Source organism: Peromyscus californicus, unplaced genomic scaffold (assembly GCF_007827085.1).
Source record: "Peromyscus californicus insignis strain IS unplaced genomic scaffold, ASM782708v3 Scaffold_8__1_contigs__length_139910024, whole genome shotgun sequence".
NCBI classification, from domain to species: domain Eukaryota; kingdom Metazoa; phylum Chordata; class Mammalia; order Rodentia; family Cricetidae; genus Peromyscus; species Peromyscus californicus.
Window position 1 is genome coordinate 23,612,313 of NW_026294606.1, and position 288,358 is coordinate 23,900,670.

The 288,358-nt window shown below is 44.9% G+C and overlaps 3 protein-coding genes, 1 long non-coding RNA gene and 1 pseudogene across 6 annotated transcripts; 2 read left to right on the top strand and 3 right to left on the bottom strand.

Moving 5' to 3' along the window:
* Positions 1 to 5,498: 5,498 nt before the first annotated feature.
* Positions 5,499 to 14,541, top strand: CUNH6orf52 (chromosome unknown C6orf52 homolog; the record flags this gene model as incomplete). The annotated part of the gene is made up of 3 exons (XM_052728452.1): positions 5,499 to 5,759; positions 10,587 to 10,632; positions 14,387 to 14,541. Coding segments are annotated over 3 exons (462 nt in total), but the record flags the coding sequence as incomplete, so codon positions are not given.
* A 19,930-nt stretch (positions 14,542 to 34,471) lies between these two features.
* On the top strand, positions 34,472 to 44,791 carry LOC128104474 (uncharacterized). 2 transcript variants are annotated; one of them, XR_008216016.1, is made up of 3 exons: positions 34,472 to 34,866; positions 38,022 to 38,126; positions 41,833 to 44,791. It is a non-coding gene; the product is annotated as an uncharacterized LOC128104474 (long non-coding RNA). The 2 variants fall into 2 exon arrangements; XR_008216017.1 differs by lacking the exon at positions 41,833 to 44,791 and adding an exon at positions 38,622 to 38,817.
* Positions 44,792 to 45,877: 1,086 nt separating this feature from the next.
* On the bottom strand, positions 45,878 to 148,439 carry LOC128103573 (N-acetyllactosaminide beta-1,6-N-acetylglucosaminyl-transferase-like). Of its 2 annotated transcripts, none has more exons than XM_052728076.1 (3): positions 147,056 to 148,439; positions 52,466 to 52,558; positions 45,878 to 48,721 (listed from the first exon to the last, which is right to left on the bottom strand). In XM_052728076.1, exons 1-3 carry the CDS (start codon positions 147,972 to 147,974, stop codon positions 48,531 to 48,533), a joined length of 1,203 nt encoding a protein of 400 aa, XP_052584036.1. In that variant the 5' UTR covers positions 147,975 to 148,439; the 3' UTR covers positions 45,878 to 48,530. The 2 variants fall into 2 exon arrangements, with proteins under 2 accessions (XP_052584036.1, XP_052584035.1); XM_052728075.1 differs by lacking the exon at positions 147,056 to 148,439 and adding an exon at positions 89,410 to 92,572.
* Positions 113,754 to 115,280, bottom strand: LOC128103574 (N-acetyllactosaminide beta-1,6-N-acetylglucosaminyl-transferase). Its single transcript, XM_052728077.1, has one exon. It carries the CDS (start codon positions 114,678 to 114,680, stop codon positions 113,754 to 113,756), a length of 927 nt encoding a protein of 308 aa, XP_052584037.1. The 5' UTR covers positions 114,681 to 115,280.
* Positions 148,440 to 156,615: 8,176 nt separating the features above from the next.
* LOC128103810 (N-acetyllactosaminide beta-1,6-N-acetylglucosaminyl-transferase-like) lies at positions 156,616 to 162,117 on the bottom strand (annotated as a pseudogene).
* Between the last annotated feature and the right edge of the window lie 126,241 nt (positions 162,118 to 288,358).

A 288,358-nucleotide genomic window follows, 5' to 3' on the forward strand; every position in this document is an offset into this window, starting at 1 on the left:
TTGTAGAGATTAGATACCAAGGAAATAAAACTGCTAATCAATTGCAAATTAATGAATGGACAGTTTTCAAGAAAGAAACAAGTGCCAATAACTATTTTTGAAAGTGCTCAACATCAGGGAAATGCCAATTAAAATTACTTTGAGATACCACCTCACCTCAGTCAGAATATCTATCATCAAGAAACTGGACAGCAAATGTTGGAGAGGATGAGGAGAGGGGAAGCCTTACTCATTGCTGATGGAGGGGCAAATTAATACAGTGATTTTGGAAATCAGTTTGGAGGTTCTTCAAAAAATTAAAATAGAACTTCCATGTAACCCCACTATTTCACTCCTGGGGATATAGCCAGGATCTCCAATCCTACCACAGAGACATTGGCACCCACATGTTTATTGCTGCTGTATTCACTATAGCAAAGAAACCAAGCTGTCTATATCAACAGATGGATCAAGAAAGAAAACCTGGTGCATACATAGAATGGAATACTATTCAGTTCTAAAAAAGATAAATTAAAATTTGAGGGAAAATGGATTTAGAATATTAAGCAAAGTCACACAATCTTAGGAAAAAAAACTGTGTTCTTCCTCATGTGGATCATAGCACATAAGAATGTATGTATCATATAAACAAATGTACATGAAGATATAGTATAGCCTGTAGAAAGGAAAACAAGAAAGGATGAATAGCAGGTGATGAGGAAAGACTAAATGCAGATAATGGAGAATGGACATTTGAGTCATAAAAGAGGATATGAAACTAATTGTTTTTCTAGTTGGGATTTTTTGGTTTTGTTGTTGTTTTGGTTTTGGCTTCTTGAGACAGGGTTTCTTTGGTAGCATTGGCTGTCCTGCAACTGGCTTGATAGACCAATCTGGCCTCTAACTCACAGAGATCCACCTACATTTGCCTCCTGAGTGCTGGGATTAGAGGTGTGGGTTTATTCTAGTTTTAACTCTCTCATGAATTTTTTTTTCACTTTTTGTGGCGTGTAAGTGCATAAAAATGTGTTTAAAACTGTAAAATCCAATATGAAGTTCCATTGAGGTATATAGACTTTGGACCTGGTAAATTTGACTGCTTGTTTTTTATTTGCAAGTTCTTTATATCAAAGTTTTAATAAAAATCAGCAATTATTGAGATCAGTGAAGTGAAGCAGTTTATGTGAACAAAGCAAACCATGATTTGTCGCCCAGTATGAAGGAGGCAGAGGTGGAAGGAACACGGTTCCAGGCCAGCCCAGGCTCCAGGAGATCTGGTCTTAGCCATCACTCCCTTCCACAAAACAGAAACACCTGGTATCTCAGCATTTGGGAGGTGGAAACAGGAGAGTCAGGAGTTCAAAACCGGCTTTGATAGGAGAGTCTGTCTCAGTACCTCCAACACACACACACACACACACACACACACACACACACACACACACACACACCACCAGCACCACCACCACCATCACCACCACCACAAAACAACAACAACAACAACAAAATTAAAACAAAAATATTAAACACCATGATTTGCAAATTGAGCTGCTTCCAAAAACAGAGCAGGTTCTGGGAACTCCAGAATACTGTAATCAAATGGTCTTTACAGAAAAATGGAAGAGTGGTGTAATTAGCTACAGCTTAGTCCTTTAAATAACAATAGTGTCATTTAATTGGCTACAAGGCATCTAGTAAGCAACTGAGGCTGGATTACTGTGAGTGAAATCTACACTGCTTTGACCTGCTGGGCTTAGTGTGGGCACCGAGTCCAAATGCATAGCTCTTACAGCTCCTACAAATGTCATCCTGTCCTGGAATCTGGTAGTACCAGACCATCAATCACACTTTGCTTGCTTACATTTGATAGGTTTTAGAGGAGAGCTTTGTGACTTGACAAAGTCTTCTGCTCCAACCAGGAATCATAGCATATGGTTGGCTCTAGAATGTAAATCATTAAGTGTAGGTATTATAGTGATTTTACAAAAGAAAACAAAACTACCTTAGAAAGTAGTCAAGCTAATCACAGAGCTCAGAAGACTTTGTATGTCAGCCAAAAGTTAAGTAATAGGTGGATGAGGGCACATTGATAAATGTCAAGGGTATTTCATTCCTTAAAAATATGTGAAAATCTGTAGATCTAAATTTTTGGAGAACATTTATAATAAATAAAATTTAATTAACCTTTTTAATTAAGGGGATTACTGTTTCAATGAAGTAAAATCGGATTTTACACTTTTAGATCTATTTTTCTGTACTTACATGTCATCAAAAAATGAAAACTCCGTGATAGAGTTAAAACTAGAAAAACGGTGAAGCCCAGAGTAAAATATCCTAACTTGGTATTAGGTTAAAAATGCTGAAACACACCCAGGAAAGTGATGTTTCCAAGGCCACACAGCTAAGTGGCAGCCCATTACTGCTCCTGTGACCTCCAACTTTCTGGTTCACAAAGAACAAAGCTGCAGCCTTTCCTTTCACTCCCAGCCAGATCAGCAGCGTCTTAACTAGCTCAGGTTGCAGGACTTATTGTGAAGCTATATACCTGTCCAACTAGATTCAAACGGGACATACTTCTAAGACTTCCTGTTCTCTCAAAACAGGCTGTAAAAGGCCACTTAATCTCGGTATGAAACTGAAGTTGCCAAGGACCAAAACAACTGTTGAGCAATCAATAACACACTAACAGGATTTTTATTGTGCTTTAAAGTTATTGATTGCAAAGCTTTTTACACTTGAGCCATGGAGCCATGTCTTCATTCATTCATCCATCAGGTAAATATCTATTAAGGACCTGGCTTTGTTTGATTTGCCAAAAAAAAACCAAAAAAACAAAACAAAAAAAAACTATAGTACAGTTCTTGGCTGTATTCCTTTTTGAACAGCAGCTATTCTTTTTTGAATAGCAGTGGTTACTTAAGTAAGATAAAGTGGAGGAAAATTAGCCCCGTTCAGAAAAATCCCAAGGGTGTAATATTCCCACTCATTCACCATCCTTCTTCCACGTGGAAAGTGGCGACGCTGTTAGATTCTAGGACTTTGGGGTTGTGGATAGCTGTATTTGCAGAGGTGTTTAGTACCTTTGCATTTCTGTTCTAAAGCAAGCCAAGATTTCGGTCAACTTCCCTGGGCACTAACAGGCACGGACAGCTTGCTTTGTGTGCTCAATCCAGCTGAACTAGGCTTGTTTTGCATTTGGGAAAATCACAAAGCATTACTTTTGAACCCACCCTTGTCATTTTCACCTACAAGTGTTATTCCCAGAGTCCCCCCAAGACCACCAAGAGACTGAATCTGATGCAAAGTCAAAGAGTCTTTACTACAAGTTAACTTGGGACTCTGTCCGTCTGATGCAGCAGCAGAGCAGGAGAGACCCTGAGTAGCAATGGGGCAGGGTTTTTGAAGCAAGGGGGGCTTGGAGTCTACAGACCACATAGGAACAGATTCAAGATTGGTTTATGCTAGTGGCAATCATGTTAGTGACTTTTAATTGGCTAGGGTTAATTGGGGGTTACAGTTATCATTTTGGGGCAGGCCCGGACAAGTCCCAGGCTCTGTCCTGGAGCTGCCATGGAGGCTGGCTTGCCTAGCACGTCCACATTGACCCATGCACATAGCTCTAAGTTGGTGAGGGGTCCCAGACAATAAACAATTGACTGAACTTTGAGCAGTCAGAGTACGTGCAGAATGGGAGCTACTGCAAGGACTATGTCTTTTGTTCACGGCCCTCCCAGAAACTGCTTGCTCAAGTCTCAGGAAACTGAAATTGAGGCCTGATCTCTGAGAGAAGACTGAGCAGCCTGTTAGCCTGAGACTAAGACTGAGGCACCAGTAGCTTACACAGACATCTGTTTAGTCAAGTGACCCTGGGAGCAGGCCAGTTCAGCGCTGGTAGAAGGCGTCCACAGTCAACAGACACCCAGACCCAGCCTTCATAAGGTTAGAGCAAAGGTTATTCTCTGATACTTACCAGAGTGGGGTAATGTGACCTTTATTCAGGGCCATGCCAGTGGCATAGAGACCACTGCATCTGTAGAGATTGGGTGCAATAATCAATACTGCCTTGGCAAATGAGACTGGGTGCAATAATTAATACTGCCTTGGCAGATGAGACTGGGTGCGATAATTAATACTGCCTTGGCAAATGAGAAATTGTGAGGACATCCTTAGAAAATCACTAAGAGGGGACTGAAGAGATGGCTCAGTGGTTGAGAGCACTTGCTGTTCTTGTGGAGGACCCAGGTTTGCTGTCTTAGCCCCAACATGATAGATAGTTCACAACCACTTGTAACTCCAGTTCCAGGGTCCATTGTGCTCTTCTTGACTCCACTGGCTCCTGTATGCACATGGAGCATAAAAACATACAGGCTCACTCATATACACTAAAATAAATAGTTTTAATCACTAAGAAAACATTAGAGGGTTCCTATGCACATTAAAGCTTGCATAGTGCTTGCTGTATCATGCTTTTCATTCTAAAAGAAAAAATATGGATACAGCTGTAACCCCAGCACTCAGGCCACTGAGGCAGAAGCTCTTGAGTTTGAGACCAGCCTCCTATACAAAGATCCTGTCTTAAAAATTTAAAATCTAGCCAGGCATGGTGTTGCACACCTTTAGTCCCAGCACTCAGGAGTCAGAGACAGGCAGATCTCTGTGAGTTTGAGGCCAGCCTGGTCTACAGAGTGAGATCCAGGACAGCCAGGGCTGTTACACAGAGAGACCCTGTCTTCTTTGCTTGGACCTGCATTAGTGTAAAGTGTATGTGATACTCAGCTCGCTCTTGATAATTCTGCAGCTGGTTGAAATAATGGTTTCTTTACTTAGGTATCTAAAGAGAAAGCCATGAGGTGTTGACTCCATGAGTTATTCTTAGCATATCGCTGAGGGGAGAGCCGGTCAGATTGTGGTATTTGTTTAGATTGTCAATATTGAAAGTGACAACCCTATCTACTAAGGGGTTGTGAGGAGCAGGCAATGTAGACGTCTGGCTTCTTCAAGGTTCAAAACACAAATACACAGAGAATTCTGCAGGCTTTGCCAGTCCCAGCAATTCTAGGAGGTACTGGCAGCTGGAAGCCAGAGATGTTTGCACACATTTCCCCAGGTGTTTGCAGATGCGCCCCTGCCTCCTCCCACGCCTTTGCCTCTGTCAGGAAACAACTGCCTAGCAGGAATTGCCACTAAATGTAATTGCCCTGTTTCATGGCTGCTTATAAGAGGTGTTTGTAAGGGTTGATCCAGCTGATGTAATTTCAGACCCAGAAATAAAAGTGGTCAAGTTGTTTTCTTCAGTGTCTGGAGAAATGGCCAGATGGGAGGATATTGTAGGCTTTGGCATGGCTCAATAAAATAACTATTACTTCATCTGGCAAAGGTGAGTGAGGTTTTATTTATTTTATACTTCGAATGAAAGCCCCAGTGTTATTTAATGCAAGTTCTTTGCCAAGCGCCAGCCTGTTCCTTGGAACATAGGCAATTTCATTTTTAATGGTTGAAGCAGAACCATCCTGACTTGAAACTTCTGGAAGAGTGAATGTGTGGTGCTGCCACTGTGGGTGATGACTGTCACTCCATGTCCTCTTCCATCTGTCCTTAGGGACCAGCTGGGGTCCCATGACAGCCTAGGTTGCCACTGTGGCAACAGTAGTGAACAGCCGCACAGCTTTTACCATTGTTCCTGCCACAGCGATGACTCCACAGTGAATGGAAATGGGCCCAGCCCTCTGCCTGTGTATGAGAAGCCTGAACCCCTAGCTGGACCTTGGGCTGTTCCAGAGGTAACCCTTGTTGAAATAACTCTTAGTCATCTATGTGCCTGATAATGTAACCATCATTTCCTTACCTTTTCCCTCTCCACTCCTATTTTCTCTCTTTCTTTTCTTTTTTTCTTTTTAGACAAAATGATTTAAATTCTTTCTGACTCCTCTAGAAAGTGAAATAATAGACTGATTAAATCTTGACCTAAAATTGCTTGCTACTAAATTTTAGATGACCATGGAAGTAGATTTCGCTGCCCCTTAAACTGGGACTGGAAAGAACTTTGATTAGCTGAAGGAGACATGAAGACCATTTAGAAAGATGTTTTAACACCGATCAGTGATGTGTTTCTAAGTCCCCTGAAGATGTACCTGCACCTCTCTTCTCATTCCCTCTCAGCTTGGAGGAAAGTATCCTTGGAATGATTTGTCGTCTACATCTTTCTTCCAAACGCCTGCTAGCAGAGTTGGTTGAGCTTTCTTTCTGCTGAGGATGGGGATGGGGTTTCATTTAAAAAAACAACAACAACCAAAAAAAAAAAAAAAAAAAAAAACAACTCGCTTGTACTTCCAGCTTCTTTAAAGAGAACCTTCTTTAAAACTTGCCCCTCGAGGACCTGGGGGTTGTAGCTCAGTGGTAGAGCTGATACCAAGCATCACAAAGCCCAGTGCCTAAGCCAAACTAATCAAACAAGCAAAACCAATATCCCTAAAACCTTGGGATACAGAGGCAGTAGATTCTCTGAGTTTAAGGCCAGCTAGGGCTCCTGAGGGAGATTCTGTCTCAAACAGCTCAGTTAACCCTGTTTAGAGAAGTTATGAGTTTTATTCCATCTTCTCCTAATATTCAAAGTATTTTTGGTATCTGAACAGCTTTTACTTTTCTTCAGGTGTTTGCCTGGATTTTTTTGTGGTATTTGTTTGTTTGTTTTGTTTTGAGACAGGGTTTCTCTGTGTAGCCTTGACAGTCCTGAAACTAGCTCTGTAGTTAGGCTGGCCTCGAACTCCTGTCTCTGCCTCCTGAATGCTGGGATTAAAGGCATGCATCACCACCGCCCAGCTGTTTGTTTTTGTTTTTTTGTTTGTTTGTTTGTTTTGTTCTTGAGAGTACATTTCCGGGAGTGGAGGGGCTGAATTAAAATGTTAAGCAACATTTAAAATGTAGTTAGGGATGACGCTGTTTTAGTAAAGTGGTGGTTGAAGGTTCTCTCCCAAGATCCATGCCTTCACTAGCCCTGGGTAGTTGGCTAGGTTTCCAGTACCAGGCGTGGTTTCCCTCTTGTTGAGTGGGTCTTAAGTCCAGTAAGAGAGCTGTTGGTACCACCAAGGTGTGCGTACCACTACTGCCCCCTTAGAGTCATTGTGCCAAGCTGGTCATTGTTGTGGTTCATACCCACCCAAACTGGGTAGGACGTTGGTTGCTTCCCTCCTTTGGAAGCTTGTGTGTGTGTTATCTGCTGGTACCCTGAAAGCATGTGCTGAGAGAGAACACATTCAGGGCAGTTCTAGCTCAGGGGCCTCTGGGCCCTGTGTCTGAAGTATATCTTCAGCAATAGGATGTGTGTGTGTGTGTGTGTGTGTGTGTGTGTGTGTGTGTGTGTGTGTGTGTATGTGTGTGTGTGTATGTGTGTGTGTGTATGTGTGTGTGTATGTGTGTGCATATGATCATATGATATGTAACATGCATGTAATTGTAACAACAATTAATGAAAAGGGCCTTGATTTGAAAGAGAGCAAGGAAGAGTATATGGTAGGATTTGGAGGGAGAAAAGGGAAGGGGGAAATGATATAATTATATCATAATCTCAAAAATATAAAATAATAATAATGTTAAGCAACAGAATGCTCACCAAAACCCTTGAGTTTACACTTCATTACTGTCTGTGGGGGGAGTGCTGGCTTCTTTGGGTTCTTGTCTGTGTGAGAAACCAATCAAATAGGCAAGGACAGCATGGATCTATTAATTGTCCAGGGTATACAACTGCTGAAATGTTCACTGGGAACCAGAAGTGATGGTGCACACTTGTAATCCCAGCACTTTGGGAGGCTAAGGCCAGAGGAACAGGAGTTGGGGCCAGCATGGGCTACACAGGGGACTATTGTCTCAAATAAGTGAGTAAATAAATAAATAAATAAATAAATAAATAAATGTTCGTTGTGCCGTGTCCCATGCTGTCCTGTCAATTTTCTCTTTTTTGGGTGGTGTCCTCTGCTTAACCACATAAGTGATCAGGCAGAGGAAAGTAAGCTTTGCCATTGAAAGGCGATGGCTGTCACTTGAATTGTGTCCTGACGTGCACAGTGATGAAGGCCTCTTCTTAACACCAATGTTGAACTTAATACCTTGGCCTCTGGTTTCTAAAACTTTTTTAAAAAATAATATTTTGTTTATGTATATTTCATTTTGATAATTCAATTTTCTGACAAATGTTTTCACCTTCAACTGTTAAAGTCTTTCAGGTGTGCCTTTTATATAAGATAACTTGTTTTCTCTCCCCCACCCCGGAGGGGGGCATCCTTTTAACAGATGCTCTGTATGTTTTTTAAAAAGTTCGCCCTCTGGGGCTTGAGAAATGGCTCTTGGGTTCTTGTCTGTGTGAGAAACCAATCAAACAGGCAAGGACAGCATGGATCTATTAATTGTCCAGGGTATACAACTGCCTTAGGTTAGGAGCACAGGCTGCTCTTCCAGAGGTCTTGGGTCCAATCCCGGCAACCACATGGTAGCTCACAAACATCTATAGTGGGATCTGATGCCCTCTTCTGGAATAAAGATGTACATGCATATAGAGCACTCATATACATAAAATAAATAAATCTTTAAAAGAAAGTTGTTGTCTGAGGTTTGAATTCACATTTTGTTCTTTTACCCTCTGTTTGGGGATCGCCTGTATATCTTTAAGGAGACAAATGTAGGTATTCATGTTAATCAACCTCAGAAAATACTTTTTCTCTCTACTCATGAGAGCACTAAAATAATTAACAGATTCTTTCTCCACCTTATTAACCCTTCCCTCTGTTCTAACAGTTAATTTTTATTGTTATTTATTATTATTATTATTGTTATTATTATTATTATTATTAGATTAAAGATGTGAGCTATCACACTCAGCTATTTCTGTTTTTTTAGGCTTATTTTTTATTTTATGTGTCTGAGTATTTTTCCTGCATGTATGTCTGTTCGTCATGTGTGTGCCAGGTACCCATGGAGGTCAGAGGAGGGTGCAAGATCCTCCGGGCCTGGAGTTACAGAAGGTGTTGTGAGCTGCCGTGTGGATGCTGGGGGTCGAAACCTTTCCTTTAAGGACTACTGGCGACTCCTGGTCAGGGACGATCCAGGTGCGCCAGGACCGCCTTGTGACCAAGGTCATACAAAGGCTGTAAAGCTCCTGCAGAAAAACAGCTCTCTAGATGACAGAAGACAATCACTGTTTTCCACAATGATTTCTTCCAGGTCTAAGTACTTATAGGAACCAGCTACTTCATTCTCATGGTTACCCTAGATACAGTGAAAAACAGCTATTTCATTCTCGTGGTTGCCCTAGATACAAGGATTCTGTTAGATTTCTGCTACGGTGTCTAAAGCTGGGATGGCCCCCGACCCTGAATAAAGCACAGGGCAGGCAAGCAAGAACACAAGCCCAGATGCCCAGCACCACATAAAAAGCCAGGCATGGTGACGCACATCTGGGATTCCAGCGTCTCTGGAGACAGAGACAGGAGGCTCCCTGGGGCTTGCTGGCTTGTCCTTCCAGCCAAACCAAGGAGTTCCAGATTCAGTAAGAGACTTCATCTCTCAAAATAAGGCGGGGAGAGGGGATGGAGAGACATCTGAGGAGTTTAGAGTACTTGCGCTCGCAGAAGGCGTGGGTGCAGTTCTCAGCACCCACATAGTGGCCCACAACCATCTCTAACTCCAGTTCCGGGGGATCTTCTCCTCTCCATGGACAACAGGCGTGCACATGGTACACAGACATACATGCAGGTAAAACATTCATACACACAAAATAAATCTAAACACGTTTTAAAAAAATGAAGTTCAGTGATCAAAGAAGACACCCAATGTCAGCTTCTAGCCTCCACATACATGCATGTGCACATGCGCGCGCGCACACACACACACACGCACACACACACACACACACACGAAAGTGTTGAGCAGGTGTGTGTAAAGGGGACATTTACATGTGTGCCACCCCAGAGCCAACACAGTCTGGATTAATCAACCAAAATTTATGCTTGAGGTGCTTCTGGAAGTTACTCTCTTCATTTGGTAAAAATGTGGTTCATTGCTTCACTGCTCTGCATCCTCTGTGACTCTGTAGGTACCTAACGGGCTGGTTTTGTGCTTAGCCCTAGGTTGTTGGGTGGGGGTGGAGGGGAGTTTTGGGTCTGCACAAGGAGATTGTGTTCCTGGAGATATTGCAAATTGACTTCTGGGAGAGAGAGGCCCGTGTAAAGGTGGAGAACAGGCCACCTGATACAGAAATAGGAAGTCTGTCCGGCATGGTGGTAAACACTAGGAAGGATGAAGCAAGAGGATTAAGAGTTAGAGGCTAGCCTGGGTTACGCAATGAAATCCTGTGTTAAGCAAGACAACACAAAGAGCCTAATGCCGGGAGCCTCTGCTGTGTAGTTCCTGGGCCCTGGGATTCTAACAGTTCCCAGAAGCCGTTGTCAGCCTCATGGCCTGCCTAACATTTTTTCTGCAGTCCAGCTCACCTACCTCATGATTTGGGGAGGTTTAGTGGTTTCATGTTTTTTGGAGCTAGATTTTCTATCCCAAGAAGGCATGTATGATGTTAAATCTTTGCATCTTTTCTCTTAAGATACTCATTTTCTTTGTAGGAAACCTCAACCCCATCTGGAAACCAAGGTGAAGAACTTCTAGGAGGTAATATGAACCCTGAGCTGCAGTGGTTGAGAAAAAAGAAAAAGAACAATTCCTAGGTACCTCAGTCTCTCAAGTTGCTGGAAACTGAGAAATCTGATGGGAAAATTCCACTGTAGATTTGCTTAAAAATTCTCCTTGGAGAATTGTCATGTCTGGGGAGACTGTTTCTATGGGGTCTAATAGGTTTTCTGTGCACTCCCCTACCCCCATCCCCACCCAAAAATGAGTTTCTCTGCTGATGCACTAAGCCAGATCAAGTAGAACTGAAAAGGTGTAACAACAGGTTTATTGAGCAAAGCGACTCCTGGGCAGGTTCTCTGGTCCTAGAGATCGAGGCCAGAGAAGTTGAGTGCCCAGGCCAGGGCAGGAAAGTTTTATAGATTGTAGGCCAGGGGTGATGACCTGTCCATCACAAGCTGGGTTTGTGCCAAGTATGGTCAAAAGCTGAGTGCTTAGGAGGGGACAGGGGCCACTGGGGCAGCATCAAGGGAAGAAGTTGAATAGTCACCAAGAATGTGGGACTGGGCTTTTTGGTGCCTTTCCTTTGTTTGGAGACTCTCTGAGCAGGCAGGATTTGGAGGGAGAGAGAGAGAGAGAGAGAGAGAGAGAGAGAGAGAGAGAGAGAGAGAGAGAGACAGAGAGAGAGAGACAGAGAGAGAGAGACAGAGAGACAGAGAGACAGAGAGACAGAGAGAGACAGAGAGACAGAGAGAGAGAGAGCACGCTTTATTTCCAGTGAAGACTGGTTCCTCTCTGTCCTTTTGTGTTCTCTAGCTTTTATCATCTATAAGGGGTCAACACACCCCTTAATCTTGGGCTTCTAGGACTTAGGGCAAATACATTGCACCTATTACATGAATGTCAGTGCAAATGGATTAAGGATTAATTATGCTTCAGTTTTGTCTGTGAGGGCTGAGATGGAACACAGGACCTTTCCCACACCCACATTTTATTTTTTAAAGAGAAAAAGCAGGAGGTAGTTTCTGTGGCTATGGCTTCCTGGTTTCCCTCTAGGCCATTGACTGATTACTGGGGACCCAAGAGGTGGCTCTGGAGTGACAGGCTGGAGGTATTTTCTCAAGTTTTCATTTGTTCTGAAAAGAACAGACTTGGGCCCACAGAAAGTTTTTGAATGGGTCATATTTGAGGAAGGGGAGGAAATACTTTGTCACAGAAAAGAGAAAGGGAGAGATGGAGAAAAGAAGGGCACCATTGCTTATTGGTGTTCACAGGAGAGATGGAGAAAAGAAGGGCACCATTGCTTATTGGTGTTCACAGGAGAGATGGAGAAAAGAAGGGCACCATTGCTTATTGGTGTTCACAGGAGAGATGGAGAAAAGAAGGGCACCATTGCTTATTGGTGTTCACAGGAGAGATGGAGAAAAGAAGGGCACCATTGCTTATTGGTGTTCACAGGAGAGATGGAGAAAAGAAGGGCACCATTGCTTATTGGTGTTCACAGGAGAGATAGGCACCAAGTCCTACTGAGCCCTGGCTGGGCAGACCCATCCTTTGTTATCCTAAAGAAGGGAGCAGGTGATTGTGCTTTTGTGCTCAGGAGGCCATCATGGAGTTTGCATGCTTCTTGTTTTCCCTTAAGAGACATGAAATATTTGTATCAGTCAGTTGTTCTAGATGTCAGTCTTTAGATTTACGTAGGAACAAATGGTGCTTATTTCAGCTCTCAGGGGATTTATTTTGGGTTAAAATGTGAGCCTGCTCTTCTTGCCTTCGTGAGCTATGCAACACACAATGAGGACATGGCAGTAAGCTAGGTGTGGTGTGTATCATCAATCCCAACACTTGTGAGGCAGAAAAGTGATGTGTCTGAGGCCAGCCTGGCCTACACAAAAACACTGTCTCCAAAAATAAAAACAACACCCCCAAAGATCTACTTTCCCAATACAGACTGTCAGGGTTCCAATCCTGCCTACTAGCTCTACTACCCCAGACAGATTAATGTCTAGTTGGTTTCCTTTCTGTAAAGTGGATTGTCCTCTCTAGCTCAGAGGCTATGTGAATGTGACATCCAAAGAGCTCCTGTGTGTCCTTACAGCACCTGGCATACAATCACCACAAGAATGGACAGCCGGGTCATAGACCCGGAGAAGCACAGCTGACTAGAACTCAGCACGAAACACCAGCTGCCCAAGAAGATGAGTTTAAATTTCTAGTAGGGAAACTAAGGAGAAAACTGAAGAGACTGGGAACTTGGGCATGCACTGTTTTCCACATGACATTCCCAGTGTGCACCGATACAGCTGTCTACCTTGGCTCCTGTGAATCTCCCTGCCTTTGCATTTAATAGGCTTACTCATCACACTCCCGACCACAGGTTACAGGAGAGAGAGGGCGTGCTCACACCTATGGGTGTTGTGTCAACCCAATACCTCTCCTCCAACCACAACATGTAAACAACACAACCCCCCCCCCCCCCCCCCAACTGTGCTTAACTGCTCAGGAAAGACACCTGGAACTGAATTTAAGAAAAAAAAAATTCAGAAAGTTCAGGAGAAAAGGTAGAAAGATAGAGTCTTAGACAGGATCATTTTCTGTTGTCCTGGTTGACCTGGAACTTACTCACTCTGTAGACCAGAAACTACAAACTACAGAGATTTCCCTCTGCCTCTCCCTCCTGAGTGCTGGGATTAAAGGCATTTGCTACCTGACCCAGACTGGAATTTCCCAGCCCTGGCCACATAGCTCTAGTGGCTGGAAGTCCCAAGCTCAGGTTTCTCAAAAGAAATATGGCTCAAAAGACTAAGGTTCAGACAACACACCACCAATGGCTGATGCAGGTGATTTCAAAGTAATTAATGCAAAAGGGGACTGTATGAGTCTGCTAGAACTACTGTAACAAAGTGCCTCAGACAGGGCGGTTGACGCAACAGAAGCTCCTCCCCCAGTTTCCCAGGCCCTGGCCACTCAGCTCCAGGGGCTGGAAGACCCAGGCCCAGGAGGTTCTGGCAGGAGTTCTCTCCCTGGCATGTAGATGTACTCCTCTGAATGCCCTCACAAGATCTCTTCTTGGTGTTGATACTAAATCTGAAGAAGTAAGCTCTGCTGCCTTCTCACTTAAGATCACTAATCCTCTCAGACCGGGATCCTACCCTATGATCCCTCCAACATCGATCATCCGCCCCCCAAGGCCCCAGCTCCAAAGACTCTCAAAATGAGTGCTGAGACTTAGTATATGAAACTTGGGGAGGGGCACAACGTTCAGTCCCTGACATCCTTGCCACGGAATATGAACCCATGGGAGGCAAATGATGGTGCTAGATGCATTTAGACTTGCAAAAATTACAAAGAGCTTCTTCTGTTACATTCAATGCAAGGAGGAAGAAAATGTGTTAGTTTAAAAAAAAAGTGAACTTGGTGTTTTGGGGAACCTCGGGAAGCCTGACACCTTGGATGGAAAGCACAGATATAGTTATATATGGTCATGGTGTAACCTCTTATCATGGGTTCCAGGCTTTCGAAGTGGAGGCCAGGTTCTCTGCTTTGGAATTACTTGATACATGAATCTTGTTCATTTACATAGGTCTGTTTAGTAAGCAGAGATGCTGTTTACAAAGCATCCTCCTGAGTTCTCAGGCCAGAAGCTCCAGTCTCATCCTTGGCTTTCCCTTTTTCCTAAAAGGAATTCTTCCAAACACCTTTGGATTTCTGTTTCCTTCCATCTCCTCCAACTGTCTAGGTTCCTGCAGAGCCCTGTGTGAAACTGTCTTTCTCCTGTCTGTAATGGCTTCTGCAGACCCAAACCTTCATTTGAATATTGAAGAATCAAACAAGAAGTTCATGTCAGAAAGTGAAGAACTGTACAACTCCCTCATGAGCTGTCACTGGCAGCCTCTGGACACCGTCCTGTCTAATGTCCCTGGTGAGCCTCACCCCCACTCCCCAATATGAAACAAGTATTCACTATGTCCTCCAACTGGCCTATTAATTGTGTCTTGCTTTGGCTTTGGAGAAAAAAATTCCAGGAATATATTAGATTCTGAATATATTATTAACTTTTTTTTTTCCTGACTGGGATTGAGCCCAAAGTCTTGCATGTGTTAGGAAGGCACTGTACCACTGAGCTATGCCCTCAGCCCTCAGAAACTGTATGGAAATATAAACTTCTGGGACTTCAGTAAGAATAACATGATGATATGATATAAATAAAGATTACCAGCACAGTTATTCCAGGAAGTGTGTTATCAAGTCAGTTCCAGAAGAATTCACATGACTGACGAGGCAGAAGTTAAAAGATGACATTGGAAGACAGATTTTATAGAGATGGGTTTGCGCTCAAGGGTGGTGGCCTTTGCTACTGTGTTTTGCTGACTTCCTGTAACAGTAAACTCTCATGGGGAGAAATCAGATGCACATGGGATATAAAATCTCCCTTGGCATCTTGTCTGGCAAATGTCAATTAGAGCTAGATGCTCAATCTTCACTAGCCCTCAGGCTCTGTTTAAGGAAGTTGGTTTAACCATAGAAGACAACAAAGAGTCATTCAGTTGAACAAGAAGATTCCTAAGCATGAACAATGTTCACCACATCCATACAGCCTGATGGTTTTGCTAAGATCAAGGAATTGGGACTTTATACAAGCCAGTTGTGAAGCTTCAGTGTGCATCATAACTGTGTTTATGCAGTGGGAGTGGGGTAGTTGGAGAGATGGTTCAGTAGTTAAGAGTGCTAGTTGCTCTTCCAGAGACCCTGGGTTCAATTCCCAGCACCCACATGACAGCTCACAACTACCTGTAATTCAGTTCCAGGGAATCTGATGCCCTCCTCTGCCTCCTACAGGAACCAGGCATATATGTATGGTGCATAGATGTACATGCAGGAAAAAACAGATAGTCATAAAATAACAAACTATAAAAACCCAACTAGGTTTTATTGTGCTCTGGTTTATTGCTTTGCCTCAAATAGACACTTCAGGGAGACCCCTGGATTGAGGTCATAGACTTGAAAGCTAAAAGCATATGTTTAGGAGGATTGATCAGACCACAAGCAAAGGGATCGGACATGACCTTTGCAAAGGTACTTAGCTCATGCTGAAAGACCTGCTGCACAGGCCTTCGAAAGACCCTCAGAAAGCCTGGTGGGCTGTAGCTGCTGCAAACTAAGGCAGGGAGCAGGACTTCCCCACCCCACCCTGTCACCACTTGCCATCTGAGCCCAGACTTTCCTTCCCATAAGGATTATCTTGAGCATTTCTCCTGACCTCTGCCATAAGATACCCATAGCACTCTTGTACCGTAATGTGACTAAAGAGTCCCCAGACATAGCCATATGCCCTCCAGGGGAGAAATCGTGCCCTCACCTAAGATTATAGTGATGATCACCAGGCTCCAGGAAGGTGTGTTGAGACTGAATCAGAAAGTTTGCTCTAGGATTTGATAGTGAAATGAAAAAAACACAGATACAAATCAGCAGGGCAAGGATTTAAATTTAGTCAAGTAATCCTTTGTTAGAGAAATGACCACAAATCCATACTGTTTGCATATTTGTTTTAAAGGGACAACCAATTGGATCTCATTAACATCAATCTTGTATAGAAATAAAGGCGGGGGGAGGGGACTAAATGCTTACCCAGCATGCATGAAGCAGGCTTGATCCTCAGCATCCTGTAAATTGGGTATGATGGTGCATACTTACATCCCAGCCCTGGAGATGAGGGGAAAATGAGGCAAGCAGACTCTTTTGGTTGCTGCTGTTTGGGTTGAATTGGGTTTTTGAGACATGGTCTCCCTATACAGTCCAAGCTGGGCTCAAGGTCATGATCTTTTTGCCCTGGGCTCCCAAGAGCTTAGAAAATGGAACTTTAAAAAATGTGGCTAAATGAAGTTAGAACAAGGAGATACTTTTTGTTTTTTCTCAGGCCAGCCTGGAGCTAGAAACCATCCTCACCCCTCTGGGATTGTGGGTGTGAAGCCCGACACCTGGGTCCAGAGAAGTACTTTTTCCTTTGTAGGCTGCCCTGTCTTTCTCGCAGGGATCCAGCTTTGCTCTTGAAGAACAAGCGTTTAAGGAGACAACAGAGCCACACTGTGTTCTAGTAAAACATCACTTACATAAGCAGGTCAGATTTAGTTCCCAAGATAAAAAGCCTGGAGTGGGTAGAGAGGCTCCCTGGAAAGGCAGTGGCCGGCCGAACGGTAGCAACAGACTATGAGAAGGAACAGTTTCAGCTAAACATACTTGGCTGCAAAGGAAAAGAAAAGTCAAGGAGCCCATGGTTCTAGGGGAAAAAAATGAACCCCAGCTCAGGTGCTTTGTGGTGTTGAGATTGTGAATACCTCTGGTATGGAGAGAGGGGAGGACTCTGAGACCTGACTGGCCACATTATGAACCACTGATAGGTTTACCAAGTCCTTGGGCCTGCGGGGAGTCCTTCTGTGGCAAATTAACATGTACCTACCTAATTGATGGTGACAAACTCTTACGTTGGAAGCAGGGTTGGTCATAGATTACCAGCTGTGGAGGCCATTACTCTGCCTGTAATTATCTCATCCGTGAGATCAAGGGCAGGCAGTGCTTTTGTGTGAGTGGAGAGGGAAAGCAGAGGCTATCTTATTCATCGTCATTGATGACCAAGGCCTGGACAACTGCTCTTTTCTAGTGCGGACATGTTTTGCTATATTAAGAAAGAGGAAATCATTGAGACAATAGGATGGAAATCCCGGGTATCTGATGAGGTAAATTTAGGAAGGTCTGGACTAGTAGTAGTCAATAGGTCCTTGTTTACTCCCTTTGGGGAGCTGGAGTTACTTTTTTGTGTGACTGTGACCAAAATGCCTGAGAAAAGAGCTTTAGGACAGAGGGCTCATCTGGTCTCACAGTTTCAGAGGGTTCAGACCACACTTGGTCAGCTCCATGTGCTTGAGCAGAACATCATGGTGATCAAAGCAAGTGACAGAGAAGTTCATCACCTCAGGCCAGACAGGAAGCAGAGAATGAGGAAGGAAATAAGGACCCAGGATGACCTTCAGAGCCATGTCCCCAGTGACATACTTCCTCCAGTGCTACCTCTTAAAGTTTCCAGAACCATGTCAAGCAGCACTACTGTCTGGGTACCAAGCCTCAACCACACAAATCTGTGGAGGACAGTTCATTTGGATCATAACATGGTGATGGAAGGGGGAGACTCCTGAGAGCCACCCCATCACTCTGGTGTGACTGCTGCATCATCAGGGTGGCTGGATGCCTTGAGACTGCATTAGTTACTTTTCTCATAGATATGACAAAAATGACTGACAGACAAAGAGGGAAGGGTTTATTTGAGTTTTTGCTTCTAGAGAATATAATCCATCATGGTGTCAGTCACATCATGTCCACAGTGAAGGAGGAAGAGGAGAAGGAAGAGGAGGAAGAGGAAGGGGGAGGAGGGAGAGGAGAAGAGAAGGAGGAGGGGTGCTGGTGCTCAATCGGATTTCTCCCCTTTCTTCAGTACAGGATTCTAGCCCATAGGATGGTGTTATCCACGTGTAGTGTGGGTCTCCCATCTTCAATTAGACCTTTTTGGAAATACTCTCACAGCCTTACCATGGTGATTCTAAATCCAATCAATTCGACAATGAAAATGACCCATTGCAGAAATCTAATGTTACGTCTCCGTTTCCCCTCAATGGGCTGTCATTCGGGTTTCAGCAGAAGACTCCCTAAGCTGATCATGTCTACTGCCCAGCCTCAGCCAGCAGTAGGTACCATTTTTGTATGTTAAGACTGCAGGAACCCACTCCCAAAAGGCTGTCCTCTGATCTCTACACAAACACTGTAGTGGGACACACACACACACACACACACACACACACACACAAATAAGTGAATGCATGAAAAAAGTTATCTTGTCTTTTGGGGTTTTTTTTTGTTCCAGGTTGACCCTAAATTCTTAGTATTTCTGCCTCAACCTCCTTAGTGCTGGGATTACAGGATTTCATGTCACTAAAGTTTTTGTGGCAGTAAAAATACATAAGGTAAAATTTATTGTGTTAACCATTTTAAGATACATTTTAATAGTTTTAATACATGTGTTATTGTGTAATTATCACCACCATCCATATCCAGAGTTCTTCCTCTTGCCATGGTAAAACTCCGTATCCATTGGACAGTAGCTCCTCTCTCTCTCTCTCTCTCTCTCTCTCTCTCTCTCTCTCTCTCTCTATTTCTCTCTCTCATCACCTGACATCCAGAATTCTCTTCCTGTAATAATGAACTTGCTTACTTTGGACTTTTCAAGCAAATAGCATCATACAAGCTGCTGTTTTTGTGTTTGATGCGTTTTCAGTTGGTATAATATTTTCAAAGTTCATTCGTGTTGCAGCATATGGGAATTTACTTTCTCAGACTGAATAGTATTCCAGTGACTATACTTGCCACATTGTACTTATTTATCCATGGGTGAGTATTTGGGTTGTTTCTAACCATTGGTAATTATGAATGATGCTGCTATAAATGCTTAGACATGGTGCCTAAGATGGGCTTCTTAAAGTCTGAGATGTGTGGGCGAGCAATACACCCATATTCCAGTGTGGACTACCCTTGATGTCTGGTAGAAACCAGTGTGTGGAGTGAGAAGACATGAACTGTCTTCAGGGACCAGGCAGATGTGTGTTAGGCCATGACTTTCCAAACTGTGGTTTATAGAACACCTGAGTTCTATAAAGAGATGAACAGCTCAAAACAGAGGCTGCTGAATTGTTCAAATTCATCCCAGAAAGGCTGTGTTTTTCCTCTCCATGTTTTCAGATGAAAGGCTCTGACAATGTGCCATTTCTAAGCATTTCCCAAATGGACCAGACCATAGAATAAGCCCCTTTACCCGACACACCTAGCTGACATTGGCAAGAGTATGCTAAAGTCATGCACTAAAGGTATGTATGTTCTGCACATGGGATGGCTGTTGACTGCTAACACTCAACATTAAGTTGAATGTAGAAATCAGGCCAGAGTAGAAACCCCTCTAACAATGTGGCAGGACCACAGTGTGGTTGGTTTTGTTTGTTTGTTTGTTTGTTTTTTTGACTCTTTCCTCTATGGGGCCTGCCACCCAGCTGCCAAATAAACACATGGAAACTTATTCTTTCTTATGATTGCCTGGCCTTAGCTTGGCTTGTTTCTAGCCAGCTTTTCTTAAATTATCCATCTACCTTTTGCCTCTGGGCTTTTACCTTTCTCTATTTCTGTCTGTCTTTTCTTTCCTTCCTATTCTGTCTGGCTATATTGCTGGGTGGCGGGCCCCTTGTGTCCTCCTCTCCTTTTCTCATTCTCCTTTCACTCTCCCTCCTACATTCTTCTCCTTCTGTTCATTCTCTCTGCCTGCCAGCCCCACCTATTTCCCTCTCCTGCTTTGCTGTCATCCGTTCAGCTCTTTATTAAACTATCGGGTGTTTTAGACAGGCACAGTAACACAGCTTCACAGAGTTAAACAAATGCAACATAAAAGAATGCAACACATCTTTGCATCATTAAATAAGTGTTCCACAGAATAAACAAACGTAACACATCTTGAACTAATATTCCACAACACCACAGAGTCCAAGCAGCATTGTAGTTTCTAATAATTTACTCCATCATGTTTTAAAACAGCACAACTCCAAAACTGTATTCAAAGAAAATACTAATTCTCCATCACTGATGGTGAGAAGCCCTATTCAGAGAGGAAAGCGGCCTAGAGACATGTGCAGACATTTGAATTTCATGGGTTGGAAACCATAAAAGAAGACAACCATTAATATATAGTGGCCAACTGTTTTTCCCTCTAATTAAGACTTGCACTCTCTGTTCATTTCATTTTACATTTAAATATGACATTTTTTAAAAAAAGGTTTTTCAAAACAGGGTTTCTCTGTGTAGCCCTGGCTGTTCTGGAACTCACTCTATAGATCAGGCTGGCCTCGAACTCAGAGATCTGCCTGTCTCTGCCTCCCAAGTTATGGGATTAAAGGCCTGTGCCAATACTGCCTGGCTAAATGTGACATCTTAATATTAAAAAAAAAATGGGACATAGGCTTGCCAAGGGTGTACCCTAGTGGTAGATTGGGGACTTAGTATGTCATCAAGGCCCTGCGCCCAATCCCCAGTACCATGTAAATAACATTTAAAAGAGAATCTATGGAGTTGGTATATGCCTCAGCAGGTAAATGTACTTGCCACCAAGCCTGTCAACCTGAGTTGATCCTTCGACCCTATAGGGCAGAGGGAGAGAATCAACTCCCCAGAGTTACAAATCTCCAGAACCGAGGCCAAAAGGAAGAAAGACTTCATTTCCTAACAGCATAAGACCTTTACACTTCAGAAATACCATTTTATGGAAACCTTGCTTCATTCTATCAAGGGTTTCATATTGCAGTTTGAATGTTAAATGTCCCCCACCAGCTCATGTGTTTCAACATTCGGTCCACAGTTCAGTTGGTGGCACTCTTTTGGAAGGTTCTAGAACCTTTAGGAAGTCAATCCTGGCTAGAAGAATGGGTCACTGGGGGTGGGTTTGAGGCCCCATGTCCTCCCTGCTTTCTGCTTCCTGACTAAAGAGCCGGTGTGGCCAGCTGCTAATGACTCTGCTGCCATGCCTTCCTCACCACGACAGACTGTATCTCCTCAATAAGACAAAATAAACCCCTGCTCCTTTAAATGGCCTCCAGTTCACTCAGAGCAACAAGAAAAGTCACTACCACAGCCTGTAAGAGTGGCACCTTATGGTCCTCCTCCGAAGCTGGGGAAAGTGCTGATGGCAAAGACTGAGTTCTTGGCTGCTGGCATGAGGGAATGAGAAAGTGAAGATTTCCCCACACACTGTTCTCTGAAAGTCGCAGAAACAAGACAAGAGCAACGTGTTCATGTGAGTCACAAATGGGGCTTTTAGACCATTCTGGGCACTAGATGGAACAGTTGGAGTGTTCGCCTGTATGTTCTATTCACTGTGAAGACACGGCCTTGCTCCATAGCACAGGCTAGCCTCTGAATTGGGATCCGTCTGCCTCTACCCACAAGTACTGTTATCTGTGCACTTTAAATAATTTTGAAGTCGTGTGTACTGCCTAACGCTGAGCAAATGCTCTGTAAATAGTCACCACCCTGTCTGGCTCTGGGAACAAAGACCAGAAGTCTGCACGTGTTCAGTACAGACAAAATGTTTTTTTCTTGACTGTTTCCTGTCCATAGCTGGCTGACTCTATGGTGTGGAAGCTGCCTGTCTAAAACATTGTCAGGCTGGCATTTATTCTATTTCCTTTTTTGCGTCCTAGAGATGTACTGATTGTACTGATGGAAAAACACTCAGCCACTGAGATGGATCCCCAGCCCTTTAAAAAAAATTTAAAAGAATTTTGAGACAGGATCTTATTACACTGACCAATCTGGTCTTGAACTCACTATGCTAGCCCAAATAGGCCTTGAATTTGTAATCCTCCTATCTCAGCCTCCAAAATAGCTGAGATTACAAGACTATGCCACTAGGCCCAGCTCATTCCATATTTATAGGAGGGTTTCAAACAAACTACTTGTCTAAATTTCTAGAGAGAGATTAATAATTAAATTAAAACTCCTGCATTTCCTCTTGTTAGTGGGGATTACTAAAGGTGAGGACACATCAGGATCACCCCCACAGTGAGAGGAACCTAAGTGTCTTCCTCACTTCTCTACCCTGTGGGGGTTCAGATTCAGTAGGTCTCAGATGAAGGCCCAGAATTTGCATTTACGAGTTCCAGAATCATGTTGAACACCATGGGGACTGCCAAGGAGCAAGAAATGCCCCCCACTGATAGTCATGCAGTACACAGCTGAGTGTTTGTAGAGGATGATGGGTGGATTGAGATAGAGGGACCCACTTCTCCCTGGGCACTGGGCAGGTGTTAGCATTACTACGATGGAATCACTGTTAAAAATCTGTTTAAATCCCTACCAGCATCACAGTAACTTGGATTTTTGTAAATACCCCTTCTGATTCTCATTTTTATATATTCGTGGTGGGGTAGGGTGGGGTGGAGGGCTATGATTTCCTAATGGGTGGTTGTGTCTTGCTTCCCTGATTGCCTTCAGGAAAAGAACTTTCCATTAAACATCCAGCTTGACTACTCTTAGTGCCAATACCAGCTGTTTTGAACACTCCATGGACACTTAGAAACGCTCTGCAGCTAACACCATTGCTTGCTCTGGCTCCTGAAGGAAGAGCAGTCGTGGGAAACGCAGTCCTAGCTATTTTAAACAGCACCAGAAGTTTTGCTGTGGCAACCAAGCCTTAGGGAACTCTGAATAACATTGTAACCATGTCTACTCAGTCCAGAGCAGGAGTGCTTTCCATACCGCTGCAACTGGTACTAAAAGGAGAATGTAGTGAATGGTGCAAATACAAACCCACATTTGCATGGGAGGTTTATTGTGACTGGTAGAACACTCCCCTTCCCCTTTCTAGTTATATAAGAACTTCTGTTCACTTGGTGAGTTGGAGAGGCCCAGACATTTGACTGCTGCAGAGAAGGCAGCTGAACAGTCTGAGGAAATGACCAGGTGAGATCAAAGGGAACAGTGGAGGCAGAGAGAGGATGAACAGCAGAAACTGAGAAAGCATAGACAACTGTAAAGAGCCAGGTGTGGTGGCAAATGCCTTTAATCCCGGCACTAGGGGTCTCTGCAGAGAAAGGTGGATCTCTATCAGTTAGAGCCGCCTGGTCTATAGTGAGTTCCAGGCCAGCCAAGGCTACACAGCGAGACCCTTTCTCAAACAAACAAACAAACAAACAAACAAACAAACAAATAAACAGAAGAGAAACTGCACGCCCTGGTCTCTCAAAGAGTTCTAAAAATCTGTCAGATCTTCAGGGCCAAGGCTCTTGGGTACTTCTGGCCTGAAAGCTACACTGGGCACTGTCAAGGGTTGAGCAGTCGAAACTTCATAGATCCACACAAGTGCTATGGCACCGGGAGAGCAGAATCCTCTTACCTGCGACCTATGTGAGAACTGCAACCCTGGAGGGCTCCACCTGCTGCTGTGCCCACCTACCTGCTGCCAATTACTCACTGCTTTCAAATGCCCAGGGCTACAAAAATTGCCACCTACCACCACTTGAACTTTTTCTCCTTGCTTTCCCACAGTTTCCATCTGGGTAGAGCAAAGTGACCCCAGCCAGCTGGTTGATAACAGTCCCAACAAGAATCCCCCATCTCTACAATCACAGAGACATTAACGAGTTCTACTTTATTATCTCTTTCTTCCCAAGGTATCTCTGGAGTTCTAGATATGTTAGAGAGTGTCCAATTGTCTCTACCTAGCTTTGAGACAACCTTTTGGTCAGTCTCTGGCTTTGAGAAAAGGAAGAGTATTCAATGGACTTTGTAGAAAAAGAAGTATGTTAAGGAATGTAATGATTCTGTCTCTGTCCCACTAGCCAGCTCCCAAATAATGACATGGAGACTTATTATTAATTATGAAAGCTCGGCCTGTAGCTTAGGCTTGTTCCTAACTGGCTCTTATAACTTAAATTAATTCACTTCTATTAATCTATTTTTTGCCCTGTGGCTTTTTACCTGTTTTTCATTCTATATGTCTGACTCCCTCCATGTCTTCTTTGTGTTCTCTCCTTTCTTCTTCCCAGAGCTCCCTCTGCCCTGAAGTCCTGCCTATACCTCCTGCCCAGCTATTGGCCATTCAGCTTTTTATTACACCAATCATAGCAATATACCTTCACACAGTGTACAGATATCCCACAACAAAGGAAGGAGTAATTTGTATCCCAGTACTCTAACTAGGGATCTAACTGGGTGGTAGAGCTTGAGCTTAGCATGTACAAGGCCATCTGCTCTACTTTAGACATTAGCATCAGAAAAGAAAATTCTGGTGTATTTTCATGTTTACTAGTGTTGAAGACTCAAAGGAAGACCATGCCAGAGCTCTTCTGTATTTAGTCACAGTATGCCAAAGCTTTCTCCATACAGTCAGGCTCAGAATTGGCAGACTTCTGTAAATGGATGTTTCCTGTCATGACCACCTGTTTCCTGTCCTGGCAGCTGCTTCCAAATTACCACACAGAGATGTAATATTAATTACAAATGCTTGGCCGATAGCTCAGGCTTGTTACTACTAGCTCTTACACTTAGACTAACCCATAATTCTTATCTATGCTTAGCCATGTGGCTTGGTACCTTCTCTCAGTACGACATTCTCATCTTGCTTCTCTCCGTTTTGCCAGCAGCTCCTCTGACTCTGCCCTTCCTCATCCCATCATTCTCAGTTTGACTTTCCCACCTAACTGTATCCCATTTAGCTATTGGCCAGTCAGCTTGTTTATTAAACCAATCACAGCAACATATATTCGCACAGTGCAGAGGAATATTCCGCAGCAGACTTCCTCCAGTCTGAGTGCAAATGTTGACAGTGTGTGCAAGTACCAGTGTTTACCACGGATTGATCAGTGTGTGCAAAAACTAGCAAGTGCAGCTCCCTCCTTCAAGAGTACAGTGGTATTTGCTCTGGCCATGACCTTGGGCTATAGGGCCCGAAGGAGGTGGTGCTTCTTGCCATTGTACATGACCTCTTAAAAAGAAAGGGAGAAGGGCCACAGGCCCCTTCTCCCTGCTGCCTACTTCCTGGTCTGATCAAACTGCCAGGTGGATTGGCTCCCAGTCAGATCAGAGGACAACTTCTGCTGTCTACTCCGTTCTGTAATCATGAGTGTATTTCCTCGGTTTATATCTTAATAAATCCCTATTGCCCGTTAAATAGACTCACGTGGATTGCTCTTAGCACAAGTGGTTTACAGCCTGAGACTGCTGGCTCTCAGACTCTACACAGTCTAGTTGACACCTCCTCCTGTGCTGTGCATAGTAAACACACTGAGGTTCTGGGCTGTCCAGTAGGAGATGCACTCCATCTGAACAAGCATAGCCACCTGATCCCAGTTTCACTGTACTCTGTGTCTGTTTTTTCTTTATTCCTTTGATGCCTCCAGGATTTTCAGGACCAAGCTATGCAGAGATCCTCTGGTTAGGAATACAGTCAAGCTAGCATGTGACCTTCGCTCTGTGAGGCCAGGCCTGATGCTGTGCTGTTGAACTGTGAAAGGATGATGCATTTGTGTTTTGAGGAGTTTGTTAAAAAAAATATAGACCCTGACATAAAAGGATATTTTCAGTATATTTTTCCTTTGTCATTTGAGCTTTGGGGGCAGAGGTGGGGGGATATGGCATTATGGACAGAAGGTACAGATAACCACTTCTGAACCCCTGCATTCTGATAAGTAAGACATACTGATTTCAAGAGGACCCAAAGAACTGGAGGACCTGTGTTGTCAGGTGTGATGCTGTAGATGTTACCAACAAAGCTGCATCTGGATGCTCAAGGCCATGTGCAGAGATGCCTCTGCTGGGAGCCTCTGAGACCCAGACAGAGACAAACTATATGATGCCAAGAAGCTCAAAAGAAGAGCCATGCAGACTAAGAAACAGACATGTGCTTAGAGAAACTGAGCTCTGGTCCCTCCACCATAGCTTGTGGAGTTCTTTTCCACAAGGAAAGACCTCAGGGTCAATATGAATGACAGGAGCTTTCAAAGAAGTTGAGAAAATCATTTTCAGGAACTGAGGACTATTGTAGAAATTATTTTAAGGTGTGTTACTTTTGTTTATGTTGCATTTGTTTAACTCTGTGAAGCTGTGTTACTATGCCTGTCTAAAACACTTGATAGTCTAATAAAGAGTTGAATGGGCAATAGCTAGGCAGGAGAAAGGATAGGTGGGGCTGGCAGGAAGAATATATAGAGGGAGAAATCTGGAAGGAGAAAGAAGTAGCCAGAGAAGGAGGAGGACTCTAGGAGCCAGCCACCCAGCTACACAGCCAGCCATGGGAGAGTAAGATTTACATAAGAGAACAGGAAAAGCCCAGAGGCAAAAGGTAGATGGGATAATTTAAGTTAAGGAAAGATGACAAGAAACAAGCCAAGCTAAGGCCAAGCGTTTATAATTAAGATTAATCCTCCATGTGTGATTTATTTGGGAGCTGGGTTGTGGGCCCCCCAAAAGGACAAAAACAGAGGACAAATAGAATCTTATTGTTGGAAGTGCACAATGATGGTCAAGAATATTAATTCTTTTTTTTTTTTTTTTTTTTTTTTTTTTTGGTTTTTCGAGACAGGGTTTCTCTGTGTAGCTTTGCGCCTGTCCTGGAACTCACTTGGTAGCCCAGGCTGGCCTCGAACTCACAGAGATCCGCCTGCCTCTGCCTCCCGAATGCTGGGATTAAAGGCGTGCGCCACCACCGCCCGGCAGAATATTAATTCTTTAAAAGTCCATACATTTATACTTCCTAATGAAATTCCATGCTTTCAAAGATAAGGAAAAAGCTACAGAAGATCCTAAAGAGAGAGAATAGAAAGCTTTCCTTGGAAAAAAGAAAAATCTCTTTGGTGCCAAATTCTTCATTAGGGACACTTGGTACTAACAGTGACCAAAGCAAAGTTGCAATGGGACTTACTTTAAATTCATATTTATCTATAATTTAAGAATGGAAATGAAAACCACAAGCAGTTTGAACCACCTTCCGAACACTTATTAAATGATTACTGAAAGATGTACTTCAACCATATAAAATATTAATCCAAGGAAAAGATAAATGGAATATAAGAAAAATTACAGCAAATAAATAATGGAAACTCCTACATAAGCCTAAGTAATACTAATGGCCTTGCTTTTGAATCTTCCGGTAATAATGAAGAAAATGTCCCTAAAAGCTCAGATACAGGCTGGGTAAATATGGTGAAACTTCTCTTCTTGCTTTGAATAAGAGGGGCCGGAGAGATGGCTCAGCAATTAAGAGCACTGGCTGCTCTTCCAGAGGACCCAGATTCAATTCCCAGCACCCACACGGCACTCACAACTGTCTGTAATTCCTGTTACAGGGAATCTGACACCATGGCAAAACACCAATGCACATAAAATACGAATAAATAATTTTTTTAAAAAAGAATAACATGTTTGTGGTAGAATTTTGGTGAGTGGTTGTAACCAACTTGTGTGAATTGCCTCATGAACCCTCTCATTCCTTTGCTTCTTTGGAACAAAATAAAATTCATGGGCATTCTGACAGGCATTTCAGACAGCCTGATCTTGCTGATGTCACAGGGGAGGGGTGTGGGTTTTTGATACTTCTGGGGATGTCCCTTCACCCTAGAGAAGTCTTTCTGGAGTTTGTAGAAATGGACACCTTCTTGCTGTCTCTCCCCTGGCACCACTGTGCACTCCGTGGCTCTGCAAACTGTACACATTCTGCTTTGAAGTTTTAACTTCTTTTTGTTTTGTCAAAGTTACAGTTTCTAGTTCCCATTCTCCCATGGCTTTGGAGATTCATGAAAGACGGTGGTCAACTATTAGTACTTATTTGCAATGTGAAAAAGATCCCCAACTAGCCAAGACCACTTGGAGCTTCATAAGTCCATGGTATTGCATTTAGAAAGATGGTCTCCTGCAAAACAATCCCTTAGGAGCTGACTGGAAATTTACAGCAGAAAGGAAAGAACTCTGAGCTATCAAGAAATGTCAGAAAACTGGACTGCCCAAATGCACTTAAGAAAATGTTACATCAACAGCCCCATATATGTCAGAGTGGGACATCTGAAAATACAAAACAGTAAGAGTACCATAGACAACATGTGCAAATATTGTGATGGTACCCGGGGAGGGTTTTGTAAGAGCGATGGGCTGGGAAACCCCAATATTCTGATAGCTTTCAGGACATGTTCCAGTAGCTATCACTAGCCCCTGGGATCTATTTTGGTTCTTCCATCACTGATCTGCCGTACCGCTGTGGCTCCTTGAAAGATGGGCCTTTCTCTCTCAGTGTGTGGCAGAACACAGGTATACAGCAAATAGCAGCCAGTTCTCTCTCTCTCTCCCTCAATTAGTGTGGGACAGAAGACAGATATACAGCAAGTAGCAGTAGCCAGCAGCCTCTCTCATACATTCAGAGGACATTGGCAAATCTGGACCAAGTCCAAACCCTCATTGTGGTTTTTCAGGCCATCACCATCTCCTTCAACCATTTCATGAGATTCACGGATCCTCTTAACCTCAACCAGGATTTCAGCAGATTCCAGCTTCCCATGGATGTTACACGCAAGTGGACGTAAGGGGAGCTTCAGGCCAAACTTGCAGCTCAACCCTTTTTTATAAACAAAACAGTTCTCCAAAATATGGTTCTGATTGTCAGAGTGATAGCAAGAGATTCAATATGTTAATATTTGCACATGGGGTTGCTTAAACGAAGCCTCCTGATACCAAGACGCTGTCAATGGAATACAGTCATCTCAAGGACCACAAACTGAAGCTACTGTAGAAACAAAGGTTTTCTTCTTGAACTGTTTCTTGGTAGATTTTTTCATAATGTTAGATGGTTCCCAATATTGTGTCATTCTCCTTCCCCTTACTCTTTTCTTAATTAATTTTTTTTTCCAGACTGTGTGATACTAAGGAAACCTGTAATGCCTTTCCATTCCTGTATGGAACAGGATGTCCACATACTGTCTAATGAATAAACTTCCATGTTTTCTAAGATTAAAAAATATATACACAAAGACCATATGTATGTGTGTATGCATGTACGTATGTGTGTATGTGTGTGTGTATATAATGTATATATACAGACCCATATAGCACCAATACGGCTGAAGATAGAGCAGAGGGAGTCAGAGACAGAGGTGAAGAGGGAGAGAGGGGGCTGCAGATCCCGTCACGGTTGCAGGCTTTAGTCTGAGTTCATGACTTTTAGATAAAAAAAAGACAAAGGTTCTTGAAATATCAGATTTGTGGTTTTCTAGCGTCACATTAGTTACAAAATGGATAACAGGACAAAAGGAGGTCTTAGGAGCTCCTTTGGAAAATGGTTGCAGGAGGCCAAATGATGGACGCAGAGGGGTGTGGAAAGAGTGGTGTCAGGAACGCAACAGGATGCAGGCTCAGTGTGCCCTGGTTTGTGGGGTGAGGGAGGAGTCTGGGTTACCTTGGGATATGTTGACTTTAAGATCCCAATGAGACATCCAAGAGGAGATGTTGTTTGTTTGTTGGTTGGTTGAGAAGGTCTCACTGTGTAGCCCTATAGGCCAGGCTGGCCTTGAACTCATAAAGATCCACTTGCCTCTGCTAAGCCTAAAGGCATGCTCACCATGTCCAGTTCTTCCAAGGATAGACACACACGTTGGAAAGGGAATTAAAGTTTGGCAAATTTAAATTTGGGGTTTACTGTATGGAGGAGATGGCTCAGTGGGAAATGGCCCATGCTGTCAAGCCTAACCACCTAAGTCCCATCCCCGGAGCCCACAAGACGACCTGAGTTTAATTCCTGGAGCCTATGTGCTGGAAGAAAAGTGACTCTCACAACCTGTCCTCTGACCACCAAACCATGGCATGCATGTGCCCACACACGCTCACGCAGGAAATAATTTAAAGAAAAATTTTAATGTAGGGAATTGCTGTGTATGGGTTGCAGCTGTGAGGAAGTCACGTATACCAGGCAGAAACTCTGGCCTAGGGCCTGGCAGTGTTCTCTATACAGCCTGCAAGCTAGCTACAACCTGTATCAGCCTGTTTCCCACCGTTGAATGGAATACCTTTGGCCAGATCTCTTATGAGAACAATCATTTGGGTTGGGCATGTAGTTCAGTGGAAGAGAGCTAGCCTGTCATGCTTGAGGCCCTGGTTTGATCATGAAAGAAAGAGAAATGAACAAGCAAGGAAAAATAGGAGTTTATGAGGGCCATTCTCATTCAAACCACAACACAATCCTCTTCATGTGTTTTGATGGTTGAGAAAACACTCCAAAATGGTGTGTGTGTGTGTGTGTGTGTGTGTGTGTGTGTGTGTGTGTGTGTGTGTGTGTGTGTTGGACAGGGTCTCATGTAACCCAGGCTGGCCGTCAACTTGCTATGTAGCTAAGGGTTACCTTGAACTTCTGATCCTCCTGCCTCCACCTCTGCTAATCCAGCCTCAGCTACTGAGTGCTGGGATCACAGTGTGCACCTCTAGCCTATATTTTGCTAGTGATTATTTTTTAATTAGCATGTAAAGGAGTAACTTTCATTATGGCATTTTCTTCAGTTTTTTAAACTATTTATTTATTGGGTATGGGGAAGTTAGGTATACATGCCATAGTGTACATGTGGAGGTCAGAGGACAACTGATGGGTGTCACTTCCCTCCTACTATGTGAGGTCCAGGGATCGAATTCAGGGACATCATGCTTGGTAGTAAGAGTCCCTACTCTCTGAGACATCTTGCTGGACCCAATATGTCATTTTCATGCTTTGGTTTTGTTGATTCTCCTTGTACCCCGTGTGCTGGTCAGTTCTTGTCAGCTTGACATAAGCTAAAGTCACCTGAGAGGAGGGAATCTCAATTGAGGGACTGCCTCCATCCAATTGGCCTGTGGGCATGTCTGGGGGGGGGGTATTTTTTTGATTGGTGATTAATAAGAGAGAGCCTGGATCACCATGAGTGGTACCACTCCTGGGCAAATAATCCTGGGTTGTGTAAGAAAGCAAGCTTGGCAAGCCATGAAAAGAAACCACAATCAGTGTTCCCCTGCGCCTCTGCTCTAGTTCCTACCTCCAGGTTCCTGCCTTGAGCTCCTGCCCCAGCGCTTCTAGATGATGGACTGTATGTACCCTGTAGGCTGAAAGAAACCCTTTCCTCCCCCAGAGTCCCTTTTGGCTATGATGCTCACCATAGCAACTGAAATTAAATTAGGACACCCCTCTTCTCCACAATGTCCTTACCCCTGCCTTGTGCCCTTCTCCCCAAGCCATCTCATTTCAGCTGCCGTGTTCCAGCTGCTCTTTTGTGCCCCATCCCCTGACTCAAAACCTCTTTTTTCCCCATCTGTGGTTCCCTTTCTGGTTATATGATGTCTATCCAGGCTCACACTCACACATATATATTTATATACATAAATTAGAAGCTAGGATCCACATAGGAGAGATACCGTATGGTATTTATCTTTCTGTATCACTTATTATAACAGTGTGCTGATATTTTATCTGTGCACCCCAATAAAGCTTATCTGAGGATAGGATCAGAGGAAAAAGCCAGCCACTATATTAACATAGAAGTCAGGCAATGATAGCACACGCCTTTAATCCTATCACTTGGGAGGCAGAGATAAGTCTGGATCTCTGTGAGTTCAAGGCCACATTGGGAACAGAGCCAGGCATGGTGGTACATACCTTTAATCCCATCACTAACCATAAAGGTCAGGAGGTCTGTACAGACAGACAGGAAGTGACAGAGCTGGGCAGGAAGAAGAAGTGATGTAGCTGGGTGGAAAGAGAAAATGAGATGGCAGAACAGAAAGGCATATAGGCGTGGGTATACAGGAAGTAGGTCTCTTTGGTGGAGGATCTCCAAGTGGTAAGAACATGGCTGGCTTCTTTCTGCTTTTCTGATCTCTCAGCCTTTTACCCCAATATCTGGCTCCAGGTTTTTATTAATAAGACTGTTTAGCAATTCATCTATGTAAGAGTATCCAGAGCCATTCATTTTTCTGCAAATTTCCTTTTATGACTAAATTAATTCCATTTTGCATTTATATCACATTTTCACTAGCCATTCATCCGTTGATGAAAATCTAGTCTGGTCCCATTTCCTTGCTATTGTGAGTAAAGTAGAAAGAAGTATAGTATGTAGTAGGGCAGAGACTCCTTTAGGTACCTGAACAAGTGGTGTTTTAGAACACACCCACCTCTTGCTTCATATGGCCCTGCCTCCCAGTTGCCCTTCTGCTGGCTTTTGGGTCATTTACGGTTCATCTTTGGTCTCGCCCTGCCCCACTCAATCCAAACCAACCTTAGATGAGTGAATGAACTGGATCTAGAGCACAGATAGAAATACAGCCATGTGCCACTTATCATCCAGGGATGTGCTGTAAAATGTGTCACCAAGTAGTTTCATCTTTGTGCAAACACCACAGAGTGACTTGGGTAACCTAGATGGCATAGATCAATCACTACCCTTGGTCTTGACACCATTAAAATAAACTAGACATGAGATTTGCTGCCCTCATAATGTGGCCTGTTCCTTTTTTTTTTTTGATAGAAGGTTTATGCTTTAAAGTAACAACACAAAAGATAAAGACGGCATCGTAAATGCACAAACAAGTAGCAGATTATTGTGTGTCCATCTTCATATGTGCTGTAGTTCTTTACAGGATAGGTAGGAGGTGTGTTTGTGCCTCATTGTCACAAGAGGGATGCTTTGGGCTGATGTAACAGACTTGGCAAAAATGAAAATATTCTAAAGAGAGACAGTGTCTCCCAATCTATCAGACTACTAAAACATTGGACTCTAAAGAAATGAGAACGTCCCCCTTCCGAATCTCGCTCTGGGAGAAGAAGAAGGTCCCAGCTAGAGGGGAACTTGTGTCCCGGAAAGAGATTTCACAGAGTTCTAACAGCTTCACAGTCCACTGACAGGGTGAGCCTGAAGCCCAGACAGTGATGGGCCACACCTTTTGGGGACTGCTAGATGTGCATAGCCTTGGTCCTTGATTTAGACCTTAATCTCACTCAGGACCCCAAAGATGAACTTGGGAGAGGTCACCCGCTCACTTTGTTCTTGACAATGTGGCCACATTGAATAAATCTCCTTTTCCAATTTCCACTATTATTAGACTCTTTTAATTGGCTTTTCAAGGATGGGTGGCTGAACCTGGGTTGAGGCACAGGCTATGACCCCCAAATCAGAGATGCTAGGATGGCTGCTAATGTCATTAAGCAGTAAGAACTTTTCAACTTCATGATAACCTCCTAGAGTCACTGTGTTCAGCCCACTGTTGTATTGTTTTGAGACAAAGTCCCACTCTGTAGCCCAGGCTGGCCTTAAACCTTTAGCAATCCTCTTACCTCAGCCTCTTGAGTGCTGGAATTGTGATGTGAGTTATGCGCAACTCCGGGCAGTCCCTTGTTAATCATAATATCATTACACCAGATGTGGCAGCATGTCAACATGGGAAGTTATCTCTGTGATAGGACAGCAAGCCCTTTGGGTAGTGATATAGCAGAAATGGTACAGTTTGTGTCATATGGTACAGTTTTTTAACTGGGAAGCTTATGGGATAAACTATACGTAGAATTACAGGTGAGAAACTAAAGATATTCCCATCTGCTTGTTTTGTTACTCTGATTTATTGAGGGAGACCATCTTCAGAGCGAGGTCGATGGAGGAGGCTGGAAGTCTGGGAGTGGAGAAAATCTGAAGCAGTCATGGCATGTGGTGGAAATGTTCAAACAATGACGCGTCCTTGTTAGAGCCCCGGTGGTAGCGAGACCAAGTGAGGCAGCAGGCAGTGACGATGCCCAGCCAGATTCATAAGTACTTAGGGCAGGAATAGAGATGCTGGACGCCTGAATCCACTCTGAGACTTCCCATGTCCAGATTGATGTAACCAGTAGGTAAAAGGGAGAAAACTGGAGAAGGTTGGCCAAAGAGGTTTATGTGAGAGATCATCAGAAGGAAATGGAACCGTTTTCCTTAAAAAATGCAGTGGGAGGCAGTTTTAAGAAGTGAGTGTCTCAGCCTGGAGGTGGTGGCACACACACCTTTAATCCTAGCACTTGGGGGCAGGGGAGAGGCAGGTGGATCTCTATGAGATTGAGGCCAGTACTGAGCGAGTTCTAGGATAGCCAGGGCTATTACACAGAGAAACTCTGTCTCGAAAAAACAAAACAAAACAAACAAATGAAGAAGAAGGAGGAGGAGGAGGAGGAAGAGGAGGAGGAGGAGGAGGAGGAGGAGGAGGAGGAGGAGGAAGAAGCATCTGTCTTGCCCTCTGTTTTCATGATGGCCAAACAGAAAATCAAAGGGTCTTCTTCTCTCACCTCTTCAATTCCTGCCTGAGATGAGATGTAGGTTCTGTCTTTGCTGGCTGCCAGGCTGGGTTGTTAGCAGCTTGGAGATGGTGCCAACAGGAATCTCTGGAAACAGCTCTCTTCCCGGAGTTCTCGTGCTTGGAGCTCTGAAGTTTCGTGCTCCTTTGTCTTGTCAGCATGCTAAGATTTACTGATCTGTGTAAAAATACTATTTAGAGAACTACTTCCTTGGAGGTCCCTTTTCTTACATAGGATGGACACCATGTCATGACGATACACTTGCTGCTGTTTCGTTTTTTCCTCTTGGTTAACCTATCTTTTATCAACAGGGACCTATGCCTACCATGAACTCTCAAGGGTTGAAAAATGAAGCTGTACTTCTCCTTTTCACACACAAGGTGAGAAAAATGAAACCAGGGAAAGACGAAGAAAGAAAGAGAAATAAGGGGGTAAAAATGTATAAATTGGGATAGCAGACACGGTTAGGCAAGCTGCAGGGTGTGGTGATATTTTATTTGTGCTTTAATAAATAAAGCTTGCCTGGAGATCAGAGGATAAAGGACAGCCATTATAAGTAAACAAAGAAGTCAGGCAGTGGTAGCACACGCCCTTCATCCTATCACTTAGCAGGCAGGATCTCTACTAAAGAACAGAGCCAAGCCGTGGTGACACACGCCTTTAATCCCAGTACCAACCCTAGGGTCTGTAGGTCTGTACAGACAGACAGAAAGTGACAGAGCTGGGTAGGAAGAGGAAGTGATGTAGCTGAACAGAGAGAGCAAATCAGATGGCAGAACAGCAAGGCATATGGACGTGGGTAGACAGGAAGTAACTCGCTTTTGGAAGCTGCAGAGTTGGTGAGGTAAGGTTGGCTGGGGGCTTTCCCTATTTCCATGATCTCTCTAAGGCTTTCACTCCTATATTTGGCTCCATGTTTTTTATTTAATAAGATCATTTAGAATTCATCTACAGCAGGGAGATGATGAAACAGCTGAATCGACATGATGTCTTGGGGTGATGGGTAGATTGGAGGAGGATGTGATTATAAATATTTCCTGTATCATAACATCCCTATTCCAGAAACATCAAACTGTCTTCCAGCTAGAGAATTTTATTATGGAATCATGCAATGGGGCCAGAAGAAATGGCTGCATGTCAAATAGTCTGGTCTGAGTGTTCTATTTTCAACTTGTTGGTTGTGTGACAATGTCTGCCCTACAAAGGGAAAATCATAATAGGACTTGTATTGTGGGTCCCTTGTGACAAACTGGGACAATCCACCGAAAGCTCTTAGTGCAGTGTTTCTCAACCTTCCTAATGCTGCAACCCTTTAATACACAATTTTTCATCTTGTCGTGACCCTCAGTCATAAAATTATTTCGTGGCTACTTCATAACTGTAATTTTGCTACTGTTAAGAATCACAATTTAGGGCCAGGCAATGGTGGCACAAGCCTTTAATCCCAGCACTCAGGAGGCACAGGCAGGCAGATGTCTGTGAGTTCCAGGCCAGCCTGGGCTAAACAGAGAATCCCTGTCTCAAAAACAAACGAACCAACCAAAACCAAAACCAACCTACCAAGCAAACAAAAGCACCATAATGTAAATATCTGCTTTGTAGGATATCTGATATGCAAGTCCTGTGAAAAGGTCCTTTGACCTCCAAAAGGGGTCGTAATCCACAGGTTGAGAACCCCTGTCTCAATGCTACACCGGGCACATACACAAATGTGGGTCCAAACAGGTCTCTTTAATTGAAAAAAGTGTGATGTCTAATCTTGGTTGTCAGCTTGACTACATTAGGGAGCAACTAAAACCCAAGCAGCCGGGCACACCTCTAAAGGATTTCCTTGACGGGATCATCTGATGTGAGAAGACTCACACCGACCCTGGGCAACCTCTTCTGGTGACAGCCCACATAAAAGGACATGGAAACCAGAAGTTTGGCTTCTTGCCTGCTTGCCCTCACTGTTGCTGGCAATTTCACCTACCCTGCTGCTCAGACATCCCTTCGCTGGCATTAGAACCTACTTCAGGATGCCAACATGCACTGAAGACCGGCTGAGACATCCAGCTTCTTGGACTGAACAACTACTGGGTTCTTGGCCTTTCTGTCAGGAGACAGCCATTGTTGGACTAGCAGGACCACAGCCTATAAGCCACTCCAATAAATCATATATATATATATATATATATATATATATATATATATATATATCCCATAGTCTGTTCCTCTAGAGAATCCTAATATACAGTGATATTTGGGGCACCATAAGTAACTCTTTTGTACATATACAGCTGATCCCCAGTATCCCTAATTTACCTCTGGTCATCAACACAAATTCTATGGCAGTCACATGGGCCTTGTTGTTAATGGCTACTGCAAACATGCCCCTCACCCTCAAAGACCCCTAAGCATCATTACTCTAATAGCAGATTACAAATTTTTCTTTCTTTCTTTTTAAAAAAGATTATTTGTTTTTATTTATGAGTGTTTTGCCTCTATGTATGTATATGCACCATGTTCATGCCTGGTGTCCAAAAAGGCCATAAGAGGCCGTCATATCTCCTGGAACTTGAGTTATAGACAGTTGTGATCTGCCATGTATGAACCCAGGTGCTTTGTGAGAGCAGCAAGTGATTTTTTTTTGCATTTGATTGAATTTTTTTATTAAGGAAATTCCTTATTCATTTTACATACCAATCATAGATCCCCCTCTTCCCTCCTCTTGCCCCTTCATCCTCCCCCAACAACCCACCCCCCCATTCCCTCCTATAAGAAGGTAAGGCCTCCCATGGGGAGTCAGCAGAGTCTGGTACATTCAGTAGAGGCAGGACCAAGCCCCCCCCCTCTGCCTCAAGGCTGTGTGAGGAGTCCTACCATAGGTAGTGGGCTCCAAAGAGCCTGCAGCCAATGATCTTAACAGATGAGCTATCATCTCTCCAGCCCCTGGAAATTTATCTTATAGCTACATAAAATTACCAGCACAAAACTAAATTCTGTCTTAAACATTTAAGTACTATAAAGGCATGATGGGAAAGATAATACTTTTTATTAACTTTATTCAAATATTTATTATTACCTGTGAGGAGGTATCTTCATTCAACAATAAACATCATTTCTTTTGCTTTCTTTCTTTGTTCTCTCTCTCTCTCTCTCTCTCTCTCTCTCTCTTTTGAAACAGGGTTTCCCTGTGTACCAGCCCTGGTTGTCTTCCACTTGTCAACAATGCTGGCCTCAAACTCACAGAAGTCTGCCTGTCGCTGACTCTCCAGGGCTGGGATTAAAGGTGTGCACCACCACTGCCCTATTGTGTTGTGAAATTAAGGAACTGAATAAGACTTTGTGTCTTCTAGAAGGTAGTCAATCTGGATATGGAGAGAACCACACATTAACTGTAACGTGAGAAACCCAATCTCAGAGGAATAACAAGAGTGAATGGGAAGGGAGAGGAAAGGTTGGTTATTCTGCCTGGGAAAATCAAATAAATGAACCTGTCCTTCAGTAGTTCTGTTTATGTTAAGCTTGTTCAAATGCCTTCTCTGCTTTAAAGAGTGGATAAGAAGAATCAAGGACAAAGGAGGATTCTGGAATGTGGGAGCCAACCCAGAAGAAGTATGTAGGCTGTTTCAGAAGATTCTGCCTGGAGGGAAGACAGGTGAACGCAGAAAGAGCAGCGTGGGAGGGGGTGGGTAGATTCTCCCAGGGGTACATTCACGGGTGTTTGCAGGAAGTGCATGTTTGAAATCACTCAGTGATTACAGCCTACCCTAAATCAGGACAGCTAGCAAGGACATACTGGGATCAGAATGTATGTAGAGTACTCAGCTCGAACCCGAGAGTCCCTTGCCCTCCCTGAACATCAAACCTTAATACAACCATGGCTTGCCATCCAATTCTTGGTCTGCAGGAAGTGACAGAGTAACAGGTTAACATAAAATAAAATAAGAATGCAGTCAGTCACTTCTTGAGTGTGGGACAGTCTACAACGAAAGCACTAAAGAAAATGAATTTCAAAGAGATTAAATTCAAAGAGAAAAACTTTTTCAGGTTCTTATTTCCTTGAGTCAACTCTACACATTTTTAAATGACTTATTTGTTTTGATTTTATGTGCATTGATTGGTGTTTTGCCTGTATGCATGTCTATGTGAGGTGTGGGATCCCCTGGAACTGGAGTTACAGGCAGCTGTGAGCTACTGTGTGACTGCTGGGAATCGAACTGGGACCTTCTGGAAGATCAGCCAATGCTCTTAATTGCTGAGCCATCTCTCCAGCCCCGACTCTCTATATTTTTAATATTTAGAGAACTTTAAACTGAGAATTTGATTAATTAAAGGAGTTGATGTTATCCAGGTGACGGTGGCATTATGTTGGGTGAGAAAGATCCTAGTTTTTTTCTTCCTGTAAGATTCACAATGAGGTACAATTACATAAAGTCCTAGGCATGCTTTGGAGTATTCGGGTTGTGTTTTTAGGTGGAAGGGGATTAGTATAGTATCATGCAGACAGTTGTGAAGTTGATTGATAGGGTTGTGAGAGTTCACTGAATTCTATTTAAAAGGATGCTGAGAAGCTCGGAATTAAAACAGTAAAAGTAGGCTACATCTGAGCAAATACGTAACATTGTCAGGAGGAGAGAAGACATGGCAGGTGGTGGAAGTGCAGACCTGAGCAGCTGCTCCAGGGGAGCAGAGTTCCCTGGTGAAGACATGGCAGGTGGTGGAAGTGCAGACCTGAGCAGCTGCTCCAGGGGAGCAGAGTTCCCTGGTGTACGTGTTACCTGGTGTTGCTAGAGTGGACAGCGGAAGCTGTCTAGTGCCCACCAGGTAACAAGACTTTGTTGATATCAATTTTCTAGTGTGACTACATAATGAACTGTTTCAGATGCCCCTATGTATTTCCTAAAGCAGAGTCTTGCCCTGAGGACAGCAACTTAAGAAAGGGTTTGATTTAGCTCACAGTTCAAGAGTCCTCGTATAGTAATTGCCTCTGAACTGAAATATCTCATCCCTGAGGGAAGCTCACTGAGACCCAGGAAATCACTGTAAGCAAGTTATGGTGGCCACCAGTAAGGACAACTGAGGAGAGACCTTCCTTCGTGTCGACTGCCTGCAAGATGCAGAGAGCACCTTACAAGCTCAGCTTTTATGAGTCACCACCCACCATCAGGTGATACAGCTGCTTTTGGGCCACCCCCGCTCCCATGAGTCACCTGTCACTCATACTCGTGGAAGAACTCATTGGTTCACCAAGTTGGAGCTCAGTGGTGTTATTACTTTGGCCTGTGGTCAGTTTCCTATCTGGTGTCACTAGATGTTTGTTCATGTCTCCCAGGAACAGTGTCACACAACAAGGGTATATAGTCAACCATAACAGGAAAGTCGTAGCAACAGGAGCCTGAGACAGCTGGTCACCCTGCATCTGCATTCAAAAAGTAGAGACCACTGAATGCTTATGTCCAGCTCACTTCTCTTTTCTATGTAGCATAGGAACCTGCACACAGAGCAGGTGGTGGGGTCTTCCTAACTCAATGTAATCAAGATAATCCCCCAGGATATGCCCAAAGACCCATCTCCCAGGTAATTGTGGATCTCATCAAGTTGACATTTAAGATGAATCATCATGACTACCCAACATATTGCCTGAAGTATTGACTGTTGGAGAATGTCTCTTTACTGTTCTCCTGGAATGTGGAACACACACTGTCTACTACATACTCTGAAGCCATAGCGCATGGGTCAGGGAATCACAACCTTCAGTGGGAATGGCTCCATTGTTGTATTTATTAATTCACCTTCACTGTTTTCACCCTGGCTCTTAGCTGATCAGTAGAATTCATCCGGGAGGTGTGTTTTAATCCCAAAGATGGAAGGAGAAAGACCACCAACCCAAATCATCATGACCAAATTCATGAAAGGAAGCAATTAACTCAAGCAAGCGTTTTTATTTGTGTTCATGGACTGCCTCCCCCTAAGGCGAGGTTTGAGAGGTTAGCATTGAATGTGAAGAAGACAAGGCTTTCATAGCTCAGGTGTAGGGGGTTTCCAAATGGCGCGGGGGGGGGGGGGGTTGGCAGGCAAAATAGGTGGGGTTATAGGATCAGGACAAACAAGTCAGTCCTAACAAACAAAGACATGATGGTAAGGTGGGCGTAACAAGGTAGTCATAACAACAGTTAGTCATAACAGGGTAGTCATAGGTGGTCATAAAATCTTTTGAACCAAAGGTAGGGTTGCAAGTGGTTATAAACAACGTTTTGAAACAAAGACATGATTGCCATTCCTGGAACAGGCAGTACAGGACCATTTGTAGTTAAGGTTACAGATAGGGCATAGCCCAATCCTTGAGAAACAGAGGTTTGATCATAAACAGAATGAAACTAGTTTGTCTATATATAAGATGGCTTTTGAGCCTAGGATGGAGGCAGGCTGGTTCTTCAGTGTGGTCATCAGATGCACAATAGATCCCTGGCTTCCAAAGATGAAGTACTGCTTGGTTATTCCAAGTTGTTAATCCTACTTAACCAAAACTACTGGTAAAAATGATTGATCCAATTCTTCAAGAAAGTACACTCCCAGTGGAGGGTGTGTGTGTACAAATCAAACACTGGAACTCAGATAGGGTACCTCTTAGCCCTTCCAGGCCCAATCACAAAGGTTAATTGACAACTATGGCAGCCCAAAGGAAACAAAACTATTGGGGGTCATACACTTCAGAAAAGATGATTTCAGTCACTCCATGAGGGAAAGAAATTTAGCTGGTTGAGGCCAGGCTGAAGGCAAGGGGAACGTGGATGCTGGAAGAGACCCAGAAACATTCTACAGCCTTCTGATGGATTGTAAAGATAAGGATTTAGTAGCTTTCTGTGCTTCCTGTTTGTGTGTATTTCTGTGCACATGGTAACCATTTCTAATCTCTCTCCTGCTCACTATTAATTTATCAGCTATGGGAGATTAACTTTAGATTTGTACTGTAAGGAAACAGAACATTCCATTGGGTTGTGATCATGTAGTAGGATTATAGCTTGAGTTTCTGGGGAGAAAGGAACTACCATGTATTCACCCCAGATCGGGCATGGATGACACACCAAAGAACCCATCCTACACTTAGAGCTTCGTGAGCCAATTGGTGTATTCTTATTAACAGGAGCATGACCGGGGTGGGGGAACACCTCAGGGCAGTTGGAACACTGAAAAACTGTAAAGGCTAAAACAGGCTGCATCCCTGGAGCTGCCTGTTCAACTTGCAGGCAGCCTCCCAGAAGAGTGTCTTTCCCCACAGCAACTGCTCACTGCCCATATGACTGTGGAGAGGGACCCGAGTCTTGTAACTTTCTGCACCTGAGCATGCTGATTTTCTATAGTTTTCCAGGTCCTGTGAGCATCCCTCCTCCCTCCAAGGATGTTGCAGCATGGAGGAAATAGCTGCACAGCAAGGGATCATCTGCTGACTCTAGGACAACCCATCTTCCAGTTGGGGGGAATGTCTTTGTTGTGGGATATTTGTACACTGGGTGAAGATGCATGGCTGTGATTGGTGTAATAAAAAGCTGAATGGCCAATAGCTGGGCAGGAGGTAGAGGCGGGACTTCTGGGCAGAGAAAGGAAAGCTGAGAGGAGGAGTCTAGGTGCAGGATTTCGCCAGCAGATCGTTTGGGGAGCAAGTTGGATGTGCCATACTAAGAAGAGGTAACCCAGCTATGTGACAAAGTGTAGATTAAAAACTGTGGGTGGATTACATTATAAGAGTTAGTTGGGAAAAGGCCTAAGCTAAGGCCAAGCTTTCATAATTAATAATAAGTCTCCAGGTCATTATTTGCTGGCTGGCGGTACAAAGATAGTCCAACCGAAAAGCTTGCTACATGTCTTCACTGAGGGGACATCGTGGATGGAAACAGCACTGTGATGTTCTGGGGGAGCTGACAAGCAATGGAAACAAGAGCATGGGGATGGACAGTGCTGGGCCCAGTTTCTTCCCTTTCAGCTCCCGTGTGTTTCCTTCCAATACAGAGCTGGGCCCTTGAAACACTTCTCCTTTGCCAGCTCACACGTTATTTCATCAGCAAGGGCAGAAAGAGGGCTCTCACAAGAGGAAGTAGTCTCCTTCCTGGTCATGGTCCTTGAAGGCATTGGCTTTGAGTCTAGTACTTAGAGCAGAAGTTCTTCTCAGTTAAACTCAGCTGGTGGAAGGGCAAATTCCTCATGAGTTTCAGTAATGCCCTGCAGGTGGCTTCTGAGTGTCACTTGGGCACTCTAGAGAGCCTGAAAGACACCCAGTGCTGTTCACCTCTGGCGAATTGTGTGGGCATCCCAGAAAGTAGCTTCTGAGAGAATGTTGGCAGCATCCTAGTTGTTATCTTCACAGAAGGGTCTATGTCATCCTGCTGAAGGGCTTTTGTAGCCAGAAGTTTTCCTGTGCCCCCCCCCCCAGTCCACAGCTGCTCAGACCCAAGTAAACACACAGAGGCTTATATTAATTAAAACTGCTCAGCCATTAGCTCAGACTTACTACTGACTAGCTCTTACATTTAAACTCAGCCCATTTCTGTTAATCTATATGTTGCCGCATTTTCCGTGGCTTTACCTGTGTGCCATTACATGCGCTCCCTGAATGGCAGGCAGGCATCTCCTGACTCAGCCTTCTTCTTCCCAGAATTCTCCTTGTGCCTTCTTCTTCCCAGAATTCTCCTTATCTGCTTATCCCACCTATACTTCCTGCCTGTCTACTGGCCAATCAGTGTTTTATTAAACCAGTGTACAAAATCATTATCCCACAGCAGGCTTCCTATCATATTACCTGGGGAGCCTTGCAGATGCCTGCCCTGCACACTTGGCGGTGCCTCAGCAGGCAACTGAATCTTGCTAGCACCCCAGTGGGTGGCTTTACATTTGCAGCCTCATCATGTGGCACCTTAGCACACTTCTTAACCATCCAATGAGCCTCGGCTACACCCTCTTACTGAGTTCTGAGCCCCAGACTAGACCAGGGTCTTACTCCGTAGCCTAAACAGGCCTCAAATTCACAGCCTTCTTACTGCCTGTGTTCTGGGATTTGAGCATGCCCCCTATGCCTGGCTGATGTGTACAATTCATTGATTCTGCATGTATAGCCAAAGTGCTCAGTAAATAGCCCTTAGACTGGAGAGCCGTTGCAGCCCATATTTAAGTTTCCCAACAGCTTCAGGTCAAGAGATATAAATAGGAAAACTCCCCCTCCCCGTCCCCTCCACAGATGTGTTGTTGTAAAACTCCCACCTTTTCCTCATGGGAGATTTCCCTGCAGCAGCCCAAGCAGACTCCATAAGCTCTCTTACCCTGCCAGGCTTACCCAGCTCTCCTTGCTCATTTGGATGAGATGTTTAGCCGTGCCTTAGACGGAGATGTAACCAAAGTCTAGCAACCGGCCTTCTTTCTGTGTGTTTCCCTCCTCCTGGCTGGGGATTGTGGGTGGGAGGGACACTCAAGCATTCCCACCAGGAGGTAGTTCACACCTAAGAGGCTGCTCTTCCGCCCTCTTTGGGCTTGATGCATGTTAGAGAAGGATTGTGCAGATTAGGAAATCACAGTCTGTAGCCTGTGAGAGAGGGACAGCTTTATTACCACATAGCCCATGCTCATACCTCATCATCTACAGGTCTAACAGCAGAAGTGAATAATTGCAATCGAAACCATGTGACTCACAAAGTCCGAAACATTTGCTCTCTAGCTCATCACAGAACCAGTTTGCTCAGCCCCAGGTGAGACAAAGAACCATGACTGATTTGTTGGTTGATTGCTGGAACCAAGAGCAGGAACTCAACTTCAAGTCAATAGCTTCTTATACATTTTAATTATGAGTATATTTTATACATGCATTTATATGTATGCACATGTGTACATATGCATGTATTATTCATGCTTGGGTTCTTATTTTAGTTATTGGGTCACAATATATTACTGTCATAATTTTGATGCAGTAGGAGAGTTCAAGGTAACTCCTGAACCTGTGACACACGTTGTCACCCTTTTAGGACTCTTGTACCACACGTCACAACAGCATGCTCTGGGCTCATCTCAGGGCTTCCCTGCCTAAGCTCTGGAACCAGTTATGTTCCAGGGAGACTGTGACAGACTAGAATTTTCCCAGGGCTAGAAAAATAAATGATGAAAGCAAACCCTAACATCCAGGTAGTCTTTGTGGTCACCTGCAGATGGCAAAATTGCGGTGCAAAGTATCCCATCAGGCAGGCCTTCCTGACAACCTCGTCTAATGAAGCCCTCATCCCCCACCCCACCCCACCTGTGCTCCTGTGCCACCACATTGTTCTGGTGGCTTTGGAGTGCTCTGTTAAAACTTCATGGTATATTTCAGAATTTTGGTTTCTCTCTCCATCTAGAATAGAAAGGACCTGCCTTCTTCTTTTTTTTTTTTTAAATGGTGACTAAGAGAGATCACACTTGACTTGTTTCAAGTATCATATTTGACATGTGACTCATATCAAAGGTAGATCACTTAGTATCATTCACATCCTGTTGCTAGACAACCTGATGCGAACTGCCCCTGATAAATCGCCAACTTACTTGTGATAAGTTCTGTGATTTTGCCTGTTGGTCTCCAATAATGAGCTCAGTTTCCTAGCAGGCAGGAAGCAGCTGTCTTTGCAGATAGCCAGAATCAGATGCACAACTTGACGTGTAGAGGTGGGAACTCCTTGGAGGAAGTAGATTGCAGGGAGCGTATCTTTGTGACCTCTATCTTGTTCTGGCTCCCACCTGCATCCCTTTTCTGTTTTCCAGATGCTCTGCTACACCTTTTTCCCCTAGGCTAGACTGACACTTCCAAATACTGTGACCCTAAACAAATCCTTCTGCCTTTAAACTGCTTTCCTTGAGCATTTGATCATAGTGACTGACAGAAAGCCTGACCAGCACAGCAGACTATTTTAAAATGACTTATGCCTGGTAAAACGCTTGCTCACTAAACGTGACTACCTGAGTTTGGATACCCAGCATCCATGTATAAGCCAGAGAAGGCGGGGGCATGCCTAGAACTCCAATGCAAGGGAGGAGTGGAGACAGGTGGATCCCGGGGGCTCATCAGCCAGCCAGTCCAGCCCAAATGGCAAGCTCAAAGTTCTATGAAAGACAGCTTCCGTGCATACATACATACATACATACATACATACATACAACACTCACAAATGCATAAATAAAACCAATTTTCTATTTCATTCTGCTGTTCTCAATCACTCTCCCCTCACCCCACAAAGGGAAAGGTCCATTATTGTTTTTAGTGGACAGATGATTTTAGACAGCTACACATACATAGAAGTGTTTCATGTGTCCTTTTTAAAGCTGGGGTAACTGAACCATTGAGCATGTTCCTTAGTGCATATTAACCAGGTATGAAATAAACACACATACTATTCCTGAAGGTGGAAAACAATATATTAATTTATTTCCAAGAAAACAAAAACAGAAAACGTCAACACCAAAACAGATACCGTAGATGAGGGTACCTCCACAGCTAGCTCACTGGCTCAAATGCTACTCTCTTCCAATATTAAAGTATCTACGACAAAGAGGTGACCAGCAATAGGCATGTAAACTTCTATTCCAGAAAATTTTCTCATTTTCCATGAGAGATCCAGTGTAAAACATTTCTTTTCAGGTGCTACCATCCAAATAACATAAAAAAGAGACCCGTCTTAGACTTCACCAAGTGCATCCCTGCCTTTTGACCTTTTATTACTCGACACAATCCCATTTTGTTTTTCAGTGGAAGGAAAAAGAAAGTTTTACATGAAAATGATTCCCTTTAAAGATGATTAAATGCAGCAGGCACAATTACAGCACAAGAATGACATTGTGGTAAGTGACATCATTTAAAGTAAGCATTTTTTCATTAGAACAAATAAATATTTAGGAACACATTTTTTAAGATTGCATCTATTCATTTGTGTGTTAGGGAGTGACTATGTGCAACAACATGTGTGTTGTGGTCAGAGAGTAACTTGTGGGAGTGAACTCTCTCCCTCCATTGTGTGGGTCCCAGGAATTGAACTTGGGTTGTTAGGCTTGGCAGCAAGCACCTGCACTTGCTGAGTCCTGACCTCACATTTTTCTGAATGACAGAACTTTTTCTCCAAATTAACATTGAGTCCATTCTTAAACTCTGCCTTCTCTGGAGATATTAAGTATGGCTTTATTTGACCTTCTCTCAACAACCCTAAGGAAATGAGCTGCGAGGATCAGCCTAAATTCTAAGAATTTGCTTCCTAATGATCATTAGCTATTCTAAGGCTTGTTACATCATCTGCAAGATACAGATACTCACGTCACCCTCGAGAGAGGTGTGAGTTTTGAATAAATGAGACAAGAAGGAGCTGGTGGGGGACAAGAGACTTTAGCTTACGTTTCCTCCTGCCCCCATGTCTCTGGATTAATCTGACTGTAATTACTGATCCCTACGGCCTGATGGAATATGCAGCCAGAACAGGGCACCTGTGCAGTGTAGCCATTTTGTAAGACTCTAGAGCAGGGTTTCCAAAGCCGATACCACTACCCAGTTTTATAGCGGAGGAAATACCTTGTGTCAACATGTGACCCTCTTGTGCCAACATGTGTCTGGAGGATCACAGATGTTCAAGAGGCATTTAGTGAATGCAGGCTCAGTCAATGAATAGTGAGTGAGTGGAAAAGGACATAGACGTCCATCTACAATCGAAAGCTCTTAAGCATCCAGGAACACCTGTCAGCACCAATCATTGCAAGCTACCTGGACGCCTTCCTGGCGTGGTTAAAGCTGTGTACAACAGAACCAGGTCCCTATCTCTCATATAGAAACGGAACTCCAGAAGTGAATTGTTCACAGGTTCCAGACCCACACAATAGCACCTTTCCTGTGGGAAAGAAAACAATTCCCTCATTCCTGTGAGGATGTTTCAGTGTTCTCTGTGAATATTCTGGAACAGAACATGGAAATGCTCGGCATCCCTGAGGTCCTCTTCCTGCAGCCACAGAGTGGCTCCTGTCTTAAGGGCATGTTCTGTCACTTCATGGCTTTGTACTGTAAGCACAACTTCAGACACAAGTAAACTGAAAATGCCAGTGTTCACAGGCCTGTTTGTGCTGCTGGAGACGAAGTCCAAGTCCACACATGTCAATCAAATGCTCAGACACTGTACTCTATAGTTCCTCAGCTCCTCGAGATCAGTTCCTTGTGTTTGTTTGTCTTTTGTTTTTCAAGACCGGATTCTCTGTGTAGCCCTGGCTGTCCTGGAACTGGCTCGATATAGACGAGGCTGGACTCATAGACCCGCCTGCCTTTGCCTCCCAAGTGCTGGGATTAAAGGCCTGCCCCACCACCTCCAATCAGTCCTTGATTAAATGAAAGTGGTGAGTTACTAGAAAGCTCTCTCTATGCCTATGTTTGGCTGAATGCATAGTTGCTACCAAGATGGTATAAAAGCTTCCTCCTCAAATAAACCAAGGGTTGATATTCTTAGACAGTATTCCCACCATTCTCCTTTCTGGCAGGATACACTAATATGAGTATCTGGCACAGAGAACCGCTGCATTTAAATTTATCATCGACCACAGTAAGCCGACTAAGAGGCAGATGAGCATCAAGTGACTGCCAGACATCAGAGCCAGGTGTGGTTGTACACACTTGTAATAGCAGCACTTGCAGGGGGTGGGGGCGATGGGGGGTGGGGGGGAGGTGGGAGAACCGAGTTCAAGGCCATCCTGGGCTACCTGGCAAGATCCAGGGTATGCAGAGATATATAGCAAGAGCTTGTCTTTAAAAAAGAAGAAAAAAGAAGAGGCGGAGGAGGAAGGGAAGACATTCAAATGAAATGGCCAGGCTAGATAAAAACACCAGGACAGCAGACCCAGCCATCTGGTCAGTGAATGTATCACAGTGTCCAGTGGATATTTTAAGCATAGCCATGAAGCCAAGTCCTGATATTTTCCTGAAACCCGTTTTTGAAGCCTCCAGCATAGCCAAGGCAAGAGTCTCTTGGAGAGGAAGGCTCTTCTTTACGCCTTTGATTTCCCACCAGGCCAGAGCTGCTGCGGATCAAAAATACCAGCTGGGTTGTATGGCAGTTTCACTCTGATTGAGGGTTCTCTCTCGAAGCCGCAGCTCCAGGCACTCCACAGTAAGAGGGTACGTGTTGAGCTCAAATTTGTTAGCAAATAGGCTTTGTGAATTTACTAGCCATTTTAAGTCTCCATTTCCATAGATGCAAATGCCGTGTACATAGTGACCTGTTGGGGAGACAGGGCAGAAAAACAGTTAGACATGCCTGTCTTTAGAAGTCACCAGGGGTGAACTAGAGATAGCAGAAACCTAATCAAGTATGATGAAATGCTAATGAAACATGACTGGGCTGCCCTAGCCCACCAGGAGCTTAAACCGCTTAGGACAAACGGCACAAATATGCACTTGAATAAGACGGCATCGAACACAATGAAAACAGCATCCTAGAGCAGTTCATGCATGAGCACATGAGAGTTACAGGTAAGGTCTAGAAGCACGGGGACGAAAGAGGTCCTTTTGGTTTGTGTTGTCTCTTCTCTGAGCTCTGATGAAAGTGTCACCTCCACCTTTGAGTGCCAGCTAGAGTAAGCCTTGCTAAGGAAGCATGTCAGCAGTGGACTCTGAGACAGAGTTTCTCTGTGTAGCCCAGGCTGGCCTTCAGTTAGCAACCCTATTGCCTTGTCTCCTGAGTACTGGGGTTGCATATGGCACTCTTGTGCCAGGATGGCACTGAAGTTCTCAATCTCACCCCTTCACGACTGCTCCTCTCCAAACTGTCCCCAGCATGCTCTGCAGCCACCACTGTGGCCCACGCTGCTTCCGTCTTCCCGTCTGGACTGCTCTGAAGGGCGGCTCCTCCGGTGACTCCTTTGCCCTGTTACACACACACACACACACACACACACACACACACACATACACACACACAGCGTGGCAGCCAGAGAGATTCAGTGAACACGCAGGTGGACTGATCTCTGCTCTGAACTCTCAGCACTGGCATTTGAGACTCCTGACCCTGGTCACTCTTTGCTCTTCTTCAACCACTTCCAACACACCAACCATTTCCCCTGTCAGTTCCAAGCACAGCAGGCCCACTCTCACTGACTCTCCCAGGGGCTACCCCCACACCCCTGTAACCCTGATCTCTCCTAGATAATGGACAGCCCAGTGCTGGACACCACCTCAAGGTCATGTTCTCAGTAAGGCCCTCCCTACCACATTTCCCTCATTCATTTGTGTTCGCTATTTGTTACCAATTGATGTGTGTTACGTGCACATGTGTAAACACAAAGGAATGCACGCATAGATGTGTGTATCATATAGGTAATGTGCATATAAATATCATACAGTATAATTATACATAAACCTTCCAAATTTATGATTTCATCTATACATTCATTTTTATGTTTCATAAATATGTCTTAAACTGTGTAAGACTATAAATGACATACATAAATATTTTATGATATAGGTGACATCTGTTTGCAGTGTTATATACATATATGAAGGGAAGGGAAATACTATTTCTTGTCCTTTCTAGGCAATGCCTTGCTTCTCATGGGCTGGACTACATGCTCCAGAAAAGCAGAGATTTTAGATCATTTGCTCCCTTCTGCATCTTCTGCCTCTGGAACAATGACTGGTAAATATTTCAGCATTACATGAGTAACTGTTGAGTGATGGGCTGGAGAAGGCTAAGATGGAGGTGAGCAGCTGGGTTCATCTGTGAAGTATAAGGTGACTGGGAGTGGTTTTGGAAAAACTGAAGGCAGTGTCTCTGGAAACACCAGAAAGGGGAAACTTCTGTTTGAATAAAGGATTCTGCTGGGGATGAGTTGGAAACAAGAATGGTGGATAGCTGGAACGGTCCCCAGAGCTCCGTGACCATGTCAGGAGGGTCATTAAATGTCAGAGCCAGGGTCCCAGCCCCAATAAGCCAGGTCCAACCACCTATCTTTAGTAAGCCAAACAAATGATGAGAAGCAGAAAAAGGAAATTTATTAAATGTGGCCACATTGAGAAGAAGGACAAGGAGACCCAGTGACTGGCCCTACATACATCTGTGGGGTTTAAGGGAGGACCAGAGGCATGAAGCAGTCCCAGTCATGGTGTGGTCCCACCCAGCACTGACCCATCTCTGTCTCTCCAGCCAGGTGGTCGCACATGCTATCAGGCCTGTGTGACATGTCTACCAGGGAGACAAGCTCTCCCACTGACTGGCACCAGGCTTCGGCCTTTTCCTTCTCCCAGCAGGAGATTCCTGGGTAGTTCCAATGCCTTGGGGTGCTTTGTTTCAAGTGTCTAAAGACAGGGTGAACACTTGAGTGTCCTTCCAGAACCTCTTCTATGTTGCATTATTGAGTCACTGCGGTGATGCCCTGCACCATCCCAATCCCTCTGGAGTCTGCCTCTTTCTTCTCTCTACGTACTGATTTGAAGGACAGTGTTTACACCCTTAACTGCACAAAGCTTTCACGTGGCCATTGGCATAGCAGATATTTTAAGAAGAAAGATGAATATGAGTCTGAGGTGGGCTTGGGCCACTCGGGTCCTGTCCAGTTAGCTTGGTTCCTAGCTGGTGATCAATAAGGGTACCTACAAAAACGTAAGGCTGACCAGTCTACACCTTCTTGTCTAAGCAGGGACAGGGCACGGGCAAAGGCAGAGAGAAGAGGCTGCAGGCCAGTCTGGACTGGAGGGATAGTAGCTTCTCTGATAGGGGAAAGCTACAGCTCAAGGTAATGATGCCATCTGGGTGATGGTGTGGACAAGGCAGATCAGAGGGGACTGTAGGAAGGCTAGGGAGGCAGAGTGGGGCTGGCTTGAGGATGTGGTGAGGATGATGTACACAGAAACCTGCCTGGGTTTTTGTTTTTTTGAGACAAGATCTCATTATGTATCTCTGGCTATCCTGAAACTCACTATGTAGACCTGGCTGGCCTTGAACTCATAGAGATCCACTTGCCTCTGCCTCCCTAGTGCTGGGATTAAAGGCGTGTGCCACTCTTTCCAGCTCTGACTGGGGATTTTGTGAGAGGGAATTAGGATACAGTCAAAAGACCTAGAGGATACAGGGAGAAGAGGTCATTGAAAAGTCACAGGAGAAAGGCCAAGAAAGGAGCCAATTTCGTGACACGTGATCTTGCATTTCCAGTCAGAAAAATGAGGACATTTCTGATAGGTAAGTTGTCCAACCATGCTGCGTTGTTACAGCAGCATAAACAGGTAGACACACACCTGCTCACTATGTGCTAGGTAGTATTGGGAGTGGATGATGCCCAGGCCAGATGGGATTCCTTCTTCATGAGGGTCAATAGAAAGGACAATGACTAGCGGCACATCTCTGCAATCCCAGCACTTAGGAGACAGAAGAGGGAGAACTCAGATCTCAAGGTCTTCCTTGGCTACACAGCAAGTTCTGAGTGACTCTGGAATACACGAGACCCTGTCCCATTCCACCCCCCAACCCCCCCCCCCCCCCCCCCCCCCCCCCCCGCCACAAAAGGCGCTGACTTAGGGTCTCCAGTTCTTGTCTGTTTAGGGAAGAGTCTTTTCTCCTTGTTGTCACCTGCCATATGCCAGAGTGGTCACAAACACCTGAAGCTCTCCAAGTCACTCCTGGCCTGTGTGTGGAGGGAAGAGCGTGATGGGGAGGGGGCAAAGTGTGAGCATGCTCTGTCACAAGGTCGTGACATCACCTGTCCCAGCTCCTGCACTCCCGAAAGGAACAGTAAGCAAGGGGCAATGAGAAATAAAAAATTAGCAAGAACAAAGTTCATTTTTAACTTGAAAGTACTATCTCTCCCTGGCAGTTCTAAGATTGAGAAGGTCTGAGAAATGGAAACTTATCTTCAGGAGACAACGTGATGAGGTATCCAGCTTTCTCTGCACAAGAACCCCTTCTATTAAGTTAACAATTATCCCCATGCCAACAACAATAGGCGGTATGGCCTGAGAGTGGGAGACCTTACCATGGCAGCCTCCATGCTGAGCTTCCATATCATTCCACTTTACAGCTCTGAGGTTGCCCGTCCAGGATGCGTTTGGCATGGCGCCGGGAACTCCTGCAATGATGATAAAATAGCAATAAGAACCAGGAGTTCAACCCACTACTCCGTCTCCACAGCTCTTCTTTGTCCTTCGGGCTGTTGTGTGCTGCATGGCAGTTATTCCTCTGGGTTCTACACACCAGACAGCAATAGCATTCTCTTCCCAAATGTGACAACCCGAACCGTCTGCAAACATTGCCCCATGTCCTGTGGGGAAGCAACACTGTTTCATTTGAGCAACACAGTGACAAGCCATCTCAATAAATTCTGGGTAAGCCTTGAAAGGGCCCACTTAGCCATACAGGGCAGTTATACCTTCAAATAATATGAAAGTCACGACTGGAAATGGTGTAGGGCTTTAGAATCCAGACCTCCAAGGCATTTGAGAGTATATATGGAAATCAATACAGGTATGAAAGAGGCATACTCTGCTTTGTGAGAACTGTAGCGTTTTCCACCATGACAAGTACAATTTATACAGAACGTTATTTAGAGGTCATGATGCAAGTATCTGTACCCAAAATGCAACAGTTCTCTCTTAGGAAACTCTAAGATGATAAAACATACTTTGGTAGGAAGGATAATGTCCCTTTTACACACACACACACACACACACACACACACACACACACGCACACGCACACGCACATGCACACACACACACACACTTCCACATTGTAAACACTGGAAACTGGATATGCTGTACTACATGGAAAAGCGGAATGATATTCCATGACAAAGAGGAATGGCGGTTGCTCTTCAGCTGGACTTCAAATAGGTTATCCTGAATTATTCTCTCTGCCGGCCAGCCCCACCTGTCCTTTCTCCTGCCTCACTATTGGCCATTCAGCTCTTTATTAGACCATCAGGTGTTTTAGACAGGCACAGTAATACAGCTTCACAGAGTTAAACAAATGCAACATAAACAAAAGTAACACACCTTAGAATACTATTCCCCAACAGTACTGACATGAACTTAAAATTTAAATAGACGCAGAACTATTTAAAGGGTGGGATGGAGGCAAGAGTCAGTCAGGCAGATGAAGCTAGTTTTTGCCAAAGCCTGATGTGGTTGATCATTATCTCTCCCTTGGTTGTGAAAGGTGGCTGGAAGAAGTCCTGATTGCTTGGTGAGCCAAGTCAGTTCCAGGAGATGAGTGCTCCTGCTTGGGTGTGATCTCACCGCAGGATAAACAGATCTATGAGGCTCTGCTGTTCCTAGAACTCAGCGCAAGTGCAGGTTCACTAGAGACTTCCAGTCATTTTGGGTGGAACATTGGAGTGGGGCTCCGGAGGAGAATGCTGTAAAAGCTGTTCCTGCTCCTATTTGTTGTTGTTTTTCAAGACAGGGTTTCTCTATTTAGGCCTGGCTGTCCTGGAGCTCACTTTGTAGACCAGGCTGGCCTTCAACTCAGAGATCCGCTTTGCCTTTGCCTCCCCAGTGCTGGGATTAAAGGCGTGCGCCGCCGCCGCCGCCGCCGCCGCCGCCGCCACCTGGCTTGTTTCTCTTATCTTTATGCCTATCCGCCTCCAGTGAGATGAGGCAGTTTTAGTAGCTTCGGATTTTTAGAGAGACACCTCTTAAGTGCAGAAGTGAGCAAAATTCAGGAGGCAGATGGCAAGAGAAGACAGACCAAAAAAAAGCCAGCCTGTCATCCGCTCTTAGTTACCCTGTGAAGAGATTCAGGGCTTCTCAGGTTCAGTTTATACTAACAGTGGGAGGAATTCAGGTGCAAAGGCAAGGAGCTGGAGGGGACCCAGAAGCAGATGGGAACGTGCCTCTGCAGCGTTACTTCCAAGCTCAGAACAGCAAGACAATCTCTGTATCGTTTAAACTCCCAGTGTTGTAGTAATCTTACGGGACTTTTTAGGGTGAAGGCTTGGGCTCTGCTGTCTACCTGTCAGCAGTATACCAGTCAATGATTAGACAGTAGTAACAGTGAGAAGGAGAGAAAGGTTTACTCAATGTGGTCACATTGGGCGGGACAAACCATGGGGTCCCGACCCAGCTCCCAAGCCAGTCCGTAAGTGTCCTGACATGAGGTTTGGGTTTAAATAGAGGGCAAGGAAGGAATGCACATAATCCAGCAGCTTTGGTTATGGTGAGGTCTCACCTATCACTGACTTTCTGCCCTGTTCTGTAAGGCAGTCAGAACTGTGGGAAATCGCTTCCTGGGATTTTCTTTTCCCTGCCAAGACAGTTAAGATGTAATTTATTACAGTCTCAGATGGAAAACTGACTACTGAAGAAGATGACATTTCCCAGTAAGGGTAGGGGGTTAAAGTCTAAGACTCAAACGTTGAAAGAAATTTAATAGAATCGCACATTTAAAGCTAACCCAACTCAGCTGGGCGGTGGTGGCACATGCCTTTATTCCCAGCAGTCAGGAGGCAGAGGCAGGTGGATCTCCTTGAGTCCTGGTTTACAGAGCAAGTTCCAGGACAGCCAAGGCTACACAGAGAAACCCTGCCTTGAAAAACCAAATACCAAAAAAAACTAACCCATCTCATTAAAGAAATTAATAAAAAGGTACATTTCAGAAGAAAACAGTCCCGTTCTGTCGCCCTGTTGACACATGATAATTGTGTACCAATCTAAATCTAGAATTGTACCAAGTCTCCCAACTAGAACCAATGGTTGTCACAGCCTTTCCTGTCAACAGTGTGGCTCTTTAACCCTGGGGCTCTCTACCAGGTAAGAATCCCGTTTCTTCTTTTGTCTTTTTGGTTTGTCTCCCAAGCTTGAAAGCATTTAACAGAAACTACAGCAGTTCCATCTCCTGCTGCTTTGTGTTAAACACCATAAAGGTTACCATAACGCTTCCCTATCCAAAAAGAAGCTCCCTTATTTTGCTCTTGATACGCACTCTCAAATAACCTAGAGCAAAAGGAAAAGAATTTATATGAAAACTTGCCTGGGGAGTGTGGAAAGCCAGGAAGGAATTCAGTTTATTTTACTCTGTCAAACTAATCTGTGTGTGATGTTTATGAGTCTATTTAGTTTAAATGACCACACCAGACAACTGAATAAAACATCTTCCTGACAATACAGCTCTTAATCTTTAAGCAAGTACATTTCTGAGAAGACATTTTCCTCTTTCACGCTCATCAATATTGATTGCACAAACTGAGAAATGCATTCCATTATCTCAGTGTTAGGACCAGCACATTTACAGCTAATGACTCCCTCCCTCCCTCCCTTTTGAATAGATACATACACTCATTAATCTCTAGCTAATGAAATTTCCAAACTCCTATACTTCCTGTCTGATGACATGTCTGTTTAAATATTATCTGTGGTTCAGGTTTGTGCATAAAATGACATTTATTAACAGAAGAGGGAGTGATTCTACTTTGTCTCCCCGCATCTCCCATAGACTCCTGGGGCATAGAGAAGTCTGGAAGAAAAGGGTGTAGCTCCTGGCATAAAGAGAGCTGTTCCAATGTGGTTCTTGGACTGCAACATTAGTATTACCTGGAAACGCACTGGAAATGCAAAATCTTGGGCCCCACCCAGACTTCTTGAAATAGGACCAGCACCGCCCTAGGATGGCAGAATCCTCTGCATGACCAAATGTAAGAAAACAAGAGGCACCCTCCAGAGGCCACAATGGCACCTTCCCTTCTCCTCCTTCTCTGAGATCCTTCCTTCATCCAGTTTCAAGCTTAATCCTGTTCTTTTTATCCTATCTCCCTCAAATCTGTTCCAATTGTCAAATTACTATTCTTATATCCTTTCTTCAATTTAATTAATTAGATTGCTAGGACATATGTATTTGTTTTTTATTTATTTTTATTTTATGTGTCTGGTATCCTAGGAGCCAGAAGAGAGCATTGGATCCCCTGGGGACTGGAGTTATTGGAGTTGTGAGCTGTCACATGGGTGCTAGGAGCCAAACCTAGGTCCTCTGCTCAGTATTATGGGGCATTTTTTAATGTCTGAGAGTTTCTGCACCAGTGAAGTGAGTAAATGAAGTCAGTGGCTTTTAGTTTAGAGTGTATGCAACCCACAGGGAGGAAAATTACATCATCATCTCTTTCTCACATTCATATAATACAAACAGAAGTTTCATAAATCAGGACTCTGGCTTCTTACACGCATGGCATTTGTTTACACTGCTATCTAGCTTCATTTAAATTTTGGTCAAAAAGTGCTAAGTAGGGGTTGGAGCATACACACAGCCCTGGGTTTCATCCTCAGCACTGAATAAACTGGGTGTGGTGGCTAAAGCCTGAATGCTGGTAATCCCACCACTCAGGAGGAGGGAGCAGGAGGATCAGAAGTTCAAAGCCATCCTCTACCACCTAGTGAGTTGAGGACCAACCTGGGACATATGAGATGCTGTCTCAAAAAAAAAAAAAATGACTAAAGTGTCTTCTGAATACTGTGATGGGAAATGACTGCTGTCTACCGGATTCAATGCTGTTGTTGTTGCTCCCATTATTACCACTATTGTGCTCACTGGGCAGGGGGCTGGGAGGATCCTCACAGGGCATCTGGGTAAGAGTTTATCTTTGATTTACAAAAAAAACTAACAAAGGTTCATTTTTCTCATCATTTCCAGGATAAGGCAAAAAGAAGATTGTCAATGTTATCAGAGAAAACATTTTCACCAAAAAATCCAATTCTCTCATTTGCTCTTCATAGGCTTCTGTAAATAGGACATTTGAGATAAGGTTTGCAGAGTGACCTGGAATGTTTTTGTTGGGTCTCAGCCTTTACTGGTCAAATAACTGTGTTTGTTAAATAAATGAATGCGAGTCTTTGAAATTTGAGCTCTATTTATATGAACCTCATTTTGCTCATTATCTCCCCAGAGCTTCCTCCTCACTTGGGGAGACTCGTGCATGATAGCAAGTTCCAGCATTGCTTGATTCGAGCTCAGATATGTCCTTTGACACTCACTTGTTAGACACACAGGAATTTAAATATCAAATATTAAAAGAGATGTCTCACGTTTTAATGTTGGTGCTAGACAATGAGACAATTTTAGAATAAGCTTGGCTAACCAGTAGGAAAAACTACCATAACTGCACTCTGCCTTTGTCCATTCAAACCAATTCATTCAAAATAAGGTGAGAAAATAATTTTTGGAAGATGTAGATCTATGGGGCTATTGACTATGACATTATTACCCATGCTGACTGACACACAATTCTGAAGTCAGGACTTCATCTGTCTGCTATCATTAGTTGTTTGACTCTAAACAACTAATTACTCTTTTGAAGGCAAGGTGTGACAAATCCTGGTGGGATTTTGTCAGTATAGCCATCTCCAGCTGTCCTTGGGGGATTGGATCCAGGATCCTTTCTCCCTGCTTTTCTGGATACCCAAATCTGAAGATGCTCAAGTCCCTCATAGAAAATGGTCTAGGCTCTGCCCATACAACTGGTCTGTTGTTATTGTTTGTTTTCTTTTCTCCCCCCCCCCACCCCCAGACAGGGTCTTTGTATAGTCCTGGCTGTTCTGCAACTCTCTGTATTGACCAGACTATCCTCGAACTCACAGAGATCCACCTGCCTCTGCCTCCCGAGTGCTGGGGTTAGAGGCATGTACCACCATGGCTGGCTTAAGGAGGATATTCTAGAGACAGCTATGTGCTTCCCTCTGACTATCTGACTACTGAAACAACAGTCCCCAAGGAACTGGGATTTCCCCAGGAATTTCATGCTGGCAGAACCTGGTGCCAGTCAGAGGGGAACATGTCTCCCAGGAACAGATTCCTGCAACCTTGCAGGAGGATTCGGAAGAGACAATGATGGACCAAACCACACCTTGTCCAGGATCTGCTTAACTTCCTGTGCCTCAAACCCTCCACTTCTACCTAAACCTCATACCAGGAGGGGAGAATAGACTTGGGGGTGAATCTCTCTGTCCTTCCGAATGTAGCCAACATTGACTAAAGCTCCTTTTGCTGCTTTTCATGGTCAGTTGTTTAACTGGCTGACAGAGTGGGTGGCTGAGCCAGGCTTATTAAGGGTGTCAGAGCTCAGGCTCTGGTAACTCCAGCAACATCTGAAACAACTTGTCTTTGGATCCTGTAGAATAGCCACAGAATGTAATACCATGTTCATAGGTCTCATGCCGTGTTGTTCAGGCAAAAAACATCGGTACACGCTCCATAGAGATCTGATTATTCTCTTCTTAGTACTTTCAGTCTGTAGTTGGTTGAATTTGCAGATGTGGAAGCAATGGAGGGAGAGAGGTGACTCGTAAAAGAGACACAACGTGTGTACTATGTTTAGCAATTAATACTTCATAAAAGTTTGAAAACAAAATCCTATTAAAATCTCAGGAACCATGTATGTTTCCATTGCTATGATGAAATACAAGGGCAAAAACAATTTAACAGAGAAAAATATCACTTTGGCTTATAGTTCCCAAAAGATGGGATCTGTCACTCTGCAACCACACCCAGGAAGTACTGAGGAACAGTAAGTGGGACGGGCTATAAAACCTCAAAGCCCACCCCCAGTGATGGACATCCTCTATCAAGTCTCCCTCCCCTAAAGGTTCCACAGTCTTCAAACAGCGATACCAGCTGAGGACCAAGTGTTTCAACACATGAGCCCTCAGAAGACATTTTACCTTCAAACCACAACAACTTCTATATGATTCTCTACTGTGGGATGCCCTGTATACTGCAGGAAAGTTAGCCACAGCCCTGGCCACTGCCCAGGGGCAATCCTCCAATCCCAGTGTGTCAATTAAACATCTCTGCATATATTGCCAAATGTCCCATGAGGCTCCAGGTCACCCTTCATTATATAAAACAGAAAACAAACAGAGCGACACACACACCCAGAATATCAACTTGTATAAAGGTAATAAACCATGTACAAACACTTGCGTGTAAAATGTAAGTTGAGAGCTAAAGAGATGGCTCAGCAGTTAAGAACACTGTCTGCTCTTCCAGAGGACTCAGGTTCAATTCCCAGCACCCACAGGACAGTTCACAATTCTCTGTAACTCCAGGTCCAGGGGATCTGACACTCTCACACAGACATACATGCAGTCAAAACACCAATGCACATAAAATAAAAATATTTTAAAAAATGTGAGTCAGGCCAGGAAATGGTGGCCCATGCCTTTAATCCCAGCACTCAGGAGGCAGAGGCAAGTGGATTTCGAGGCCAGCCTGGTCTATAGAGTGAGTTCCAGGACAACCAGGGCTACACAGAGAATCCCTGTTTTGAAAACAACAAACAAACAAACAAACAAACAAAAAAATGAGTCAAGAAAATAGCAATTTGCTTTATTTTGAAAAATGTAATGTTAAGACTTAACAACAAAGTTTATTAATATTTATCTAAATCATTGATGTAGTAGTTGGGCCTGTGACTATGCTAATAATTCAACAAAAGAAAAAATAGGAAACGTCACTGCTGATTATCTTTAACAGTAAACAAGTTGAATGCTAATAACGGGGATGTGGTGTCAAGTAACCTAGACCCTGTCCTGATTATAAACGTGACCAGTGAGCATCTGACACATAAAGACCTGTTTTGTTTACAGTGGGTGTATTCTACATCTTTTCAGTCCCTAAACAGTCACTGAACATCCACGATAGAATCTTTGCATTTATCCGATAACTGCTAACAAATGGACTCTTCTCCAGCTGTAAGAAGAGAAGGGCAGGACAGAAAAAGGGACCCCCCCCCCCTCCCTCCATCACTGCCATCCGCCACAGGAGTTTTAGAATCCAAGTGATTTTGTAAATGTTCTGATATACCCCACCTTGTTGCCAATCTGTATAAACCAGAACCCAGAGAACAGATGGGACTCGGGAGTGTGGAGGGATGAGCCAATGTGGCCTGGGGTGGGGTGGGAGTTTGCTAGGGTTTCCTATGGGCGAACCACCGTTCTACCCCTGAGCTGCAGCTCAGCCCAACTTGTTGATCTTATTTCTACATAAAAACTTTTCTTAAAATAAAACCTATCTAAAATCTTTCTTGCATACTTCCTATATCCTAGAGTAGGTGCTGGTGGGACACAGACAGACAGACAGACACATACACACATACACCACAGTTGTTTTACCAGTAGTAGGAAGTGAACCCAGTGCTAACCTAGTCAAGTACCTTAGTTCTAAATATGTGTGTGTGTGTGGGAGTGTATGTGTGTGTGAATGAGTGTGTATGAGTGTGTGTGAGGGTATGTGTGTATGTATGTGTGTGAATGAGAGTGTGTATGAGTGTATGTGAGAGTGTATATGTGTGTGTGAGAGAGTATGTGTATGTGGGTGTGAGTGTGTGTGGGAGTGTGTATGAGTGTGTGTGTGTATGAGTGAGTTGTGTGAGAGTGTGTATGAGTGTGAATGAGAGTGTGTGAGTGTGTGTGTGTGTGTGTGTGTGTGTGTGTGTGTGTGTATAGGCAACCTCACACACTACCTTGTTTTTGAGACAGGGTTTTAAGGCCTTGTCTCAAAAACAAGCAAAATGACACGAAATCACAAGTTGTTGATAACGGCTCTCCCTTCAGGCTACCAAAAGAAGCAGATTAGGGGTGAGGGTAAGGCTGGGGAGGGTGTCTGCTGAAGAACCATGTGGGGAGGGGCTCAGGTCACACTGGTCAAAGACCACTCAGAGCTCTGGCAGTACTTGAGGGGAAGTTTTCTTTTGTTTTGTTTGTTTTTCTAGCAAACTTGGCTGATTTTTAAAAGCAGCAGCAGTTGGTAAGGACCGAATGAAGGGCCAAGCAGACACACCAGGAGGTTCCATTTTTCGGTGTTTTAAATGTTATTTTTTTATTTTTAATTATGTGCACGGGGTGGGGTGCACACGGGGGGCAGGAGGCCAGAGGGATCTGACGCTCTTAACCATCTCTCCAGGCCCTGTCCTTTAGACTTGGATCCCTGCATCCAGCTTCTACACACATGTGTTTCCTCACTGTGGCAGCACTCTAGAAGCATCTGAGGAACTCTGAAAAACAGATAACCATCCCAGAGCCTCCACACCGGTGTTGCACAAGGATGTGATCCCAGCCCTGGAGAGGATGAGGCAGAAGGATTGTCATTCCCAGGCATGTCTGGGCCACATACACTTAGAGACCCTGTCACAAACAGACAAAGCCTGAGCTCTCTCTTGGGGATCTGGATTAGAACCAACTACTGCTATTTTTAGTTATGTATTTTTGTACATGTGTGCTTGTGGCAGCCAGAGGACATCCTTGTGTGCCCCCCCTCAGGAATCTCACCGCTTCCTTTCAGATAAGGTCTCCTGTAGGCCATTATGATAGCCTGGCTATGTGATCTACTGGTCCCTGGTCCTCTGGTCCCTGCTACTCCAGTGTGGAGAGTAGAAGCAAGCCTCACTTCAGATTGATCAATCACTTGATTGGTTGATTTTTTTTTTTTTTTTAAAGAAAAGGCTTATGTGGCCCAGGTTGTCTTGGAACACACTACGTCAAATTCACAGAGATCCTCCTGCCTCTGCCTCCTGAGTGCTGGGATTAAGGGTGTGTGGCACTATACCAAGGCTGGCTCCCACCTTGGGGTTTTTTTCCTGTGAGCTCTAAGGATCAATTCAGCTCCTCCAGTTCCAAGGCAAGCACATTGCCTGCTGAGCCTTCCCTTCCCAGCTCCCACCCCGCTTTTCTAAAGGCCAAAATGGAGTTCACTTTGATGTTTTCCCCTGAGGTACTGGGAAAGCAACTCAGATCTTACAGATACGTGCTGGTAAGTGCCCGGGGCGACATTCCCTGGGTTGGTGTTTTTGTTTGTTTTTTTGAGAGGGGACGTGTTTAGACAGAGTCTAACTCTGTACCCTAGGCTGATCTGAGCCTCACCATGTAGTCCAATGTGGCCTCAAAATTTAAGGGCCCTCCTGCTCCAGCCTGTCGAGTGTTGAGATGACAGGCATTTGCCAGCACACCTGCCTGTCTCCCAGGCTTCCCGGACCTCTGTCCCTGCAGGACGGGCACTCTGCAGGATTAGCTATACAACCCTTCCACAACACTAAGTATTGAACCTCACGGAGAAGAGACTTTATGTAACACAAATTGCGAAATGGTCTTATTAATAAAAAAAAAAAAACCCTACAGTCAGATATTGGGGTGAATTCTGAAAGATCAGAGAAACAGAACAAGCCACAGCCAACCTTACCTCAACAATTCCTCATCCGATCCTATTTCTATGAATCATCAGCCTGAAAGCTTCTGAGACTTCACCCCAAAGGATCTCAGCTGAATTGCTGCTAAAAGACTAAAAGCTTAAAAGCCTCTAGTTCCTGGTCCTCACACTTTATATACCTTTCTGCTTCCTACCATCACTTCCTGGGATTAAAAGCATGTGTCTTTCCCAAGCAAGACATGAGATCTCAAGTGCTGGGATTAAAGGTGTGTGCTACCATGTCTGGCTCTGTTCCCAGTGTGGCCTTGAACTCACAGAGATCCAGATGGCGTGTATGTGCCACCACTGTCTGGCCTCTATGTCTAATCTAGTGACTGTTCTGTTCTTGGACCCCAGATAAGTTTTATTAGGGTACACAATATATTGGGGGAACACAATATATCACCACAAGTTTATTTATTTTTTAATTAAATCTTAGAAGTTTTATTTTCATGTTTCAGGAATTTAAAAAGTCATGTTTGAAAAAGCAACTGTTTATTTTTCAGTTTACCTAAATTAGCTATTCCTAGCTTCACATTTGCTTTATGAATCTAATTTTCCCTCTCAAGTGATTTCTCTACAGCTTTTGAAAAAAGGGTAATAAGGGTGGATGTAAATAACGCATAAAAGTATAAACAGATCAAAGTGAGAATACACATATACTATAAAACCTAATGCCTATAAATAATAAATTAATAAATGTAACCCACTATATAAACAAACTAAAAGACAAAAACCACATGATCATCTCATTAGATGCAGAAAAGGCCCTTAACAAAATCTAACACCCCTTTATGAGAAAAGTCCTGAAGAGATTAGATATACAGGGGACAACCTATACATAAGGGCAGTTTACAGCAAGCCCATAGCCAATGTCAACTTAAATGGGGAGAAACTTAGAGCAATTCCACTGAAGTCAGGAACAAGACAAGTTGTCCACTCGCTCCATACTTACTCAATACAGTACTTGAAATCTTAGCTAGAGCATTAAGACAACTCACCGAAGGAGAACAAGGGGATACAAACTGGAAAGGAAGAAGTCAAAGTATCTTTATTTGCAGATGATGTGAGAGTATACATAAGTGACCCTACAAATTCCACTGGAGAATCCTACAGCTGATAAACACTTTAAGCAAAGTAGCTGGACACAAAATTAACTCACAAAACTCAGCCTATGTACAAATGACAAAATGCTGCAGGCCACAGGAATGTTTATATATATAAAATAACTTAGCTGGTTATGGCAAAATCACTACCTGAAGGGATCAAGGAATTCCTTCAGAGGAAACCGAATTCCAAGGAGCTTTTGGTGTTATTTGGCTTGTTATATATCAGCTGTCTTCTGTTATGAAAATTACATCTGCCTTCATAGTTTTCCCAATTGATTTTTCCCTGAAAAGTGCTAGCAGTGCGGACTGATCACTCTCTGGACATATACATTCAAAGTATTTGGAGAACAGCCTCAGGAAAGGCCTCCTTCCCCCCAGTCCATCTGTTTCTCCCCTTTCAGCACTGGAATCAGATCTCTCCCTTAGCCAATTTCAAGGACTAACAGAAATAATAGTCCAGACCACCATATGCTAGTCTCCTGATTTAAGGTAAATTCCACAAGGAGACACCGCCTTGGTCTGGTGGACCTTAAGTAATAGCTTTACACAATTTAGCGTGGACCCTCCTTTCTTACAGCCTTACTAACTTTATAGACCCCTAACTTCTTACCTAACCAGTTCTTGGAATGTAGACTGAGCACATAGACCCCCTTTTGGACATATTAACCAGTCATTAGCACTCAGTTGACCTCCTCTTTTACTACTCCCATTTTGGATTGTAAAAGAAAGCCTGGTGCTCACTGCCTGAAGAAAATGCTTACCTGCCTTTTTGACCCCTTAAGAATTCTAACCTGGTGACCTTGCTCAGCCAGAGGATCGCTATTGCTTGGGTTTATAACTGGACTCATGAGAGACTTAGGGAGAGTTGAGAGAATACAGAGAACGGAGAGGTAGAAGGAGGGATAAGGAGGATTTTAACCAGAGAGAACATGTGGACAAGATGGAAGATGAGGAAGAGTCAGATGGGGAAGTACTAGCTGGGTAAGAACGAGATGAAAAGGGCCTAGATGAGGCAGAATTAAGACTAGAGAATTAAGATAGAACTTAGAGGGAGCAGTAGACGAATATCAGGCAAGAAAGGAGCTAAAAATGAGAGCAGAGTATAAGCTTGTAGAAACTGACACAGAATAATAAAGCATATGGACTAAGGAGATTCATGTACATAGATTCATTTCTTTTCATCAAAGATTAATTATCAGCTGGTTGTAGATTCTTCCTGGACCCTGGGAGGGGACTATAAAGGGGCTGGACCCCCACAGTCCTCGATAACAAGAGGGCTGAGAAAGAAATCAGGGAAACAACACCCTTCAGAATTGTTTCAAATTATATAAAATATCTTGGGGCAACTCTAAACAAGAAGTGAAAGACATATGATAAAAACTTTAAGACACTGAAGAAGATATCAGAAGATGGAAGGATCTCCCATGCTCATGGATCAGTAGGATTAACATGGTAAAAATGGCCATCCTACCAAAGCAGTCTACAGATTCAATGCAATCCCATCAAATTTCTAATACAATTCTTCACAGATCTTGAAAGGTCAATTCTCAGCTTCTTATGGAAAAACAAAACAAAACAAAACAAAAAACCCACAATAGCTAAAACCATCCAGAATAATAAAAGAACTGCTGGAGGTATCACTACCCCCAATTTCAAGTTATACTACAAAACTATAGTATTGGCACAAAAACAGATATATTCATCAATGGAATCAAATTGAAGACCCAGACATAAAACCACAGACTTATGGACTCCTGATTTTATAAATCCACAGACTTACGGACTCCTGATTTTTGGTAAAGAGGCCAGAAATACACACAGGAAAAAAGACAGCATCTTCAACAAATGGTGCTGGTCAAACTGGATGGCTGCATGAAAAAGAATCCACATAGATCCATACTTATCAACCTGCACAAAACTCAAGTTCAAGTACATCAAAGACCTCAACATAAAACCAGATCCACTAGACTCGAGAGAAGAGAAAGTGGGGACCAGCCTTGAACGCCTTGGCACAGGAGACAATTTCCTGAACAGAGCACTGACAGCAGTGCAGGCACTAAGGACAACCATCAATAAACGGGACCTCATGAAACTGACGAGCTTCTGCATGCCAAAGGACACTGTCATTCAGATAAAGCAGCAGCAGCCTACAGAATGGAAAAAGAGTTGGGCTAACTACACATCTGATAGAGAGCTAATATCCAAACTATATGAAGAACTCAAGAAGCTAGATGTCAAGAAAACAACCCAATTTAAAAATGGGGTACAGATCTAGACGGAATTCTCAGAAGAGAAAACTCAAATGGCTGAGAAACACTTAAAGAAATCTTCAGCACCGTTAGCCGTCAGGGAAATGCAAATGGAAACTACTTGGAGAGTTCCTCTTACACCTGCAAGAACAGCTGAACAAGTGACATGTGGAGTTAGAGAAACACACACACATTGCTGGTGGGAGTGCGAACTCAGACAGCCACCATGGGAATCAGTGTGGCGATTCCTCAGGAAGTTAGGAATCAATCTACTTCAAGATCCAGCTATACCACCCTTGGACAAAATAACCAAAGGATGCTTCATCCTGCCACAGAGACACTTGCTCCAACTTGCTCATTGCTCCTCTATTTATGATAGCCAGAAATTGGAAACAACTTAGATGTCCTACAACAGAAGAACAGATAGAGAAAATGTGGTACATTTACACAATGGAGTATCACTCAGCCGTTGAAACATGACATGATTAAAGTTGTAGGCAAAACGGATGATGGAATTAGATAAAATCATCCTGAGTGAGGTATCCCAGACCCAGAAAGACAAATACGATATGTATTCACTTATATGTGGATATTAGGTATTAAATCAATGATAACCAAGCTACAATTCATAGACCCATAGAGGGTAGGTATTGAGTAAGGGACTGGAGAGACCAGGTAGATCTCGTTAGGAAGGGGAAGTAGAATAGATAGACATGGATGGATGGGGCTGGAATGGGAGGATCAGATGGGGAGAGCGGAAGGAGAGGGAGATGCAGGAGGGAATGATAGGGAGAGACCTAAAATTTAGGGGCATTTGAGAGGCAGCATGGTAACCTAATATAGTACAAACTTCCTAAAATATATTCATATGTGACAGAGCAAGTGCACATGAGAGAATATTATTTCATAAAGCATGCATTTTTGCACAAAGAAATACTCCTATGTCACTTCAAGCTCAGCACATAAGTGTGTGTATATATATATATATATACATATATACATACATACATATATATATATATATATATATATATATATATATATATATATATATATAGTATTGAACCCAGGTGCTTAGCACATAGATTACCACTGATCTACACTCCCGACCCCAATTACATGACTGTTAACTAGCTAGTTAGTCTATACTGAACATAGGTGACAAATAACCTTTTAAAAGTTACCTTTAGAGGACAAGGTTGAGACAAGGTCTCTTTATTTTCTATCCATGTCTAGCCTGGAATTTACTATGTAGACAAAATGGCCCTGCACTCAGAGATCCACCTGTCATGTAGATGTTTTTTTTGGGACAGGGTTTCTCAGTTTTGAGTCTGTCCTAGAACTCACTCTGTAGACCAGGCTGGCCTTGAACTCAGAGATCTGCCTGTCTGTGCCGCCCGAGTGCTGGGATTAAAGGTATGCGCCACCACTACCAGGATGTGTTGTTAGGTTTCTTTAACTCAGAGTTCAGGCGTCTCATATACATTTAGACTTTTGCGGGGCTTGTGAGCCAAAAAAAACCCCTCTATTTCCTGAGAATATAAGTCTGACTGGATTCTGGAAACCTGGGAGAGTCTGCTGGTTAGGACTTTCCTGCAGTCTGTGTCTTTAGATACAGCTCGGGTGTTTATGTACAGCTTGGGTCGGGTGTTTTCAATTCATGTGGTATTGACTGGGTTTTCTGTGGCTGTCAATGAAACGTGCAGTGTTGATGTACCACCTGACGCAGAGTCCTGCTTCCCTAGTCATCAGACCCGCCTGGCTGGTGTTGTTTGTTTTACTGCCTGGGGGAAAGCCCTTCCTGACTTGTTAGCAAATTATCGTTCTTGCTTTACACACAGTGCCTTCTTTATCTTCAAAACAAGGCACCAGGCTACACGAGGTTGGACCGCAATTCACGAATTCATTTACAACCTGTAACCACGCCCCCATCCATGTACAAGCAACCAAATAAAAACTCGCGCACACAGGGTGGTTGTCTAATTTTAACCCCGATTTACAGTCCAACCCTGGTCAAGAGTTGTTGAAGGTCAGTGGCGAACTCCATTTGTTGTTGCACACACTGGGATATATATAGGTTGTTAGCTCTGGGAACCACGTCTCTGTCTAGAACGAGCCTAGCCTTTTCTGCAAAACAGCAGAACAGGTCTATTTGTAGTGCTCTGCCAGCTAACTTAAAAAGAGAAGAACCACGAGAGAAAGGTCTTGCCCTGGGCCTGGGATACGTGGGTACCCTTCCTATGCCCAGTCCTCAGGAAGCATGCAGCAGCGAAGAAACCTCGGCCTTCAGCTTTTCCACCCAAACATCCATTGAGTCCGAACATTGCCATGAAAAGCACCAGGCTTCAATTAGAACTTACAGAGCACGGGGGCTGGAGAGATGGCTCAGCATTTGAGAGCACTGGGTTCAGTTCCCAGCACCCACATGGTGGGTAGCTTACCATCACCTGCGACTCCAGTTCTGCAGGAGCCCATGTCCTCTAGCCTCTGAGGACACATTAGGTACAGACATACCATGCATACAATAAAAAATAAGTAATTTTAGAATGACGTTATACAACAACACAAGACCAGACATGTACGGGATCAGAATAGTCATGCCGGTGGGAAGTGGCTGGAAGGGAACCCTCAACGGTGCCAGAAGTACTGAGGACGCGATTTCTCATATGAGCTGAACAGGTAAAAAGCAGGGAAACCTCAGTGAGCTGAGGTTGGGGATGTAGCTCACTTGGTAGAATGTGTGCTTAGCATGCGTAAGGCCGTGAGTTCAATCCCCAGCACTGCATTAAACTGAGTGCGGTAGTGCACACACACTATCCTAGAACCCCAGCACTTCCCAGCAGCCTCGAACCGAAACAGAAAACGCAGTGATCTGTTCCATTCTGATGTGTACAGTTTCCATATGTAATACTGTACCGGTGCCCAGACCTTAGCACAACTGACTCCATGATGGAAGTGCCATTCAGGCCATAAAACTCAGCACGTAGACGGCACTGCCTGCCAAAATGAAAACAAAGACCTAATCCATCGACATCCGTAGTTCCGGGAAAGTCTCTAAATGTTAGACTAGCCTTGCTTTTTAGCTTCCGTAGCTCTGCTTCTGGCTAACTGTTCTTTTTACCTGAGGTGTGTTGTTGTGGAATAATATTTTGCACACTGTGAAGATGTGCCACTCTGATTGGTTTAATAAAAAGCTGAATGGCCAATAGCTAGGCAGGATTTCCGGGCAGAGAGGGCTCTGGGAAGAAGAAGGTAGAGACACCAAGAGAGGCAGAACAAGCAGGATGGACAGTACGGAGATGAGGTAATAAAGCCACAAGGCAGAAAGCAAGTTAATAAAAATGAGTTAATTTAAGCTAGTTAGAAACAAGCCTAAGCTAAGGCTGAGCTTTTATAATTAATACAAATCAATTTTTTGTGAGCTGGCATGGGCCCGCCTCCAAAAAAATCCATCTACAGTGTATCAACCCAGAATATGTCTTTTTGTGCTTCAAAGCTCACACTGGGGAAGGCTCAGTGCTATACTGGGATCCTGAACACCCAGTATAGTCACTGGCTGGCTAATAGATTTTTGTATTGGCTTAATCCCGTGTCTGAGCAGTCTCCTTTGAAATATCCCACAACAATACTACAGCAAGATGTTGCAGAGGGTCAGGAATCCAATATTTACATGAGTCTAGAAAACAAACTGTGAGCCTGCCCAGAAACGCTATTCATCCGGTCCTTGCCTTCGCTTGCTTCTCTGCCGCTCAGGGCCTTCTCAGTACTTACATCACACTCATAAAGCTGGGGGTTTCGTTTGCGCTGTAGTTATTCCAGCTCTTTAGGGACTCTGAGTGACAGCCATGGTCAGCTCAAGAGCAACCACCAAGATATTCTACTTACAGGAAAACAAAAGTAAAACTCGTGAGCCACCTATAAGTTTTGATAAGGATCCATGTTGAGGTGCTGTGATACTGTATTGGAGTACTCTTGGGGGATCTGATGGGTTGAAAGCATCCGTGATGGAGGATTTCAATGACGGCCATGTGTCTGGGATCAATGCGGGACACAGTTATTCTTTCCACGAAGTTCATGGGTTCCCTATTTATTATGAAGTACTGACACTAAAAACGGAAGCTAGTGAAAGCCCACCAGCTTTAACAATTTCGCAGGCTGTTTGGGCTTAGTACCCCAGATGATGGACGCCTCGGTCTTCTCCAGTCAGCAGGCATTCTGCCACTAGCTACAGCCTCAGCCCTTACTTTTTCAAGTGAGATACCAAAATGTTCTGTCATTTATGGAGAAGACATCTAGGGGAAGTGACCCCAAAGAAACAAATACCTAACAGATACTAAAACTGCCAGGGAAGCGGTTGGAAATCATACTCACCAATAAATGTTCTGAGGGAACTTTTTTTTTTTTTTTTTAAGAATAAGAGGCTGTCTTTCCAGGCCCCAGTGGCTACATTGTTTCTGGTTGTTTCTGCTGGTTTTTTTGTTTTGTTTTGTTTTGTTGTTTTTTTTTTTCCCTTGAGACAATGTCTCTTTATGTAGCCGGCCTTGAAGGAATTCACAATCTTACTGTTCACACCTTCCAAGTGCTGGGATTACAGGTGTGCACCACCATGACTGACTTCTTTGATTTCCCTTTTAACATCATTCTGGAAAAGGTGAAAGTCATTGTGATGGGAAACAGGTGAGGGCCCCCAAGAGTTTTAGGGGAGGGCCTGTCCATGAGAAGTGGCACAGAGAATTTTCAGACTGACAGAATCATCCTTGGTTGTGGAGGTAGATGCAAGTATGAAAACACCTTTCTACTGAAACGGGGATTGGTGGTGATCCTCCCAAGCTGGCCCTCAGCACTCAGGAGACTGAGGCAGGAAGACCATGCTTTTCATGCTAGCCTAGAGTACATAGCAAGACCCCACTTAAAAAAGAAAAGAAAATCCAAAGCAACCAAACAAATATAGTAAACAATGCTGCAAGGGATTTCAACGCATATACATTTTTTAAAATGAAAAATTAAGCTGCTTCAAAAATTCAACAACATAGCAAAGTGTGATGAAATGATCTCTTTTCAGACAGTGGTGATGTTTTCTATTCTGTAGCTTATCTATAAAATTGTTTGTCTGAGAACTAAACAGCATCATGTAAGCACTGGAAAAGGGAATTTTTGGGACCTACTACTCAGTTTTAGTCAACACAGATGACAGAATATCTTTTTTTAAAGATTTATTTATTTATGTGCATTATGGATTATTCATGTGTATCGATATTTTGCCTGGATAAATGTCTGTGTGAAGGTCCCTGGAACTGGAGTTACAGACAGTTATGAGCTGCCATGGGGGTGTTGGGAATTGAACCTGAGTTCTCTGGAAGATCAGTCAGTGCTCTTAACAGCTGAGCTATGTCTCCAGCTCCAACAGTATATTCTTATTGCTCTTTTACTCCAATATCTAGAATATTCCAGAAGACACTAAGAGAAACACTAAGTGTACAATGACTACTGTACTGAGGCTAGAGAGATGGTTCAGCAGTGAAGAGGGCTTATTCTCCTGCAGATGACACAGGTGTGGTTTCTGACACCCACACTGGGTAGCTAGCTCATAACCACCTGTTACTCCAGCTCCAAGGGGATCTGACAGCTCTGTCCTCCATGAGCTCCCCACACCCCATGTGTGTGTGTATATATATATATATATATACACACATACATATATACATACATATATATAAAACCCCCATACACATACACATAATTTTTTGTTTTATTTTTATTATTTATTTATTTTTACCTGAACATAAAAACGGGTTATAATATAAAAGTCCAGTGTTACTTTAAACAGTAAAATGTTTTCTCTGTAGAAAATAGTATAAATGATAACATTTCCCATAAGCCCTTTTAAGCCAAATGCTAGCTGAATTATACAAATAAATATCTATTAGATTCTGGGATACAGAAGAGACCCATCTTCATCTGTTCAGAGAGCAATGCTTTACTTAAGTTGACATACACATAATTTTAAAAATAAAATCAAAATTAAAAAGAACATTGCATTACAACCTAGAAGTCCTATGCTTTGGTGGCTGGAGAGATGTCTCAGTGCTTAGGAGCACTTGCTACTCTTCCAAAGGACCTGGGTTTGACTCCCAGCACCCATATCAGGAGCTCACAACTGTTTGTAACTCCAGCTCCAAGGGATCCAAGCTCTGGCCTCCAAGGGTACCTGTATGCGTGTACACATACCCACATGCAAAGACACACACCTACACATAATCAAAAATAATAAACTAAATCTTTTTAAGCCCTCGTCTTTTACCTCAGTTCAGCGGCTAAATTGTGTCATACGAACTGACCGTCTTCTCTCCCTAAGCTGGGTCTCCTCTTTCACCTTTACTAATGAGACTACTTACTCCTAACTTCAGCTTGAAGTCACTCAGTCTACTCTACGAGGTCATTTTGCTGTCCTTGGGTTAACCACTCAAAGTCTCCCTTGCATGCATCTTCTTGAACAAAGCCATCACTGTTAGCATTCTGAGCCACGCCCTGAGGCCGCCCAGCATCCTGGTGTCATTTCATGTGAAAGCCTCCTTTAGGGAAAGCCTCCTCCCTCCTTCTTCATCTTTTCCTTTTTCCCTTTCCTCGCCATGAGGTAGCACACACTTCCACTTTCCCTCTTCTCCTCCCTTTCTCCTTCTCCCCCCGCCCCATTATAATAAACCTTCCACGTTGATGCCGTGCCTGTACGGTGTGAGTCACTTTCCACTGCACCACACCACCCGCCACTGCATCTGCATGGCATGTCTCCTTCACCCGGGGGGCACCTTGGCCCAACCCGCCAAGGCCTCTCGAGTGCCATATCACAACAATCCCCACCACCACACTCAGAACTTTCTTCCACCCAAGCAGTATCTAGGGCTGACTGTGATAAGCCTCTGGGGATCAGATGCACTGAGGGTGATGTGCAGGCCCAGGGTGGTGGAATATTCCTTTACACTGTGTGAAGATGTGTCACTGTGATTAGTTTAACACAAAGCTAAATGGCCAATAGCTAGGTAGAAGGTATAGCAGGGACTTCCGGACAGAGAGAGCTCTGGGAAAAAGAAAGGCAGAGTCCCAGCTAGATGCTGAGAGAATGCAGGAGGAGAGGTAAAAGCTAAGAGTTGTGTGGCAACACGTAGATGAATTGAAATGGGTTTTTAAGTTATAAGAGCTAGTGGGACAAGCCTAAACTATAGGCCGAGCTTTCACAATTAATATTAAGTCTCTGTGTCATTTTTTGTGAGCTGGGGGCCCAAAGGAAAATCCGTCTACTACCCAGTGCTTTAGAGTTTATATTACATGTCATTAAAGGGCTAAGATTCATGTCTCACATTACATACACTTTCTCTCTAGTCCCCTCTGTCTGATTCAAGCCCCCATATTTTGACAGGAAGAATCCACCTTCTCTTCTCTGCCCTGGTTCCCAGTTCCACATTGCTCTGAAGACAGACAAGGCAGCATCTAATTCATTTGACACACCTCTCCCTACCCTTGACCCTGATGGGACAGAGGACAGAGGCTGACAGGGAGATGATAAGATGTCCCTCATAGACATCTCTTTCAAGCTGCTTCTGGTGTCCTTTCATTTGTACAGAAACAATATTGCTGGTTTGTGTGGTTTGCATTCAGGTTGTCTGGAAATTGTAGGCATCCTTTTCCCCAGAGTTGAGACATCCACCCTGTCAGGGGTGTTGGCCACTGTGTTCTCTAATACTAAAACACCTGGTGCTCTACAAACACCCCGCACGGTACAATGGGTCCCACCAACCAACACATAGTCTTAGTTGCTCGGTTCCTCTCACTTCCTAAAGTAGGGAAAGCCCTAGTGAGATGGAAAGCTGAGCGAAGGAGGCATTCAAGATGATCATGTCTGCTTTCTAGAAAAATCTTCAAGATCTTTGCAGTCATCTCAGAAACATCAGGAATTTGGAGTTTCGCCTTTTTCTAGTTCTTCTTCCTCATAAACTGCCCTGAATAAAGGAAATGGAATGGGGAAAAAGAAACAACTAATGCCAGGCACCAGACCCCTAGACACGTTACTATGTATCAATCCGCAATGCACTCAAGGTAAACGTTATCGTTTCCCATTTATAACTATAGAAACACACAGTCAGAGGTTACATGATTTGCCTTGTACATGAGAAATCTTCGGAGCTTCATCTGAAGCCAAATGGTTGAGGACCAGGGGATGTCTCCTCTGTCTTTGTGCACTAGTCACTGTCTGGTCCAGCATTTATGGCACACCACATTGTCTCTCTAGAAACTAGCGGGGGAAACACTCCATATTAAAACAGCCAGAGAAGAGGAGACGCTACACGCAGGCTCAGAATCCAGCTTCCTCATCGGATCCATACACCGCCCTTGGGCACGGGCCTGAGTTCAGAGTCCTGCCAGCGGTGGTGAACGGCATCTACAAATGGACATAGTCGCTTCGACAAGGAGAGAGATCGATTGTGCAGAAGCAGTTGCTCCATCAACCCTTCAGGTCACAGTGACACGTAAATAGGAGTCACTGCATTTATTACAGCAGGGAAGGCCTGAGCTGGGAGTCAGTCAGGCTCCCACTGCCCCGTGACTCCTAACGATCTTAGGAAATCAGTTCCGTATGAGTAAGCTGACGGCCACCTGTGATGGGTTAATTATTAGGCATGAACCTCTTTTGCCATCACCTAGTCCAGTCTGGTCTTTTACAAAGCAGGAAATTGAAGCCCAGGAAGGTTACATGACGTACCCAAGGACAAACTGTAAGGAGAGAGCTTAGGACCTGGATAATAATAAATTAACAGTGTGAGTAGCCAGGTTACTGCCCTGCCTCTCCTTTTTTATGGTGCTGGAGATGGAGCACGTCTTTAATCCCAGCACTTGGGAGGCAGAGGCAGGTGACAATTTAAAAAAGGTCAGCAAGTGGAGAGAGACACGGAGCTGGAGGGAGGCAGCACTGGCATTAGATCAAAACATATTGTACACATGAATGAAACTCTTCAGAGAACAAATGAAAATATTATTTAAAAAAACATAAGGTGGAAGCGATAGAGTAAAACACCAGACACTCCATATCGACCCCTGGCTTCCGCGCATATGTACACACATGGACTCACACCTATGTACACAGAAAAATGTACGTGCACATATATCCACACAAGTGAAAGGTGTGCTGGGTGTGAGTTGTAGCTCAGTGATAGCACGCACGGCTGTAGTTCAATTGCTGGCACTGAAAAATATGAAAAGAAAGAGAAAGAAAGGAAGGAAGGAAGGAAGGAAGGAAGGAAGGAAGGAAGGAAGGAAAGAAAGAAAGAAAAAGGAGGGAGGGTAGGAAGGAGGACCTGTGCAAAAAAAAAAAAATTACAAGCCACTGTTCCAATCCTGACTGTCTTTTGGGGTCTCTTACAGCCACCTGGCAATTCTCCCAATCATTCTACAAACATCTGTTAAAAGAGATATGGGCCAGGCATGGTGGCCCATGACATTAATCCCAGCACTCGGAAGGCAGAGGCAGGCAGATCTCTAAGATCGAGGCCAGCCTGGTCTACAGAGCAAGTTCTCTCTGTGGCCAAGGCCACACAGAGAAACCCTTTCTCGAAAAACAAACAAACAAAAGAAAAAAGAAACATGAGCACATTCACTCGCCCAGTGCTTTGTCTCCAGACACATCTCAGATACACTCTATGGGGATGAAGTTGTATTCAAATAATTCCTACTTTTTAGCAAACTCTCAAACCCCATCTAAACCTCCTTTTCCTTCCTCTTCAACCCCTGGGCGGCCCCTGACATGCTCCTGTCCCAGCCCCTGAGTGTTTAGGTTGCAGCCACAGGACGCCCAGCCTGGCTCCAAACTTCTGACGCGATATTTGCATTGGTTGTATAACTTGTCCAGTCTCAGACAAGCTGTCAAGTGACAAAGTGGGGATTCCAAAGGCCATGTTCTTTCCTCCACACCCCACGGCAAGGACAGAGAAATCTCAGAAAAAGCATTGACTCTTGACAACAGAGCCCTTCCCATAATCTCGCTGCACAGGTTTTTGCAAGTCCGGCCACATCCTGCCCATTTGGGGTGTTCAGATTCCTCAGAATTAACATGAGTGTCACCTGTAGCTTCTTGTGGGGATAATTGCTGAACCTTACTGTAAACAGATAAGCACATCACAGGACGGGGGATACTGGTAATCCCAGGCTCATCAACCAAATGATGTAACTATCGACGTGTTACAATTTATAAGAAAACATAACATTTATGACAAACCTGATTTGACTATGATTGTCAGCAATGAGTAACTTTCTTTTTTCAAAGGAGTATTATATTCCACAGGGTCTTTTTGTAAATCCCATCATAACAATTGGTTGAAAAGTGCAAATATTTTCACCAGCTTAAACATTTAGGGAATACATCAGTCAGACCGAGTGTCTTTGTCTTCTTTTTTAAAAGTTGAATCTGCCAGCATAGCTCCTTTTAAATTAGGAGAGTCAGAATTCTGCTTGAGATTCCCATTCTCTTGGCCACCACCTTCTTATTGTGGTATTGGGCAAGTGGGGGGACTAAGGGCAGTGTGCTGTTTAGGGGTGTCTTTTTTACACTTCTTCATATTGAATATTCTACTTCTACTAAAAAATATAACCAATAATCTGACAGCCATGCAGTGAGTCAATGCTTTGGTTTTATTTTTCAAATATGTACATATATATACATACATATATACACATGCATACATATGCTTATATACATATAAACATAATACATATATGCATATGCATTTGTAATACATATATAAACACATATATAATACATGTACATATATAGATATAAACACATACATACATTTTACACACACACACACACACACACACACACACACACACACACGCACACACGCACACACAGCATCTCAGTTGTCCACTTAATGAGATCTAGTATCACCTGGGAGTTAGCCCCACTGGCTGGGATCCTGAAATATAAAAGAGCGTGAGATCACATTGAATGAGGCAACCCAGACCCAGAAAGACAAATGTTGTTGAACGTTCTCTCTCATTGGAAGCTCTCAGCTTCAAATCGAGATGTGAGCACGTGGTCTGTGGTAACTACAGAAACCAGAGCGGGGAACAAAACAGAAAACGAGACCACTGCTAGGACAGGGAGCGGGGGAAGGAAGGAGGGGGAAAGCAGGCTACAAACAGTCTGAGCTGGGAAAGGGGAAAGGGGGCCCTTAGGGCGGGGGGTAAACACAGGAGAAGGCGGGAGCATAAAGAGCAATAGCAGGACACAAGCGAGCTGGTGGGGAAGCAGGACATGGGGTGCTCTTTAGGGAAATAAGAGGGAGATAAACAGAAGGAGGGAGGTAAAGTAATAATAATAATAATAACAACAACAACAACAATAAGGATGTCTGAAAAAGGCACAAGGAATCATATTATTAGTGCTTACAACAAACAAACAAACCAAAAGTGCTCCCTCCAAGAGCCAAAGTCCACCTAACAAAAACTCCAATACCATATATGAGAAGCCCTCTTTTGAGTTGTTGGCCAGGGCTGTCCAAGAGACTCCCAAAACATAGAGTCTATTGCCTTTGCTTTGGTTAGCCCCCCCCCCACTCCCCCCAGGTGGGAGATAAGTCCCTATTGCTGAAGACACCATGCACTTCAGACACAGGGCCCAAAGGCCCCTGAGCTGGAACTGACCTGAATGCCTCCTCCTTGAGGACTACAAGGCTACAAAGGAGGGAGGCAACCAACAATTCTCCCTCTGTGATGCCTATGAACCACATCAATGACCAGCATGGCATAACCTGAAGAGTGTAGAGTGAAGCCAGGCAGTGGTGGCTCATGCCTTTAATCCCAGCACTCAGGAGGCAGAGGCAAATGGATCTCTGTGAGTTCGAAGCCAGTCTGGTCTAGAGAGTGAGTTCCAGGACAGGCTCCAAAAGCTACACAGAGAAACCTTGTCTCAAACAAAACAAACCAAACAAACAAACAACACAACAAAACAAAACAAAAGTGTAGAGTGATACATCCAACTTGGCGGTAACCAACAGTTCTCAAATTGGACTTAAGACCTATTCAACAAAAGGGAAACCATGCCTAGTACCAGAAGATTAGCCATCGACTCAGTGCTAGCAGAGTGACAGTTCCTGGAGGAGAATCTACAACCACTTCTCTATTAAACCAGAATAATCCCTAACAGCAAGCTGTAAACGTGTGTCCTTATAACCACCGAGGACTGCAGTCTTCACGCCTTATCAAGGAAACTTCTCTTGCAACAGATGGAAAAAACCACAGAAAAAAACATTACAGAAAACCACAACCAATCAAAATGTAGAGTTGGGAGCCCAGTCCCAATGTATATATCTCCACTCCAAAGGCTCAGGGAATGCTGTGAAAGAGAGAGCAGAGTCTAAGAGCCAGAGGACCAGGGAGTTTGCTAAGAGATTGTGTCTCCTAGTAACTCCACCTGTGAAGTCTCGCCAGCATGACTGCCCAGTTAAGGATGACACTGATGTTCATGCCAAATCGAATGGGACAAAGCCCAGGAGGCCTCAACCATACACAAGGAATTACAGGCCACTGGATAAAAGCTGGGAGCAGATGTGGTCCTCTTCAGGAAATAACACCAACTGATTGCCTGGTGTCGAAGGTCAGCCCTGAAAACATACATACAAGTAACATTATACAGCCTGAACAGGCTATATTTAGGAATATATATGTACACATACACAGCCATGCACACACACACACACACACACACACACACACACACACACACGCACACGCACACACGTACACGCACACGCGCACACGCACACGCACCATAACAATTAGTGAAAAGAGATCGTGAATTTGAAGGAGAGTGGAGAGGGGTATATGGAAGAGTTAAGAGGAAGGAAAGGGAAGAATGTAATTATACTATAATCTCAAAAATCAAAATAAATCAAAAGAACGTGAGCTGAGCAGAAGCACTCGCTTGTTCTCCTCTCTCTGACTGAGGATGCACTGTGACCAGCTGCCATAGGCTTCTACTCCTGTGGCTTTCCACTGCTAACCTCAACCGTGGGCCCGAATGATCCTGTCAAGGGCTCTGGGATACCTCTAAGACCTGGCTGTGCAAATTTCCTCTCCCAAGCAATTGTTACACTCTACACAAACAAGTTCTTTCTGAGACTAAAGAAAATAAAGCTGTCAGTTAACCCCAGTTCCTGTTCCTTTTATGCGGTATGATTTCAGAAGGAACCCCCAAGATGTGTCTGCCGTGGACACGCTGTTCTAGTGGCTAGCACGCTGCTGTGTGGCTGGGACTCGGGGCTTTTAGGCATCTTAAAATAATCACACCAATAACATTCAAGGAAGTCCAAGTGATCAAGAGTTTCCCTGAATCTCCATTCTGTTTCTCTTTTGGTAGGGGAAGGGTGGCTATCTCAACCTAGTTTTACATGGTGGGTAAGCCACAGCACACACATCCATCGGTAGTGAAAAAGACTAAAATTTGTGTGTGTGTGTGTGTGTGTGTGTGTGTGTGTGTGTGTGTGTGTGTGTTTAAAAACATCTTTAGGGTCTCTGCAATATAGAAACTTAGACCATTTTCAGGCTTTCTCTGTCTTCTTGTTAGTCAGTAGCTACCTTACGCTCACTGTTAGTTCTTTATAAATACTTTTTAAACGTTGATTTATTTATTTTGTGTGTGGATGGCTATTGAGAGCACAGGAGGTCAGAAGACAACTTTCAGGGGTTTGTTCTCTCCTTCAGTGTGGACAGTGTGGGTCCCAGATTGAACTCAGCTTGTGTCAGGCAAGGTGCCCGTGCTGACAGAGACAAAATTAACCTCACCGTTATACTTACATACCACCAAAGCCCCTGGTATTTCCTTAGCATGGGTACGTTCAGACACTAGTCACTTGTCTGTTAGAAAGCCTGCCACGTGCAGTCAATACCGTCAAGCTTCCCCTTCAGAAGCCCGCTGTCCTTTTCACCCAGCACTACCTTTATCTCAGTCAACTAGTCTCTTACTGGGCAGAAACAAAGTCTGCTGCAAATCTAAATGTGCCTGGGTCTGTGAAGGATGGAGTAGCCCAGCAGTTCTCAACCCGTCCCAGAGAAGGAACGCCATGGCGCTTGCTGGAAATACATAGATACTGAGGCTGCTGACCGGGACCCAGGAATCTCTGTGTAATGGGATTCTGAGATGGGCTGAGCTCTGGCAAACCCCGGACTACACGCACTTCTTCGTAACGCCGCAGAGGAGTCACCCTAAGGCTCAACAGAATCTTAGGGTGGCATCACCCATTTAGCAAACACTGGAAAGATTTAAAGTATGTTTTTCTGGTTTCAACACCCCACCCCTTTGCTGAGAAAAATTTTTTTCTTTAGTCTCACAATTCAAAGAAATTCATAGTTAAGCTATGAAGCATATGTTAATGTGTACTGTACGATTTTTATTACATTTATTTATTGTGTGTGTATGAGCATGTGTACATGTCACAGTGCACCTATGGAACTCACATGGGTCAACTTCTAGGAGATGGTTCTCCCATCATATGGGTTCTGGGGATCGAACTCAGGTCAACAATCTTGGCAGCAAGTGCCTTCCCCCCTTGAACCATCTCACTGGACCCTTAACTATCAAGTAAACACACATATCTCATGTAGATCTGCCATACAGCTTTCTAAACTCCTTCTATATATTTACATATTCTTTTTAAATTTTAATTTTAGCTAGAATGCCAAATAACAGATAATAGAATAAAAACAAATAATAGAATGCCAAATGAATAAATATGCAAATGTGACATTTTCATATGTACACGTCTTAATACTCTTTGTTTCTTTACCCCCCAACCCTTTCACTCTACCCTTGCTGGTCCCCTTCCTTCCCCCAAATTGCTCCTCCTCCTCCTCTTTTTATATCTTCTAGTACCCCCTCTTGTCCAATAATAATGTACTTAACAAAATAGTCACATATATTTTAATCTAATCTTTGAAGGGCAAGCAAGGTTTTATTAAGAAGTAGCAATGGAGAAAACTAACCCCTGAAAGTTGTCCCCATGGCAAGGAGGGGTCCGCAAAATGGGTTACCCCTAATTTATGTTTGACCAGATATTGATATTGATGAATTGCCTCCAATTTATGTTTGAGAACAGATATTGATACTGGTCTTGAATTCATGATCCTCTTGCCTCTTTCCTCTTCCTCCTGAGTGCTAAGATTAAAGATGTGCTGAACCATGCCCTCCGCCCTCCCTTAGGCCTCTTCCCTTATGATGCTCTATATACATCTATACATACATGTGCATATATAAATTTAAGTATAGACTCTGAATATGATAAAAATGGACCAAACCTGTGTGTGTGTGTGTGTGTGTGTGTGTGTGTGTGTGTGTGTGTGTGTGTGTGATACCATTTGAACACAAGGAAGAGGGGAAAGAAATGCTGAGGTGTTTAGTTCATAGGAATAGGGTATGGCTATTTCTGTTATAGAGATAATTAAAATGTCAAGTATATATGGACCATTTTATATACTGAAATGTACCTACATCAACTATATGTGGCCTTGGTATACAATCAAAATCAAGTCATTCTAAGCAGTCATTGAAATGTAATTACATTTTTGTTGTTGTTGGAAACAAAAAGGACCCCTTGGGCTTCCAGAAAAGGTCTGTGTTGTGCAATAGTTAGAGAATGACAGATGGGTGGCCGAGTTGAAGCAAAGCAACATTGCCAGTTCTAAAGTAGACCTATAGCAGCCTTTTCTACTGGGAGTAAAGTCATGTTAAATTCAGCTTAGCAGATGTTTGCCAATTATAGCTGTATTTGTACATAATTAAATAGTCACATATACTTTAATCCATTTTGTAGACAAGATCTCACTATGAAACCCAGGATGGACTTGAACTCATGATCATCCGATCTCCTCCTCCTCTGCAGGGCTAAGATTACAGGGGCACAGAATTAAGCCCAATTTCTGAATTTTCTTATCTTGTAAAAATGGTCTAGAGATTTGGAATTAAATGCTAATTAAGAGAAGTGCTTCCTAATTATTTCCTTCAGGGTGGGTAGAGAGCAAAGATGTTTGGCACAGCTCTCTATTAAAGGAGTGGCACTCACATTGTTTTATTGGAGCCCAAGGCTGGAAAGATTTCAATGACTCTACAAACAGCCACAGCGTCAACATAGTTGGATTATCCAAAGATGCCGTGATCTCTCTATGGCTTCTCTACCAAGCACTGAGCATTTTAATGGTGTTAGACTCAGGAGTCTAGGTTACAGAAGACCTGGGAACATTGTAGATGACAATCTTCCCCCAGGAGCCTCAGGAGCCAATCTGGATTTCTGGCCAAAGAAGAGCCTACACTCTCTTACCACAGAAGAAGGACAAGTCAAACAGGTCGCCCACCACCAAAGCAGCATTTTGAAATCATCTCCCCCTTTTTATGACATGAATGTGATATGATCTAGCTATCCAAAAAATGCTATTTTGAAACTATTCAGTGGATAGAAAATCATGGAAGCACATTTTGTGAAATTCCTCCTTTAACTGTATAGCTTTTATCTCCACATTGACAGAACAATGGTCTTCTATACACAAACACAGACCTGAGTGTTTGGAGTTGCTGACTGAAGTCTAACTCTACTGGCCCATGGCTATTGTCATTCTCAGCCAAGAGGACAACGGACACGAATGTTTGCATCCTATATTATTCTAGAAACTGCATTCTGAATTTGGGCTGATGCACAGAGAGCACAATACATGCTCTGAAAAGGATTGGGACTGGTCCAGCCACGCCCTGTTTAAGGCCCCAGGAACCTTCCCGTAGAGAACACAGTGTCTATACTTGTTGAGCGCTACACCTGTTTGAAGTGTCTTCCTTCTGTTTGGGCATGGACTTTTCTTAACCTTTCATAGTCTGGGTTTATTTCCTAAGCCAGCATTATGGAGCACTTTCACAAGAGCAGACACTGCATGAACCATGGAGTAGCCCAGAATGGTACAACAGTGGGGTTGACGAAGTGCCGGGTGTGTGAGAAATTCAAAGCAGGTTTGTGTAACACCGAAACTCGGTGAAGGTGCCTGCATGCACTTCCTGCTGGTGCCCTGTCTTGGCATCAGATGCTGACTGCATCACTGTCCTAGGGTGGCTACTTAGAACCATATTTTCTTTTTTTTAATGACTTATTTTTATTTTATTTTATTTTATTTTATGTGCATTGGTATTTTGCCTGTATATATGTCTGTGTGAAGGTGTCAGATCCCCAAGAGGTAGAGTTACAGGCAATTGTGAGCTGCTATGTGGGTGCTGGGAATTGAACCCAGGTCCTCTGGGAGAACAGCAGGTGCTCTGAACTTCTGAGCCATCTCTCCAGTCCCCCCGAGAACCGTATTTTCTAACACAGTACTCTGTCCTCTTAGCATTCCATCTGGAGCTTTGGAGCTTACTAAATGTGCCTCCCTCTCTCTCTCCCTCAGTGATAGATACCATTTGTTTGCCTAACTGGAACATATCATCACGTGATGTTTTACCTACTGTTCTCTTTATCTCTTCACTATCAAAACGTATTGCCACTGCAGGCACAGGACGCGTTCTTACGCCATTCCCACATTTAACTGTTCAGCTCTTCTCTGACCTCCCCCAAACTCTGTAACCATCCAGCCTTCCGTGGATGTTCCGTGAGCACCTCTGACCTCCCCCAAACTCTGTAACCTTCCAGCCTTCCGTGTATGTTCCATGAGCACGATGACAAGTGGCAGTGTGCAGCGTGCGGTGGTGACAGGGAACACAAAGACGGGTATCACATTTCTTGCTCTCAGAGGCTCAAATGCTGAGGAGGTGGGGCCGAGGAGATGTTCATTACCGGGTGACTGTTACCTGGTGCTGGAAGAAGCAGCTTTGGCTATAGAAGAGCCAGATATGGAGCACCAGCTGTCCTGGAGGAGGGTATCAGAAAGACCAAAGAAGACATGCCATCTACTGCGGTCACACAGCATGAAGAGCAGTGGGATTCGAATGGTAGAAATGGAATCTTTATGACAGTGTGTCATAAAACAACACTAAAAGGAAAGGGGTAAATTGCAGAAGTGCGGTGGGATGGTCTTTCTGTATGCTGTGAATATGTGTTGCTGTGATTGGTTAATAAAGAAGCTGCTCTGGCCTATGATGAGTTAGGTTATAGCCAGGCAGGAAATCCATGAGAGGGAAGAGGAAGAAAGGCAGAGGCGGGAGAGACGGCTAGGCTGCCATCCAAGGAGCAACACGCTGGTAACGCCACAGCCGCATGGCAACACAGAGATTAATAGAAATGGGTTAATTTAAGATGATAGAGCTAGCTAGCAAGAATTCTTAGCCACAGGACATACAGTTTGTAATTAATATTAAGCTTCTGAATGATTATTTTATAAGTGGTTGTGGGACTTCAGGTGAGAGAGATTTGTCCTGACCATGGGCCAGGCAGGACACAGGAAATCTTTCTACTACACAGAAGTACTAGGATCGAGTAGTCATCGGAGCATAATAAAGTATGAGTCATTTTATAAAGAGATGAGGGTAGGAGATGGGTGAGGTTAGGGTGATGGAGGTCACGCCACTGTGAAGGTCATGGCCCTGAAGGTGATGAGAAGCCATGGCAAAGCTTTAAGCAAGGATGGAATACGTTCACAACCTGCCTGACCACACTGTACACTTAACTACCATTGTACACTGGCGTAAAAGTTCCCCAGTCATCAAGCCTCACAGAATTCTTTAGACCTAGATTTTAAAATGTTTTAAAATAAGTAATTGGCTTTTGAATTAAAAATAGCTCCCCACGTGTCTGCCTGCCCCCTGTTTAAAGAACAAATACATCATGCAGAATTTTGTTCCTAACAGACAGCATGGGGCTGAAAAGAAAGACTTTTTTTTTTTCTTCTGGATATATTTGTAGTGTTTCCTACACGGTGTTTTGTTAGTGGTATTATTCAAAAACATAATAAAATACCTATGGGAGGAAATGTAAAGAAACAGTAAGGTCAGTGACTGACGGAACACAATCTTCACAACTCTGAGTCTTTGAATATTTTTTCAGATTTGTTTTTGCATTGAGAATTGAACGCAGGGCCTTGTGTATGTTGAGCATGTACTCTGGTCCCCGAGCTACACAGTTGGTCCCTCCTACTTTTTAAAGCCAACCCAACTATATTTATATGATTTGCTTATTTTATGTATATTGATGTTTTGTCTACATGTATATCTATTTGCACACCAGAAGAGGTGATCTGATCTCATGAAACTATAGTTACAGATGGTCGTGAGCCCCCATTTGGGTGTTGGAAATTGAACCCCTAAAAGAGCAGCCAGCGCTCTTAACTGCGGAACCATCTCTCCAGCTCAATATTTTAAAAATTAGAAGCAGATATTCAAAGAAAATAACAACAAACAAAACCCAAACCGACAACAAACCCCAGCCTCCCCCGTAAAAAGCATAGCAATGAAATTTGAGGGGTTAAGGTGGGTGGAAATTAGCTCCAAATCAAAACAACCACAAACATTTCATGCTCATTCATTCAATTCCTCAAACTTATAAACAGTATGAAGTCGCATCTGCTTCTGGCCCGGCCCTCAGCACATAGAACAGTGCCTGTTACAATGCAGAACTAAAGAACCGGTTGATGTCTGAAGATGTCGAGTCAGTCTAGCTCACTGAACGGTGTTTGCTGCCAAGTCTGACAGCCCGTGTTCCATTTTCCGGGACACACATGGCAGGAGACGAGAACTAACTCCTGTCTCTAGCACGCGTGCACACACATTACGATGAGAAGATAAAGGAAGAGAGCTCATTACTTGGGAAGACTTCTTTTCTACTCCGTGTGAGAGTGAAGTCCTCAAGACACTTCGTTTTCTTTCTCCTCTACAAAGATCTCCTGGGACTGGGGATGTAGCCCAGTTGATCAGAGTGCCTGCCTCACGTACACCAGGCCCTGAGTTCAAGCCCCAGCACCTCACAAAGCAGGCATAATATCAGAAGCCTGCAATCCCAGCCTCTGAGGTAGAAGAAGGAGAATCAAAAGTTCACGGTCATCATCAGGCCACCAAACAAATTTAAAACCAGCCTGCACTACATAAAACTGTCTCAAAATAAATAAATAAAAACAGAAAGAAAGAAAGTGGTGTCCCATATTTATTACTGGAGCAACCTACAAATGCAGAACCTAGAGACAAAGGAAAGAACCCTTCGCCCTAAGGAGCGTTCACTGCGTGGACAGTGATGACGCTGCAGGCTTGGTGTGCTGAGATGACATTGGCCTTTAAATCCATGTGTCAATTATCTCCTGTGAAATTCCGCATAAACCCACTCCCTGGCTTCTAATATCTCCTTTCAGAATCATAACTGGTTCGATTACATTCTCATCTGAAGCCACTGTGGGGGCTGGGGTGTCGATAGGGGGTGAATCATCAGGGAGACAGGGACAGATAAGAATCCAGTAAGGAATGTGCTGTGGGATGGTCTGTATGTCAAGTGTGTTGCTGATTGGTCAATAAATAAAACACTGATTGGCCAGTGGCCAGGCAGGAAGTGTAGGCGGGACAAGGAGGAGAATAAAGCTGGGAAGTGGAAGGCTGAGTCAGAGAGACACTGCCAGCCGCCATGATGAGAAACAGCATGTGAAGATGCTGGTAAGCCACAAGCCATGTGGCAAGGTATAGATGAATGGAAATGGATTAATTTAAGCTGTAAGAACAGTTAGCAAGAAGCCTGCCACAGCCATACAGTTTGTAAGCAGTATAAGTCTCTGTGTTTACTTGGTCGGGTTTGAGCGGCTGTGGGACTGGCGGGTGAGAGAGATTTGCCCTGACTGTGGGCCAGGCAGGAAAACTCCAGCGACAGGAACGGGCCAACCTTGTTCCTGTCTTTTGATCCTGGAAGTCTATTAAGAGGACACTGGGAAGCAGGAAGTCAGGAGCACACACCACAGTGATGGGGGAAAGCGAGAGGACAGCCAAGAGGGTGGCGTCGTTTCTCTTATTCTCACAGTGAGTACGGCCCAGTAGCTGGACCCACTCGCAGCCCCTGAGAACCTTCACTGATGGCCACTCCCCATGTCCACTGGCTGGCTTGGAGAAGAGGCCCTAGACTAAATCCTCTGACCTCCACACATGGGCCCACACACATACATCATAAGCAAGAACACAATAATAACAAAATAAAACACTTTTTTTAAAAAAGAAACGGGTAGAATAGAGCTACTAAAATACACCATAATGAATGTTGGCTCACTTCTCCTGCTGTGAATCTGACCTGAAAATTTGGCATCTCCGAAATAAACTCTCACGGGACAGCTTACATGCATGTCCCTAGCCACCAGGGGACACAGGAAACTGCCATAGCAGCCTGCAGGAAGTGGTGATACTTAATTCCAAAACGGGTGTTTTATGACTCTGGTTAACACAGTGGACCAAAAAAGCCTCATATGTTTGCTGCCTTCCAACACACATAGGTACAGTCACAGACACACATACACACAGACACACACACACACACACACACACACACACACACACACACACACACGCATGCACACGTCCTTCCTAACCTTATTTCCAGGTCAGACAGTTTACTTCCACAGATCTCCTCATTTTCCCTAATCCTTTGTCCTTTCTGGTAAGACATTTCTTTCTAATATTCAGGGGAAAAGAAATGATTATTCCTTCTTTTCCCGCTGCAACAGAAATAGTTGAAACTTCAGGCTACTTGAATCTCGGGCCAGATCCCAGCTTGACCTGGGACCAACTGTACCTGGACCCACATAAGCGAAAGCGCCACTCCAGTCTGCGGCTCCACTCATCTGCACACGGAGGTAAGAAAGGTGAACCTAACCTCTGGTACCAACTGTACCAACAAAAACAATGCCAGATGCCACATGCAGAATATTGACATGTGTTTTAAACAGAAATTTGTCGGACTGGCAAGATAGCTCAGCAAGTCTAGGTGCATAATGACCTGAGTTCAATCCCTGGAAAGAGCTCCACACAGCTGTCCTCTGACCTCCACACATGGGCCCACATACATACATCATAAGCATGAACACAGTGATAACAAAATAAAACATTTTTTTAAAAAAAAGAAACGGGTAGAATAGAGTTACTAATGCACCATAATAAATGTTGGCTCACTCCTCCTGCTGTGAATCTGACCTGAAAATTTGGCATCTCTGAAATAAAACTCTCACGGGACAGCTTACATGTCTGTCCCTAGACACCAGGCTTGTCCACTTTCTGCCTCTAAGGGGAATTCTGTGACTGCCCTTCTAATTCAGCTATTAGGAATGCTGAATTATCGGAGATCTAAATAAGTCTAACTGCTTTGAGTCTAGTATGAAGGTAGCTTCCAACAGCACTCAAAAAATGTGCCAAAGCTATTCCAAGAGTGGCAGGCATAGGACCATTCTTGCCTAGACACCCATAAGCCACCCAGTGCAACACTGGAAACCGGTATACCGGGACATTCCCACTACAGCTCACACGACTTATGGGAGACAGTTTTGAAAAGCAGCCCAGGTCCGAATCAAAGGAGGAGTTTGTTTACTGCCATCAGTTCACAGCTGCCTGGCATACCTTGGCTCCGTTTCCAAATCACCAAAAACCATCCAAAAGACTTCCCCTAGGTGAAGGCACAAGGCTGTACACAGGAATCGCTAATAAGAAAATACTGTAACCTGAACGTTGAGAATTCTATTTGGACCGACTCCGGCCGCAAGCACTCCCCATTTGTCTGTCTCCAGTGCTATAGAAACTGCCCTGCCCACAATGTTGCATGAAATTTGTGCAGTAACTTCCCTCAGACAGAAACATGGCCTGTTTTACCTCATGTGTTCCAGAATGCTTACTTAAAAATCCGTCTCCCAGCACTTAAGACTTCAGTCCTTATCACGGACTATGACCAGGGTTCATTCCAAAGACGGAGTGAAGCCCCAGCGCCCATCTAACACACAGTAGAAGGTGTAACAACAGTTTCCAGTTACTGAGGTGTCCTTAGGTCACTGCTTCTCGGATATTTATAAGACCACAGAGCCAGCACAAAACTGTCAGTAAAAGCAACCAAACTCATCATTTTCAAGAACTTAAAAAAAAAATTTTTTTTCAAGTAACTTAAATGAACAAGTTCTTAGAACTCAGTAAGAGGGAGTAATGTGGCCATTGAGGTGGATGGGCAGGTAAAGGCATTTGCCACAGCCTGATGCCTGTGTTTAATTCCTGGAACCCATGCGGTAGAAGACTGAATGACACCCACAAACTGTCCTGACCTACACACACACACACACACACACACACACACACACACACACACACACACACACATTCGCAACCTGAAAATAAAGAGTAAATATGCAATTTAAAGAAGAAATGTCAATGACAATTCGGCACTGACCTGGAATCCTATTGAGCGTCACCCAAAAATGTTCATCAGGACTATAGGTATCTTTAGACCACTCTAAGAGATCAATGGCCCTTTTGTCAGTCATGATAAATCTGACAAAGTCTCTGGTGAGGGCCACATAGGCCGTGCCAAAGTAGATGGTCAGCTGGTGTGGAGGTGGAGTTTTCAAAGTATTTGTTTGTTTCATAAAAAATCCACCTTTGCCTGTACGTTCTTGGTGGACGTATTTAGTCCGCACAATTGCATGCTTTGGAGGCAGCACCCCTGGGGTGATGTTTTTTCCCTTAAATCTTTTCAGATGGTGAATTATTTCCTTGTTGGTTTTCAGGGGGAAGTCCTGCCCGCAGGTGTTGAGAACATACTTCCAGCGGACCTTGGATGCCAACAGATCTTTCATGCAGTTCAGGTCAGCCTGGAGACGGGAGAAGCCCCCATAGACCACCTTCTTAGTCTCAGAAGCCAGAAACGCGTTCGGGAAGCACTCCAGTAACTGCCAGACCGCCTTTTTAAACTTCCAGGGGGCTTTTTCATCCACGTGCACGCAATAGACATTCTGGGGCGTGTAAATGGCCCTGAAGAGCCTTTCAAAAGTGTTGAAGTCTTTGTGGATCACCATAGTGTAGGCCAGGGGGAAGGCAGCCTCTTCTCCGGACAGGGGTCTGGTGATATAGTGGCTCAGGGTCTTGTATAGTTGGCAAGAGATTCTTCCCAAAGGATGTGGCAATGTGTTCCCCCACATGAGGAACGTATGATTTTGCAAGCCGTAATCACAGGCGATGACAGTCCTTTCGCTGGAGCTGTTGAGCGGCTGGTAGAGATTGGACGGGCTTAGCTGGCTGGTATATAAGACCACAAAAATCACCACGCTGAGAGCAGTGAAAGCGAAAACGCAACTCATCCATACGTTCATTCTTTTCAGTTCCGGGCGGGAAGAATTATCTCCGGAGACTGAGGAGTGATCACAGTTCTGAAAGCCCAGGCGCGAGAGGCAGACCCGGTTCCCCCAGATTCTCCGGCTTCTCCCGCAGAGTTGCGGGCTCGCGCCCCCCAGTCCTCAAGGCGCAGGTCTCCAGTGTTTCTAAGTCTGGTCCATCCTCTCGGATGGGCTGGAGATGCGCAGCTTTCCCACCGCACGCTCGCATCCGAAGCCTGAAACCCCTAGCTGCCAAATCCGCGCCAGCAGGAGCCCCGCCCCGCCCCGCCTCTGGAAAGCCTCTTCATTTGCACACGAAAAACAAGAGGTACCTCCGAGCAAGCTGCGTTCTGGAACCGAGTGGTGGGACCAGGAACCGACTTTCTCAAGCGTCAACCCCACCCACCTCCCCTCCTTCCTTCTAAACTGCTCTCTTCGCGTACACCCCTGGCCTTCCAGAAGAGGTGGCTCTGTTTTCTGGTCAGCCTTAGGGCAACAGCTCCTCGGTGTCTGTTTCTCTTCTTTCTAGTTTATTTTTTAATTTTTTTTTTTCATTTCAGTGTTATCTCTGCCCCTGGGCAGAGGCAGAGATAAGGAAAGAGGGCATTACAACATGCCTAAATAGATAATCAGCAGGAAAAACAACAACAACAACAAAAAAAAACCTTTGTGGTGAGCTATGCTGGATTAAATCTTTGCGATGTGTTATGCCTGCTCAGACTATGAGAAGAGGGAACTAGGAATCAAACCGTGGGACACGATTTGAAGATGACTTCTCCTATCAGAGGGTCTGAGCTGATGACATACTATGGCGAAATGGGATAGCCATTGCTTTCTGTTTCATACAGAGAGCTTCAGATGTCTTGAGCTGTCAACACACTATTTTGTAACAGTCAAGCACCTAGCCACTGAGTCTCTTTTAGCAGCAGGATGTCATCGCATTTGTGGTCATTTTATAAAACTCCTGGGATTCTCTAGTCTCTTTCCCACCCACCCTGCTTTCCCACTTCCTGGACTCTGAAGAAAGAACAAATGCTTCTGGGCCGTTGTAAAATTCCTGGAAGTATCAGTCATTGTGACTCAGGGAAACCAGGAAGAGCAGGTCTGGTTACAAGGCTTGGAATTCTCTTAGCTTACCTGTGCACGTGTGGCCTGCCGCCTCACAGGGAGTGTGGAATGCTTTGGGGGACCAAGGCTGGTCCTGTGACTATTTCTAGGCAGAACGAAGCTGGGAGACTTTGGCGGTTGCTCTAGGGAGAAGTTCCTTGTCTCTGTAAGAATCAGGCTCTCTCTATGAAATGGCAAATAAATGCCTAGCTACAGTTCCAGTTTGATTAAATGAGACTCCTCCTGCTCACACCCCAGGAGGAAGCAGGCCCCTGTCTGAGTGTGAATTCCAAAAGTGTTACCTTTTGTTACTCTTTTTCCTCTTTTGAAAAATAGCCTATACTTCTGATCCTGCTAATAAACTGATATTTTGATTTCTGTTCTTAACAACGTAAAAGAAAAACATTTACCTTAAGGCTTTTAAGTGGGTTAATTAATCCCCAAAACCCACACCTTACTTTGAACAGGGTTTGGCAGCACATGCCTGTAACCTCAGCAGTTGGGAGGCTGAGACAGGAAGATTGCAAATTCCAAACTCTAGGCTAGTTTAGGCTACAAATGAGATCCTGTCTCAGAAAACCAATCAAGCTGGGTGTGTTGATACCGTTCTTTAATCTCAGCATTTGGGAGTTGGAGGGAGTGGATCTCTATGAGTTTGAAGCCAGTCTGGTTTATATAGAAAGTTCCAGAACAGTTGGGGTTACATAGAGAAAGCCTGTCTCAAGCAAACACACACACAAAAACAACTAAACAAAACCCATTTTCTCCCTTTATCATTTACCTCCAGTGGATGCCACAGTAAAGTAAACTCAAGAATTCATCATCAAGCAGATTGTACTTGTGGGGCAGGGGCGTGGGGTGTGTGGAGGTAGAGTGTTGCCACACAATTTATGGTTTAAAGCCATGGCCACCACCACCAAAAACATACCTCACCAATCACTTCTGTAGTTTGTGCTGGCATGTCTGCCCTGGCTCTGATGAATGGACTGAGAGGAATCTGGGATGTCTTTTTATTGACTAGCCTAAGCAGTAGGTTTGTTTTGCCTGGTCTCTGTGGTAACCGAGCAAGCATTTTTCTTCTAGCAAATGATTGGGAGAGCTGAGCTATTAACTTTGAACATGGGCATTATTTCTGCTCTGTTCACTCTAGTTGAATATAACTACTAAAAACTTTCCTCAAGGGTTTGGGGATTTAGCTCAGTGATAGAGTGCTTGCCTAGCAAGCTCAAGGCCCTGGGTTCGGTCCTCAGCTCCGGGGGGTGGGGGTGGGGGTGGGGCGGGGGAAACGGATAACAACAAATAAACTGTCCTCACGTTAATACTTTGTGTCCTGCCTCTCTGTGGCTCAGGATAACCTTTCTGATCACAAAAGAGACAGAAGACAACTAACAGCACACATAGTTGGGCCCACACACCAGCAAAGAACTGAGCAATCAGGAGAGGCTGATACAGGACCATCCATCCTGCAAGGACTGACTTCTCATTAACCTTGCAGAGGCTCATCTTCCAGCTCATGAAAGCAGAACAAGATTGGGACTCTGGGTGTGATTCTTGCCTATAGAACCAAGGTTATGCTTATTTATTTATTAACTGACATAATATTTGCATATACAGGGCCCAGTATTACCAGTCAGCACACTCCAGTATCACATAGGGTTGCATCAGAGTATTTCACATTTTCATTGCTCAATTGTCATTATTTCAATGTTAGGAGCCCTTTATCTCCTTGCAATGGTTACTTCGAAAGATAGAATTAATTTTTGATCATGGCTGCTCCCGCGTGCCATATAACACAGGGAGTCTTCCCAGCCTCTACCCAGGCGCAGGTTGAATCCTACGTGTTCTTGTTCATTTGTGGGATCTCCAAAAGTAATGGTTTGATTGAGTCCTCCAGGCTCCAGCAAGATCACTCCACCCAGTCCTGTACAGAAGGTTTCAGTTGTGTCTGTCCAGCAATGTCTAACTCTTTGGACCAAAAGGAGGTCAGAAAGTAAACAGAAAAAACCAGAAAATCCTCCAGCCATGAACACAATGATCAGAAGTTGTGGGTAGGCCTTGTGCTCTCCCAGGCATGGGGAAATGAGAGCATTGTGCTGGTGGAGGCTGACAGTGAGCCGACAGATGCAGCTACCACCTGGCCAATGTGTGTGGACATCAGAAGAGGGAGGAGGGAATGAGAACCTGCACCCCTTCCCTCACAAAGCAAGTATCTCCCTTGCCATGCTAGCAACTAACACCACGTTGAACCAGGGACCAGGTGCTGCCGGCTCTTCTGATGTTCCAAAACATGAGAAAAATCTGACTTTTATCAGAACAGTTCACAGCTTTTAAATTTCTGTCAGACAGTTAACAGATCTTAAAATCAAAGTACATACACACTCATACACACACACACACACACACACACACACACACACACACACACACACACCATTACTTAGTCCTCAGGATGACGCTTTTTACCACTTTTCATTTACACATCAAAACTCATGCAGTATTAGCCCCTTTGGAAGGCGTTATTGGCATTACTGACTCTTTGTTCACATACCATCATAATGCACTTTCTCAGAGCCAAGCATGGATGTGGGACCAGCAGACAGAGGTACCCTACTGTGAGCAACAGGTGATGGTCCAAGAAAGAAACAGGTTCAAGTTCAAAATTTCAGGAGGTCATTTGGATTCCAAATAGCCATCATGGTACAGCTCAGAACCCATCTTTTTATTTGGCCTATCTGTTTATGTAACCAACACTGGCTTTGAATTTACTTAGGTAACCCAAGCTGTCCTCAGACTCTCAGTAATCCTCCTGTCTCAACCTCCTGAGGCCTGAGATTACAATTTTGTGCCACCTCCACGTCTCTTTTCAATGCCTGTTTTGTTGCTGTGTAAGACCACCACCTCAAGCCTTTACAAAGTCAGGTATATGATTTGAAAACCAGGAAGCTCAATGCTGGCAAGCCTAGATCAACGCCAAATTTCCTCTGAAAATAAGCAGAATACAAAGCCTAAAATAGAAATACAAACTAATAGTCTGCACATTCTGTTTGAAAAAGCGGCTTTCTTCTTTCCTGAGAAAACAGCAAACGGCAGACGCTCCAGGGACCTATGCTTGAAAGGTCACAGAGGCTTCAGTAGTAGCCTCAGGGGACCCACGATGGTTTCCTGGACTGTGGTGGCAGCCTGGGGCCAGACCACAGGGATCATGAAGGCAGAGGTGAAGACAGGGAAGGTCTTCCAGCACCAAGCTGGGATGCTGAGTCATGGGTATAAAGAACAAATCCCTGGGAAAGGTCAGTCTTTTCCCTCTGCCCATCCAGAGTCCAAATTATTGGCTTTTTTCCTGCAGACATCCCCCAAGGGTGAGGCTTTGAAGATCAGGCTGGAGTAGAAGTAGACTCACATTGGCCATTAGACAAAGTTCAAGAATTTGTCACTATTGGAAACTAAAATGGTCATGATGGCCTTGACGTTAACTACCCCACCTTGGCCAAGGTCTCCACTGATCCTGAGCAGACAGGCTGCTAAGATGGCAAGGTCATTAAGTCCCACACCATCCTGTGACAGGTGGCAGACCTCTGTCCTGCTTCCTCTCCTCCTCTTCTGTGTCCAAGAAGCCAGTACTGGTTCCAGTGGCTGCTCTTACTTCAACAGAGGCTGTGCTGACACCTGGGTGACTTCACCGAGGCCACTTTTGATGTCGTCTCCAAAACATATAGCTACCTGACCCCTGACCCCTGGAAAGTCCATACCATGTTCATCAACTCTCCCTATCAGAATTCATAGCCCATCTTCTGAAGACCCATGCCAGAATCTCCCTGCATAGGATACAGGACCCACACACATTTCTGTTGCTGCTATTGGTTTTGGTTTCAAGACAGAGTCTCCTGAATCCCAGGCTGGCCTTGAGCTCACTATGTGGCCAAGGATGAGTTTCTATTTCTGATCCTTTTGCCTGTGTCTTCTAAGGGCTGGGATTACAGGCATGCGCCACTCTTGCCTGGGCAAGCACTCTACCAACAGAGCTGTATGCCAGGCAACTCTATAGTGTTTTATACCATAAAAATCAAGTGAGTTAAGTCTGCTTTTTAAACAACAACAACAACAGAATGCCACAGCTTTGAAACATATCTAATAATTTTTTTGTATATAGTGCTGAGCATTGAGCCCCAGCATGCTAGGGAAACACTCTACTGCTGAGCTGCTCATCAGCCCTGCAATGTGTTTTAACTAATCATTTTGTGCTTAAATGGTTTGTGTTGTCTAGAAAACTCACAACTGCGATCCAACTTTTCCTTCAAAAATTCCAGGCAAATATGTTTATCATACTGTATCTGTCAGTAACACCTTCTCTAAAAGGGCCAGGTAGTAAATACTTGAAGTTTGTAGAGAGCTCATTTATTCATTCTCTTGCTGTTATTCCATAGTTTTGTGCTGCAACAGCACAAAGGTAACTAAATCATATTGTGACTGTTTCGCAGCAAAGCTTCCATGTGTGGACACGAAATTCCGAAAGCAACATAACTCTTCACGTCTTGAAGCAGTCTGTTCTTCGATGCTGTTCTCAACTGGTGAAAATCAAATTAAGTGGGCGGTGGTGGTGCACACCTTTAAACCCAGCACTTGGGAGACAGAGGCAGGCAGATCTCTGGGTTCGAGGCCAGCCTGGTCTACAGAAAATCAAGCCAGGACTGGCGAGTTGGCTTAGCAATTAAGAACAAGGGGTGTCCTGCAGAAAGATCTGGGTTTGATTCCCAGCACCCACATGGTGGCTCACAATCATCTGTAACCCCAGTTCCAGGGAATCTAATGTCCTCTTCTGTCCCCCCACAGACATTCAGGCACACACATGGTGCACAGACATACATGCAAGCAAAACACTCATACACATAAAATAAAAATTTAAAAATTATTAAAGAGAAAAAAATTGAAACCAGGCATGGTGGCACATGACATTAGTCGAAGCACCAGGAGGCAGAGACAGGCAGTTCTCCATGAGTATAAGGCTAGTTTGGTCTACATAGTGAACTCCAAGACAGCCAAGGGTACACAGAGAAACCTTGTCTTGAAAACAAGCAAACCAAAACAAAAAAGGGGAAGGAGCGGGGGTGGGGGTGGGGTGGGGTGGGGGATAGTAGTGAGGGATAGTAGACAATACCAAAACAGGTCAGAGTAAGGCCACAGGCGGTCTCAGGCTGATCCTTGCGCTAGATTTTTCATTCTACCCCTCAGACTGAATATTGCCACTTAACTGTTGCTGAAATCCATTGTAACATCTGCATCTTTCCCCAAGAAGAAGTGTGGAGTGATGGAAACCTTGATCGTCCTTATATAGACGGGGAAGCCTTTTTACGTACACCGTTTGAAAGGGCGCAGTGCTGGATTTAGGAAGAGTTTTGACAAGTAACCGACGCTTTTAACCTCAAGTTCCTCATCTGTAGGATGCAGATAGCAGGAGCTACGGTGCTGTAGAGATTAAGTGGGCCAGTGTGCACAAAAGCACTTGTGTACACATACCTGGTGCCACCCGTCCCTGGTTTCTAAGAGGGTGACAGAAGACTCAAGAGTGGACAAGTTTGTTTGGCTAGCCCTAGACGTGCTAGGGCAGAGTCTGATGCTGTCATTATGGTGGATGCTCCTGTCTGCCACAGCTAGCTTGCTTGCTTGCTTGCTTCCTTCCTTCCTTCTTCTTCTATAAAATGGAGATATTAAAAACACAGTTGGATGGCGACAGAGAGATGGTTCAGTAGTTAAAAGCACTGACTGCTCTTCCAGAGGACCCAGGTTCTATTCCCAGTGCCTACATGGCAACCCACAACTACTGCTAACTCCAGATCCAAGGGGTCTAGCGCCCTCTTCTGGCATCTGCAGGGACCAGCCATGCATGTGGTACACAGGCACATATACAAGCAAAACACACATACATATGAATAATGAAAAAAAAAAGAACTCACAATTAACCAACAGGCTTATTACAAGACTGAAATAGGCACCGCACAGTGCGGTGGCTTAATTACACACCCTGAGAACATTTATTGCCCTCAACGTGCCTTAGTTCCTCTACTATTGAGTTTAATTAAAGGGTGTTAATTTTTGAGACAGGATCGCATGTAGCCTAGCCTGGCCTTGAACTCCTGATCCTCTTGACTGGCCCCTCCCACCAAGTGATGGGATGACAAATGGTATACGCCTTGACGATCAGCTAAATCTCCAGTGAAAAAAGAAAAGGTCTAGGAGAACAGTCCTAGGCCTCTGTCTAATGAGCCACTTGTGTCTTCCCCCACCCCACCATCCCAACTGCCTAGCTCGCTCTTCCAGACACACTTTTCTGCTCCCTTAGCCAGCCCCAATGGGTAGCAGGGTTGCCCCTCTGCCAGCTGGAACTCTACCTAAGCAAAAACCAAAGCCAGCAGGGAACAGGAAACCTCAATCCTACATTTTATATGCATGTGGCTATTTGGTTCCATTCAAAGAACAGCGTAAGTAACTATCTGTCTTTTGAAACAACCTTTACCGGATCTGCAATGTCTCCTTTTGGGGGTTAAAAGGTTGCAAATTCATGAGACGTCTCCCCACTCCAGGTCTAAATCTGCACGTTCTCAGGGTCTCTTCTCACACCAACTACTTCCAAGTGAGTCTCAGACCCACGGGGGTTTGTTGAATTGGGCTTGCTGTTTGTTTGTTTGTTTGTAGTGGTGCTGGGACAGAATCTCCAGCTCCCACAAGCTAAGCATGAAGTCTCCACCAAGCTCCAACCAGACTGGGAGACATTTCACAACATCGCTGCCCTCAGGAGTCTGCATCTTCAAGATCCCATTGTCTGGACATTTGCAAATAAATGGAAACAAAACCAGGCAGCCCTCTGCTCCAATTTCTAATTTCAATAACCCTACGAAAATTTAAATTCATTTCTAGTCTACCCAATCCACTTTTTCTCAACAGAGCCTGACGTTTGCTTGAGTTTAGACAGTTTGTTAGGACAGAGTTCTTGGGCAAATTACCAAATTCAGGTGTTTCTTCTGCTCCCTTGAACATTATAGTTGACACGAACCTGCCTGCAAGATCTGTCCTGCAATGGTACCACAGTTCTACATCTGCTGCTCCCCCTGGATGAACTGGCTTTAGTTTCAAAGTGCTGGTCCAGGGAACAGAGATGTTTAATTTTTTTAAAAAATTCGCAATTCCTTTTCTTTTTTTCCTTCCTTCCTCCCTTCCCCTTCCTCCCTTCCTCCCTTCCTCCCTTCCTTCCTTCCTTCCTTCCTTCCTTCCTTCCTTCCTTTCTTCCTCCCTCCTTACTTCATTTCTTGTGTAAGAATGAACACTTGCTCCAGCTTCAAGTTGCTATACTTGAAGTCACTAATGTCTGAATGAACTTCGCTAATCTATAGTCTTGCTTCTCCTAAGACAGTGAAGCTGTGTATTCAGCGCCATTTACTCACTCTGTCTGAATGTGCTCTTAAAGGGTCTGGAAGCTTACCTATCTGTACTGACAGCAGTGGCTGAGCTGCAGGAGAAAGCCTTTCTCCACAGCCAGTCAGGTGTTGAGCAGTTACAAGAGGCATGCATCAGTGAACGGAACAGAGATATTGGAGGGGCTGATTCTGGTCTGAAACTGCATAGCTGAGGATGGACGACCTTGCACTTCTCATCCTCCAGTCTCTGCCTGCTGAGACCTGGGAGTACGGGGGTCTGCCACCATACCAGTTTATACAGTACTGGGAATCAAACCCTGGGTGTCGTGCATGTTAGACAAACACTCTAGCAATGAAGCGACATCTTCGGTCTCTAATTAATTCTTAATTTTGATATGCCTTGGGGAAAGAAGGGTGAGTGAGAATGGGGCCAAGGTGTCTCAGGGTGACCAGATATCCCCGTTTGTCCAGGACTGAGGGAATTCCCAGAACATGTCATGCTCAGTGCTAAAACCTAGTGAGACCCAGGCAAACCAGGAAGAGCTGGTCCCCCGGCACCTTTGGTCCCGTCCACTCTCAGACTGAGAGTCATTAGAATCGTCACTAATTGATTAGAATGAAAGGGAAAGAGAGCCTCAAACCATTGGCAAGGCTGGGGAAAGAACCAAACGGCAGCGTGTCCTCAGCCCACAAAGAGTCTACGTGACCCTTCTTCACATTTCTCCAAACCAGTGAGGCATGGGGGCAGAATGATTAACGTTCACCGGATGGGTTCTCAGTGAACCCAGAAGAATTCACCTAAACCAAGCCAACTACAAATTCCTCACTCCCCCTTGTGGACAAGAGGTTTTAGTCACAAAGGATGGGGAAACCTAAAAAGATGATAATTATCATAAATGATACTATATCTACGCGCCCCCCCCCCCCACGCTGTGCCCCAATACACGTGAGCTGGAGGTCTTGCTATGTTGTATGGCATTAATTAAAAGGGGGGGGTGATTTTATGAATGAGAACGTTTATTCTACCATGGTCAGGAAGTGGTAAGAAGCTCAAAAATCCTTTTCAAGGGCAGACCAAGCAAGCAGTCATTTCGGCTCTCTGGCTCATAACTTCCAAGTTTGTGCATTAGGTTTGGAATGAAATACACTCTGTGGCTCCTTCTGTCTTGAAACATCACCATGAGTCCCGCTGCCAGCACAGAGTGGAGGGCTGTTTGTATAGGGAAGTTGCAATGGGAAGCTTGGTTTAGATTGAGGGATGGCCAGGGAAGTCCAAAGTTGTAAGATAATAGATAAACCAAAAAGGCTGTGAAGTGGGGTAGAGGGCTAGCTAGTGCCTAGCTCAGGCACTAACTGTGCGGGAGAAGAAAGGGGCAAACAGGGAGTGGTCAGCCCTTTCCTGGTACTGCAGGGTCTGAAGAAGGCAGTTTCTACGTGGGAAACCAGAGAAGAGCTGGAGTTCCAGGCCGGGGTCTTTCTACAGAATCCCAAGATCGAGATGGAACTTGGACTTGAATAGAGTGCAGCTCAGCGAAGGAGGGGTTTGCAAGGATTGGGGTGCAGAAAGGAGATGGCTACTGAGGAGGTCAAACAGGAGGTGTCTTGAGAGGGGGCGGGCTGGCCTTGGCACAAAGCTAAATCCATTCAGTGGGCCTGAGCCTCCAGCTCCCTTGAGAACGAACCATGCTCTATCCTCTTGTATCTTCGCAGTTAAATTTTGATCTTTTCAATCTGGCTGAAGAGAAAGACCATGACGTATGGAGACTGTGGAAGTGCAAGGTTCAGGGACGCAGGCTTTGATCCCGTAAACTCCACCCTACTGTTTCCTAGAATCATGACACCGAAGGGACACACAAGGGAAAGACATTTGGAAACAACTCTCTGCCACTCATGGCTCGGTCCACAAGGAGACTAAGGAAGGATCACACACTGTGTGGGTCAGAGGGCGAGAGAGGTCTCTGAATAGTTCTGTCCCGGAGAATCACATTAAAAGCTAGTTTGATGGCTCAGCCGTTAAAGGCTAGGCTCACAACCCAAAATATAAGAGTTCGGTTCCCAGCACCCACGGCTGTCTCTCCAGCCAAAAAAAAAAAAAAAAAAAAAAGCTAGTTTGTATGGCTAGGGAGATGGCTCAGCAAGAAAAAACCTTATCCCCACAAGCCTGACGAAGTGAGTTTGACCGAGTTCCAACCCTGGAACCCACGTGTAAGTGTAAAGCAGATATGGTGGTGTGCTGCTGTAATCCTAGTGACCCTGAGTGGAGAAGGGAGGCACACAGGAATTAGCCTTTGGACCAGTGTAGGGAACAGAGCAAGCCCTGAGTAAGCGAGTTCCTGAGTGAGCATATATTGACATGAGCATGGCCTGTGGAGGACTCCAAGACCAATTGGCCTACGGTGCATGGCAAAGCCCTTACCCACATGGACCAGGCTCAATATTATTCAGGACCTTTACAAACACTGCATCGTCCCTCTCCTGCCCCCACACCCCCATCGCTGAGACTCTTTTGCCAAAAAACCCGTTCAGCAAGATCATTCCCTTAACCTCATGATAGGTTAACTCCATGAAAAAGGGGGGCTTTACAACACCCCAGATGTGGTCTTTGAAGCATTGGCCTTTGAGTTGCCAACGACTGCTCATTTTTGCTTCTTCGATGTACAATGTGGCTCAGTAGGGTAAGCACGGTATTTTAGCTCCCCTTTTATTGCTGTGGTAAAACACCCTGACCACAGCAACTTGTAGAAGGAAGGGGTTACTTGGAACTTCCAGTTCCAGAGGGATTGGAATCCATCACAGCTGGTGTAGGGAGTAATAAAGTCCTCAGTGACTGTGTGTCGTTTGATATGGGCACAGCCATGTCAGGGACTGTTGCCTCAGCCCCACAGGAGAGGCAAGGGATGCCAAAGCCTTCCAAAGGTCTGAGTGCAAATGTTGATAGTGTGTGCAGAAAATATCCACCTTTCTGTCCTCAACTGTTTATGGCCTGAAGACTGCTTCCTTACAGAGAGGCTGTTCCAGCCAAGATTGTCTAAACAGGCCTCCTAGTTCAACTGTATACAATAACCCTACCTCCTTGTTTAGCTCAGTTAATAACCCTGTCTCTTTGTTCATCTGGATGTAATAACCCCACATCCCTGTTCAACTGTATATAATAAACAGACTGAGCTTCCGGAGTGCTAGGGCTTCTCTCTCGGAGAGGCCAGAACATCCACGTGACTTAGTAAGTCGAGACAACTTACAGACACTGTGAGAATCAACAAATGTTTCTGTCAGAGCTATGCTTTGATGAAATGTGTCCAGAGCCTTTGACTATTTTGAGGGAGCACACAGGCCAGAGACTATCTGGATGGGTCAGAAGGCAGTCAGCTTTTGAGGATTGAAGGCCTGAGGTAAGGGTGGTAATTACGAGAACCCAAAACTCACTAGACATCCTTCACAGGCAGACGAACAGAATGTGCTGGTTGGATGGGAGGAAGGGCACATTGAGTCCTGCCCAGGGAGAAGTTGCCCACCAGGAATAATGATCATGACTAAAGAAGTGAGTTTGGAGGGAGCAAGCAGATGGAAGGGAGGATCTGCCAAGTAGGTTTGAGTAGGAGATTGGAAACAGGCACCCCAAAAGCAGAGAGGAATGTAGGGGAGAGGCAAGTGAACTAGGCATGGCTTTAGGGATGTGCTGCCAATGGCAAGATCACCAAGACAGAAGGAAGAGTGGGAGCCCAAAGGGAAGGGAGAACAGAATCAAGGAATGTGTTCACCAAACCCTCGATGGCCTTCATCCCAACTTCCCGGAGAACAGTCGTGCTAAACTTAGCTGGTATCCCAGGGTCATTTCGAAAGCTGGTGACCAAGAATGCACAGAGGACAAAATTATCCGTTTCAGTGGAAGTTTCCCAACCATGAACTCTGACACATTTGGCCGTGTGGACAGCCCTGTCAGGATCTTGAAGTTGGAGCTCAAAGTTTCACAACAAATTCTTCATTCAAAGACAGCTAGTGTCTGTCTTTCTCTTTGAAAGGTTTATTTCTCCTTGCTTATTTTTTTCAATTTGACTTTATGGATGGGTGTTTTGCCTGCAGGCACGTCTGTGCACTGTCTGCGCACCTGGTACCAAGGAGGCCAGAAGAGGACAGAGTCACAGACAGCTGTAAGCCGCCATATAGGTACTGGGATCAGAACCTCTGGAGAGCAGCCAGTGCTCCGAACTGCTGAGCCACCTCTCCCTAGCGTTTTTATTCCATCTGCCTTCTTAAGTAAAAACAAGCAGCAACAACAACCATACAACTCTAGAAGAATGATTTTGCAGAATGCAGCCAGAACATTGAATTGCGTGGACAAAGATAACGAATTTCCCCTGGCTTTAGCGATCGCTATCTGTTCTCTACATCCAGTGAATCAAATCATTCAGGCAGTTTATATATCACAAGGGTCAGGCGACAAAGTCTGTGTACTACTGGAAAACAGCAATGGTAACACTCGTAATTGCTTTGGGAAAATCCCTTGGGAATGTGTCATATTAGGATGACATGCAGGCTTTCCATCATTCTAACACAGACAATTTCCCCTTTAATCTTGCTCCAGAGGGCTGTTTCTCCTAATGAGCAACAAACAGATGAAGAAGCCGGCCAGTGCTGAGGCTCTTATGGGCCTCTTACCCACAGATGTTCACTGAGCCTTAACATTAACCAGTCTTGGGGACCACACCACAGCATAGTGATAAACAGAGTCCTTGCCTCTCTCTGGACCCGACTCATGGGATGGAGTGGAGGCCAGGCTGGGATGAGTCCCACCATTTTAAATTTATGTAAAATCTGGGTGTGGGCACACACCTAGAATGCTAGCTAGCACTTAGAAGGCTGAGCGAAGTGGAACATTAGTTGGAGGCTAGCCTGGGTTACAGAGTGATGACAAAAACAGAAGGGATTGGGAAACACATCTACATAAGAGAATCCGCATACTTTGGTGTTTCCTCAGGATTGAAACTTCTCTCCTAGAGACAGGAGGGAGATTTGGAGGCTTATGATACCCATAAGAAACTTATAGAGCTATCCCATGATCCAGCTCCTATGTTCCTATGAGTAGTCTCCTACAATAGCCCCTTACCCACACACACTTCTGCTTGACTGGAATCCATTCTCTTGTGTGCTGTGACCCTATCAGGAGAGAATAGGCATTTCTGTGCCAATCCTCAGGAAAAGTCAAGAACCATCATCCAGTCCAGTGTATGTAAATGACATGAATCTGAGTCTCCATTATATTAAGCATTGCTTGTGTGTGTGTTATTGGTGGTTGGGGTCCATCTAAGGGAAAGCTGGGCACAAAATTATTAAAAAACATCATAAGAAATTACCTTAAGGCTATGTGTGTAAAATATAGGTGAATTTCATGTTTGGACTGCGAGCCCCATCTTTAAGATACTACATTATGTTTATTCAAGGATTTAAAATTTTCTAAAATCTGAAACGTTTCTGGATCCAGACATTTCAAGGTGTGGGATACACAACCTGAACTACAGTTACCACAAACAGTAACACATCAGCCATTATTCAAAGCACTGGTCTAATTGATTAAAGCCTCGTCATGTATTTGACAGGTAGAGAACATTGGATACAAAAGCAGGTAACCTACCCAAGGTCACACAGCTTGTCCACAGCAGAATCCAGATTTAGACTTTGAGCCACAGGGCGTATGCTTTTAGCACATGGACTAAATCTGCTCTCTGAGGCCAAACTTTACAAATGGCAGATTGTATGGCAGATTGGAAGACCCAGGACTCTGACTTGGTACTCTCTGACTTAGAAGTCTGCATCCCAGACTGAGCCAAATCTCCATCAGTGAGGGTGAGAGGCAACGGGAGGTTCCAGTCTACAGGGGTAGAATTCAGGCACCTGCGGAGGGAGAGCATGAGTTTATCTATGAGCACGAGTAGCACCAGATGTGTATGCGTTCTGGGCTTGAGCACAGTGTTTATTACTCATCTGCCCAGGGTACATCTTCCCATTTGCAAAGCATTAATTCAAGTACCCACCAATAGGATTCCTGGGAAGAGTCAACCGAGATGATGTAGACCCATAGGCAGATGTTCAGTAAATGTGAATTTCCTTCCCCTTTCTTGGATCTCTCACATGAAAAAGCCAAGGGTTCTGAGAAAATGGACCATTAGAAGGAAAGGGAAAAATTCTTGTGGGCCCAATTATAGAACCATTCCACAGCTTAATGAAATATGAATTTGCTCTTTCATTATCTGGACTCTCGGAGTTATTATAATAATTAAATGAAAGATTAATAAAACTAGGTTTAATTTAAAATTAGTACATAATGTGTTACTTTGCTTTTCCCTGCTTGTTATTATGTGCTTCTGCTTGTTCTTCCTTCTTACTAGGTATACTTAATATTTGTATTCAGACAAGTTATTTAGTTCTTTTTTAAAAAATATTTTTCTGGCAGCATAGGAAGAAATGAGTGTCTCTGTGAACATTTCATACACATGTTTCACTGTGTGTGTGTGTGTGTGTGTGTGTGTGTGTGTGTGTGTGTGTGTGTGTGTGTGTGTGTTTCTAGGGATCAAACCCAGGGCCCTGAGCATCCTAGGCAAGCCCTCTACCATTGTACCACTAGTCCCAGGCCATTGCATTGCACTTGGCGTTTTTTCACTCCTCCCCTGTCACACATTGTCAGGTTAAATTTCCTCATCTACACACTGGGAACAGCAGGCCTCCTTTCACAGGATCACTATACACATTGAGGGAGCTCAGGCATAAGAAAGCCTTTTGCAAACTAAGTATGTCCACACACAATGAAGTCACACTGTGATTCCAAGATTTCTGTGGCTTCTGGGAGGAGCTTTATCCCCTGTGTGAACTCACTCTAATTAAACTCTTGTATATGTGTATGTGTGTGTGTGTGTGTGTGTGTGTGTGTGTGTGTGTGTGTGTGTATGAAAATGTGCAGATAGGTATGTTTCATATTTAGGGATATGCATATTTATTACATATATTTAGGAAGCTTATAAAGTAGGGTTTTCAAACATTCTCAGTGTTAGCTATACCTCCATCACTGCCCTAACTTTCCCATCCCTCTCCCCATTTAGGTTGCCAAATAAGAAGCCCAGTGTATGGGATGCACCCTTCCAGTTGTTGGTCAGGGGTATTCTGGAGACCCCCAAAATGATACAGGTAACTGTCATTGCTCTTGGTTGTCTACAGAGCTTGATGGTAAGACTCTTCTGCTAAAGCCACACTTTAGTCACAGGATGCAGAGAGACGATGTTGATGGTGAGCAGGAAGCTTCCTTCCTTCTGGCTAGCTTTCATAGTACTAGAAGGTGCTATGTAGGCTGCTGAGGGGGGATTCATCAACAGTCCTATCCAGCTGTGACCCCTGTGAACTATAATAATGACTGGCATGGCAAGATATGCCCATGGATATAATACTGACATAAATGATAGAGGTAACCAACCATTTTCTGATTGGATTTGAGACCCATTCCACAAGAAGAAACAAATGCCTGGGACTGTAAATCTGATGAGGAACCCATCGTTGGGGAGCTCACAGGCCCAAGGGGTGAACCCACTTTACTAAACTAACATGGTATCAGACTAGTCTCTCTAAATATGCATCATTCTTACAGATGAGTGTAGCTTGCAAACCTCATCAGAGAAGTTTCTTTGTGCAGTGGATTGTGGGTAATGCAGAAACTTACAGCTGGTTAAGTTACAAGTGCAGAGAATAAATATCTGTGAGGTGCTCTGCCACAATGAGGCATCTATATCATCCACCCACCCACCAAAGCTCAGGGACTATTATGGAGGGAAGAGTGAAAAAATTATTAAGAGTCAGAGGTTGGGGGTAGAGGGACTTCAAAGAAACAGTGTGTCTGGGACATGACAGCTGAGCTCATGAACTCACAGCAGCTATGCTTGACTGAACAAGACCAGAACAAGAGCAAGCCGGCTAGCATTCCAGCATGGATCAGGGAGGGCTCAGTAGGTCCCACCCCTCACAGAGGAGCTATTGATAGGTAGCTCCTCCCTTTTTCTCTCTTAGGGGGAGCAGCCCATTTTCTTTAAGGTTATGGCGCCTAGTAAGTTGGTTGCATCTTCTAGTGGCTTGCCCCCAGCCAGAAGCATTTGGGAAGCACAGATGGGACCTGGTAAATTATTTAAAAAAAAAAAAAAGAAAGAAAGAACGAAAAGCCATGCAGTTGGGAGCAGGTAGGGAGTAAGGAGTGACTCTGGGAGGAGTAAGGGGGAGGAATGGGTTAATTATGATCAAAATACGTTGTATGCATGTTTGAAATTCTCCAAGAAATAATTTAAATAATGTATATTTGAAATAAATATCTTCTGCAGGAAGATGATATGGTGAAGATATCATACCTTTCCCACAAAGATTAATTTCCATGTTATAATTTCTCAGGCGGTTAAAGCCACAGAGGTGGTTCCCCTCTAATATCAAGTGAGGACAATATGAACAGCTTTCTGGTGCAGAACAAGGAGACATCCGGCCACAGGCATGTGCCTGATTGTCCTGCACCTTGCCACAGTGCCATTCGGAACCAGGGCTGGCCCTTTGCCTTTAGTTTCTGGGCAGGAAAACAACCCAAGAAAGGCATGTCAGCACTTTTCAGACCTTGGCTTTATCCTGATGGTAATCTGGACAAAGCAGTACCAATGTGAAGTCCTCCATCCTTGATCTGTTCCTAGAACTGCCGGGAAACCATCTTCTCTTCCTCCCAGGAATGCCAGCCTCTCAAACCAAGTAAAGCTGGAACTATTTCTGGCCTCTCTGACACTGTGGAGAAAATCTGCCCAAGAGAAGCTAAGCCAAAGCAAGTCAGAGACAGGGAGACCAACTCATCCCTGTTGCCCAAAGACATGTCTGGTTCCCAGGCTAAAGTCCCAGGCCCTGCCCCCTCACCCCTACCCCTCGGATTTGGGCAAATAGAGATGGCTGGTCCCCTGTGCATAGAGGACTTTGTAGGAAAGATACTGTACACTTTGTTTCACCCTTGATCCCGCTTGATTTGGAGGCCAGATCCCTGGGATGTGGCTTCATGAGTAAGCTCTGGAATTTGTTTAAGCTACTTTGAGCTGAGTTCCTGACACTCGCACCCTAAAATGTTAACACACTCTCCCAAAGAATGTGTCACAGTTAAAATGGGAAAATAAATCAAAGTAGGAAATACGTTATTTTTAGAATTTAAAATATGAGGAGGAAGTGGGATCATGTGGTCTCTTCTAAGGTGGAGATCATTTTATCCAACAAAGAAGAACTGAAAATGTACGTATACAAATGGTGGAGGGTGTGGGATGTGGGGGGGAAGCAAATGAAAAACACTGTTGGGAAACAATCATGGCTGAGAAAGGTCAGATTGCTCATGAGCAAAGACTCCTCAGAACAAACAAGGCTGTTGGGGGGAGGGGGAGGGTAGAAGGCCAGAAGGCAAAGTAACTTCACCTTTTCCTTAGAATCTGGCCTGCCCTGAAGGGAGAAAAGGCAACTTAGCTATCCCAGCAGGCTTCGAAAAAACTAGACCAGCCATAGATGGGAATCCATTTCACAAGATTTGAACCAGAAATCTTCAGGAGGGCTTGGGGGGTGGGGGCTCAATGGGAGAGATCTCTTGTAGCATCCACCATGAGGCGTGCCTGACTTTGTTCCCAGCTCCTCCCCCAAATACAACACAATGCAATACACTACATGATCATACAGTGCTACATGGCCATATAGAGGTACATGGCTTCTAGAGGTCTGTCTTGGGCAGAGAAATGAAAATAAGACAGAACAAGAAGAGCTAGGGAAGGAGGAGGAGGAGGAGGAGGAGGAGGAAGAGGAGGAGGAGGAAGAGGAGGAAGAGGAGGAGGAGAAAAGGAGAAGGAGGATGAGAAGGAGAAGAAGAAGGAGGAGAGGAGGAGAAGGAGGAGGAGGAGAAAAGAAGGAGAAGGAGGAGGAGAAGGAGAAGAAGAAGGAGGAGAGGAGGAGAAGGAGGAGGAGGAGGAGAAAAGAAGGAGAAGGAGGAGGAGAAGGAGAAGAAGAAGGAGGAGAGGAGGAGAAGGAGGAGGAGGAGGAGAAGAAGAAGGAGGAGAGGAGGAGAAGGAGGAGGAGGAGGAGAAAAGAAGGAGAAGGAGGAGGAGGAGGAGGAGAAGGAGGAGGAGGAGGAGGAGAAGAAGGAGCCGTTCTTCCAGGTGGCCTGTGCCAGTGAGAACGGAGCAAGTGCTCGATGCCAAGGCAGTTGAGGCCTCAGCACCTGCTGCTGCCTACTGTCAGAGAAACCTGGGGTCCCACTCGGCCTCCTCTGAAAACTGCTGTCCAGAGGGAGAAGGTCAGCTGCCCAATGTGCTCAAGAGCCACCTCAGAATGGCAGGCATGCTCCCTGGCTTTCGGAAGGCCTGAAACCGGGGTGGGGGGCCCTGGCCCTCTTTGTGATCTTCCTGGGCACCTGATCTTTTCTTCCTCTCTTTCCCTTACTCCCCACGATCTTTTTCTCCCCCCCCCTTTCCTCCTCCTCCTCCTCCACCCACTCCTTCCCAGCCCCTGCCTCCTCCATATACCTTTCCTCTTCTGCTCCTCCTTCCCATCACCCTCCTTCTCCTCTCCCTCTTCCCTTCCTCTCCTGTCCCTCTTTCCATCCCTCTCCTCCTGTCCCCGCTTCTTCCCCCCCCCCCCGCCCCCCGCCCCTGCTTCATCTTCATCTCAAGGTCTTGCTGCCAGGCAAGGGTCCCACCACCAAGCTACCCTTGCAGCTCTCCTACCTTCAAGCAGCATTTCAGTTTTATCCCCCATTCTTAGCTTTTCTCATTCTGACTCATGCTGTTCTTTCCTGCCTTAGACCATTTTCTTGATGTTTTTCTAGAGTGTTGGAAAGAGCACATCACCACACTGGGATGCTCTCATTGTCTTTAGAGAGGTTAATCTGGTACTTGTGGGGTTTTGGTTTTTTGTTTTTCCTTCTCATAGCTGTTTTGTGCAGGAATTAACCTACATATTTTTCCACTGGTTCATTTTTTTTTTTATATGAACCCAAGTTCCTCAAATTTTTAAGAGGGTGAGTTCACAGAGTATGGCTAACTTTGGGCCATACTTTTTTGCTTTGCCTTGTTTTGACTTTTTCTTTTGTTTCTTCTGTGCTAGGGTTGGAACCCAGGGCATTGCATGTGCTAGAAAAATGCCTCATCACTAAGCTACATCCCCACCCCGACACATTTCTACTGCAGTGATAAAAACTAAGAAACACGCCATTCTCTCCATAGAAAGACAACTCAAGGAAAAAGTAAGCAAACGCTGTGTGATGTCATGTGGCACACGGCTGCCTCTCCTCTCAGCCTCTTAAATGATTCATACTTGGTTTTCTGACACCGTATCAGATGCAGTCAACCTCTCAGTCATATTTCTCTTGGGAATGTTCTGGGGTACTGATACATTTGGGCAGCGTCTTTCTAACACACTTACACTTTGAGTGACGCCTCTGGAGGAAAAAACAACACTGTGCATGCACATAAAGTGTGGGCACTGGAGAGCCTCTCCCTTTAAAAGTCGACAACGCCGAACACTGAGTGAATGTGATTAAAAACTACCTGGGAGTAGAGAGTCAGACACACACCCCAAATTTTAAATCACAAAGATGGCCCCATGGTCAAATGCCAGCGTTAGCCAAGCACATGGTTAGATTTTTTTTTTTTTTACATTGATTTGAAGATTGGAGAGTGCTTTTAATGGTGTGTGCTTGAATTCACTTGTAATTTGGGAAGGCCCCACCTAACAAACAGGATTTCCTTTCCCTCTAAACCAGGAGGGCCCCAACTGTCCAAGAAAGGAAGAAGGCAGAACTCCAGGAAGTGTCCTATTATCCTGAAGCGTGTCTCATGCAGAGCGAGCCCACTGGCAAGGGCTGCGCGCACGCACACACACACACACACACACACACACACACACACACACACACACACACACACCCTGCCTCTTCCACAGGGAGTCGCTTAGCTGATTGCTCTCCCTCAGCTCCTGCAGAAAATGGAGCACTGTCAATGAAGCTAACAGGCAACGTGACTCCCAGGCTCCAGGCACTGCCACCCACCCGTACTACTCCAGGTGCTATGTATCATGTTCTGGGCACTGTGTCTTCTGCAAAGAATGGCACATGTAGGAACAAGCGGGCTCTTTCTGCCTGACCCTCTCATTTTGTAGCTGGAGATGGCTGAATGTCCACACTTTACTCGAGGTTATACTGTTGCTGCAAGAAGGGAAAAGCTAGTATGCCACACTACAGACCTCCAGACAAAAAGGTTTTCTCTCCTGGACTAAATTGGTTATTCTATTTTAAAGATGGAGTCTTGTTATGATGCTCAGAGTAGTCTCAAATTTCTGGGTTCAACGGAGCCTCCTGCTCCAGCATCCCCACACTAGGATAGCAGATACATGTCACCATCCTGGAGAGACTGGTCATTCTTTATCTCTCATCTTGTCTATTGACTGGCAGGAAAGAGGAAGGAGGCTGAGGGAGAAAGGAGGTTCTTCTGTCCTTGAATTTCTTTTTTTTTTAATTTGGCATGGATCAAACTGGCCACCCCTTGCTGAAATAATCAGAGACATTTAACAAAAACCAAAGCCCAATCTCATGTCTGCCTTCCTCCTTCGTTTCTAAGGCAGGGCCCTGATGTCTAAGCTGGGTGTCTTTGAACTCCCATCCTGCTGGTCCTCTCCTGAGTGCTAAGAGTACAGGCATGTACCACCACACCTGGCCATGTCTTTTTCTATTTTAAAAGAAGTGACAAGCCATACTTCGGCAGAGTTATATAATGACCTTCTCTCACTCAGTACCATACCCAATGTGCACATGGTTAGACTCCAACTCTCATGAATTTTAAGAGAATCCTGGAAATAGAAAAGGAATAAATATTTAAATATGAAAATCAGCTTCTAAGTGCTTAATGTCCCCAAATTATATGCCAATAATAGAAGCAACAGATTCAGGGTGAAAAGACGATAGAGCATGCTGAACCTTAGCTAAGTGCCTCTGCCAGCCACACTGGGATTCAGATTCCAAACCCGCTGGTATTTTCCAGAACATGAATATGTTTATTACCCAGCAAGCCCTGCCTGCTGCCCCAGAGCACTTAGCAGCCTTCCCAGCTTGGCATTCCCCCAATGGCCGAACAATGATTGCTTTTCTCTCACTGTAATAGTGCTGTCTAGTTCATTAGCAATCCATTTGTCTTTTCCACTGAGTCCAAAGCACGCTGCTGCCTTCCAAAGAAATGCTATCACATTTTATATATGTTTTAAGGAACATGATTCAGGGCTAGCGAGATGGCTCAGCAGATTAAGGCATCTGCTGCCAAGATGGACTAAAGTTGATCCCCAGAACCCAAATGGCGGAAGGAGGAAATCAACTCCCCAAAGCTGTTCTCATTATTGAACTTGGGGTCATAGTATATACCCTAAGAAGTTAGAGATCCAGTGATGCCCTGCATCCCCTCTTCCCACTGTGGCCACAGCGGATAAATCTCTTTTTGCTTTTTACTGTTAATGTGACTGTGTTTGCTGGCTTCTTGAGGACCAGTGACCAAACTTGGTTTCTTGGGATAGAATAGGACACTCTGACATCCACATCTGTGCCATGACATACTCTGCCCCTGCACACACAAAATAAATAAAACTGTAATAAAAATAATTGGTCTAGTCAATTATTAAAGGTAAAAACTCTTTTGATAAGAAAGAAGGGGCTTTGTCTTGGAATCGCATTATTTCTATGAAGTAAAATGTAAGTTTTTTTAATATATAAAATGTATTTCTTAAATTATCTGTACATAAGTATGTCTATTGTGCAAGTACCTGCACGTGAGTGCAGGCAGCTGTGGAGGCCAGAGTCAGATCTCTGGAACTGGAGTAGCAGATGGTGGTTGTGACGGCCTACATGGGTGCCAGAAACTAATTGAACTCTGGTCCTCTGGAAGAGCAGTACGTGCTCACAGTGTAACATTTGCACAAATCCAAGTATCTCTTGGCATTCTGCATCTTGCTGAGATGCACTTCTGCCACTTGTTTGCTCATCACTTGCTTGTTCACACTCTTTCATCTAACACAAACCTACCGAACATTTGCTATGTGGACTAACCACTGGAGATAGAGCAGTCGTTGAGAAGAAAATGACCTCAACTTCATGGAGCTCACACAGAAAAGATCAGCAACAAATCCACGCAGATTGGTATAAATGATCGTTACACACAGTGACTCTTTGCAGGGAAAGCCGTGCAGTGCGCTGGCCCAGGGCTGTGGGTGGAGAAGGGGTAGGCAGTTGGCCGGGGTTGTGGTCTGGCAGGTGAGAAGGAAGCTGGGTGGTTCTAGAGGTGGGCAGAAGGGTGGCTCAGGTAAAGATCTTGGACTAAGAGGAAGTCTGATAAATCTGTGGAGAAGAGAACTTCTAGTATGAACTAAACACGGTCCTAAGAGAGGACGGCGACAGATGTAAGCTGCCAGCCGCACACGGGACAGCAGTGCTTGGAAATGATCCCACAAAGAGCATTATGAGCACTCATAAGAGACTAGGGTGAGGACTCCACACTGTAGTCTACAGGTTCCAGGGCCCCATTGGGTGATGAAAACCTGTGGATCTAAGTCCTTTATATCAAATGGTGCAACATTTTCATATGACCTATGCACACACATCCTCCTGTATATTGATATATTCTCCTCATGACTTGTGACTCCTAACTCGGTGGAAATGCCATGTGATAATTGTTAAATTGCATTGTTTAAGGAATCGTAACAAGAAAGTTTTATATATACTCACCACAGGCACATTGTTTTTAAATGAATATTTTCTATCCAAGGTGGGTTGAACCCTGAAATGCCGCACCCATGCATAAGGAGACCTGCAGGCATTCCTTTGCATGTAACATGGACTCTCACATACCTGGAATCCTATTGAGCGTCACCCAGAAGTGCTCATCAGGACTGAAAGTGTCTTTGGACCAATGGAGCAAATCAACTGCCCGGGGGTCATGCAGAACAAAGTTGGCAAACTCTCTCGATAGAGCGACATAGGCAGAGCCAAAGTAAATGGTGAGGTTGTGGGGAGGTGGAGGCTTCAGTGTGGTGGTTCTGATGACATAGGAAAGCTCTTTGCTCAGGTGTTCCCGGTGAACATACTTGGTCCTTCCGATTGCGTGAGCTGGAGGCAGCACCCCTGGGGTGAGATTCTTCCCCTTAAGCCCTTTCAGGTACTGAACTATTTCCCTGTTGGTTTTCAGGGGAAAGTCCTGCCCGCAGGTGTTGATGGCGTATTTCCAGGGGACCTCAGAGGTGGACAGATCTTTGATGCAGTTCAGGTCAGCCTGGAGCCGGGAGATCCCACCGTAGACCACGGGTTCCATCTTAGAAGCCATAAAGGCGTTGGGGAAACAGCTCACCAACTGTTCCACCGCACCCTTGAATTCAGCTGCTGCCTTTTCGTCCACATGAACACAGTAGACGTTTTGAGGCATGAAGATAGCCCTGAAGAGCCTTGCAAAGGTGTCAAAATTATGATGGATGACCATGACATATGCCAAAGGAAATTCGACCTCTTCCTGAGATAAAGGGGCTGTGATATAGTGGCTTTGGGTCACATATTCTGTGCAAGAAGGCTTCTCGTGGATCATCAGTTTGTTTCTCCACAGGAAAGGGGTTTTCCCCTTGATAAAGGATGTACACACCTGAGTCAGCATCACAGAGTCTGAGATGTTCAGCTTCTGGTAGCTTTGATCTCCCCCAAAACTTAACACGTAGAGCACAATAAAAACGATGACGGTAGTCACAGAGACTATGAAGAGGTAACGCATGGACGGAGGCATGCCTTACAGAGGGGCGAGATGTCAGCGCCCATCAAGCTCTGCAAATCCCTTCCCAGACTTACTTCTTCCTGGGAGCTCTGGCTGTGGTACATGCTCCAGTCACTGTGAATTCCGGCCGTTTCATCTTCCCAAGCCCAGGATATTAGAATCTGATCCCGCCTCTCTAAAAACCTCCTTTGTCTAAATGCCAGCAGCAGGTTGCCGGAGCCCAGCCTTTTCCTCCTCTTCCTTTGGCCTCCCGGTTTGCATCTGCGGGCTGTTTTCACTCCCGCTGGTACTTCTTTTCCAGTTGGGTTTCTCACCTCGCCTTTCGTTCCTTTCCCTCAGGGGTTTCTCCTAGCTCTTCCCCCCTCCTGTTACAATCACCACAGCAAAAGCCAAAGTTGAAGGCATGAGCCGGGCTAGGCGTGCGGCTTCCTGCCCTCCTCTGCTGCCTCTCTCGCCTGCTCTGTCGCCTACTCTCCGGGGTGTGCCAGCTTAACAACCCAGGGGATCTAGCACAGCCTCCGTTCTGTTAGCTGCAGTTTCAGGAGACTCCGCTCAAATGACACACTCTGAAATAAAAGCACACCTCCTCCATCCCAGCTCCATTGTAATGTTTTCTGGCCCCACCCCACCAGTTTCCAAAACAAGAGCTCCCAGGGGGAGGAGTTCCGGTCCTAGGGGATCTGACACGGCAGAGGTGGGGGGGGGAGTGACTTTGACATGAACCCCTCTCCTCTTACTCAGGCATCTGCTCTGGTGTTACAGAATGTTGGGGTCTAATGAGCAGGTAGTGAGCTATACCCTCTAATTTGGATGAGACCTGAAGGCTTCGCAGAAAGGAGCTTGAATCCCGGTCAGAAACGACGTTCCGATCTGCAGCTAAACAGGGTTGAGGATTTAACCATCTCTATCTATTCTTCCATTTTTTCTACGACTTTACATTAAAAAAACAAAGTGAAAACAGGGTCTCCAGCAATCCAGGTTGGCCTGGAGTTCACTATGTAGCAGAGGCTAGCTCTGAACTCCTGATGGTCCTGACTCTACTTCCCAAGTGCTGGCTCTCATCCACACCCAGCTTCCCATGACCTCCTGTATATGCAATCTTAAGCATCCTCTGGGCTGCTGATTGCGTTTCCATTTTCCTTTACATTTGTCTGCATTTCACAAGGTAGAGTTTTTATTGACTCCCAGTGGAAAATGAGCTTTTGTTCCGGCCTGTGAAGAGAGGGTGCTCTTCAGGGCTCGTTCTCCCCCTGGAAGGTCTCTGTGGATAGACTGGAACACCATGCAGAGCCCTTCCTACAAGTAGGAACTTGAGAGTCAAAGCACCCAGACTCCAGCCCAATGGCGAGTCCTGTCCTCAGCTGGAGTTTCACTCTTCCCGCTTTTACTATTCACATGTTTTGTTTTTCTGCTTACGGATTATTTTTCTTTCCTGCTTACTAAACTCTTTCTGCACCTGCCTCAAACAAATGTTCTGAGGAGCCCTCCCCTGGGTCTCTAGTTCAGCCGTGAAAGACAATGCAGCCATTTCATCAAGCAGCTCCCTTCCTTTCCCGGGTCTTCTTCGGTGAGGTGTAAAGGACAGTTCACTCTCTGGCCTCATCCTTTTTCCAAAAATAACACTGCTAAATATTAGGTTGTTACGTCTGCTGTGTCTAAACAACAGAGGGTAATTTTGGCATCAGTAATTTCATTTTGGCAAAGCCTTGCGGCTTTGACTGAATACTGAAATGGTTGCAGCCTAACAAAGCACTCGGTATACAGATACATAACTTAATTAGGGTAACCGAATCTGTTTACATTACCCTTTCCAACCGGCCAATAACATAGAGCTTCAGATTTACACAGACTGAGGGGATAAACATTAATGACATTACTATATTAAGAAGTACAGATACCGACTAAAATAAGAATTACCATAAATGAACTTAATTCGGTACCATGCCGATGCTGCTGCTCACACATTCAAAAATATAGCTATTGTTCCTCTTGTGCCTGCTCTTGGACCAATTTCCTGGATTAAAAGTCCTTTTAGGAGAACATTTTACAAAACTGGTTACTGTATTAGAGGATGCCTGTTGCCTGTCACTTCTCCTTCTGAACAGGCTGCAGTCCAGCCTGCTTATCCCGAATGGATGCTGTGAGCTTTTTGCTATTGAGATGGGATGCCTCAGCCCTCCCTACCTGCCTTTTCCTACAGTCAAGAACAAAGCCGATACTCATAGGCTTAGCAACCATGCCCCTGGTCCTCACTTTGGAAGCAATTACTCCTGAACTAGCCAATTAATCAGGCTAGACATGTCTTTCCTTCCCTGGGGCCATCTTAAAGATATTCTCTGTGCTGCAGACAGAAGAACCCTTTATGTGGTGAACACTATTCTTTTCGAGGGCTGAGTGTGTAGCTCAGTGGTAAAGCACCTGTTTAGTACCCATAAGGCCCTGGGTTCAATACCTAGTACACCGAGGAAAACACACACACACACACACACACACACACACACACACACACACACACACAGAGTTATTAAGATATATAGAATACACCTCCAAAATACAGAGAGTATTATTTATGTGAAGCAACAGAAGACTTGGAAGCTCCCATAGTTCTGTTATCCCAGCACTTTAGAGATTAAAGCGGGGAGAATGGCAAGTTCAAGGCCAGACTGGGCAACTTAGTGAGACCCTATCTCAAAATAGAAATAAAAACAAATACTTTTCAAAAAGAGAGAGGAAAAATGAGAGCATAGTGAAATGCAGTTTTAAAATTTTTAAACTGCGGCCGGAGCTACAGCTCAGGGGTATCAGGTTAGTACACAAGCTGCTCGAGGCCCTTGGTTCAAACCCCAGCACTGAAAAAAAGATAGGAAAGAAATGAAAGGCCATCAAAGGTGAAGGGAAGGACTGTCCTTTGGGCACTCAGCACCTCTGACCTTTCCTTAAAGGAGGGACAAGATAGAGTTCACCTGACCCTGCAAAACCCAGAGAAAAGCAAGAGAGAGGCATGAGACTCAGAAGGTTGCCGCTTGCCCCACCCAATCAACTGTAAAGGAGGAAAGACAGGGATGTTATGCAAAAGAAAAACAAACAGTTTGGGCTTAATCCTGTTGCTCAGAAGTACACAAAGGATCAAGTGCAGGAACACCTCCAGGCAAGCCAGGGCAACTAGTGGAAGATTTCTGGCTTCCTCATGAATCTCTCCTCTGCTGAGCTGTGGTACTGACGCACTCTCCATTACGCTTTCATAATTGTTCTGGGACTTGGTTTTCATCCCCAATTAATCATTATTCTTTACTGAGGGAAGAGCTTGAGAAGGCACAGGTTCACACAGAAACACCAGATTACTCAAGTTAAATAATAGCAAAAAGGGCCCAGGAAGCTTGGCTGGGAGAGGACTGACTGAAAATTTAAGGTCGTTGCATCAAGGGGTCAAGTTATCAAGTTAACAACATGAGGTGAACTTGAATCCGTTCTTGGGTTTCTCTTTGGAAGGACAGTTTTACATAGTTTGCTTTGAGGTTTGGTTTGATTTTGTGGCAGCGCCTTTATGAATTGCCCGGGCCAGCCTAGAACCCTTAATGCTCCTGCGTTAGCCTCCCGAGTGCTGGGACAACAGGCATGTGCCGCCATGCTTGGCTCTGCAGTTGGCTTTGTTATGGAAGCAAGTCAAAAATGACTCAGGGATTCCCTCTTCATTTAAAATGTAGGGATTTGGTTTTCACTTTGAAGGAAGCTGAGAAGGTAGAGGACTTAGACATCCCCATTTACTCTGTCTAACCAATTAAGTAACTCCATCCCGGGTAGGCTGATGGTTTAGAAATGATGCTTTTGGTGTATGTTTCAATAGTGATGATCGTGGCGGTGCTAAAGTGAAGGAGGATGACATTTCCAAAGCCCATCTTTCACCAAAACAACAATTCTTCCACAACTCCTGTCTTCCAATGGGGTCCTCTAGGGAAAACCTTCCCCCGGGGCCAATCATTTTGCTTTCTATTTCTTTTATCTAATTAACAACAGAAGAAGTTGTTGTCTGATCTGCAGAACCCAAAGCATTATTTAAAATTCTTGTCTCAGTGTGGGTCAGGGCATAGCTAACATGCAGCCCTTCGAAGGCCCCAGTGGTCACCAGTCCATGGCATCCCGCATGAGCTGGAAGGAACTGCACCCAATGTTGCTGAGGCAAAGGTTGATCACGAAGACTCTTTCTGGCTGCAAGATGGTTTGAAGCAAATACTTGCAAAATACAGTTTACAGTGCACCCAGATCGATTCACGTTAAGGTGCACGCAGTGACAGTGCACGCAGTGACAGTATTGCATTTAGTAATCAGACACAATAAGATTTTGGCTTTGGGGGCTTAGAGAATGACAGGGTCCCAGTTTGCAGTCCAGGTTGGTTGACCTGGAGCTCACTCTGAAGCCCTGACCAGTCTTGAACTCGTTCTCCTGCCTCAGCCTCAGCCTGGTAACATCTCCTGACTCTGAATCGTATTTCAAGATGTAACTGACAGTCACTTGCAGAGATTAATTGTTTAGCCTTGGGAGGGTAACAACTCCTTAATTATGCTGCCAGAACAAGGGTTCGGCCAAGGTGGGCATGTCTGAAGCTGTGGGGTAAGGACGGAACCAAACAGTGGTTTGCCAAAATTTGCCCCCATTGCCTGGGATTGCGGTGGGGGTGCTAAAATCCAAGATAGGATTCCCACCCCAGGAGTTCAGTAGGTACCAGGGCAGTCAGATGACTTCAGCCCTAGATGATGATGGTCGTGCAAATCCCTGGAGCAAAGTTTGAGAACCCATGGACCAGAGACCAAAACTCCTTGATTCCCTACCTCCTCCATGGTCGCATCGGACTTCCTTGGCTATTACTGAGTAATATGCTATAAGAAAAAAAAAATGTTTGGGGATTAAAAAATACCGCACTATGTAGAAAAAAATTAGCATGAACTAAAATGATAGGTGACCTGATCCTTACGGCAAAATTTATCATGGAAAATGAATGGGAGGAGCAGCTGTGCCAGAGTAGTGGTAATGCAAGATGTTGGTCCTAGGGTATCCTCTGCTCCATACCACGATACCAAAATCTTGGATGCCCATGTCACTTATGGAAAAAGACGCAACATTTTGCATATACCCTATGTACATTTTAAAACCACCTCTAGAGGACTTCAAATACCTAGTGCAATGTAATTGTTGTTATATATAAAGAGTTGTCACGCTTTGCTATATAGGGAATAATGACAAGAAAAAAGTCTGAACACGTGTAGTACAGATGCCATTGTTTTCAAGACAGGGTCTCATGGAGCCCAGGCTGGCCTTGAACTCACTACATAGCTGAGGTTGATCTTGAACTCCTGATCTTCCTGCCTCTACCTCCCAAGTACTTTACAGGTACATACCACCACCCCCAATTGCTAATATTTTTTTGAGAGAATATTTCCTATCTGAGGTTTGTTGAATCCATGGGTTCAGAGCCATGCTATGAGCTATGACAGGCCAACCATACAAAGCAGCAGGTGAGGAGTCGAGCATGCAGACATACGTGGCTGCCACTGAAGTGAGAGAAACCCTAGTTACAAGCCACTCATCCTCCTGATGGTCTCTGATTACCATGCGCAGCGGCTACCCTTGTGTGTGATCCGCCTTCACAAGCCGTTGGGAAGGAGCCCTTCACACACATTGCTGTGTGGAACATCTAGTCTTTCTGAATTAGGGAGGAGGGATGTCTTAGAAAAGAATTTTAAAAAATAAAAACACAAAACTGGCTGGTGTGGAACTCAGTTGATGGAGCACTTGCAGAGTACACGGGAAGTCCTGGGTTCAGTCCCTAGCCCCACATAAACCAAGCACTGGTCATTCATTCCTCTAATCCTAGCACTCGACAATAGAGGCAGGGGCATCTGAAGTTCAAGGTTGTCCTATCAGAGCCTAAGGATGTGACTCAGTGGATAAAGTGCTTACCACCGTAGTGTGAGGACAGGAGTTCAGCTCTCTAGCACCAGCATCAAAAAGCCTGGTGGGCACCGCAGCCCGTCTTTGACGCCAGAGTAGGAAGCACAGCGGTAAACTGGCTCATAGACTGGCTGCCTCTTAGAGCTGCAGGTTCAGAGGGACCCCGCCTCAGCACCTAAAGCGGAGAGTGATGGATGAAGACTTTTAACGTCAACCGCTGGTCTGCACAGGTACCCACACACGTGTGAACATGCATACACGTGCTTGAACACCACACACATACATACACATAGAAAAAAGTGAGAGAGAGAGAGAGAGGAGAGAGAGAGAGAGAGAGAGAGAGAGAGAGAGAGAGAGAGAGAGAGAGAGAGGTATTAATGAAGATGTGAGACAATGAGAACCTGCTAGGGAAGGGTATTCAGTGCCTGTTGGAAAAATTGACAGTAACCCAGCAGTCATCTGCGAGGAACTCACTCAGGAGAAAGATACTTATTTATCAAAGGACAAAGAATTCAAGAATTTCTACAAAACTGTGGCTTATACTTGACCCAAAGTAAAACAGTCAAATGCCTGCTAACAGTTATTTCACAGTGCATTGCTCAACACTGGCACGGTTGACACCCAGGGCTGAAACGCCTCCTAAGTGCCTGTGTGTACAATTTGGGATGTCTAGAGGCAATCCTGTCCTCCATTCTCCAGATTCCAGCAGTATCCTCTGCCTCAACCTCCAGCTGTGACCGCCATGAATGTCTCCAGGTCCTGTTCCTTCTCTGTATTTGGTAATGAGAAATCTTGAATATAATTCAACAGCCTATCATGAAAAAAAAGTAAGTTTCCTGAACACAATGTTGAGCCCAAAGTGCCTGCCATGCTGTATATTTCTATTTCTATAAGAACACAAATAGGTGAATGTCACCTGTGCTGTTAAACATGCAGTATCCAGTGGAGTGTCGCTCACAGGAGTGTGTGGCATCATACTGAACATGTATGCATTCTTCAAACATGCATGAATGAGTGAATGATCCCCATTCTGAAACAGACACTTAGAACTGCTTTTGCTGTTGACTCTTTACACAGGTGTACAAGTAGCTCAGAGCTGTCTCCTTTACTTTGGTTGAAGGCAAAGACGTAAATCATGTTCCATAACTGTTCCTTCTGAGTCACCTCGGATTCCCTGAAGAGCAGAAACAGACACCTCCACACCAGATGAGGACAACTGTCCCCCATGACAAGGCTGCACCCTGGAGCAGAAGGAACCATCTCTTGAGAATCAGAATGATGTGGTAGTTTGAATATATTTGGCCCTCATAAGTTCATAGGGAGTGGCACTATTAGGAGGTGTGACTTTGTTGGAATGGGTGTGGCCTGGTTGGAGGAAGTGTGTCAGTGTGGGGGTGGGCTTTGAGGTTTCCTATGCTCAGGATACCTCCCAGTGAGTCTGTTGACTTCCTGCTGCCTCCTGGCTAAGGCGTAGCCAGCTCCATGTCTGCCTGCATACTACCATGCTCCCTGTCATGATGATAATGGACGGAACCTCTGAAACTGTAAGCCACCACCTCAGTTAAATGTTTTCTTTGTAGGAGTTGCCATGGTCACGGTGTCTTTTCACAGCAGTGAAAACCCTGAGACAAATGATGTCCTCAATTGATGACAGCCATGGTAATAAAGACTTCTTCAGGCTGCCTTACAGAAGCAGAGCAGAAAGCATTATTAGCCTGACCACAGGGACTGGGATGGCAGAGTTAGCGCACCCATGGTCCGCTGCATCCCTTCTTTCTTTACATAAACCTAAATTTCCTATCAGGACCCTGAAGATTGATTTCACTGGACCCCTCTGTCCATTTTAATGTGGCTACATTGAAGAAATCCCATCGTCCACTCTTCATTGTCTGATTTTATCATCATTTGGGGTCCTGCTGTGGCTCCTAGGGCCTTGGATTTTGCTCCCAAAAACTTAGTTACATTTCTTTCCCCAGAAAATACTTTTAAGGTTAGTGGGGGATCAAAAGCCCCCTTTAAAATAATTAATAGCTGTGGATACCCTACAGTACCACATCCCAGATCATTCTCCATGAAGGACCATTCTTTAGGATCATTCTTCCTAAAGCAGGGACCACTCAGGGTTTTTCTACGTTGGTTCTTTTGACACCAACCACCTAGCTATTACATAGCTGTCGCTTCCCTTCCAGTGAACAATGTGAAGCAGAAAAACAGTTAAGAAAATCAGGAGGTTAACACTTAGTCCTAAAGGACACTTTGGGAACAGAACAAGGCACTGGCCCTTTAAGAAAGCTGGATTCTAGATTATGTAAGGAGGGGGAGGGAACTCAAAGACAGCCTGATTGATGGTAGAACAGGAGCCAGGGAATATACGTGGCCTTAGTAGCAATTATAGCCCCCACTTTCCTGACGAGAAAACTGAAATTCAGAATGCTAGGTCACTAGTGGGATACTAGCAAGCTTGAAAGTCATGGACGATAGACCTTTAGCTTATAATCAGCAGCTTGTAAAACAGTTAAGCCCTGCTCAGAGTTACTCCATAATGAGGAAAGGTGTGACTTGGAGGCTGCACACCACTCTGCATCACTCCATTTGTCTCCATTTTGAGCACAAACACAGAGGCGGGATGACTGTATCTCATTGTACACATAGACACCATACCTGCCCAGCACCATCCATAAGCACAGATCAACAAATGATGTTCCTAAAAGTACACTTATACAGTTAGCAAAGTAGATTGGGTTCATATGAGCATAGGATTGTATAGAAACCAACCAACTAACCAAACCCCCAAGAACCTCCCTGTGGTGATATTTCATGTGTGCACCCTAATAAAGCTTATCTGAGGATCGGAGGAAAAAGCCAGCCACTATAGTAAACATAGAGGCCAGGCAGTGGTAGCAAATGCCCTTAATCCTAGCATTTGGGAGGCAGAGATCCATCTGGATCTCTGTGAGTTCAAGGCCACACTGGGAACAGAGCCAGGCATGGTGACTCACGCCTTTAATCCCAGTGCTAGTTAACCATAGAGGTCTGGAGGTCTGTACAGACAGACAGGAAGAGATAGAGCTGGATAGAGAGAGGAAAATGATGTAGCTGGGTGGAGAGAGGAAGTAAGATGGCAGGGCACAGAAAGGATATAGGTGTGAGTATACAGGAAGTAGCTCTCTCTTTGGCTGAGGATTTCCTAGAGATAAGAACATGGCTGGCTTCTTTCTGCTTCTCTGATCTCTCAGTTTTCACCCCAATATCTGGCTCTGGGTTTTTTTTTAATTAATAAGACCTTTTAGCAATTCATCTCTCCCAAAACACTGGCTTGAAGATGGTCGCAACACCCCCACCTACACCCCTAAAAAGGGAGACACCTAACACTGGATGACAACAGCCCCCACTGATCTGTCATCTTGCAACTGGTGGCAGGAACAGACACAGCTTCACTCCATCCTCCACAGAAGCCTGAAGCATTCCCATCCCCCAGAAACCCCCACTAAGCAACACCAAGATTCATGGTTTTACTACAGGAAAGAATTTCAGGATGAGCCAGTATGAAACAGAGTTGGAGTTTATTAAAAGATCTTTTTTTTTTTTTTTTTTTTTTTTTTTTTTGTTTTTTTTTGTTTTTCGAGACAGGGTTTCTCTGTGTAGCTTTGCGCCTTTCCTGGAACTCACTTGGTAGTCCAGGCTGGCCTCGAACTCACAGAGATCCGCCTGACTCTGCCTCCCGAGTGCTGGGATTAAAGGCGTGCGCCACCACCGCCCGGCCTAAAAGATCTTTTAACATATATATTAAGCACAAAGATTAATAGAGAGATGCTCAAGGAGAGAATAAAAATACCTACCTATGGTGTGGGCTTCACAAGGGGGAGTCTGAATTAGGTTTCTTTACAATGGGATTTGGGTGGCTGTCAAGTTACATGTCTAAAAGTTGCTAAAAAGCACCCCATGCACATGCAAACACATACGTACTTTAAAAATTGCTCAGAGATGTAGTTTGCAGCAATGGGAAAAGTTCAGGAATCTTCTTGTGTAAACAAAGTTGTCAGGTGGATTTATGAGGGGTAGGGTTTAGGTTGAAGAATGAGAGAGGAGTACTTTGAGATGATATACCACCATGGCACTATGCAAGCCCGGGTTAGCTACTGTTCTTGACAAGGGCCAGGCATACCTTCTTTCTCATGCTTTCCTTCCCAGGTCCCCACAATTGTCTCTGTCTTTCTGTCCTTTGGAATCTGACCACCTGGTGTGTGCTAAAGTGCCCCCAGAGAACTCCCAACTGTCCCTGTGGTTTCAGGTCAGTCTGGTCCCCAGCAGTGATACAGCCTGCTAGAGTTGTCATCTCTTCATCCATCTGTCTGTCCATCTGGACCTGGACCCCAAGACTTACCAATGTGACCTCCATGGTCCTGTACCTCTCCTCTGCAGTTCAACTCAACCCTGAGGCATGGCTGGGCTTGCAAGTCAGCAGCTCAGCTCTGCTCACCTCCAACAGCTCTCCAAACTGGGTTCATTAACATATTGTCTAACCATTTGCAATGAGTTCCCTTTGAGTCTGAATTAACTGCCTCTGTTTCCAGGGAGGCTCATCACCGATGTGAAATAATTCTTTTATACACTGTGAAGATTTGTCACTCAGATTGATTTAATAAAAAGCTAATTGACTGGTAACCAGGCAGGAATTATAATCGGAACAAGCAAACTAGGAGAATGATGGGAAGAAGAAGGGTTGAGTCAGAGGAGACACCAGCCAGATGCTAAGGAAGCAGAATGTGTAGAAAATGAAGTAACAAACCATGAGCCATGTGGCAAAGCATAGATAAGAAATATAGGTTAATTTAAATGTAAGAGTTAGGTAGTAACAAGCCTGAGCTATCAGCCGAGCATTTACTATTAATATTAAGTCTCCATGTCAATTATTTGGGAATCGGCTGCTAGTTATTTGGGAGGTGGTCAAGCCAGTGGTCAGGACAGGAAAACTCTACCTACACCATGTGCAGTGAGTTCCCGTTGAGTCTGAATTAGCTGCCTCTGCTTCCAGGAAGGCTCTCACAACTTCTTAAACTTGTCTGCAGGTCTCTTTGATCCTCTTCTATTCATTGTATAATCTACATATATCCACATATATAACTATAATTATTGAATGATATATAATGTGTGATCTGATCATTAATATCAGCAATTGAGATTACAAACTAAGAACTTGTGTTTGCCAGTGGCCAGCCATCAACTGAAATTGGGACTACCTTGCCAAAGAACTGATGTAGCTTGCTATTAATAAATTTTGACATTTTGAAAAGATACAGACGTGTCTTTCTTGATTTATGGCATAGCATACCCACATCTCAACTGTAGCACTCTAATTGTCACCCACCCCCCACCCCAAACCAAGTCAGTTGAGGAAACAGCTCAGTCAGTAAAATGCTTACTGTGCAAGCAAGAAGACATGTGTTCAATCCCCATAATCCATGTGAAAAGAAAAAAAAAGCCATGTTGAAACACAATTGCAATCCCAGGTTAGGGAGGCAGAGAGGAGTGGATCCCTGGGCTGGGGATCCCTGGCTAGCCAGCCTAAGCTAACTGGTGAGCTTCAGGTCAATGAGAGCCACTGCCCACTGGATGAATGAGACCAGAGGTTGTCTTTTGCTGTACACACACACCATGCACTAACACACATACCATACACACAAACACACATAAACACATACACATCACACAGACACAGACACACAGACACACAGACACACACAGACACACACGCACGCACGCACGCACGCACGCACGCACATGCACAAACCAGGCAACAGAAATCAAAGGAAGAGATACTTTTAGTTAAGTCTAAAAAACACACACTCCCTATTTTACAAAAGGGAATTATAGGGCACTGGGTGGAAGTTTCCCATACTTGGTAGAATTCCTTGTCCATGGACTTGTCCTCTGACCTCCGAGACCAACAGACCTGCAGGGTGCTGGCTTGCTCTCTCTTTTCCTTAAAAAAATCAGCTTCATGCTCCACCTCCTGTGTCCCTGTAACCACACTGATTTTAAAAATATTTATTAATATGCTTCCTTGTGGGTGTACTGCCACAGCATGGGTGTGGAGGTCAGAGGACAATTTTCATAATCTCGTGGGCTGGGGTTGCAAAATAAAAAGGGGAAAAGGAGAAAGCTAGTTGAGTACCAGCATTCATTTGTCTCGACTTTGGACATGTGGCCAGCCCTCTCAGACTCCTGCCGCTACACCTTCACTGCCGTGAAGGACTGACTGTTCCTCCTCAAACTGTGAGCCAAAACCAATCTGTCTTTCCTTAAGTTGTTCTTGTCGTGATCCTGTCGCAAAAGCAAGAAAAGCAGTTAACACACCATTCTTTTCTCTTTCTGCAGATAACAGTCCACGGTGTCAAAGTCATCTCCCTTGGTACAGAGAATGCTCAGCTCCTACCCTCGTGTATTCGGTTACACTCTTTCTCATCCTCCTGCTTCTGCACCCCCCCATCACTTCCATTAAATGTGTTTGTTTTTAACTTCATGAAGAGTATGTCTGGGACCTCCCTCTGGATGAAAGGTATATTGACATATTATAATAAAATTCATTGCCATTTTAGCAAAATTTACATCATTTCACTGAATAACTTTCATGTGGCCCTTTCAGTCCCTACCCTGCTTCAAGTCACCGTATGAGAGGGCTGATCTATAGAAAGAATGTTAGTGAGCTCTGGCTCTAGATGGGTACACCAGTGAGGAGGCAAAAGGAAGTTAAGCCTCAGTTTCCCCATCAGAGAAGAAGGAGATCTTGAGTGCCCCCCAGTGCTAGAGAGGAGCTTGGTCACATGATTCCCTGTTGTCACACCCATTCTGCTTGTCAGTAGAGCCCAGCTCAGTCCATCCATCCTTCCTTCCTCTTTCTCCACTGGCTCTTCCTTCCCTCCCTCCCTCCCTCCCTCTTTCCATCCCTCCCTCCCTCCCCTCCTCACTGACTCCTCCCTCCCTCTCCCTCTCTCCTCACTCTCTTCTCCTCACCTCGTCTTTTCTTTTAGAGGTTTCTTTTCTATTTGAGTCAGCCAGTTACTACGTAGCCCAGACTGGCCTGAAACTCTCAGGGATCTACTTGTCTCGGCCGCAGAGTGTTGGGATTACAGAGGTGGTTTTAGCTCTGCTCTTCCTGGTCACATTAGTGTAGCTATAATTTTGGACTGAAGTCCCAAATACCCTGTTCTCCAAGAGTTCTGTCCACAAAGAATTTTCTCTTTCTGTTATTTGTTTTATTATTTTTTTTTTAAAAAAAGATTCTCAGGTAGCTCTGGCTGGCCTTAAACGCACTATGTAGCCAAGAATGACTTGCAACTTCAGATCTGCCTGCCTCTACCTCCCTAGGGTTTGGGATTACAGATTATTTGTTACCTTATCTGGTTTATGTAGAAGCGTTTGAGCCCAGTGCCTTGTACCTGCCAGGCAAACACTCTCTCAACTGAGCCACATCCAGTCCCACAATACATTTTTCTAACCATTCTTACCTCAAGACTAGAAGGAACAAACCTAGCTGGGTGGTGGTGGTGCACACCTTTAGTCCCAGCACTCGGGAGGTGGAGACAGGCAGATCTCTGTGAGTTTGAGACCAGCCTGGTCTACAGTGTGAGTTTGAGTTCCAGGATGCCAGGGCTACTGAGAAATTCTGTCTAGGAGTGTGTGTGTGTGTGTGTGGGGGGGTCATTATATTTTTCTAGGTTGGGTGGTGGTTGTACATGCCTTTAATTGTAGCACTCAGAAGGAAGAGGCAGGTGGAGCTCTGAGTTCCAGGCCAACCTGGTCTACAGAGTTAGTTCCAGGACAGCCAGGGCTACACAGGGAAACATTGTCTTGAGGAAAAAAAAAAAAAAAAAAAAAAGAACAAGTAAAATTCCATTATTACTAATTTCAGGTATTACAATATTCCTTATAATTTCCTTCTGCACTGGCCACATGTTAATCCTGCCTTTTATATGTGGTTCTGGGATAATGCGAGCAACAGGGATTTGCTGAAAGGACACAGCCAGCTGAAGGGGCTCCCACCAGCTAAGTCTTGAGTAATTTGAGCAGCAAAGTAAGTAGAAATAGTAATGTATTGTAACCTACCAACTGAACAAGGAATCCAAATGCCTAGGAATCCAAATAAACACATGGGAATATAGGATACCTCTATCTTATAGTTGAATGCCAGCTAATAAACAGAGAATGAACAGTTAAAGGAAAAACAGGATTTAGCAAGTGTTAAGGCAATGATTGAGTGATTCAAAACCCATCTGTAAGAGAATGAAACAGGACTGTGTTTGGGTGGGAGCTCCACCTCAACCCCTGGCACCCTGGCATCCACATACCCAAAAAGCCTGGAATGTTCTGATGGAAGATCCACCTCAACTCCCCTCCAAAGACTAGACTCACTCTTTCCCCAAACCTGCCCCTTCAAACCCTGCCAAACACGGCTCCTCCCCCAGAGAGGCTCAAGACCATTCCCACAGGGTATATAAGCTGCATTCCAGAGAACAGACTTGTGGTTTTCTGGGTCTCTCGTCCCTGTCCCCTCTCTGGGGGCCCAGAGAATCAGCCTGGGAACACTTTACCCATTAAACCAGGGCTTTTTCTAATTCATTCTGATTTGGTTTGATTTGGATTGTTGCATTGGCGGAGAGGCTTATCGGGGTGCAAAAACTTATCAGACTGAACATTTGTCAAACAGGGCATCTAAAAAGTCTAGAATTATCTGTCTACGAAACACTATCTCATAACCAATGCAAAATACTATCATTTCACTTTACAGAGGAAAAACTTGGCAGGCACTGTCTTAACCAAATGAGAAAAAGTAGCCTCATCACCATGGAGACAAATAAACATGGCAGGCCCGTGCAACATTATTTCTTTAGGATTGCTGCCCAAAAGATAAACTGAATCTAGTGATGAGGATTTTCCAACCTGAATTCTTCAAAGATGATAAGGTCACCAAAGACAGACAGGAATTGTCCCAGGTGGCAGTCAAGCACACATCTGAAGACTCTTGATCAGAACACAGATTTGTGTAGTCCATTACTGCCATGGTTCACAACCAGTGGCTCTGGAGTTGAGTTTGTGGATTAAATGTAAAGAATATCTACTGATGATGCAGGAGAAGCCTTTATTAGGACACACTTGGAAATGTTCACGTAATTGGAGAATGACAGAGGGAGGGGGGAAGGGGAGAGAGAGAGGACCATAATGAGGCAATGTGGCTAATTACTGTGGGTGGCACATAGGAAAACTCTGTATAATTCTTTTAAGTATAACAATTTTGAATAATAAAAGTTGAAAACATTAAAATCTTTATATGCTTTCTGGCCATTCAAATAATAGTATCTTCATTGAATACTTTGCCTGAGCTATAGGAACTTCTGAATGATCATGCATGGTGGGGGGGGGGCTTTTCAGATTAAGCAATGCCACCCTGGCTATGGACTCAGCTTCCTTATCTGGAAATAGAAGATAACAATAGCCACCTCTTTTTGGTTACTTTCTTGTTACTGTGGCCAACTGTCTGATAAGAAGCACTGGAAGGTACTGGAGAGGTGGCTCAGAGGTCAAGAGCACTTGCTGCCTAGACAGTTATTGTTCTGTTGCTGTGAAGAGACACCATGGCCCAGGCAACTTCCAAAAGAAAGCATTTAACTAGGGGCTTGCCTACAGTTTCAGAGGGCAAGTCCATGAACATCATGGCAGGGAGCATGGCAGCAGGCAGGCCTGGTACTGGAGCAGCAGCTGAGAGCGCACATCTGAACCACAAGTTGCAGGCAGAGACTGGGCCTAGTATGGGCTTTTTAAACCTCAAAGCTCACTCTCAGTGATAACCTCCTCCAACAAGGCCTCACCTCCTAATTCTTCCCAAACAGTTCCACTATCTGGGGACCAAGCATTCAAACATATGAGCCTATAGAAGCCATTCTCATTCAAATCACCAGAGCACTCTTACGGAGGACCCTAGCTCTGTTTCCAGCATCCGCATGGTGGCTTGAAACCATCTGAAACTTTGGGGACCCAGAGCCCTCTTCTGACCTTTGTGGTTACCATATCCATGCAGGCAAAACACTCATATACATAAAATAAATAATCTTTAAAAACAAAAAAAGCATCCAGGTTGTGAATACCTTTAATCTCAGCACTTGGAAGGCAGAGGCATGTAGATCTCTGAGTTTGAGGCCAGCCTGGTCTAGAGTGAGTTCCAGGATAGCCAGGGCTACACAGAGAAACCTTGTTTCAAAACAAACAACAAAACAAAACAAAATCCAAAAAGCAGTAATGTAAGAGTTGAGTGCACACCTTTAATCCCAGCATTTGGGAGGAAGAGGCAGGCCAGTTTGTGAGTTCAAAGTCAGCCTGCAAAGGGAGTTCCAGGCCAGTCATGACTAAACAGTGAGACCCTGCCTTAAAAAAAATTATAAAAGCAATATACAGCAGAACGGGTTTATTTTGGCTTACAATTTGAAGCAATTACAATCCACTATGAAGGGGAAGATGTGAAGGTGATTCCATGGTGGCAAGAATGTGCAGCTAGGACTCCTCATATCTGGGTGGGACAGGTGTTCCAAATGCCCTGGGCTTTGCCTGTGCTACTGGTGTGAGTAGGTGGCCAGGCTGTGAACCATTGCCTGCACATCAGCATGCATGAAGGAGACTGACTCACCAGTGATGCTTGAAGTACAGCAAAGAGTGAGGTACCTTCCTGTGTACCCTGCGTCTTGTTGACAGTGACCTACAATTGAAGTTCATATTATTCCTAACTCTGCCTTTTCCTTGATTTCATTTCCTCCTTTAGAAAAAGAGATTTAGTGTGTTACTTATGTGCATGCGTGTATGTTGTCTGTGTGCATATGTATGTATGTGCTCATGAAGACTCCAGGAGCCTCAGATCTGGAGCTAGAGATACAGCTGTTGTGAGGTACCAGATTGTGGGTACTGGGAACTGAACTTGGGTCCTCTGCAAGAGCAGTAAACACTCTTAACAGCTGAGCCATCTCTCCAGCTTCTTCCCCTCTGTCTTAATCTCCCTTTCATTGCTCTGGAAACCAGAGGAAACTTACACCCACACCTGGCTTTTGCACAGTTGAGTAGAGACATTAGAGTCTCACTGACCAGGACTGAGCCCCATCAAAGTCTCAGGAACACCAAAGAGCTTTGCATGGCTCTGTATTTGAATGGAAAATTACATGAGGGTGACTGACTTATCCTCCATAAAAATTGTTATTATTTCTTCACCAAGGGTGAAAGGAGGTTAGAAAATTTTTTTTTCCCCTCTTTGTGTGTAGCCCTGGCTGTCCTGTTATTTCCTCGGCAGACCAGACTGGCCTCAAACTCAGAGATATACCTACCTCTATCTCCTCAGTGCTGAGATTAAAGGTATGTGTCACCACCACCTAGTGGCCTCAGAAGGAAGTTAGAATTGTAACCATTCTGGCCCCAAAAGGAAGTTAGGATTTTAACCATTCTGGCCCCAGGAGGTTAGAATTGTAACCATTCTGGCCCCAGAAGGAGGTCAGAATTGTAACCATTCTGGCCCTAAGGAGGTTAGGATTGTAACCATTCTGGCCCCAGAAGGAGGTCAGAATTGTAACCATTCTGGCCCCAGAAGGAGGTTAGGATTGTAACTATTCTGGCCCCAGAAGGAGGTTAGGATTGTAACCATTCTGGCCCTAAGGAGGTTACGATTGTAACCATTCTGGCCATAGAAGGAAGTTACGATTGTAACCATTCTGGCAATAGAAGGAGGTTAGGATTGTAACCATTCTGGCGATAGAAGGAGGTTAGGATTGTAACCATTCTGGCCATAGAAGGAGGTTAGGATTGTAACCATTCTGGCCCCAGAAGGAAGCTAGGATTATAACCATTGTAGGAAGTTAATTTTATTCCTGACTGGAAACTAGGAAAGTAAAGCAAATGTATGTGGAATGCTGTCAGACACTGTCCCAAGTTTGACAAACTAAATAACATAAGAATTGTCAAAGCAGCAAGAACCCATAAGAAAGCATAGCTGGGTATTGTTGCACACACCTGTTATCCAAACATATAGGAGACAGTGGCAGGAACATCAGAAGATTAAGGCCACCCTTAACTACATCATGAGTTTGAGGGCAGTCTGGGCTACATGAGAGCCTGTCTCAAACAAAACAAAACAAATATTAATACACAGAAAAGAGAAGACTGTAGTCACACTGTGAGATGAAAGAAACCAAATAGCAAAAGCCACCAACACTCCCTAGAATACTAGGACAGGTCCGAGAGCTCCAGGCTGGGGAGCTGGGAGAGAACAGACACAGACTAGAGACAGGCCCTTATGAAAAGAGAGGAACAGGACACTCGGTTCCTATAAATCCACAGAAAGGGGGTCTAATTACAGTAGCCACATGCTCTGTTCACACCAATGGGCCTGCTTTTTGTTTTTCTTTAATTTATTTTTATTTAATTGCCTAGTTAGGCAGAAACTTGAATTCACCCATTACTATATTATGTTGGACACTTAATCTCTTCCTTTCTCCTACTTCCTCCCTTTCCAAGCTGTCCAGGCTATCCTTGGGTTCTGTCTTTCTGCTTCTGTCTATAAAATGGCTGGGATTGCAGATGTGTGCCACCACATCCAGTATGACAATTTCACTTCTTCATGGATCTCATTTTGAACAGAAATGTAGTTATTTGACACAGAAGAATGACTAACTTGGGATCTGGGGACCCCAAGCTTGGCAGTAGATCCCTCATCTTCTATGTGCAAGGTCCTGGGTTCCACTGCAAAATTTTGAGACCATTAGACATAATGTTACAATATGGATCAGTGATTCCACTCTTGTTATCTCCTAAGGAGACATGAAAGCATGTGTCCCCCAAAGTTGTTCACTAATGTCCATATCAGCATCATTCCTCAGAGACAAAAACAGGAACAGCCCAAGTGTCTGTCAGCAAACTAAGGGGTGCTCGAAGCCCTGCACCCCTGCAGCCCTGTATCCTTACATCCCTACACCCCTGCACCCTTGCAGCCCTGAACTCCTTCATGAAACAACCCTGCAAAGCAGATGAGGAGCAAGATACAGATTTAAACTCCAACAATGATGAACTCGAAACCACGCCTGAGTGGAATTGCTCCCACATTGAGAAGGAGTCTCAACTGTGTGCTTCCATTTACACACAACTTCCAGAAATGTGATCCTAAGTTAGGATTGGCATGGGAAGTGCCTGTCAGTGGGTGGGATTACAGACATGAACCACCATATCTGGCTAGGTTTCCTCTGTAGGGGGCATTAATTTATTTCCAGGGAGGGTCACACTATGTAACCCTGGCTATCGTTAAACTCACCAGGCAAACCAGGCTAGCTTTGAATTCATGGTGATTCTCTTGCAACATAAGGGAACTCACAAAGACAGAAAATTCCAGTATCTAATGAAGTCCTAAACCACAGTCCTGCGGGGAGGGTAGGTGACGGTAAAGAGTGCTAGGGGGAGGGGCAGAGGGAACAAGGCTGTGCTAACTCAGTGGGGGAGAGTGCAGAGGTGGCAGTATAGAGAGGATGTCTCTCCAGAGAAGCTCCTGTGTGCTCAGTCCCCAGCACAAAACATAATGATTCTAATAATCAATGATAATAATTGGCTTTTTTCTAAGCAAAGAAAGACTAAGGGTAAAGCTGGCATAGAGTTCTATCTGGGAACAGCAGTTAATCAAGATTTCAAGTCAGAGCCAAACAACCCACTTCAACTACATTTTCTGGATATTTTAAACCAAAGCCTGGCAGGGCCAAAATCACTTAGGCAAATTCCATGAATTCTCCCCCCCCCCCCCCCTTTATAGACAGGAACAAAACCCACACAACTTCAATCTTCAGACTCATGAAGAGGGTTGTTTATACTGAGCAGTCTGATGACTGAGAAACACCCCCCCCAACCCTCACCCCTGCAGATCACCCACACTCCCAAGAGTGTTTTCTGAATGGTGTTACAGAGGTGGTAAAGGTGCGCCTTTTGAAGAAGCCTGTAGGGTGAGAGCATGGTAGGATAGGACTCCTCCCTATGGACTGTTTAAAAACTTTAGCCAGAACTGGAAAAAAAATTAGATAAACTTTCTGCAAGAGAAGAGAAAAATGTGTTTGTAGACAATATTTTCCAAGATGACCCTAATAGTGCAATCATCTCTGGGTACTTGTGGAGCTCTAGTTCTGGACCTCTCTGCAGACACCAGAGGCTGCAGATGCTCTGGTCCCTTCTATACTCTGTGCTTGCACAGAGCCTAAACGTTCTTTGTAGACTTTAAACCAGCTCTAGAGGACTATACAACCTACACAATGTAAAAACAGTGTACCATGAGTGTTTATATGATTATACCGTATTGTCTAGGCCCTAGACTCTAGGGGAAAAAATGAGAAGGAAAAGGCCAGTATGCTGCTTTTTTTTTTTTTTTTCTTTCTATTTTCCACCTGAGATTAGTTAAATCCTAGGATGCTAAGCAAACCTGTCCAGAGGAATAATGGATCTTTCCTTCCCTAATCATGTTCCTCATTCCACAAGCTTTTGGCACCCCTCCCCAGGATGAAGTTAGATAAAATATAGAATGTGGTTGCAGTCATTCAATCCACTTCCTCACATCTGGTATTGGCAGGGGACACAGGAACATGCTATAGAAGGAACTGAGATCCACTCCGTGCAATGGAGGTATCATAAGGGAAGCATGTGGGGGCTGGTTCTGGGGAAGGAGAAAGTAATGGAGAGGTGACATTTCAGCTGAATCTCAAGGGCAGCTGAGTGGAAGGAACAACAAGGTCAAGAACATTCCGTAACCAAGGGAGAGAAGGTACAAGGGTATGCAGAACATTTGTCTTGATAGCAATAACCTAATGTGACCTAAGCTCTTAGGACAAACTTTTAAACCAGCCCCAGAGTGCTACTTCCTGGAGAAAAGAGAGACCATACAGACACAGGTGACATGGAGAAATCAATACACCTGAGAAACCCCTGTGGCCACACCCCCCGTCCTACTCACAAACTCGACCTGATGCCTTCAAAAACCAAACACTCAGAGGCTTTGTTTTGTTTTGTTTTTCTTAATCTTATAATGAAAAGTTTTAGAATATTAATATGAAACCCTCTAGAGTCAACAGTAAGAAATTCTTGTTTGCTGGGCGGTGGTGGCACACCTTTAAGGTGGATCTCTGTGAGTTCAAAGCCAGCTTGGTCTACAGAGTGAGTTCCAGGACAGGCTCCAAAGCTACACAGAGAAATCCTGTCCAAAAAAAATAAAAAAAGAAAAAAGAAAAGAAACCCATGTTTGCTCCTCTCTCTCTTTTAGCATCAAATGAGTGCCTACAATGTGCCAGGTTTAGTTTGTGTACTCTAACCCTTCTACCAGACTTAAAGAGATATTTCATCCTCAGAATCTAAAAGAGGAATTAGGATCTGAGAAATTAGGTATTTTGCCTAAAGACTGTTAGTGGTAGAGCCAGGCTTTAAGCCAGGATGATTGACTGCTAACTCCCATTGCTGTGGGTTGGTGGTGTAGCTCAAAGGCAGAGCAGTTGCCTACCCTGTATGAGGATCAGGTGCCACCCTCAGCACCACAATAGTGATGATGATGATGATGATGATGATGATGATGATGATGATGGTGTTGATGATGATGGTGTTGATGATGATGGTGTTGATGATGATGGTGTTGATGGTGGTGATGATGATGATGATGGTGATGGTGATGATGGTGATGGTGATGATGGTGATGATGATGATGATGGTGGTGATGATGATGGTGGTGATGATGATGGTGATAGTATCCCACTAGTGAGTACCATCTGATTGTGCAGAGTAAGCAGATGTGTAGATTGTCTGTGAAACCCACTCAATAGTCCTCATAAATCTAAAATGCATCTCAGTTGACATCAGTGGCTCTGGTCCCATTGTCCTCAACTCTCAGTTTCTTCACTCTATTCTTTTAAACTTAAAAAAGTTTTAAAATTCATTTATTTGGTATGTGTATATGTGTGGGTGCTGGAAGTGAACTCAGATCATCAGGCTTGGTGGCAAGTGCCTCTACCTACTGAGCCATATCGTTGGGTCTTCCAATCTACTTTTAACTTCCTCATAATAGAATTAAGATAGGTCACTGCAGAAAGAAATGCTTGGCTGAAATAAATAAATAAATAAATAAATAAATAGATAGATAGATAGATAGATAGATAGATAAATAAATAAATAAATAAATAAATAAATAGTGGCTAGAGAAACAATACAATATAAAAATTGGATTGTGGGCTGGAGAGATGGCTCAGAGGTTAAGAGCACTGACTGCTCTTCCAAAGATCCTGAGTTCAATTCCCAGTAACCACATGGTGGCTCACAACCATCTGTAACAAGATCTAGTGCCCCCTTCTGGCCTGCAGTCATACATGCAGACAGAACACTGTATACATAATAAATAAATAAATCTTTAAAAAAAATGGATTGGTCTTTGTTTGATCCTTTGAGATCCTAAAAGACGATAAAGGGGCAACACAATATTTTTAAAAATATTTTTTATTATTATTTATTTGCATGTACATGTATGTATGTCGGTATATGTGCATCTAACTGAGGTTAGGGCCATCCCCTAGAGTTGGAGTTACAAGCAGTTGTAAGCTGCCTGATGTGGATGATGAGAATTGAACTCGGGTCCCCTGAAAGAACAATATATGTTCTTAACCACTGAGTCATCTTTCCAGCCCTGGGGCAATATAATATTTATTATTCAAACTGTTTCCTTTTCTTTGTGCATTCATGTGGGTGAGAGTACACAGGGGTGTGTGTGCGTGTGCATGTGCGCATGTGTGTGTGTGTGTGTGTGTGTGTGTGTGTGTGTGTGTGTGTGTGTGCCTGTGAGGGCAAGAGGACAGTCTTGGGTGTCATTCCTCATTTGCTGTCTGCTTGTTTCTTTTGGAGGCAGAGTGCTTCCGCCACTTAAATCTCAGCTCCTGGCACCTGGGCTCAAGGAACACACCAGTCTCAACTGATTACAACATAGACGGTACTCAAAATGAAAATGCAATAAGCCTGCCATGTCCAAGGTCCAGGAGAGATGCTTGCTACAGGATGCTACAGGGCTGGTTCAGAGTCTGGCTCCAAGGACAACAGAACATGAGAACAGATAGAGTCTGTTTTCTGGGTTCACCATCTCCAATTTCTTCCTTCTCTATTCCTTCCCTCCCCTTCAGGCACTGTACTAGCTTGGAACTGAAACATCTTTGCAAAAGCTGTGTGTTTCAGGCTTCTCCCCTAAGGCAGTGGTGTTGTAGGTGGGGCCTTTGGGAAGAGATCAGGGAGGTGGAGTCTTTGGGAAGAGATTGGATCATGAGGGCTCTGACCTGATCAACACTTTCACAGCTTAATGGGAGATTGGAAAATGGTAGAAATGTCAGGAGGTGGAATGGAACATGAATCTTAAAAGGTCTTACTAATAGAAAATCTGGAGCCAGATATTGAGGTGAAAGCTGAAAGATCAGAGAAACAGATCAAGCCAGCCACAAGTTCTTACCTTTACGAAATCCTCAGTCTCAAGAGAGTGAATTCCTGTTTCTTCACACCTTATATACCTTTCTGTGTCCTGCCATATTACTTTCTAGGATTAAAGGCATGTGTCACACTGCCTGATTCTGTTTCTCTCATGTAGCCCAGTGTGACCTTGAACTCACAGAGATCCAGATGGATCTCTGCCTCTTAGCGATAGGATTAAAGGTGTGTGCCACCACTGCATGACCTCTATGTCTAAGTTAGTGGCTGGCTCTGTCCTCTGATCCCCAGGCAAGCTTTATTGGGGTGCACAATATATCACCGCAGTGGGACATCACTGGAGAAACATCTCCAGAGGGTATGTTTTATCCCTGACCCATTCTCTCCTGTGCCTTGCTTCCCTGTAACCTCGAGCCAAACAGCTCTGCTACACTATGAACCTCTGGCCATGATGCTCTGCCTTATCTCAGACCTGAAAACAACAGAGCCATGGGCTAAAACCTCTGAAACTGAAAGCAAAAATTAAATCTTGACTATTTTACATAGATGCTACCGGAGAAATGCAAATCAAAACTTGTGGGAGCCCACAAAGGTTTCCTAGTGAGAGCTGAGCTTGCTTTACACAGCAGGGCTGCATAAGGGGATGGCTTGACCACGTGCATGGTCACCAGGTGCCTGGGATTGTCTGCACTTGGCTGTGCTGGAAGGAGGTCCTGTGCTCTACTCCTTGGCATTCCTTTAAAAGCCCTTTAGTAGAGACAGAAGGGGCTGGTAGGTTTTGACCCAGGCCCTCCCGAGGCTGTCCTATGTTTCTAACTGTCTCTCTCTATATATATATTTCTTTCTACATATTTCTAGTTTCTCCCTGCTCAAGAGTACCCTGGGAGAAAAGGAGGGAGCTGGTCTCCCTCAAAAACTACATGGCTATTTCACCCGACCCTAGTCAGAATGACTATCATCAAAAAGCCAGATGCTGGTAAAGATGTGGGGGGAGAAGAACCCTTGCCCTCTGCTGGATAGGATGAGAGATGGTGCAGCCTCTATGAAAATCAGCATGGGCCTGGCGGTGGAGGCGGTGCACGCCTTTAATCTCAGCACTTAGGAGACAGAGGCAGGCAGATCTCTGTGAGTTCAAGGCCAGCCTGGTCTACAGAGCAAGTTCCAGGACAGTCAGGACTGTCATATAGAGAAAACTTGTCTTGGAAAAACAAACAAACAAACAAACAAAAATCAGCATGGAAGTTCCTCAAAGAACTAAAGATATTATCATGTGATCAAACTATCTTACTTTTATGAATATACGAAAGGAATCTAGGTCAGCATATACCAGAGATGTACACATATCTGTTTATTGCTGTGTAATTCACAAAGACATACAAAACCAGCCTAGATGTCTATCAACAGATGAATGACTGATAATGTGCTATTATACACAATGGAGTTTTATTTAGCTTTAAAGAAGAATAAAATTGTGTTATTTGTAGACAAATGGATGGAACTAGAGATTATTATGCCAAGTGATGTCACAGTCTGAAAGACAAGTATTACATATTTTCTCTTATGTGGGGAATGAATATATATATATGTATATATATACATACACATATATACATATACATATGGTGATATTTTATTTGTATTAAAATGTTATTTGTATGTTAATAAATAAAGTTGCCCGGGGGTTAGAGCTATTAGCAAGCCATAGAAAAGCAGAGCAGTGGTGGCGTATGCTTGTAATTCCAGCACTTGGTAGGCAGAGCTGGGTAAGTCTCTGTGTGTTCAGGGATACAGCCAGTATTGGATATACATACCTTTAATCTCAATACCAATCATGGAAAACCTGGAGGCCTATACAGACAGGCCGTGAGGAGGCGGTCATGTGGTTGGGTTTACAACCAATGAGAAGGCAGGACAGGAACTTTATATAAAGACTTTAACACAGGGGTAGCTCTGGTTCGGAGAGGTAGGACCACCGCAGGAGGAAGGGTAAGGTTTTAGCTCTTAGCTCTGACCTCTTGGCTTTCTTCTTTGCTTTGGTTCTGTGTTTCTTATTTAATAAGAAGGTTGGATACATCTACATCTACATGTATATGTATCCCAAATATGTAAGGCATGAAGGTATAAGGGGACTGTTCAGGGAGGGAGAGGGAATTGATGGTGTGCTGGGTTAGTTCTTGTTAACTGGACACAAACTCAAGTCACTTTGATGTCTCTATCAGATTGACCCAAAGACAAGTCTATGGGGCATTTTCTTTTTCTTTTCTTTTTTTTGTTTTTTTGAGACAGGGTTTCTCTGTGTAGCTCTGCACCTTTCCTGGAACTCACTCTGTAGCCCAGGCGGGGGCATTTTCTTGATTGATGATTAATACTTGATGTGGGAGGGTCCAGCCCAGTATGGGCAGTGCTGTCTCTGGGAAGGCGGTCATGGATTAAATGAGAAAGCTGGCTGACAAGCCGTGGAGAGTACCCAGTGGGCAGTGTTCCTCTTGGTTCTCTGCTTTGGTTCCTGCCTTCAGTTTCCTGCCTTGATGATGGATTGAAGTCTGTAAGCCAAATAAAGCCATTTCCTTCCCCAGGTTGATTCTGGTCAGTGTTTGTACCACAGCAACAGAAGGCAAAGGAGGACAGATGGGAAGGCGAAGGATAGAACAAGAATGGGTAATTGGGTAAATGAGCGAAGTACAAGAAGTTCATGTGCGAAGGCGACATTGGGAAAATCATTGTTCTGTACAATCATTGTTTAAAAATCTGTTTGGGCTGTGTGGTGATACATGCTTTTGATCCCAGCACTCGGGAGGCTGGGGCAGGTGGATAGCTGTGAGTTCAGGCCAGCCTGGTGTACATAGCTCTCGATTAGCCAGGGTTTCACAGTGAGACCCTGTCCCCAAAAACAAACAACAACAAAACAATAAAAATCAAGATCTGCATTTGTTGCAGCAACAGAAAGCTGACTAACACGGGGACCTTGGCATTCTTTTTTTCTTTTTCCTTGTGCCTCTAACAAAGATTAGTCTTCAAAGCTCTTCTTTTATTTACTCATAGTTTAACATCAATTTGAAATAAGCTCTGGTTCAAAATACTATTTTGTAGCAAATGAAGTAGAAACCATTGGTCAGTTTTGATGATGTTAATGCTAAGGGACATATGACCAATGAAACTAACCCACCATGAAACCTGATCAGAAGTGGAGCCGTTCGGCTCAGATGATCAGTAGCCCGGGGGAAAACAGCAGGTGAAAATCACTCACGATGATGTACTAAAAGTTAAACATCATCTCGTGAACTGGATTAGAGAGGAGTGGATAAGAGTTAGTTGGATGGGAGAAAGGCAAGGAAGACATGGGAGTAGGATGTTAGAACTGAGGAAAACACAATCCCACAGCTGGCTGTCTCTCCCAGAAGTTGGGGTTTCCGAGAGCAGCCCCTCACTGGCTTTCGAGGTCCCTTTTGTGACGAAGGGCTAGGGTTGATAGAAAATAGCTGTAGAGATAATTGACTGTTACTGACTGGGCAGAAGAGTGGGGGACTCAGGGCTCAAGGTTGCCTGTCGGGTAGATAAGTGCAAGAACACGTCATGTGGAAAGGGACTCATCAAGATGCCTGGGAAGACACATTTTCATAAGGCAAAAGGGCAGTCATATCTCACAGGTTCAGTTTAGCAAGTCAAAGGGGTGGCCATACATCATGGGGTCACAAGTTCAGTCGAGGTTGAAAAACACGATTTGCAGGGTACATTCGGCTTAGGCCACACTCATAGCTATTCCAAGACACTGCATTTTTACTCACTTGCCTTGGTCCTTTCTAGTTGTGAGATCTTTTCCTCTGTCCCTTTGCCATCATTGAGAATCTTCATTATAAATCTCCAATCAGTGTGACCAACATAATAATTTATCCTCTTGCCCAAAGCTCCACACATCACTAGAAGAACTCTTGCCATAAAAATGCCGTTGTTTTACACATTGGCAAAATAACAGCTGAACAAGACAAACACTTAGATCTCTAGTTCACTTCCACCATCAGTCCCAGGCCTACATACAGGCCTGTCTTAAGTAGGAAAAGAGTCAGTAGGACCAGACACTGTTCTGCAGCAAGGAGGGAACCTCCACCCACTTAACCCAGCAGCTATTCAGAGCTCCATGCATCAGCACCTTTGGTTTCCCTTGCTTTGCTGATATCACTGCCCACCAGGGTACAAACAGAAGTCCAGGTCCAACGCATGAACCATGCAGAGACGCAGGGTGTTGCCGATAGTTTCTGTTCAATAAACAGGTAACAGTTGTAGACTCTTGGGTCCGGATGGGAAGAGACCCTGGGCCATACATGTGTCCAATATAGGGGGTTCCTCCACAACACTCACCAACCTCTGCCTCCCTGGCTTTGCTCCGTGTCTGTCACGCAGCTGCCCACTGTGTTCCCAGCACCTCAGCTTCCACCATCTCCTGTCTAATGACCCCAGACTCTTGTTCTGTCTTTAGTGACAAGGTTTTTCAAGAAGACACCTCAAGTCTTTTTCAGGTCGAATATCTTTGTGTTTATCTTGGTCCTTTCTAAGAAAAACAGAAGTGGAGTGTTTGGTGTTTTAGCCCTTAGCTGCTCTCCTGGGAACAATGCTGTAGAGTCTGGTGGCAGGCCTGAGTCCGTGTCACAGTGCAAGCAGCACGGGAGGAAGAAGTGGGGATTTCACCTTTCCTGTTTTGGTCACTGCTAGTAGGGAGGGCTGGGCACAAGGGTACATCTCTATAGTCTCAGTACTGAGGACATTGAGGCAGGAAGACTGCTTAGAGTTTGAGGCTAGACTGAACCAAATATAAATAAATAAATAAATAAATAAATAAATAAATAAATAAGAGACCAAATTTTAATAGCTGGGCAGTGGTGGCACACACTTTTAATCCTAGCACTCAGGAGGCAGAGCCAGGCAGATCTCTGTGAGTTCAAGGCCAGCCTGGTCTACAGAGCAAGATCCAGGGCAGGCTCCAAAGCTACACAGACAAACCCTGTCTCAAAAGAGAGAGAGAGAGAGAGAAAGAGAGAGAGAGAGAGAGAGAGAAGAAAAAAAAAGAAAAAAAAGTTGGAGGCTAGCCTGTACTACATGCAAAACCCTGTTTCAACAAACCACAGAGAGGGAGGGAGAGAAGAAGAAAGCGGGGGGAGGGGGGTATACTTAGGGATTCCCACCTGTTTTTGAGGCCTGCTTCTTTTAATTCAGTACATCACCCTCTTCCTGTTCTGAGAAAATCAGACTTTGAACACTTCCTATATCTAGGACGCTTTGTGTGCAAAGATCTAAAACAAGTCTCAATGGTTCATATCCCAGCCGTAGAGCTCTGCTCACTCCTTCCAACCCCAGAGAGGCAGCTTTCTTAAGCTCCACGTGATGCCAACATTTGTAGTATGTGTTGCATTTCCAAACTAAAGAAACTCTAATCAGACAGAACTTTGATGGCAGCTACATTTTTTCCCCCTTGAGACAGCTTCTCACTATGTAGCCCTGGCTGACCTGTAACTTACTATGTAGACCAGGTTGGCCTCACAGCAATCCAACTGCCCCTGCCTCCTGAGCACGGGAATTAAAGGTATGCACTGCCAAGTCCAGCTCTCGCTGCTTCTCATGAACTGTGTCTCAACTACTATTCAGAGTCGAATTAAAATAGAACTGACTGAATTCACTGTAAACAACATGAGATTACTCAACTCATTTGGAACTTGTGTCAAGAAAGATAGAACTAATTCAGGAGTAACTGATACACACTAGAAAATCAGTTTTAGTTATATGGTGGTGGTGGTGCATGTCTTTAATCCCAGCACTCATGAGGCAGAGGCTCGTGGATCTCTGAATTTGAGGCCAGCCTAAGGTGAGTTCCAGTATAGCAAGGGCTACACAGAGAAACCCTGTCTTGAAAAACAAAAAATAAAAAAAGGAACAAAAAGATCAGCTTTGAAAGATGAAGTTTAGGAGACTGCAGCTTGTCACTGTGTCTTTGCTACTGAGGGATGAGTGTGTGGTCTAACAGATTTGAAATGTCTTTGTGTCAACTGAGAAGGTACTGGTCTAGAACTCCTTGGGGTTGTTTATGTTTCTAATATAATTCCAGGAAGTAACATGCTCATAAAAAAAAAAAAAAAAAGAAAGGAAGGAAGGAAGGGAGGGAGGGAGGAAGGAAAAGAAAAGAAAAGAAGAGAAATAAAAGAATAAAAGGTTGTATCATTCTCCCACTTTTTTTTTTTGTTTGTTTGTTTTTTGTTTTTTCGAGACAGGGTTTCTCTGTGTAGCTTTGCGCCTTTCCTGGAACTCACTTGGTAGTCCAGGCTGGCCTCGAACTCACAGAGATCCGCCTGGCTCTGCCTCCCGAGTGCTGGGATTAAAGGCGTGCGCCACCACCGCCCGGCCCCACTTTTTTTTTTTGAGACAGGGTTTCTCTGTGTAGTTTTGGAGCCTTTCCTGGAACTCACACTGTAGCCCAGGCTGGCCTTGAACTCACAGAGATCTGCCTGGCTCTGCCTCCCAGAGTGCTGGGATTAAAGGTGTGCACCACCGAAGCCCTGGCTTCCCACTTTGTTTTTTAAGTTTTGGTTTTTGGAGACAGGCACTCATGTAGACTAGGCTGGCCTTGAACTCTTGGTGTCGCTCAGAATGACCTTGAATTTTTGATCCTTCCATCTCCCAAATGCTAGGATTATGGACATGGTGATCAATCTACTTCCCATTTAAAAGGATCGGAATTTAGCCATCAAATTGTACTTATATTATTTAATCTTAATTTCATTCCCTTTTCCAATAAATATTTTGTTTTTACCTTAATTATATGTATGTGTATATATCTGTGTGTGGGTGTCTGCATGTGAGTAAAGTGTCCTTGGGTACCAGAAGAGGGCATCAGATCCTCAGGAGCTGCAGTTACCAGTAGATGTGAGCTGCCCAATGTTGGGATCTGAACTTGAGTTCTCTGCAAGAGTAGTACAAGCTCTTAATTATTGAGCCGTCTCTCCAACACTATAGTGCCTCTCTCTCTCTCTCTTTCTCTTTCTGTCTTTACTGAGAGAATCTCAATGTAGTTCTAGAAGGCCAGCTACTCATTATGTAAACCAACCTATCCTTGAATTTAGAGAGCTCAGCCTGCCTTTGTTTCCCAAATGCTGGAATTAATGATGTGTGCCACCTCTCCCTGCCTCATAATGGTGTTACTTTAAAATAGGAATTAGTTTTAATTTTTTCCCTTTTGAGTAGTTGGCATTTGCTCAGCCTCTTGCCTTGTGTAAAAACCCACATCTAGGATGGGTCTATGGTCCCAGAGTGGGAGAGATCAGCAAAACCAAGCCACACAATAAAGTTTTTATCTTGACTCTGCTAATCCATTTTTTTCATCAGCTATAAAACAGGCTTGAGTCATAGCTCCCAGTCTGTGAGAACTTCTGTAAAAATTTTTTTTGTTTACATTAACAGCAATGTGATATATATACAAAATGGAATAGGAATCAGTCTATTATTTTAAGGTGTGTTACTTTTGTTTATGTTGCATTTGTTTAACTCTGTGAAGCTGTGTTACTGTGCCTGTCTAAAACACCTGATGATCTAATAAAGAACTGAACGGCCAATGGCAAGGCAGGAGAAAGGATAGGTGGGGCTGGCAGGCAGAGGGAATATATAGAAGGAGAAATTTGGAAGAAGAGAAATCTAGAAGAAGAAGGAGCCAGAGAAGGAAGAGGACTCCAGGAGCCAGCCACCCAGCTACACAGCAAACCACAGAGTAAGAGTAAGATTTACAGAAGTAAGAGAATGGGAAAAGCCCAGAGCAGAAGGTAGATAGGATAACTTGCTAAGGAAAGATGGTAAGAAACAAGCCAAGCTAAGGCCGGGCATTTAAAACTAAGAATAAGCCTCTGGGAGTGATTTATTTGGGAGCTGAGTGGCAGGCCCCCAAAAGAGTAAAAACCCCCAACAACAAAAGGGGGAATCCAGTTGTTTATAACTCCATGGATGAGTCAGGAAAATATTATACAACCTGAACAAAGCCAGACACCGACAGACAAAATACTATGATTTCACAGACATGTGGCCCCTGAAAGAAAAAAAAAGGAATTGATAGAACAGAATAGTTGCTGTAGAGAGGGAATGGAGAGTTGAAGATCAAAGGGTTCAAACTCCCAGACAGAGAGAGAAATAGGTTAGAGAAGACCGCATAGCAGAGTGACTGCCAACTGTACATCAACCAAGACAGCAATTTTCAAGGGTCTCACCCCAGAAATGATAGGCAAGCAAGGTATGCTAAGGAGCTTGTCACTCAGCCCATACTGCTTTCTCATAGCAAAACACATTGTACCCATCAATGTTTGGCATCACGATTTGCCAATGAAACTAGTAATTAAAAAAAACCCAACAAATAAATATTCCACACTCAAAAAACTAACATTTGAAACTGCCAAGAAATTTGTTATTTTCAATCACTTTTTATTGCCAGGCACGGTGGCACACACGTTTGATCCTAGCACTCAGGACCAGAGGCTGGCAGATCTCTGAGTTCAAGGCCAGCCAGCCTGTTCTATGAAGTGAGTTCCAGGACAGCCAGAGCTGCACAAAGAAACCCTGTCTCAAAACTCCCCACCTCAAAACAAAACAAAACAAAACAAAACAAAACGGGGGTTTTTTGTTTGTTTGTCTTTACCATCTTTTGAGAAGCTTATTTAGCATTGATCATGTCATATATATTAATGAAAATGAAAACAGGTACAGTGGCTAATCACTGTAATCACCCAGATACTCCGGAAGTCACAGCAGCTCAGGAGTTCCAGGCCAGCTTGGGCTGGACACAGTGAAACCAAGTCTCTTAAAAATAATAATAATAATGATAATAATAATAATAATAATAATAATAATAATAATAATAATAACACTGTTGATAGGAAGATGAGAGTGGGAGAGAGAAACAGAATATACATACCGGGAATCCTATTGAGTGTCACCCAGAAATGCTCATCAGGACTGTAGGTGTCCTTGGACCAGGAGATTAAGTCCAATGAACGCTGGTCTTTGAGGACAAAGTTAGCAAACTCACGGGTGAGGGCCACATAGGCAGTGCCGAAGTAAATGGTCATATTGTGAGGAGGGGGAGCTTTTAATCTCGCTGTATTGTACACATAGGGATTTCTATGATTTAACAGTTCCCGGTGGACGTACTTGGTCCTTGCGATTATGTGAGCTGGAGGCAGCACCCCTGGGGTGAGATTCTTCCCAATAAACCCTTTCAGGTACTGAACTATTTCCCTGTTGGTTTTCAGGGGGAAGTCCTGCCCGCAGGTGTTGAGGACATACTTCCATGGGACTTCGGAGGCCACCAGATCTTTCATGCAGTTCAGGTCAGCTTGGAGCCGGGAGAAGCCACCATAGACCACAGGTTCCATCTTAGAGGCCAGGAAGGCATTGGGGAAACAGCTTAGTAGCTGCTGGACCGCATCTTTGAAGGTCTCCGGTGCCTTCCTGTCCACATGCACACAGTAGATGTTCTGGGGCATGTAAATCGCCCTGAAGAGTCTCTCAAAAGTGTCAAAATCTTTGTGGATGGTCAGTGTGAAAGCCAAAGGGAAGCCAGCTTCTTCTTCAGAGAGAGTTTCTGTTATGTAGTGATTTTGAACCCTGTACTTGGAACAGGTGAAGTTTTCCAGGGTTGTTTTCCTTCGGCTGTCTGCTGCGTAAAAACTTTCCCTACTGAATAACTGAAAACAGACTTCTGCTAAGACTGAAACATTGGCAATTGCCCTCGGGAAATGATTGTTCACCCACAATTTGCCGTTGTAAATAAATACAAGCGTCAAGGCAGCAATAAGAGACAGACTAAAAAGACAGTAGTTCCAGGAGCCCATTTTCCAAAACCAGGAAATGAGCAAAATGTCTTTAGAGATGGGATTAGGAGCGAAGCTTCCTTTAACTTACATTTTCTCCAAGTCCGGACATCATCCCACCTGGATGTGGTTCTGATGAGCCTTGAGAAGCTTCTTGGTCCTTTCTCCTCTCCCTTCCCTCTTCCTAGCTTGCTTATATTTTCGTTTTTAATTGACAGACTTCCGTAGCAGCTCCATTGCCCAGCCTCCAACCAACTTACAACCAATTACTACACAAAATTGCCCCACCCCAGGGAGGATCCCAGGGCCAGTGACCCTACCTGTCCCCACAGGAAAATCACTATCAGTGATCTTTGGTCGATGCATTGCTCTGAAACTCTGAGCCAAGCCTCTTCTCTCAGTGAAAGGCTGGTGGTAACTGCCTGCTCTCTTGGCTTCCTGTTAATCATTGCATTTGTTTGCTTAACCAGACTGCGTTTGTTTGCTTAACCAGTTTGGCCCAGCTAACCGCTTGAGTTTGGAGCATGTGAACACTGCCTGGAGAGACTCTGTCAATTAAAAAAAAAAAAAAAAAAGTCATGCTTGACAATCAATTGCATAACTCTGCCGTTTTTCACCCATACTCCACGCCCCTTTCCTCACTGGCTGGGCTTGCTCTAAAGCAAGGTGGATGACTGCCTGCGGAGCCAAATTCTTTCCTGAGCTTAATTTTCTGTGCTGCTAGGGAAGGTACTTAAAAAGGCATACTAACTCCTACTCAGACCTCACCATCTGACTCACACGAAGCAAATGGGACATTCTGAATAAAGGCTAATTGTTCAAAACAAACAAACAAACAAACAAACAAACAAACATCAAAGAACCAAGTTTCCCATCACCCCCAAATTCCCTGGAAGCTAAAGTTACTGAATGTCAAATTTGTTCTGTGTTCCCCCACACAGGTTACAGGTGGAGTGCTCTGATGCCCAGAGAAGAGAGGAGCCAAGTCAGTTTTAAATAGTACAGGCGTAGAGACTTTCCGATTTGGAAGCTTTGGTTATTTATTTACTGCCCAGGCTGACCTCTAATGACTGACCTCAACTGATTTTCCCTCCTTGGACTCTTCAGTTCTACTGGGAAACTGAGGCTCCCTTTTGAGGTTCTTAGTCTCCTTCATACAAGAATTTAGAAATGGACTCAGAGACCGGTGGGTGGTGGCACGCTTTTAATCCCAGCACTTGGGATGCAGAGGCAGGTGGATGTCTGTGAGTTTGAGGTCAGCCTGGTCAACAGAGCAAGGAGTTCCAGGACAGCTAAGGTTACAAAGAGAAATCCTGTCTCAAAACAAAACAAAACAACAAAAAAAACCAATAAAACAAAATGAAAAGGCTCAGAAAGAAACGCCAGGACTACTTCATTGTGTTTAAGAGAAGAACACAGTATAGGTTCGGTGAGAATCCCAGCAGCTGCCTGGAGGAGGAGACAGTGGGGGGCATCTCACCTTTTAAGTCAAGCTTAGGGTGGACATCAACAGAAAAGGGCAATGCATGCCCGAGAACGGATGTGGGCTAGGGAGCTAAGGAAAGACCCGAGGAAAGATCCCTGACAGGCAGCTTATGAGCCTTTAGAACCCCCTCCCTCTCTGGGTTAGAGTCTGAGGGCTTTGTTTCTACACAAGCTCTATTCGTAAGATGACGCTGGGGTTAGAAAGGGCTTCCGGTCTTCCTCCTCAAACTGACTTCTTTCCCACGTTAATCTCGATGGAGCTGGGGTTAGAAAGGGCTTCCGGTCTTCCTCCTCAAACTGACTTCTTTCCCACGTTAATCTCGATGGAGCTGGGGTTAGAAAGGGCTTCCGGTCTTCCTCCTCAAACTGACTTCTTTCCTACGTTAATCTCGATGGAGCTGGGACTCCAAGTGTGTGTCACTATATCCAGTTCAGATTTGAAAACAGTTTAAAAGGTGTGTCTTGGTGTATAGTGAATAAGAATGGTTTTTATCACCATAGGTCAAACATAAGAATAAACTTCAGATAATGTGTAAAAGAATTCTTTACCAAATGAAGTTGAGACAGGAGAAGCAGGAGAAGCAGAAGTGTACCACAATGAACAGGAAACACACACACACACACACACACACACACACACACACACACACTCCTCCAGTACCCATCCTCCTCGAGTCCGAGCCAAGTGGATTACATGTTAAAATCCACTGATGAGTTCCGTAACATTTGGTAGCCAATGGCATGTAGTGTGAAAGGATATCTCTAAGGACTTGCACTCATGTGTCCTATCTGTCTGCTGCTCTCCACATCATTTGTACACAGCAATCAGATGGACACTGACTGAAAGCTTAAGCTTTCATTTCCCAGTTTCCTTGCTCACTTTAGTGAGAGATTCCAGACACGATGGTTTATAAGAGATAGATATTTGTGCCTGCAAATGTGTCTCATTAAACATCCCTGTTTTTCCAATGTATCTTAATTAGAGAGCCAACATAATACTGTCGTTTTCATATTTCAATCTGAGCCCCTACTCACAGACATGCACATTTTGATTAAAAACACAAGGAGAATTCCCAGTGTAGCTCATTGGTAGGCCACTTACTTAGCATGCTGTGAGTCATGGGTTCAATTCCCAACATTAAAAAAAGCAAAAAAAAAAAAAAAAAAAAACCCAACACCACCAATGGCTGGAAAGTGGGTAAAGGGGCTTGTTGCCAAACCTTGATGACTGGAGTTTAATCCCTGGAATCCACATGGTAGCAGGAGAGAACTGACTTCTGAACGTTGTCCTCTCATTTGCGTGTACTTGTGTGCTTGCACAGGCGCATACACAATAAACAAGTAAATGTAGTAGACTAAACTAAACTAAAAAATAAGGAAATGCCAAAACAAACAGAGAAATGCAAGTTTATATCTTGTTTAAACTAGAGATGTTAGCACATGGCCCTTCATAGTGGTTCTTCTCACTGACTTCATAATTGCTCTTTTAGAGTACGAGGCCAGGGTCATTGATGGTTTGATTTCCCACAGCTGAAAGCAATGTCATCGTGACCATTCCCAGCTCTTTGTCGCATGCATCAAATAACCAGAAAGGAGCTGTGGGCAAATCCTTAGGACTGTGACAGTCTCTAGTTGTTCCAGGAACTGGTTGGGCCTCGTGTGATGCAGCTGTAGTTAGCCTTCTCTGCATGATTCCAATGCAAATAGCTCCTTCCTTAAGGACCTTTCAGGTGTCCATCCAGAATGCTTTGGAACACATCACTTCCTCAATACAGAAACAAATCTTTCCAAAGAGGAAAACAATGTCTCTAATTTGTACTTCATTTGTTGTGTCCCTCTAAGTAGACATTGCACACATCAAATGAACTTGACTGTGGGGCAGAGGAGATGGAGACATCAATGCCTAATTATATGCTTGCCTGCACTGGTGCGACCATTCTCACAGTCTTGCCTCCTAATTTATCTAGAAGATGGCAGCAGCTTTGTTCTGGCTCTCACCTCAATTCTACCCCTTCGGATACTACAGGCGCCAAAGCATCGGGAATCATCTGGCTGTTCCTTGACTTTGCAGCTCGCCCGGTTTGCCTATGAAGCTGTAGATGTGGGAGTTGGTGCTTGGTTGCAGGAGCGCCCTGTGCCTCATCTGAAATGCCACTAGGGTCCTCCTAGAAATGTCTGTGATTATTTACAGTATTATTTTGGATAATACTAGTCATTTTAAGAGGAATGAGTATGTGCCAGTGAGATGGCTCAGCAGGAAAGGCTCTTGCCGACAAGTCTGACCACCTGAGTTCCATCTCTGGGACCCATGTGGTGGAAGGAGAGAAGACTTCCATAGATTGTCCTTTGACTTCCATATGTCCACAGAGGTACATATACATACATGCACACACACCCATAAATAATAAAAAAATGAAGATGATTATATTTTCTTTAGGTTTATTTTTACTTTATGTGTATAAATGTTTCACCCACATTTTTGTATGTGTGGCATATGTGTGTCTGGAGCTTGAGAAGACCAGAAGAGGTTGTTTGCTGGATTCCCTGAAACTGGAGTTACAGACAGTTGTGCACTGTCCCGTGGGTGCTGGCAACCAAACCCAAGCCCTCTGTGAGCACAGCATAGCCTCCTGAGCCATCTCTGCAGCCCCATCATATCTGGAGCCAGTTTGTTGCCCCAGAGGTAGCCATTTTTCTAGATCCTGAGTTCTATGTGAAAAGATTTTGCACCCTGATAAGCCTCTCTGCTGATGCAGCAATCCAAATCAAACCAAATCAGACCGAATTAGAAATAGCCCCAGTTTAATGGGTAAAGCATTCTGGGTGATTCTCCAGCCCCCAAGAGACGAGACAGGGATGAGAGACCAGAAAACCATGCATCTGTTTTCTGGGATGCAGCTTAAATACCCTATGGGAGTGGTCTTGAGCATCTGTGGGGGGAGGAGCCGTGTTTGGCAGGCTTTGAGGGGGCGAGTTTGGGAAAGAGATGGAGGAGGGGAGTTGAGGTGAGGTGGAGCTTCCACCAGAACATTCCAGACTGCGGGTATATGGTTGCCAGGGTGCCAGGGGCTGAGGTGGAGCTTCCACCAAAACACTGTGCTCTCCCAACAGGGCAGGGCAATAAGTGACCCAAAGGAACAGAGATGGTTTGATCCAGATTGAACATTAGATCAAAGTCAACACCCCACATTCCAAGTTCAAGAGGTGACCAATCTGAATAAAGAAGTCAGGAACCAGTATAGACCTGCTAACCACTCAGTAAATCTCAGGGTGTATGCATGTTTCAGAGTTCAGATGAACATATTGCTCCGTCCTTAGGGCACACTCATAAACTCTCACTGAAGGACATTAATCAATTTTTATTACCTCAAGACAGCTGTACTGAAAGTGGAATTCAGCACCTGTGGGAGGGGATTCCCTCAGTCTTGCCTGGGCTGCCCAGAGTAGCTTTCCCACAATTCAGTTCATCCTGACATCACTTCTGAGCCCAAATCCGAAGCCAAATAAACTGTTTGGAACTTTCTGAATGTAGGAAAGTCTGGTGAGGTTTCAGAGAGAGCAGAACCTAGATTGAACTCATTTTTTAATATGAAGTTCACCGGCATCTTGCTGGGTTCATTTCCTACTCTCCTTCCTCCCTCCTCTCTTACTTACTTAGTTTTTACTTACTTACATTTTTACTGCAGTTGCATTTCGAGCCCTTTCCTACTCTCCTGGGTGTTTGCAGCCACAGGAAATAGCCTGAAGCACCAGGGTTTTAAAATAGCCAGGAAGCCTGGTTAAAAAGTTCCCTGGATTGGGTGAAGGGAGGCGGCTCTCCACAGGCTTGGAACATCTAGTAGTCATGTGTTCTCATGCTCCCAAGCTCAGTCTGGGTGGAATTTGAGAAGACAAGCCCCATCCCACCCCCTCTATCTCAGGCTGGAAAGGACTCTGCAGGTTATCAGCTTCTGGATTTGGATTTCCCTTCAGAGCTAAGTCACCCACGAGTCTCAGTTTGTTTTTTTTCTTTCAGTTCTAAAGAAAACCCACACTGATGTCCTGCAGTACTGGGAAGACTGTGGCGGCAAGGCAGCTATCACACCCCCTACCCAACCCCCACTCTGCTCAGGGCTGGCCAGTGATGTCCAATCTAATTTTAGATCTTGAAGACAAGCCACAAGGAAGAAAAGGATAATGGGTAGAAAATGATCAGGTTCTGTGAGTTAACTTAAAACGGCTGGAAAGAGGGCAACAAGGAAGGGCAAGAGAAGCCGGTTTTGTCAAGTACAGCCAAGACATGTAACTGAGGTAAAACAAGGCTGGGGCTGGAGCTGAAAGATCCTAGGTGCTTCTGTACTAGTGAGAGTCCTGCCTTCCTATGGACGCAGACAAGTCCCTGGCTGCTGCAGGCTTCATGGGCTAAGCTAAGGAAGGAAATGAGCCCCAAACCACAAGAGCGTCGACAGTCCCACTTCGTTGAAGAAAATCATCAGGTTTGACTTGGGTATAGATGGGGTATTGTTCTAGTTTTCTGTTGCTGTTTATAGATGCCATGATCAAAAGCAACTTGGGGAGGAAAGGGTTTATTTCATCTTACAGCTTATGTGAACCACATTGTTGTTAAGGAGCCACAGTGTTACACATTGTTATTAAGTCTCCCTACCTTACAGGAATAAGGTTCTGAGTCCTAAGCCTAATGTGTCCTGCAAACCATGTTTTCCAACCTACACTATCTTGTGACACCATGATATACACCCACCCCTTTTGCCTTGCTAAACTCCTGAATACCCCTGATGACTCCCCTTCCATATGATGCATTCTTATAGTTATCTAGCCCAGAGACATCCTGGAGCCCTGAGTCCCCGACTCTTCTGTCCACGTGATACTATGACATTTATCTACCCCAGAGGCAGCCTTGAGCTAGGAGTCCCCGACTCTTCTGTCCAGGTATTACTAGCCAATTAATCTCAACCCCAACCCTTCCTCATAAAAGGGACCTCAAAAGACCGTGAGGGACTGCTCTCTGAAACCCCGACTTAGGGAGAGGCAGTCTGGCCAGTCCCCTGTGCACTTCTAAATACAGCTTGCTTTAATCTGACAGCCATGGAAATGGTTTTTTCTCGGGTCTAACACAATCCATCACCAAGGAAAGGCTAGGCAGGAACTCAAGTAAGAACCTGGAGACAGGAACTGAAACACAGACTATGGAGGAGTGCTCATTAGTCCTTTGTTCCTAGGTTCATGTTCAATGACCTTTCTTACACAGCCCGGGTCCACCTGCCTAGGAATAGTACTGCCCACAGTATTTTGGGCCCTCCTACATCATTAGCAATCAAGAAAATGCCCTATAAACATGTCCACTGGCCAGTCTGATGGAAGCAATTCTTCAACTGAGGGTTCTTTGTTCTAGATATGTCAAGTTGATAACCAAGTTTAGCTGTTAGAAGTGTTTTATAGGTTGGATATATTTTATGCATCAGATATATCTTACACGCTGGCATTATATTGTGGGGATATATCTTATACACTGGCATTATATTGTGGGGTTATATCTTATCTTATACACTGGCATTATATTGTGGGGAAAAGGTCTAGTCCTCATCAAGTTCACAATTGGATTTTGACCTTACAGAAACTGAAGATGGCCGCTGTGGATTGAGTTCAAGGCTGAACTGAACTAGAGAGAGTGCCAGGAAGGAACGTCATCTCCCTCCTTCCAGTTTCAACGTTCTGCTCAGTTAGAATAGTGGTCAAAGGAGCAGACCACCCTGCTGCAGGGTCACCAGGCCCGGGCCCCCAGTCTCCCTGTGTCTTAAAGACCAGTCTGCAATGAACCAGTGGGTGCTTTACTCCATTTGGCCAATGCATCACCAGCTGAGGAACAAGACTCCACTAAGTTTCAACAAAGGCTGGAGGTGGGAGTGCACACCTGTCATCTCAGCCCTTGGGGACAGACAGGAGGGTCAGGAGTTCGAGGCTAGCACGAGTCACATGATGAGAGTTTTTCTCAAAAGTAGATGAAATTTAAAAAGAAAAAAAAAACTTGTTGATTTGTTTAGTTGCTCTTTAATATCAGAAGAAAAGTTTTCATACACTTTTCTTCTGATATTAAACTGTACATGGTCTGGGGTTGTTATTGTTTGTTTTTGCTTTTTTGGAGGGCCTGCCACTCAGCTCTCAAATAAATCACACATGGAGACTTATTCTTACTTATGAATGCCCGGCCTCAGCTTGGCTTGTTTCTTACCAGCTTTTCTTAAATTACCCTGTCTACCTTTTGCCTCTTTTTCCTTTTCTTCTGTATATCTTACTTTTACTCGTACTCTGTGGCTGTGTGGCTGTGTGTGTGGGTGGGTGGGTGGCTGTGTGGCTGTGTGGCTGTGTGGGTGGGTGGGTGGCTGTGTGGCTGTGTGGCTATGTGGCTGTGTGACTGGGTGGCTGTGTGGCTGTGTGGCTGGCTGGGTGGCTGGTCCCTAGTGTCCTCCTCTTCTTATCCTCTTACTTTTTCTCCTTTTCCTCCCAGATTTCTCCCTCTATTTATTCTCTCTGCCTGCCAGGCCCGCCTGTCCTTTCTCCTGACTCGCTGTTGGCCATTCAGTTCTTTATTAGACCATCAGGTGTTTTAGACAGGCACAGTAACACAGCTTCACAGAGTTCAACAAATGCAACATAAAAGAATGCAACAGATCTTTGCATCATTAAAACAAATGTTCCACAGCATAAACAAATGTAACACACCACAGGGTTTCTTTCTTTCTTTCGTGTGTGTGTGTGTGTGTGTGTGTGTGTGTGTGTGTGTGTGTGTGTGTGTGTGTGTGTTCAGAGAACAGCTTGTTTTCTCTCCTTCTGCTGGGTCCTGGGGCTTGTACTCCAGTCCTCAGGCTTGGCAGTAGGTCCTTTTACCCACTGAGCCATGTCACTTGTCCTCAGTTCAGGGGGTCATTTTCATTTTAGGATGTTATTGAGTAAAGTTCAATCTTCACTGGAAATTTTTAGGGAGAGATGGGTTAATGTATATTTTAAAACCCCGAGTGCCAATTATCTATTAAATTCTTTAACTTTTCACCTTGTCTGAGGGTGAGAAACAGATCATTACAGTCCATTTTCAACCTGAGATGTGCTTAGAGTTCTTGAGAGTTAAAGGAGGCATTAGGGCCCTCCCTCTCCTCCCGGGCTCAAGGCTTGTTAAAAAAGATCAGAATGGGGGAGGGGCGGCCTCAAGCCCCAAATTCTTCATTGGATGAGGCTTTGTGTCCTCGGCCAATGAGGTGGAGAGTTGGAGTTTGGGCGTGCAGGTCCTTTCAATGTCCTCCTTCATGTATTTTTCCAGGCACTTCTCTGCAGAGCTGGTTCCCAGAGGGATAAAATTGCCTGGACACATTCCACAGAGGCTTTCCACAGGAATCCATGGGAATCCTCTTAGCCTCTTCCATGCAAACTCAGTTCACTGCGCTGTTTGTGAGTGGAGTAATAAAAGCCGGAATGTGCAAATGGAAAGATCTGTTCGCCTCCAGTCACACCCCAGAGGCTTGAGAATAGTGGTCACAAGAAGCAGCCACCTGAGGTCCCAATTCCCCAAGCTACAGTTGCCCAGGTATGACCTTCCCTCCAGAACCCTCAAGGGCTCCCGGCTCCAGAAGTGCTCTAGGAAGAAGGGGATGGGAAGTTAGTCAGGTCTAAGTAACTTCACTCTCACCAAAGGTACAGGGCTCAGGAGAGTCACCCTGGGGCAGCCTTCCCCTTTGCCACTCAGAGCTTGCCTCTTCCAGAGAGAACATTCTGGATTCCTGTTCAAACCCTTTCTTCATACTTCAGGTTGTGTCCTTACATTTAATTCTCAGTAAGATATCCTATATGGCTTCAGACTGAATGGAAAAAGACATAAAAAGGAGGAAGAGCTGGGCGGTGGTGGTGCATGCCTTTAATCCCAGCACTCAGGAGGCAGAGGCAGGCAGATCTCTGTGAGTTCGAGGCCAGCCTGGGCTACAGAGTGAGTTCCAGGACAGGCGCAAAGCTACACAGAGAAACCCTGTCTCGAAAAAACAATCAAACAAACAAAAAAGAGGAGGAAGACATGACTACTCCCGAAGTATGGAGAAGATGGTTATTGTAGATATGAGAGAGAGCATAGCCAGAAGCAGAGACATCTGGGAGAGTCCAGAGGGAACAGGACTCTGAGCCAGACCATGGAGGAGATGATGGAGGTGGGGGGGAACCAGAAGACCGGGAGGGTAAAGGGTAAACAAAAAAAGCCCTGGGGAGCAAAATGGCTGGATTATATAGGAATGGGCAGCTGGGCTGGGGGAGTTTAGGGTAGTGGGTGGAATGTGCCAGCCATACCCTGTAACAGGTAGAGACTGAGGGATGCTGGCAGAACCTGGTGGGTAGGTCCACTTTGATAAGTTAACTAGGCACCTCAGTTAAGCATTTATCCCCTGTTTGAAACCTAACACAGGCAGGAATGACCTCTAACTTTGATGGGTGTCCCATTCAAATACGGGGATTGGAAATCCTGGGCTACTGGCAGGATTTGGTTCAACTCCTGGGCTGGGAGTCTGAAGGTGGGTCATATACCTAGAGGCTGCCACTCCCTCTTGATAATGGGTTCTTGCAATGTTAGACCCCCAAAATCTAGGGTCTCAAGTGGGCGCCTCAAGAACCCAGAATCCAGTCCAGTTGATACAACAGCAAGAGGTGTTTATTGAAGAAGCGGCTGTACAGTTGGGAAAACTCTGCTCCAAAGAGCAAGAGTCGCATCTTATTGCAGCCCCATGGGGGCTTTTAAAGGAAGAACCCACAAAAGCCATAAGATTACAATTCCCATACAATTTCATTTCACAAGATCATGGTCTGATCACAGAGTGGGTACAGTCATGTCCGCATGTACATTCTTCCTGAAGCCTCAAGGGGGGGTATCAGGGCGGGAGTCGAGTTTACACAAAGGTCACAGTGATCCTTCCTGGAACACTTGCAACTATCCCAGTCACAGTTGAGCACATCTCTTAACAGAAATCTTTTTACATTGTTACATTGTTGCAGGTTGAATAATGGCTGAGTCAGGTGGCCCTTGGAACTAGTTTTCTTTTTAGTTCCTTATTTCCTGGGGCTTGGGGGTGTAAGCCTGAAGGGTTAGGGTCTTTCAGCAAGGCAAGGCAAGCCTGCTTTTTACCCTCTCTGCAGGAATGAAATGCACCCTGCCATAGGGATTATGAGCAACTGTGGATTTTTATCAACGTCACTATCTTCTTTAGAGTAGTTGGAAGTTTTGGCAGGTTTTAGAAACAAGACAAAAGAAAGAACTGTCAAATTGCACCCCCTCCCTTTCTTATGTATATGAGTGTTTTCCCTGCATGTATACATGTGTACCATTTGCATGCCTGATATCCACAGAGGTCAGAAAAGGGCATCTGATGCCCTGGAATCGAAGTTACAGACAGTTGTGAGCTTCCCATGAATGCTGGGAATTGAACCTGGGACATCTGTTCCCTTAACCGCTGAGCCCACATCACCCAGGGTTTAAACTGTCCACTCCTTGAAAAGACTGAAAGACATTGACTCATAGGTAGCAGTTGTCTCTCAAGGGATGACACGGGGAGATCTTACTTTCTTTTACATACTTTTTCTGCTTTCCCTCCTAAAATGGTCACAGGTTATTTTTAATTAGAACATGTTTCCTGTTTGTGTAGGTTTGCCTCATTATCTACTCTCTCCCTTATATTAGCCTGCACATGTGCTGGGCACAGATAGAAAACTCAACTTCCTCATTAGCATATGACTAACAGCTTCTCCATGGCCTTGAATTTTGTGCCCTTGGGGAACATGGAAGACATAGACCCCCGTCAGGAGGGATTTTACAAGAGGCGAAAGAAACCCAGTCTGGAGGTGGAGTCAGGAGAAGAGGGACAGCGATTCTGAGCAGCAGGACTGAGTCTGCCCACTGCCAAGGACTCAGTTAGTCTTGAAGCACCTGCTGGACCAAGTTTCCTGGGGCAGTTACTGATGGCTTCTTGATTTCAATTGTACGTACTCAGATGATCTGTGTGTGTGTATGCATACGTGTGTGCGTGTGTGTGTGTGTGTGTGTGTGTGTGTGTGTGTGTGTGTGTGTGGCTGATCTCAGTTCTCATAATTTCCTCTAGGCCCCACTCTTTCCTCTCAATACCCTCATCCTTGCTTCTACCTTCAGAAAGCCAGCAACTAAAAAAAACAGCAGCAAAATAACATTTCTTAAGTTTTTAATCTCCACGTTCTATAAATGAAAAGAGGGACTGTAGTTTTTCCTCTCTTTAACTCAAACAGCTTTTATGAGTAAATACACCAGACTTCCCATTGTTAGCAGAAATGCAATACACTAAGCCAGCTTGTGTGCTGGTGGGCTGATGGGAACTTAGATCATATTTTAGAGCAATTTGGTCACATGAATCAACAACTTCAAATGTTCCTATCATTTAACCTAGTAACTTTTTTGTTTGTTTGTTTTTTGAGACAGAGTTTCTTCTCTGTGTAGCCCTGGCTGTCCTGGAATTTGGTCTGTAGACCAGGCTGGCTTCAAACTCAGAAATCTGCCTGCCTCTGCCTCCCGGGTGCTGAGATTAAAGGTGTACACCACTGCTGCCTGGCCTAGAAATTTATTTCAAAATGCATAACATGCCCAGTGGTGATGTTACACACCTTTAATGCCAGCACTCAGAGGCAGAAAGGCAGACAGATGTGTGTGAGTTCAAAGCCAGCCCTGTCTACAGAGTGAATTCCATTACAACCAGGGCTACATAGATAAATTCCGCCTTGAAAAAAAAAAAGACATAACACTAAGTGTGGAATTAGTACATGCAAACAGACATTTCTTGTATCTGGTGTTATTCAGCACTGACACTAACATTTCACATGGCAAAATGATAGGAAGGGGGCTCTGGTGGGGGGAGGGGATCTAGAGGATGAGAAAGCAGCAGAGGGTAATGAGTGGAGAAAGACAAACACAACATGCTTTCTGTCCTATGTGGAGTCCTGTGGGGGGTGAAGAAGAAAGACAGCTCATAGGGAGGGAAGGGACCAGAGGGGGAGGAGGGAGGCAATGGGAGACAGATGTGTGTGTGTGTGTGTGTGTGTGTGTGTGTGTGTGTGTGTGTGTAAAGCAGAATGATCTATGTGAATGCAAATGCCATAATGATATTCATTATCCTGTATGCTAATACCAAATATTGCAAAGCAAACCAAGAGGGATGCCCAGTACTGAGAGAGTAAGGTGTGGTCTGCTCATGCTATAAAAGTAAAAGCAGTGGATTCCTGCTTCCAGGAGGCTGGGAAAAGTCACTTGGCGGTTGGCTAAGTGAAAGCAGCGGGATACAAGATTATATCATCACTTGTGACCAAACTGCAATCAGCAATGCAGAAACTGAAGGAAGCCTGAGGATGTAGCTCAGTGGTTAGAGCTCGCAGGCCTCGATTCAATCTCCAGCACTAAACAAACAAACAAACAAACAAACAAATGAATGGGGCCAATGTGTATTTTTGGCTTTCTTGCTTGTGTTTTTGCGCTTCCTAGATTTTCTACAAGAACTGATGTTTTATGAAAAAAAAATACTGAGAACTTTTCTGCCCACATATAACTAGTACAAAGTTTAAAATTTTTATATAGAGGTGAGACTTTAAAGATTCCGAGAAGCCTGGACCACAGAGAGCTTCCATTCACTTGGCTGACAGTCCTACCAGGCTCACTGTGAATAAATAACCTGTACCTAAGATGTGGGGTTTCTAAACAATATACCATCATTGCTTTAAAAGAAAAGAAAAGAAAAAAAACAAAACAAACAAACAAAACTCCAACCGAATTGTTCTGGGGACTTGGAGCAAAGATTTGGGACATATAATGTCAGGAGAAATTTAGCAAGTATGTTCTACAAGCAGACACATTGAGTGACATGTAAGGTGTGCAAGTTACTTTGTGTGGTTCCATTGAATCTGCCATATAGAAAAATCTACAGGTTGTGTGGAAAGTTTGGAAATCTTGTCAAACACACAAAATATATCAGGGGGCATTTTTAAGGAGTAACACACAGAAAGACACACACACACACACACACACACACACACACACACACACACACACACACACTGATGACTTCATATAGAATTGAAATCAAATCCCATGTACCTGGAATCCTGTTTAGCATCATGCAGAAGTGTTCTTCAGGATAGTGGGTATCCTTTGACCACTCAAGTAAGTCAATGGCCCTCTCCTCCTCAAGAACAAATTAACAAATCCTCTTGTCAGTGCTACATAGGCAGAGCCAAAGCAAATGGTGAGGTTATGGAGAGGAGCATATTTCCATGTACACGTCCACAGCGTGAAGGAAAACAGCCCGTGTCTGTGTTCCAAGTATTTATACTTAGTCCTTCTGAAGGTATAAGGAGGAGGCACATGCCCTGGGGTGATGTTTTCCCTCTTAAACCCCTTCAGATGCTGAATTATTTTGGTTTTCAGGGCGTTGAGGACATACTTTCAGGGGACTTCGGAGGTCACAAGGTCTTCCACGCAGTTTAGGTCAGCCCGAAGCCCTCGCAGACCATGGATTCCCTCCCTCTTTGATGCCAGAAAGGCAACTGAGAAGCAACTGAGAAGCTTTCTCACCGAATTTGTAAAATCAGATTGTTCAGTTGGAACCTCCAGCTCGCCCCTGCAGGATCTGGAAAGCCCCATTCCTGTTCTCTCTCTCTCTCTCTCTCTCTCTCTCTCTCTCTCTCTCTCTCTCTCTCTCTCTCTCTCTCTCTCTCTCTTCAAACCCTGACCTCTCAGAGAATCTCCAACAAAGAAAAGGTGCAAAAAAGCCCAGTTCCTCATTCCTGGTGACTATTGCAACTTCCTCCCTTGTTGCCGCCAGCAGCCAAAGTCCCCACCTAAGCATTCCAGCGTTTGACCATACTTGAGTACAAACCCCTCACCTGTAGGCTATATAATCTCTCTGCTGTAGTTCAGGCTTTCAGCTTCTCTGGCCTCGATCTCTGGGACTGGAGAACCTGCATGGGACTGACTTTGCTCAAACAAACCTGTTGTTACACTTTTTCAATTTGGCTTGATCTGGCTTACTGCATCGGCAGAAAAACCTATTGGGGTGGGGCCGGGGACCGCAGAAAATCTATTACCGATGTGGCCTTCTCACCCGCGTGGACACAGTAGACATTTTGGGAAGTGTAAATGGCCTTGAAGAGCCTTTCAAATGTGCTGGTCTTTGTGAACAACTATCACATAAGCCAAAGGGAACTCAGCCTCATCTGTTAATGTGAAACTGCGGAGAGACTTTGGTAGGTTTGGACCAAGGTGCCTCTGGGTGGGTGAGGCACACCATGCAGATACAGAGGATGGCAACATGGGTGGAAAATTACTCATACAGCAGACCTGACATCCACGTGGTGAGTTTTATTATTAAAGGGAGGGAGGAGAGAGAGAGAGAGAGAGAGAGAGAAAGGTTTGTGATACTGTAGATGTAACCAACCTTCTTATTAAATAAGAAACACAGAACCAATGCAAAGAAGAAAGCCAAGAGGTCAGAGCTAAGAGCTAAAACCTTACCCTTCCTCCTGCAGTGGGCCTACCTCTCCGAATCAGAGCTACTTTCTGTGTTAAAGTCCTTATATAGAATTTCTGTTCTGCCTTCTCATTGGTTGTAAACCCAATCACATGACCGCCTCATCACGGCCTGTATGTATAGACCTCCAGGTTTTCCATGATTGGAATTGAGATTAAAGGCATGTGTATCCAATAATGGCTGTATCCCTGACACACAGAGACTTACCTAGTTCTGCCTACCAAGTGCTGGGATTACAAGCGTACGCCAACACTGCCCTACTTTCCTATGGCTTGCTAATAGCTCTGACCCCCAGGCAACTTTATTTATTAACATACAAATAACATTTTAATGCAAATAAAATATCACCATATTTCCCCTTTTCTATTTTAATAAAAAGAAAAAAGGAAAAAGCTTATAACTAACATAAGAAAAACTATATACAAAAGTACAATAACTATATACAATATATACAAGTAATAAATACCTAAACAATGTCTAGTTCATTTGTATCTGACAAATTCAGAGAAAATAATTCCATTATCTATCCTATTGTATCTAATTCACTTTCTATCCGAATTAATCTTCAACTATAACTAACTAATCTTCAACTCCCTCAGAGACCCAAGAAGGAAATAATATTAGCTAACAAAAATAAAAACAGGAAGTACATGCAAGCAACTTCCAAAAAATTTGTGAGTTGACAGAAACAGCCAGCTGCCTGGACAGTCACCTGAGGTTTCTCTGAAGTGTTGGGGCATCATCTTGAGCCTATAGGCTTAGCGTATCTGACAGACTCATTAGTGAAGTAGGATGTACACAAGGTCAACAGTTCAACCTCACATTGGGTGAGAGCAGTCTATATACCAGAAACACCTGAATTCCACTAGTGTCATGTCATGATTCAGGATTTTAAATTCTGGAAATTGTTGATGTTTTTTTAATTCAGCTGTCCATTCTTCTTGGCTATGTGTATATGTGGCTTCATCTCATCATCCTGTTCTTCTCCACATCCCTCTAATAAATGCCGTTCTACTATTGAGAGGCGTGAGCTTAATTACTCTTCAAGAATAACTGTTTCAGCTACTGTCTCATTGCACATCAGAAGCCATTGGCCCACTGCCTGTTAAGCTGCCTTCGAAGAAAAGGGCACTGTACCTTTCCTGGATTGCGAAGGCCACTTCAGGGATGGTGCCATATTGTCCTGGCCTCAGAAGATGCCTTTTGATAAAGCCATAACCACACTTGTTTTGACAAGAATCAGTAGTCCTTTTGTGTTTCGTGTCCTGTCTGTCCTGTTTGTCAGCAGTTGATTCGAGGATACTTTGCTGTCCAGCGGCTAACTTTTGCCACAATGAAAGTTAACTCCAATTGCAGCAGTTTTTTCAATGCCCATATTTTCTCTGAAGTAGATTGGTACTGCCAGGAGTCGACATGTCTCATAGTCATAACAAAAAAGAAAAATTTTCTAAGTTATTAAAACATTTTAAATGCCATATTCTGTAGATCTCTGAAGGGTTTGAAGATAACCTGTCTATGTAAAATATGTCTACTCAATCTTGAAAACATACCTAATATAACTACAAGTTCTATTATAATGCCTAACTACTAACTTTCATTTCTTTATATCCTAATAGTTGGTAATAACAACATTCAAGGATCAGAAAATTGCATTACATTGTTAAATAAACGGTACAATTAGAAATATACATATAGCATTTTCTAACAATATCAATTTCAATATATATAATTTGTATACAATATAAAACGATCAAATCCAATGTAAAGTATTTACATTTTTCTTTTGTTTTTTTTTTAAATAAGAACCTTTAATCTCCTTTGTTTAGCCCTTTTCCTAACCCTTGACAACAACTTGTAACCAACCCCCCTAATCAATGAAAATTATCCCAGACCCAAAACCCATTAAAAGACCAAAAAAAACCACCCGCCCCACACCACCTCTTTGGGAATGTGGGCGTCGTATTCTTGAAATTGCTTCCTGCTGGGTATGGGCGAAGGTATCTTTATCCTGAAAAAAAAAATTTTAGGTTAATTGTCAAATTCTAGGAAAGGTAACTATATCCTTCATTATCCAGTCTGTGTATAATGCCAAAGTTCAGGGTTTATCTCAAATCCTTATTCAAGTAGACTTTGAGACTGGATCATCTCAGCTAGTCATCGCAAAATTGCTCTGAGCACTTTGTAGTTCAAAGCTGATCTGTAGATGATGTTTGTCAGCTTAGTGATGTTATTATTGTCCACGTGGAATTGTTGTTGTTGTGGGGCCCCATCTTCTTCCTGGAGACTTCAGTTGATGTTAGGCCTGGCCGTGATTTCCTGCAGAAAACTGATAAGAGACTCGAACACAAAGACTATATATGTGGCTTTTTAGAATTAGTTAGTACTCTATGTGACCATTTATATCTTGTTTTTGTTTTGTTTTTTGTTTTTTCGAGACAGGGTTTCTCTGTGTAGCTTTGCGCCTTTCCTGGAACTCGCTTTGGAGACCAGGCTGGCCTCGAACTCACAGAGATCCACCTGCCTCTGCCTCCCGAGTGCTGGGATTAAAGGCGTGTGCCACCACGCCCGGCGACCATTTATATCTTAACAAAGTTTAAAATGTATATATATTTATATATATTAATCTTGTAAATTTTGATATAAAATTTATACTTTAAAAAAAGTGTAAATAATCAGAATAGAATCAAAGAGTTGAGATTAGTAATAGAATAGTCCCTTAATTAATTTGGCTTTTCTCCTGTCCCATAGCAGAAGATGGCTCCTTTCTTCTGGCATGATACAGGGAGTTTGCATTTTCCTTTTAACAACATGCTTGAGTTTAAAGAAGGAGAGAGCCATTCTCCAACTCCAAAGTCAGCTTTAAATTTTAATTGAACTGGGACTATTAGAAGACCAATAGTGTTAAATCTTTAAAGAAAAGCAGAAACAAACATTTAGGAAGACATAAAATTTTTTAGATAACATACCCATACGCCATTTCACTCTGTTTCCTGGGATAGATGATTTGTCCCTTTTCTTCAGTTGTCTCATTTGTCCAGTGTTCTTCAAATTCCTTAACCTTCATTCTCCTAAAGACAAAAACAAAAACCTTTCCCCAAGGTTTTTTTGGGATGTTCCTTTTTGGCAAGTTATTATCTGATTAAATGAAAAGGCATGTGTTACTGGTGTAAGTTAGTTTAAATTGGATGTTCATGATAGTTGATGAACTGTCACCTCCTCTAATTAAGAGGTCTCTCTTGTTCAAATCGAACCTTTATCAATTTTGATGGTACCCACAGCTTATCTTCTCCTGTAGAAATAAAAGCAAAACCTCGTCCCCAATGTAACACATATCCTGGTTTCCATTCTGAAGTCAGCACATCCTTAAAGTATATAGGTTGATTTAATTCTGTAGTTTTTTCTATTATCCAATGTCTCTCTGCAGCTGTTGTTCCTTTCTCATTGGCATTGAGAAAATTTCAAGATCATAGAGCATCATGTAGTCTATTTCTGGGGGGTTTTGTTACTCTTTTCTGTTTATTTAGCATATCCTTTAGAATTCTGTTTGCTCTTTCTATAACTGCTTGACCTGTAGGATTATGTGGTATACCTGTAATATGGTTTATATTATAATAAGCAAAAAACTGTTTCATTTTAACAAAGACATATGATGGAGCATTATCAGTTTTGATTTGTGCAGGTATACCCATGATGGCCATAACTTCTAGCAAATGAGTAATTACAGAATCAGCTTTTTCAGAACTCAAAGCAATTGCCCATTGAAATCCTGAATAAGTATCGATAGTGTGGTGTACATATTTCAATTTTCCAAATTCTGCAAAGTGAAACATGTCCATCTGCCAGATTTCATTCCTCTGAGTACCCTTTGGGTTACATCCTGCTGGTAATGGTGTTTGATTGTAGAAGGAACAAGTAGGATATTTCTTTACTATTTCTTTGGCTTGTTGCCAGGTTATGGAAAAATCCTTTTTTAAACCTTTACTATTGACATGATGTTTTTTATGAAATTCTGAGGCCTCCAGCACGTTTCCTATCAATTTATCAATCTCATCATTGCCTTGTGCTAGAGGGTTTGGCAGACCAGTATGGGATCAGATGTGAGTTATATATAAAGGATGACTCCTTTTCCTGATTGTATCTTGTAATTGAATAAATAGTGAAGTTAATTCTGAAGCATCATGGATAAATTCTGCAGTCTCAATATGTAATACTACTCTTTCAGCATACTGAGAGTCAGTTACTACATTGAGAGGTTCTGAAAAATCCATTAATACCAACAGAATAGCATACAATTCTGATTTTTGAACTGAATTATAAGGACTTTGAACCACTTTACTTAAATTTTCTGATTTGTAACCTGCCTTTCCTTGTTTGTTGGCATCTGTATAAAATGAACGAATTCCAGATATGGGTTTTTCCCTTACAATTCGAGGCAAGATCCAATCAGCTCTCTTTATAAGATCAATTCTATCGCTTTTGGGATATTTGCTGTTAATTTCTCCCAAATAGTTACTGCAAGCTCTTTGCCAAGGTTTACTTTCTGTCCATAATTTTTCAATGTCTTCTTTAGTTAAAGGTATGACAATTTCTGCTGGGTCTATTCCTGCTAATTGACGAAGTCTCAATTTTCCTTTCCAAATCAAGTCAGAGATTTTTTTCCACATAAGTTTTTAATTTTTTATTTGGTTTATTTGGTAAAAATATCCATTCCAATATAATATCTTCCCTCTGCATTAATATTCCTGTAGGAGAATGCCTAGAAAGTAAAATAACCAAAATGCAATCCAGCTTTGGATCAATACAATCCACGTGCCCTTCATGTACTTTCTTTTCTACCAAGGCCAGTTCTTTCTCAGCTTCAGGTGATAATTCTCTTGGACTATTTAAGTCCTTGTCACCTTCTAAGGTTTTGAACAAATTATGCAGTTCATCATTTTTTACCTCAACAATAGTTCATAGATGAGAAATATTTCCAAATAATCTTTGAAAGTCATTAAGTGTCTGTAGTCTATCTCTCCTAATTTGCACCTTCTGGGATCTAATTTTTTGTTTATATCCTAAATAATTAATAGAATCTCCCCTTTGTATCTTTTCAGGAGCAATTTGTAATCCCCAGCAAGGCAAAATTTTCTTTATTTCTTCAAACATTCTTTCTAAAGTATCTGCATTTGAGTCAGCTAGTACAATATCATCCATACAATGATAAATTATAGATTTAGGAAATTTTTTACGTATCACTTCCAATGGCTGTTGTACAAAATATTGGCACAAAGTTGGGCTATTCAACATTCCCTGTGGGAGGACCCTCCATTGAAATCTTTTAACCGGTTGAGAATTATTTTAAGTAGGCACTGTGAAAGCAAATCTTTCTCTGTCTTTTTCTTGTAAGGGTATTGAAAAGAAACAGTCTTTTAAATCAATAACTATGAGAGGTCATCCTTTTGGTAACAGAGTAGGCAAAGGAATTCCAGATGTAGAGAGCCCATTGGCTGAATTACTTTGTTAATTGCTCTAAGGTCTGTTACCATTCTCCATTTACCAGATTTCTTTTTAATAACAAATACAGGAGAATTCCAAGGGCTGGTTGATTCTTCAATATTATGAGCATTTAACTGTTCTTCTACCAGCTCTTCTAAAGCCTGGAGTTTCTCTGTTATTAAAGGCCATTGCTGAACCCATACAGGCTTGTCTGTTGACCATTTTAAAGGTAGAGCTGTTGGTGTTTTTGGAAGATTATCAGTTGTTGTGCCCTGTTCTTTTATGACATGGATGGCTGGTGAGCACTCATTAGAATAATATCTTCTAATTTTTCTCTCAGAAACATGTACTAGTTTATGATTTGTTTCTGAGATTGGAGGGATATTAATCTGAGTATTCCATTGTTGTAACAAGTCCCGACCCCAGAGGTTCATAGCTATGTTAGCCATATATGGTTTTAATTTTCCTTTCTGTCCTTCTGAACCTATACATTCAAGCCATCTTGCACTTTGTTTCACTCGAGATAATGTCCCAATTCCTAACAGTTGAACGTTTACCTCCTGAAGAGGCCAAGTTTGGATGCCAAAATTCTGGTGCAATTATGGTAATGTCTGCACCTGTGTCTACCAGACCAGACAACAAAACACCATTTATTTTTATTGTTAGTTTTGGTCTTTGTTCATTAATAGAAGTTTGCCAAAAAATTTTCTTTATGTTTTTTCCTGAATTTCCTATTCTCTCTGTTTCATCATCTCAACCAACATGATTTATTTCAATAGGCATTTGGTTATTTAGCTGCTTTGAGTAGGGGTTTCCTCTACAACTGCAGGAAAGGTTTGAACTGGATTTACTGTGGGGGCCTGCCTCAGGCCCCTCTGGTAGTTTCCCGAAGCTTGAGGCAAAGGATTACCCTGACTGTCCCTTGTTGATCTACATTCATTGGTCCAGTGTTTTCCCTTACCACACCTTCTGCATACTCCAGAAGGAAGGGGCATTCTGTTGCCATTGTTCCTTGAAGAAACATTATTTCTAGGAATGACTTGTTTACAATCCCTTTTCAAATGTCCTTGCTTTCCACATCCAAAACATCTAACATTTCTCAAACCTTTTGAAATTGCTTCTCCTACCCACATATCATCATGGTCATAAGCCTCAACATTAACCGTGTCTCTAATCCAATCTTCCAAAGGTGCAGATCTTGCCTTTAATGGCCTGATTATTCTTTTGCATGCTGCATTTGTGTTCTCAAAGGCCAAAGATTCAATTATTATCTGACTAGCCTCTGAATTCGGGACCATTCTCTGTACTGCTGAAGTCAATCTTTGTAAGAAATCTGTGAAAGATTCTTTTGGGCCCTGTATAACCTTTGTAAATGACTCAGTTTTTTTTTCCTGGTTCTTCAACTCTGTCCCATGCATTCAAGGCTGCCGTTCGACATAGAACTAGGGTTTGGACATCATATGAACATTGTGTTTGTACTGAAGCATATTGGCCTTCTCCAATAAGCTGATCCTGGCAGACTTGTATTCCATTATCCCTCCATTGTTTTTCTATATTTTTAGCCTCATTATTGAACCACATTTTCCACTGGAGATTTTGTCCGGGTTCAAGAACAGCCTGTGCCAAATCCCACCAGTCCTTTGGTAGAATCCTATTACAAGTTGACCAGGTGTTTAACATTTGCTTTGCATATGGGGAGTACATGCCATAAGACGCTATTGCTTCCTTAAATCTTTGTAAGTCTAACATTTTAATTGGAATCCAAGTATTTTGTTCATTCTCTTCATCAGGTAGCTGCTCTATGGCTACCGGATAAATTAAGGGTGATTGTGTGAAAACTGGCTTTCTTTCTGTAACCTTATGATCCAATTTTGAAACAACTTCACTGTTAATTTCTTCTGTCTAAATTTGAATTTCTCTATAATTCATTTTTACAGATTTAGCAAGTATTTCTAAGACTGTTATCCTGGCACTTAAATTGACTATCTTTTTAAATAGTAAAATGAGGACAAGAAAAGTAATAAACTGAATAATTTGATCAATATTAATCTTCTCATATAGTTGTTCCATCGTCAGAGTGCCTAAAATTTCAAACAAAGCCCAATTTTCTTCCAATGTACACATAAAGCCCATTTTTTTAATGTAGAAAAAAATTCTCTTTTAAATAGATATGTTAATTGACTTACCAAGTCTGTGTAGAACAGTAGAATCTGAGGGAATTTAAAAACAGCCACCTGGTGTTCGAGGTGTGAATCCAGAGAGAGAGAGAGAGAGAGAGAGAGAGAGAGAGAGAGAGAGAGCAAGAAAGCGTTGCTGCTTGAGCCGAGTCAAGCCTTGGCTTTACAGGCAGGGGCCCTGTTCGGCAGGGCAGGTCTGAGTTGTTTGTAGCAGTTGCAAGTAGCTCCAGCTGCGGGTCAGTCAGACCTGGGCCCGAGCTAGGGAGCCGGGGCCGCCCAGGCCGGTAACCGGACCTGCTGCCAAGCCAAGCCAAGTGGTTTTTAATGGATTCTTGTCACGTTGGGTGCCAAATGTAGATGTAACCAACCTTCTTATTAAATAAGAAACACAGAACCAATGCAAAGAAGAAGGCCAAGAGGTCAGAGCTAAGAGCTAAAACCTTACCCTTCCTCCTGCGGTGGTCCTACCTCTCCGAAGCAGAGCTACTTTCTGTGTTAAAGTCCTTATACAGATTTTCTGTTTTGCCTTCTCATTGGTTGTAAACCCAACCACATGATCGCCTCATCATGGCCTGTATGTATAGACCTCCAGGTTTTCCATGATTGGTATTGAGATTAAAGGCATGTGTATCCAATAATGGCTGTATCCCTGAACACACAGAGACTTACCTAGTTCTGCCTACCAAGTGCTGGGATTACAAGCGTACGCCAACACTGCCCTACTTTCCTATGACTTGCTAATAGCTCTGACTCTGGGCAACTTTATTTATTAGCATACAAATAACATTTTAATACAAATAAAATATCACCATATGATACCTCTGGCAAGAGGGGGGAGAGACAGAGGAGGGGAGGGGCTTTTTCCTCTTAAGGGGGCTTTAATGTAATGTCAGGACACTGGGCAGTTCTCCAAGGGGAGGGTCAGAATACTAATGTAGTCTATGGACAGAGGGCTCATTATGCAGTGATTTTGATGCAACTACTCTTGGCAAGTTCTATTCCTCAGTGGGGCCATAGGTATATTTTCACCAAAGTCTTTTTTCTCTCTGTGTGACACAGTCATGTCACAGACTTCTGCAAAGACTGAAGCATTTGAGATGTTTCTTATTCTCAGGAATTTTTGTAGAAGTAAATTGTTGAGAGACAATAATGAAAGAATTGTGGACATAGCAGTCAGCACAGTGGCAAACCTGAATGTCCTCTGCTTCATTTTTCCTATGACGTTTGTGTCTAGGTTCGTCACTTGCCCGATTTCATTTCATCACCTGGTGTGGAATAATTCTCCTATACACTGTCGAGATTTGTCACTCAAATTGGTTTAATAAAACACTGATTGACCAGTAGCCAGGCAGGAAGTATAGGCGGGGTGACCAAACTAAGAATGCTGGGAAGAGAAAGGGCAGAGTCAGAGGAGTCACCAGCCAGATGCAGAGGAAGTGAGATGAGAATGATGTACTGAGAAAAGGTACCAAGCCATGTGGCTAAACATAGGTGAGAATTATGGATTAATTTAAGTGTAAAAGCTAGTTAGTAATAAGCCTGAGTTACCGGCCAAGCATTTATAATTAATATAAGCCTCTGTGTGGTAATTTGGGAAGCAGCTGCTGGGTATTTGGGAGTTGCTGGTGGGACAGAAACTTTCTGTCTACAATCACCAATGCCAGCTAGTCTTAATCCACATACAGACACAAGATTGGGGCCAGATCTGCTCTAACTTCTTGTTTTGGCCAGGAAGGAAAGTGGAGCAAGAAACTGTCTTATGGAAAAGCACATCAACTTCCAGTCTGTGGCTCTTATCTGATAGGGAAGGAATTGAGGGACTCTGAGAACAAGATACTGGGAACAGCCGATCAACTGACAGAGGAGCTGAGAACAGTGGGACACCTCCCTCTAGGTCAATGCCATGTAAAGACCCTGCAAAGTGGTCTCAGTGGCCAACTCAGGGTAGACAGCTCATGTGGGGTGAGGACGGAATGTGTGCTGTTCTGTGAGTATATTTCCAGTATAGAAAGTACTGTCACAAACACTAATGTCACTTTTCAATAAAGGGATGCTGTATTTCTTCAAGTCAGGCCATCACAGCTGTCCTAAGACAGGTCCCATTGACAACCCCTCAGCCACAATTGCTCCATGCTTGGATCTAAAAGTAAAGAATATGAAGTCTTCCTTTTTCAAGACTGAGGAAACTTAAAACTTCTTGACCTCAATTCAACTTACAAATGAAGAAAAATGGAAGTGGACGGCAGCCAATGTTCTGTAGCAGGTTTGTCTCCACTGCCTCATTGACAGCCAGTGAGATGCTGACTGCATATTCGGTGTGCAGACAGGGAAGTTGAAACTGAAAGACAAGCAGTCTAACAATAAGTGAATGGCATCGTGGGATCTTAAATTTGAATTTTCCTTTCCGCTATCCTTCCTTCTGCACCTTTCTCTGTCTCTCTTTTCTTACCCCTACCCCCTACCCCCGCCCTTTTTTTTTTTTTTTTTTTTTTTTTTTGAGATAGGGTTCCTCTGTGCAGCCCTGGCTGTCCTGGAACTCACTCTGTAGACCAGGATGGCCTTGAACTCAGAGATCTGCCTGCCTCTGCCTCTGCCTCCTGAGTGCTGGGATCAAAGGTGTGTGCAACCACTGCTCAGCTATTTTTTTCTTTTTGTTTGTTTGTTTGAGATGTAGTGTCCTGTAGCAGAAGCTGGCCTCAAACTCAATACATTCCTGAGGCTGGCCTTTTGGATTCCTGACCCTACTGCCTCAGCCTCCCCAGTGCCAGGATTACAGAAATATGCCATAATGCCCTGTGCTTCTCTCCCTTTTTGAGATGGCATCTCATTGTATTGGTCAGGCTGGCTGAAAAGCCCTGGGCCTTATCCTTTATCTACCCTAGTGGTGGGGACGACAAACACACACCACCTCCCCCAGCCATAAAATCTGACTTTTCTGATTCTGCAAGCCTCCAAGCAGAAATAGTCCCCCCTTTATCTTACAGGGCCCCTACTTACCATTCAGATCCTGGTGTCACACAGGACACAGCTCCCTGGTGACTCTTCCCTGCCACCCCCAGTCTGGGCTGAAAGCCCCTCCACCTAGTAGGATCTCGCCCCTCCCTATAATTGTGATTGCTTTAATAAGCCCCTGGAACACTGTGTGTGTCTCTTGATCACGGTATTTGTAGCACCCTGCTCATGGGAGACACAAACAGGTGAATTAAGTTGAGCTCCTTTCTCACCTCTATACCAGGGGTCCTGGTCAGATTTTTGTCACCTTGACACAATCTAGAGTCATTTGAGAAGAGAGAACCTCAGTTGCAGTAATGTCCCTACCAGCTTGGCCTGCGGACAAGCCTATGATGCATTTTTTTTTTTTGATTAATGATTAATGTGGGAGGACCTAACTTATTGTGGGTGATACTATCCCTGGGCAGGTGGTCAAAGTTGGTTGAGCAAGCCAGGAAGAACACTGACCTCTGCTTCAATTCCTGTCTCCAGGTTCCTGCCTTGAGTTCCCACCTTGACATCCCTCAGTGATGGAGTATGACCTGAGTTGAGAGTTTGTGGGAGCCCATTTTCAGGTTCCTAGTGGCTTTACCCAGCAGGTCTGCATAGAGAGGATGATTAGATCACGGGCCTGAGTGCAGGTGTCTGAGATGGTCTGCACTTGGCTGTGCTGGGGGGAGGTCTTTAGCTCCACCCCTTGGCATTTGTATAAATACCCTGAGGCCGGGACAGTCAAGGCCTATCTTGTTGGAATAGAGTCCAGGTCCTCTCAAGGCTATCCTGTATTTTCTGTTTATCTCTACAATCTAAATACTATTATCTAATATTTCCTGTTGTTCTCATTCAAGAAAACTCTGGGGAACTGTGGGGTTGGTGAGTAGCCACCCTGCAAGAGTTATAAGCTGAAATAAACCCTTTCCCCCCATTGCTTTGGGTCTTCATGTAACAGGGCCCCAGATCTCAGTAGGCCCCCAGACCTTAGCACACGTAGCCCCATGATGGAAGTACCATTCAGGCCATAAAACTCAGCATGTAGATAGCACCGCCTGCCAATATGAAAATCTAATCTATCAATTTCCATAGTTCTGGGAAAGTCCTTGCTTTTTGGCTTCTGTAATTCTGCTTTTGGCTAACTGTTCTTGCTAACTGAAGTATGGCTCAAAGGTAAGCTAATGTATATAGTTTTATATCCCATGAAGAATCATGATTCTAGTTGATCAAGATTTTGCTCTCTTATATATATTGTGGCCACAAAGAGACTAAGTGAAGAGAGATGACTTTCAGTTTTTTTTTGCTTAAAAGCTCCCCCTGAGAAAGGCTCTGGGGTGCACTGACATCTTCTCACACAGGCCAGCTAATAACTCTATTGACTTAAACCCATGTCTGAGCAGTCTTCTCTGTTGGTTACCCCACAACAACCACAACAATAGAAACCCTCACTAAAGACAACAGGGGTTAACAAAACTGTGCCTGGAGGCCCAGCCTGGTCTGCTCAATATTTCTATATGGTCTTCAAACTAAGAATGGTTTAATAGCTTTAAGTGGTTGGAAAAATTCAAATAATTAAAATATCTTGTGATGGGAAAATGATATGAAATTGGCATTTGGTTGTCCATACAGACATTGTTATTGAAGTCTGTTGTGCTCTCCTCTCTGTATTCTGCCTATGGCTGCTTTCACAGAGACAAGTTGATTTTGTAACAGAAACCCAAAACTTAAGCTAGTAGGCAGGCCACAAAAATGTTCAACTGTCCCTTTCCAGGAAAATGTGTGCTGACCCCTGCTCTGCGCTCATCAGTGCAGGTCATACTGTGTGTTTTGTACAGCAAGGTGACTGCTGAGGACTGCGTGCCCTTTTACTTTTTGCTTCATTGTTCCAGGATTCCTGGCACATGCTGGAACAATATGTTTGGTAACAGAGGTCTCTAAAGAGAGACTTTGTGTGAGACGTGGGACCGGATGTAGCTTAGTGGGAGGTGGCCTGTTTATTGCATGAGATCCTGAGTTTCATTACTATCGGAGAGAGATGAGGCCAGGGAATTGTGCAGGTTTGGATTCTGTCTGTGCAAGTGTGACCTTGAACAAGTTACTGCTGTGACAAGACAAACGGTGTAGAGGTTCCTCCATCTTGTATTCTTGGTGAGGCCATTTTAGGTTTAACTAGAATTTGATCTCTCTGATGAAGAATCCCATGAGAAATTATTTAACTCTATTCTAGAAACCTGAGGTTAAGATTCCTCAGCTAACTTTTACTTTCCGTTAAACAGCCTCATTGTAAAAACCTCCCCATCCAGCTAACTGCTTACCTTAGCCTCTGCTAAACTGCTTGCTTATGCAAAACCTCCCCCTGCAGCTGACAAGTGAGATACTGTCTTAAAATCAAAACAAAACAAAACAAAAAAACCAACTTACTTTAAATACTTGGCACTGCCCTTGGGTCCCGAAGACCTTAGTGTAGTCCCAACTGGCTGGAACAAAGATGTTCAATTGTCTGCAAACTGTGTCTGAGCGGTCATCTCTAGTGGGTGTCCTGTATCTATATCTTTCTCTTTCAGTCTCTGCAAAATAAAGATAAAATTGTTTTGTCAACCCATGAGTTAATAGCTGGAGTTCACTCAACTCCAGCATATGATAAATACTCCCAAATGCCAGGTTCTATTGTTTGCTTGTACGAGTCACTTTTAAGGTCTGCCTGCAAATTCATGGCACCACCAGCAATCCACCGTGGCCCCATGGTGGCCTGACTGTGGCCCGAACCTGGTCAAGATGTAGTGCTGCCTCCCAGTGTCCCTGTATGAAATAGTTCAATGTGTCCTTTCCTTTCTTTGCAGTACTGAAATAGAACCTGAGGCCTTCGTATGCTGGGCAAGCATTCTACCACTGAGCCTCAGTCCTCCTGTTCTCTTAAAAAATTGTTTTTTCTTTTTTGAGAAAGAGTCTCACTAAGTTTCCCAGGCTGGCCTTGAACTTTCAAATCTTTTCATTCAGCATCATGCAGAGTTGATATTACAGGTCTGTGCCACCAGGCCCAGCTCCTCCCTTTTCTTTTGAGAGGGCTAAAAGTCTGTGCCTTGGAGCAAGGGAGACTTTGCAGAGGTTACAGCACTTTGTTCCCAAACACACTGTCAGCAGCTAGAAGAGAAGAACAAGCTTTGGAAGACTTGAGAAAGTGTGTCCATGTGACCTTTGGAGGGTTTAAACCCCACATATCCCCATCCTTCAGCAAAGCTATTGCAGTGATGCTTGAGAGGTGTCATAAGGCATGTATGTGATAGTTAAGAGTTGTTATCTAAGAAGGGCAGAACAGGATGACTTCTATGAACTTTATTGAACCATTAGCAACTGAGAAGCCTCAATGGAAGCTCTGAACCAATGGGACCAGTGATGGGGCTGTGAGAAAGAGAAGCAAGTCTGATCTGGAGTGTGGGCTGCTGGCTGGGATTCTTTGCAATGTACTGGCAGGGAGAGCTGAGCATCCAGGACAGAAGATGGACAGACAGTGCACTTGGGGTTAGGAACCATCACTCAGGCTATTTTCTGTAGAGATCCATCAAAAGCCCTGGCTAGAAACATAGCTCAGGGGTAGTATTCTTGCCCAGCATATGCAAGGTTCTGTATCACAGCTCCAGTACCATAGAAAGAAAGAAGCAGGGGGAGGGGAGGGACCCCATAAGGTAGAGCCCCCTTCCTTGTCCTAGATACATGCAAATAAAAATTAGTTTTCATGTTATTTCAACACCACATTTTAAATTCTCACTCTCCTGCTGTTCAGAGAAGCTAATTGCTCTCCAGAAGGCCACCCCATGGACAGAAAGAACAGATGTTGGGTGTCTTATCTGTCACAACATTTTGTAGGGGAACGGTGTGACTTGTGAGAGCAGCCATGGGGACAAGTTACTTCCCTTCTATTTGTTCCATGGTAAGGCTTCAGAAGGCAAAATCCCACAGGCATGCCTCGCTCTAACTAGCAGGCAACAGACAACACATCCGACAATGCCCGAGATTCGACACTCAACTAAAGGACAAATTAAACAGTGCCTGTGATTATCTCGGTGTCACAAGACTTGCTCTTATATGCACTCTCTATTCCCAAACACCAACCTTAGCCAAAAGATAATATTTGTGCTTTTCAGAGGCCTGTAAAGTATTTGTACTTTGAAACACAGAGTTGATAACATTTAACTGTGGGCCAGCCTTATCAGGATTTAGTAAATAGGTTCAAAGAAACACAAGATTCTGGAGCCTGGGTGAGCAGGTGGATCTAGATGCCCTTTGGAGGGCAGCTGATTTTATAATAAGTCATATTTATGCACATTCTCTTTGTCCTTTGTTATCTCAGGTAAATAGATTCTTTCTTATAAAGTCCAGAGTTAGTCCAGGACGCCAGTTTATTCCCAAGCACCCATTTGGTATCTCGGGTCTTACAACTGTCGTTGCGTAGTTAACATGTCCTTGTTAACTTCTGCCAAGTTAGCTGGAATGCAAGACTAGTTTTTAATCAGGTACCATCAAAGGAAAATCTGACCCTAAGTCCCTTTCTAATCCCTGATACTGATGTTCAGAACCCAAGACCTCCCCATTCTACCCCGAATCATGGATGTCAAAGGGTTTAGTTTGAGACAGGGTGTGTTGTATCCCAAGCAAGCTTTAACTTCACTATGTAGTCGAGGATAGCCTTGACTCCTCATCCTCCTGCCTCCACTTCCTGGGTGCTGGAATTACAGGCATATGCTGCCATGTCTGGTTTATGTGGTACTCAAGACTGAAGCCAGGGCTTTGTGCATTCCAGGCAATCATGCTACCAACTGATTTATATTCTGAACCCCAAGACATGCTTTAAAAAGTTGTAAAACTAAGCCAGGTGTGGTGACACATGCCTTTAATTTCAGCACTTGGGAGGCAGAGGCAGGCAGATCTCTGTGAGTTCAAGGCCAGCCTGATCTACCGAGCAAGTTCCAGCTCAGCCAGGGCTACACCAAAAGACCTTGTCAAAAAAAAAAAAAAAGTAAGAACATATAACAAAAGTTACCATTGTAACTGTCACCCGGTATAGTGGTATTATGTATGCTATATATCCGAATTCTAGAACTTTCTCATCACCTCTACTGCAAAAATATTGGTCTACTAAACACTGGCATCCTGAGAAAGTATCCTTTCTCAATAATGGTGAAGGCTGAGAAATTCCTCAGTATAAGTAAATAAATAATAAATAAATAAATAAATAAATAAATAAATAAATAAATAAATAAATAAATAAAAAACAACATGGAAAATAAATAATGATAAACATCATATGCTATTTCTTTCCATTTTCATGAAGAAAATTTGATTGAACTTCATGAAATTAAAGAAATAAATGAAGAGGAAATTGAAGCAGTGTCGTCCTGTTGTTCCTCTGTGAGTGAGGAAAAGTTGGTGAAGGATAGAAACCGTAGTTCCTGCCTTGGTACACTCTGTCCTTCTCCTATCTTCTGACCTCCTGACTTTTGAGGCAGCGCATCCTCACCCAATTAAATATTTTTTTTTTGGAGACAGGGTTTCTCCGTATAGCTCTGGCTGTCCTGGATCTTGCTCTGTAGACCAGGCTGGCCTCGAACTCACAGAGATCCACCTACCTCTGCCTCTGGAGTGTTAAGATTAAAGGTGTGCACCACTAATGCCTGCCTTCCAATTCAATTTTTTTCTGTAGCCAAATGCTTATACACTGGGACCATGGCTTGACCAATTAAAAGATTTTCTAAAAGTCAATATTTTTTTATTTTGTTTTACTTTCTTGGGAGGATGGTTCTGCAGAGGTATACTAACCTTGGGATATGGCTACTTATGCCTCAGGGAATGCTAGACTCGGAGCAAGGTGTCTGCTGCCTCTAGGCAGGACCAGAAGGAATTCACTTCAACAAACTCTGATTGCAACCTGTGTTAGGGTATCCTGACACCACTGTGGAGAATGGCCCTTATAGGCTCATGTATTTGAATGCTCAGGGAGTGGTGCTATTTGAAAGGATTTGGAGGTGTGGCCTTGTTGGAGGAAGTGTGTCACTGAGGGTGGGCTTTGTGGTTTCAGAAGCCCAAGCCAGGTCCAGAGTCTCTCTCTCTCTCTCTCTCTCTCTCTCTCTCTCTCTCTCTCTCTCTCTCTCGATCCAGATGTGGAACTCTCAGCTTCTCTAGCACCATGTCTGTCTGTGTGCCACCATGCTTCCCACCGTGCTGATAATGAACTAAACCTCTGACCCTGTAAGCCAGCCCCAATTAAATGCTTTCCTCTATAAGAGTTACTGTTGTCATGGTGTCTCTTCACAGCAGTGGCACACAGGACACCTCCTACCCCTCCCAACTGGAGCCCTGCACAGGTCTCCCACCTAGAAAGACTAATGACTACCTTTCAACAACTATGAAAACAGTCTTCCCTCTATCCCTGTAACACAGTCCCTTCTCCAGAAACTAGCCTACTGCAACTTCTGCATCATCTTCGATTAAATATTTCATTTTTTAGGATCATTTGTAAATGAATTCTTAGCTCATGTGTCACCTGCCTGTCGCTGATGTTTCCCAGCATGACACTGTCTACTAGCTTTAATCGCTTACTTTGGATTCTGTCTGTGCCAGTGTGACCTTATTTCAACTTTTATTTTGGATCTGAAGGGGTGGGAGTGGGGCAGGGAGCTAGTCTGTGACAATCTAGCTGATACTATTGTTTGGGTTTGGAATTTCATTTTGTTTTAGTTATGTATATAAACAGCACATTGTAGATAGACATTGGAGTTCTTTCAGTCTCTCAGAGATGGCTGTGAACATCAGGGCCCACGTATCTGCTGGAGTTCCCAACTACAGTTCTGTTTTAGCAGAATGCCACACAGCAGTCATTTGTAAGGAGTAGAGATGTACTGGTCCACTGTTCCAGAAACTAGGAAGTATCAAGAGTCCTACCATGAGGTGAGGGCTTTCTGCTGCATCATCCTGTGTGGGAGGAGAACAGAAGAGAAAGAGGGATGAGGGGCATCAATACCACCCAAGAAGGCAGAGTCCTTATCATCTCTCAGGAGTCTACCTTGTTACTGTTGTTGTAAGGGCAATTAAGCTTAAATGAGCTTGGAAGGGACGGATAACTCAAACTATAGCTAATTCTTGTGAGCATGTATTTCCAAGTAGAATTTGTTGGTCATATGCCAATTTTATGTGTAACTTAAAAAACAGGGTCCCATGTAGCCCAGGGTAACTATCAATTCACTATGTAGTGGATGACCTTGAACTCCTGATCCTCTTGCCTCCTCCTCCAGAGTCCCAGGATTGCATGCCTGAGACACCATGCCTTATTGTGTGGGGTGCTACTGGCTTCTGTTTCGGCCTCTCAAGTGCTTGAGTTATAGGTCACCATAACTGGCTTACTAAGACACCGTTTTGAAGAGAAACTTGCCCTTCCATAGTTCCATTACTGTGTGACCCCAGGATATGTCTAGAACATGTCACAGAAAGCCTCTTTTCTCAGTCTTCCAAGAGCTGGATGACAGGCCTGTGCCACTTCATCCAGCTCTTTTCCAGTTTTCTGATAACTACCATGCTCAGAGCAGTATATTCAAACTGACCCTTACACAGACACTTGCCTTTCACAAGGCCTGGAGGAATGATGTCTAAGGAAGCCATGTGGGTAAGGCTGAGCTGCAGCTTCAGCAAACACTGCATTCCTTAAGAAGTGAGTTCAGTTGGAAATGTCAGCCATACTTGTTTTTAGTAGAATTCTCATGAGAGTTTCATCCAGTTTTACCAGGACAATTACACCATCAACATATTCAAATGTGTATATTCCTAAATTTTATAATACTTTTGCTTTTTGAAGAACCCAGAAGGCCAGTGTCTCCTTATGCTGGAACACTGCCTAACATTATAGAGCCAGAGAGACATTGATGTATGTGAACACATGACCTCTCACAAACCCATTTGTTATGGAATATTAGTTTAGTGATGTGGTGGTATTTTACTTGTACTGAAATGTGATTTTAATTGGAAATGTGATTTTAATTGTATGTTAATAAATAAAGTTGCCCAGGGGTCGGAGCTATTAGAGCCATAGCAAGTGCGTGGCGGCGGTGGCGCACGCCTTTAATCTCAATACCGTAGAGGACCTGGTGGGCTGTACATACAGGCAGTGATGAGGCAGTCACGTGTTTGGGTTTACAACCAATGAGAAGGCAGAACAGTTAGACTATATAAAGACATACACACAGGAAGTAGGTCCCTTTCGGAGAGCTCTCTTGACTGAAGAGGATCGCTGAAGCAGGAAGGGTGAGGCTCTTAGCTCTGACCTCTTGGCTTTCTTCTCTGAATCAGCTCTGTGTTTCTTATTTAATAAGATGGTTGGTTACATCTACATAGTGATGCAAAGATGTGTTGCATTCTTTTTTTTTTTTTTTTTTTTTTTTTTGGTTTTTCAAGACAGGGTTTCTCTGTGTAGCTTTGCACCTTTCCTGAAACTCACTTGGTAGCCCAGGCTGGCCTCAAACTCACAGAGATCCGCTGGCCTCTGCCTCCCGAGTGCTGGGATTAAAGGCGTGTGCCACCACCGCCCGGCGTGTTGCATTTGTTTAACTCTGTAAAGCTGTGTTACTTTGCCTGTCTAAAACACCTGATTGGTTTTTTTTTTTTTTTTTTTTTTTTTTTTCTGAGACAGATTTCTCTGTGTAGCTTTGTGCCTTTCCTGGAACTCACTTGGTAGCCCAGGCTGGCCTGGAACTCACAGAGATCCGCCTGTGCTGGGATTAAAGGCATGCACCACCACCGCTCTGCCCTGATTGGTTTAATAAAGGGCTGCATGGCCAATAGCAAGGCAGGAGAGGGATGGGTGGAGCCGTCAGGCAGAGAGAAGAAATAGGACAAGAAGTCTAGGCTCAGAAAAGAGGAGAGGAGTAAGAAAAGGAAAAGGAGAGGATGCCAGAGGCCAGCCGCACAGTCACACAGCCAGTCACAGAGTAGCAAGGAAAGAAAGATATACAGAATTTTTTTTAAAAAAAGGTAAAAAGCCAGAGGCAAAATGTAGTTAAAGAAAAACAAGATAATTTAAGTTGGAAAAGCTAGCTAGAAACAAACTAACCCAAGGTAAGGCCGGGCATTCATAACTAAGAATAGTCTCCATGTATTTATTTGGGAGCTGGGTGGCAGGCCCCCAAAGAGAAAAACAAACAAACAACAAACAAAAAACTACATTTTGGCAACCAACGTTAGGCTTGAATTACCACATAGGGCCTGAAAAAGCTGGGGGAAAAAAAGAAAAGAAAAGAAAAAGGACACAGCTCCTTTAAGGGTGCTGCTGTTCAGCCAGAAGTGCTAAGTAAAAACAGCAAGCTAAGTAAAAAACTGTGGCAGCACAAGCATCAGCTTCCTATAGCTAAGAAATTTGAATGCAGTTTGGGTCATGAGCTTTAGGCTTGACTCTCAAAGACCCGAGAAGCGGGCAGAGCCAGTCTCCAAAGCTGTGGTGGATAAAAGAGGACACTCCCTGATGGGAAGTCCTAGCCACTCCAGTAGCAGTTTAAAGGCTCACATGCTCAAAAAGACTAGAGATGTGCAATAAAAGAGGTCCAGATGGGAAAAAAAATACCTCTAAACAGGTTCCAGTGTGTTTAACAATGTGTGTAGGCTTAAGAAAAGCAAAAGAAAATAGTCATGGAAAGAAAAATAGTTTAAAAATAATAAAGTCTTTAAAGAGAAAAGAAAAGTAATATATAAAAAAAGAATAAGCCACATAGAGATAGGAAATACACAGGGGAGTCTGGATCCTGTATGCTGCTGTACTGACCTTGAGTTTTTTGATTGCTGATAAGCAAATGACAGCTGCTAAGAGACATGAGATTGAAAGAGGGACTGTTTAAATAAACCAGCCTATAAACCTCTTGAGTGAGATCTTGCATGTTATGATATTTGCAGCATACCTTGGCCTAGACCCACTGAGGTACTTTACCACTAAATCATTAACATCATACATGCTCCTATTGAGATGACTGGGGAGCCAGACCAGAACCACGACAGGTTTCTGATAGCTCTGCCAGGGACTAGGTCTTAGTTTCGGTTTACTGGAATTGGCTAGAGTTGGTCAAGCAGTTCTCAGGAAGACCACAACTTTGAGGCAACCAATCAGCAGGCACCCCACAGCCTTCTGCTGGCTAAAGATGGCTTTTCCTACCCTCCCCTCAACAAGTCCCTAACCACTACAGCCTCCAACCAATCAGCTCCCAGACTAATCTTTCCTCCATCAGTCAGCCCCAGATTAATCCCTCCTCCCTGAAATTCCCCTAACTCTGCTTAAAAGGAGCTTGCGACCTCCCTTTGGGGTCGCTATTTGCCACCCCAACTTGCTGGAAATAAAAGCTCTTGCTAAATTGCATCCATGACTTTTGGTCTTTCTTGGGGGTTTCTCTCGGACCCTAACACCTATCTTACCATTAAGCTTTTGTGCAAAGAACCAAACACTTTATTGTCCTTCAAAAAAATTTCAAAGCAAAAAAAATGTGACTCCCTCACTTACTCACATTGACTCACCTGTTTGGTGAGTGGTCATCGGCCTGAGAGGAAAACTGAGTCTGGAATGAAACTTCATCTTCCTTGAAGAAATGAGCATTCCTCCCTAATATGCAACCCCCTGCCCCCCCCCACCCCCCACCCCGCGGACCCCCCCACCCCCCACCTCCCGCCAAACATACATTGGCCTACAAGTAGGTACAGCAGCTCCAAATCTAGTTCTTACCAGTTCTGCAGAGCCATGGTGGTCTGGGTCTGTTTAAAACCAGGCCCAGATCTTTTTTATGGAAGCATTTTCTTTATTGAGGCTCCCTCCTCTCAGATGACTTCAGCTTGTGTCAAGTTGACATAAAACGGTCCAGTACAGACGCTATCTTTCAGAAGTTAATGCCACAATAGGACTGCATCATGGGACAACCGGCCTTTGTCCAAATAGCTGGAAAGTTAATTGATGTTAAGAAATATCCCACTTCCCAATATGTTTGATGTTAAACATGCTGTGAATGAAAACAACTCATTTGGAACTGGAGAGACGACGGCTCAGTGGTTATGAGCACTTGGCGCTCTCGCAGAGAGGATCCTGGTTCAGTTTTTCAGAACCCACACAGTGATTCACAGCCATGGCTTTGCCTACACGTAAAGGCCCTGGTCCCGGGGGTACACAGAGAGTGTGCGTGCCAACTCGATCTGGGCAGTTTCGAGGCCACAGCATCCCCTCAGTGCTTCAGGGCGAGGGGAGGTACCCCAGGTCGGAGGAAAGGCAGAGGGATGGAAGCCATTGGTCTGACTTCACAGGCGACTAGTGAAGGTTGTGCTGCGACTCTTAGAAAAAAATCACAGATGGGCTGGAAAGATGGCTCAGAGGTTAAGAGCACCGGCTGCTCCTCCAGAGGTCCCGAGTTCAATTCCCAGCACCCACATGGTGGCTCACAACCATCTGTGATGAGATCTGGCGCCCTCTTCTGTATACATAATAAATAAATAAATCTTTAAAGAAAAATCACAGAACCATCAAGAGTGAGGGTGAGAGACAGGGGCCTGGCTGCCGCTCTCGGCTCAACCCCTGTCTCCTCGTGAGCAGGCCCTGGTCTTCCACCTGTGCCAAGCCTGTCTGTGGCCTAGCACTCACCCAGTCTTTAGAGCTAGTGGATGAAACCTCTCTCTGTTGCTGCCACCTGTGCCAATGTAGGGGGCAGGCTCAATCCCAGAGCTTCCCATGATCCCCAGATGGAACGTACTACAAACCATGGGAGTTTCCTGAGTCTTTTGGGAAAGGAGACGGCAGCCGTGTGTCTTAGAGTTGATATTATGAAGCACTTTCTGGAGTAGCTCATGTCTGATTATCAGGGAAGCTTAAATGATACACTAAGTCACTGTTTTGAATTAAAGAAGGAAAACAAGAGACGTGACTTTGAAAATGCCCACTGTCCTGAGCACGCTGTGCCAGAAACAGATGAACACATCTGTGTCTTTCCCCAACATTGGAATTTACTGACTAACAAGAAATTCACAAGCTTCAGCAGATCTAAGGGCAGAAATTTGCCAGATAATCCCACAAAATTTGGTGATCTGGCTAAGACAAATGTAGGGCTTTTTTTATTCCAATCATAATTACTAATATTAACTCTCATATCACATAGGACACAGTAAATCTCTCTTTCATACACACACACACACACACACACACACACACACACACACACACACACACACACACACAGAGTGTGTAGACATGTGAGATACAGAATGAACACAAGTTAAAGAGGTTATTGCAGAGTTCAGTGGGCCTTAGAAATGGGCTGATAGAGATGTAGGAGGGGATGTACTGATAAGGTAACACACTCACACAAGCCGTTGGGAGGAAACTTGCTGCTGAGGTCCCATCTAAAGGCAGGGTGTGGTGGCATCAGAAACCCCAGCGCTAGAGGTGCAGAAACAGTCAGATCCCAGGAGCCAAGTCAGCAAGCTCCAAGTTCAGTCAAAGAGACCACGTTTCAAGAAATAAGGTGGAGAGCCTGGAGGGATGGCGAAGTGGTTGGAGCACTGGCTGCTTTTCCAGAGGATTTGGATTTGATTCCCATCATCCACACAGTGGCTCACAACCATCTATAACTCCAGTTCCAGGGGATCCAATACCTTCTGGCCTCTACAGGCAAACACAGATTGCTCAGACATATATGCAGGCAAAACATCCACACGTTAAAATTAAAAAAAAAAAAATGTGGACAGTGTAGCAAGTCTTTCTCTTTCCCACCCGCCAGCTCCCAAATAACCACATGGGGAATTCTTGTTAATATGAAAGCTCAGCCTATGGCTTAGGCTTGTCCCACTAGCTCTTAAATCAACCCATTTCTATTCATTTATGTGCTGCTATGTGGCTCGTGGCTTTTATCTCTCCTGCATGTCCTGCACCCTCTGCATCTGGTTGGTGACTCCCTCTTTCTTCTTCCCAGAGCTCTCTCTGTCTAGAAGTTCTACCTATATCTTCTACCTAGCTATTGGCCGTTTAGCTTTTTATGAAACCAATCGCAGTTACATATTTTTATACAGTGTAATCAAATATCTCACAACAGGAGAGAAAAAGACCCTTAACACTGACCCTCTGACTTCCATGTACACACATACACACGTGCATACATACAGACACATGCATACACATTCACCACACATACACACACCAAAATTGTGTGTTTAATATATCTAACTTGTAACCATCGCAGCACAACCCACCGTGGAGCATGGGATGCCCCTCCCACTTGATGGAGGGCTGACTGGAAGCCATAGTCACTGTCTTTATTCAGCCTATCCAGAGGGAATTTGACTACACTTCCAGCCCAGGAAAGACCCTTTCCTTTCCCACCATGATCGTCTATTTCCCTCAAACTGCAAGCCAAAGTAAACCTACCCATCCTTAAGTTGTGTCTCTCTGGTGTTTTGTCACAACAATAGGAGAAGTAAGCGACACAGTCAGGTAAGCAACTGAATTTAGCTTGGTGACATGGAACTTCGGGATGAGTGACTCCACTCTGAGTTTTAGTCTGGTCTGTTGGTTTGGTGCAGAACCTACTCCATAGCAATGGTCTTCCAGATTTCTTCCTTAATTCCTACCATATCTTCCAAGAAGAGATGTGTCACTGGAGTTCTCAGCCACTATTTCAAGTCTCACAGTAGTGACATCCAAATCACCTTTCCAGGCCAGCCCCTCTAGAGTTGCTTAGTGATATTTCTAGAAGCATCAGTCACCAGTGTGAGGATCAAGTCCTTGAAATCACCCAGATTCTTCCCACTCTCGCTTCCTGTCAATCTCCAGGTCTGTGGACACTTCCTCCTAATTCACCTCCTCTCTCCATTTCTGATGTTGACACAGTACCTCTCCCCTGCTGCCCATTCCCCATGCCGTTGCCCTCTACTCCTGTATGCCGGACACACACAGTGAACGTTCATCTTCTTGGGGTTTAATGTGGGGTAGGAAGCAGGGAAGGGGGTAGGAAAACAATGAACAGTCTATGTGAACTCAAAATTTGACAATATGGTAGATCTTAAAAATTCTCATAGCATACCCAAAAAGTGATGATGTGAGATGATCAATATGTTAATGAGCTTGGTTGTGGGACTCATTCATGATGTATAGATATTTTTTAAAACATCATGTTACACCCCTTCAATACATGTGCTTAAGGAATATACTTCATTAAAGCTTGGGTGAGGGTAGTATGCAACACAAATAAGACAAGCTGTAATGTGGTGAATTCTAGAAGAGGAAAATTGGTGCTGGGTGAGGTCATTGCTTGAGGCCCTGAGAGAACCAGCTGAGGTTTGGGAAGAGTGGCCAAGATAAGCTTCCCCAGGTAGGTGTCAGCAGATAAGGGACCAGAGAGGAATGCAAGATATGGGGAAGAAGGTCCTAATGAAGGGAATCGCTCACTGAAAAACTAACTGTGGAGGTGGTGGCACACTCCGGCAGGAGGATTGTGAGTTTGAGACCAGCCTGCACTATAAACAAACACCCTGCTTCAAAAATAAAGAAAAGAAAGAAACAGACAAGAACTAAATATCATCCTGGCCTACACAAGAAGTTCCAGGCCAGCCACGGCTATATAGCAAGACCCTGTCTCAAACATAAACAAAGCAAAAAACTAAATTAAATAACATTTAATTTAAAATTTGGATTTATTCTCTGTAGCCAGATTAATATTCTTAAATATCATTTTTCTCTCCCCTCCTCTCCCCTCCCCTCCCCTCCCCTCCCCTTCCCTTCCCTCCCCTCCCCTCCCCTCCTCTTCCCTTCCCTTCCCTCCTCTCTCCTCCCCCTCTCTGCTCAAATTATACTGCTCAAAACTCAGTAATGATACCACATGGCCTGTGTGATAAAATAAAACTTTCTCTACTTGCTGTTCAAGTCTTTGGCAATTTGATTTCTCTAATGCCTACAAGATAGAGGAACTGTCTCCCACTATGACCTCTTCCTAACTGTGGCTCCAACTGAACATTTCTTATGGTCAGTATTCTACACATCCTCCCCTCCCCGCCCCTCCTCTTCCCTCCCCTCCCCTCCCCTCCTCTTCCCTCCCCTCCCCTCCTCTTCCCTCCCCTTTCCTTCCCTTCCCTCCCCTCCCCTCCCATCCTCTCTCCTCCCCTTTCCTTCCCTTCCCTCCCCTTCCCTCCACTTCCCTTCCCTTCCCTCCTCTCTCCTCCCCTTCCCTATTTTCCCCTCCGTTACTCTGTTCCATTTGCATTCATATCATAACTTTTCAAATATTTACTCACATCTTCATGAACGTGAATTCAGAGGAGAACAGAACGCTGATGACTTTGAAATGGCGCGTCTATGATTTACCACATGACACACACAACCCAAAACAATATGGTAAGAGAAAAACAGGTGGTAGTTCTCAACTCAGCTAGGGTAAGTTACTGCCCAAAAGCCCCCACCCCCACCCCCCGGTCCAGCCTTCTCTTCACCAAAAAAGAAGACCCAAAATCCTGGGAAGAGCCAGCCTGGCATGGTGGCGCGCATCTTTAATCCCAGCACTTCGGAGGAAGAGGCATGTGGATCTCTGTGAGTTTGAGGCCAACATGGTCTATATAGAGAGACTCTGCCTAAGGGAAAAAAATGTAAAGCAAGTTTAAAGCATGGTAGGAAAAAAAAATGTGTAGGAAGCATTATTTTTCATCTGTGATTCAATATTATGCAATTCCATGGCACCGTTACCACCTAAACATGGCATTGCTAATGTGTTCCATTCAGAAGCATTGCATGTGTCAAAAACATATTTATTGAGTTGGGCATAGTGGCTCACACCTGTGATCCCAGCATGCCGGAAGTTGAAACATGAGGATCAGGAGTCTCAGGCTGGACTGAACTACAGAGCAAGTTCAAAGCCAACCTAGGCTTCATAGTGAGACAACAGAAAGAGAATTTCTTCACCCTGTGTTTTATCTCCCTTCAGAAAGGGGGCTGGGTAGCTACAGTTCCCGTTCTTGTTTGTCTCAGGAGAAGAGAGACTTATCTGGCTGGTGAATTCAGAAAAAAAATAGACTTTAATTGACTCAGCAGCACTGTTATTCCCATGGAGGCCAGCTCACCTTGGAGGAGATGGGTTCTCGGCTCCATGTCTTGGGTCTTCCCTGAGCAGACCCTTTTTGTCCTGGTTGGCTGCTGTGTGTCTATCTAGATTAGGAATTCAGTCAGCTGGTCCATTCGATCAACATGTTAAGCCACATTCTGTGAATGGATTAATTTTGTAACGGTAAAAATCAGTGGACCTGAGTTCAGATCCCAAGCATCCAGCATAAAAAGCTAGATGAGGGGATGTACACCTGTAATCCTGGGGCAGAGGAAGGAGGGAGGAGGAGACTGCAGGGTCCCTGGGGCTCTCACTGAGTCAGTGAGCTCCAAGTTCAGTGAGAGACCCTGTCTCACAACATAGGTGGAGAGCGTTCAGGGAAGACCCAACATTGACACCTGACCTCCACATGTATGCACACAAACACATAATACATACAGCATGCAAGGAGTTCAAGGTTTTAGTCAACTCACTCACGAGGAAACTAGTGAAATGTCACAATCAATTCAAAGGACAATGAGTCGTCTAGATTAGGACAAAGACGTGTATAAATTAGGGGTATTTAAATAAAGTTGTTGAGATGGTTCCTGCTATGTAGCTCAGGCTGGCCTGGGCCCACTGTATAGACCAGGCTGGCTCAGGATAGCAACTCTCCTCCTGATTCTGCCTCCTGAGCGTTGGTGTTCTACGACTCCTTCCCCCACACCTGGCCGTTTAGATGAGTATTTGAACAGAGTCAAAAAGTGGCTTTTTATCATAGCAGGTTCTGGAATTTTATCAGTAAATAGACAGATCCAGCAGATTCATTAGAGTCTTCTTTAACTATCTCCCCCTGGTTCCTGATTTTCATGGGAAATGAGATTTATTTAGTGGATCTCCTCAAATATCCAAGGTGCACTTGCTTTAATTCTGGCTCTCTACCTTCAGTATCAATATTGTCTAAGTCTTGCTGGTTAACTTTATTATTAGTGTTGTTGTTGTTGTTATTGTTAGGGGTAGGTGTATGCTTGTCGATCAGAGGACAACTTTGTGGAGTCAGTTTTCTCTTACATTTATGTAGGTTCCAGGAATTGGACTCAGGATGCTAGACTTGGGCAGTATACTGGTCAGCATTTTGTCAGTTTGATATAAGCTAGAGTTGCCTGCGAATAGGGAACACCAATTGAGCAGTTGCTTCCATCAGATTGGCCTGTAGGCATCTCTTTGGGGGCATTTTCTGGATTAATGGTTAAAGTGGGAGGGCTCAGCCCACTGTGGGTATTGCCATCCCTGGGCAGGTGGTCCAGGGTGGTATAAGAAAGCAGGCTGAGCAAGCCAGTAAGTAGCATTCCTCCACATTCCTGCCCTGATTTACCTCAGTGAGACAGTGTGACCTAAAAGCTGTGAATTGAAAAACCTGTTGTATTGTTTCTGGCCATGGTGTTTATGACAGCCATGTATATTACAGAGACATAACTAAGGTGGGCAGCAAGAACCTTTGGCCACTACGCAATATCACTTGCTCCCTTTAAAGATTTTTTTTTAATTGACTCTTTGTGGTGCAATATATTTAACATAAAAGCTGTTATCACACTGGGCGGTGGTCGTGCATGCCTTTAATCCCAGCACTCAGGAGGCAGAGTTAGGCAGATCTGTTTGAGTTCAGCCTGGTCTACAGAGCAGGTTCCAGGACAGACTCCAAAGCTAGAGAGAGAGAGAGAAAGAGAGAGAGAGAGAGAGAGAGAGAGAAAGAGAGAGAGAGAGAGAGAGCTGTTATCACTGGCTTTTAAACATACAGCTGAGTGACATTTAAGATGTCCATATTGTCATGACCATCATCATCACCCATCTCCCAAACCCAAAGTTTGCACCCACAAAACACTAACTCTAGCTCACCAGGCTACTTTCTGCTTTTATGATTCTGAAGCCTCTGCTTGGGGACAGAGTCTCATGTCCCAGGCTGGCCTCAACCTCACTATGTAACCAAGGATGTCTTTGGACAGATCTTCCAGCCTCCACATCCCAAGTGCTTGGATTACAGGTGTGAGCTGCCCCACCCAGTTTAGAGCCTGTACCTTTAAAAACCTCTCATCCCGTCCCTTCCCAGATGTCCCTGTGCAGAACACACATCTGCTGTGTGGATCTCAATACTCCCTGTCCTGCTGGCTCGTCTCAAGGCCTCCCTCCGACCAACACTCTTGCTTCCTGCTTTAAGTAGGAAGAGAAAATTCACAACAGCCAAAGAGAAAAGGAGGGCTTAGCGCAGAACATTCTGCACAGTGAAAGGCACAATCACTGATCTCAGGGAACTGCTGGCAAATATTTGTAACATAAAAACCAGACATGACAAATGCAGTCCTGAGCAAATATGTATTATTGACAAGGACCCGACTGCCTCAGTCACGTGGGAATTATCAAGGCTTCGCCAGGTCAGGTTCAGGGAATTGTCAAAGCCTTCCCAGAGTGGATGTTGACAGAGCATACAGGAAGCATCAACCACAGCTTCCTCCTTCCAGATGTTTACAACCTATGACTCTTCCCCCACTGAGCCCTCCCGTGGAGAGTAGCTAGCCCCTCCCCCGCGCTGTGTACAATAAACAGTCTGAGGTTCTCGATGGTGTAGTAGGTGCCCCCCATTAGAGTGAGAGTGGCCCACTTGATCTCAGTTTGTGTGAGTGTGTGTGTGTGAGAGTGTGTGAGTGTGTATGAGTGTGTGTCCTTCCTTCATTCCATTGTTGCCCCAGTCAGGTTCCCAGGACTGAGCTGTGCTGGATGAGGCAATGAAAAAGATAAAAACCCTCACATGACTCTAAGAGCAGGAGCTAATCCATGGAAGAGTGAGCACAAGACAGGGCGATTGACAGAAGAGACACGGCTTATAAACTAACGTGGACACGTCCTTGGAGTGGGCAAAGTCAGAACGAAATAACGGCAAGGTGACTAGACTATTTCGGAAACAAAGTCTGGTGTACTCATGCTGCCTGAGATTAGAGAGGAACGGTGCTCATGCGCTGTGGAAATTGTTGGAGTCGAAGCTGTGTGGAGCAGTGTGCCGTGTCTGTCCCTGTCCTTCATTCTTTCTGTACTTGTCCAGTCAATCTACTTGTAAGGGGTTTTTCTATGAAAGTATCTTCAGCGGGATGGAGAGAGGGCTCAGTAGTTGAGAGCACTGGCTGCTCTTCCAGAGGGCAGGGCTTCAGTAGCTCGACAGCTCACCACCATCTGTGTGCTAGTTCAAGTCCAGTGGTTCTCAACCTGTGGGTGGTGAACCCCATGGGGTCCAATGACCCTTTCACAGGGGTCACATCAAATATCCTGCATGTCGAATATTTACATTACAGCTCATAACAGCAAAATTACAGTTATGAAGCAGCAATGAAAGTAATTTTATGGTTGGGGTCACCACAACATGAGGGACTGTATTAAAGGGTCACAACATTAGGTAGGTTCAGAACCATGATGTCCTCTCCTGGCTTCTGCAGGCACTACAAACAGATGCTACACAGACAAAACACCCATACACATAAAATAAAAGTGAGTGAGGAGAGAGAAAGAGAGAGAGAGAGAGAGAGAGAGAGAGAGAGAGAGAGAGAGAGAGAGACAGAGAGAGAGAGAGAGAGAGAGAGAGAGAGAGAGAGAGAGAGAGAGAGGAATGTCACAGTATTTGTACTGTTGGGATTCCTGGTTTGTAAAATATATCCTATAAATGTATGCAGGTGCCTTGGACAGGAGGGCCCAGCATCTTTTCCTCATTGTTCAATGAGAACACTCAAAGGTGCCAGATAATTGGCCACCAAAAGATACTGGCAGGACTCCATTGAAGCCAGGAATCTCCTCTCTCCCCATGAAGGGACAGTTGGTACATGTTTTCATATATCCCTGCAAAGGAAAAACTATTACTGAATTTTTGTTGAAGATAGGTAGGAATGCCACCCAACACATTATAAATTCACTTAAAACACTGTGAGATCCATCCCCCACCTTCTAACTCCATTGCATGGTTCTTGAGCATAAACATTGTAGATGACAGCCAGGTGCAGGCGGTGCACAACTTTAATCCCAGCACTTGGAGGCATGAGAAATAGCAACTGGGTAACTTACTTAGTCTAAATGGGAAAGCACAGTTTGGGCCTTGACAATCACTACTAAATGGTTTTATTTTGAAGAAATAACTCATTTCCCCTCCATTCGGTGCTATTTGTGAGAGATTGCCTCCTAACGTCACAGGAGTCAATGAATGTATAGGTAGCAATCATTAAGGTAACATGGGTGGGAGGTGATGGAGGAGAGAGGGAAAGGGGAAAAGAGAAGAGAGGAAAGGAGGAGAAAGGGAAAAAGGAGAGAGAGAAAAGGGAAAGGGGAAAGAAGAAAGGGGAAGGAGAGGGGAAAAGGTGAGAGGGAGCGAGAAAGGCAGAAAGAACAGTGGTGTTGTGCCATCTGCAGGTTACACTATGAATTGCAACTATTTGGTAGTTGGGTTTGACTTGTCAGTCATTTCAGAACACTGTCAAAGAACTATAATTTAGGAACATCGGAGGAAGACCTTAGCTGCTTGTTTCTGAAGGAAGGCCCAACCACACTCTCTTTTTGCAGGACAATGCCTGGTTCCTGTGGGTAGGCCTCCGCTGGAGACCTATTGCCCCAGGAGTCCACCCCAACTGCCTATCTGGCCAGTAGCTTTTTGGTCGATGTCCCAGACACCCCGGACACGGACTGGAGAGGCATGTTTTCCTTTTTCTTTGCGTGTGGCAGAATCGGCAAGTTCTATATCCCCTGCCTCAGCTCCTTCACAGTGAACCCGTCTTGGGTGCAAAACACTGGAATACCGGATTCTATGTGGGTAAACCAGACACTCAGTCTCCCGGGAAAGCTCATTGGTGACCTAGGAAGACTATTGCTGCTGCTGTGGTGGACAGTGTGAGTGGTGATCTGAGAATATCTCTCCCCACCACTCAGGTCTCTCAGACTAGCTGGGTATGGTGGCCCACACCTTTCATCCCAGCACTGGGCAGGCAGAGGCAGGAGGGTGGGAACCTGAGACAAGCAAGCGAGTCTATACAGCGGCATCCTACTGCAGAAAGGAAAATCCCAAAGACAAAAATCTTTCCAGAATGTACTAATGACAGACTCGGGAGAGTGAATGTAGCTTGGGCAAAGCTGTGCGTGTGTGAACTATGAAAGGTGTGCGTGTGTGAACTATGAAAGGTGTGTGTGTGTGAACTATGAAAGGTGTGTGTGTGTGAACTATGAAAGGTGTGTGTGTGTGAACTATGAAAGGTGTGTGTGTGTGTGAACTATGAAAGGTGTGCGTGTGTGAACTATGAAAGGGGTGTGTGTGTGTGAACTATGAAAGGTGTGTGGGGGGGTGACAAAATACACATAGCATAAAAGTTATCATCGTAATTATTTTTAAGCGTACAGGTCTGTGGTATTAAGTTAATTCACGTGGTTGTATGATGACTACAGACCTCCTCATGCAGCAAAGCTGAAATTTTGTGTCCATTGATCTTCCCTTTCATGTCCTCGCAGCCCCTGGCAGTGAGTATTCCATTCAATTGCATTTATAGTGTGAGTACAGCTGGGGGTGGTGGCCCATTCCTTTAGTCATACCATTTAGGGAGCGGAGGCAGGTGGATGTCTGTGAATTCAAGGCCAGTCGGGTCTACGTGATGAGTTCTAGGACGGACAGAGCTATCCTAGTGAGACCCCGTCTCAAATAATCAAAACCAAACAAAAATAAAACAATTATGGTTCTGTGTATTTATTTGTTTGTTTGTTTGTTTCTTTCTTTCTTTATTTGTGTGTATGCTTTGAAAGCATGTGTGTGGTGGGGTGTGTGGTGCCAGCATGTGAGTGTATGGGTGTGTGGTGCTAGCATGTGAGGATGTAGATGTAGTACAAGCATGTGAGGGAGTGTGTGTGTGTGTGAGAGAGAGAGAGAGAGAGAGAGAGAGAGAGAGAGAGAGAGAGAGAGAGAGAGAATGAATGAATGAATGAATGAATGAATGAATGAATGAATGAATGAAGAGGCTAGAACGGGGTGTCCAGGGTCATCTTCTATGATTCTTCTCCCTACTGCCTTCAAACTGGGTCTCTCACTGTGGTGGTTTGAATGACATGTCTCTCACAGTTCTGGTATTTGGATACTTGGTCTCCGGTCTTGCTGGAGAAAGTGTGTCATTGGGGATGGTCAGTGAGATTTCGAACCCTTGCACAATTCTCGGTTTGCCTCCTCTGCTTTCTGCTCCCAACAGAAAACACACTCACTGAACCTGAACTTCACTGACCAGCCAGGGAGCTCTCAGAGTCCATTTGTCTCCTCCTTATTATTTTCTGTTTTAATTGTTTTTAAAAGACGCCACCCTGCTGTGTGTGAGGTGGTCTCTTAAATCCGTGGGCCATGGGTAGACTCTGGCACTTTAACAAAACCGGGTCCTTCCAGTGTGTGCAAATGAGACGTTATTCCAGAAAGATGCTTGTGTCTTTCTTCAGAGTAGACACTTTGCCACTGAGCCGTCCCCCACTCCTGCTCGTGTCTTTCATTCAGCAGCGTTTTAAACCTTTCGGGGTTTAATGCAAAGAATTTTAATTAGTATCGATAATGGAATTACTTTCCTCATTTCTGGCATTCCCTCTCATGCTCTGGAGACTTCATTGCTCAGAATTTTGTTTACTACTTTTGTAATAATGTCAACTTTGTTAAAAATCACAAATAGTCATATTTATTATGACCTTGCAGATAACGTGTCTAAATAAGTAAATGAATAAATGAATGTACAGAGGCTCTCTGTGTGTCTATGTGGTTTGTCTCAGTTGTGTGCTGACCTGGTGTCTCACGGTGGGAAGAAAAGCTTGCTCCTCTTAACTGTCACCCGCTTTGGTTTTAGGATAGGAGGAGAGCAATGCAGGCAACAGCTTTATTAGTGTTTGGGCATCGAGCTTGACTTCAAACCCACCTGCCATTCTGCAAGGCTGTTATGTCACAGAGGGAGGCGTTTGAGGAGACCCAGAGGCCGTGACAGCATGTGGGGTGAGCATCCATGCAAGGAGAACTAAGATGTCCCCACTGAGCTATGAGCTAACAACAGCACATGAATTCCCACAAAGACGGCTTGCAAGGCTAATCCACCTGCTCCTGCTTCAAAGGTCAAAGCTAGCAGCCATGATGACAGTGCAGGTCTGCTCACATGGCCTGGTCCCTCAAGGAGAGTCAGATGATGGACTAGTGATACTTTTGCTCTTCTGGGATCAGCAGACAGTCAGTTCTGTGCTAATCTGCAACAGAGCCAGGCGACAGGACTAAGGGTCCCTCCTTCTGGTGTGGGGTAACTGTAGTAAGCCAGCACAAGTGTGACTGGGGAATGGCTTAGTACAGTGGTTCTCAACCTTCCTAAGGCTGAGACCCTTTAATATAGTCCCTCATGCTGTGGTGACCCCAACCATAAAAGCATTTTGTTGCTACTTTATAATTGTAATTTTGCTACTGTTATGAATTTAATATAAATATCTGGGATGTGACCCCCCAAATGGGTCGAGACCCACATGTAGAGAACCACTGCCTTAAGGGACCAAGAAAAAGTATACATAAGCGTCTTCCTCAAGGTGCCCCAGCCCCTCCTTGCCAGAGCTCATCTGAACACATCACGAGAAACATAGTATCTACTGTAGTCTAGTTTTTTATCACCAAGTCTAGTATTTCCTACAATATAGATTAAGTAATATTTATGTTTTTATTTAAGTGGTTTCTTTTTATTTATTTTAATTTTCAGACAGGTATACAGTGTATCTTGATCATATCCACTTTAAACTTTCCTCTGTGACTCCTCTGGGATTCCCTAATATCATCTCCCTCCCAGCTTCATGTTCTTTCTTTTGCTTTGTTTATATAACCCAGAATCAAATTCCTGCTGCTCATATGCACATAGGTATAGGGTCATCCACTGGAGTGTGGGCCACCTGCTGGTAACCACCCCACTCCACCCCAAAAAGGACTCTCCCTTTCCCAGCCAGCCATCAACTGCCAATAACTCCTTAGCTAGGGGTGGGACCTTAGGAGCCCCTCCCCAATCCATCCGGATTTTTAAATTTTTTTTTCTGTCTTACAATACATCCCAACTGCAGCCTTCCATCTCTCCACTCCTCCCAACTCTGACAGCTTCCCTGCCCCCCAGATCCACTGCTCCTCCATTTCCCTTCAGAAAAGAGCAGGCCTCCCAGTTGTCAACTGAACACAGACAGCATAACAAGATGCAATAAGACTCGACACAAACCCTCATGTCAAGGCTGGAGGAGGCAACCCAGTAGGAGGAAAAGGGTCCCATGAGCAGGCAAAAGAGTCAGAGACCCCCCCCCCCACTCCCATTGTTAGGAATCCAACAAAAACCCCAAACTGAAAAACCACAGCATGCATACAGAGGGCCTGGTGCAGACCCATGCAGGCTCTGTTATTGTTACTTCAGTCTCCGTGAGCCCCTAGGAGCCCTGCTTAGTTGATTCTGTAAGCCGCATTCTCCTCCTGTCCTGGCTCCTACAATCCTTCCTCCCCTTCCTCTGCAGTTCCCTGAGCTCCACCTAATGTTTGGCTGTGGGTCTCTGCACCAGCTCCCATCAGCTGCTGTAGGAAGCCTCTCTGATGATGATTGGGCGAGGCACCGTTCTGTCAGTATAGCAGAATATCACTAGGAATCATTTCTTTGACATTTTTATTTTTATTTTTGTCAGTCGTGTTTGGTTTTATCCTAGGCCCTAGGTCTCTGAGCCATCCGGCTTCCAGATCCTGGCCACCTATTCGGTGTTGGCCATGGGCTCCCTCTCATGGTATGGGCCTCAGGTTAGACCAGTTATGGGTTGGCCACTCCCACAAGCTCTGAGCCACCATTGTCCCAGTGCATCTTGCAGGCAGGGCAGGTTGTGGGTCATAGATTTTGTGGCTGGTTGGTGTCTGAGTCCCACCACAGGGAGTCTAGCATGCTTACAGAAGATGGCTGATTCAGGCTCTGAATCCTCCATTACTAGGAGTCCTCACTAAGGTCAATCTCATTGGTTCCAGAAAGTTTCCGTTGCACTAGGTTTCCACATCGCCCCTAAATGCCCACCTATTTCAATTGTCTCTCCCTCTATCCCTCCCTCCTCCACCTGACCCCTCCTGTGCCCATTCCCACCTGCCCCCAGTGTACCCACAGACTTTATTCTATTTGCCCTTCCCAGGGAGATCTATGCATTCCTCCTAGACCTCTCCTTTTTATCTCACTTCTCTGGATCGGTTTGTTTGTTTGTTTGTTTTGAGACACAGTTTCCTTGTGTAGCCCTGGCCATCCTGAAACTCACTCTGTAGACCAGGCTGGCCTGGAATTCAGAGATCTGCCTGCCTCTGCCTCCTATTAAAGGCATGCAGCACCACTGCCCGGCCCATGCTGGATTTTAACTGGCTCGATCTTCTGCAGGTCTTGTGGCGGTAACCACCACTACTGGGGGTTCATGAGTGCAATGGCCATATCATGTCTGAAGACAGCATTTCACAGCCTTCATCCTCATCTTCCAGCTCTTATATCATTCTGTTCCCTCTTCCATGATGTTCCCACAGCTTTTAACAGAGCATGTGGGAGTGGAGGAGTGGAATGATACAGATGTCCCGTTTAAGGCAAAACACAGTCACATGTCCTCACTGAAGTATTATTTAAATAAGTTATCACATTTCATTGCCAAATTTGGCAAATAAAATATCTCTGAGCCAAACCTGGTGGTGTCAGCCTGTATCTTAGGTACTCCAGGAGCTGAGGCAGGAGGATCACAAGTCAAGTATTGCCTTAGCTGCAGAGTATGATCAAGACTAGTCTGGGAAACGTAGTGAGACTCTATCTAAAAATAAAGAATGGAAAAGAGAACTGGGGGTGGGTAGCTCAGTGGTAGAATGCTTTCCTAGCATGTGCAAGACCCTCACAACCCATATTTAGAGAGAGAGAGAGAGAGAGAGAGAGAGAGAGAGAGAGAGAGAGAGAGAGAGAACTTGCAATCCCAATGCTGGAGAGATGGAGGTATGAGATTCCTGCTGCTCATTAGCCAGCCAGTATAGCCTACTTGGTGAGTCCTAGGCTAGTGAGAGACCCTGTCTGTACCATGACTGAGGAACAAGACTCAAGGTTGTCTTCTGGCCTACACACACACACACACACACACACACACACACACACACACACACACACTCACAAACATATATGCAACTCCCAGCTCCTACATACAAAGCCGCATCAGTACAAAGTGGTCTAGTCCCTAACAGCCTGCACGGTCCATCTCAGAAAAGAGTGGAGAGCGTGTCCTCCAGCCCTCACACTGAAGACCTGTTGGAGGATAGTGATTACCAGTCATGCGTGGTTAACCTTGCTCTCCACTGCAATGTTCTCCTCTTCAGAGCCTTCCTCTGCACTACTTCACAGAGGCTCGGCATCTTAACATTACTGAATATGACATCATTGAATCCAGCTTTACCTGGTTAACCAGTCAAATTGTTCAAGTCACTTCCTGAAGCTACAGCCAACATGCTGTCTTGCTTTCTTTTCCTGTTGCTGTGATAAAAAAAAAAACCCAGTGAAAACCTAAGGGAGAAAGAGTTTGTTCGGCTCACAGTTCCAAATTGTAGTCCATTACTGAAGGGAAGTCAAGGCAGCGGGTCTCATTACATCTACTCACAGCCAAGAGCAAAGAGCAATGAATGAGTAGGGCATACATGCTGGCGCTCAGTCACTTTCTCTACCTGTACAGTCCAGAAACCCCTGCCTGGGGAAAGGTGCTACTCACAATGGGCAAGTCTGCCTATCTCAATTAATATAATCAAAAAATTCCCTAAGGAAATGCTCAGAAGCCTGAATCCCTGGAAATTTTATTGAGTTAAGTTGATATGAAAACTCATCAACACACTGGCTAAATATAGAATCCTAGTTGGATCAATAAATTGATCTGGTGCACTGTGATAGCTCTCTCTCTCTCTCTGTCTCTCTGTCTCTGTCTCTCTGTCTCTGTCTCTGTCTCTGTCTCTCTGTCTCTCTCTCTGTGTGTGTGTGTGTGTGTGTGTGTGTGTGTGTGTGTGTGTGTGTGTGTAGTGCTGGGGATGGAACCTTATATCTTATACATACTGGACAAGCACTCTTCATGAACTTACCCCTACCCAACTCTTTTTAAATCTATTTTCACATGCTTTTTCCATGTTTATATTTACACATTAGCACAGCCATGTTTTCTTGTGTGTATGTATAAGAAAACTGCGGTGCAAATGTTCTGTGCCTTTTGCGCTGAAGCTCACTGAGCTCTGACTTATTTAGAAATAAGGAAATAAGGCACGAGGAAAGGAATGAATGCTGGGAGAGCAGGCATGCTCCTGTAGGGTGACATTATGGAAAGATCTGCAAGCGAGTCTGGCCCATGAGAAGTACTGCTTCTGTCGGCAGGGAAGAAGAGACCCGGATCTTCTGACTTCTTGCCAGGGCTCCCCCGGTCAGTGCAGACACAGAGAGGCTTGAGAAGTCTGTGAAGTCTCTATACCTGCAAGTCTGTAGGAATTGGGTGTGGCTCTGTGGTAGGGTGCTTGCTTGCCTACTGGGTACAAGACTCTGGATTCCAGTACTGGGAAGAAGAAAGAGCAGGGAGGGGGAGGGGGGAGGGAGGAGGAGGGAGGGGGAGGAGTAAGACCAGTCAAGCGAGGACAAAACACAAAGATGAATCTGTACACAGAGTTCTCACCAGACCCTGAATACTCTGGTGCTTAGGTCATGGACTTTCCAGACTTCAGAACTGTGGGTGATACACATCTGTATTCCAGAAATGGCATGTCTAAGGTGTTGTGTTAGACTAGCCTCCATGGGCTGAGGTGGCAGTCAGGGCTCCAGCTTTAGAGTCTTTCTCCTTTAGATCCACACTCAGTCCAGCCATCAGCTCTGTGTCCTCCAGAACTAAGCTGAAATCTGGAGTTTATTTTCTTTTTACATTTATTTATTTGTGTGTGTTTGTGTGTGTGTGTGTGTGTGTGTGTGTGTGTGTGTGTGTGTGTGTGTGTGTGTATACATTCACTTGCCATTGTGCTCATGTGGAGGTCAAAGGACAACTTGCCGGAATTGACTCTCTCCTTCTGCCACTTAGATCCCAGGGATTACACTCAGGTCTCCAGGCTTGTCAGCAAGCACCTTTACCCACAGAGCCATTTCACTGGCCCCATTGGTTTGGTTTTTGAGACAGACTGCATCTGTAGCCCAGGCTGGAACTCCTGATTCCTGCCTCAACATCCCAAGTGCTGGGATCAGAGGTGTGTACCACTTCTTCTCACATTGTCCCCCAAAACAAATGCATTAAAGTCTTGGTACCCAATGCAATGGTGTCCAGAGGTGGGGCCTTTGGGGCTTGTGATCAGATCATAAGTATTCTGACATCATCAATGGATTCATAGACAGTGGGCTACTGGGAGTGTGTGGAAAAGTTGGAAGGTCAGACCTAGCTGTAGGAAGTACGTCTCTGGTGGCATGCCTTGAAGGGTATACCTTGTGCTTTGTGTAGCAAGCTTTCTTATCAGACTATCTTTGGACCTCCAGCCCCCAAAGCTTGGCTTTAGTTTAGGCTTGTCTCCAACTAGCTCTTATAACTTAAATTAACCTGGCTTTTATTAATCTATGTTTTGCCATTTGACTTTTTTTAACCTCTCCTTCATTCTGTATGTCCAACTTGCAATCGTGCCGCTGCATAACCTCTCCCCCAGTGCAACACATTTTTTGACTTCCATTCTAAAGTCAAGACATCTTTAATATATATGCTGCTTTAATTTAGTAGGTTTTTTGTCTACACTCCAATATCTCTCAGCAAGCGTTTGCCCTTCTCTCATCAGCATTCGAAAAATTTAAAGTCAACGTAGCAAGATACAGGATCTAGCTGCCCTGTGTATTTCCCATCCTTATGTGGCTTATTCTTTTTATACTACTTTATTCTTTCTTTAAAGACTTTACTTTATTATTTTTAAACTATTTATTTATTTTTTCTTTGACTGTCTATACTCATTTCTTTTCTTTCTTTAGCCTCTAAGTACATTTTAAAACATATTGTACCTGTTTAGAAAGTTTTTGTTTTTGTTTTTGTTTTGTTTTATTTTGGTCTGGACCTGACTTTTTGCATGCCTGCAGCCACACACTTGCAGTGTTCTCTGACTCTGTTGTGGAGTAGTGCTGATGGCTGGCTCTGCCCTCCTCAGTTCTATAAGAGCCTAGCCTCATGCTGATGAGTACTGGCCTTGGAGCTGCTTTTACTGACCCAGCTCTGGAAAGGTGCTGAGCCCACTTTACAGAGCCCCTTCGAGCATCAGTCAATTGTTGTGAGTGCTCATGGAGAGACCCAAGCAACCCAGTGGGACCGGCTAGCAAGACTTCTATGTCTGTGTGGTCATACTCCACTTTGGGTGCCAAATACAGCAAGCTTTCTTGTTGGACTACTTTGGATCACCAGCCCCCAAATAATGACACTGAGATTTCTTATTAATTATGAAAGCTTGGTTTTTCTCATAGGCTTGTCTCCAACTAGCTCTTATAACTTAACCTGCTTTTATTAATCTACATTCTGCCATGTGGCGTTTTTTTAACCTCTCCTCCATTGTGTACAGCAGACTTAGTCCATGTCTCACTGGCATCTCAGAGTGCCTAGATTCATTTCCTCTTCTTCTCTCTCCCCAAAAGTTCCATATATCCTCTGCTGACTAGCTATTGGCCATTCAGCTCTTTATTAAATCAATCAGAAGGTGCCTCAACAGAGGAACATCTTAAGAGTGTACAAAGAGATTATTCCACAACAGCTCTGTCTTTTTCTCTTCCTTTTGGACCCCCAGCCACCATGAGGCAAGCAGCTTCCATCACCACTCACTTGTGCCATGATTGATGCCTGGCCAAGAGCTAAAAGCAACTGGGCTTAAACCTCTGGAACTGTGAGCTGAGTAAACCTTCCCTGTTTTTAAGTTGTTTGTCTCAAGGTACATTGTCACAGCAATGGAAAGAGGACTAACCCACATTGACTGAGCAGAGTGGGCAGATACTAAACCCAGGTGTGGATCCAGAAGGCAAGGAAGTGGGAGGGGCACAGGAGCTGAGGTCAGTGGCTTGCTATGGCACCAGGAACATGTTTATCTTCTACCATGGTTCATGTTATGAGGAAATAGATTAGTGAATCTGGAAAATGCTCTTTTCTGTGTTTTTTTTTTTTTTTTTTTTTTGGGGGGGGTGAAAAGTTTTATTTGGCTTACACTTCCAAATTATATCCCATCATTGAAGGAAGTCAGACCAGGAATCTAGAGGCAAGATGTGATGCAGAATACCGTGGAGGGGTACTGCTTACTGCCTTGCTTCCCATGGCTTGCTCAGCATGCTTATTTATAGAAACCAGAGCTACCAATCCAGGGGCAGTCTCATCCACAATGGGATAAGCACTCCCTCATCAATCACTACAGCCTGAGACTATGGAGGCATTTTCTCAATTAAGGTTCCCTCCTCTCTGATATCTATAGCTTGTTTCAAGTCGACATAAAACTAGCCAAAATGTTACCTATCAATTATGTTTTGGACACAATAAATATCCTTGTCTACAGAAATATAAATATAGTAAAACAAGATCCAGAATAAATTAGAGGAGACTGAACGTGGAAACATGGTTGGAAAAGTTATAACCAAGATACATAAAGAATGCTCTGGGAATAGAGCAGAGGATGACATTCATTGGAGCACTAGACAAAGAGCTATGTAGAAAGTGGTATCCGATCTTTTCTGTGTTTTATATTTTTCTAAGGGTCCATCATGTTGGAAAGTGATCTCCATCATGGCAGATGTTTTGTCAACTGAGTCCCCTGTGCTCACAACAGGCCATAACAGAGGCTCTGTGTGAGTTCACTGAATGAACACTCAGAATGTTCAAAATCAATCCCAGAGAAATGAAGCATTCATGCTTTGTGGGCTAAGGGGCCAGCTCTGTGGTAAAGTGAGTCCTTAGCATGGCTTCAATCTACAGCACCAAAACCTAAAATTACAAAAGAAATAGTGAGGGCTGGTGAGATGGCTCACTGGGTAAACACACCTGCCACCAAACCTCATGACCTAAATTCAATCCCTGGGACCCACATGGTGGAAGGAGAGAACTGACTCCCTCAAGTTATCCTCTGACCTCTACACATATGCCATGGCACATGGCACCCATGTGTATACACAAAAAAAAAATTCAAATGTAATAAAAATAAATTTAAAAGAAAGCTGGGTAGATACTTCAGTGAATAAAGCTTGTGTTCTGAAAACATGAGGACTGGAGTTTGAATCCCCAGCACCCACATAAATAGCTGAGTGTAGCTGCCCCCCCTCGGACACTGGGGGCCAGAGACAGGCGCATCTAGAGAGCTTGTCTCCAAGCCATGTTGCTGAACTGTGACTGCCTGATTCAGAGAGAGACCTTGTGTTGAGAGAGGGATGTGGGAGAGTGATAGAGGAAGACACCTAAATAAAGAATAACTGCTTTGATATATTCATCTCAATAAAGCAGAGCAGAGTCACTGATGATAGAAAACACAGGTGTTCATGAATATAAGTCACCATCATGGCTTACAGAGAAGACCCAGTGTCTCTGCCCGGATCTGTTCCCTGTTCATTATCAAAAATAGAGAAACAGGTGAGACTGAATGCAGCTATGATTTCATTTCCCTTTCACTGTTGGGGATTGAACCCAGGGTCTTGTACTAAACAAATACTCTACTGCTGAGCCACATTCCCAGCTTTTCATTTCACCTTCTAGGCCAATCAGTGAAATATTCCCCTACTCACCATTGGTAAGGAGTTAATGGGCTCTAATTTATGTTTTAGAGAGTGGTTTGCAACCTTCCTAATGCTATGACTCTTTAACATGGTTCCCCATGTTATGATGATTGTTGAGGAATATTTGTTTACACTGTAAAGATGTGTCTCTGCCTAAGACGACTTCTGATTGGTTTACTAAAGAGCTAAATGGCCAATAGCTAGGCAGGAGAGAATAGGTGGGACTTCCAGGGGAAGAGGAACTGAGAGGGAAGAAGAATCTAAGCAGCGCTCAGGAGTCACCAGCAAGATGCAGAGAGGAAACAGGAGGTGCAAGATGGAAGAGAGGCAATGCCACATGGACGAAGGTAGGTTAATATAGACAGGTTAGTTTAAGTTATACAGCTAGTTGAGACAAGCCTAAGCTAAAGAAAGGCCAAGTTTTCATAATCAATAACTAGTTTTCGTGTTGTTATTTGTGGGCTGGCAGTCCAAAGATAGTCTGACAAGAAACCTTGCTACAGGTGATTCCCTAACCATACAATCAACTTCACTGCTACTTCATAACCATAATTTTGCTACTGTTCTGAATCACACTGTAAATACCTGATATGCAGGATATCCAATATGTGACCCCAAAGGAGTCATGACCCATAGGTTGAGAACCACTGGTATGGTGATATTCTATTTGTATTAAAATGTTATTTGTAGGTTAATAAATAAAGTTGCCTGGGGGTCAGAGCTATTAGCAAGCCATAGGAAAGCAGGGCAGTGGTGGTGTACTCTTGTAATCTCAGCACTTGGTAGGCAGAGCTGGGTAAGTCTCTGTGTGTTCAGGGATACAGCTATTATTGGATACACATGCCTTTAATCAATACCAATCATGGAAAACCTGGAGGCCTATACAGACAGGCCATGAGGAGGCAGTCATGTGATTGGGTTTACAACCAATGAGAAGGCAGAACAGGAACTCTATATAAAGACTTTAACACAGGGGTAGCTCTGGTTCGGAGAGGTAGGACCACCGTAGGAGGAAGGGTAAGGTTTTAGCTCTTAGCTCTGACCTCTTGGCTTTCTTCTTTGCATTGGTTCTGTGTTTCTTATTTAATAAGAAGGTTGGTTACATCTACACACTGGTTTGGTGATCCTTGCAACGTACCTTACTGATTATAAAATGATATGATGGGTTCCAACATGGCGGAGCTGACAGTGGAGGTTCCTGGCTCCAACGGGGCTTTGTACAAGGTCTGCAAATGAAAATGCCCATAAAGATTTTAAGAAAGCAGTAGGAGCGGGCAGAATTTTCTACCATCCTGAAACTACCCAGCTAATGATACTGTCGGCCAGTGAAGCAACTGTGAAAAGAGTAAATATCTTAAGTGATATGCATTTGCGAAGTATTCGGATGAAGTTAATGCTTATGTCCAGAAATGAAGAGGCCACTAAGCATTTAGAATGCACAAAACACTTTGCAGCAGCTTTTCATGAAGAATTTGTTGTGAGAGATTTAATGGGCCTGGCAATAGGAACCCATGGTAGTGACATACAGCAAGCTAGGAAGGTTCCTGGAGTAACTGCCGTTGAGTTAGATGAAGACACCGGAACATTTGGGATCTATGGAGAGACTCCGAGCTGTGTGCAGTGTGTCCTGCAGTCCTGGTTTCAGGCAATCTCCTCAGGAGGGAGGGAAAGGCTGGATGCTGCTTTCATTGCCCCCATAGTCCAGAGAATGAGACTTCTCATGGAACATGTGAGTGGAAGTCTCAGAAGACAGTCCTCCCACTGATTATCCTGCTTCCCATGGTCTCACGTTCAAGGGGCTGGTAGAGAAATTAAGCTATTAAATATTTTATGTCTCAATTTATTCATTAAATCTGGGTGATTAATAATTTTATCTCTGGAAAGGAAGTATCATCATCCCTAAACTCTATTTTATTTACCCACAGAAACACTAATCTGGAACCCATAATATGTACTTGGAGGACCTAGTGCAGAGCTGTGCAGGCCCTGTCTGCGCTGCTTCCGTCTCTAAGAGTCCATAAAAGCTTTACTCGTGTTTATTTAGAGGGCCTTGTTTTCTTAGTGTCCACCAGTCCCTCAGGCTCGCAAACTATTTTCCAACTCCTCTTCCACGGTACTCCCTGAGGTCTGAGGGTATGGATTTCATGGAGACATCCCATTTTTAGGCCTAAGAGTTCCAAGGGCTCTCACTCTGTGCAATGTCTGTCTTTTGGTCTTTGTATTTGTTGCCATCTGCTGCAGGAGAAAGCTGCTTTGATCATGATTGTCCAGGGAATTGATCTATGATTAAATCTAAATTTCATGAGGAAAAAAAATGATATGATGATAATGTCTATTATTAATTGGATATTTTCCTCATTGGATTTTCACAACTACATTATGGAGTAATGGTAAAATTATCCTTATTTACATTTATGCCCATAGATTTGCACTGCCCTCAGCCATGGCCAGAGAAACTTCTCTCTGCAGTGGGCAGCAGTTAACGCAGGGACTCATGGCTGGCCAAAGGGCTGAGAACAGGTGACTGTTGAGTGCTCAGCCCTAAATGGGACGTCTGTATTAACCTCTACCTCTAGGCTCAGCGTACATTGTAGAAAACAGAGGAAAGGGGTCTGAGCTTGCCTTTGCTTACACAGCAAGCTGGCTTCCACCTTTGTTCTATCGGAGGTGGCTGCTGAAAAGGCTGTGCACCTCAAGCCTCTACTTTTTGCATGCTTACTGGAACATAGCTGACAATAATTGTACATACTCAAGGTGTATCTGTGCTATTTTAACATGTGTACACATTGTGAAATGATGACCACAACCAAGCTAACTGACATGCCCATCGTGCCACTTAGTTTGATTTTCTTTTCAGGGTCATGAGAACACTTAGGGAGTATTTACTCCAAGCTCAAGTCTGCAACAATATCATCAGCCGTTGTCTCCATGCTGGCTGTTAAGCTCTACAGGTCTGTGGTGGTTTGAAAGGAAATGGCCCCCAGAGGGAGTGGGACTATTAGGAGGCATGGCCTTGTAGGAGTGGGTGTGGCCTTCTTGCAGGAAGTATGTCACTGTGGAGGTGGGCTTTGAGGTCTCATATATGCTTAAGCCATGCCCAGTGAAACAGACTACTTCCTGTTGCCTGCAAGTCAAGATGTAGGACTCTCAGCTCCAGCACCATGTCTGCCTGCACGCCACCATGTCACACCATGATGATAACAGACTAAACCTCTGAAAATGTAAGCTATCTCAATTAAATGTTTTCCTTTGTAAGAGTTGTCATGGTCACGGTGTCTCTTCACAGCATAGAAACCCTGACTAAGAAAAGGTCACTGTGGGCCTTTAGTACTTTGTGGGCAAGCGGTGCTTCTCTAGTTTTACTGTTTAAATCCATCAGCCCAAGATCTTGTTAGCATGAAGATTCTGACTTTACAATGGGTCCATGTTCTTTCTATCCAGCCCTAGGAGCTTCCAACATGGCTGGTCTAGAAAACGCACTTCCTGCAGCAAGGTGGCACTGGCATACTTTCTTTCTTTCCTTTTCAAAAATTAAAATATAATTCCATCACTTCCCCTTCTGTTTATTTCTCAAAAGGAGTCAGCACAAAACAGTACTTTCTTTCTTTTTTGGGGGGTGGGGTGGGGGTGGGAAGAAGTAAGGAGGGGTTGAAACAGGGTCTCTTTATCCCTGACTGGCCTTGAACTCACAGAGGGCTGCCGCCTCTGCCTCCCAGGTGCAGGGATTAAAGACATGCGCTATCAGGTCAGATCCCATTCTCTTCCTTTAGAACCAAAGACCCAGTATTCCTTCTGGATAGAGCTGTCAATACCTGGGTGTCTCACACTCCCAGAAATCAGAAGGGTGCTTCATGGAAAATTGGTTATGTGACATCAAAATACATAAGCTTGGCCCGAGTGTCTGTTTTTAGTTCCAGCAGTGGTTCTCAAATAAACGTACTGACTTCGAACAAAGAGTCACAGGCAGAGAAACGGAATCTGGATGGCAGTGAACACCCATTGCATTAAGTGTTTTATGCACTTTGCACAAACAGATGTAGAGAAATAACACTTCTCTTTGGTTGCAGTACGCTGAACCCACTGGCACGCTCCGACTGTCGCTGAATATGGATGAGTCTTGCAAGTGCCTGGTTGCAGGAAGCCATTTGGGTTCCTCCTGCACAACTGGGTCACAACATCCTTAACCTCGCTGCCACACTATCTTTGCTCTTGCTTATGAATGCATGTTATTTTAAATGTTCCATGTCGCTTGCTGCTGCATACATATAGTAGTGTTTGTTTCTTGCCGCCATCCTGATGTGGTGGATGCACATGAAGAGTATCAACATCAGGAAATGTAAATACAACTGAGAACTGCTGTCAGCCAGAAGATGACTTAAAAATTTCTTAGTCTCAAAACGCATTCTCCACCGCTTTTTTCTTTGTTTCTTTTGTTTTCGTTTTTATCTGTTTGTTTATTGCAGTGTTGGGGAATCTTACCCAGGACCACACACATGCTAAGCAAGTGTTCTACTACTGAACCACACCCCCAGTTCCCTCCCTGATTTTTATGTAGGAGATATATTCTATAAATATTAGACTGAGTCTTGAACCAATCTTGAAGTAATAATACACTAAATAAGTGGGAACACTGGCAATATTTAGCAAATAGATGGTGTGGCCACAGAAAAGCTTTAGAAGGAAGCAGTTCATTGAAATGTGGTCAGAATATTTAGCAAATAGATGGTGTGGCTATAGAAAAAGCTTTTGAAGGAAGCAGTTCGTTGAAATGTGGTCAGAGTTATAATTTATTTCAAATTAATGCCTTCATATTGGAGAGATGACTCAGTGGTTAAGAGTACTTGCTGCTTGTGTAGAGGACCCAGGTTTAGTTCCCAGCACTCACATGGCAGATGATAACCATCTGTAACTCCAGTCCCAAGGGATCTGATACCCTTTTCTGGCCTCTATAGTTACTGCACAGCAGTGATGCACATGCGTACAAGATAAAACACTCATACACATGAAATAAAAATGCATAAGCTTTGACAGAATATTGCTACTGCCTCTGCTACCCCAAGGTGTGCTGGTGAGTTGAAAGAACAGAGCAGAGATAGTTTCTTCCACTGACAAGTTCCAGAACAGCCTTGTAGAAACTCAAGTGGGCCAGAAGCTGAGCCTGTTGTCTACTGTGCTGCTCAGTTCTTTGTCAACTTGACACAAGCGAGGGTCATCTGGGAAGAAGGAACCTCGAGTCTGTAGGGGCGTTTTGTTGTTGTTTGTTGACTGATGTAGGAGGGCTCAGCTCACTGTGGGTGGTGCCACCCCTAGGCAAATGGTCCTGGGTTGTATAAGAAAGCAGACTGAGCAAGCCACGAGGAGCAAGCCAGTCAGCAGCACTCCTCCACGGCTCTGCTTCAGTTCCTGCCTCTAGGTTCCTGCCTCCAGGTTCCTGCCTTGGCTTCCTTTGATGATGGCCTGAAGCTATGAGCAAAATAAGCCCTTTCCACACACAAGCCGCATTTGGACATCGAGTTTTATCACAGTAATAGAAAAGCAAACTAGGACATTTAATATAAGCAATTATTTTTTATTCTATGTGAGACTTTCAGGGCGTGAGTTGGGGGTGGACATAGGAGCTAGGAGGATGTAGACAAAGATTCTTACCTTCTTCACTAAGTCTAGCTTGACAATAAATCCTGTTGTATTGGTGAATGAGCACTGTGTTACCCCAGGATTGTGTGGGACTGAATGCTCATTTTCTCATTCTATCCAATTTTAAAGCCCAGGCAGATGGTATTAGACAGGCTTCGTACCAAGACCTTCGAGAAAAGATGAAGACATGAGGACAGAACCCTTGTCGAAGTATTAATGTGCTATGTATTAGACCCCAAGAGCTGCTCAGTCCTGTGCTCCAGGTGGGACACAGTAAAACAAGCGCCCTGCAAGAGCTGGGAAAGGGGCCTTCACCAAGCACGATGGAGCCCTGACTTCTCCTCCAGAGCTGTGAAGAATAGGCTTCACTGCTTATACTTTCTTATGGCAGCCCTCACAGACCACAGCGGTGGATCTCAAACTGGTGCTCCAGTTAGAAAATCCAAATCCAGGTCAAAAGTGCAGGTTTCATGGCTACCTGAACTTGACATTGCTTTCTTCTTTCAATTTTAAACCCAGAATCTAGTCAGGCTCCCCCAAGTGACCCAGTCTAGCTAAATACACCTCTCCTCATTCTCAAAGCCTACCCTTGATGTATTAATTTTTAGGAGGTTTATTTTGAAGTATTTTGGAGTATTCAGTGTTTATAGTTCACAAAGAAAAATATGTATGATTTGTCTATCAAACTTATCTAGCTATCTGTTAGAGAAGCAATAGTGTTAAAATAATAGTTGTTACCTAATTCAAGCATTTTGGTGTTTTTCTGTACCATTTTTTTTATGAATGACCTTGATTGAGTGTGATGACAGAGACTGTGGAGTCTATCTTGTTTCCTGATGTATTATAAACACCTGACAACAAATGTAAAAAAAAAAATTAAATAAAAATAAGAAAACCATGAGATTTCTGAGATGAGAAAATTTTTTGGTGTTCTGAGGAGTCACCCCAGCCTATTTACTCCTGGCTACCCACACCTCTTACCCTAGGAAGGGTGTGATCCTCACCTCCTACACAGAATTACCCTATTGTTAAAGAGTCAAGCATAAGAAATGGCAAAAGGAAGAGAGCACAGCTCTACGTGCCCAGGATGTCAACAACTAAAGTAACTTAGCTGCTTCGGTAGAGTCTGACTTACGGTGGAGCAGGTCCTCACACCCGTTAGAAGTGATGTATTTAAGGGAAGAATAACAGTATTCACTCTCACCTCAGAGAACAATACACGCTGGGGATTGAACTAGAGCCTCAAACATGCTAGGCAGATGCCTTGTCACTGAGCTACCCCCATCCCTCCTTCTGGACATTTTCTAGTTTGAGATGGGATCCTGAAATTGCCCAGGTGGGACTTGAACTTGACATCTCCCTGCCTTAGCTTTCTGACTGGCCAGATTACTTGTAGGCTTGTACCACCAGATCTAACAAATTCATGTTTCCTGTGCTATTCATTTTAGGACTACCCTTCCACTCTTGTTTTTAGTTATTAGTTGGGGACTGTTCCATTCATTCATTCATTCATTCATTCATTCATTCATTCATTCAAAAAACATTTATTGACTGTGTCCCATCTTAGAAGACACAAACAAGTACAATAAAATTGCTTTAATTTGAAGTCACATCTTCTTGCATATCACCACCCACATGCTGTCCTGGCCTCATAAGAATACTTCCCACAGCTGGGGGTGAGGTGGGGTGAGGGGGTGTGGGGGTGTAGGGGTGGCAGATGCCTTTGCCTGGTGCCTGCAGAGGCCAGAAGAAGGCATCAAATCCTCTGGAACTGAAGTTACAGATAATTGTAATCCACCAAGTGGGTGCTGGGAATGGAGCAAAGATCCTCTGCAAGAAGAGGGGGGTTCTCTTAACTGCTGAGCCGTTTCTCCAGCCTCTCTTTTAGAACTTTTAATTCAGTAGCAGTTTGATAACGTTGTGTTAAGAAAGCTTTTGGACACACCCAAGTGGTAGCCAGAAGTTTTCTCAGGTCCCGCCAGGCCCTGTGGTCCTGCAGCCACTTATAAAATAATCACTCAGCAGCTTGATATTAATTACAAACTGTATAGCCTATGGCAGGCTTCTTACTAGCTAGCTCTTATAACTTAACCCATTTCTATTAATCTACAAGTTGCCACATGGCTGTGGCATTACCGGTCTGCTGGCATCTTGCTGTTCCTTAGGCGGCGGCTGGAATCTCTCTTGGTCTCCTTTCTCCTTTCCTGTCTCTCTCCTTGGATTTCCTGCCTGCCTCTAAGCTGCCTTGCTGTAGGCCAAAGCAACTTATTATTAACCAATGGGAACAACATATATTTGCAATGTACAGAAACACTTCCTCCAACACCCAAGAGTTGAAGAGGCTGTACAACTTACATGTTTACCAGCTACCTCAACAGCTACCAGTTTCCAGTGTTTCCTAGTCCATACACCTGTCCATCTCCCTGCCTTGTTACCCACTCACCAATCAATCTCGACTGTTTCATTTTGGTTTTTGGAGGATGAATTTTAAAGTATGTCACAAGCAGTCTCACACTGCTCTCTAAGGGTCTCCTTTATTAGAATCCAGTGGTTGTTTATGGGTTGGAGGGATTTGCAACAATGAAATGTGCCATTCAGTGAGTTGCAAAGCATGCCATATGTCCAGAGTAGGCAAAACTCTGGCAAAATTTAGTAGATTAAAGCCATCCCCAGGAAATCTAGATGTCCAGCTTTACAGTCAGTCCCCACTCTCCTCAACCTAATTTTCTAGATTCCTCAGCCCCCCTCCCTAATTTGTTCTTAGATTAATTTGATTTGTTCTAGAATTTTTCATTTCTCCCCCCCACACACACACACACACAGAGTCATTTGTCAAAGTTCTGGGGGCCCTGGTTCTCGGGGTTCTTCCATACTAAAATGCTGAGGGGCTCTGCTCACACCCTGTATTAATTACCTGTCGCCTTGCTACAACAGAAATACCCGACAAAAGCAGATTAGAGAAGAGAGCATTCATTCCGGCTCACAGTTTCTAGCTATGCTGGCCATTATGGTGGGGAAGGTGTGGTGGGGAGGGCGTGGTGGGGAGGGCATGGTGGGGAGGGCATGGTGGGGAAGGCGTGGTGGCAGGAGCTTGAGGCACTTGGTCATGTTGCATCCACAATGAAAAAGCAGAGAAGGATGCATGCTGGTTCTCTGCTTGCTTTATCCTCTTCTTGCAGGACCTCCTCCACATTTAGGGCGAGTCTTCCCAACTCAATACAATCCGGAAACTCCCTCACAGACATGCCCATGGGCTGCATCTGTGTTGGTTCTAAATCTCACAAATTGACGAGAGTAACTATCCCATGGCTCTTCTACAGAATGGCACAGAGTTGTACAGAACCTGCACACATCCTCTCACACTTTAACTCATCACTAGGTTCCTTTAATGCCCAGTGCAGTGTGCATGCCATGGGAACACGTGTTACATTGTATAGCTTAAAAAATGTGAGAGAAAAAAAGGTCTTCCTGTGCTTGGAACAGACCAACTTTTTCCATGTAGTTTTGACCCTCTAGTTTAGAACCCTAGATACTGGAAGATGACTGATTAAAAAAGCAAATAAACAGCAGCCAGGCACAGTGGTTCATACCTATAATTCCAGCTACTACGGAGGCTGAGGCAGGAAGATTGCAAGTTCAAAGCCTGTCTGAGCTGCAGAGTGAACTCAAGGCCAGCCTGGGCAACTTAGTGAGACTCCTCAAAATAATGAATGGAAAGAAGGCTTCTGGGACTGAGAGGGTGTAAAGGACGAATCGGGGATGAGAAAGGGGAGGAACAATTAAAACTAATTTTATTTTTAAAATGCCATAAGGAAATTTAACTCTTGGTGTGCTAATTTTTAAAAAATGTGAAAATTGAAGGTGCTGGAGACATGGTTCAGTTGTTAAGAGAATTTCTGGTCTTACAGAGGCCCCTGGGTTTGGTTCCCAGCACCCACATGGTAGCTCACAACTATGTGAAACCCCAGATCTGAGGTTCGGGTGCCCTCTTGGATTTGGCCTCCATGGACATTGCATACACATAGGCATATATGCAAGGAAAACAGCCATACACACAACATCAAATCTCAAAAAACAATTGAAACTAAAAGCCCCAGGGAGATTCCAGGCAGTGCACTGGGTGGATATGCCCAGGGACTTGGGCTAAATTCCTTTAAAAAATACCTTAAAAAATAAAATGAGTGGGCCGGGCGGTGATGGCGCACGCCTTTAATCCCAGCACTCGGGAGGCAGAGCCAGGCGGATCTCTGTGAGTTCGAGGCCAGCCTGGGCTACCAAGTGAGTCCCAGGAAAGGCGCAAAGCTACACAGAGAAACCCTGTCTTGAAAAACAAAAAAAAAAAAAAAAAAAATAAATAAATAAATAAATAAATAAATAAATAAATAAATAAATAAAATGAGTAAGTTCCAGTATTTTTTTTTTAAAAAACTCAGTCATGCTGTGTATATCTGAAGTTCATTCCTCGGGTCTACCAACGCTCAGTGTTTCATCATGTTCTGACCTTTAAGTGAATATCCACAAAAACACATTGATGGACGGGAAAATATTAGAGGCCACAAGGAGCTTGCTGGGTGACTGTCCACTTGCTGTCTGCACTACTAATCATGTATTACCTACCAAATGGGCACTGGATGTAACTCAATGGGTAGAGCCCTTGTCTAGCAGTCTCAAAGTCCTGAGTTTGATCCCCAGCGCTACATAAATTAAGTTGGCGGCACACACCTGTTATTCCAAAACTTAGGAGATGGAGGTATGAACATCACAAGTTCAAGGCCATTCTTGGCTCCCTAGAGAATTGGAGGCCACCCTGGACTACATGAGATTCTGCTCCTTCCACCCCCCAAAAAAATTTTTTTTCAAGTTATGGCAATAGCCATTCCTCTGGGAAAGGAGTGTCATGAGAATGCTCCTCAGCCTGGCTGTCTTCCTTTCTCTTGTGTCTTGATTCTGAACCCAGCAGTTTTCCATAAAGGAGTGTCTGCTTGTTGCGGAATATTTAATCACACTGTGAGATGTGTCTCTGCCAAGGCAACTTCTAATTGGTTTAATAAAGAGCCTGAATGAGAGGCAGAATTTGCTAGCAAGATGCAGAGGGAGTTGGAAGTATGTTATTGAGGAGAGGTAACAAGCCATGTGGCAGAATGTAGACTAATATAGACAGGTGAAGTTTTAAGAGCTAGTTGGGAATAAACCTAAGCTAAGACCAAGCTTTCATGCTTAATAAGAAGTCTTCGTGTCATTATTTGGGAGCTGGCAGTCTAAAGAAAGTCTGACTACATCTGCTTCTCTATGTCAACATTCTAGAATGCACCTCCATTCTTCACACCCCTTTCCTTCTCTGTGGTGGCAGCTGGGATCTGTTGATCTGGCCTGTGCCATCTGCTGCTGATGTACTCTGGCAGAGTAGTTCAGGCAAGCCTTACCTGAGACGTCCTGGTTTCCTCTGAATTGCGGAGTGGGAGGTATATGGAATGCTAAAAGGGATTTCAGGCATCATCGAGTAGGTGTGTGGGTCATAGGATCATCAGCTCATCAAGGCACAGCCCCGATGTGATCAAAACTCACAGGATCCACCCCACAAGCACTAAGCAGCTGCACCAGACTCATGCTGCCAAAGATCTTTCCTCTTCTTTGATGGAAGGAAGGCTAACCTTCCAGATCTGTTCCTCCAATCCTGCGAGTCTGGTACCAATGTTCCAATGTGTTTGATTTTCATTAGGAAATTTATTGGCATGAGTAGCAGAGTGCAAACAAACACTAAAAGAAGTTACTGACTTGGAAGAACAAATACGTCATTTCCCAGACCACTCAGTTTATATTTTCCTCCTGAGTCTCACAACTTCTTCTCAAATCTCAACTTGGTTCATCAGCTTTCTGTGATAGCAACTGATAACTAATATAATCAGATTACAAAGACAGAATGATTGAAGCCAGGCATGGTGGCTCATGCCTTTAATTCCAGCACTCTGGAAGCAGAGGCAGGCAGAGCTCTGAGTTCAAGGCCAGCCTGGTCTACATAGTGAGTTCCAGACCAGCCAAGGTTACAAGGAGAAACCCTGTCTCAAAAAAACAAACAATAAAAACAACAAAAGGACAAAGAAGAAGTTCTGGTGCAGTGTTGGTTCCAGCAACAACACGTTGGATCTGCTGCTTGGGGGCTGTGCTAAGGCGGCATTTCATAGTGGGAGCATGTGTCAGAACAAAATCCATCACTTTATGGTGGGAAAGAGAAAGAAAGAGCAACAAGCTGAGGACCTTCTGTCCCCTTATTAAAAAACCAAACCAAACCAAACAAACAAACAAAAACCAGCTCCAATCACCTGAAACCCTAACACTTGGCCCCATCTCTTCAAGACTCCACCATGCCTAGGGCTTCTCTCTGGGGATCAAACCTTAATACATGGTCCTTTGGGTAGAGACATCTCAGCTGATAAATACGTTGTAGCCACAGAGTAAAATGAAGGGTGTAGGGCCAACTTGAAACACTTCTCCTCAGTGGTCACAGTAAACTTGCAACTCTTGAGACTGAGGTGTTGCTCGATGGTTAGATTGTTAGCCTGGCAAATGCAAGGCCCTGGATTTAGTCCCCAGGACTGACAAACAAAAACAAAAACAAAACAAATCAGTTAATCCCACCACTCATATCTCCCTGTCTCTTTGCTCCCAATGAAGGGATTTTACTTCTTTTTTTCTATTCCCTCCAGAAACTTTCAATGCCAGAGAGTAGATCTTTTTCTACCACACATACATACACAAAAAATGGCAGCTGCATGAGGCAAGGGTTGTGTTAATTAGGTCCATGCGGTCATTGTTTCGTAACAGTAGGCGTGAGCTATGAAAACTCTACATCAAAGCATCACAGCTGGGAGTGATGTGCACACCAGTAAATCCCAGCTCTGGGAAGGCTGAGGTGGGAGGATCAATGCAGTGAGTTTGAGACCATCCTGGGTTACATCATGAGAACCTGTCTCAGCCCCACATCTGCAGCCCAAGCATGAGGAAACAAAAGCATCACTTTCACACTTGAACTTGTACGATTTTATTTACCACTTAGACCTACATAATGCAACAGTGGGGGTTCTAGTCAGCATCCAAGACCCAAAATAAAATGCTAGTGTGTGTTTACATTACAGGTTTTATGCTATAGAAAACACCAGGTTGTAATATAACATTCAAAGACCATAAAGGTAACTTCCTAAATTTTTCGTTTTTCCTTCTCTCTCCAACAGACACACCTCCTTTCCAGAGACACAGACTATCCCTGGGCACTTCAGTCTAGCTAACCAAGATTTCCCAATGTACGCACGCTGTTTATCTTCCCATCACATAACAATTAGCATACCACGGCAGGGGCTACAAGTTGTCTGTTCTGACATTGTTTATGCTACTCTCTCTAAATCAGATCTCTCAATTTGAGGGTATTGTTCTTCTGTCCAGCTTAAAAAGCCTGCATCTTCTGCCTTTCTCTTACCTGACAATATAGTTATGCATGTAAGATAGTGCCTAGAATCCAAGTGTGTGCTGCATTTTTAAAAGCCTCTCGCCCTTGAGAGCTGGGGTGTGGGTTTGCTGGCTGCAGTGAAAGCGACCTCCTTGGACCATGAAGCAGCCACTCAAGACCAGAGAGCAACAAGGTAAAAATAAGCTGGGTCCTGAGGATCATGGAATCTCTTTATGAGCCAAGGCTAGGGAACATTTGGAGGGGTGTGTGTGTGCGCGTGCGTGTGTGTGTGTGTGCATGTGTGTGCGTGTGCATGAGGGAGGGAGGGAGGGATGGAGCAGAGAAATAGTATAAACCCCTGTGATGAAGCTATTATATTGCTTGCAGGGAACATAATTCTTTTTCGTTTCTGACAATTTCATACATGTACACACTGAACTTTTGGTCATTTTCACCCCAGTTACCTCCTTTCACCCACCCTCTCTTCTGTTAAACCCTTCTTCCTCACAAGAGGCCCTTCTTCTTTGGTGTCTTCCTTGTTATTTTGACCCACTGACTTTCATTCTGGTTGATGCTCGAGCATGCTTTGGGTGCTATTTATTGGGACACCGGAAACGTATCAGTGGCTGCACTACTGAAGAAAATAACACCCCTCTCACAGCACCCAATAACTACCCCGCACTCCTTAGTGGGCTGAGGAGCGTCTTTCCCACACATGATGAAATGGTGGCAGACTCTGTCTTCTGCAGGACAACCACAGTGAGTTCAATGTCATCTCATGTCCAGAAAGCCCTCTTTCACAGCACTCCTCCTCGACCTTTGGTTCTTACATTAAGTCTCTCCCATCTTCTAGATGTTCCTGAGCCTTGGAAGGGGTGACATAGATGTCCTCTTTAGGGATGAGCACCCCACAGTCACTTGTCTGCCCTTTGACCAGCTGTGAATCTCTACATTGATCAATGCCCACTGCAGGAAGCTTCTGATGAAGGCCAAGGGCAGCACTAACCCGTGCCTATGTCTTGGAGGCTTCTCCATACTGATTCCTCTTACAGTTCCAGTTTCATGTCCTATGTTGAGGTCCTTGATCCATTTGGAGTTGGGTTTTTGTTCAAGACAAGAGATAAGAATCTAGTTTCATTCTTTACATGTAGATATCCAGTTTCTCCAGCACCATTTGTTGAAGATACTGTCTTTTCTCTAATGAGTATTTTTGGCATCTTTGTCAAAAAGCTGGCGGCCGTAATTGTGTAGACTTACATCTGTGTCTTTGGTTCTATTCCATTCATCTATGTGTCTGTTTGGGGCAGTACCATGCTGATTTTGTCCTACGGCTCTGTAGTACTACTCGAAATCAAAGACATATTTTTTATTTTATGTGTATTAGTGATTTGTTTGTATATTGTGTGTGTGGCAAGCCTGCGTCCCATGGAGATTAGAGGAGGGCATTGGATCTCCTGGAATTGGAGTTACAGATGGTTGTGAGCCACTTTGTGGGTACTGCAAATTGAACTTGGGTCTTTTGGAAGAGCAGCCAGTGCTCTTAACCTCTGAGACATCTCTCCAAACTTTCACATAACTTGAAATCAGTTATTTCCAGCAGCATCTTTTTCCTCATGATTGCTATGGCTATTTGAGGATTTTTGCTTCCTCATGACTTCCATATGACTCTCAAGGTTATTTTTCCTGACTCTGTTAATAATGATTTCAATTTGATTAAATCTGTATTTTTTTTTGATAGGATGGTCATTTTCACAGTAGTAATCCTATTGATCAATAAGCTTGGGAGGTCCTCCATCTTTTAAGTGTCTTCTTCAATTTCTCTCTTCTGTATTTTAAACATTTGTTGTTTTGTTTTTGAGACAATTATGAATGAGACTGTTTCCCTGATTTCTTTCCCAATATCTTTGTCATTGGGGTATAGGAAGATTATTGATTTATTTATGTTATTTTTTTTATCATGACACTGCTGAAAGTTTATCAGCCATAGGAATTTTCTAGTGGAGACTTTTACATATAGAGTCATATCATTTAAAAATAAAAATACCTTGACTTTTCCATTCCTTATTTGTATCTTTTTTATTTCCTTTTCTTATCATACTGCTCTAGTTAAGTTTTCAAGTACTGTATTGAACAGGAATGGCAAGAGTAGACACCATTGCCTTGCTCCTAATCCTTGTGGGAATGTTTTTCATTTTTATCAATTTATCGTAATGTTGGCTATAAGTGTGTCATATATATAGCCTTTATTATGTTACAATATATTCCCTTCATCATTATCCTCACCAGGGCTTTCATCATGAAAGGATATTGGATTTTGTCAAAGGCCTTTTCTGTGTCTATTGAGATGGTCATGTTGTTTCTGTTCTTAGGTCTCTTTATGTGATGAATTGAATTTATTGATTTACACATGTTGACCCATTTCTGCAGTTCTGGAATGAAGTTAGCTTGATCATGATGAATGATGTTTTTGTTTGTTTTGTTTTTCAAGACAGGATTTCTCTGTGTAACAGCTTTAACTCGCTTTGTAGACCAGGCTGGCCTTGAACTCACAGAGATCTAGTTGCCTGCCTCTGCCTCCCGAGTGCTGGGATTAAAGGCGTGTGCCACCACCACTTGGCTAGATTTCTGATTTTTTAACTGTAAACACTTAGAAGTTTTGTTATGTTGTGCTTTAATTTTATTTAATTAGAGGACTATTTTTTTCCCTTTTGATTTCTTCAGTGACCCATTCATCATTCAATACTGTGTTGCTTGATCTCCATGACTTTATGTATTTTCTATGGTGTCTCTTGCTACAGATTTCTAACTTTATTCTACTGGTAAAATACAAGGGATTATTTCAGTTTTTCTGTGTTTGGTGAGACTAGTCAGGCAGCAGAGGAACCCACCTTCAGTCCCAGCACTTGGGGGGCAGCTCAGAGCTCTGAGTTCGAGGCCAGCCTGGTCTAAAGAGCGAGTTCCAGGGCAGCCAGAGCTACACAGAGAAACCTTGTCTCAAAACAAAACAAGAAACCAAAAACAAAAGTATATATTTGGTGAGACTTGTTTTGTGTCCCAATAAGTGACTTATTTTAGAAAAAGTTCATGGACTGTTGAGAATATATATTGTGTAGTGTTTGTTCTCATTGAGACTCCATGTTACAGCATTATCCCTCCCTCCCTCCCTCCCTCCCTCCCTCCTTTCTTCCTTCCCTTCTTTACTTTCTCCCTAGGAACCCATGGCCTTGTGTACACTAGGCAAGCTCTCTACCAGCTGCACACCCAGCCTTTTGTTTCATGAAATTGAGCACCTTCATATCCTACATGACTCTGACTCTTTCAACTCCTTGCCTTTTACTTTTCCATGGTGCTGTGGGTTGAAGCAGAGTCTTATTCATGTTCAGCATGCTCTCTACATCTTCTGAACTCTGTCTTTTTTATTCATTGAACTTATTTTTATTATTACAGATCATTGTACAAAATTCTAGTTGTAGTCAGACTTTCCTTTGGGCCACCAGCTCACAAATAATGACACAGAGACTTATTATTAATTATGAAGACTTGGCCTTATCTTAGGCCTTTTCCAAACTAGCTCTTATAACTTAAATTAGCCTGTTTCTATTAATCTATGTTCTGCCACATATGTTCAGTTACCTCTCTTCTGTACTGTATGTCTGACCTCATTAGTGTCTCACTGGTGTCTCTCTCTTGCATGCATAGATTCATCCTGAGTTCCTCTCTCTCCCAGAAGTCCCACCTAATCTCTCCTGCCTAGCTATTGGCCATTCAGCATTTATTAAACCAATCATAGTGACACGTCTTCACACAATGTAATCAAATCTCTCACAACATTTCCCCCGTTTTGTCTAAATAAGAAGAAAATGGTTTTAACTCTAACATAATAAAACTATATGTAATAAGAACAATTATCAGGGCTGGAGAGATGGCTCAGAGGTTAAGAGCACCGACTGCTCTTCCAGAGATCCTGAGTTCAATTCCCAGCACCCACATGGTGGCTCACAACCATCTGTAATGAGATCTGGCACCTTCTTCTGTGTACATAATAAATAAATAAATCTTTTTTTTTTTTAAAGAACAATTATCAGGTAAGAATTACATTTACAATGTCCAGTCTATCTGTATTTGGCAAATTTGGAGAAAGTACTCTATTTCTATTGTCTATTGTCCTAGCATGGTGAGTCCAAAATTTTATACCTAAAAAACTTTTTATCATAACTTTTATTACCAACCCAAAACTATCTTTTTAGACCCCAAAACATTTTCTTAGTTAAATAACTTAAGCTTTTATGTCTCTCAACCTTATATACTTTACACCTCTTTTGTGAATTTCTTTTCTGAATATGGTAACAAGGAAAACTGTAAAACTATAATTATCTAGTCTTCAACAAAAGCAACAATTTCTAAAACTATAGAAACAACAGAGACACCTGGATGCCGGACAGTCACCCCAAGTTCCTCTGCAACATTGGGGCATCCATCTTTGGCCTACAGGCCTAGAATATCTGACAGATATTTTTCTGAAGCAGGAATTTTGAAGGATTGTCCTACCTTGTCTTGGCAAAGTTCAGCAGCTGCCTTCTTTTGTGTCTTATTTATCCAGTTTGGAAACCATACTGTCAGCAGTTGAGGCAAGGTCAGTTTCTTGCCCAGTGGCTAGCTTAGCTACAATGAAAGCAAACTCTATGTGGAGATTCTCTGATGCCTGTCATCCTTTTTTGAAGTAAATTGGTAATGTCAGGAGTAAATGTGTCTCATTGTCATGGGAAGCCTTGTTATTAAAACATCTTAAGTACTATATTCTGTAGGTCTCTGAAGTGTTTGAAGACAAGACCATTTGTCTATCTAAAATATATCTCTGTTTGACCTTGAAAACATACCTAATATGGCCACAAATTTGATTGTTAGATGACTAACTACTAACCTGTATTTCTTAATTATCCTAAATAGTTTATAATAATAACTTTCAAGGACTAGAAATTTACAGTACATTGTTAAATGAGCTGCATAGGTACAATACCTTAAACAAGAGTAGAAATATATATACACTATAATAAAAATAACCTCAAATTTGTATCAATATACAAAAATCCATACAATGTAAAACATTTAAGATGAGTAGTTGTGTTTTTAGCTTAAAAATAGATTCAATATCTGCCCTTTTATCATATCACTTCTATATCCCCCTATTTTCTTTTCAGAAAGAGATTCCTGAATCTAACCTCCTTTGCATAGTTTTTTCCCTGTCCAGTAACAACTTGGAACCAAACCCCATAAACAATGACAAACATTCAAAATCAACTGAACAACCCAAAACCACCCTCTCCACCTCTTGGAAATGTGGGTAAAAGCACTTGTCACCAAGTCTGATGCCCTGAGTCCGATCCCCAGGCCCCATGTGGTGGAAGGAGAGAATCAGCTCTTGCAAATTGTCCTCTGACTTCCACAAGTGTGCTGAGGCAGGCTCACACTCACACACATACATACATAAACACACCAACATCATTATACACAAATATATAATTAAGCCAAAACTCTTGAAAAATAAAAGATGTTGAAGCCAGGGAGTAGTGGCTCATGCCTTTAATCCCAGCACTCTGGAGGCAGAGGCAGGAAGATCTCTGAGTTCAGGGCCAGCCTGGTCTACAGAATGAGTTCCAGGATGGCCAAGGCTACATACAGAAACCCTGTCTGAAATAAATAAATAAATAAATAAATAAATAAATAAATAAATAAATAAATAGAAAGAAAAAAGAGAAAGAAAGAAAATAAAAGATGTTGAATTGTAGTTGGAATTTTCTTTGGGCCATCAACCAGCTCCCAAGCTCCCAAATAAAGACATACAGACTTATTGTTAATTATAAATGCTCAGCCTTAGCTTAGGCTTGTCCCACTAGCTCTTTTACTTTAACCTGTTTCTATTCATCTATGTTTGGCCTCAGGCCTCATTTTACCTTTATTTCATTTTATATGTCCTACTTTCCTGCTTCATTTGTGTCTGTCTGTCTGGCTCCTAGCGTCTTCCTGTCATCTCTTTTTCTTTCTTCCTTGAGTCTAAATTCCTCCTCCTACTTATTTTCCTGCAAACCCTGCCTAGAAGTTCTGCCTATACCTTCACCCTTGCTATTAGCATTCAGCTTTTTATTAAACCAATCAGGTGCCTTAGGCAGGCAAGGTAAAACAGCAACACATCTTCACACAGTGAGACAAATGCAACACATCTTTACATGGCTAAACAAATGCAGTGCATCTTTGCATAGTTAAACAAATATTCTGCAACATTGAACATTTTTAAAATCTCAGTTATATATCTATATATTCCAAAATATTTCTTGATGGGCATCTAGGCTTGCTCCATATCTTGGCTATTGTGAGTAGCACTGCAATAAACATGGATGTGTAAGCCCTTCTGTGGTACAATAGCTGGGAGTATTTGGGGTACATGGTCAGTAGTGGTGTAACTGGGTCGTAAGGTATCTCTGTTTCCACTTTCTGAGGAAACACTGATTCCCATAGTGCTGCAAGCCTTTGGAACCAACTCTGTGATGTTGAACTTGGTCCTCAATACAAGCAGTAGCATGTTTGTTAGGTTTGGGTCATAAACCCTCATTTCCTACCCCCAGGCTTCTGAGGGAGCCTTCTGTCTGTTCATGATTGGGTGAGCTGGGAGATAAGACACTTTATGATAGACAAACAAAATCCACCTAATTATGAAATGAGTATGGGTTGTTTCCGGAAGTAAAGAGCACCCTATCTTCACCTTCTGCCCACTTTACAGGTATACACTTTACAGGTACAGATTTGGACTGGATCCTGGAGACAGGAAAAGACCATGCCTGTGATGTTAGGATCCTTGCGTATTTCTTAGAATATTAATTAGATTAAACTGAAAGCCAGGGTACCTTTTACTCCAATTAGAAAAAGGAAAAGAAGTGGTAGCAGCAGGTAAGTTACAGTATTGACAAAAGATAAAAAGCCAACAAACATGCTTTGAACAAAGGTCCAGTAGATGGCGGTGTTGACCAACTTTTGTTAAACGGTGCCTTCCTGAAGCTGCTGATTAGAGTTGGTTGAATCTTTTAAAATTCAGGATGACAGTTGTGTGTGTTTTGATTATGGGTTGTGCTATATATTGTAAAATAATAAAAATCACAAAGGAACAACAACAATAAAAGCCCAGCAAAGCAGCGTCGCTAAGGAATGAGTAGACGGTGACTTTGAGCTCCAGAGGCTTTGTTGCTGATGTAGTAATGTTCCTTCACACATTCATAGGCCCAAGCAGGAACTCAGGTATGGTTGTATTTGGACACAGGGACTTGGGGAGATAAAACCGCATGAGGTCTGGGGTTGGGGCCCTAATCAGCCCGGGCTAGTGTTTTTGTAAGAAGAGGAAGAAGGGTTGGGGTCCTTGTAAGAAGAGACGAGAAGGTCCTTAGCTTGGAAGAGCCTGGGATCTGGTGTTACCACCAGAAGAAGAAAAAGAGGAGTAGGAAAGAAGAAAGAAAGGAAGGATGGAAGGAAGAGGAAGGAAGGAGCAGAAGAAACGCTCACAGAGTTGGGGGGGGTGAGTAGATTGTCACGTAAGGGCACTACAAGAGAGTCACTGTCTATCTGCACATAATCATATGTACCTGTGATCAGGAGTCTAAGCTAAGAAGATCCCGAGTTTAAGGCCATTGTGAGCAACACAGTAAGAGCCATCTATGTAAATAAATAAATGAAATATAAAGTAAAAAAAAAAAAAAAAAAAAAAACGTGAAAAGAACAGAGTTGCCTTCAAGCCAGACAGAATGACCGCACCAGGAACCAGCCCTGGAAGCGCTGGAGCTTGAACTTGCAGCCTCGAGAACGGTGAGAGAACAAATGTCGGAGCTTCAAGTTGCCGGTCTCGGGTTCCCTAGCAGAATGGCGCAGTATTGGTTCTGCCGCCTCTCTCGGGAGCTCCTGGGCAGGAATTAGTGCTCCTGTCTGTTGTACCAGTGTGTGCAGAAGGGTCACATGGGCAATGAGTGGCTTGAGTTGAATTTAGTGAAGACTGGGGGACACTGATTACAAGGCCCCTTTGGTTTTCTACCTCCCCCCACCCCCCTCTGACTTCCTGCCCGTGGCCTACTTCCTGTCTTCATGCCGAGGATCTGCTTCATTTGGAGTCACAGCAGCTGTGGACACAGTCGTTCACTCCTCTCACCGGAAGTCTGCCTTCTAAGAGTCATGCTCAGTGATTTTCCTCTTCCCTCTTGGCCCCACCCTTCTTGGGGGTACTTGGCAGATGTCCTTCATCTCCATGACTGGAAGAACCCAAGGCTCTGTCCTGGGTCTGTTCCCTCTTCATCTGTGACCACACCCCAGGCAACCTCAACTAGAGAATTAGCTAATTTTTTTGTCCCTGTGATCAAAATACCTGACAGAGCCAATTCAAGGGAGAAAAGGTTGACCCGGGCTCCTGGTTTCTAAGGAGTATGGTCCTTCGTAACAGGGTAGGCAATCCTTGGCGCAAGAGCTGCCCTGGGGACGGGTCACAAGGTCACATTCCAGGAAGCAGAGAGGAAAAAGGAAAGGGTGGGTATCATCCTCAAGGCCCTCCCCTTGAAAATTTCACCAGCTAGACACCACAACCTATTACCTGATGAAGAAGTTGTTAAAAACATGAGCCTATCTACGGAGGATGTTTCAGAGTCAAACCGCATTGATGAGGCACACCTTTAGGTGTGTCTGGGAGAGTGTTTCCAAAGCAGACTGAATTCCGGAGGGAAACTCACCCTGAACGTTGGTGGCACCATCCCATGTGTTGGGGAACCAGACTGAACAAAAAGAAGCCAGATTGCCACCCACATTCCCCTTTCTCTGCTTCCTGATCTGCAGGTATGTGGGAATAGCCCCCCCACAGCCTCACTCCTGCCCCCAAGACAGCCCCTCACAGCCTCACTCCTGCCCCCAAGACAGCCCCTCACAGCCTCACTCCTGCCCCCAAGACAGCCCCTCACAGCCTCACTCCTGCCCCCAAGACAGCCCCTCACAGCCTCACTCCTGCCCCCAAGACAGCCCCTCACAGCCTCACTCCTGCCCCCAAGACAGCCCCTCACAGCCTCACACCTTTCCCCATGGCAGCCCCTCACAACCTCACTCCTGCCTCCATGACAGCCCCTCACAGCCTCACACCTTTCCCCATGAGAGCCCCTCACAGCCTCACTCCTACCCTCATGACAGCCCCTCACAGCCTCACTCCTGCCCCCAAGACAGCCCCTCACAACCTCACTCCTGCCTCCATGACAGCCCCTCACAGCCTCACACCTTTCCCCATGAGAGCCCCTCACAGCCTCACTCCTACCCTCATGACAGCCCCTCACAGCCTCACTCCTGCCCCCAAGACAGCCCCTCACAGCCTCACTCCTGCACCCCCATATCCTCCACTTACCCCTCCAGCCTCCTGGTGGAATTCTCCAAAGGAAAAAACCCTCAGTTGCTTCTATCAGGTATTTGGTCACAGCCACAAGAAAAGCGACTGCAGCACTAAGTACCAAAGGATGCTACCAACAGCAACAGCCAACGCCTGCAGGAACTGGAATGCAGGACAGTTTTAACTTGCTGGTGGTGTTTACAATTGCTGTGAAGGTAAGGTGGGCAATTATCATGGTTTTCCAGGTTTAAGTGCTTATGGTTGAAATAAGTGTATTTTTTATATGACTTTTGTACTTCGTTTTGGTTGTTGTTTTTTCAAAACAGGGTTTCTCTGTGTAGCCCTGGCTGTCCTGGAACTCACTCTGTAGACCAGGCTGGCCTCGAACTCACAGAGACCTGCCTGCCTCTGCCTCCTGAGTGCTGGGATTAAAGCAGTGCATCACGACCGCTGCCCGGCAACTTTTGTACATTTAAATATGCAACTGCAACATGATTATTTACATAAATGATGAATAGCACTGTAACGCTAATTGTGGTTTTTCAAATAACACATTTTTTTAATTAAAAAGTAACATAAGCGATTCTACAGATTATTATACAGAATTCATTCAGGCCTTATATAATTCAGTGTCCCTTAAGGACACACCTAATTTTTACATTTGACATTCCTGGATATTCTTGGCTTTTTTCATATAGTTCTCTTCACAGAAGATAATGAGTCAATGAGGTAGCTTTTACCTTATTTCTGTACCAGAGAGAAGTCACTTGGATTTTACAGAGTGAGATATGAACCATATACAAATAATGGCAAATCTAAATGGGACCGACGCTCCTGTGTTCTGACTTGTTCCCTGGGAAAGCGACAAAAGACATTGCCCGGTTTCTTCCAGTCTCCCAGCTGTGGTTTTTCAGTTGTGTGTTTCGACTGGGCCATCGTTTCTAGTCTGAGTTGCTGGGGGACTTGAGGAGCTTGTACATCTGGAGAAGACTCAAAAATCACTAGGACTGACAACTTGCATTCCTGCTTGGGAAATGAGACTCCAGGACAAGAAGGAACTTGCCCAGGACAGCCAGTCAGCTTGTGGGTAGCTGAAGTTAGACTCCGGCTCCTCCGACTGCAGTTGCCTGATGCCAGGGAAAACACTACTAAGTATGAATACAGGACTTTTGGGAGGTATGTATGATACTGAATTCCATTGTATAGATTTGGAAAAGATACAGCTAAGGCCAGGGGATAAAGTTTGGAATTTAGGAATCATGGCCAGAGTGGCAGAATTGTGGGAGTGAAGAACAGGACCCAAACAGCTCCAGTACCTTGCTTCCCCATCAGATTGAACCCTGACCCCCAGAATGACTTCATGACCGTCATCCTACACATTCTTGACACCAGATAGCTACAATTATTATCGATAACATATAGATGAATTACTAAAAGGTCTTATTAATAAAAACAAACCTGGAGCCAGGTATCGGGGTGAATGCTGAAAGATCAGAGAAACAGAACAAGCCACATCCAACCTCACCTTGCCAACTTCTCAGCTGATCTTGTTTCCTCAAACTGGAAGCCTCTGAGTAAATAAAATATCAGCACAATAACACTGTTCATCCAATGCCACTGATGAAAGATGTCTGTTTATTTAGATGAGGACACACAGACATTTTCTATTCTGTAAACCTGTTTTCCATTCAGCTAAATGCTAGGCTACCTGGGAATGGAGAAAGTCAAAATCTAGCTGGGTTAACCTGAAAGGTTTTGTTTCCTGCCTTTGGGGCTAGGATTTTTAACTCTTGAAGTTTACGCTGCTAATCAGTAATAGCTCTCTCAGCTAGGAGCACAGGTTTAAGTCTGGATGGATGCGCATCTGATTTGCATTGCAAGATCTACAGCTTGCTGATGAGCTCAGGCATTCTGGAAACGTAAGAATGTCAACAACTAGACTCAGGTTTCTGTATGCAACTGAGGGTGTGATCTCTCGGTACCTTGCCTTGTCAGGCTCCGTAGGCTAATATCTGCTTTATCTGCTACTGATGCAAGATAAATGAAGTAGGCTTCTTAAATAGGACTATGATTTGGAATCCTATTATCAGAGACATATCATTCACTAGTTGACGTTGATGTTCTCTTTTCCTTTTTTTAATTAAGAAGTTTTGTATTCATTTTACATACCAATCACAGATCCTCCTCTTCCCTCCTTCAACCCCTCCAGCCTTTCCCCTTCAACCCCCCCTCCTTTTTGGGGGTGTGTGTGTGTGTGTGTGTGGACAGACACATGTGGTGGATGTGCATGTTTGTGCTGGTGTGTATAAAAGCCAGAGGTCGACACTGGGTATCTTCTTCGCTCACCCTTCACCTTGTTTTGGAGCCATATTTGGTTTCTCTCCCGACTATGGAGCTCATTTTGTAGCGGCTGGCCAGCCAGCGAATTTCAAGTACCCACAACCACAGAGAACAAAGACCCTGTCTCAAACAGGGTAGAAACTGAGGACCCACGACCGAGGCCCTCCTTGCAGCTCCACATTCACACTGTGTGCCCACACTCCAACACGTGCACACAAGCAAGCATAAGGAGAGTGGGAAGGGGCTAAAGACAGAAAAATTAGATTTGAATGAGGGAGCTCCAAACACATCAGTGATTAAAGTTAAGTGTTAAGAACAATCAGAAAGAGCTGATATGCTAGTAAAAATGTAATGACTTGTGGATTCAAGCCAAATGGTAATTAAGCTCTTATCACCAATAATCACATGGAATCTGGGCATGGTGGCTCACACCAACACACACACTCAGGAGGCTGAGGCAAGAGGACTACAGGGATTGGGTCAGACTGGGCTATTTAGCAAGGCGCTACCACAGGGGGAAAAAAACTTACAATAGCCGGGTGGTGGTGGCGCACACCTTTAATCCCAGCGCTGGAGAGGCAGAAGCAGGCGGATCTCTGTGAGTTCAAGGCCAACCTGGTCTACAGAGAGAGATCCAGGGCAGGCTCCAAAGCTACACAGAGAAACCTTGTCTCGAAAAAAAAAAACCAAAACCACCACCACCAACAAAACTATAATAATAACAATAATAATTGATAATAATCACATAGAAAAAGATGGAAGTTCAAATAACTTTAAGACGCGTACATATTGGGTGGAGACGTAGCTCCGTTGATAAAATGCTTGTCTAGAATGCATGAAACCGTGAGTTCAGTCCCTGGCACCACATAAACCAGATGGGGTGGCAGGTGCTGGTCTAAATCAAATACAGTGTTGCATATCTGTAAGCAGCACTTAAAATGTGGAACCTGGAGATGAGGAGCTCAAGGTCAGCCTCAACCTCACAGCCAGTGTGAGACCTGCCTGAGTCACATGAGACTTTGCCTCCCTCTCCACCCCCTCTTCCCAAAATTTGTACGTAACCTGATTTATGATCCAGCCTGCATGTGCTTGGAGTTTTCTAAAGCTGTCAAATTCTGAATCAATTGAGTTTGAATCATTGCAGGTGCCTCTGGCCTTAGTAATTGTTTTTCTATTTAAAGTTTTATTTTATTATTTTAATTATGTAAATGGAGGGCTCTGTGTGCATCTGAATGCTGGTGCCTGCTGAGGCCAGAAACATTGAATCCCCTGGAGGTGGAGGTACCTGACATGGGGGCTGGCATCCAAACTCAGGTCCTCTGCAAGAGCAGTGTGCACTCTTAATCAGCTAGCCACCCCTCCAGACAGGGATATGAGCCAGTAAGTGTATGATTTTTTGAGGGGGGGGGGCAGGCACAGGAATGGGTAAAGATGCTTACTGCCATGCCCAGTGACCTGAGTTCAGTCTCTGGAACTCACATGGTAGGAAGAGAGAACAAATTCCACAAAGTTGTCCTCTGACCTCCACATGTGCTGTGGCACAGATGGCCACATCTCAGCAGAGTGTGGAGTTCCAAGGACAGCTTTCTGGGTGTGTTCTCTTCCACCATGTGGCTCCCAGGGATTGAACTCCTGTTGCGGGGTTTGGCTGCAAGTGCCTTTATCCAAAGAGTCATCTCGCTTGCCCAAATGTGCAACTCGAGTAAAGATTCATCCCTTTGGGCAAAGGAGAGTCCCGTCCTTTCTTTAGATACTTGGGTTGCCTGATAACAAAGCAGACCCTGGGAGGAAGGGGAGAGGCAGCATCTTCCTGACTCCCCCTGGAACCACAGAAGGTCAGTTTCATTTTGAAGGCACAGTGGGACAGAGCACAATGGCTGGCCATTACAGAAACAAATTCTTTCTTGTCAGAGCTATCCAGACACTGAAGCAGGTTTTCCAAGATGACAGAGAGCCGAGGTCATGGATTCCGATGACGAAACAGGAAACTCGTTCACAAGCTTCTGGCTCACTGACCTCTAAGTTGATGGCTTGCTAGAAATGGGTAACTGGGTTTTCCCAAAGTCTCTTTGTTTATTAACCTCCAGGAGAATAACTGAATCTAAGAGCTAGGTAGGACCTCAGAAAAGACGTGCCACCAGTTTCAGGTTTGAAGAGCTTGGGACATAGGGATTGAGCAATGACAAGATTGTCCCAGAAGTCGGTGGCAAAAGTCAGACCCTCCCTCCTCATTTCCATATCCTCTCCGGGCTTGTTCTTTCTGTGATCTTTAACTCCTTACAGCGTTTCTCTGCCTGTGCTTCTGGGGACCTAAACTGTGGACTGGTTCCCAGCAAAGCCCCGCGTGAATAGGATTTAGATTTAACCGTCAGTTTTCTAAAGGGACACACGAGGGCAGCAAAGGTTTAGGAAAAATGTCAGGTTCGTTGGCCAACATGATTGGAAAATGTTTAGCATTGTCGGGGTTTTGTCTTGGGTTTGTTTATTTGATAACCCTCCAATTATTTGTTACTTGTACGCTTCAATAAGGGATTGGGGCCTTCCTTCACCATAGTTCAATCTGTTTCTAAATGTACTTCTGCCAAGAAACGGTGGAAAGTGCTCCTTAGAAGTTGGAAGTGTGGGCTGGAGAGGGTGATTGCTACCAAGTCTGATGACCTGAGTTCAGTCCCTGGGACCCACATGGTAGGAGGAGAGAATAGACTTCTGTGAGTTGTCCTCTGGCCTTTACAAACGTGCACACATACACAACAAACAAACAAAAAACAAATAAAGAGATGTTAATTAAGCTACAGGCCGGAAGTCTGTTTCCTTTTGAACGATAATTTTTTTCTTTTTTTTTTAAAATTTTCTTTTTGGTTTTTCGAGACAGGGTTTCTCTGTGTAGCTTTGCGCCTTTTCCTGGAACTCACTTGGTAGCCCAGGCTGGCCTCGAACTCACAGAGATCCGCCTGGCTCTGCCTCCCGAGTGCTGGGATTAAAGGCGTGAGCCACCACCGCCCGGCTTGAACGATAATTTTGAGTCACATCCTTACAGAAACTGTCAGGTTTAGTGTGAGGTGGAGACTAAGAATCAAGAAACTAGCGGTTGGGGATTTAGCTCAGTGGTAGAGCACTTGCCTAGCAAGCACAAAGCCCTGGGTTCGGTCCTCAGCTCTAGGAAAAAAACAAAACAAAAAAACAAAACAAACAAACAAAAGAAGTCAAGAAACTGCTGGGGAGGTGGTGGTGTAAGCCTTTAATCCCAGCACTGGCCGTGGGGGCAGAGGCAGGAGATCTTTGTGAGTTTGAGGCCAGCCTGGTCTACAAAGAGTTCCAGGACAGCCAGGGCTACACAGAGAAACCCTGTCTGGAACCCCTACCCCCACCAAAAAAGAAAAAAAGAATCATGAAACTTGGTGAAGATTTCTTTTTTGCTGCTATACTAACATTTTTATTGTATGGATTTTATATTTATATATTTAAAGTTCTTTCTCATGTAATGATTTCATTTTTATTATCTTTTCTTATCTATCCCTAATAAGTCACAATCAAAGCATGACTGTTGAATTTCCAACTGCTCTTCTACTCTGCCCTGTTGATTCTGAAGGGCAGAGTAATGGTCTGACACAGTGGCATGTGGCTGTAGCTCCAGCTACTCAGAAGACTAAGATAGAAGTATTGCTTGCAGGAAAGGCAGTGAGGGTGGGGGATGGGACTGGAAGGACCGGAGGGGCTGGCATGGGACATACTGAGAACACTGGGACTTTAGAATCATAAAACATTAGTTCTTTTTTAAAGAACTCTTCTTTTAAAAGCATTTATTCATCTATTTATTTGTGTGTGTATGAGTCTTTTGCCTGCATGTGTGTCTGTGCTACCATTTTGGAGGCACCTAGTGCCCTTGGAGGCCAGTTGGGGGCATCAGATCCCCTGAAACTGGAGTTACAGGTGGTTGTAAGCTGCCATTTGAGTGATGGGAACTGAACCTGGTCTTCTGCGAGTATTAAATGTTTTTATTTTTTGAGAAAGGGTTTCTCTGTGTAGCCCTGGCTATCTGAAATTCGCTTTGTAGACCAGGCTGGCCCAGAATTCAGAAATCCACCTGCCTTTGCCTCAGGAATGATAGGATTAAAGGTGTGCCCCTGACTGCATCAAGTATTCTTAACCCCCAAGACACTGCTTCAGCTCCACAGTGTCCAGACTCTTGGAGGCATATTAAAAACACAGGCAGGCACAGGCACAGGTCTGCATAATCAGCTGACATTCATATTCTCTGGTTTTCTTTTCAAAGAAGGTTGAGCTCATTGTTAGAAAGTAGTCACAAAAAGAAAGAAAGAGAGAGAGAGAAAGTGAGAAAGAGAGAGAGAGAGAGAGAGAGAGAGAGAGAGAGAGAGAGAAGTCAACACTGAAGTAAGCCTTGTCCAGAATCAAGGCCTCTCCATTCTGCACACTTCCAGCCCACATTGAACAATGGATACATAACATCATTTTTCATTCCACACCTCCCCCAAGTTTACAAACATTCATTAATCAAAAAAGTATTCTAATCAGGTCTTAAATCTGAGACACACATTGGTGCATTAACTCTTTTTTTTTTTTTTTTTTTTTTTTTGGTTTTTCGAGACAGGGTTTCTCTGTGTAGCTTTGCGCTTTCCTGGAACTCACTTGGTAGCCCAGACTGGCCTTGAACTCACAGAGATCCGCCTGGCTCTGCCTCCCGAGTGCTGGGATTAAAGGCCTGCGCCGCCACCACCACCCGGCGGTGCATTAACTCTTTAGGAGATGTGTGTAGACAGAGAAGGCCACTAGCCTGGGCATCTAGATCTGACTGCTTCTGTCACAAAAATCTAAGTACCTCTGGGATCATTACACAGGGGTGAACTGGGATCAGTATATACATTTGCAGAGAGTTCAGTAAATACGTACTTAAAATTTTACAAGGGGCATTATGATAAAAACCCTAATGTGCTCAAAGTCTAATTCGGGTGGCTTCTTCCTCAGGATAAAATGATGGAAAATGTACCGAATTCTGTCTCTTGGAGCCAAGGCAGTGTTTAACCTCAAACACCACAAGTCAAATTTTCCCTGTTGCATGCTGCAACTCAACACATTGGAACTCGCCAAAGCCCTAGGATGTCCATTTCTTAGCCTCTCTTTCTAGTAGTAAAACTAAAAAGCACATGTATGTGTGTTAAAAATAGTGCTGACATCCTAGGATTTTTTCTGTATTAAATATTTGAATGGAATAGGAATGCTTAAGCTGGGTATGTGTCTTTACATGCTTGTACTTACCCTGCATCTTACATAATAGTTGCTTGAATATTCTAATAATAACAGGAGACAGTTTTAAGTACGAATTCTTTATTTAGTACACATAAGAGTTTCATTCGAACTTAATTTTTCAAAAAATTAAAATAGAAACTAAAAACAGCCAAGTGCTGCTGTAAAATCCTTGCTCAACTAAGTGTCACACACAACTGTGCCTTTAGAAGTTCCCCAGGCAAATGAAAACCAGTTTTTCATAATTAGAAATAAACTATTTAGGCTGAAGACCACAATTATCCTAGTATCCTATAATTTGTGTATTTTACATAGCAATTCTCAAAGTCAGAAAGTGTGTATAAATTGTCAGGTTTGTGTATTTGTTTTCAATCACTCAGGGAGGGGTGGGTGGAGGGGGAGAATCACCTTTCCCTTCTTCTAAGCACCACTCTTCAAAGGAAAATGGTGAAATTCTCACATTCCCAGCCCCGTGGCGGAAATGATCTAATTAAAATGGTTACACAATTTACATTGTGAGCTTCAGTACCAGAGGGTTTATGTTAGGCAGCAGATGATGTCAGAGGGTCTGTGAAAAATCCCCCAGCCTCCTCCCACTCCAATGGCATGTATTTGATCTGGCTTTGCTAAAAATCTGAATTAAACTTACCATGTTAAAATAGAGGGAAATGTCATGTGACGTCCTCCCTAGGTGCCAAAGCAGTGCTAACTGCTGTTTTATTGGAGGTGGGCTGGGATCACTTTAAAAACCCTACAACGTGCCTCCCCAGACTCTGAAAATCCAGCTATGTCTGAAACCCAGAAGTATCTGGCTTGTCGTTTTGTAATAGTCCATAGTCTTATAAAGCCCAGCACACCTGCAGGCACTGAGAGCTGTCTCTATAGTCACACTTTCAAAAATAAATAAGGCTCTGATATTAAGAAATTACCCAGCAAGGCTTTGGGGCCCCCCTTAATCACAGTGCTTGGGAGGCCGAGGCAGGCCAATCTCTATTAGTCTACATAGGGAGTTCCATCCAGTACAGCCAGGGAGAGACCCTGCCTCCAAAAACAAAACAAAACAGCAAAAGGATAGATAAAGGAAAGGAGAAAGGAAGAAAGGAAAGAAAGAAGGAAGGAAAGAAAGAAAAGAAATTAGCTTGGTGGGTGGTGGCGCACACCTTTAATCGCGCCGGATCTCTGAGTTTGAGGACAACCTGGTCTACATAATGGAGTTCCAGGACAGCCGGGTCTACACAGAGAAACTCTGTCTAGAAAGAAAACAAAAACTAAACAACAACAAATAACTAGTGCTAGAACTGGTGGCTCCCATCTGTAATTCCAGTGTGGGGGAGGGGAGCTGAGACAGGAGGACTGCGATGCGTTAAGGCCAGCCTGGGCTATAGAGTGAGGGAGACCCTGTCTAGAAAATAAAAGAAAAAGAGAAGACAAGGGAGCGTTGGGGAGGGGGGGGGTACAACAAAATATAGAACTCTGCTTTTAATAGCACCCGAGGTTTGCGCTGGGAGAACTATGGGGTCCGGGGATCCCCTGAACTAGCACTATCAGTATCAGATGGACCCTTTAAGGAGACAGAAGAGGCAAAGCAAGTGTCTCCATGCTTTAAAATAAAGCCCTACCGGGTATTTCCAGATTAGAGTAACAACTTAAAAAGTCTCAGGCCACGCCTTGCAGCCCAGTCTTCCATCAGTCATCTAAGATGAATTGAAAGCAAATGCAATCTTATTCACGCTTGTGCGGGACTCGGATTCCCCCACATCCCGCGTCGCTGCAGGAAAATAAGTGGAAGGACCTGGATAAAGGGACCCGGGACAGAGCGCTGGCGACAGCCCGGATTTTGCATGGCAGAAAGTTTTGAGGCTTCCTTCCCAGACTTCCAGGAGACTTGCTTCAATTTAGGAGACTCTCTGTCTCCACCACCCTCTAAATTCTGAATGGGAAGGAGCCAGATCGGCTCCCCGCCCCCTGGCCCGGCAGGATTTGGCGCCGCAGTGCGCAGCGGGGACCGTCCATCCCGAGGGGGCGCCCTGTGCTCGGCGCCGCCCCCAGGCTGCACTCTATAGCCACCGACCCTAGCTCCCCCCGGAGCTGGGAGGAACAGAGTTGTTGGGGCGGGGGGCCTGGACGTACAAGCCCCTGGTGTCCCCTTGGTGACGCCAGCAGGCGACGCCCACCTGTTTGCTCACGTATGGTACAATCCAGGCAAAGATACCGAAACTAGTGGACAGACTCCACCAGAGTCACGGCCGAGCCACAGAGGCACGCATCCTCTTGCAGATTAAGCTGCCGGAGGGACGAGCGCCTCCGGCCAAGAGCCGCTTGCAGAGCCCCCAGGATGCTTGGAGCTGATGCCTTAGGGCTGTTTCGTAAAACTGCGCCTGCCACCGAACCCCGCAGGCTGCTGCAGGAAAAGTCATCGGAGCTCCTGCGTCCAGGAGACCACTTTTGTGCAAAAAGAAAGAAAGAAAGAAAAGGAGGGAGGGAGGGAGGGAGGGAGGGAGGGAGGGAGGAAGGAAGGAAGGAAGGAAGGAAGGAAGGAAGGAAGGAAGGAAGGAAAATAGAAGAAAAATTGTCTCGAAAGAGGGAAGGTGCGAGAGAAGGAACTGCAACAGTGGTCAGCTAGAAAAATTAGGAGATGGGATGGAACAGAGAGAAAATTCCCTCATAATTCAGGGGCCCAAAATGAAGAGGGTCTGCAGACTGTTAGGTTGTTTTGTTTTTCTTCTTCAGTGCTGGGGAATCAAACCCAAGGCCTCACTGCCAGGTCAGTCATGGAGTTAAATCCTCTTAAAGTATCTCTGCTCCATTCCTGCTCGGAGACATTCTTATGTAACTGCGTCAGAAAGCTGCTTGGGCATCAAAACTGGAAAGCTCCGCAGGTGACCTTGCTGGAGAGCAAAGCTTGAAAGCCAAGCCTTCTTAGTCATCCATTGCTCCCCAGAAAGCCTTTTAACTGGAGAGGAGGCTGGGTGACCTCACATTGGGCTTTTGAAGATCTTCCAGCCCGAATTCCACAGCCCCTGGAAAAGACACTGTCACCTCGGACAGAGATCTTGCACCAGGACTCACTACCTAGCTATATGGGAGTTGTTAAGGGTGGCACAGTTTCTCCCAGGCCTTCAACAAGTGCAAATGAGAATTCTACATTGGAAATATTTCCTGCCAGATCTGGGGCAAACTTAAAACTCCTTTTTTTTTTTTTTTTCACTCTGGGCTCAGGCTAGTCTTTTAGAAGCCAACATGATCCCCCTTCCCCACCCCCTACCCCCTACCCACCTTCCCACCTTCCCACCCCTGTGATCTCTGAAAGGCTAGTTAGTGGCCACAGACTTTCCAGGCTGGGATGACAGAGACCGAGACTCCCCAATTCAGGCCTGCTTATATGCCCAAACCCCCAAATGTGGATGCACTGTGCTTCATGGGTGCTGGCCCTTCAAGAATTCTCGATGGGGGATGGAATGGCCAGGGGTGGGGGTGGTGAGCTAGGGTGCAGTTTTGGATGCTCAGATGCTAGCTCAAATGTTGGTTATAGTAGGATGTGAAAAGTGATGATACCAAGAACAAAAAGGCGATCCCAAGGGAAGACTCCTTCGCTTAGCTTGTTTGTTTGTTTGCAATAGAGAGGCAGGCAGAGGCACCTGGGTGGAACCCCCAGTCACCCCAGTATGCTAGCTTGGCTACACAAAGCGCCCCTCACCCTGCTTTAGATCTAGAAAGGCTTAGAAGACTCCAAGGCTTCTGGGTAAAAACAAGGATCTCTTGGGGTTTCTTAGGACACCAACCTTTCCAGTTTTGCCTTGAGATTCAGTGGGTACTGCCGGGCTCTGCTTTAATTTTTTCCCCTCCAGAACAAATCCAGAAGAGTCACCTCAGGTTCAGGAGGCAAAATCTACTGGCACCAGTTGTGAGTTTCATGAGCACCCCGGCAGCCAAGGACACAAAAAGGGACCCACGGTTTCCAGTAATTCACACACACCCATCTATTTTGAAGGGCCTTACGGGCATCTGAAGACTAGAGGAAAGCAAGCATTGGATTAGGGAGCAGCGGGTGGGCTCAATTCAAGGAGCCAGGGAAGGGGATTCCACACTTTGCCAGGCCCAGTCCTAGGCGCCGGCTAAGCTCTCCCCCTTAAGCTCCAAAGCCCAGGTACTCTGGTTCTTTTTTGGCCTGACAGGACAGGACACGGTGGGACTCGCTGTGGCCAAACGATTTACTCTATCTACATGAGGTTAGGACAGTGCCCTTTTCTTCTGTCCCCTCTCACCCCACCCACAGCACCACGCGGTTCTGCAGAGTTTCGCTCCCAGGCAAGATCCCTTTATGACAGGGTGTGATAAGTGGTGATTTTGTTCCTCTTTTGATGGCAGGATTGCTTTGTAAACAGAAGCACAAACTCGTTCCGATAGTGGTTCCGCACCAGTGCACCAGCAGCCCTGGCACAGCGGTCGGCCGAGGCAACCGCTGCACCTGTCGCCCAGGGCAGAGAGGGCCCGGAGGCTGGACGTGAAAGGTCTGCACCGAGTGGTGGCGCGCTCTTCCAGCCTTCGGGGCACATTCCCAGTCACGGGCCCTTCCTTCCCTCTGGTGCACACCTAGGGCTTTTTGCACAGGATGGCTGTTTCTATTGGCGTCTGGGAGCGTCAATATAGGGCAGCCTGGACGCACTCCAAGGTCGCAAGTCCTCGTTTCAGCATCTTCTCCCTAGACACCTTTGCAAAGCGGCGTGGCTTCCTTCTCCTGTGGTTTCCTGGTAATCCTCTTCTTTTACCTTAATCCTACTGGAGAGTCCAGAGGGCTTTGGGGCCCTGGAGACATCGCTTCCAATGGAGGCCTCAGGTACAAGGGGAAAACGCCACTCAACCCCCCCACCCCCCACCCCCGCCACACACACACTTTCTTTTCAGTCTCCCTTCCTGGCTCGGACTCTAAGAACTAGTTTACTATTCAAAGTTGAGTTGAACTTTCTCTGGCCCAAGGGCAGCCAGGAAGGTAAGGCACTGCTGGGAAAGAGGGCGGTGCTGAGGACTTGCTCATTGATTCCTGATCCCCAAAGGGAAAAGCGAACCACACACAGGTCACCACACCAGCGACTTCAGAGTTAACCCACTCCTCAGTCTTGGGTCCAGATTCTTCGCAAGTACTTTTAAGGAACTTCAGGGGCCAGCGCTAGAAATACTGCACCAGACACAAATGGGAAGAGTCGTGGTGGCCCCGGGGTGAATGAAAATGAGGTGCAGAGAGTAATCTTAGCCGCGGATTCCTTTTGCGGTTTGGGGGCTGGTGGCGCTAAAAGAGAGAAATGGATTCCTGTGTAGCTGATACTCCAGGCCTGGCAGAGCCCCAACTCAGCTCTACCTGCAGCTGGAGTTGCATGCCATCTGTCACTCGATCTTCTCTGCCCTTCTCCGAGAGCGCGTTCTGGAAGCGCACAGAAAGTTTGCAATCTGGTGCTAAGTCATAAGGCCCTGTTGCGGAGCCTACGGGCTCCAGTGCTGGGCGCAGATGCTTGTCTCGGAGGGCTGCCCTAAGCCTAGGTTCTAGAAGCCCGGAGGCGGCTCAGGTCCGCTCTTCCATCCTGTCCTGAGCACTGCGGATGTTTGAGTCCCTCTGAGAAGGGCGAAGACAGATGTGAAGAGGCACAATATAGAGGCTGTGAGACTGGGAACTGGTGTCGGGGGGACCAGGAGGCAGCAAAAGTCTGGATGGACGGGATTTTGAGGAGGGAATCCTGGGAGGGGTCTAGACGAACATTTCAGTCTTGGTGGGTCAGCGGTGAGAAAAATGGAGCTGACTTCATCTTGAGTTGAACTGATATTGGGTGCTATGAATCCAAGGTGTGTTTGGAGTGATAGGATTGAACCACCTCTTGGAGCTAGGCAGCCTCTCCATGCTCATCGAAGGTCATGTGACTTGCTAAAGGGATTTTTCTCAGCTTCCCCTCCTGAGTTCTCACCAACTACTCACTTTGAACTGAGGAAGCCGAGTTTCAGATAACTTCAGAATCTTGCTCAAGACCACACAATCAACAAGTGGAAAGGGTAGGAGTGATGTGAACTCTGAAGCTCCACTGGAAAGCTACTTTCCAGGTCTTTTCTCTTTTTCCATCTTCTTTCTCCACCCTCCAGCTTCTGACAAGGGATCCCCAAGACTGTCTTTCGCAAGATTCAGGCTCTTTGATTTCCAATTTCCCTGCCCTCTCTGAGCAGTGATTGACTTTGTACACACCACCACACGGACAGCCTTGCTTGCCTTTTCCTGCATGCATCGCCTTGCCAGCCAAAAAAAAAAAAAACAGGGTGGAGATGGAGCTCCTCATGCTCCACCCCGGCCTGGCACAATCCTGTTTGGTGTTTCAGGGCCGGGCCACGCACGCTGGGGGTGAGCGATGGTTCCATTCATGTTAGGGAACGGCATGGCTGACCGGATCTGTAACTATTGCTCCCTCGTAAAAGAGCACAGCGCCCCCCAAGGGAACCACAGGAGCTTCAAACACTGCCTCCACATGCGTCTTGGATACACACATACATACATACATACACACACATACATACATACATACATACATACATACATACATACATACATACATAAACTAAAAGCAGATTTCACCACTCTTCAACAGCCTGTAAAAAACAAACAAACAAACAAAAAACCAAAATAACCATGGAGAGAGTTCAGTGTGGACATTCACGAGTTTAAAACACCACCTGACTGTTAATTGTCTCTAAAACAAAATAAAGGAAAAACAACCCAAAAACTCTACCTACAAATAAACTCCAAACTTGTTGAGCAAGGTTTTATGACGGGTCCAAGAAAGTTTCCAATCAAGTAGAAAATCGGCACTGAGATGAAAGGCCAGCAGATTAAGGGACCCCAAGGATAGACGCCAGCACTCCTCCCCTTGACACTCAAGTGGGGTGCACCATCTAGACCGGCCTCCCCGCCACGGTGGGAAGGAGTAGTTTTGGGGTGGAGACGTCTTCTCCATTCTGCAGAGCTGACCTTTTACATATATTTGCTGACATGTCAGAGAAATGGTTTGAGACCAGTTCTTTGTTTCTCCCCAAGTCCCCGCGATGGTAGGTAGCCACAGGAAAATGACTGAGTCTGTCCCAGGTGCTCCAGACCTGAGCTCAGTACAACCCGAGATCTCATGGTTCCCGGGGAAATGGGCTACTGTAGTTCACTGTGGGAGCAGGGCGCCCACCCCCGGGCGAAACTCCTTGCCCTGCTCCTGGCCAGGTGTGATTGCTGGCCGAGATGAGCAAGATGGGAGCCCCAAATCCTGTGGCTTCTTTTAAACTCCCCTCTAATTAGAAGCAGTAGTGAAGTCACTTGAGCGATTTTTATCTGTCATGGGAAAGCAAACCCCAACCCTAAACCTCAGCTGCCCAGCCCAGAGCCACCAACGCCCCACTCTCGCTTTTAAAAGTTTTTAGTGAAAAAAGAGAAAGAGCCTAGAAGCCATATGGGGCGTGGGGATGGGACCCGGAACCGTGGACGTGGGCTGGTGGGCTTTACACTTAAGTGGTAAAATTTTCAGCGTGAAAGAGCAGGTGTGTGTTTGTAGTCCTCCCCCGACCCCTCCCTCTGCCCACGGGAGGAGACTAAATCTCGGAGACAGAAATAAAGCAGAATTGCGAATATCTTCACCTATTGAGCAACATTTGATCTGGAATCTACCGCGGAGGCCGCCCTGGGGGTGGAAGTCAGATCCGCTAAGGCAGGCAGTGCCTTGAAGCTCGTGGGCGGGTGAGGAGGAGGGGGCGGGGACCCTGTCCCACTGCTAGCGTCCAGGTGTGCCGGGACTCTGGATCTGGGCCCTTCTCCAGGTCTGGCCCATCCCCCAACCCATCCCCCACCTCTAACCCAAAAGTTCCGGGGGCTAGGGAAAGGTGGAACGAGCTTGCAGATGTCCCCACCACACGACTGCTCAAACACACGCTCACACCCGCGTGGGACTCAGCAACCTTCAGCAGCCGGTCCCTGGCTTCGGTTCACTAGCCAGGGACTGACCGGGAAAGCGGGTTAGGGCTGTTGGGAAAAGCTGGAGCTGATGGTGAGATTGCCGTAGCTATAAATCCATCACTTCCCAGGTCAGCTCAGAGAGAGGTGCTGGGACTGGGGCTGGAGGAGTGAATTCCTAGGCCAGCGCGCATGCGTCTGCAGGTAGCAACCCAGCTCTTTATGGCCAGGTGAGATGTTAGTGAGCAAGTAAAAAAAAAAAAAAAAAAGGAGGATTTGCCTAAGCGATTCCAGGGAGCGGGCCCGGCAGAGCCCTCCAGCCCATGCCCGGCGGGGACCCGTCGCCAGGAGCGCCGAGACGCGATGTCCATACTTGCCAAAATGGGGGACTGGCAGGTATGGGGGTTTGCCTTGGCTGGGGCTGAGGTGGGCGGGGGTGGAGCGGAGGAGGGGGCCGGGAGTGGGGAGGCGGAGAAGAAGCGCCGTGGCCCAGGGCAGGGGAGTCCTAGGTGAGGCACGCCAGGCAGCACCCAAGAGTGCTCCTAGGAGAAAGAAGACCGGATGAACCGGCGCAGGCGACAGTCTCGACAGCCCCGGCGCTGGGGGCCAAGCGTGCCGCCCTCCGGGCCAGAGTCCGGGAGAAGTCCAGCGCACGTTCCACAGGTGGCCCGGTGGCCCCTGGGGTCACTTGTGGTTTGATCTCCAGCCATTTTCCCACCCTCACCCTAACAGAAACTTAGCTGGATGACTAATTAAGAAGTGGGGAGGGACGCAGGGCTGGAGGTGTGGGTTCCCCATGGCTGTCCCTGCCCCGCCCTTAGACCCCAGGGTTGCGCGTCCGGGTGGGGTTCTGGTGCACCTGTCCGGTTGGTATCCCTACATTTGGGGGGACCTTTGGAGTGGGTAAAAAGTGGTCCGGATGGCTAGATAGCCGGGAGCACATGTTTTGAGAGACACTTTTTAAAGTTAGTCCAAAGTTTAGCTACTCGCTCAATTGGCTTCCTAGGATGGGTTTTCGGTTCTTGGACTACAGAACTGGGGTGGTGAGTAAAGAGAGCAATTTTCCGTACTAGAGCCTGCCAAAGGTAACCCTGCTAGGCCGCGGACACCGCAAAGCGGATAGGCTCTGGGTCTGGCCTTTCCTGAGCCACAGACCCCGGCCCCCGCCCCGGGAACAGGCTTCCACACATTCTCCTTACAGGGAAACAAGGGCGGCTCTAGCCAGGTTGAAGGAGCACGCTGCCTCTCCCCGGTCGGGGATTTCATAATAGGAACCGCGGGGCCCTGTTTTTGCCCCAGCCAACAGAGGCCTGGTTAGAGAGAGATTCTGTAAGCCACAAGCCTAAGGGGCAATCTGAACCAAAGGCTTCGTTCGACCTTCCCAAAGAAAAACCCAGAGCTGAAAGCCCTGCTCCTCCCAGGACAAGCCCCTGGAGTTTGCCTTTTTTTTTTCCCCCTCCTTTTGCCTGAGAGTTCAGCCATAAAGTTCGGAAGAGGTGTCTTCTTCTTCATTACATTCCCAGGGGTTGGTTGGAGAAAGAAAGTTCTGCGTTTGTTTTCGTCTTACGCTTTCTTTTATTTGTTGAGTGGATTTTTTTTATACTCCCTCTCTAGCTAAAAGTACTAAATAATATTCCTTCCTCAAACTTAGACTGACTTAATTTAAGGGTGGAAGCCCCACTCCAAGCACAAATGCTGGAGCCCACTTCTCTCACTGCACCGTGTGGGCTTAACTCTCTTTCGGGGTGCTGAGACCTGAGGCAGTTATCCTTAAATTCTGAAGAACTCTGCAGGGCGTGAGAAGGTGCCCACCACCCAGGGTTGGCTGGGGCTGGGCCCAGGCCTCCAGCGGGGCAGAGTAGGATTTGAAAGCCACCGATTGCTAAGGAATGGTGGAGCCCAGGGCCTGCAGCTGAGAGCCTTACTGTTGGGCAAGTGGCTGGAGCCAGAATCTGGGGGTGAGGGCTGGTGGCTTTGAGTCCCACGGGACCAGATCCACCAGGCTTAGTCACTTCAGCATCCCCTCGACTCGATGTTGACGATCAGACAGAAGATCATTCTGGCCCTTGTGTTTCTTTGTCTCTCCTGGTGTCACAGTTTCAGGTCAGGCCTACATCCTCAGCCCTAACTCCAAGCCTTAGCGCTGCTGTCCCAGGGAACCGGGGCCCCTGCCCAGACGCAGCACTGACTGCGGGAAGATGAGTTGTGGTAATGAAGTTCATGCAAGCGTGAGCTTCGCCTGGCTCAGGGGCTACCCAACTGCTCTCCTTAGCCTTTCATTAGCGCCCACACTGCGGGGCGGCGGCGGCACTGAGCTGGCAGGCCCCAATCTGCACGTCAATGGTGCCCCTGGCGGGTATACGACAACAGTTTAGTAGCCCTTAGCTGGTTTAGAGCCTGAGGTCTGTGGGGCACTGAGCAGCGAAGAGGGGAGGGGATGAGAGTCGGGTAGGAGAAGATATAAACCCTTAAGCGCCTTTCCCCAGGTCACAACTGAAGGAAAAGAAAGCGAAACTTAAAGAGTTCCTTCAAGCACTCTGGCAAGTCCGAGTCCGCAGGATGTAAAAACCCATGCTCGAAGGCCTAGGAGCTGGCCTAGAGGTCATAGGGCACCCGGCTGCGGCTGCCTCTGGGAAAGTGGAGGTACTGGCCCCTCCCAGAAGCTGAGCTCCAGGTTTCAAGCCGTTTTTGCTGCTCAGCAGCCCTTGGGGAAAACCTTGCAGGGTCTTGCTTGGAATGTTGACCATTTTCTGGAGACAGAGTGGGGTGCCAAGCTTCTAGACCCATCAGCCAAATGACTGCTTAAATGTGAGAAGTCATCTCTAGGGAGTACCCAGGGCCTTGGATCTTTGAAGGGGAGGTTGTCCCCTCTGGCCTTGCCTCTGGCTTTTCCGGGAGAGAAGCTCTGGCTTAGCCAGGTAGGGTCTTGAGAAGGAAGAATTGCTCCCCTTCGGCTTTGAGTGGAGAGAGCGGGGCTCTTCCCTCCTCTTGTCTTTTTTCCACCTGTTACTACTGAACGCTTGGATTTGGTGAAGTCTTCACTCCCATGATGGATTCACTATGGAAATCGAGGAGGCCTAGAGGTTTTTTGGGGGGTGGAGGTGGGTAAGGAGGGGAGAAACAAAGAAGAAAAGAACCAGATGAACCAGAGGTCTCTGAGGAGATCTGCTGCTACTGAGCAGCTCTCCACAATTAACAAGAGAAAGACAGATGAAAATATTTTTTAGAGTGCTGGTGGGGAAACTCAGCCAGAGAAATCCCTGTATATCAAACTATCACATTAAAGTCTTTGGTTTTTTTTTTCTTACTTTAAAATAATTGCCGAAAGGGAGGAAGGGTCCCCCGTGGAGTGAGTAAGCCCCTGAGTGGAGCTGGAGAGCCGGGAGTGGTCAACTTGGGCAAGGGGGTGTCTCCTTCGGGTTCTTCACCAGCCGGCCACTGCGCCGCCAACGCTCCGGCGTTAGTAACATCAAATCATGAAGGATCGCGTCCTTCTTTAATTAAAAAGGAGAATCTTGGGAAAACTGGAGCCGATTAGCACAGGAAGAGTTGGTTCCCAGTGATTTATTTTGATGCACGTATGACATGGCATGGCGAGTCTCAGGCGCTCATGGGTCTGCTTTTCGGCTCACTCCAGAAGCAGCTCTGCGTCTCCATCCGAATTCTGTGTTCTTGTCCACGTTGTACCTGGGAAACCTTCCAGCCCAAACACCCCGCTCTAGCTTCACACAAACGGGAGGAAAATCATTTAACCCCCGGAGCTGTCGAGTAACCTCTTCAGGGTACAACTTTTATTTTACACGTAGCAATTAAGAGATCGCAAACCCCAACCGAGCCACCGGAGCCGGTTGGCAGAATCTCCAACCTGGGGGAAAGCGCAAAGCTAATAAAACTCCCAGGGCGCTGCAGCCCGAGGGGGTAACAGCCGTGAGCGGAGGCGATCTCCAGTTGGGCCAAAATCCTGGAGTGACTTTGCTGGTCCTGGTTTGGTGGTTACGATTCATTGCGAAAGGGATAATGATTTCTAATAAAATCGGACGGGGACGAAAGGCAGATCGGGTAGTGGCGGCTGTAGTAGCAGGGGTAGGGGGTGCTAAAAGTTGGTTGCTTGGCTCCGCCGCTGGTACCCTGCCTAGTACCGAGCTTAATCCAAGGCATCTTTGGCTGGCAGGATCCGAAGACAGGCAAAGGGGAAAGGGATGAAATTGGGCCGGGGTAGGGGCAGCTGGAGCAAGGGAGGGTGGTGGAGCTCTGGGCAGAGCTGTTGGGCTAGCAGGCAGGCGTGCAGGCGTGTGCTCTGGGAGCAAGTTCGCGGCTTGAAGAGGCCTTTATACCTGGGTCGGAGCGGCCGGCGGCAGATTGTGGTCCTGGCGAGCAATTGGACTATTGTTGATATGCTAATGAGGCGATTAGGCTGTTGGTGAAGAGCAGGAAAAGGGAAAAGTTTCTACCATTAGAGGGAGATCTCCGAGCGCACACGGGAGCTCTCTAACCCTTCTCTCCTCCTCCCTCCTCGCCCTTCTCCTCCTGGCCCTCCTCCTCCTCCTCCCCCTCCTCCTCCTTCCTACCCTTCTCCTCCTCCTCGCCCTCCTCTCCTCCTCCTGTGCTCACCGCCCGCAGCCCGCACTTTGCGCTAACCTAGAGAGTAGCTCCGCTGGGGTGCGAGGCGCAGAGGGGCAAATCCGATCACGCCGATCCATGAAAATGCTTTGGAAACTGACGGATAATATCAAGTACGAAGACTGTGAGGTAAGCGCGGCGCCGGCTCAGTCATCCTTGCAGCCACAGGCTTGGAGATCGACCCTCCCTCTCCTCCTCCTCTCCACGCAGCTAGCTGCGAACGCGGGTGGAACAAACTTTCACCAATGCTGCGCCCGCCCCTCGAATTCGCCCGAAGAGCAGGGGGGGGGGGAGAAGCCGGAGAGGGTGGACGTGGATTCTGCTTCTTTCACTTTTGTCCTTTGAAGCCCGTGTCCCACTTCCCTCCGTTTTTTCTGCTTACTTTTGGCTTTGCCTGAGAGTGTGGAACGAAGAGACAAGCTTTTTTTTTTTTTAATCTTTAAACAATTGCTGGCAACTGGGCACGTGCCAGTGCACTCCGGTGTCTCTTGAGCAAGAATCTGGGGTCACCTACGGTAGCAGGAAGAAAAAAGAAAATGTTCCCCCTTTCACCTCCTCTCTGAGATGAATATTCCTTTTTCTTTCATTCATTCCTTTCTTTCTAAAGAGGTTCCCTTCTTGCATTTGGAAAAGAGCCCACACACTTCTCCCTGACCTGGGCCGCACCTCCCTGTAAGCGGGTTCGGCTTGGAAGCCCTCAAGTCAGCCTCTGGGCTCACTCCTTAGCTTCTGTATCCCTTGAAGTTCTAAGCAGTTTCTCCCGCTGAGCTACGGGGTGGACACACCCCATGGTGGTGGCTGAGTGCAGTGGCTCTACCGGCCTCTCTGAGTCGGGAAAAAAATCGCCCTTGTGCCTGCCAGGGCTTAGCTGAGGGACCCTGAGAAGTCTGGCTTGGCTGCCGATCACCTTCGGTTTTCGAGAGTCCGCTGGGACCACAGAGCGCTCCCCTTGGGAACACATTTTAAAACCCAGGGCCCCAGAGTATGACTTTTGGGACAGCCAGGGAGGCATGGAAAAAGAACCAACCGCTTGCAGGAAACCGCCTCAACCTTGCATTTACAAACCCCATTGAAAGGAGCTGATGAGTGCACGGGGCGATGGAGGGGTGGGAGGCCCCGTGATTATCCAAATAAATATGTAGCAGCCTTGCCATTTGCTCTTCTTCTTTTACTTTATTTCTTTTCCCTTTGGCATTTGGAGCTGGGGTTCCGGCAGCAGCGTCTGCGCGGGCTCAGAGGCAAGAATTCTGTTTGAAATCAGAAACTGGGCTTGTGTGAAGGAAGTGTTACCCACTCCCTCCCCTTTTCCTTTTGAATACTATTTTACGTCTTTATTCTGGCTCCCCCTTTACCCCTCCCCACCCCCAACCTGGTGGATGGGACACCAGGTGGCATCCCATCAGTATCTGGCGCTTCTCTAGGGGCTCCCGTGGAGCGCCCGGAGTGGTGTAGGACCCCACGTAGGACCAGGCACCTTGTTTTCGAGGCTATGGGTGCCTTTTGCCGACAGGCCTAGGCACTATTGAGCAGTTGGTTTCTTAGGGGTCTGGGTTCCCTCCCCAGCCAGGTGATTTTTCACTCTCTTGGAACCTAAAAGTCAGTTCCGGGTGCCAGCGTCCTGAGTGGGAGGGTTGATAACCTTCGCGTGGCTCCACACACCGAAGGGGTCTCCAGGGGTAGGGCGCGAGATGAACTTGAACCCCCAGAGAGGCTCTGGAGGTGCGTGAGAGCGGGGCGGGGAGTGCGGGGGAATGATGAGAATGGAGTAGGAGAGGAGAAAAAAAAAAGTCTGGGCAATTTCAACAACTTTGGTGGCGGCGGGCTAACCAGCGCTAGAGCAGGGATTTCGGGTTTCCGAGCGGGCTTGGAGTTGTCTGGTTTGGCTGAGGCTCTGCAGGGACACGCAAGAGGCGAGGTGCCGCTTGTTCCGACAACCGGGCGGGCAGACTGGCAGTGGCGACGCGCGGGAGAGCTAGCCCTGTCATCTAGGGGGTGTCGGCGGGAGTGGCCCAGCCAGTCCGACGGGTTTGTGTCGGGAGCCCGGAGCCCTTGCCAGAGGCGCCTAGGCTGGGCCGCTTCGCGTCTGTGCGCTCCCGGGGCCGCGTCCGGGCTCCCGCTCCCGGAACCCGGTCCAGGGACCAGCCGAGCTCAGAACAGCCGCAGCCGAGGAGCGCACGGCCGGGAGGTCCTAGGGAAGGCAGCTCGTCGTGGCCAGGCGGAGGACAAGGGTTGGCGAAGCGGGCGGGCCGGTTCCAGGCGGGACGCCTGGTCATGGAGGAACAGCGCGGCCGCGGGCAGCCGAGTCCCGAGTCCCAGGCCCCGCTGCGCAGCAGAGAATCCCGCGGCCGGAGAGCGGCGGCGGGAAGCACCTCCCAGGCGCAGAACCCGGTGGGCAGCCGCGCGCGGGTCCCCGGAGCTCCAGCCCGCGGCGCGCGACCCCCGCTCCATCCCGAGGTCTGCCCCAGCCTTTTAGGTCCGATTGTCCTCCCTCGCTTCCTCTCCCCTCCCCCTCCCCCGCGGGCTCCCCCTCCGCAGCTCCGGCTCGGCCCCCTCCTCCCCCTCCTCCTCCCTCCCTCCTGCCCTCCCTTCCTCCTCCCCGGCGCTCCCTCCTTCCTCCCTCCCTCTCTCCACTCCTCTCTCCTCTTGTCGCCCACACTTTCTTTCTCGCACACGCACGCAGACACATCCTCCCTCTTCGCGCTCTCGCCCCTCGGCCTCCCTCTCTCGCCTTCTTTCTCTTTCACTTTTGCAGGCCCTGCAACCTTTTAAAATGTTGCCCCTTCGCTGTGATTCGCCAGACGCCGCGCCGCGGCCCCCCGCACGCTCGCCCGCTCCCTCCGTCGCCCGCTTTTTGTCTCTCGCGCTCCCTCTCCCCACCTCCGATTTGCTACACTGAGACTCCCGTCAATGACTGCATTGAGAGCCGGCTCCGGCGCGAGTTGCCTCTCCGCTTCACGCTCGATTTCCAGGCATTCTTCCCTTATTAAGTATTCGTGTAATATTAATAGTCATGAATATCTGCTATTAGGAGGCTCCAGGAACGCTGCCCAGCGCGGTTATTAGAAGCTGAAGTGGAGCCGCCGCTAAGAAAAGAGGGGGAGACACGGATTAAGGAACACTCACTCACACACACACACACACACTTCACACACACACTTTTTTCCTCTTTTTTTTTTTTCTTGGTATTTTTTGTTTGGTTGGTTTTTTTGTTTTTGTTTTTCTTAAAGAACTTTGAATCCTAACCGATCGCGGCAGGATAGAGATCGTGGGTTCGACCAGCTGAAGGCGCCGCGCGACTCGGTGGTACAAGTTCGGATGGATCCGAGCTGGGCTCCGGCGCTCGCGGGAGCGTCCGCGCGGTGACTGGAGTCCTGGGTGGCGCGGGGCTCCCGGAGCCTTTTGTGTGGGGCTCTCTCGGGCCGCCGGGCAGCCGGGTGCTCGAGGCGTGGTGGTTTTTGGCCTTTTTTTTTTTTTCTTTTTCTTTCTTTCTTTTTTTTCACCCTGACTGGTTACCCCAGACTCTTCGCAGATGTTAGTTCACAGTTTTTCAGCTATGGTGAGTCCCACCCCACCCCCACCCATGCCTGTTTCCTTAGGAATTCTGTTCCCCAAACCCTCAGCCGAGAAACTCTCGGAGGTCCAGGGCTTCCCGGCCTGGGTTCCTAGTGGACATCTCCTTCCATTTGCATTCCTATCTTCCCTTTCCTTCTTTCTCTGGTTCTTTTCCATCCCCAAATCCAACGAGTCGCCACTACCCTGTCTCTGCTGGACCTCTCCGCGCACGCAGACCTACCCGGCAGCTCTTTCCCTGGGCCAGTTTCTCGCCCGGTTCGTCTTTATTTCCTCGCGTCTTCACTTGCTCCAGAGCCACTCTCTACATCCGATGCTTAATCCATCTGTGGGGGGTGAAAGGCGCACCCCAGTGTGTTCCCTAGCCCGGGGCCTTGAGGCTGGACCTGGAAGGGTTCTGGTTCTCTGGAACCCGCTCTTGGCTTGCTTTGCAAGAGGATTGCAATAGAGGAACATAAAGTGAGGGGCTTCGTTTGCCCTTTGGGGCTGGGGTGGAAGGGGCGGGGGCCTCCGCCCCGGGGTGCTCCTCTTTCTTTTAAAAGAACCGGGTAAGGCAGAATCTTTCTATTTTAAACCCTAGCTTGGCGTCCCTTACTCCCCATTCATATCATAAAACGACCCTGTCGTGTAAAAGCCTAACAGAGGAAGCGGAAAAGACAGACCCCCCGCCCCAACCATGCAGTTAAAACCTTTAAGCTGGTAATTTAAACGTGTGCTTTCTTACGGCCCCTGTGCGAAACATGTTTCTATTTAAATAGTCATGAAATGGTAATAGTCTTTGAAGGTTTCTGATTTTTCCCCCTCCAGATTAATGGAAGAGTAAACAATAACGCAGTGGCAGACAGGTTCAAATCCGGGAAAAGCAAAGGCCGATTCTGCTGTTTAATATTTAGTGGCTGTTTGAATTTTGCTTAAGGGAGGTTTGGTACTGCGGGTGTTAAGGGCTGTACTACAGGACACCCTTTTACATCTCCTTCCCTCCTTTGAGAGGAATGTCTAGGAGAGTCTGTTGTGCCCGTGGATCTACATATTCTGATTTCTTTGCGTTTTTTGGAAAGGCCTGCTTCACTTCTTGGGTATTTTCCAATGTGAACAATGTAGAGTTGATACCCCCACCCCGGCGTCCTGCGGAGGGGAATGGGTGATTTCCCCCACATTAGCTTGCGGAATGGATTTAGTGGGGGGTAGCTAAAACTCTGCGCCTCGTTTCTTACTCGTTCCCTTTCGTCTTGCTTTCTTCCAGGACCGTCACGACGGCACCAGCAACGGGACTGCACGGTTGCCCCAACTGGGCACTGTAGGTCAATCTCCCTACACCAGTGCCCCGCCGCTGTCCCACACCCCCAATGCCGACTTTCAGCCTCCCTATTTCCCCCCGCCCTACCAGCCTATCTACCCTCAGTCGCAAGATCCTTACTCCCACGTCAACGACCCCTACAGCCTGAACCCCTTGCACGCCCAGCCGCAGCCGCAGCACCCGGGCTGGCCCGGCCAGAGGCAGAGCCAGGAGTCTGGGCTCTTGCACACGCACCGGGGGTTACCCCACCAGCTGTCGGGCCTGGACCCTCGCAGGGACTACCGGCGGCACGAGGACCTCCTGCACGGCCCACACGGGCTCGGCTCCGGGCTCGGGGACCTCCCGATCCACTCCTTACCTCACGCCATCGAGGACGTCCCGGTAAGAGGCGGTGCGGGCCGCGGGGAGGGAACGCAGCCCTAGGCTCACCTGCCCTCCCGGAAGCTTCGTGGAGCCCAGGCCCGCAGGGCCTTAGTTTTCCTCAATAATAGTTGGGAGTGGAAGTGAGACTCACTTAAACAACTGAATTTAAAAATGAGAAAGTAATTGAGAACAATGCTTCCTGGAGCTCGCTCAACAATGCCTGGGTCCACCACTTCCAAGCAACACAGAAATAAATCAGGCGATTGTCACCCTTCACTGTAGCGTCTCCTCTCCGTAACAGTAAATTGTGTAGATCGGGGGAGGATTTAATTCCACTGCTGAATATGTTGTGAGGATTTCTCGCTGTTCTAGGAAAGAGGTTAAATTTAGCCTAGAAAGCCCCTCAAACGCGCTCACAAAGTAAAAAAAAAAAAAAGTGTGAGAGACTTGGGAAAAAGGTCCCTGAACCAGGTTTTATAAGCATTAGTGAAATCCAGAAGTTATACCTCCCCTATCCTGATCAAAGGAAAGCAAGTAGCAAATCCAAGCACCAGGACATTAAAATGCAGCTTTCTTCTCTTCCTGGGGGTGCTAAGTGGTGACCTCATAAATCATTAGCTAGGTTCCCAACGCCTATCAGAATCTGCTACACTGCATATTCAATTAAATGTTGGAGACTATTGGGCGCTGCGTTGAGTTCTAATTCAGTTATCAATAAATGCAGTTTAAAATGATTTCTAAATAAGGACGGCCTCAGCACATGTACTATTTACAACATAACTCAGGCTATTGATAATTTGAAAATACTTTTAAAAATTAAATTGCAACCAGCACCTCAACTTCAGCTCTATAAATTTATAGTTTTCTCACAATCTTCCTGAAATGGAATTAGAGCAAGCCAAGCCAATTTTTTTTTTTTTAACGCTGTAAAGACTTCTGTTAAAGGTACTTTTCTTTGGAAAGGAAATGTATCTGGATGTGATTTTTGCTTAAATGCTATTTCAAATTACTGCATCAAATATAGCAGTGGTATGTCTGTTGACAGTTTAATGATTGCTGAATTAGATTGTAAGGAAAACGGCCACCTGAACTTACCTGATTGCCTGGCAGATTTAAAACGTTCTTGAAGTTCTACAGGAAAATAGAAAATTTATTACCTCTCTCATTTAGCCCAGTTAATCACTGAAATTTGTTGGTTATGCTTAACAGCCTTGCATGGAACACAGGAAAGCAGGTACTTGATCCAATGCAAGGCTTTAGTAAGCATTTTGTGTGTGTGTGTGTGTGTGTGTGTGTGTGTGTGTGTGTGTGTGTTCATATTTATATGTTTTTAGAAAACAATGATTAGTAAATTTGGGGCAATATTTTATAAAAAGTAATTTTGAACAGAACTAGAAGTTATGGTGATTTTAGTTTTCTTTCTCGGAGAGTCTCTGAATTCTTGTCTTTGCCTGCTCTTTGGGAACACTCTTATAGCAAAATAATATCTTAAGCTTTTGGAGCTACTGTGTATTGGAAATAGGTCTACTTCTGCAAAAATATCCTGTGGCTGATGGGAATTCTGATACCTGTGTGGCCACTCTTTGTGGTGAAATTGGTCAGTAGGAGAAATTAACCAGATGATCATATAAAACCAAGAAACCCAGTTGCTGCTCTTCTCACCCTCCCCCATCTTTCCAGGGGGAAAAAAGATCTTTCGAAGGAATTTGGGTCAGGAAAAGGGTTGTTTTCAATTTTCCCATTGCTGCCACAGTTAACTTTTAATAAGAACGACTGCTAAATATTTAAGAAAATCAAGTCGATGGTGAAAATTATTTAATCATTAATATCTCAGTGGGGTTTTAAACTTAACAGTCTTCCCTGTGTGGACAAGGTCTAGCTAGAAATAACAGAAATAAAAGTATTATGCCACACTACATTTACTTTATGGGTTTAGGGTGCATGCATAAAGGGATCATATTTCCCCATATAGTTAAAACACAAGAACTGCAGCAGTAGTCATTTCTGAACATTTCTCAATTTAATTATACTTAAATCCAGAAGCACTTTAGGCAAGTTACAAATGAGAGCATTGAGTATAATAAAACCTGTAATAAAGCAACTTAGTACCATCCACCCGGAATCATTGCGATCAGGCACAATTAACAGGAGCATAAATCCAAGACAGAATGGAAAATGTTCGAATCAGTATTATTGTTGGACAAAGACTAGAGAAGGAAGTAATAGTTTTTTAAATGGCAATGCCTGTGCTTGGTAACGATTGCGAAATCTTCTCTCTCAGCAACCCTGGTGCTAATTTGTAAACACAGCCAGACATTATATTGCCTGTCAGTTTCTGCATTAGAAAACATGATTTCATTTTACTTTCTAATCACGTTTTGATTCTAGCACACACATGCACACACACGCACATACACACACACACACACACACACACACACACACACACACACGTATACCCATCCATCTGTATAAAAAAAAAAAGAAAGAAAGAAAGAAAGGGGGGCACCCCACACTGCTGCTGGACAACAGGAAAACAGCCTCAAAGGATTTTTATTCCTGATATTTCCACATTCCTGCCAGATTTGCTGTAGGCAGCGGTTTAAAAAGAAAAAATTCTAGCTTTCCCTGAGTGAAGGAGTGTGTGTGTGTGTGTGTGTGTGTGTGTGTGTGTGTGTGTGCTTTGTTGCATTACCTGCAGGGTTTCCAACACTCTGCTCTTACTCCTGCTCCTGTCATTTCTATTGTGTTTGCTTGGCTTTGGCTGCCTGGACACTGGGATCCCTGAGGCTCCCAAGCTGCTGAGGTGCCACACTAAAGCTAGGTGCCTTTCCGAAGGTTGAACTGACTGTGAAAAAGATTAAGAACTCCAAAACTTCATTTAATTTTCAAAGAAAGTTTTATTCCCCATCCCATCCTCTTCAATGTGGATTATCTGCTGGGGGTGGAGGGAGGAGAAATGGGCTGTGGGTGTACAGTGAAACCTCTTGAGTTTTAAAGCTCCAAATTCAGTAAGCCAAAATGAGATGTTTATATATAAATGTCATTATGAGGGAGGGGGGACTCCCATCCTCCATCCTTCCCTCCCCCATCTTGCAGGGAATATTCATTTCCTTTTGTTTTGATTATACACTTACATTCATGTGTATCCTTTTGTTGCAGCATGTAGAAGACCCGGGTATTAACATCCCAGATCAAACTGTAATTAAGAAAGGTAAGCCATTTCCTTCTGCATTCCAAGCATGTCCTTACAGGCAGAGTGCTATTTAAAAGAACTTGCAGGACTGTTTTTTTTTTTTTTTTTTTTCAAATAGGATTTCCTAAAGGCTCAGAATTAGCAAATAGATAGGCATAGACCAGTGCTTAAATAACCGGCTTTCAGGATCTTGGTAATGGCAACAGGCTACCTTTGTTCAGATCATGATTTCAGCACTGAATTTAGTTTAATCATATTTGGACAAGATGAAATGTGCAATAGTTGACCTGATTTGGAAGTGGCATTTCGATTTGGAAATGGTTTCATAGTTAAATCATTGTGTGGAGTTAAAGGCCATGAGGGTTAAAAAGTGTATCAAGCTGAAATAATACAAATACTTTAATATTAATGAAAAGACATAAAAAAAAGCACTCTATCGGAAAGAAAACTTTCATGTTCTCTGATTTAGTTTCTAGTCTCTTGATTCAGTCTCAGGGCTTTAAAACTTGGTGAATTAGGTTAACAAAAAGGTAGCTCTTGGTTAAAATTAGCATCTTGAAGATGCCACTATTAACCTATGTATTTAGAAATTGTTAAAAAGGTGTTACATGATTTGGCTAAATTTATCATCTGCATTGTGCTTAGTATGTAGAAATAAAGTTTCTTGTATTAAATGCAGTAGCAGTATATTTTTGTTGTTATGGTAGCAATAATTTCAGGATTCTAGGCACCACCAGAGGACGATGCTATATAAAACTGTTCCCATTTCTAACCCCAATCAGTATATTGTTAGCTAGTTTAAAGTTTCATTTTTGCATCTGTGAAGTCTTTGTCATGTCAAATTAGATGTGCAAGGGATAAATCTTAAGAGGTGCTCTTTCCAAGTCGACATGATAATTGGCTCTTTTATTAGTAATCTCTCAAGAGTTCGTTTAACTCCTATTGTCTCTATTAGCCTCCCCAGAGCTATTAATGTCACAAGTGATCTATCCAAAACCTAGAGCCCCTCACCTCCCCATACGACTGGAATATCCCCATTAAAAACAAAACAGTAACGCTGTGATGAGACTGTGTGCATATTATTATTGTATGTCTCCATGTGGAATTTTAAGATACAAATGCATTGTACTTAAATGGTGGCGGATGCATCTGAATTACATTGGTGTTAAGAAATGGACCCCTCGTTTTGCTGGTCTTGAATTTGTTTTCTAACAATGGTAGGGCCAACAATGAAGAGCTTATGGTTTTAACTGATTGTATATCCTACCCCCCACCCCTTCGAAGGGGCTTAGGCAGACAGGGTTCATTTAGTATTTGCTCAACAAAAGGATGCATTCCTAGTGTTCAACTGTAGGCCTATTCTTGAGTTCCGTTCAAAACTGGGCTTGGAATGATCTCCAAAACTCGAGTGTCTTTTAAAATGGAACATAGGGGTCTATCGATAAAAGGACATTCGTGCAGTGTGTGACAACAGAATCCACCACTTGCCAGCTAAATGCTCATTTACCGGCTGCGGGAGCCATCGAAACTATCCGCTGGTTTTAACAGCAATTTCTTGCCGCACTGAGCCCTTCGTCTGCAAAACCCTGGCTACACCAACCCTGCCCTAGGTTTGCACAGGAAACCCACCCGCTGTCTCCCCAAACACGATCTCCTGCACCTCGCCGGAGCCCTCTGCGAGCCCAGGGGGTAGCGACAGCACCAGCCGTCTCTAGACAGCTTGCGGCCAGGGTGATGGCAGGAAGCCGCGGCGGGATTCCAGAGCTGAGCAGCGCGCGGTCGGCCCGCCCCCCCAACACGCGCCCGCGTCTGTCTCCGCAGGCCCTGTGTCCCTGTCCAAGTCCAACAGCAACGCCGTCTCCGCCATCCCTATCAACAAGGACAACCTCTTCGGTGGCGTGGTGAACCCCAACGAGGTCTTCTGTTCAGTTCCGGGTCGCCTGTCGCTCCTCAGCTCCACCTCGAAGTACAAGGTCACGGTGGCGGAAGTACAGCGGCGCCTCTCACCGCCCGAGTGTCTCAACGCGTCGCTGTTGGGCGGAGTCCTGCGGAGGTGAGGCTCGGCCCCGCCCACCCCGCCCCGCCCCGCCCCGCCCCGCGGACGCGGCCCCAGTGCGCCTGCGCCGGGGCGGTAGCGGTCCCGCACGCCGGCAGGGAAAGGGGCGGAGAGGAGAGAGTATGGAGCCTGGTGGGCGGGGCCGGAGGCGGGGGTGAGACGGCGCGCCTGCGCACTCCGGGGGCTTGGCTTTCTCCAGCACGCACGCGCAGCTCTCACTGCTGCGGGCTCAGTCCCGGCCTTGGCAGCCATGGGGCGCCGTGCAGCTGCCTTTTCCCTGGTTGCGCACAGGTTACAGGCTCAGGAAAACTTCTGGGCTTCTTGCTTTGCCTTGCCATACTGGAGGGTCTCTGATGGGAACCGGCCGCCCTTGAGTGGAGGCTGGCTTTCAAGTAAAGCAAGAGAATGACGTCCGCTTGCATGTGCATGCCTCCCCATCCCTGGTTGCTGGCACCTCCCTCCAGAAGGCACCCCCTACCCCCAACCCGAGGCCCTAGCTTTTGACGATTCTGATTTACTGTGAAGTGTGACAGGCAGTGTGCAGGGCACGTTTCCAGTTTCCGTTCATTATATGTAGTCGCTCTCAGGGACTGCATCCGTTATCACAGGATTCTCACCTCTCTGAGGCGAAGCGGGCCCTTTAGTAGATAAGATTTCACAAGGGCCAGGGAGACAGAGGGTCTCTTTCCTCAGAGCCAGCTGTGTGGCCTTCTCTATCTTAGGATTCTATCCACTGGTGTGAGTTGTAGGCCTAGTGTTAGTTTTGGCCAAATAGTATGTCTCTTACTCTCCTCTCCGTAGAAGACCCGTAATTCACTGTCTAACTTTCTTCCTGAATCTTAATGACCTGGAGTTGGGCCTTGGTGGGTAGAGCCCTCCTACATCCTCTAAGAGGGTTTTGCAGAGTTACTACCAGCGACTCTCACCATCGTTCAGTCACTTGGTTTTTCCTTAGTTCCTTTACTGCCACGGATCTTTCTCGGCCCCTGCTTTTTCCTCCCCCCCTTCCCCCATCACAAGTATCCGAGACTGCTTACCTAAGGGAGTATAATCTAATCCACACAATTAAAGAACCACTTGAGTAGGGAATAAAATCTGAAATTAATTAATTTGCTGTTTTATTTAAACAATTTATCTTAACCACTTTCTGATTATGGGAGTCTATTTAGACATCTATTTAGAAGTACCTCCATCGTCTCTGAAATCAGGGAAGAATTTGAAGGCTGGTATCAGCCATCATCCTTTTGACATTTCCAGTTCTGCTCCTGACGTGGCATGTAAACAGTTGTCGAGATGCATTTCCCATTGGGACCAAAGCCAGAGCAGGAAATGTGAGCGTGATGATAACTTCGGTTACTGGGAGCAACCCACCAGCAGATCTTGTGAAGACAATTTAAAGACCCCACTGGGGTTTGTGTTATTGTAGCAATAGGGAAAATACACAGTCATCGGCTGACCTCAAGAATACCTCCAACTCTAGAGTTCAGAACTGCGCGCGCACGTGTGTGTGTGTGTGTGTGTGTGTGTGTGTGTGTGTGTGTGTGTGTGTGTGTGTGTCTCTTCAGGGAACTGAAAAAACGAGACGCTTCCAACCTGCTACAATAGTCTCAACAATAACTGAATACAGTGGGTGCCTTACAGTTGAACAAGCCTTTATCTCCTCTGACCTTTCTGTACGGTTCCTTAGGTTCTCCTCTCCTGCTTTGGGGCCATGCTTCTTGGTTTTTAAGAACACATTTTAGAAAGTGCTCAAAATGACTTCAGAGCAAGTCAATATTTTCTAAATCCCTGTCTTCCCATGTTTATGAAACAGAGCAAAGTCTAAGAATGGAGGAAGATCTTTAAGAGAAAAACTGGACAAAATAGGATTAAATCTGCCAGCAGGAAGACGCAAAGCTGCCAATGTCACCCTGCTTACATCACTAGTGGAAGGTAAGCAATCCACTTGCTAACTAGAAAGGAGCTGTTGTCTGGGGAAATGAATAATATTTAGTGGCCAGATGTTTGAGTGAATCTTGTGCACTTCGGTGGTTTCACCTTTCCATGGATTATAACTGTAACTGGAATGAACAGAATTCTGAGATGTCAAGGAACAACAAGAAACAAAACAAAATAAAACAAACAAAAAACAACCCAGAGCCTATTTAGATACACTCATGCCTATGTTCTTCTTCCTCTCTCCCACAAAATTCCCTTGTCCTCAACACAAATTTGACCTAAACAATGCACAAATTTAAGAGCTGCACATTCCCCAAGTTCCTGTCTCCTCTAAAGAACTCAGCAGTAAATCACTTAAGTTATTCTGACATCTGCATTTGAGAAATGCGTGACCATTACTTCCTGAATTAATGTGAGAATCTTTGACCTGCATCCTGATTTAAGACCGTCCTGAAAGCTCGGGGTTAAAAGCCATTGCAGGCTGATGTTTTCCAAACATCTCCTTCCTTACTTCTTGCTTCTCTGTGTTGATTTTCTCCAGAATGGGAAGAAAGGGAGCAATGTTAGAATTTGGATTGTTGGATACAGAGAGAGAAAAAGCAGTGGACACATTGTAAAATAGTTTCTTAAGGCAGGTTTTAGCACACATACCCTTCCAAATTTCTTAAGACAAAATGGCATCCCTGTCTAGTTATACAAAAACTGTCACCAGAATCCACTCACATTCCTGCCTCCTAGGTTTCTAACATTTTCTGATACTCAGTTGGTGTAAGGTTGGGATTAAGGGTTGGGGTGAATACATAGCTTTCTTGTGCATTTCTTTGTGGCCTATTATATCTCATGTTAGTAGGAAAATAAAAAGATAGTGATTTATTCCCAGGCAGATTTAAAACCAGCATTTATATTTCAATGAGGCATGTTTATCTTATTTGCATAGTTCGGGGAGATATTGCCTGCCATTGGCTCCAAGTTTTTTGGAAGTTTCTAGAAAACATCTGAAACAAATGTTTTTGAGGAGGAATTCTATGATTTCCATGTGTTAAATGGTGTTGAAGATGATGATAATGTAACTTTTCAAAACAAGCCATTGTTCAGGGACAAAAATTCAAATACAGCAACACTATATGAAAATAGTGGTAGCATGTAGAAAATCCGCTTCTCATATCCTACCCCCCAAATTCTCCGTCCTGAAAGTGGTGGTGGCCGCTGAGGATGGAGCGTGAGAGTCGGTCTGGGTCTGGGGGTTGAGAGCTGCAATGGAGAGGCAGTTTCTGGAGAACTGTTATTGTTTGTGATCCGCTCCATTTTATGGAAACAAGCTCCGCGAGAGGGCTTTGATGCTCTAATTGGCGCATGCGTTCTTCCGGAGCTGGAGCTAATGGCAGGAAGCCCTGCAGTAAAAACCAACTGGTTCAGGAAATTAAAACCAAAGATTCGAAAATCAACAACACAGACAGACTCAGTGGAGTGGCCCTCAAATCCTCCCGGTTAATCGGCTTGGATGAACAGATAATTATACGTGATCAAGTTAAAATGTAAACTCTCATTTGTTTCCTTGCTGAAAAGCTCAAGGAGTAATTATGAAACATCATTGATGAATGTGTTGATAGGTGTGAGGTTGGAACAGCGGAGCCATTTTCAAACAGAAGTTGGGGAAACCTCAGTCAGGGATGGGTAGGGGGTGATGGGTGGGCTTAACATTTTCAAACCATTTTGGCCTTGTAAGCCAACTTGGCACTTCTGCTGCTGAGTACGGTCTCCTGGTCTCACAGAGAAGAAATGTCTAAAGTAAGAAAACAAGGGGTTTCTGTTCCTTCCAGCTTTTAGTGAAGAAAAGGAAGGGAGTTGGGTGTGGAGAGGAAACTTTGATCCCAATTTCTTCGTTCTCTGGCTCTCACTTCCCTCCTCCTACCTCTTGCCAGGAGAAGCCGTCCACCTAGCCAGGGACTTTGGGTACGTGTGCGAAACTGAATTTCCTGCCAAAGCAGTAGCGGAATTTCTCAACCGACAACATTCCGATCCCAATGAGCAAGTGACAAGAAAAAACATGCTCCTGGCTACAAAGTAAGGCATTTACCTCTGCGGGGTCTAGGCTGTTCACTGTCAAAAGAAACAAAACTTATCTTGTGTTTTCTTCTCTTTTCCATTCTTACTGATCAGCTTTGCTGTGAATTCTGAAGTGGGACACAAACGTAAATTAGCACAGTCTGTATCAAAGAGGAAACAGAGTGGGGTTGTCGGGGTGCTTCCTGTGTTCTCCCGCACTTCAGTCTCTTTCTTTTTTTTTTTTGGTTTTTCGAGACAGGGTTTCTCTGTGTAGCTTTGCGCCTTTCCTGGAACTCACTTGGTAGTCCAGGCTGGCCTCGAACTCACAGAGATCCGCCTGGCTCTGCCTCCCGAGTGCTGGGATTAAAGGCGTGCGCCACCACCGCCCGGCTCAGTCTCTTTCTTATTTGCTAACTTTTAAAGTAATGGGAATGTGTGTGGGACACAGCAAGGATTTCACTGTGTTTGTGACAGTGTTGTTTCCTACAAACCAGAATCAAGTCCTCAGAGGTACCAACCAGGCTTGCCTAGGCCCACATTTTCTCTCTTATCGGTATGTTATCCAAGGGCAAAGATTAAGCTGGGACCTGCAAAATGTGCCATCCAGAATCTGCCCTACTTTTACCTCTAATCCTGGATTCCATTTCTCTCTCTCTCTCTCTCTCTCTCTCTCTCTCTCTCTCTCTCTCTCTCTCTCTCACACACACACACACACACACACACACACACACACAGATAGATGGAGGAGTCACAGTCATACTCTAAACTTTAGCCCACAGGCAAGCTGTCAAATAGGTTTCAAGATGGCCCAAGTTTATGTTCCCATAGGTTCCCCGGGCTGAATAGACTTCTCCAGATTGAAAAGAAAATGATTGTTTTGATATGTTTTCTGGAAATTTGAAAAGCTTGTTTAGAAGTCCTTAATTATCAAAAGCGGGTGTCACTGGAGGGCACTGTAGCAGAGAATCGAGAGGCTGAGGCCTTGAGTGGGACAGTTTGGCCTGGCAACACTGCTTCCTTGCCCTTCCACCCCCAGGCTGTAGCCATCTCAGGAAGGCCCTGCTAGAGCTGGCTTCCAGGGCCAGACAGGCTTCCTTGCCGAGGGTTTCTTTCTCTGTGGCTCTCATCATTTTTCTTTGAAGACAGTCCATCACTGACCCCAGAGCTCACCATTTGGACTAGACTGGCTGCCTAGCAAACCACTGGGACACCCCTGTCATCCAGGAGTTGAAGATATAAGCCTTCAAGCTGGGCTTTTACAGGAGTTCCAGGGATCTGAACTCAGCTCCTTATTTGTCTGTGTGGTCTAGCCCTTTCTCCAGTGAGCTCTCTCCCTGGCCCTGCTGGTTTGTTTTTTTTTTTTTTTAAGCTAAGTTTTCCTTTTTGTCGAAATTCAAACCTCATTTGGTTTGTAGAAGATGAATGAGAGGAGACTCCATTCCACCAGACGTCACTGTGGTTCCTCTGGGTGTGTGGTGGGGTGGGGTGGGGGGACTGTGACGATATTTTGAAAAGCAAAACTGTTGGTTCTACAATACTGAAGAGGGACACTTGGGTTTCTCCCTTCCGGTGTAACTTTTCTTTGTCCACATCCAGCCAGTAAAATGCTTTCCGACGTTCAGGGTGCTTGCTCTGAGTGAGAAGGATGTAGGCAGAAGTTTGTTGTGCCTGGGCGGTGGGGGATGGGGAGAGAAGAGGAAGTCTTTTGGAGGTAGGAAGGCTATTCATGTAAGGGAGGAGAGATAGTTTAGCAGCGGCAGGCTCCATCCTTCTGAGGGGCCTGGTCTTGGGTCCTGAGGGGGGTGGGGGTGGGGCTAGGTGGCAGAGGTGACTGTCCCCAAGGCCCGCTGGGAGCTTCACCTCGCTCTCTGTTCCCCCCCCCCGCGCTGCAGACAGATCTGCAAAGAGTTCACTGACCTGCTGGCTCAGGACCGATCTCCCCTGGGGAACTCGCGGCCCAACCCTATCCTGGAGCCTGGCATCCAGAGTTGTTTGACCCACTTCAACCTCATCTCCCATGGCTTCGGCAGCCCGGCGGTGTGTGCCGCGGTCACCGCCCTGCAGAACTATCTCACCGAGGCCCTCAAGGCCATGGACAAAATGTACCTCAGCAACAACCCCAACAGCCACACGGACAACAGCGCCAAAAGCAGTGACAAAGAGGAGAAACACAGAAAGTGAGGCTCCGCTCCCGCCCCGCGCCCGCCCGCCCGCCCGCCCGCCCGGCTCACCGGCCCGCGCCCCCCACTCGCCCCTCCCCCGCCCGGCAGGTGACAGCTCCCGGGACCAGCCACTCCTACTGCTGCTGCTACGCCGCGCCGCCACCTCTGCCGCGCCGCCCCTCGTCCCCGGAGTCCTCGGGACTGCTCTCTCTCCCTCTCGACTGCCAGGGAGGCAAGCAGCCGCTGTCTGCTCAGCGCCCTGCCTCAACTTCCCCATCAGCACCAACACCCCCTTCTTTACCCTCATCTGGAGCCTAAGAGAACAGAACAGGTCGTGAAGCCAGCAAAGAGAAGTTCTGTCGCGTTTGTGAACCTCTTTTTTTTTTTTTTTAAATCAAATCAACAACAAACATTAAAACTTTTTTTTTCTAAAAAAAAAAAGAACGTTAAAAAAATTTAAAAAGTATACGAGCTTCATGGGACTAACTCATCGCCTTCCCTTGCATACTTCAGATTGTAGCCATACTTTAAAAAAAAAAAAAGGCAAAGAGGATAATGACATTTTTATCAGTATTGTGAATAAACTTGAACACAAATACAGAAGTTCTATGTCCTGTCTTCAGTTGTAGGAGTTGTCTCTGCAAGGTGCCCACTTGAACTTCCTCTGATGACACAATCCACTTCTATAAGGGAATCAGTGTTCGCGTCTCTGTATATATTTATTTATGTGTAATTTAATGGGATTTGTAAATATGGTGAGTCTGTTTTAAACCTTTTTTTTTTTTATTTATCTGGTGATCTCGTTTACCTCCTGTTTAGTGGGTTTTGGGTCCTCCCTATTAGTTCCTCATGTGGTTTTACTTACTTAGAAATCCAGGGTTTGGGTGATCCCCCTCCCCTTCTGGAATTCATGAATTTAGCCCCTTGGTAGCATGTTAATGATGACATTGAAACAGCTGAACAAAACTTTTTTTAAAGTAAAATAAAATTTTATATATAATTAGTATTACATTTAGCTTTTCATTGAACTCAAAGGAGAACCGAGTGACATTGGGACACTGGAAAGATTTTTTTTTTTTTTTTAATGGAGCGGTTTGATAACCCTCCCATGGTATCATGGGGAGAAAAACAAAGTTTATTTGAGTTCACTGTCCTCCCTAAAAGCGTCCTCTGAGCAATAAACGAATATTGTCTTTAAACCAAGGGTTAGGGATTTCTCTGTGCTCTCTCTCCCTCCCTCTCTCTTTTTGTTCACCTTCAAGCATTTGGGACCACCTGGTATTCTGTGTCTTCACTGGCCACATTGGAAGCACTTCTAGATGTACTGTGTTGGGCCGCACTGGCAGTAGTTTCCATGCCTGTCAATGTATCATAGTCCTTTGTTGCCCAGATAAATAAATATTTGATACGCTTTCTGTCGATTTTTTTTATTCAGTGGCTGTCTTTACCCAGGCGTATTTTTGTTCTTGGCAGTATTTTTTATTCGGTATGGTTACAGTAATTGAGTTTAACTCTCCCTTGGCAATTGCTCTTTGCAATAAGCAGCTGAACCCATTGTTTCCCTCAAGTATAATAAAAACTTACTTTCAACTTGGAGTTCAGAGCAGGGTATCATTTAGATATTCCACTGAGTCTGTATTCAGACAAATGACACAATAAAACCCAATGTATTCTTTTGGATAAAAGATTGTTTGTACTGCTAAAGGAATGACATACTATTGCTTCCTGACTGGGAGCATTAACTTTATTATTAAAAAATAAAGTTTTATTTTATTTATGTTGATCCTTTAGGTTTTCATTTGCATTTTGGAAGTCAAAATATTTAAACTCTCAGAACTAAACATTAGGAATGACGAAGCTGGTGATAAGTGGAAGGACAGAAGACCTCTCCTCCTGTAACTGCATTCCAATCTGTCTCAGAAGAAAACTGAAATTGAAATGATTACTTCATTAGTACAAAGGAGATGGCCATTTCAGCCTTCACTTGTTTGCGTAGGCTTTCATGGCTTAAGCTAACCCTATTTTTCTGGGAGGAGAGAAGGTGGCAGAAATACATGTGGAACACAGAAAGAGAGGCCAATTGCCCCCATTTGCTTTAATATTTCATTTGGAGATGAATTCACTACTGGAGCCAGTAGAGGGGAGTGGCGAAGTAGATGGATCCCTAGAATTTTCAATCACCCCCCCCCCCCCCAAATGCAAGCACACCCTTTCGATCTGGACTGGTTCCTCCTTGGACCTTTTAGAAACACAAACCGCCTCAGAAGTGGGGTAGAGGGGGTGGGGGAGGGCCGCCCTGCAAAGCTTTCCTATCTGTCTTCCACAATAACAGGACTGTGTGCCTGCTCTGGGGGAAGGAAGGACCTTCTTGCACAGGAAGATGGCGAATTCAGAGCTTTTGTAAATGGAATTTGTAATTCTTTGCCTTGGAAATGTGGTGGCTTTTTATTTTTATTTGACTTACGGCATTGTAAAAAAAATATATTTTAACAGCGATACGAAGGTTGGCTAGGTGGAAGGCTTAGAGGGAAGCTGTGTAGATGGGCACGCTCAGAAGAAATGGCTTGTGCTCCTGTGTTTTGGCACGCCGGAAGACTAGGAAGGCAAAGGTCTTTCCGGAGTGTCCGTTTTGCGACCTTTTCCTTCTAATCTCCTTTGGAAGGCAGTGTAAAATCAATCTCCACAAACCAACCAGAGTTGGTGGGGTCTAAATTCTATTTTTCCAAAGCCAGAGAATTCATAACAATGGTGGGTTAAAAAAAAATTCAAATGGAAAGTGTATTCTCATAACGCAACGCGGCAATTGTTTTTTAAAGCGGTTATTTATTATTTCCTAGAGAGACTGGTTAACTGTAACGTAGATGTAACAAAATAATGAGGCGAATGAACCCTAACTGTACATACTGTTGACAGAAATGAAATGCACACAGCGTCGTAGCAGGTGAAGTGAAGCATTGTCTATCAGGACTGTTTTTCTTGGCTGCATCTCAGATTGTGTGGGGGATCCTAACCTCAGGCACAATAGCATTCATAAACAGCCGTACTTTGCTGCTCTTTCTCCAATGACACATAAATACTCATTTTAAAACGAAAACAATCTTATTAAATACCATTCATTCATATCTGGATTTACAGATGCTTGTTATGTTGGAAAACCTGAACCCAATATAATCTTTGCATCCCAAGAAAGATAGAAAGGAAATGGTGGCTGGAACAGGGTGAGGTAAAAATAAACAATGGTTTTCAAATGCAGAGAATCAGTAATTTTTATTCTGTAGTTGGGCTCATGATATTGCCACTGTTTCTAAACAAGAAAATTTAAAGGAGCTAATGTACATTTAAGAGGAATGGGACACAGGAGGTGATCACAAAAAAAATTTTTTTTTTCTTTAGTTGAGCTAACCAAGGGCTATGTGAATTTTGGCTTTTTCTCTTGTAACTGAACCCTCCCAAACATGTGAGGATTGCTCGGCAGGTCTGGTGTTTATATGCTAACAACAAAGATTCTCTTTGGATTAAACCAGATCAGGATACATAGTTGAATTAAAAAGATGCTCACCAGGCTATGCTAATTACCACACCCAATTTTCATGGAAACACAATGCTCTTTCTAGGTGACTAGTCAGAGTCACCCCCCTCTATACTTCAACACCCTTTTAAAAAAAATCACAATCCAACCCACTTTTCCCCAAAATCGAATATTAATACAATTTGTGTTCTTGATGGAACTACCATCAGGACCGCAATGCCCCGCAGCTGAAATAATATTTAAAATAGAAGGGATTTGACATTTGAGAAGTCAGTGGCTGAAATACCCAGTTGTACTTAGCTAATTCAGTCCTTAACCTCTGGTTTCAGATAAATCAATTACAGTCGATTCCACTTCAGTTCAGAAGTGCACAGGGTTTTAGTTAATTGAATACATTTTATTCACTTGCTAGGAATATTCATTTATCAAAATTCCAAATTTAATGTACGTTTCTTTACAACTCAGGTTATGTTAGACTGCACAATCAAATCCAATTTACCTGGATTCCCTCAAATCCTGCTTAAAATTCAAATTTTATCTACTCTAATAAACAATGCTTCCCAGTTCCTTCAACCCAAAGGGTGTTCACAATAATTCTATGTAAGGGAGGAGAGTTTTCTCATAAAGAAAAAAAAAAATCATGTGGTCATTAGCCATGTTTTAAGTTTAAATAGGTTAAAAACAAAGCTGAATTATTTCATTTTTAAAGTATAGACTTGAAATTTAAAAAAAAAAAATGACCTGCATGGTTTCTATTAGAGTTTTACTTTGCTGGACAGGTACACAACATTTTGTGGTCTTAAAGTCACAGGCTACCTTCTTAATTCTAGCTCTTCCTCTGTCTCCCACCCTCGGGCTTTTGAGAAATGCGTGAATAAATAGGAACTGTTAAGTAAAGCAGTCCAGTTGCATGTGCCCAGATGAAGTTGTGCTTTAAGCAGATATTGATGTATGCAGTGTTTTATATTTATTGTTTGCAGCATCCTGCTGGCAGCCGTTTACTCTTTGGAAAGGAAAGGGGTTAATTAGCGTCATTATCAATCACTAATGCTTGCCTAACGTGTCCAAAGAATAATCAAGTTAGAGGAGGGCATGAAGCCAACAGCTGCTTCGGCCCAGTTACAGATCTTTTAAGCCACTCAGTGATGGGGTGGAGGGAAGGCTGTGTGGGGAAGAACCTTCACTGCCTGGGTAACAGGGCTATAAAAATCAGGTCAACTCACTAGAGATCCGAGAGGCAGAAGTAACAATATAAATAACCAGCATTTTCATCCCTTGAGTTACATACAGGTGTAGAGATGGCCGCGACCAAGACAAGATGGTTGAAATTTGCTCTTATTTATTTGATTATCCAAAGTGGAGACTTGAAGAAACAGATCCATGTTTCCTTATTGCTAACTGCTGGATGAGAAGAGCGAGGGAGGGGAGAAAGGAAGGAGGGAAAGAGAAGAGAAAATCCATGAACACAAAAGTCAACTCCCAGAAAAGGTCAATCACTCCACCCTGGAAGAATAAAATCTGAGCAAGTGACAGCACCTCTCACACCTCTGCATCCTGTCTTAGGATGTGTTGGAGTATCTGTCCTTGTAACTTTCAATGAACCATTCTTTTCTATACTAAACTTGGCTGAACAGCTGAACTGAAAAAATGTCACCTCAGCTTCCTGTTATTCTTAATGACACTGTCCTCCCTTCAACTCACCTGGGACTAGAAACTGAAAGTGTATTCCTCTTGAGTATTCCTTCTAGGAGAAGCTCATCTTTAATAACCCCGAAGACCAAGTTAACCATGAGTCAGAACTAAAGGTGTTAATGACCAAAATTGAGTTAACTGCCTCTCTGAAAGTAGGGATGAGCTAAGTCAAGAGAGACAATTTATAAACGAGTGAGCAGTACAATTAAATGAAACATTGATGTGTGGACATAGACCAGATATATTCCCAACCAAACCATGCTATCTCCAAAGAAATAAGTGGACTGCAGAGTTGTCTATAGAGTGGGGAGAAAGGACTATGCTGAGCCCGAAAACTGTGTAATTCAGCTATGTGGAAAGTTCCCATGTTTAAGATAAAAAGTCTGCTGTGTATAAAAAGAGGAAGGAAATGGAGTTGTAGGATGAGTTGGGGGGCTCAAAAAAACAGAACTTATGTGTTATTCATGTGCAAGGTTGGCAAGGTTGTACTTTTCTTTTGTCTCTCATGGCGGGAAGGGAGCAGCCGCAATTTAGTTTCACAGAGCATGTTTCTTTCTGAACAAAACAGCAATGTTAACAGTGTGGGGGTAAACTGGACTAACGCAAGGCTGAAGGAGAAGAGGTTTCCATACCCTGAGCAGGTTTTGCTCCCTCTCCCTCCTTCACAGGAAGAGCAATTCTACTAAACTTGAGCTTTGCAGATGGACTTTCCATTTCCACACTAACGTTAACTTAGGAGTGGGGTTATTTTCAATTGCAAGGAAGGATTTTCTTTTCTTTTCTTTCTTTCTTTTTTTTAAGTGACTCAAACCGTGCTAAAGGTCGTGTCTTGCAGCTGAGGAGGTAGCTCAGTGGTAGAGCACTTTGCTAGCTCTGGAGGCGCACAGGTCCATCAGCAGCATTCCAGAACCAAAACCAGACAAAGGCAACCTCCATCTTTTGAGTTCCAGTAACAATCTTAAATACAAACCCTCTTAAGTGATCCCATCCATTGGGCTGAAGTTCCCAGTCAACCAGGTTCTCAGCTTTACCAGCCTGGGCCACTGTTTTTGTCTAGGAATAAATCTCTGGGTACCCTCTAGATCGTCACTCTTTAAAACTCCAACATATCCTGGGGATATGGAACACACACACACACACACACACACACACACACACACACACACACGGTCAAACTAAATTTAGCTAATACAGCTTAAAATAAATTTTTTTTTTCCTGAGGCACAGAGTTAATGCTAGGATCAAATTTCCGTTTGCTTTGTCAGCTACCAAATCCTATTTCAGGATGCCCCTTGTCTTTTTTGGAGCCCCAAGTCTAGGCTGCGCTTTTTGTCTCCTGAAGGGGATTGTCCTGGGAGGGGGCGGTACCTTGTGCACCCCCTGGCGGGGTTTTATCCAGCCTTCCCAGGACAGGCCTATTGAGAGGCACTCCTGCTAAAGTCACTCCCGATTCCCCCCACGATCCACCCTGCTTAGAGCTCCTTGTATTGGGAACAATTCACAACTCGATTTTGTTGGTCCAAAGGTGAAGGTGCAATGCGGGAGGCAGGTTCGAGCCCAACCTGGGGTGCCCACGGGGCTCAGGAAGGACTAGGTTGGGGCTTCGAGGGCAGCTAGAATTAGGAGAGTGCAGCTGGGAGGTTGCCTGCTACCTGCGTCCAGGTTAGATTCAATTAAACGGAAGCACAGGTCTGAGAAAGGACCGAAACTCTTTTTTACCACTCCTCCACTGTTTCTCTGCGTGGGTGAGGTGGGGATGGGGTTCAGCGAGAGCTGGAAGGTCTGGAGTTAGGGTTTTAAGGGCCCCTTTCACAGGACCGACTCTAATTAATGACTGCAGGAAGATTTGGAAAACTTTTTGGCTCCTCCAGACCCAGGACAGCACGGAAGTTCCCTCACCCCTAGCCCAGGACTGTACACAGGCCTACTCCCAGAGCAGAATCCTTTCTCTCCCACAGCCTTCTAGGAGCTGCCAACCCTCAGCCCATTGCACCAATTTCTGCCCCACAATTCTCCCTAGACCTCTCTTCCCTACACCTAGAGCGTAGCCGGTCCAGCGCCCCTTGTCCATTGGCTGTATACTGTAGCCTTGTGCGGTGGCCATCAAGATCTCCTGCTTTATTTTAACAATTTAATTCACCTTCCAATACCGATTTGAGAGAACACCCCAGCCTAAACTAGTTAATAGTGTGGAAATGCCATTCATCGACTTGGTCTGGGTCTCCACAGCCAAGCCTGAGTGTCTCAGTGGGATGACCCTAGGAAAAAGGCTTGGGTGGTGCCCCTAGGCGGTATTTGGCCCATTTGCACCTCTGAGATACTCCCTCCCCTTCCCCCTCGCCTTCCACCCGTCCGTCCCTCCCTCCCTCCCTCCTTCCTCCTCTCTCATCCTCCTCCATCTCTCCCCCTACTTCTTTCCTCTTTCTCTATTCTTTGTAAAACCCACTCTGACTTTTCGGGGACGGGGGCGGGGAGGCAAGCTGGGCTGTGCCGGGGAGGGGGGCTTCGCAGATAGTTGATATTCCGGGTCCAGCCGCTCTCCGCGTTCCCATTCTCTAAGCTCAGCCGGGGGGAAGTGTCGCCCCGGGCCAAACATATGCTTCTTTCCAGCGCGCTAATCCACCTTCAGCGTGGAGGCGTAATTGCTCGAGTGTCCATGGATTCTCTGCGCTTTGTCCCTCGCTGGCTCCCATCAGCCCTGGCACACGCCATTTCAATCAAATCTTTTCAGAAAACTGTCTCCTTTTATCAAGTCCCAGCCCGTGCGAACGACGGGAGCATTTAACAAAACACCCTGAGTGTTCTGCTGGCCTCCCTTGGCCCTGAGCAGGGAGCTGCGTTTATAGCAACAACTTTTCACAGAGTTCAGTAGGAGGGAGGGAGGGAGGGAGGGAGGGAGGGAGGGAGGGAGGGAGGGAGGGAGGGAGGGAGGGAGGGAGGGAGAGAGAGAGAGAGAAAGAATGAATCAGAATCAGCAGGCTAGACCCAAAGCAGAACTCTTCTAAGCCCCTGGTGTCAGGTGTACTGGAAAGAAAAGGTCAAAGGTCACATTCAAAGCGGAAAACGTGTTTCATCTCAGTTATTTGTTTATTTTTTCCCTTGAAATCTCAGAAATGAATTGCTTCTGCGTACTGTTTGGCCAGCCCGGTGGGATGAAAAGGCCGGCAGAAGCTAGCTCAGCAAAGCCAGCAGAGTGTAAGGAGAGGCCCTGCCTGAAGGACATCACTGGTGGGCTCTGCCTCTGAAAGCTGAGACAGAAATTCCTGGGGCTGATTTCCATGTACATATCATATCTCTTCAGTTGCCAGTAACAGGCGCCAATAAAAGTTGTATGCGGCGGTTTCTACCTGATGATCCCACCCTGTCGGTAAATGTGAACGCTGCGCACACCCACACTCTATTATTCAATGTTTTAACTGTAGTCTGAGCTTTTGGAGAAAAGAAGGGGGGTGGGGATGGAGTGAAAAAAGCTCTAGAAAAGACCCGAGAAGCAGATTAAAAATTATTTTTTTTTATACTGGAGAAAAAAATACGAAAGCAAATATATAAAAGGAAACATGAGGTTTAGTTTTGTGTAGCAATTATTATGCAAATACACAGGCAGAAGCCATTGTAGTTCTGTTAGGAGAAAGCTTTGCTGCTAGCATATAAAATGAGAGCGTGGGGTAAAGAACAGATCTCAAACCCCAAACCATCCCACGTCGAGACCGCGTTCCATGACATGGGTAGTTTCTTTCTGTAGCAATTTATTTCATGATAATCAAGAGGAAGGAGGCTGTGCTAATGGGCACACCTCTCATCCTGTGGATTTAGAATTCAGCATGTCTTTAAGTCAGGAAATTCCCTGGAGCTTTCAGGCAGCTCTCCTGCTTGCGCACTCTTAGGCTGAAGTACTTGCTCTGGTGAGGTCTTCATAGTTGCATGGATATTCAATGTCGATCCCACTGGCCTATTTCCAAAATCCGAAGAAACTGTTGGGGGCGCCTGAATAGATCGCACAGTTGAGTCAAGTCAATGCCTAGGTGTTTTAAGCCAATTTCCATAATCACATTTTAGCACATGTTTGGAAACATGCTTCCTTAAGCCTCTAAACTGTTCAGGCTTTGGGATGGAAAGCAAAAGGTGGGGGTGGTGGGTAGGGAGGGATTGATTCCTCCAGGACCTAGAAAATGGGGCTTATCCTTTGCTAGACTGCATCAACTTTGTCAATGACTGTAAGTAAGGAAAGGATGATTTCTCTGGACATCCCAACCATGATGATTGTCTGGAGAATGATTTTAAAATTCGTGTTCATTTGCTTAGCTCACTGGCCCTCTTTTGTCCCTGCACCTACATGGTCAATGAGTTCAGAAGAAACACTAAGCATTTTGGGAAGGAGGTCAGCATGAACCATCAGGATGACAAGGGCTAAGAATGCCCAGTGAGGAGGGGAGAGCACACTTAATAAACACGGCAGAGTCTCCCTTTTTCTCTTTCCCCCTTCCACAGCCAGTTGAATGAAAATGTTCAACAAGACGATGCTTCAAAAAAGGCAAGGTGTTTCCTCCAAATACCAGGAATAACAGGCCCTCCCAAACGAAGCTCTTTTCTTCAAAGTTCAAACAACGCTTGAAGGCTCCCCTGATGCTCATGGGATGGAAACTGAATGCGTTTCTCTTTTTGGGGTGTTGAGGTGAGGTCTCACATACCCCAGGGTGGCTCCCTCTGGGGCTGAAGATGACCCTGAAAGCTTGCTCTTTGCCTACCCCTGCCTGTCCTGGGATCACAGGCCTTTGCTTTCAGGCCTGGTTTGAGTTTCTTCTCCCTTTTCATCATGACATATGATCAGGTAGGTCCAACTTCTTGGATCAAGCCCTCACTGGAATGAGGTGGGCTTTGGGGGGGGGGACCCATAATTAGGAAACGGTGCTTTTGGGGGCGTGTCTAGCCAGCCCTGGGACCATGGCTGTGAAAGCTTTAAGAACAAGACTAGAGGAAAATTTGGATCAGGAAAAGCTAAAATGAAACCAGCCCCTCAATAACAAGATCATTTTTTTTTAAGAGGAGTTCTACCTTCTTAAATGCTCAAAGGTCAAGACCTCAATGACTCCCACCCACAATACTATTTTCTAACTCTAGTTTAAGACAAGTCCTGCTGATTGGGTTCAGGAGGACCAGAGGCAAGGATTCCAGGAGCAGCCCTTCCTTACAATCTCCAGGCACTCCTGTGCCTCCCAGTGTCTGAGTAAAAGAGGGAAATGCCACCTGCTTGTTTTTTCAGGGGACCTTCTGTTCTAACCCAAAGTAACATACAGGGGCTGACTGGGCAAAAGGTACCACCAGGAATCCAGGGTGTCTTAAAAATAGTAACTCTTCTATATACTCTCTAGCTCAGGTCTCAGTCCTTAGCTAAGAGAGTGTCACGGTGAGTGACAAATCAAGTCAGTGAGTCATTGTGAGGTGTTGCTTGGGGAAAAAGATGGAGTTAGAAAGTTTGAGAGTGTTCTTCTGAGGGGAGGGACTTATAAGGAAACAAGAGTTCAGATAAGTCTTCTGACCTGCCCCCCATCATCCTCCCCCTCCCCTGAGCATTTTGGCTGAACTTAGTGTCTCTTTGTATTCCCCTCCTTTGCTGAGGAAACCTTAAGAGCCTTCCATAGGCTTCGGTTTAACCACAGCCTTTGCTGAATCTGGTTTATGGAAACCAGACTTCTCCAAGAGCCCAGTCTTCTGGCAGCAATTAGTCTGGCTTTTCTTTAACAAAATTCTTTGTAATGCCATTCAGAAAACCGGTTGGTAGGAGTTTGTGGTACTCTGTGTGTGTGTGTGTGTGTGTGTGTGTGTGTGTGTGTGTGTGTGTGTGGAGTATGGAAGGAGTGGATGGGGTGGGGGATGGCGTTAGAGAAGGCCAATTTGTATGATTTGGTGGAAAAAATTCTCAGTGTTCGCACATTAAGTTGGGGAGCTGTGAAATATTTAATTAGTGCCCTGGCTGGAATCCTATTAAAACGGCCTCGATTTTAGAAAAGCCTGTTTGTCTCTTTGCTATGTGCAAAGTAAGGGACAGCATTGTCCTCCTGCCTTGCCACCAAGTGATCTTAAACATTTTGCCAAGGCAGTCTAAGATCGGGGCTAGATGAAGTGAGTGAATATGGGGAGGATTCTGCAGGCACGTGGGAGGAAGGGCACAGTAGGGTGGGGAGGGTCAATAGTCTGTCTTCAGGTCATCAGCAGCTTCTCTGTTCTTGACGGGTGGGGGGAAGTCTGCACAGTCCTAGACACCCCCCCATGTTTAAAAACCCAACCCCACAACACATACACACTGACAACAAACAAGAGATCCATTCATCGGGTCTGCCACCTTCTCCGGTTGGTTATGCAAATATTAAATTGAATCAACTGGCTAGAACGTTCAGCCCGTTGCTGAAATATGATAGAAAAAGAAGTTGAGTATTCCAAGGAAATTGATTCCAACAGTTCATTTTCAGTCTTCCAGTCGGTGTGGAGGTCTGCGTGTCTGAAGGTGGAGAGAGACACAAATACATCTTGTTGGAGTTGAGGCTGCCATTCTGCAAAGCTGCAGGCAGTTTTGGAGACCCAGCCCCTCCGTTTGCTCCTGGGGAGATAAGAATTCAAGCCATTTCGCAGGCAGCGCAGAAAACTCTGGGTGGCTCATCTCTCGGGCAGAGGACTTCCCTCTGAACCCTTCTCTTGGCTGGGCTTTCGCCGACTGCAGAGCAGGAGGTCAGTCTGGCCAGTTTAATTGAGAGTCCACCTCAGGCGTGAAGGCAGCCAGCTCTTGCCTCCAATCCTGCCTCAAGGAAGGAAAGACGGTGGAGACCGACCTAGAGCCCGCTGGGGGCAAGCCTGCTGACTCCAGGCACAGGGACTTCCTTTGGGTTGTGCGGAGCAGGGTCTTGTTTCAGAAAACCAGACTATTCTTTCTCTTTTCTACGCCTCCGGAGACTTCAATTTCTCAAACTTAAGAACAACCTAACGCCTGCAGTACCTCAGTTTCCCTATTTCAGAGACCAAAGGGAAAAGTTTCTAGAGAGGTGGGTGGGAGGGTAGGGCTATGCTTGATTCTCAGACCATCAAGATGCAGGCTGGCAGGAGGGGAGGTGCACCAGCCTAGGGGAGAGAGTCCAAGCCTTGTTGCCGGGCTAGTGACACCCCCTTCCCCTGCAGAGTCCCGGACACCCAATCGCAACCCAGAACAACCGGGGCGGCCGCGACGCTGGCGGCTTTCCACGATCAACGTCTCCATCCTAAGCATCAGGGGGAAAAATCCAATCTTTCTGCAACCCAATACATCATTCCAATAAGAATGACTTCACTTTAATAAAGATTTAATACGCTAAATCTGTCTTTGTCGCTGATTGATGTTTCTTTGTCCTGAAGCCGATTTGGGTTTTACTGATCAGGAATTCCGAGGGCGAAGCTGTAATTCAGACTCTGGGGTTGTTGTTACTTTGGATAACACTCGCAGAAGAGGAAAACGTCCCCGTGTGCTCACGGCCACGCACACGCGCTCGCAGGCCTGTCGCCTTGCTCTCTTTGGGTTCCGGGTACCCGCATCTAGAAAGCTCTCCCGCGAACTGCCCGGGACGTGGGGGAAGGGAGCTGGAGCAGAGAAGAGGAGGGGAGGGGAGGGGAGGGGAGGGGAGGGGAGGGGAGGGGAGGGGAGGGGAAGGGAGGAGAGGGGAGGGGAAGGGAGGAGAGGGGAAGGGAGGGGAAGGGAGGAGAGGGGAGGGGAGGGGATGGCAGGGGAGGGGAGGGGAGGGACATGGAGCACCGCGTCTGTCGGAGAACCATTTGCTCTGAATCACAAATTTTCACGGCTTAGAAAGAAAAGGTAGAGCTAATGTCTAGCTCAATTAATAAACATGGTAATTTCACACCCGGAGAAGGACATAATTTCATCCGAGCGCTATCGGCGCCATCACAAAGGGTCAGGGCGCAGCTGCGGCGAACCCGGGTCATTACGGAGTCGCCGAGCAGCTCCCGCGCCCCGGCCCAGCGCGCGCCTCCGGGCGACGGATGGCTGCGGGCGAGGCCGGGGCTTCCCCCGATAAAGGACTTACCCACCGTGCGGGGAATGGAGCGGCTTTCAGAGCCCCAGTAATCAGCTCCCAGACGTAGCGCCCGCCGCGGGGGCCCCCCTCCTCTTCCCCGTGTACTTTTTTTTTTTTTTTTTTTTTAAATAAAAGATGCCACAAGCTAGCACCCTCTCCCCACAGCCTCCGTGTCTCTTCCATCCTTTTCTCAGGAAACCACGATTACTAGAATGAATGTTCGCACAAATATCCATTTTTATTTTTGAGAGCTTTCCTTTAATGCACTGGCCATAGAAACCTATTGTATCTGGACATTTTAAGACAGTTGTAGTTGATAAATTTCTGATGTCAGGATTTGGGTCCAGGAGCTGGGAGACAAGATATTAGCTTCAAATTCATAATCTTTTAATCACATTACACTTTAAGTGAGCACGAGTGATTTCACCCATCAGTGATTTATTTAAGCATTTGGGACACAATTACTTGTGTCCTACACCGAATACCGACTGGAGCATGGTTGGTTAAAAAGAAATCTTGAGCTTGAGGAAGCCGAACGAACCATCTCCATGATGTGCCCCTCCTCAGAATCAAAATTCATGCGTAATCAGGACCCACAGGGCCCTTCTCCTCAAAGCAATGGGCCCCGAAGGCAAATCTACTCGATCCACAAGGAAAGCGACGTTCCCCCTTTTCTGGGTTTAGGTTTTTAAAGCGGATCTTCAAAGCTAAAATAAATGCCCATTAAATAGCCGCATGTAAATGGGACAGAGGAGGGCAGCTAAACACACAAAGCCAATCTCAAATAAAACAGAAGCATGATGGATGACAACCCGGATGCTGGAGTGTTTGGAAAAAATTATAGTTGTCCAATCTCCCAGGTATCTGAATTATTGAAGAGCGATGTGCATATTTCAACGAGGGAAGGTGGCTGAGGTTAGGGACCAGTCGTTGGCGTCGGGAAAGCCCTAGAATGAAGTATTTGGGGCCGGGGAAGACTGCCCAGCGAAGAATTTTTTAACACATTCTTCTCTGGGCCGCCAAGGAGACAGCGTTACCCTGAGAGCTGTGGGACAAATGGGTAGAGAAAATGGATCGTTTTCTGTGGCCGGGAACCTCCCGTTTCCGGCCGGCCGGGGTCGGCGAGTTCTTCTTCTGGGCTGATTGCTAGGTCATCCCGGCTAGGCACCGATGGATGGGCCGGAGGCAACACAAGCCAGAGGTATTACGATGCTCAGCGGAGCGCTGAACGTTGTTGGGGGCCTGGGGCCTCTGCTAGAGTGGCCCTACAGTGCTGGGTTCCTGGGAGTCAAGCTAGTGGAATCTGTTCTTTGTTCACGTGTTTGCCTCACCTAAGGGTGAAGCAACCTTGCGAGGCAGGAGGGGTCACCTCCATGGGTGGAGGGAACGAGGCTAGCAGGGTAGGGTAACGGGTGCTGAAGCTGTACCGTCTCTAGGGATTAACTCAGGCAGGCCTTGTTAAAGAAAGTGGAGACAGAGGAGTTCCCAGTATTCAGACAAGAACATCTCAATCTCCCCCCTCCCGACCCCCGCTCCCTTTCCCTGCCCTCTTTCCTATCCACTTCCTTGTTCCCTATAAACACGCTGGAGATATTTTGAAAAGGAAAAGGAACCACTTATGTACTCAGTTGCATGATTTTTTGCGTGCTTGCCCAACATGCGGGAAGCTGTGGGTTCGAATCCTAGAGCCACATAAACTGACTATGATGGTGTATTTCTGTAAACCCAGCACTCCAGAGATGGGAATAGGAGGATTGCCAGTTCAAGGTTGTCATAGGCTAATACAGAGTTCCGGGCCAGACTGTGATACATGGGACCCTGTCTCAAAAATGGGGCGGGGGGGAGGAAAGGAAGGAAGGATCCATAGGAATTCCCTACTTGTAGTCATTTTGGGGATAGTGGGTGTGGGGTGTGGGATCAAGTTTGATGGCCTCTTATCTATGAGGTGGCCCCAGACTCTCCCCTTTTTGATGCTGGGAGGACCCAAGGTTGTCCCAGGCAGGGGGAGAAGCCAGTGTTTCCCACGCACTGGATCCCAACCCCAAACTTGATTCCATCTTGCTGTTCCAGTCAAGCTCGGTGGATTCATAATAGCGACGACAAAGAGTAATTACATATTAGAAAACAAAACAATCATTTCACCACCCAGTCCACACACCAGTCAGCGAAGCACAGTCGCCCTGCTGGAAACAGCTAAGCCCGGGGCGCCCCGCGGCTGACTCAGCAGATCGCTAGAGCCTGGAGTCTGGGTCTATACAGACCTCTTCCCAGGACGGATGGCAGATGCTTGTGAGCCTGTCCTGGTCACCTGCAGGCTTGAGAGGTTCCATTAATACCACCTGATTTCAGGGCTGTCCATCTGAATGGCATGCTCCCCGGATCAAATAACTATTTTTCTTTTCCTTTTTTCTTTTCTTTTTTTTTTTTTTTTTTGGTGGGGTCGGGGAGAGCTTTTGCTTACAGTCATGGGGAACTCACAGATTCTTGGGTTTGAACTACTGTTCTACATTTAGACTACAGACCCGAACTAGAGTCTCTCTCTGTATGTTAATTTCTCCCAGCACCTGTCACCTTAGTGCCCTCAGGCAGTGACATCTTGGGGTTCTGCTGAGGCATATTTCCTTCCTCCTGGGGATTTGGAGGAGGATCTAACCTAGAGAGGAGAGTGTCTCTAACTGTGTTTCCTCACAGTCTGGGCAACGCCCCCAATTTCTTTGGACCGGGAGTGGGAAAAAAAAAAAAAAAAAACCTCAGCCGCCCCCCTCCCCCCAGGACCAGGGTTTACCGGTGCTCTTGCTAATAAGGGCCCAGGCCTGTAAGTGGGTAAGGCATTTTGGGTACAGTCACAATGGAGGTGTCATCCACATTCCAGTAAATATACCTGCTATCCCCATTTGGAGCATTTTGTGAGCACAAAACACAATGGGATCATATAACTCCACACTGAAAAGACAGAGCCAAGGCCTCTCCTCCAGCTTCTGGAAGCCTGGCTTCCCAGATGTTGGAGCCCTATTCAAGGTCAGGTAGCTTGAGTCAGTCCTCTTAGGCCTCAGATGTGTGTGTAGTAGCCAGTTGCAGATAGAACTGCATGCTGCCCTCAGTCAGGCCCTACCACAAAAGAGTCGGATTAGGCCCAGGAGGAAAGGATATGTACCTAGGCTTTGGGGAGTATTTAAAAGCCCACAGCTTGTGTGGGATACCGACCCTCCCTCTAGCATGCCCTCTATAGGGTTCCAGAGACCCAGTTGTATGTGGGCAGCTTTCCTTCCAACCCCCCTCCCCCAGGGCTAAGAGGAGGACAAAGGACCTACAAAAAGAAAAAAAATTACAACAACAAAATATCAGCTTGACCTGCCCCCCCCCCCACCAAAGAACACTGTTTAATGAGGTGGAAAATTCTTCCACACAAATTGCTTTTTCTACTACTTTATGAGAGTTCATAAATGTTAATGAAATCCAGTTACCAAAAAGTAACCATACATCATTGCCGCTGAAGGGAGGCAGAAGAAGGAAGGTGATGCTTAACACGCACCCATAATTAAACCAGCAGCTGCAACAATGGTGTTGCCACCGACCAGGTGGCTGAGGCCCAGGGCAGCATTGCTCCATTGTACCCCATCAAGGCTGGCCACGGACGGGCGTCTTCTTCACTTGACAGGAACTAGGCAGCTTACCTGGCAGGCGCAGCAGCGGCAACAACATCTAGAGATGCGGAAGACAGCAGATCAGAAAGAAAACAGAGTTCCGGAAATGCTCCTTGCTTCCGTACTTTTTGACATGGAAAGCTCGGTATGGACTCAAGATTCATCAGACCCTGTGTGGAGAGGGAGAGGACCCCCCGCTTAGAGGAAGAGGACAGCCAAGCTCATGGTCCAGAAGATGAGGGTGTGAGCTCTGACTGAGCAAGTGAGTTTCTTCTCTTCCTCTTACTCTCCTCCCTTCCTTCTTTTCTATCTGGGATTGAACCCAGGGCCTATGGGATGCTAAGAACGGGTCTACACTCAGACTTTATTTGGGCGTTTTTATGCCTACCTTGGTGTGTGCAGCCAAAGTGAAGGATTGAAAGGATCTATGGCAGGAGGTTAAATAAATCTTGACAACATTCCAAAATGAGACTGTGAGTCTTAAGCATGATGTATGTTCAGTATTCAACAAATGTGTTTGGTCCTAAGGTTATAGTAAACAAACTGTACATTGATGCTCTGCCTGTCTGCTTCCGTCTTTCTCTGTTGTGTTTGGTTGAGACAGGGTCTCCCCTGCAATGCCGTCTCCCCTCAAACTTGATACGCAGGTGAGACTGGCCTGGGACTCCTGATCTTCCTAACTTTACCTCCTGAATGCTGGAATGGCAGGTCCTCTCTGTCTCCCTCACCACACCCAGATTCCCTTTCTCTTTGAGAGCTACAGAAATCAAAAGTCATATTAATGTTCCCTGTAACTAGATTCAAGTACTAATACTAATAATTGTATGTTATCTATCTATCTATCTATCTATCTATCTATCTATCTATCTATCTATCTACCTATCTATCTATTTTTGAGACAGGGTCTGACTATGTATCCCCAGCTGGCCTGGAACTCACAAATAACTCCTGCTCAGGCTTTTAAATTTTCGGTTACTTTTAAAGTTAGCTTACAAAATGGTAGGTTTCATTATAGTTTTTTTTTTCTTTTTGGTTTGTTTGCTTGTTTTGAGACAGAGTTTTTGTAGCCCGAATTGTTAGAAGGTCTTATTAATAAAAGCAAACCCGGAGCCAAGTATTAGGGTAAACGCTGAAAGATCAGAGAAACAGAACAAGCCACAGCTAACCTCACCTCGCCAATTCCTCAGCTGATTTTGTTTCCTCAAACCGGAAGCCTCTGTTTCCTCATCTGAATGGATCTCAGCTGAACTGCTGCTAAAAGCTAAAAGCTTAATGAGACTCTAGTTCCTGGTCCTCACGCCTTATATACCTTCCTGCTTCCTGCCATCACTCCTGGGATTAAAGGCATGTGTCACCATGCCTGGCTGTTTCCAGTGTGGCTTTGAACTCACAGAGATCCAGACAGATCTCTGCCTCTGGAACGCTAAGATTAAAGGCATGTGCTACCACTGCCTAAACCTATGTTTAATACAGTGGCTGTTCTGTTCTCTGACCCCCAGATAAGTTTATTGGGGTGCACAACATATCAACCAGTTTTACTAGATGACCTCATCTGGTTTGAAACTTGCTGTGTAGCTCAGGCTAGCCTGGAACTCACAGAGATCCACCTGCCTCTGCCTCTTGAGTGTAGGCTGAATACCTGCATCACTACATCCAGCACATTGTGGCATTCTCTCTCTTACTATTATACTTTGGTCTTATTCACGCCCCTTCCTTCCTCCTCTCCCTGACTAGTCCTGTCTTCCATTTTCCTTTTTCCTTTTCCCCTCACAAGTAGTCGTCCCTTCCACTTCCACATATTTGTGTTTCACTAGTCTCTCTCATGGTTCCCTCCTTTCTGCTCATATATTTCAGCCCATCATCTTTTGCTGGTTACTGTAATCAGTGCCTCGAGAACATAAACTCTCAGCATCTTTGATGAGAAGTTCTACTGTTCCACACGCCTCTGTGACTACCCAAGCTGCCACAGAGCTACTACTCCCCCACCCCCCCCACCCCCCCCGACTTTGTCTTTTATCCTTCTTAATGAGAGACGCAAACCCAATGTCCTAGGCACCCATGGGTGACTGACAGTGCCTCATCTGGAACCCAGGTCTCTGTGACACAAGTCTGGAGAAGTTCACTGCCATAGACATCCTAGCTTTCGCAGCTGTAGTGTTCACAGTGTGGTGAAGACAAGATGGAGTCCACTTAGGAACTGTTAACCCCCTCTGTGAATATGTGCCAATCCACACACTTATTCTTGCGTGTTCTTTCTTCTCTGTGTCACTCAGACTTCTCAAAACCCACTCTGCAGAAGCCATAGCTGAAATGGCATATTGCTTTGGGGTGCAGGAGGTAAAGGACCCGATGAGAACAAGGTATAAAGAGGTGCTGGCTGAACGAAGGAAGTATTTGTTTGGATAAGGTGAGTTTTTCCTGCATCTTGTGGGGTCTTAGGCTTGGCAGGAGTGGGTGAGCCCACTGCCCACCTCCACAATCTTCCTTGGGGTTATCCTCCCTTTTAATTGCAGGGTGCTCTGTTCTGCCTTGCCCAGGCCATTAGCCCTGCTGTTGCCTGCGCTCTTAGCAATCGGTCCAGGCATTACAGTGAGAAAGGTTAAGTGTTCTTTTTTTTTTTTTTTGGTGCGGAAATTTGCAATGCTGCTTGGAGACGACATAATTACTACTTCCCACACCGTATTGTGTCTAGTAGAGGAATGGCCACAAAGACATCAAACAAACACTGGGTCTCTGTGACTGCCTCCTGTACCTGTCAGCCTTCACAAAGGGGGCAAAACCTGTGGGTTTTGAAACTCTTTAGTGTCTTTGCATACTAGTTACTTGTCTGGGGCAACACCTGGAGGTTCCTTTAATGTTTGAAATTCTCCTTAGTCAAGGAAGAGGCAGATCTACCAAGACACTCTGGCTTCCTAGGGGTTACAACCATCAGTTTCCATACTTCATTCTTTCACCTATTCATGGATTTACTCAAAGTTGAATTCCATTGCTAGGAATTAAAAAAAAAATCTTATTACAAGTTTCTAGGCTGGTGTGTGTGTGTGTGTGTGTGTGTGTGTGTGTGTGTGTGTGTGTGTGTTGGTGGATGGCTACAACAAAAGAACAGTAATGCTATATACATCATGTGGGACTCAGTCATTTTGATATATGGAATTAGGCTAGGGAATGTGTTCCCAATTGGGATGACGTTGCCCTCAAAGGGGCAAAAATTGTCTCTTGGGGGAAGAAAATAATCTCAGCTAGTACAATGGTTTGTGGTCCTCCATGCTCAACCCTATCCAACAACGTTGTATTCCTTCTGATTTAATTTCTTTTGTTAAATTTTAAATTGAATTTGTTTTCTTCTCCTTGGAGGAGCTGATAATGAAATAAAGAGCCGGTAAGCCACTGGGCAAGCTGGAAGAATTTTACTCAGGAATTCTGGTTACTTCTGTGAAGACTATCAGTACTGTGGGCAGAGCACACTGGTGGAATACTTGGAAGAGGCAATGAGTTCAACCCAGCACCCAAGGGAAAAAAGAGATGAGCAACTGGTTAAAACGCACAATGGGGTGGGAGATGGAGGGTGGGGAGCCTGTTCAACAGTTAAGAGCACTGACTGTTCTTCTAGAGGACGCAAGTTCAAGTCCCAGCATTTACATGGCTGCTCACAACTATCTATAACTCCAGCTCCAAAGACTCCCATTTCCTCTTCTGACCAGCTCAGAAATGTATTCAGTAATATACATACATGTAGGCAAAACATTTGTACACATAAAATAAAATACATATTTTTTAAAGCATCAGTGGTGGGTCTGGAGAGCTGACTCAGTGATTAAGAGCATTTGCAGCTCTTATAGAGTACCTGGGTTCCATTCCTAACACCCATGGGTGGCTTAACCACCATCCACAACTCCAGTTCCAAGGGATCCAATGCCTTCTTTTGACCTCCTTAGGTACCAGGCATGAATGTGGTGCACATACATGCACAGAGAAAACTCATACACATAATTTAATTTAAAAAAATCTAAAAAAAGGGGGAAATCAGGGATGGTGGGGTACTCCTTTAATCCAAGCGCCTGCTCAGCAAGAGGCAGAGGCAGGCAGTTCTTCATGAGTTCTAGGCCAGCCTGGCTGATGTCTCCAAAAGTCTGTCATTATTTTACTAATGAAAACCACCCTATGTTGGGTGGTGCACAGGTGCCAGCCTGGTCTACACAGTGAGTTCCAGGATGGCCAGGGCTATATGGAGAAATCCTGTCTCAAAAAAAACAAACAAACAAAGCAAAACAAACAAACAAACAAAAAGAAACCACCCCTGGCTGGAGATAAGGAGCTGTAGTTCAGTGGTAGAATGCATGCTTAGCATTAGCTTAGTAGGTGTTGGATTTGATCACTGGCACTTCCGAAAAATAGCCCAGATCCATATCTTGGGAGAGACTGCCCCCCACCCCAATATCTCATAAAATAGCTAAATCAATTCTCAAGTGTTCCTGGAGCTTCCTCAGAAACAAATTAAATCTGGGGAAGCACGGGTAGCCAGCTTCTGGCCTCAGTTTCTCCACTGGCAAACAAAGTTGTTAGATAAAGCGCTGGTACTTGGAGATGGTTGGGACTTTGTGCAAATGGATTCTCACGTTACCACTGACAAACAGCTGGCTGGTCAATTGGCAACCAAGTTTCCCTCCATTCACAGAGGTTAAGAGATCAGATTTTAATGGACAGAGACAGTATAAACATCCTCCCAGGGATGTCCGTCATTTATGCTTTTAGTTTGGAGTTCTTATCCTTTGGACCAGCTGTAATTACCTTTTCTACATGTTGTCCAAAGCTTAACCTAAGAAATTGCTGAGCTCAGGATTTGGGAGTTTCTGACACAGCTTGGAAGGAATTTTTCACTGTATAAAGACTTAAGTGGTGGAACATAAGACAAATTTGGAAAGTGTACTAGAAGCTGGATTCTAACAATCAAGAAAGCAGAAATAATGGTAATTACTGAGTAATGGGAGAAGGGTGGCCTGAGGGAGAGGGGGCAAAAATGGTCTCAGAAATCACTGTACCCGAAATGGCCCCACTTACAAAGAACGATAACAACCCCTGTTTCCCCTTCACTAAAGTTTAAAAAATAAAAAGCCATGCCACCCACAGAGACAGCCTGAGCAGTTTTAAGAAGTGCTGAAGGAGGACATGAACCTGGTAGGCCCTGTGAGCAGAAAACCTGCCGGCCAAGGACAAAGCCAAGCCCGCTGGGAGGTTGTGACTTCCCAAACTAAGGCCACAGGCTGAAAAAAGTATCCACCCCACATTTCAGTCCACTCAGGTCAGAGGGCCACAGAGGGGGCCATGGGTAGATATAAACCATTGTAGAGAACCCCTTCATGTGAAGTGACTGCTTGTCCAGTTACATGCCATAGTCACACAGACAGGGACACAAAAGTCACTTGTTAACGCTGCAGACGAGGCAGTAAGGGAGGCATGAGAAGGTTGACCCACATTCCTCAGCTCATGTAACAAACAATTCTTCCCATTCACGCCATATTAGTACTGACTGCTTTATTGTAGTCATGTTATTGTGGCTGTTACTCCTTTAATGACACCATTTCAAAAGTTTAAAAGTTGACTACTAACATTTGCTTCACTCTAGATCTCAGAGAGAGAGAGAGAGAAAGAGAGAGAGAGAGAAAGGCGGAGGGGAGAGAAGGGGCGCTGGATTTAAAAAAGACTATTTATTTTTATTTTCTGTCTATAAGTGTTTTGCTTGCATGCGTGTATGTGCACCATGTGCATACCTGGTGCCTCAAAGAGGGCCAGAAGAGGGTGTCTGATCCCCTGGAACTGAAATTATAGACAGTTGTGATCTGAACTCCCAACCCCCAACCCTGTGCAAGACAGCAAGTTCTCTTAACCACTGTGCCAGAACACTGGATTTTAAACTTCCAAATATTTCAAATGTATACTGGGTGGCTTTGTGTGTCAATTTGACACAAGCTAGAGGCATCAGAGGAAGGAGCCTCAGTTGAGGAAATGTCTCCTTGAGATCCAACTGTAAGGCATTTTCTCAATTAGTGATCAGTAGGGGAGGGCCCGCCCAGCCCATGGTTGGTGGTGCCATCCCTGGGCTGATGGTCCTGGATTAACTGCTTTTTCTTTGTAATTTATTTATTTTTTATTTCATGAGCATTCATGTTTTGCCTGCACATATGTCTGTGTGAAGGTGTCTGATCCCCTGAAACTGGAGTTACAGGCAGTTATGAGAGTTATGAGCTGCCATGTGGGTGCTGGGAATTGAACCGGGGTCCTCTGGAAGAGGGACCAGTACTATTAACTGCTGAGTCATCTCTCCAGCCCCTGCTTTTTCATTGTAACAAACAAATTCCTCCAAGATATCACCACTGAAGTATCAGCTGCTGTGCGGATGGCTGCCTTTTTGCTGCTGAAATTTCCCATGGCTTTCTAGGAGAAAGAGTGTCATCAGAATTAATGGTGGAGCAATTAGGCTTTATTGGGTAATTAATAAATGCTGAGAAGGAAGGATCCTAGGTGATGCTTCTATGCCCCTTTCCTGTATTTGTGAGAGAAGACTACAAAACCAAAATGAACGATACTCTGGGTCAATCATGTGACAAGGACTCTGGGAGGGGGTGAGGTGTGCTTTCTCC

Coding starts and splice junctions, on each gene's coding strand:
- LOC128103573 (XM_052728076.1), bottom strand. CDS start 147,974: ATGGGCTCCTGGAACTACTGTCTTTTTAGTCTGTCTCTTATTGCTGCC. Junction 52,559..147,055: donor GACACTCAATAGGATTCCCG/GTATGTATATTC, acceptor TCATCATTGCAG/GAGTTCCCGGCGCCATGCCA. Junction 48,722..52,465: donor TCAGCATGGAGGCTGCCATG/GTAAGGTCTCCC, acceptor TCTCCCCAACAG/GTCACTATGTACACGGCATT.
- LOC128103574 (XM_052728077.1), bottom strand. CDS start 114,680: ATGCCTCCGTCCATGCGTTACCTCTTCATAGTCTCTGTGACTACCGTC.